Source organism: Morchella sextelata (assembly GCF_020137385.1).
Source record: "Morchella sextelata strain SCLS chromosome Unknown scls_5, whole genome shotgun sequence".
Lineage (NCBI taxonomy): Eukaryota > Fungi > Ascomycota > Pezizomycetes > Pezizales > Morchellaceae > Morchella > Morchella sextelata.
In genome coordinates this window covers 2,021,973-2,303,184 of record NW_025408620.1, presented here as the reverse complement: position 1 = coordinate 2,303,184, position 281,212 = coordinate 2,021,973, and the positions used below count along the sequence as shown (strand labels likewise).

The window sequence follows — 281,212 nt, the reverse complement described above, 5'->3', positions numbered from 1 at the left end:
ACCTCACATTGACAATCAAAATGCTCACCCCCGCCCCCCGCTGAGCCATGGCCAAACCTCACATTTACGTACACCAAACCTTCACTCATTAAAAACTTTTATAAACTTTCGAAGGGCAGACTAGCATTTCGGGTTCGGCGGAGATAATGAGACGAGAGCAGCTATTTCGTAAGAGTGCGTGGAACAGCCCACTGCCAGGGTGATACTGAATTATGTTGACGCAATACCTACATTTACACTCACACCAGTCACTCATGGAGACAGACACACCCGCTGTTGAATTATCCTTATTCCCCACTCAAGCCTCCGTTTTATGGATCTTGTGGTGCTAGGCAGATATAATCGCTGACCCGGCGTGGGGTATCCATTCACCCGGCCATGCTCTATACCACGCTCAGTGGCTTCTACAGGATGGTCTACAGCTACAGAACGGGTATTGGGGGTTTTACTGTTGAAGGTTTACTGCCGACGTTGATAGAGGTTCAAACTTAGTCATGAGGAATATTCATTCAAGGAAACTAATAGAAAAATACACAAAACCGACATTTGCAGCTTCTCGCATACACACCACTTCACCTCGCCACCAAACATATCACCTCCAACTAAGCCGCCAACGCCACCATGACCTTACAGTCATCCCTCACCTCCCCCGTCGTTTCGTTCTGCAATTTAAACAGCACCTCCCCCAACCTTATAGTATCCGGAAGCGGTGGATACACCTTGGCGTGCAAGAGCCACGTCTCGCCCTGCCGCAGTAATCATCAGCCCAACATCTTTCATCCAGGGGGCCAACATTGTTTACTTACCGAGCGAGCTTCCACCGCCTCGCAATCAGTCCTGCCCTTGTGGACTGTGAGTCGCAGGTCCATCATGTGTGCCCTATGCCCGGCGTCCGTATCGTGCCAGGTGCAGTGCAATGTGCTCTATGTCTGTTGTTAGCATGTGGACACCCAGTGAACGTGGCGAAACATTACCATGGGCATGGCTTCTTCAAAGCCTTCCAAAGGTACGGGCTCCGGAAGGGCATTTACAGACGCAAGGGCGAGGGGGGCAGAGGCAAGAGCGACGGGGGCAGAAGCAAAGCCGAGGGGGGTAGTTCCAAACGTGAAGGGGGTATTTGCAGCAATGATACGGAGGAGATCCGCGCCAGTGAGAGGAGGGTTCGTGACGTCTGGATCTTCATTTGTCCAGGACTTGCGGACGGAGTCAAGCTCATGCAGGATCTGTGGTGGGGCTGGTCAGCTCTGTACAGTTCTAGATGCGGCCGGGGGTGTGATCCGAGGTCTTGGCGTGGAAGCCCGGGCTTGCGTAGAAGAAAGGATTACCTTGATAATGGCCGGACGATTGGTGTTCTCCATGTCGGCCTTGAAGTCGCCGGTGATCTGCTGCTCAAACAGTTCGGGGTGCTGTGTGAATATGGGGTTGTTGAGCCAGATGTCTGCACGAGTGGTTAGAACAGGGCTACCGCGAAGGGTCAAAGAGGATGACAATCAAGGGGTTGCCCAACCAAAGTTACTCATCCAGTCCGAGTACACCTTCAGTTTCTGCAGCTGCTGCTTTGCTTCCACACGGCTGAAAGCCATCTTCTTGATGGCCTCTTGCAGTTCCTAGATTCTTTATGAGCACACTCCGATTCACGACTCGGGGGGTGAGGATAGTTGCGACGGGAACACTCACTGCGCGCTCCTTAGCACCGGCAATGGCCCCCCAGACAAGGGCGACGACGGCCATGAGGGCGAGGACCGGTAGGATTACCTCACTGGCAGCGATCGCAACCGTGCCGGCGATAACCCCAAACGCAACCAGGCCGCCGAGAACCACACCAGTTGCCACAGCCCCCAGCCCGGATATCGTGAGAATCCAGCTCTGAATGCCATGATCCCGGCTTAGTCTGCACCTTGGGGTCAGTACAATTGGTCCCAGCATCAAGATTGCGCAACAGGGGGATGCCGTACTCCTTGGTCATCTCCTTCCATTTTGCAAGTTCGTCGTTGGCAAGCACTTGCTCGATCTTTGCCTCCAGCTCTGCAAAAGAGGAGTACCCATGAGCGTGGAGCAGCTCTGTCACTTTCACATCCATCCTCTTTTCCTGCTCCTCGCTGTGCCGGGGGGGGAATCAGCATCATCTCATGTGACGAGTCGGGGGACGGAGATCCGTATACTCACACCCGAGCCTGAAGCTCCTTGAACTCGGCGCATATTAAAGTGATGTCGTTTTTGAGCTCCTGGCAGCGCCCGCGGCGGCTGGGATTGTCGGGGTAGAAAAGGTCGCTGATGCCACTACCGACGCTGTGACTGTTGCCCATTGTGTCTGCTTACCTGCTTATTCTCTTGATCTGTGAGAGTCGGGGACTTGTAGGAAGGGGGGTGGGGGGGGGGGTTGGTTGGCTTTGGCGCTGTGGTTTGTCGTTGTGGTTTGACGGTGGGGGAGGTCTTTAGCGAGCTATCTATATACACACTGTTGCCCCTGTGGTGATGGTCGCCACTTTTCTCAGTCAACAGAGAGGGTAGGCAGTGTATCATGCCAACGAAGTGCATATCACAACATCGCCCCGACTAGCTTAGCCAGATTGAGACCTGGACCCGTTATCGTTATCGCCGCTTTCAAGTCTGTCTGCGGGACATACAGGTCCTCATGTCAGCTAGCCCCGGTTCGAATTCCATAGATCTAGCCAGCTGAGCTCACTGGCCAGAGAGCGACCGGGCCCCGATCTTGGGCTGCTACGGCGGCTCATACATACAAAAGTACAATCGGGGTTTTGAAGTGAATGGCAACGACTCGACAACACAAAACTCGACCACCACCATCACCAAAAAAAAAATTTGTTTGTAAACAATTTAGACGGGTATGAAAATTATTTCACATTGTAGACACAGTATTAATAAATTAAATTCGTGTATAAACCCTTAGCTTTGGTGTTCCCAGGAAAAACTTATTTAAGAAATAAAATATATAAGAGATTGAAAAAACAATTTAGACGGAGATTTAAACTACTCGGTATTGTAGATGTACTAGATAGGTAATGAATCTCTTTGGGACTATAGTGTTTTGATGTTCCGGTTAACAAACTATTTGGAAAAGAAAAACTCTATAGAAATTCAAAACAATTTAGACCGAGCTAAAAACCAGTCTATTGTATTGGAATAATATAGATTATAGAAACTCCAATTGACATGATTTGATTTGGTGTTACCGTCAGCAAGTTAAGGAGAGAAATAAATTATTAACAATTCTATTCTGAGTCTGAGTCCTCCCCATCAGTTCTTTCACCACCAGCCACATCAGCCTCGTTCTCACCCAAAAACTTTGCCTTGCAGGAGTTCTCAATATCTTTCCTTCTCAAAACTTCCTTTGGTTTCGGTAGAAGGGATAATGTAGGCTGAATATTTCCACGTTGAATATGTTTTATTAAATGAGCTTGAAGGAAACGGTACATGACATAATGGCTTTTTCTCTCATCAGGCATTTTATCTTCATATTCGATTACCATTGCAAATCTACTCTTTGCTAAAACAGCTTGACTATAGCTCATGGTTTCTTTCAGCAAATATATATCGTTGTCTAAAAATGTTAGTAATTGAGTAAAAGTTTTTAACTCCAACACTTCACATAATACTCTTGATTGGAGATATTCATTACCTTTTCATCCTTGATTTTCTATATAATCAGAGTAGAGGGTATCTATGCATAGTGTATAACTTCATCGGGAGGAAAATGCTAATGGTAATATGGCTCTCTGGTTGGAAGATTTAGTCTGCTGCTTTGTTTGCGTATTTTATAATTATTCCAGGAATTGTCAACCTAGTGAAGCTTGGTACGTATAACTGGTAGATAAATAAAAAGAATCGATATTGTATCCTCTATAGAATTATTTTGGAATAGGTTATCTTGCTCAAATTAATGGAAGTATTTCTAAAAGTAGTTAATCAAAATATATATCAAATAGCCGATGAATTTTGTACCTTCCAATCAGCTGTAGCTCCTTTGATCAATTGATACCACAAACTCTCGATTCTAATGTTTTTTGTTAAAGTGCCTTGCCAAAAGACTTCCGGAAAGGTAATATCAGGCTTCTCAACCTTATATTACTCCCAAAATAGCTCAATCAATAACATGGTTTCAGTGTCTCTATCTGTTCGGATTTGCAATGGAAGACATTTCTGTTCTCTGAGACTCTCAATAAATTGACTCAAAATACTGATGTCTGTCTTTCCCGAGACGCAACAATAAAACCAAGTAACGTATTTTGAATATGCATCGATAGCAGCATAGATCTTAATTCCATACATTTCGAGTTTCAGATTACCATCTACCGACCAGTACCAATTTGGGTTTGGGTGGGTAAAGTGTAACGACGTATTGGCATCACGGTCGGATATTGTTTTAGGGCGTAAAGAGGAAGTAATTGGCAACAAGGTTAGCATTCCTAATATGAGTTTCCTTTGGGTTCTATGGGCTTTCATTGTACGGGTGTATGAGTCGTATTTAGACCGGAGTTATTGGATATATAAAGGGGTTCTACCTTTCGTTGATATTCTGTTTCTCTCTTTTCTCTTTATGCAATTTTCTTCATTCTCTCTATATTGTTAGATTACAATACTATCTTCATCCTACATTATACAGGGTCAGGCCACTTGAATCCTGGGATTTAGATAACCTACTTGAGTATTCCCAGAGTCAATAGTTAGAGTTCCCTGGCCTGCAATACCAAGAGAGTCTACAGTATATTAGTTAGTCCATAGTTTCAGTTCATGTCCTCTGCTTCGGTTGTGTTCCTTGGCAACCATAGTCTACACTTTCAACCAAATCTAAAGAACCACGTAACATAAAATGAGCATGATGCCGATTAACCTATTTCCATCGGGTCTCAACCCTACTATTGTCAGGGCTCTACCTATCCAATTATGGGAGGCCAATATTCCCACATTATGGAGATGTATCTAAACCAACCTTCTTGCAGCTAAATTGATGTTGCTTTTTCTTAACTCTTCTTCGATAAACCCTTTGAGTTTTTGGTCCAAATCCTGTGTTTGATTCAAGGGTGTTTCTCTATGGAACATTACCATTGTAACGGAGCCATTTCAACTGTCTGGTGTATGAGTACATACAGGGCCCGGTTACATGCTGAGAGTTATTGTTAGAAGCCAGTTGCACGGTGATATGCAAGTACCGGCAGTGTGGTTAGCTACCAGCTGTTAGAGTAACTACATTCCGGACGCTAGGAAGGGGGATCTATTCATGGGAGCAATGACTGACGAGTCTATGCCTCGCCAGTGACTAGAAGACCGGCCAGAGTGAAGCTCTGATTGCCCGGTGATCCTCTATATCCTCTGAGCATTGTAAGTCCGCCGAATGGCAGGGACTATGCTAGGGAAGTCTACAATAAGCGAAAGCTCTACAGCAATGATTAAGCTTACACCTGAGCGGCAGCTCATTCATGCAGGTCCTCGGTTGTGTGGCAACCAAGGCTGCAGGTGTTACAAAGGCTTTGACTAAGGGTGGTTGCCTTGGGTATCGGAAACACCTGCTGACGCTTAGAGAAAAAGCGGGGTAGCGGTGGTATTGTTTCCGGTACTGAGGGAAGGCCCACCGGAACTTAGTAAAGGAGTTAGGAGCAGAGAATAGAAGCCTTCGGAGTATAAGTACTCAGGTTCATTCTCGCCCTTCAGTCCTGTTCTCTTCAGTCTTCATCAGAAAGAAAAACCAAATTCTTATCGGTAGCAGAGCCCTTAAAGATTATTGAGTTCTAGCGATAGTATCTTTGAATAATCTGCAACCTGATTGTCTATCTTGCACGGCCGTCTCTATTCTACTTTATTCCATTTCTCTTAGAAGAGACCCCCGTTACAGATAATCTTTAAGGCTCAAGTCACCTTCAGATTATTCTTCCTCTATACCAAATGTCCGCCCTCTCAGCTCCAGATGCACCCCTTCAGATTGAATGGCAGCCGGTGCCCCTCCAGCTTGATGCCACCGGGCAGACACAGCTTGTTAAGAAACTCAGGACCGCTCTACATGCCTATATTCCCGGCTGTGAGCCTGCCTGGCAGGATACCGATGAGGTTTCCTTACAACACTTCTTCACAGAGCTTCAGACCTACCTCCAGCACAGCCTGCAGAGTCAGTTGAACCGAGGCAGTCAGGCACTGCTCATTGTACAAGAGCGCCAGGCAGCACAGAATGCTCTGATGGCAGAAGCTCTAGAGTACATGAGGTCGGAAGTCAACTCTGTTCAGGAAGAGCTCCGGAAGTATGCAGAAAGAGATGAACTGAATGCCGATGTTGATGCCATGGAGATTGAGTGGACAAATCCGGCCACTCCACCAGACTTTGTTGCCGAGATACAGAGAGCTCTCGATGAAGGAAGGTTGGTGGTGGGTAGACCAGCAACTCCGGCACCACTTTCAGTCTCCAGGTCCTCTTCCAGAGCAGCTACCAGGACAATGCAGCGGAAGACCAGCCCCTTTGCAGCATTTCCGGTCCGATCCACTAGGAGAGTTATCCCTATTGTGCAGCCAGCGGTGGGGGCTTCACCATTACCACCTAGCCGCTTCGGTGGAACACATCCACTCCTTGGAGGAGCCGACCGATCCTTTGACTATGAAGGAGAGTTCTTCTCAGGTGCAGGCCGAGGACCCCCTAGTCCGCTAGCCAGGAACCCAGGAAGGTTTACCATGTTTGGGGCTGCTCAACCAGCAGCAACCTCACCACTGGCCAGCAATCTGGCGCCGGTAGCACCTGTGGCCCCTCCTGTTGCGGCCGCCGTTCCCCCTCCAGCCCAGGCACAGGGAGGAAGTGGTGGAAATCAGAACACCCAAGCCCAGGCACAGGGAGGAAGTGGTGGAAATCAGAACCCTCCACCTCCAGCGGCCCGTGCTCCCGCTCCAGGAGATCCAGGTGGTTCTGACAGTTCGGACTCGGAACCAGAAGGTGGTGACAGAAGAGGCTGGCGGAGATATCTCAAGAAGAAGTTGGAGAAGCAACAAAAGGATTTGTTTGCCATGGTGTCCCAGCAGTATCAATCTCCGGCCACCTCCCACCCTTCTACTTCCACCAGAGCCCGAGAACCAAAGGCACCACCACCATCAAAGTTCCAAGGCAAAGCGGAGCAAGTGGAGACCTTTATCCGGCAATGTGAGAATGTGTTCTCCATTGAGAGTCTGTCCTTCACCTCTGAGGAGGTTAAGATTCGATATGCAGGCAACTTGATGGAAGGAGAGGCAGCGATCAGATGGTATGAGGCATACCACAATTCAATTGATCAAGCCTCCGCCAACCGCCTTGCTGGAATGCCGGTGACTTTGGATCTGAGATGGAAGCGCTGGGATTCCTTTGTGGATGCTTTTAGAGCTGCCTTCGGTGAAGCCATCTCTAGAGATGATGCTGTAGCCCAATGGAATACCCTTACCCACACAGCCCGAGGAGGAATAGACCTTTTCCTGAATACTATCATTCAGCTGATGTGGAAGACTGGCTATGAGGGTCAGTTGGTGGATGATAAGATCAACAATTCCCTCCTTGCGGACCTAGGCATGAGTTGGGCTCTCTTCAACCCCAAGCCAAAGTCTTTGATGGAGCGGATAGCTGCTCTAAGAGAGTTAGGGCACACCCATGAGAGGTACCGAGGAATGGCAGCTGAGAAGGCGCCACCTCGGACCAAGAAGGATCCTCCCGCTGAGAAGGACCAGCAGCCTAAGAGGAAGAGAGAAGCTGTGAGCTCCTCCGGACCTCAGAAGACTCCCGGTCCTAAAGACAAAGCGGTGGAACTGAAGGGTATCCCGGGGGATATCCTAGAAGAAAGAAGAAAAGCAGAAGTATGCTTGAAGGTATGACCTTCCGGTACTCCCTATTGGTAGAGTGCATAGACTGACTTGTGCAAATAGTGCGGCAAGTCCAGACACAAATGGACCGATTGTTGGTCCAAGGAACCTACGGTTGTCCGAGTGGCAGCAGTGAGAGTACAAAAGCGGAAAAGAGGGAATGGCAAGTCCAACTCTCAGAAGAAGGCTAAAGTGGCTGCTGTAGTAGCAGAAGATCCACTTGTTGTACTCCCGGAGGTTACAGAAGATTTTGTTTTTCAGCCTGAGCAAGACTCGGACAATGAAATCATCTGGTAGAAAAGTGTCTGTTTGAATCTATGTTTACTAGTTTTCTTTTATTTTGGGTTTTTGGGGTTTCTATGTTTCTCTTGAATAAATTATGATTGTGTTTCCGCCTATTTGATTGCTCCAAGCACTCTGAGGATGGGTTTAAGACCCGAAACAGCTGGTCTGTCAGTGCTCTACCAAAGTTACATTTGTTACCAAGACACTTCCAAACCGCTGCTAAAAAGACTACTACACAATATATCTGCTATATTACCGCTTGGGAATAGAACCAAAGGATCTTTGATCTTAGTAGTGCCCGAAGCCATTAGCTATGTTGAAAAGACAAAGAGAAACGAGTCCAGGACCCGCTGTTAAGCAAAGAAGGTTGGAACAGAGGCTTCCCTCCTTACCAGTACATGGAAAAAGACCTATACTGAAGGCAGGACTCTCATGGACGGTCAAAGGAAAGGATGAAGGCGCCCAAGGGTCTTTCCTATTTGACACCGGTTGTACAGGAGCTATCCTCAACCAGAGTTTTGTCAGGAAATATGGAATTCCCTTAGTGCGGCGGGATCAACCTCTGACAATGTTTGATGCTCAAGGAGATGTCATGATAGGAGGAGGGGAGTATTACACTCACCCGGTCCGCATGATTATGGGAGATCATAAGGAGACACTCCGATGGGAAGTGGCTACTTTGGAAGAAGGAATGACCGGTTACCTGCCAATTAGTTGGGCTAGGAAGCATAACCCGGACATCAACTGGGAACTCAACACCATGAGCTGGAGGAGTGACTACTGCAAGCAGAATTGTCTCCCAGCAGCCACCAAGATTGAACTGATCTCTCCATACCAAATGTTGGAAGAAGAAGAGACAGTCTATCAATTGGTTGGTTCAGTATGGCATGATGAGGACGGAGGTGATATTGCTGAGAAAATACACCACCTATACCGGGATTGGGCTGATGTGTTCAGTCAAGAGAGAATTGAGGAAATGCCGCCGCATTCCCATAATGATTTGAAGATCAAACTCTTGCCTGGCACCGCTCCCCCATTTGGCCCGCTATACCCATGTTCCGCTCCAGAATTGAAGGCGCTCCGAGAGTACCTGGACAAAGAATTGTCTTCAGGAAAGATCTCTAGATCTAACAGCCCTGCTGCGGCACCCATACTGTTCATTCCTAAGAAGGATGGGACATTGCGGATTTGTGTGGACTATAGAGGATTGAACAAGGTCACTGTCAAGGACAAGTACCCACTGCCTATCATGAGTGAGCTCAGAGACAGGTTGTTCAAGGCCAAGATCTTCACAAAGATAGACCTGAAGAACGGCTTCAATTTGATCAGGATAGCCGAAGGTGATGAGTGGAAAACCGCTTTCAGAACCCGCTATGGACTGTATCAGTATAATGTGATGCCATTTGGTCTATGCAATGCTCCCTCCGCTTTCCAGGCAATGATCAATGATGTGCTAAAGGAACTACTGGATGAAGGAGTAGTTGTCTACATTGATGACATCCTCATCTACTCGGAGACTGAGAAAGAGCATGAACTATTGGTCAAGAAGGTACTACAGAAGCTTAGGGAAGCTAAGCTCTGTGCCTCGATCAGTAAGACCTCCTTCCATGTCCGAGAAGTAGAATATCTAGGCTATCACATCTCGGAAGAAGGAGTATCAATGTCAGAAGACAAGGTGGAGGCAGTTAAGGACTGGCCGGTCCCTGAAAATATCAAGGCAGTACAGGCATTCCTCGGATTTGCAAACTTCTATCGCCGCTTTATTGAAGGCTTCAGTAAAGTTTGCAAACCATTAACTGACCTCCTGCAAAAAGACAAGAAATGGTATTGGACGGCAGCACATGAGCAGGCCTTTGAAGAACTCAAGAGGCTGTTCACAAGCGCTCCAATCCTCCTTCATTTTGACCCTAGTAGGAGAACGGTGGTCGAGACAGATGCCAGTGATTTTGCCAAGGGAGCGGTGCTCTCTCAGTATGGGGATGATGGGAAGCTACATCCGGTGGCATTCTATTCTAAGAGGTTCTCCCCTGCTGAGATCAACTATGACATTCATGATAAGGAAATGGGAGCTATTGTAGCCTCTTTCCGGGAATGGGAACACATGCTCAAATCTTGTGAGCAGGAGATCACGGTTTTTACAGACCACAAGAACTTGGAGTACTTTAATTCTACCAAGGTTCTCACTAGGCGGCAAGCTAGATGGTCTGAAGACCTCGCAGGCTACAATTTTAAAGTTGTCTACAGACCGGAAGAAAAGAATGGCAAGACTGATGTGCTATCTAGGCGCTGGGATCACCGCCTTGGAGAGGGAGGTGAAACTCTGCAGCCGGAGCCACAGATCTTTTTTAGGCCAGGTCAATTGGTTTTGGATCCTGCAAAGCTAGCAGCTGTCAGGGTGAATCAGTTGCAGAATACATTCTTAGAGCGCCTATACACGGCTGCTAAAGAGGATAGTTTCTGGCAGGAATTGCACCGCTCCCTGGTTGAAAGGAAACCAAATTTGGACCAGAACTTGTCGGTCAAGAACGGTCTCATCTTCTACAAGAATAGATGGTATATACCCAAGGACAAGAAGCTTCAGATGGAAATACTGTCCGATACCCATGACTCTAACGTGGCTGGTCATTTTGGCCAATTTAAGACACTAGAGCGGGTGAAAAACAACTTCTTTTGGCCCAACATGGATAAGGATGTTGAGGAATATGTCCGGAGCTGTGATAGCTGACAGAGGAATAAGACCTCAAGACGTAAGAAGTTTGGTACGCTCCAACCGTTGGAGATACCCTATCGGCCATGGACCTCCATCTCTATGGACTTCATTGTGGGATTACCGGAATCTAGTGGGTTTACAAAGATCTGGGTAATAGTGGACCGTTTTTCGAAAATGGCACACTACATCCCTCTTCCTACCCTCAATAAAACGGAAGATTTGGCTAAGTTGTTCTTGAAGGAAGTTTGGAGACTCCATGGTTTACCTGATGACATAGTCTCGGACAGAGATAGCAGGTTCATTTCTCACTTTTGGCAATCTCTCATGAGTCTCCTCAATGTGAAGCTGAAGATGTCCACATCTTTCCACCCACAAACGGACGGTCAAACAGAAAGAGTTAACCAGACCCTGGAACATTACTTGAGGAGTTATTGTTCATATCAACAGGATGACTGGGCAGAACTCTTGCCTTTGGCAGAGTATGCACATAACTCGGCGGTCTCTGAGTCTACCAAAGTATCGGCTTTTTATGCCAACTATGGATATGAACCCAGGACCAACTGGCCGGCCCCAATGGAAGGAGTAGAATGGAACAATCCAGCGAGCGAGGTCATGATATCTCAATGGGAATCTATCTGGCAGGCTATGAACGCCAGCTTGGGTAAAGCTAGATTAAGGATGGCCCGGTGGTATGATGCTCATGCCCTGGCACCGCCTGAAATCAAGCCCGGAGATGAAGTAATGTTGGACCGGCGCAATGTGCAAACAAAGCGGCCTTTGGGAAAACTGGATCAGAAGAAGATGGGACCCTTTAAGGTCTTAGAAGCTATTGGTACCCGTGCCTACAAGCTCTCTCTTCCCCCCCAAATGGGAATCCACCCGGTCTTTCATGTCTCTCTTTTGGAACCTTACAGAGCACCGGTAGATCCTGAGAGAAGAGTTCCACCACCGGAACCTGAAGAGGTTGAAGGAGAACAGAACTGGGTTGTCCGAGAGGTAGCTGATAGCCGGATCAATAAGAAGAGGAGACTAGTGGAATACCTAGTGTTATGGGAAGGTTATGAAAACGAGGATGCTACATGGGAACCTTGGGAGCATCTCAAGAAGAGTGCTGAAAAAGCCCTTCAGGATTTCCATATGAGGTATCCTAAGAAACCCAGAGACAAGCGGATAGTTGGGTTGTAGTTTGTTTTCCTTTAGGTTTTCGTTCCTTGCATATCACGGAGTTTCTTGTCATATAGATTGGATGGTAATAGAATGGTTATAGATCTCGGAGACCAAGATCCTGGAAGAGGGGAGTGGTGTAACGGAGCCATTTCAACTGTCTGGTGTATGAGTACACACAGGGCCCGGTTACATGCTGAGAGTTATTGTTAGAAGCCAGTTGCACGGTGATATGCAAGTACCGGCAGTGTGGTTAGCTACCAGCTGTTAGAGTAACTACATTCCGGACGCTAGGAAGGGGGATCTATTCATGGGAGCAATGACTGACGAGTCTATGCCTCGCCAGTGACTAGAAGACCGGCCAGAGTGAAGCTCTGATTGCCCGGTGATCCTCTATATCCTCTGAGCATTGTAAGTCCGCCGAATGGCAGGGACTATGCTAGGGAAGTCTACAATAAGCGAAAGCTCTACAGCAATGATTAAGCTTACACCTGAGCGGCAGCTCATTCATGCAGGTCCTCGGTTGTGTGGCAACCAAGGCTGCAGGTGTTACAAAGGCTTTGACTAAGGGTGGTTGCCTTGGGTATCGGAAACACCTGCTGACGCTTAGAGAAAAAGCGGGGTAGCGGTGGTATTGTTTCCGGTACTGAGGGAAGGCCCACCGGAACTTAGTAAAGGAGTTAGGAGCAGAGAATAGAAGCCTTCGGAGTATAAGTACTCAGGTTCATTCTCGCCCTTCAGTCCTGTTCTCTTCAGTCTTCATCAGAAAGAAAAACCAAATTCTTATCGGTAGCAGAGCCCTTAAAGATTATTGAGTTCTAGCGATAGTATCTTTGAATAATCTGCAACCTGATTGTCTATCTTGCACGGCCGTCTCTATTCTACTTTATTCCATTTCTCTTAGAAGAGACCCCCGTTACAACCATAGATTTCCGAATATACAGAAATCTTCAGTGTTCTATACAATATCCATTGATTTAGAAAATCTAATATTGTTAGAAAAGGATCATAAAATGACATAAATATATTTTACTTACTCGTAGTATCATTTCATGACTCAAGCATTTGACTCAAAGCAAATATGCAATTTCAATGCGAATAAAAGTTGTATCATTACTTCTTTGTTTTTGTGTTGAATCCATACTCTTTGATCTTACTCATGAAAGTCATTATTGGGTAGTGTGAACCTATCACTTCCAATGCTAAAAGAACCTCCTCAATAGTTTTATTTTCCTCAATATATAAATCATAAATGAAGTATTTGTTTGCCTCGCGCTTGAGACTAACAGGAGAATAGACAGAATGTGTCATTTCTGAGTTATATTTGATGATGAGGTAAAAGAAGTAGAGTATCTAAAAAATTTACGATTTGCATAGAGAAAGTGTGAATTGAATGCGGTACACTCACAATTTGACTTTATTTATACATTTTTATTTTCCAAATAATTCCCGATTGAGATCTCCGGAATATTCTGAAAACCTCACAAGTAACCGAAATGCTGAAATAGAAACTCAAGTTTACCGAAGCTTCTTATACATACAGAAGCTATCAGTAGTAACACTTCTAACTCCAATTCCCATTGATTTCAAAATATTTAATTTCAAACTATTTCTTGTTCCCGATAATATCTTCTCCAACTAGCTTTTCTGTTGAGTACTGCAGCTGAAAAGAACACATGATTCACCATAAAACTCATGACAAAGTCTTCCACTACTGTGGAAAGCGTGTATCCCGCCCCCCCCCCCTCAATCTACTTTTGAAAGAAATTGAAAACAAAAAAGAGATTGCAAGCAGCTCAAGAGAGTTATCAACAACTCGTAATAAGAGCAAAAAAGACAAAGAAAAGGGTGAAGCTTGACCTCCAGAAACTATTGTGTTACTATCGAGTCCTACCAACTCATCAACTAAGGATGTTGCTATGGAAGCATATCAATTGAATGTGAGAGAAACTGTTCAATTGTATCGATAAGTATCAATATTGAGAATCTCTAAAGCAGAAAAACAAAAAGCTTCTACATATGGGTTGGTTCCAGCAATAGCACTGAGTAATACTAAGGATATCAAAAAAATGATTTCAGCTCATGACTCTCGGAAGCTTGGTATCTATGTTGGCAAAATGGATGACAACTGGAGTACTTACAAGAATTTCAGTAGGTCTCTAAATTCCTTTCAAATCCTAATAATTTCTAATATTCTATAGGGGTATCATCGAAGGTTTTTGAAAATTTGGACCAGAATAATACGAATTATTTTGAATTTACAAATATGCTACTCAATTCTGCCTCAAATTGTGTGATAAGTATTACTGCTGATTATTGTGAAGTATATCAAATAATACTGGCAACACAATTTACACTAAAGGAGAGTGCCCACCAGGTAGAGGTCAAGAATAAGTCAATTTCAGTTGTTGAATTCCTTTTGGATTTCGCAGGAGTATCTTTCATGGATCGACTAGTGGATATACGGGGTTACGAAGAGTCGGATTAGTCAGAAAGGTTCTATTGGGTTCTACCGGGTTCTGTTGGTTATTAATGTATGAGTCATGTTGGATTTGTCATCACTAGTACTTCCTTGAGTATATTAAGGGGGGTTGTTTGTACTTCTCGTTCTTTTCTTCTTCTTCTTTCTTTACGCAACGTCTTCTGTATCTACTCTCAAGGGGGCGAGTAGCGAGTATTCCGCAGGGTACGAAGAGTATAGCAGGGGCGGTATGGGAACTCGCAATAGGGGTACTACAGGACTCGAGCGTTGATAAGGTTCGATGGGATAAGGAGGAAGCGAGGCGGTGGTCTTCTTTTAAAGAAAGAAGAGAACAATAATATTGTATAGCAATAAACAGCGTAGATACAGAAGACGTTGCGTAAGGAAAGAAGAAGAAGAAAAGAACGAGAAGTACAAACAACCCCCCTTAATATACTCAAGGAAATCCCAACGATGACAAATCCAACCTGACTCATACATCAACAACCAACAGAACCCGGTAGAACCCAATAGAACCTTTCTGACTAATCCGACCTTTCGCAACCCCGTATATCCACTAATCGATCCATGAAATCTACGCTGTCTATTGCTATACAAAATCCTCATCCTCTTCTTTATTCAAGAAGACCTCTGCCTCGCTTTCTCCTTATCCCGTTGACCCTTACCAACGCTAGAAATCCTTGGGACCCCTATTGCGAGTTCCCATACCGCCCCCTACTACACTCTTCGTACCCTGCGGAATACTCGCTACTCACCCCCTTGAGAGGATCATCGACTAAGATTTTTATAGTTGTTAAGTTTCAGACTGAGATACAGAGAAGGAAGAGAATTAAAGAAGAAAAAATTAAGAATGGGTAGTTTCTAGAGGCATTGCGGGTAAACTCAGCTCCTGATGATATTGAGGTTATAAAGGAAGAGATTATGAGTAGAGAGGTATGTACTACTCCTGATATAAATTTCTCTAAATCTAACGATATACAGCAACCCGTGTCTGACTTTCCGGAATACTCTAATACCCCAACACTTCTCACCCGAACACTAAAAAGAATCCTCGATTCCAGCTCACTGAAATGAAGCGATAGTAAAAGACACAGATATGAATTTATTGAATTACTAAAGCTTCCAGATTTAGAGATAACATCAAATCCTTTATAGTGTCGTAGCGCGAGTAAGGAAGAAGTTCGGGAAGGAGAGCGATTAGTAATCGGGATTTCATTTATTCTGTCTCTTTTAGGATTTCGGTAGTATTTGAACTTTCTTTCTATAGATTTCCGTTACGCAAATTAGTTATTGGGTTCTGAGGGATATATATATGGCTGTAATTTCCCTCTGTACTTTCTTTCTTTTCTCCTTATCTGAACTTCCTGTTATATAGGAATACAGTCTATTTTCTATCTTTGAACCTCTACGAATACAAGTCGTATAACTTCTCAGTTGTGCCCTTTGGTTCCAGTCCTAGTCTCGCTCTCGCTTCACGTAACATGAAGCGTTTGATCCCGTTCTCGTTCGTTTCTTTCGATAATCTATCGTTAGACAACTTAGTCTAGTATCTATCGGTATCAAGTCCAATAACCCCAAACTCTGACCCTGACTCCGCACAAGGTGAAGAGTTGTCACCTATGTAACCCGGACTCACTTTCTACGGTTCTCTTACCGAGAACCCCTGAACCTCGTTCGAGTTTTCCCGAGTCGGCCCGTAGCACCCTTGCTCTTCCATTCTCAGTTCACCACCTCGACTAATATCCTCACTGCCATTATCTGATCACGGTAAGGATAAAGATAATACACTGTTACAGGAAAGAGGTGAGCCTTCGGGAGTAGTAACAGAGGGTTGATATAGGTAGGGCGGTAGCAGTTGTGTTGAGGTAAAGGTAGCAGGAGAGCGAGTACAGCTCTAGCTAGTACAGCATGTCCTAAACTACACTTAATAATTTTTTCTACAGAGCACAGAAACACTTAATATTAGCCACATATTCTTTATTCACCCGAAATATTAGGACTTTATAATTCAAACACCCGTCTAAATTGAGTTGCAGGCCTGCGATGTCATGTTCAAAGTTGGCTCATGAGGTTTCGCGACCTCATGGTTGCGCGCCCTCATGATTGCGTGCCCTCATGGTTGCGCGCCCTCGCCAAAATCATCCTCACCCCACAAAAGTATAGCTCCCGCACCAAGCAATAACTCTTTCTACAGGGCACAAGAACACTTCATGTTAGTCACATATTCTTTATTCACTTCGAAATATTTGGACTATATAATTAAAAAACCTGTCTAATTAGGTTGGGGGCCTGCGATATGCTGTCAAAAGTTGGGGTTGGGCGTGCGCCGTTGCTTGGTTGTGCCGTTGCTTGGTCGCGCACCCTCGCCAAAATCACGGATTGTACTTTTGTATATATGAGCCGCCGTAGGCTGCAGACGGCGCCAAAGAAAAAAAAGCACTCATCCACCTTTTTCGAGTGGTTTGCAGAGATCAACGGTAGAGTAGAGCCATGGGGTTGGGGTGTTGGCGTTGATGAAATATATTCAGAAAACAAATATATATATGCATGGCCAGCTGCAGCACACGTACTCTATTGGAGCTCCTCACAATCGACGTTTGGCAGCTAAACCTCAGCTGGCTGGACAGGCCGAAATGGGTGCCGAGGTATCTACGTTCCATGGTTGCACTGCATCATCCATCACATGTGCGTTAATTCGATCTCTGATCTGGCTCCGGCGATCTTAATACGTGCAGGTATTCTTATTTTAGCGAGGCGACACAGACCAGGGGCCGACCGACCGACGAAGGAAGTCGTAGCATTTCCGAACACAAATATTGCATGACATACAAAAAGGTTGATTTGGCGCTTTTTCATATGGTATGCAATAGCAGTCGCCATGAATTTACGAGTACAGGCAAATCCCGGGGATGAGCTTTTTTCGTCACGTAGAGTAGGTACCTAGAGTAGGTGCTCTATGTGCTCTTACAACCCGAGACATATAGAGTACCTACATGTCTGTGTGTCTGTACCTACCCGAGCAGGCCAAGCTGAACCTGGGAAAAGCAAAGCTGTTGCATATGTATGTGTGAATGTACGGCGCCGGTCACGAAAATAAACTCTTGATAAAAGGTCTAACACATAGAAGAGCTAATTATAAAGCTACGTGTAGGGATCACCTATCCATTGTCTGTCTCTCTTTACTTTTCATGGCCAATCCCAAAATGAAGTAGAATTCCAGGATTAGGTTGGGCGAGGATTGAGAAAATCAAGGGTTAGGGTTGACCCTTTGAATGGCCGCAAAGGTACTTATGTTAACGTCGACTGGCGCCATATGTAGTTAACCCCCCAACCCCCCTCCACTCGACCCCTGTGCTCGATCCCACTCGATCCCACTCGATCCCACTCGATCCCACTTAACCCCCACTCGACCCCTCTCGACCCCGCAGCTCATGTACCTAGAGTACTCTACATACAATATGTGCAACGTCGATCCTTCCCCAGGGAAAGAGGCTTTCAGCTGGAAAGCTTAAGTCGACATGATCTAAAGCGCTATATCCAGCTGAACTACCGATCGTCGGCAGTGACGTCGTAGGCACCGGCGTATACGTATCGCAGCTGAACCTTTCGAGAGACTAGCCATCTTCATCATTGCACGGTCCCGCGACTCGTCTGAATGCTCTCAATCTTGCATTAATCCGCTGTATATTGTCTCGGACGTCTTTCATGTTTGTTGGTCGCCGACAGAAGAAACCAATTTGCTATCTGTAATAGGCGGTTCTTGAAGCCTAGCCCTTCCAGAAGCGATGATGGTCTAGCCTGAAAGCATTGAGCGCATTGAGGAGCGACGGATTGAGTGCGCCGTCGTGTATCAATTGTGAAGATCAACAGCTCACACAAAACTTCATCTCAGCTGAACAGAGACATGTACAACGACGAGTGTTAGGGACAGAGCGTTACAGGCTCAGCTGGGACATCGCGGTCTCTGGGGACCACAGTGGACCAAGTTTCCAGATGGGTGAAGGAGCTCCTTCTTCTGTGCTGGTCTTGTTGGCGGCCAGTGTAGGGTGACCAAGAGAGACGTCTTTTGCAACTACATACATAATTATAAGTATGTGCTCGACGCGGAGCATAAATATCCTCACACCAGCACGCAGCAACTCCAAACAAACTAGCAAGCATCCTCCTCCTCCTCCTCCCCCTCTATTCCATCGCCCTGCTCTTACAAACTTTTAAACAACTCTAACTTTCAGCACCTCACCCCAACAATGGTCTTCTACCCTGGTATGTACCATCTCTCCCTCCCCCTCCCTCTCTAAACCCCAATTCTCAGCTCTTCCACAAGTCCCCCACTGACACACACCCCCTCCTCCCCCCACAGACAATGGCAACCGCGCCGCCCGCGTCAAGGACCTCGCCAACAACATCGCCTACTTCCAGACCTCCATCAAAGAGTCGCACGACCGCATGAAAACCAGCGACGCCCGCACCCTCACCCGCCTCGAGAAGTACGCCCACGACAAGGGCTACCCGTCAATCAAAGACTACAACGAGGCCGCCGAAAAGCTGCTGACGAAGGAGCAACGCGACAAGCTAACCTCGATCTCGGCGAAGCTCATCTCCGCGAGTGTGCCGAAAGATACGGTGGAGAGGATCAACCGCTCGGTGCTGATCATTACGGGGTCGGTCGGATGTGCGTCTTTGTGTGGATTCTATTGATGAGGGTGCTCCAAGGCTGACGCGCAGTGATCCACAGTCGGTATGTTCATCAAGTTTCTCATCAAGAGGTACTTTATCAACGCGTACAAGTTTCTTGCGGAGGGCATCTCCATGCTTGTTGAGGGTAACTATCCCCCCACCCCCCAACTCCACCTTAACCACTACCACCACCTCTCGAACCCGATATACTAACCAACCATAACAAAAACAAAACAGGCGCAGTCAATGCCGGCATGAGATTGATTTCTGCCGCAGTTGCAACCATCCGCGGAGTGGCAGCCGCGGCCGAGGTCGGCGTGGAAGCTGGGACCGAGGCCGCCGTAGCAGGCACCGAAACGGCAGTCGAAGCCGGTGCGGCAGCGGTCGAGGCTGCCACTGCCGCCGCGGACGGCGTTGAGGTTGCGGCCGTGGAGGGTGGGTTATCCCTGTTCAAGATTGGAACGTTGGCGACGCTGGCCCTCACCGCTCTCATTGAGATTGGGATGCTGATCTATGAGGGCGTGAAGGGGCATGAGCATATGGTGGAGCTCCAAAAGTATGGGTCTACCGCGCTCCTGCACCACTCCGTCCATATCCATCTGCGATCAATCTCGCCGGAGGACTGCAATATGAGTGCTGATGGGTGTAAATTGAGCGCAGATACATCAACGACCTTGTCCCCCGCCGTTTCGCGACCAAGAAGATCCAGATGCTCGTCAACGCTGCAGTGGCCTGCACGGACGACCTCAACAGCATAATCAACCTCGAGACGACCCTGCAGCCCCTCGTGGACAGCAAAGCCATGGCCAAAGAGATCAAGGACGCAACCATGAAGACGAAGATGGACGAGCTTGACGCGCGCTTCCTCAAGGTACGTTTCCATCCATACATACACATCCCCTCCACTGTGCATAGACTAATCAGCTGGATATGTAGGAACACGATGCCGTCACTGAAGCGGTCATTTTAGACAACCTCAAATTGCAGGATAAGGATGGTGGGTCGTGGACGAAGGAGGACCCTAAAATTGATGCGATAAGGCAGTGGCTCAAGAAGAACCCTTGTTTTGATCCGCCTTCGCCAAAGCCCGAGGATATGAAGAAGCAGGAGTAAGCGTGCAAGTGATGACAAGGGGAACGAGAAAATGTGAATTAGCAGATATTGGCTTATTTGGGGTTACAAATCGATACACATTTTAAGCCGTGGTGTGGAGTGCCTCGTGTTCCAGACCGAGCAGTGATGTCCTCATATATGCTCCGATACACTTCCGGAATCCTTCATTTAGATAGCCATCATCACCAACCAGTAAGTACATTACCGCCCGAATGGGTAAAAAAATAAGCCTTACTTTGAGCTCTAAGACGTAGAAAGCCTTAAATAAGGCATGTGTCTCAAAAAAGCAAAAAATAAGCCTGTTTTGGGCGAAAGTATGACATTTTGCTCAGCATTATCTCTAAATCAAGCTCTTCTAAGACCCCTTCTGGTATTAGATTTATCGAATAAATAAGAATTAGTAAAATTCGTCAGGATTATAGGCATTTACGGGTGCTAAGGCTGGGTTAGGGTTAGGCACTTAGCAAATATTAAACCGTGTTCTTCCATCTGTTCTTTATTACCCTCCCCTCTACCTCTCTATCACCTCCGTCCCCTCTACTCTCCTAACCATCCCCCCCCCCCCCATCTCCCAATCGTCAAAATTAATACCAAAACATGAGCTAATCAGCGAATCCAGCAGCAGCGAATCCAGCAGCAGCAGCAGCAGCAGCAGCAGCGAATCGAGCAGCAGCAGCAGCAGCAGCAGCAGCAGCGAATCGAGCAGCAGCAGCAGCAGCGAATCGAGCACCAAATCCACCCAATTGAGCGAAATTAATAGGTCGATAGGCTGGTAGGCAGGTAGGCGGGTTAAATAGATTGTCTTAAATCAATGTACATATTAAATTCAGTATTAATAAAAACTTCATTTCCGAAATTCACTATGGCGAATAAGTGTAAAAGCATACCTATCAGGCTATCATGCTGATCTCACGAATAAACATTATTCAGCCTTACTTTTCACAAATACCTTAAATAAGACTGATCAAGCCCGATAAGCCTTAAAATATTTTAAGATTATCAAAACCATAGTCTAATAAGGACCTTAAAAAGAAATAAGAGAAAATCGTCAAAAAAGGCAAATATCATGCTTATATAAGCCTAAAATAAGGCTTGAAAAAACACCCATGCGGGCGTTAAGGTAGTACTCTATGACGAGAAAAGCGACAATAAGTATCAAAACCTGCTGTACATAGTAATTCTCTGCAAATTGTCACTTTGGGCAATTGTTGCTCTGCCGGTTTTATTTGTCGTCACGGACCTAGTGCCGTGCAAAGTCAAGACTTGCTTTGCAATTACTCGGTATGGGTCTATCTCTACATTATACAACTCTGGATATGATCGCCCGACATTTTCGAGGGAATAAATGTATACGTCGGGGGTTGAACATGTCATGATATATCACTCGGTACTAGATAGGGCCCGAGTGATGGTGGGTGATCTCGATAACGCTTCTTCTCGAAATCTGGCTGGTTATATATATATATTCCACTTTCGCTCATCCCCGGTAACCGTAACCACATCAACCACAACCAGATACATGGGCTACACTCGTCATCCATCACCTTTAGTTTTAAGGCTGAAAGCCACTGCTTGATGAGTAATCAAATATGTCTAGCCAGAGGTGGACCAATCACGATTTAGCTTATCCCCTGTACGAATGAGACACTGCAAAATCTCTCTCATACTTATATATCATGTGATCTCTATATTTTGGCGAGAAAACGTCCGGGTAAACAGCTTGCTGTGTTAGGCAGTCTTTATATTACGCTGGTATGCCATATATTTCGCAGGATGCTGCCTTAAGTTCAGTCAATCACTTCCTGTATAGAACACGCAATGTCTCATTCGTCCAAGGGATAGCTCTGTGCGGGCTGGGTCAATACTGCCACATGTCATCAAAGGATGAATGTTTCCCTTTCCCCTTCTAACTCTTATCTAGCTCCTAATGGCCGACCCTCTCTCCCTTGCGGCCTCCGTAGCTGGCCTTCTGACTATCTCCTCACAGATAGCCAAGTTCCTCTGTGATGCAATCCCCCGGGCGCGATCGGCTCCCTCGGATATCAGATCGCTTAGTAGCGAGCTCGGAGCGCTATGTGAGGCTCTCGCGAACATTGAAACAGCCGTCAGCCAAAACGATCTTTCCAACCACCCCAGATTTCCGAAGGATCACCTCGCCAATGTTTTGGATTCCATTATGAAGGATTTTATCCTTTTGCAAACCGCCATCTCAGAGACCGTTGGCAACGCTGCCGAGAGCGTACTCACGCGATGGGGAAAGCGCGTCAATTGGATTTCTCGTGAGGCCGAGGGAGAGGCCTTTCGAAACAAGCTGGAAGCCTACAAAACTACTCTCTTTATTATAATAACGACCGCTTCATTGTACGTTTCTGCTCACAATTAATTAGATAAATATGCTGATAATGTTGACCCAAAACTCGGATAGACTTACCACAACTGCCACATCGGAGGAAATCCAAGCCCTGAGAACTGAGCTCCGACAACTATCCGAACGTCTTGGGCAATGCATGACTCGAAGCCCTCGGGAGACGGAGACCCAGAGCCCAAAGAAAACCATATATACGTCAACTATGTCAGGGATTACTTTACGGAGACGAAGCTCAACCGTCACGACACCCGGCCAGAGCGATCTTTCGCTGAGCGGTAATAGAAGCGAAACGTCAGGCCCTAGCGATGGGCCCGGCTATGCGGCTTCAGTTTGCAGCAATCGATCGGTCCACAGTCAACTCAGTTCAAGGTCCGGCCGGCCAGTACACGTAAAAAGCAATGTCGATTATTGATATATATGTGGATAGCATCTGTGTCATTAGTCAATCGTCTGTGGATTCCCTCCATGTACCCTCGGATAACGCCGCTTCCTCGGATGCGGCACCATCAGAGCTGGAGCCTCATGTAAACACACCCATTCGGCAGCTCCGCGCGTGCACGTGCATGGTGCTGCTCCGGATGACTTACCAGAACTCGAGAAGTCAGGGACTCACTGAGAAGATCGTCCATGACATTCGCCATCTGGAAATGTGCGCTATACTACTCGGGATAATGTGGTACTTTGGGGGCTATCCCGTCGGAGCTCCTTCAGGAGAAGAGTCTTATGCCAGCAGAGTTGAAGAAGATATTGATTCCGCAGGCACGTAGTCTGGGACCCATTATGGGTAAGACGACCATGGAAGCGCTTTTGTTCGCTCTGCACGCTTCGGATGTTGCACTGAAGTTTTGTTCGAAGCTGGTTCCCGCTCCTATGTTTAAATTATTCATGGTTTTGACAGACAAATAATGTGATACAATGTATCTATGATGTGACCTGCACAAGTAGGCGTAGCTGAATTCATGAACGCACTATATAACAATAAAGACCAACCGCCACAGTTGAAACAGAAGGAAAAGAAGTAACGATACAACGAGGCTCAGTACGATTTCATTCAACCAGCGTTCGTGCGCCAGTATACCATGGGATATATATAGGCCGGACAAGTACTGCACTCCTGTCCGCTCGCGCTCGCCAACTGTCTGTACTCTTCGAAGCTGTACTCTTCGAAGCTGTCACCTCGAGAAACACCTTTCAATCTAAGAACCGGGTCCGCTTTAATCCGGTAATTGACGGCTATATTCGAGTCTTGAGATAAAATGAAGTCTGGCAGATGTTTTATTCTTTATACTCGCTCGTTAATTAATGGGTCGGAGGTTGTTGTAATCAAATACTCATACAGAATTCCGACCTTTTAATTAATGCATGAGTACATGTACATATAGAAAGGATTCAATTAAGATAGGAAGTACTGACATTGATATATATTCCGAGCAATGACATCAGTGTAGGTCAAAACGTCTTGGAGTTAACTCTGTGCCAAGCCTGCTGTCAGCCGCAGGACGCGGAAGTGCTAGCACATTCGAGACAGGTGTTGACAGGGATAATTACATTCTTGCCTTGATGGAAGCCTAGCCGAAAGAGCTGATGAATCATTGGCCGTCGCAAACCTAACCAAGCACTCGGGTAATGACTTTTGTGGGAAATGCCAGTCTCTCCCGGATCCCATGGAACCATATCTGTGGGAACTATCGCCCTGGAGAGCTTCGCAACATCTTAACTGCTCGAGTCTAACAGAGAGTCGAGCAAGTTGGACAGATCGAATTAAGCGCTAGCTCGTTTATGAAGGGACTTTTAATCCCCCGACCAATAAGATGTGCATATTGTGCATGCAGGGCCTTGTTTCAAAGCTCTACCACGGTAGAAAATGCACCAGTGAAAATCGTCAGTAAATGCATCGAGTCTAGGTCCTAAAATAATGCATCAAGTACTGCGTCCCAATCCCACGTTATGCATCAGCTATGGCTCGACCAGCAAGGTAAATGACTTAGGAAATGTGTCGGGAAGGTCGTTGTTTAATGTACTATCCGGTAATATGAAGGTATCAGGTAATGTATCAGGTAATGAATCAGGAATTGTATTTCGAGCACAATTGTAAGTGAACGACTTTCCAGATGACTTCCCAGACGACTTTAAGGACAACTTTCCACGATATATATCTCGTGCCGATGGGCGGGATTGAACTCCTATAGTTCCGAGTATCCAACCTAGAGATTATCACTTACGCCATAATATTTATTTAAAGTACAGTACTATGCTCGATACATGTACTAGTGAAGTAAATGCATCTAGTGACCACTTTCCCTACACATTTCTAACTAAAAGGCCGTCTGTAAAGTCGTCTGGAAAAGTCGTTCACTTACAATTGTGCTCGGGATACATTTCCTGATTCATTACCTTACCGTCGACACGGATAGAATTTTGAGCCTTATTGGGTAGGCTTATCCAGAACGTAGGCTCACAATAGCCTTATGAATACAATAAGGTTCAGGTAAGTGTTATTTAAGCATGATTTAAGGACGAAATAAGGCTTAGAAAAGGATTTTTGTTCTGATAAGACTATTGTAAGCCTACGTTCTGGATAAGCCGACTGAATAAGGCTCAAAATTGTATGCGTGTCGACGGTAAGGTACCTTATACACTAATAGTACCAGATAGTACATTAAACAACGACTTTTCTGATACCTTTCCTGATTCATTTACTTTGCTAGCTACATGTAGTATAGACGACTTTCCTTACAATTTTACCCACAATTTTATTCGTCAGTAAAATTGTTCAACCGACGATTAAACAGAGCCCTCGACGTGATATGCATCAATCGGTGTATTTAATGGATTATAAATCTATGAGTAATGCATCAAATGATGCATTTTCTGCCGTGGTAGAGCGAGTGATAGTGGGTGATCTTGATAACGCGTCATGACTATCACTTTCATTGTTCACTCGCTGTACATCAGGCTTCGTTTTAGTGATCCTAAATGCTTGGTTCTCCTCCTGATGTATTATGATCTCGAAGGTCAGTGGTTCTAAGGCTGAGTGCTGAAAGCGGGATCCTCCCGTTCATCCATGGAATGTGCGCAACAACGAGACGTGGACCAATCATCGCATGGTAGGCCTGAAATTCGAGTGAGGTAAATACTGATACAGATAGTTAAGCGTTTAACCTCCTTCCCCTTACCTATTCCATATACCCTGTTCCTCATGGGGATTTCTCGTGGGGATGATATACGAAGTCTTCGAAAGAACCTGGAAGAATACAAAACTACAATTTTTATGATGATATCGGTCGCTACATTGTACGTTTCCACTCTATAATAAGATTAAGTATGCTCATAATGATAACTCAAAACTCTGCTAGAGCCACCACTAATACCGTATCGGACAACTTCCAAGTATTATCGGAACAACTGAAGCAATTTATGACGTCCCAATACTCTCGGGGGACGGAGGGCCCAGAGATGATTATTTATGGGTCAACCATGTCAAGGATTACCTCACGTGTACGGAGAAGAAGCTCAACCATAACGAAACACAACCGGAGCGATCTTTGGCTGAGCGATATGAGAGATGGAACGCTAGGTCCTAGTGATGGGCCCGGTTATGCGACCTCAATTCAAAGTTATCAATCGGCTCAAGGTCACCTCAGTCCAGGGTCTAGCCAGTACACATATGAAGCAATGTAGATTATTGAGGAATATATGGATAGCGTTTATGCTATTAGTCAACCGTCTATGATTATTTCCCGTGATCCCACGCCATCACAACGCTCATTACCACTTCCTCAGATGCTGCACCATCAGAACTGTCAACTCTAACACTTCTGCTAAGGACGACCTCTGAACACCTACATAATGAGGAGGAAATATCGGCCACACCTGCACTATCAGCCCTACCGATTATCATCCGTACATTTTTCGCCCCTGAAAATGATCGGGAAAGCATACATCGCTACCTGGACCGGCAGGGAAACGCGGCAAAGCTCCTTAAGGACGAGGGCAATCTGTTTACGTGCACTAGGCTGCTCCTGATGCTTTATCGGAACCCAGAAAGCCCGGGAGACACGATGCAGCTCCATCGGGATATCTACGATCTGTTCACGTGCGCCGTACCGCTCCTGATCATTTCGCATTTGACGAAGGCCCTCCCGTCGGAGCTCTTTGAGGAGAACGAGCTCACGTCGGCGGAGATCGTCAATATCTTGAAAATGCAGGCAGTTAGTATCGTGGGAGCTATTATAGGCAAGAGCTACGGCCTGACCATGGTCTTCTCCCATCTGCAGTATGTACAGGGGGTTTTGAGGCCATCCGCTGATGGTGTTGAAGGGAGTCTTGTTGATGGTTTTGAGAAAGCGAGAATGTATCTATGATGTAATCTGTAGGCGTAGCTGAATTGATGAAAGCACCCGATATATAATGGTCAAGACCAACAGCGAGAGTGAAACATAAGGCAAAAAAACAAGGATACAACGAGGTTCAGTATGATTCCATTGAACCAGCGTTCGTGCATGTGTCAGTATATCCTGAGATACCGACCGGACAGGCATTGCAGTCCTGTCCGCTCTTTGAAGCTGTCACTTCGAGAAATACCCTTCAATCTAAGAATCGGGTCCGGTTTAATCCGGTAATTCGTGGCTATATAAACTCGAGTCTTGAGATAACGTAAAGTCTGAGAAATATATCTTTACTCTTTATACTCTACGTACATATGTATGTATACAAAGAATCCAATTAAGAAAGACTAGAAACCTATATGTAGTTAGTATGCCCATGATCAAGCAAAGTATTAATGCGAATTCACCATTCGGTTTATAAATCCTTTCCTCAGGCGACATATGCACATTCACGTATCTATTGAAGTATTGGTTTCCCTACTTAGAAACTAGTTTCCCCCAATGGACTATTGCATTGTCTGATATTAATAATATTACTTACTGACACGCATCAGGGTCAAAATCTCCAACATGCCAAGCCTGATCTCAGCCGCAGATTACGTTGCAGTGCTATGCACAGCCCCATTCGAGGGAGGTGTTGGCAGGGGCTCGAAGAATCATTGGCTGTCGCAAACCTAACCAACCACTCGGGTATGTGGGAACCACCGCGCTGGAGAGCTTTGCAACATGAGTTGAACAGAAAGTCGAGCGGGTCAGACAGAAAGGCTGGCTCGTTTAGGAAGTATGATGTGCATGTGCAGGACCTTTTGTCAAAGTGCTTCGACTCGTGCAGCTACAAGGCTCTGCTGTGGAAAACCCCGCTTGTACATAACGTAGCTGAACACCCCCGTACCCAAACCCCCTCGAAGGTGACCGGCGTGCTCTGCGTTATTTTTAAACAACTATGGAAGTGGCAGGCCTTACCATCACAGTATTCCACGAGGTCTACGACCTGTACATGTTTATTAGCCAAGTGATCGACGACGCACGCAACCAGGAGAAAGACCTCGGCGACATCGCCTTCAAGTTCACCCACCAACACTCCATCCTCCAGACCTTTGGCACACGCTTTATCAAAGGCCGGATCATCTACAAACTCGACAGCACTAACCTCCGCCAGATCAGCGAGCTCCTACAGCGACTAAAGAGCTCTGCCCAGCTATATCAGAACCTCTTTACAAAATACACTCGGCAGGGGGACGATGGAGGGTCTGATGGACCGTGCGAATGTACGGATCCCACGCATTTACGGCAAGAGACGATATACTCGTCGTCTCCGCCAGCGCCGTCAGTAAGAGGAGGGGGAGGCGTGGTGGAACGACTCCGGAAAAAGATGTCGAAGGTCCAGTGGGCACTCTTTGACCGGCAGAGGTTGGAGGCTATTGTCAACGAGCATAAAACATGGACGGATATGCTGTCTGAGATAATCAAGTGGGCTCTTCTACTATACTCCGCCGAGGACTACGGCCAGACCAAGGATCTCGATGAGGACGCACATCGCCTGGGCTTTTCGACCCTGACAACCAGGCGAATGATGATTCTTGATCCCCGCCAATCCACCTCGGCACTCAATCTCGATTGCGGAGAGATCATTTTCAACGCACCGAAGCGACCCACTAAAAAGGAGGGTCCTCAGCCGACGGAGCGGACTTACTCGTGTGCCTCCGTGAAGGGACTGAAATGCTTGATCGAGTTCAAAGGATACAGCTCACAGCACTACCACACCGACGGGGACGACATCAGAGAGAGGATCCAGTTCCTCGCCCGGCTGTTTAGCGTTGAAAACGACCACGTTTCCTCGGCGAGCCCAATAACCAGCCTCGCCTGCCTGGGCTACTTCCACGAACCCGAGAAACGGCGATACGGACTTGCGTTTCAGGTACCGCATGGCTATTCGGGAAGACCTTTCTCCCTGCTCGACGCCATCGCGAAACTAGAATCCGATGAACGTCCAACCCTTGGAGAGCGCTTTGGTATGGCCTACGCAATTTCGTACGGCCTCATGGAATGGCACCTTATAGAATGGGTGCATAAGGGAATCAGCGGCGAGAACATATACCTCTTCCGTCCACACCGGCAGAAGCGCTGTGACTTCTCGTCCCCCCGCATAGGTGGTTTTGAGTATTCGCGGCCCCAATTCCAAGGCTCGGTGGCCTCGGACAGGGTGTTCCGAAGAGGCATTCGAACGAACATATACCGCCACCCGGACCGTCAGGGAAATACGGCAAAGCCACATCAGGTCGTGCACGATCTGTACTCGCTCGGCGTGCTGCTCCTGGAGATTGGACTGTGGATGGATGCAACCTCGCCGGAGCTCTATCAGGAGAAGAAGCTCAAGCCTGCGGAGATGAAGGAGCTCTCTCTGGAGAAGAAGCTCAGGCCGGCGGAGATGAAGGAGAACTTGATTCGGCAGGCACGCAGCAGGCTGGGGCACATTATGGGAAAGCGGTACTTGGAGGCTGTTTTGTTCTGTCTGCAAGCTGCCGATGAGGACCAGGTACAGGGTGCCTCTTTGAAGCTATCCGCCGCTGCGTTTAAAGAGCATGTTGTGGATGTTTTTGAGAAAGCGAGAATGTATCTGTGATCTGTACATAGGAATACGGGCCAGATATATATCTAAACCACCCTTTCCAGATAACCACACGGGTCAAATAAAAATCTAGTACAGCGCGGAGATTAACATAGCTCTAACTCCATCTGTCTCAGAACATATGAGTCTTGAGAGTCTGTAGCCGATATTAAACGCCAGATCAATAATCCCGCATTCCGATTGGTCAATCTACCGAGTGATTTCCCATGATGCAGATTCTTACAGAAGTGATGAAAGATTGATTTGAAAGGGAACTATGTTCTGGACGCTAGTAGAGAACGGTTGGTCTGACATTCTACACAGTCGGCAGATCCTGAAACCTGAAGAACTATGTCGCTGGGTGTCCAAGGAGCGTTGCGCTGGCCTGTTCGGGAACGCCGGCCGCCCATACAAGGATAGTTCAGTAAACGCTCGCCGGGCGGGGTGGTAAGTTCATGAATGGGGGGGTGAGATTGAGTAAGCTATCCGGCCCCGTAATCCATTAACGGCTACCGGTGACAATTGACGGTATTAAGGTTGAGCTTGAAAAGGTTTAATAACAGGCAGGACACATATGCATCATGCGTCAGATGACATTCCGTGACTGCACTACTAGTCGGGAAGAGGGGGCGAAATTCAAGCTGTAGTATTATAGTGGTGATATGAGCTTTCTATAACAGTCACCTGCCCAAACCATTGGATTTCATTTGGTATCTGATAAATACAATATCGTTCATCAGTTAAGGGATTGGAAAGCTGAAGATTGATAGAACATAACTTCGCGCTAGGTATGAATCCCGATTACCGACTTTGTGAATTATCTAGTAATTTGGGCTATTTCTGCTGGTCGCTATGCGAAATCACGAGGCTAATCCTCGCATGAAGAGCTCAAGCCTTTTAAGCCACTTATTCCCACCCCGCCAGCGTCTATACGCGATATATTCGAGTTCTGCTTTCAGCTTCATTTCTCCTTACCCACCTTCTTCTTAATAGAACTGTGATTCCAACGGTTCTTCAGTTTACCAGTTAAAACCAGTTTTCTAGAACCGTTTAAAAAACCAGTTCACTACATTTTGGTTCGGTTGAGTTCTTGGCTTGGGCAAAACCGGTTTTGTATGCAGCTGGAACTCCTCATGCAAAGCATGAGCTGTTTAGAGGAGACCCTAACCCTAAACACCTTTGGTTTAGAGTTCCTGCTACATATACTAATGCCAAGACCTCAGAACGGTTGTGTGGCATAAACCGGTTCTTATTCGGTCGGTCCAGTTGTAGGCCATTTTTATTCAGTTCAGTTCAGTACAGTTCGGTGAGTATGGTGCGGTCGGGTTCAATCCTAACCCTAGCCACCGTAGCTGCACACCTATATGTGTATGCTCGGAGCACCCAGCTCGAGCAACTCCAGTTTCTACAAGTCGAGCTGCAGTGACAAGAAGCTACATCTCGCTTATCTTTCTGCTGGTATTCACGTCGTGCGGGAGGAAATTGGGGGATTTAAATTAGGTTGCTACATGCCGTACCCATAGAAAGCTCTGTAATAAATACGGGTCAAATATTCTAACCCCCTTACCCTTAACCCAAGATTCTGAAGGCCTTCCCCGGAAGAATCTATGACTCTAGATTAAGATCATTAATCAATGAATAGGTGTTTGAATAAAGACTTTACACATAAACTATTTAGCACTAGGCGAACTAGAGACACACCAACTAGCAATGAAACAGTTCAAGGAGCAAGTATTGAACTGTCCCCTACTTGTACCTTCCAAACCTATTCTTGTTGCGACCTACACCTCCACTTTTCCAGACCACAACAGACCCCGATTCAGGCGGGACAGAATTAAGCCAGACGACATCTCTGATGTGGAACTACCCAGCGCCTATCGGGGTCCTAACCCACATTTCTAACCCACATCGACGGTCCACTCCATCCCCCATTAGCCTATAAGAAAGCGTACCTGATGAGAGACCATGGACCAAGAGGGACGCCTCTCCATATAATTTAAACTATTACAAAAAGATACCCCGTAAATGCAGCCTTTGAGTCTGTAAATTAATCACTGGTGTCATCTAATAACGATGTCCCTGCAAATGAATTAATTGATTTATCGACTCAACTCGCTTTGGCGAGTATTGCATCAATTGATTCACTTGCATTGTCAGTAGAGTCAGGGTTCAATAAAATAGAGTCTCCCAGAAGTACATCTAACCAATGGCCAAGATCACACTCCCTCCGCTCTCGTTGTGCTTTATATAGCATCTCTAGTGATTTCAAGCCGATCTCATCACCTCCCTCTTCCATTCTACGGAGCACATCGGACAACGTTGATTTCCGTTCCTCCCTCTGTCTCTCGTCATACTCGATCACATATTCCAAAAAAGTGGCATTACTCGAGCGTGCTTTGGCCTCTCCTATGAGCGCCTGAAGTGCGCACCCGACGAACCGAAAGAAAACTATCTCATGATCCTTATCGTCTGTTTCCTCGTCGAGCTCGATTAAATATTCCAAGGCGATGTGGGGGAGCTTTTCCTTGTCCCGGAGCACTCTCAAAACATTGTCATGCCTTATAGATTTCAACTCGGTTACTATTGCAATGTCGAATAGTATTTGGGCGGGTGGCCAAGGAAACACCGGAACCCCAGTATACTTGTTTCTGATATCTAGACAGCACGGAGAGGCCCATAACACGTAAGAAAACGAGCTTGCATTGTGTATCGCGCTTAGTGCATACCTTCAGCTTTTATATCTAGTTGACGGGCCAGATCCAACTTGAGTGTATCACGAGCCGATCGTGTCTGGTCGAGAGGAACCAATGTATCAAGACTACCGCATCCACGAAGTGTCGGTTTGATGCCATCAAGTGTTTCATCGCGGTCTGTTATATTCGTATAGTTTAGCATAGCTAAACGTTTCAATTTCTTTGCAACTTCGTCATCAAATCCATTTCGCGCTCCCACTCGAGCGCGTGCGCGGTTAGGTTGGCCGTGATGAAGTCGCGGCAGGCTTTCTGACATTTGAGGTGTGAGGGGGTGTAGTAGGGGTTTGGGGCGCCGGTGAGGTAGGCGGGTTCGGAGAAGGGGAGGGGGACGGGGGTGGTCATGGCTGGCTGGCTGGCTGGGTAGCTGGTGGTAGGTATGGTCGGTATGGTATGGTGACTCAGCACTCGCAGATGTCCGTCCCCCAATTGCGATCGTATCAAGAGCACTACTATATGGGGTCGATCGAGCCTCGTGGAGTGTTACATTCAAGTCTATTATACTTGAACTGCTCATTTCTCGTATACTAGAGGTATATATCTCTATAATTGATGCCGCTCGATAGCTATATAGACCAGATCCAGTAGTGCTAGAGCTCCTCGCGCTTTGAATAGACATTCTGTCATTTGCATTCAGTAGGACGGATACTCTGCTTCCCGGAAGCGCTGAGATATCTGACGCTATACTCTCGCGACCCTCGACCGAATATATGTGGGAGAGTGACCCCGCAGAAGTTCTGGTTGAAGAAGTACGGGCATTGGAGAGTTCGACGCATTTTTTCATACAACTTTCTATCCTTTCACTCAGCTCCTTAAGCTGGGCCGGTAGGTCTGACATGTCTCCAGCTGTAACACTTGAAGTGACTCTAGATATGAGGGTCAGTCTTTGTAAATATGAGATGTGGACAGGATTGAAGGTAAAAATACAATGTTACTGCTGTAATTGTCATAAGAATGGTAGACTTGTAGGCTTCTAAATTATTCCTCAAGCCCAGCACCGCACCCTCACGAAATACCCACGTTAGCCGCTTCCACATCTTAAGTGCGAAGCCATCGGTGTGCATATCGGTAAACGTTCTTATTGTGACTTGTAATTGTATAAAGTCTGACATCATCGTATCCAAGACATTTGAAAGATCAACCTTGGGGAACTGTGGGTATTTGGAGAGGTTATTTAGACTCAGAATGCGTTCCAGGCTTCCCAACGTCACACACAAGGCGCTCAACTCCCGACTCAGGGAGTTAACACTTTGAGGTGCTGACTTTGTACCATTGATCGTCGCTCCTAGGGCGTGAGATACCTTTAGCCCGATACCTAAAAGCCCAGCAACAGAGCCAGCAATGGAAAGCGGGTCAGCCATGTTGAAGATTGATTTCACGATACCAAACTACAGAAGGCAATCCATCTGAGAGTGATGACCGCTCAAGTCCCCGGCCCCGCCTTGTTGCCAAGGAAACTGGATCTTTTGACTGGTGCCAAGAACTGCTACAGCGTCCAATGGAGTGAGTTGAAGTGACGTAATTCTAATCCTCACGGAAGTTACATGTATGGTGCGCCCAATCATAAAGGTAGTCAAAAAATTGGGGCGAGGTCGAGGTTGAATAACTTTCCAACGAAACAAATTATGAAAAATCCGGTTGGTAAAATTGAAGTACTAGTGATGAAGAAGAACTTTACCAACCAGATTTTTGATATCTCTCCTGGTTAAAAAGTTATTCAAGCTTGAAATTCGGTATTTTAGTATGTAAAAAGCGCCAAGACTAAACAAAGTGGAACAGTATTATACCCATTTATACCCTTAAAGAAGCAAACCTGATCAGGCCATGGCAGTGATGCAGCAGAAGGCTAGAAATGGGCCCTCTTATTGGCCCATGAGGCCATATTGCAGCCACAATTGTTCCACTTCTGTATCTTCCGTATGCCACCCCATCACCTTTAAGAGTGTGCGCACCATAGTTGCGCTTTCTCTCGTGGATGATTCTCCTTAGGTCTCTGGTTGTTGATGAAGAAAGGACTCGCTCCATCCTCTAACGTCTAACCTTCATCAAGCAATATATTCTCCGGAAAATGTACTGTGTGCTCTCTCTGTAAGTTGAATCTCGATCTTCACGCCTTGGCACGAGCAGAGACAAATTACCGGAACATTTCAAGTCTAAGCCCAGGCGCCATGCACGTTGTTGGCCGGCTGTTGTGATCACGACGACACGAGTATGAGCGTGATGATGAACAACCAGCAGAAGCATCTAAATCCTATGTTTTCACTAGCCTCTGCTTCGGCTATCAGCTACATACACCAAAATCGTATTACTAAGCGCTTACCACTAGTGCTCAACAAACAGGTCCTGCTATGGGGCTGGTCGCGGTAAACGCATTATCTCTAGCATATCTCTTTGATGGCCCCCAATAATACTCGACCCAATCTAGCTCACGATGAAACTTTGAGGACTTTGGGTAGAAGAGGATTTTATGGCCCCTCTTCTCAATCTCTTCACGAAAACGCCCTTTTTGTGCTAGGAAATCGGGTTGCAGAGAGATAATTCGCCTTGCGCAGCGACCGATACTGCTAGGATCGTCTTAATACCTTTCACGTTTGACAGTTTTGGGTCAAGGACACTATATTTAGTAGGTGTCATGATAAATTAGTTGTGTTTCGATAAACCGATTTGCAGTTGCAATTGGGATTCGATTTGAGAGAATGAGAATAACTGTAATTGGGATTTGAAGACACAACCTAATTAAATCCACTGGCTAAAGTAGTAATCAAGGTAGTGAAGTCCTCTAGATCCGTCTGTTAGAGGAGGCGCTGGGCGGGAACTATTATTTTTGGAAATAGAGACGCGGACTAGCTGACCTGCTAGAGATGATACTGTACTAGAAATATAACCCTTACAACAAAAGGTATAAGCCCGCTAGAATATCAGAAAATGCACTGTAAGAGAAATATAAACCTTACAAAGACGGCACGGCCCCGCTCTCTTTACCTCTATAAAGATGAACAAGACGCTACACCTGGTATAAAGTATATAAGAAAGAGTCCGCGTCTTTTATTGAATGATTCCCTCAAACATTAGCCATAGCTAATCGCGGTATTTCAGTCTCTGCTAGACCGAAATGGAAAGCTCGCCGTACATGAACGAAGATCGTGTTTTACTGCCTTCTCCAACTTATATTCAATCATCCTCCTGTGATCCGCCGGAAGAGAGAAACAGAATTCTCTCCATAGATCCAGAGGAGGAGAGTTTGAGTTTTGTACGGGCTAGTTATATTTTCCACGCGGGGGTTCCTCTCCGCACGTCTACACCAATAGCTACATCAACGGGAGGTATTAAAATGAAGTTGGTTAAGAATTCAAAACAACCAATCCCTAGAGAATCATATGGGCCATCTAATGTATGTTTTGAAACTTTCTGCACCCAAAACCCTTGCGTGTGTCATAGGGTCGGCGTGGATGGCATGTTGGAGTCGAATCTCGGCATGGTTATCGCGACCAGCACCATATATTCTATACTAGGGTTAGAGAGCTCTAGTATTATACGCCTTTCTTTCTCCCAATTATTCTAAGCTCTCAGTTCCTTGTAAGAACATATATATTCTTGTTTCGGCTCCATTTCTACTTATCACTCCCTTTATCCTTTGTTTATGTTCGAAGTATGACGGTGGTCAGCTTCAACCCTAACCCTGACTATTACCATATCTTTAACAGCGGAGCACCCAGCTCAAGCGAGTAGAATTTCCATATATAAGTCGAGCAGTATGCCTTGTTTCCTCTCGCGCTTACTCCCATTATGTGCTAGAGTAACTGCAGGCACTTACCTCAGTCGCTGAAAGGCATAAATATGGCTCTCTCCAGCTCGTGCGAGCAGAAATAGCGAGGTTTAATCGGGATGATACATGTCGACGTCCGCATAACTGTAAATCTCTGGAATAAATACGGATCAAAGATTCCGGCCTCTTTACTTTCAACCCAGGATACTAGAAATCCTTCCCCGGAACAACCTATAACGTCTTGATATGAGATCAATCTCAGTAGTTGATGAATAGGCGTTTGAATAAATAACATTATACATAAACTATTTAGCACTAGGGAAGCTAAAGACACACCACCTACGGAACGGGACAGTTTAAGATGTAAGTATCAAACTGCCCCCTAGCTTTCCAAACTACTCTCGTTGAGACCTACATGTACCTCCATTTTTCCAGACCACAACAACCCCGAGTCAGACAGTATATAATCAAACTGGAAAGCATCTCTAATGAGGAACTACCCAGCGCCCATCGGGGTCCTGACCCACATCGACAGTCCACTCCATCCCCGAAAAGCCGATAAGAAGGCGTACCAATAATTACACCATGCGGCTCTCTCTTCCAAGCGGGTGAGTAAGCGCATACATGTCAGGCATGCTCCTGACGGAGGTTGACCGATTCATTAGTCACAAAAGACATCAACACAGTACTACCGCTACCAGGGTCGTCGGAAATCCAGAGAGGCTTTGATGCCGATCGCTCCCCAACACCCCCGCATCCATCAGGTTGAAAGTGGAATTGACATTTGTCGCCGTGGGCTTGGTCCAATGTATCATCACGGATCTTTCCGTATGAAAACGGAACGAGAGTACCTAATAATTCTTTGGAATCTTTGTTTCCTGATTCCCAATTAGCCCTATTTCTCAAATTTCCAGAATTAGGCCATTCCTGTGATGCTGCGGCTGCTCATTCTTACCTTGGACTGTTCAATATGGTTGTGACGTTAGTAAATCCGAGTCCGTATGCCGTCAGGAGAGTGGTGACTTGCGAGACTTGCAGTGGCTTTCCACGCATTCCTGTATATGGCGAACCACACACTCATAGTGCTTATCCGTGGGCAGCACGAACCTGACCATATTGATATGGTCTTCATCGATTGCGTACCGGGACTCTTGCTTCAAGTACAATAATGATGAGAAACCCTGGACTAAGCGCGCCGCCCCTCCCGTCCTCTCCCACTCCCCAGCCACATTCTAAATAAAGCACATATCAGCCTCTAGCTCTTTCAGCTCCTTCCTGCGGAGGTAGAATGAATTATACCTTCTTAACAGTCTTGGTATCTCGTTTTTCATAAAAACTGATTATCTTCATCTTCTCCCAGATAGAGATCAACCTTTCTCTCTGGTCGTCCAGGAAATCGGAGTCCTCGCGGAGATGCTCGAGCAGTCGAAGTCTTCTGGACTGCTGGCTAGAGGACGATGACGAGGTGATGTCTTTAACCATTGAGACGAGGTCATCCACCTTTTGTCCTCCATGTGGTGCGCCAAAGAGAAATGCAACACGTGTGCTGTCAAGAATATGGCTGTCCGAGCGGTTGTTCTGCGCCTGAAGTAGTGCCTAATCTACTGTCAGACAACTCCAGATTCCGAAGATTGTACACCGCCGTGATCCCTTACCTGCGCAATCAGAATGCAGCCTAGACTATGCCCTATGAAAATTAGAGGTCTTGCGCGTTCCTAAGTACGGACCTCCGAGATCAGATCTCTCCCAACGGTAATGCAAATATTTTATATGATGGACTACAATATGTAGCTGGCTATATGTAGCTACATGTACTCACCTCCGCTGCTGACCGCGCGTTTGACAGGACCTGCACAAAACCCCGCCGGTAATCGACCATTGAACGTTTCCCCGGCTTGGTAAGGCTGGAGTTGTAGCCGTACGTCAGAATACGGATGTTCTCGGGGATGCTGCAAGGGAGAAAGTCTTTCAGCCACATCTGGTCGCTCTGCCGGCTTTGCCACGACTCAAAGGCATGTCCGCCAAGGCCTGTTACTGCTACAATGCTAGACCCCAGATTCTCTGATCAGCCTCCTCCATCAACATCAAATTCCCGAGAGAAACAATACTCACTCGACTAGGTTGTCTCCAATTGGCACATTCAGCGGAGTTAGCCCACGAAAATGGCAATCTAGACTTAGGAAAACATCCTCCCGCCTGCTCCCCGCCTCAGGTATCTCCTCTAGTATGAGGACATGTGACTCGTCAGGATCCAGCTCTTGAAAGTACTGGGGCAACGGCTTCATGCTCAGCAACGCCGTTTGTGAGCTACGAGTGTAGGACGGGTAGAGGGAGATGCACTGTTCTTCCAGGTTACCGAGGGACTCATCTTGCTTTTGTAGCATCCGTAGGAGCTTGGTTACGCTCCAAGAGGTGGGGATATTCTGGATTCGCCAACACTCGTGTTGTGGGCGGTAGTCTTGGACATGAGTGGCAGCCGGTAATAGATCCATTGGTATCATCTGAGATTCTTTTGAAAAGGTGAAGAATAAAATCTGGCATAAGAGCGGATACTGACATTGCCTATATATGCACCTCCATGATATCTTTTGAGTGTTGGCAAGCGCCGTCTTGCGCCGCCCCGCGCTGCCTTGAGCACAAAAAAGAAAAGGAAACATATCATGATTGGAGCCTCACATAGTGGTTCGATTTGAAATCGAACCAAGTGTGCGGCAATCTCTTGCCAGATCGTCGATTTGTAGGGATGAAACATGCAAGGCGAGACATACTTGCATCTGTGTGGGCGCGAAATAAAGTTGCGGCTGACCTTTTTTTTGCGGAAGCCTGTGCATGTGCTCTTGGTAGTCGCCCTTAAGCTTACGCTTGTTGCTCTAGGTAAACGCCTTCTGAACTCATTCTCGTCACAGTATATATTACCAAGCAGATAGGACCTTCACCATGTAAAGGTTACAATTGGTAATAAACCTATAGCTAAGGAATATTTGTAGGTAAATTCTCGCCTTCTTGTATACTCGCCTCACAGGGAAACACTTTATCAACGGATGAACATCTGTTTTAGTGAGGGCGGGGTTCCGTGGAGGTGAGATCGAGAGGTTTCCGTCAAATTCTTTAGCCGCGCCAAGGAACATTAATACCAAATTGCAAAAGGGAAAACTAGCACAAGTATTTAAGGTTATGTAGTAAGGCGGGTTCAGCGCTCAACAATGCAAGGTTCAAAAGTTATGTACATGTAGTGAAAGTTGAAAGAGACTTAGTGCAATGTACAGATTCACCTTATCGCTTGACGGTTTAACTACATGTGGTTTAAATCATCCAACTCCGCCGCATAATCCTAGGCTATTTAGCGTTGAACAACAACCCTAACCCTTGTACCAAAGTTCTTTTCTTGTACCGCTAGCCACTCCCGGATAGATGGAAACCTGTGCTCTCGTACACAATTGTTGACAAGGTATGAGGATAATCAATTTGTCGAGAGCTCTTGCGCTCTTGTTATTTTTATCAATAACTCTCAGCAAGCCCTGCCGAGTGATCTTTGATGATCCTGCGATCACGAAAAAGGTACACGAGCCATAAAGAATGGCGGCAATGGTGGACCTGCAGAAGAAACTAGCGCCTCTAAAGCAACAAAAGCAATCAAGAAAGATTGCCCCTCCTCTAGAGAACGAACCCTTGAGTGAATATTTCAGATGCCTTTGGTACCTGATGGCACGACCACTCTGAATAGAAACAAGCTCATACACTACAGTTTTATTTTGGGCTACCCATTCTTTCCTACTCCGTTAAAGCTTTTTCCCGGGCCTCGCTCCAAAAGATCCCAGAGTTCCTAAGTATATTCCCCTGTGAATGAAATTGATCAGGCGTAAATTGAATCCCACTAAGAATCAGGAGAGGACAGTTAAGGATTAGGTATTGTTATATCTGAGTTCGTAAGAGAAGTACACGAGATATTGTTAATGACCGCCGTGTAATAAACTGCTTGGAGCCTGTCAATATTCTTTTTCAAGTTAGCAAAACGGGCTTTAATGGATGGGTTTGGTTTAACCGAGTGATAGCTTGTGATGCATCACCGGCAGTGATAGGTGTCCAGATCTCTTGGAGCCACTAGAAGAAGAAGATACATATAAGATTTCGGCTACGTCCGCGCTGGAGCTTGAGAAAGATAGTAAAAGAAACAATCCGATTGTACAATGTTACTACGTAACCGTCCTTGACACTGTCGAGGCCAGAAACCGTGTTATCGACCATTGCTTAACTGAAACCAGAGGCAAGAAGTTCTTTTCTTCTCATTTCGTCCTATTTTAAACTTGTGTACCTTTATCAAACTATTCATTTCAGTTCGTATAACGGTAAACCAAAAGGTTTTTGAGGAGATTTAAAGAACCGAGAGGCGATGGTATATCACCAAAAGCAATACAAACTACATGTATATTTCTAACGATATACATTGAATATGTCAATGTAAGGCAAGATACACCGCAAAAATTATCGAGATAATCGAAAATCGCAAAGCTATAGTTAAGAACCACCCCGGTTATAAACCTGGCACAATGACTATTACCTCCTCACCCAAATCCTCAAAGTTTCCTCTGCAGTTTGCTTGGATACGCTCCTTCTTTCACATCCCTTTTCTGAGGCCGAAGGTCCCCTGGTGCATACCTCATGGTCACTGCCACCGCCACAATGATCACCGTCCCCGCTAATGGCCCCCACTGACCTACGGCATCGAGCTCCTCCTGCATTGGAAGCTCTGCTATGCTCCGTTGAATTATATACATCACGAAGAGTTGCCACAGCAAGCATAAAAACGGCACCACGTACATCATAAACCTGAGAAAGAAATACCAGATACTCTTCCAAGTACTCATATAGTCACAATTACAGCCCCAATGGCCGCAACAGCAACGGCATTCATCACCCCCACCCTCGCTATCAGTATGATTGATCTTCTCATCAGTCGTCATCTGCTCGATGGGAGCATAAGTCGGCTGCACCTGGATGCGATACTCGCCGTTGTTTGGTCCGAGGTTAACGTCCTGCTGACCCTGCGTACTTTCTGATTCGAGACGCCTCTCCTGTGCCTTCTCCCGTTGTATTTTCTTAATCCTTCTCCTCTCACCAATCACCCATATACACAGCATCAACGGAGGTGGTACCCACCCCGTTATTGCCTGTTCATTAAGACACCACACAGTAAATTCCGAGAGAGTGACCATATCAGTCTTTTGATTCAACCTTGTGTGCCTGTGCCCCCATGACATGACCTCCGAGCAGGGTTGCACGGCCATACTGACCTGACGCACATTCCAGACTGACGCTAGGCTCCCCACCATCATAAGGATAAGCCATGAATACACGACGATACGGGTACCCGTAAGGGCACCCCGGAAGAGCTTTGCGTGGAAGATGAGGTAGGGGGCGTTGCAGAGACCGACCATGGCGATTGCGTACATGGGGATAGCGTCTAGGTCTCCTATCGGCGGGGCAGGGTAGGAGATCATGGCGAGGGCGTGTAAGGCTGTGATAGAACTATAGAGCATGGCGCCGCCAAACATTGCCTTGACTATCCATTCCTCACCGCGGCAGACGGTTCCCACGAAGAGGCAGAAAAAGTAAAGATACCGCGGAGAGTTCCCGTACGCTCCGGAGACTGGATAGGCACAGATTGTGATATTACCGTTGATAGTATCCCAAGGAGAAGTGATTTCTTCCATGATTTCTGTGCTCATGGGAAATAGGCTGAGCAGCGGCTATCGCTCGGAGGGATAGATTGAAACCCCTTATCAATACTAGATCTTTCTACGGCTTCATCTCACGAAAGAAATGTCAGTATCTACGAGCCATGGCCATGGGATATGAGAACGCAATATTCTTACCTAAATATCTTGGTTGATTAGAAACGACGCGCGCAATCAATAATGCGAAGGAAAGGGCATTATATCCGATTTATATATCTTGAAAGGTTGTCGCCGGGCCACATGACTCTGAGATATCTCCTCAGTTATTATTCCGAAGACTGTAAAAGGATGTTCCCCGAGTAAAAGCACTACTTTGCAGCTGCAGTACTTCTCTCAGAAAATCAACACCCCCGTTGTATGCATGCCTCTCGCACAACTGCTTATAACCACTACTTGGCTTATCACTCAGTTAATCGATTGTATTTGTATTTTTAAATTGGTAGCCATTGAGTAAGATAGAGGACATGAGGAACTGGATGATCTCAACGTAAGAAAAGAGTAGTGCTTTTTGTGAGTAGACAAACTGTGAGCATGTCCTCTTAATTAAACCGGTAGCATTTACCTACCGCGCTCGGTCGATATGTCTATAATTCCACCCAGACTATCCCGGGGATATTGCGGGCTTACAAGCACCAGGCTACTCTCTAACATAGCTATATTACAAATACTACAGACCGAAAACGGATACCATCACACACACCTGTCGACGGGGGTAATACATGATATCAAGACCGGTAATATACGGTTACTTTATCAAATGGGAAACCTCTCAACGGCGAAGCTCCAGATAAGTTTTTAACTCTCCACAAGGCTGACTATAATTGTCCATTTGCCGAGCAGAATTAGACTATGAGATCTATATATCGAACACACATTTTGTTAGGTGATACTTCATATGTACGTGTACGTGTAGCCTAATGTTAGATTACTAATCGCAGAAATTCCTAATGCAGTTATCGTTACCACATACATGCATGTACCCTAGACGGGATACATAATACTGGGTAGCACTCCATATTACATACTCAGGACCGTACGGATGATATGTACCAGAAAACATGATCTGAAAGGATTCCGCACCTTCTTACCTTTCCTGTTTCCCTTTACTCGCTTCTCTTCCACTTTATTTTATCAAGGCTGCTTTTCGGGGAAGCCTAACCCTTTCAATGGATTGGATATTTCTGCGATTGCTACTCAGATAAACTCGACGATTCAACTAGTAACCTCAAAATCATGTACTCCCAAGGCCGAGCCATGCTCTCGCTGCTCCACCACATGCCCCATCGCAAGGCAGCCGCCTGAGTCACTCGAGAAGCTGCAGTCTTTACCTTTAACATGTGCTTCAAAGTCAAACCCGACCCATCAAAGCGTAAACCGGGCACGAGACAACCCAGCTCCCGCGTCCCCATCGCGGGTAAGCACCTATCCCTCGATGTGCTGATGTTCAGTCGTCAGAAATAAAGTGATATGCACCCCATGTCTCACTGTATCTCACATACTATCTGAGTCAATCTAAGGATGTCTTTGGTATGACATATATAAACGTAGTGTAACTTCATGACATGTATGACAATGTGAGCCTAGCTAGTGATATAGGGGTCTACCTAGGTGATTTCCCTTATCCGTACGCAATAGCGGGTTGAAGCCTTATCGATAACAACCCACGTTATAAATGGGCTCACTAGTGCATCTCGAAGTTAGGCCTTTTTAAGGGGCAGCGGTTTAGAGTTCTAACACCAAATTAAATCATCAATACGTTTGATCATATCCCATCACTCGGCCGCGGGTAGCCCAGGCAACTATCCGCCCGCACCGTACCGAACCCAACCCAGCCCTCACACTGCTCCGAGTTCGCCAATTCAAGGCAGTCTATCTTATCCGGGCTCACCTTAATAAGCCATCACCCATTGCGGGGTCTGCCCTCATCCTCTACCCCCTGGGACGTACACTCCCGCTCGTACCAATCATAACATCTAGAATCCACCCAGAATATACTAACCCCTTCCTTCCGACCCCCCAGCTATCCCGGTAGTCCAAAGCCACCACAACCTCCTATTCCCACGTATGCCCAGAGACCCCATCCACCTCCCACACGTCACCATATCCCGTCACGAAGCATCACTCGGCCACCCCGATTCCTTCACCCATTTCCCAACTCTCGACTTCCGGTAGCTTAATACACCGCCTCCGCTGAACTTCCCTTTTAACCAATGGTGTGCATAAATCCCACTACTTCTATCTCCGCCCGTAAATTATCCACCTTGTTGCGATATTGAGTTACTGTCGAGTGATGCGTTGTGTTTCAACCCTAACCCTGTAATCTACACCAAACCCTTGTTCGCCATGGGTCCAGGGATCGACGCATTTGATCGGATGAAAGGATTCTTTCGGGTACGAAATACCGCGTTGGTATTAACGGACTTTTTCTCATCTCATTGCAGGATTAATATTGCTCTAGCTGTTCCGGGAGAAAATGTTTGTTGATAATAGTAGACGAAGCGTTCCTGGACCAACGATAGAAGTCTCAAAATATTTATTTATTATTTATCGCTAAATGTATATAAAGTCTACCCAGAATCGAAACACCCCAAACCAACCAACACCTTCCCATGCACCGGTCCGCACCCCGCACCTGAAGCTATCGAACGTCATAAACAAAACGGTACCACCCATCATAAGTAACCCCATAGCCCCCCATGTATCAAACGAAATAAGAGTAAAGAAAAGTTAAAGAAGTTAAAATAAACACCCCCCCCCCCCCACACCCTAAAAGAAGAAGAAACCCAAGCAACGAAGGAACAAAAGAAGAATAAAACAGAACCCACCCCCCCTAACTGCCACCCAGTCTATGACTACACCCTGTCTGCCAATTCCACCTCCAAATTCTTTCCCGCAACGCCCAGGTCCACCGGCTCCAGCTCAACCTCAATCTCTATAGGCTCCGTCTCCCCCGCTCCTCGGAACCCCTCCGTGGACGCCCCCTCTGCCCCGCCCCCCACCGACCCCAACGCATACGTCGTACCCCCCCATGACCGCCGCCCAGGTATTCTCTGTCCATTAACGTTATCTATTAATTCCGGTGGAGTAATCTGAGAGTTTCCCAAGAAGCCCGGAAGAAACTTTGAGAACAGTGGCTTGACCGCCGGCGCGGAGCCACATATGATTCCTATCAGTACTTCGACTCTACTGAGTATTAGCCACCTGCGTGTACGTGAGGACGAGAGAAAGAGCGGTTGACGCACAGCGACCATATCCCCAGATCCGTATTATCATACATCGGATCCTTCGTGGTAAACGACCTTATCACACTCCTCAACCTCAAAAAACCCGCCAACACACTCCTGCTCATCATGGTCAGCGTGTGTCAACAGCAAAGATTTAAAGATGGATGAAGGGCACACACAAGCTCCCCAACGAAAATACACCAATAAGTGCTACCTTCTGCCGTGTCGGCATCCTGATCCTCCACACCGTCTTGAGCGGCACCACCCAAATGGCAAAATCCGTTGCGATACTAATCGAGTACAGCACCAGACCCATAGTCTTCCTGTCCATACACTTTCCCGCCGCAGCTGCGCCCCACATATACGATACTGGCATACATTGAATAGCAGAGAGAACGAAGGCGATGAGCGTATACAGCGTGACAAAGACGAGGATACCCCATGAGGTGTAGCAGAGGGGCGTTCCGGGACCGAGTCGGATGAGGAAGAGAAGAAGGGAGCATTTTGTGAGGCCGAGGGCGAGAAAGTAGTGGAGCATCGAGAACCAGCCAAGCTATCGGGGGTGTCAGTCAACTGGGACTGGCAAGTCAAGGAACGTGGATGTGGGGGCCGATGATGGCATACCATGATGGCTTGCTGCTCCCCAGAGCGCTCGGTGGTCCAGGTGTGGTGGCCGACGCCTCCTGCGACACCTACAAGCGTCTATCGTCAGCTCTCAATTCCGCAATTTGTACCATCTGACGGCCACTTACTAATACAATTCATCACCACGATGGGCGTCGCCATTATCTAAACCTCCCTTCACATCAACACCCACAACCGCCAATTCCCCTTCCCACCCGTTCTTCGGAAAGGACATACCGTAGCAAATATCATGCACCAGTCATCAGGCCCCATCCTCCGTATCAACACCGCCCGACAATAAATCCTCCCACTCACCACCAATGTCGCAATCGTCAACAAAAGCACCCCTGTCAACACCAAGCTAGGCCCCCGATTCTCCTCATCCCTCTCACTGGACGACGAAGCCCTCTCGAGCAGGATGTGGAGCGGCTCCGGATCCATGGGGCGTAAATCGATGAACGGGCCAGCACAGAATGCTAGAAGGTGAGGAGAGTATTCGTATTCCAGCGGAGCCTGTCACCGCACCTCAAGGAAGAGGGGACGAGGCGTTACATAGCGGTATTTGGCCAGTGTGACGGGGCGGGAGAGGGGCGTCCCAGAGGGTATAAAAGCCCAATAATGAGCAATGTCGAAATCTGCGTCCATGTCCGCAGAGACACGGGAGAGAGAGGGTGATCGAGAGATATGGTACCGGTGTGTATTCCATGGGAGGTTCTTCCAGCCAATGGGGCGATATTGGCCGAGCACGTTCTTGGAATGGTGACTACTCTTGACGTTGCCAATCAGGGAGCTCGTAGGCGCCCCGGGAGACCCACTACGATGTATGTAGGCATGTAGTCTGGGAGAGCGGATTACATGGCGTTTTGGCGGGGCCGCACGGTCCCAGCTGTCATGTAGCTACCGGGGGTGTTGAACACAGAACCAGAAATTCTAAAATTCTTCAGCGAATGATTAGTTATGCCGGACTGGCGCCATGCACGGGGATCTTCAGATTATACAAAGAGGCACATATATACCCGATATCCCTTGATCCTTCACCACGTATTAGCTGAGATGGAATTTAAGGCGACATGGAGATGTGGCGGTTGCACGCTGTGGGAATATCCACGATCCGCCGTAAAGCCACATTCCAGTCTTCCGTCGCACAAATGACAAATATGTATTTACGCCAGATGTGGCTTTTCCATGTGCTACACTGCTATCCACTCCTATTGATCGACATCCAGCGTCCCTGCATGCGTTCAGGCCCACGTTGCCATCGACACGCTCCATGGGATGAACGTCCAAGAATGGGGGGGGAGGCGATACTGATCCACCCAGGCACACCTGGCTGATAGAAAGAGAGCGACTCTGCCTCTGCATGTGACTGTATTTACTCCACGGTGGAGTGTCAAACGGATTTGTACCTACATGTATGTATCAACATCAGCTAGCTCTCTAGTGATGTTTCATGACGGGAAAGTCACACCCCGGAAGCGAGGTGAACAGGAGTCTGTCTGCGCACTGGCCGAGAAGGCTAAATCTTGAGCGGGAAGTACCGTCCTTCCAATGAGCGAAGGCGGCAGCAGCAGGCATGGCAGAGAAAGCAAATGCTTATCTGATCAACACCACCCGGGTTGCTGGAACAAGCAAGTCTCACTCAACCCCACAAGTCAACCAAGTCAACCACGCGCACACACATGTCAGGTCAGGAGAGAGAGAGAAGCACCACTTAATTCGGCAAGGCCAACAACCTTACGTAATTGCAACCACCACAGCGAGCCTGAGTAAGCAGAACGGCCCGTGCCCAGCACCCACTCCATCAATGCCGAGCCCTATTCCGAGCTGTGTGTGGGCTCACACTGTGGACTGTGGAGTGCCTCGTTACACCCGATGCTGTCTCGGAGACCACCCCCCCCCCCCCCCCCCCACCAGTCAGCCCGAGAAAACGAGAGTCCACGGCAAGCCCGTAGTATGTACGTGGAGTACGTACCCCCCCGGGACTCGGTAGCTGTCCTCAATCTGGTCAAACACTAGCAGGCTTTGTACATAACTATCAGTCAGAGGAATTCAATTCCCCCTGTGCGTGTGTGGCTCTATTGACACATTGATGCCCCTGGGCTGAGGTGAGATCTTTCGCTGCGACGAAATCTGAATGTAGCTGCGCGTTTCCCCCCCCCACTCTTCGGACCCCCCGGAGGCTTCGGAAGCCGTGGTCGCGTTCCAGTTGTGGGGCACGGAGAGATTCGTGAAGCAGAGCTGATTTCAGGTGGAGACCATCTGTTATGTCTGAGTCTAAATACGAGCGAGGAGCGAGCATGTACCTGGAAGACTTGATAGGTACTAGGATGGATGATTCTAGCTCTTATGTACGAAGGAGGATAAGAGCCTAACTATCTACTTATAGGTATAAATTGAGGTGACACGTCTAGTTAAGCTAAACTGTGGACACCATGACTTACAAAGCAGCGCCTGTAACATCCGTCAAGGGGAGATACTAGGAGGAGTTCATCACATTTCGTAAGGCACAGGGTCAGGGTTGGATTACAGCAGGTTTCGTAAAACTAGGATCGACTAACTTTCACACACGTTGTGGCGCAGGCGAGGCGTTTGTGCAACTATGTGACTACGGGTCAAGGACAGGTCACGTAGTGGCAACCGTGGCAGTAGCTAGACCCTCTTTGTATCTCATAGTCTCATTTCTTTCATTTGTTCATCATCACAACATCATCACCATAATCAATACGAACTTTAGTTTCTGTTATCTGAGCCTGGGCCTGTATTGTCTGAGAATCACGTAGGGTTCTCACAAAATCTATTGAACTCCTGTTTCGCTCCAAAACGTGCATATACAGTGCGGTTCTTCAAATCTTAAAATGATAGCTCTCTTAGGATATCCGAGGTCAAGGCTTTCATGTGTATTCCCGTAAAAGGTAATCTCAATTTCCTGGATAGGCTACAAGTATCTTTCGAGAATCATACTATGAGTGAAAACATGCCTAAGCATAGTATATATATGTAATCGGCTTGCGTATCAGCATTTATTTTTTAAGGACATTGACCCTTAGTACACGGATAAGAAACGTCACAGAAACCGGCGAGAGCCAATTTATCTAGTTTGACCATATGCATGTAACCAGCCCCATATTGCCAATGTCTCAACCTCGCAGCAACAACCCGGAGGAGATCTAGAGCACCGCTAACAAAAGCTAGAGTACTATCGCTCGGGCGGATGACTTATGTCAAATTCGCGACTTCCCTCTTTCAGCTATCACTAGCCTTCTGTGGTAATTATTGTAAATTCGTGATTGGCTCTGCTGTTGTTGCCAACCGTAAAAAGCAAGATAATTCCCTTACTAAATGGTGCACGGTCCAGGCCGTCGTGAATTTGACAAAATTCATCCGCCCGAGCAATAGGTTTTATACAGCTATCTTGTATATTGTGCCATTGATAAGAAGGAAGCAGTACGACACGAGTTTACGTTTTAAACTCATTAGATCTTACCTCACGTCTCTGCGAGTAGTTGATATTTGTTTATTTTAACCTTCATCCATATCATATTGCTATTTTATTGGGATCACCAACTAGCACTGCTTAGTACATACATGTATGTAGAACTACATCATACTGGTCATTAAAATCAAAGGACTAGTTGTCATTAGAACACTAGGATATTAGGAGGGAAGCGAGGATAATCCCCTCTTCCACTTCATCGTCACAATAAGAAGTAATTAAGTGTCTTACAACCTCGCGTATTACTTCATACTTCATCTCCAATAGAGGAATTTGCAGATTGGCCCAATCCCCACAAAATGCACTCTGCTACACTAGCTTCCCAGCCCCAATACTTGGGAAAAGAAAATATCAACTAATGCACTTCTCAGGGGGATCAATAGTGCTGTTTGACCATACATACATACACCACCCCGCCCTTTCTGGTAGCGTAAGCTTCTTTATTTCCACGTGGTGTACCTACGCTACTCAAACATTAATCAATACCCACTATTGACGCCACCGCGTCCACTGCTAACCCTATATATTCCCGGTGCTTTATATCTTATTGTCAATATTAATACCTCCATACCCAGCTTATACAATCCATTCCGGTGGCGCTACCTTTGCATCAACCCCTCGCTCTAGATCTTTTGAGTCTGTATTCCCCCCCTCAACCTAAGTAGCTAGCTAGCTCTCTATCCCTTATGCTATCGCGAAAATGCTGACCAACTAAGAAAAAGCATATTTGGTGTGGCTTCACTACCGCATTAATTCGTTCGAACGGCCGGTTACACAAGACGTTGAAATTCCCGTATTTGGTTATTTGTCTTGAATACGCCCCTTAATCTTCCCTCATACTAGCTTGAAAAGGCAACTTCGACGTCTTGTGTGACCGGCCGTTCGAACGAATTAATGCGGTACCAGATCTCGCTATCTCTCTTATCAAATACTAAATCTCTCATACAAATCTAATTCCTCTGTTATAGGGGGGTCAGCATATATCGACAGCTTAAGGAATATGTAGTTACCTTCGATAGACTCATTCACACTAGCTAGGCCATCGACAATCGATTTCACTATCGACATCAATCCCTATTACGCATCTCCATCATGCTCACAATACAACAGCTCCCTAACGGCCAGCACGAGTCGAGACTCTATCCCCAGACAACCGTACCCCCCTCCCCTAATACCCTTTCTGCAACATCAAAACAACACCAAAACAAGCCAAAGCACACACTCAAGATCCTTTTTTTCCCCGTCCGACCCGCCCGACCCGCCCGCACGCAATAGCCTCACCTGAAGTAACTTCGGAGGTTGATTCTTAGTTACTTGTATTGATGATGAGAGAAGAGGAATTAATCCTCTTCTCTCAAACTAAGTACAGACTCTTCTTGATGACAGCTAAGCTGCTAAAGTATTCTCTATACACGTATAACGTACAGTATCCTGAGTGCTACACCTAACCCTTAGGGTCATTTTTATGCGATTACCACATCACCAGTAATTAATGAATAAAACAAAAAAAAAAAAAGAAAGGAAAAAAAAAAAAACCACATCACCAGCCAGGTCTCGCGACTCCGAGTGACATCTCATGACGCAAAACACCACTCTCACGGCAAACCGGGTGTGCTTTGGTCTTGAATTTAATCTGCCAAGTATTTCTGCTTCCCCGTTAGCTTACTTTGGATGGTACTGACGACGGATAGCTATGTACTTAGGCGCTCAGCTGAGAGCATCATCAAAAACTGCCCATTGCGGCGAATATATACGTTAGGAGGAGTAGGGTTATGTCATAATTGTTACCTCGATCAAATTTGGTTTATAATACCAGTCTCGAGATTGAGACTTCCAAGACAGGGATGTGGTAGGATGGGTGGGACGAGACGAGATATCAGAAACCGAGTAAACGCACCTAAACTCTAGCCTCGAGGACGTTCAAAAACCACAACTGACTTTTCCAACTTGAACCCCCGGAAGTGACGATGAAAAACCTATTGCAACTGAATATCCTAATTACATACATCATAGGCTATCTGCATCATATATACTCCATAGAAAAGAAAGCCGGAGATATCTCGGTGGTCTTAGTGGTCCTGGTACATCGCGATGGCTTCGTTATCTCTATATATTATTCTTATTTACCAGAACAATCTAGATAGTCCTGATGTTATAGCAATTATGGAACGCTGTGCAAAGGGGAAGCACAATGAGGAAAATGAGTGACGGGTTGTGATGAAAGTATGGTCGGGTAATGAAAAGACAAGCATAGAAAGGTATCGGGTAGTGGGGAAGCACGTGGTGCGACCACACTAGTATTAGATTATTGTGATGGCACGCTTACTATTAGGGTGACTCACCCGGAAAGGAATAGCAGCGGGGCTAATGGCTGCAGGCTGTTCTACTTCCGAGTCGGGAAGTAGGGCTAGGACAATAGTATGATACAGCTCGGTTACTGGCAGTTGCAAGGTTCAAGGTTACGTGTCGGGATTAGAATGGAGAATGAGACTATGCAAGGACGATTTTCTATTGGGGTTATCTTCAGGTTGATTGTGTTATTTTATTATTCTTATGTTGTTAGTATTAGAAAACGGTCCTTGGCATAGGTTCCAATATGTGTCAATAGAAGACGGTTCTGCCTCGACTTAGCGGTATCATCACCCATCAAGCGAGCTGAATCCGGTCTACAATATTACAACGTTTAAAAGCTACAGAACTATTGCTTAGCATTGGCATTTCCCCAAACACCTGATCGTTCGAGTCCTGATCCCCGGCAGCATTACCAAGACTTGATCATGGACAAACGAGCGTTATGATTCGCAGCAGATGGTATTGCGAGAATTCCAAATTAACCGACTATGCATTAAATTGCTTGATATAGCCGCCGGAAGTGTGGGGCTGCCTCGAGTATCACATCGTTCCTGTGTTTAAATTGGCATCATGCTGTAAGTTACTACATGTCTACTTAGCCGGGAGCACACTGGATATATATACGGCAAGAGGGATCATAAATCTATCAAGAAGTAATGGCCGTGAAAATGTTTTCTTACGGGTATTTTTGTTGATCTTATTTCTACGCCGAAGCAATATCAAGTGGCAATGCATTCAATATCTAGCTCCATTCAAGTTGCTAATTCTGGCATCTGACGGTTTACAAAACAACACATTCCGGGAGTATAATGAACCATATTAGGGGTGAGCTTCGTGCATGGTACAAAGTATCCCTAATCACATAATACACCAAAACGCGATACAGTGAAGCATAAGAAGACCTCCGGTAGATTATATTTTTTAAGCATTATACAAAACTCACACACAGCCTGTACAAAGCCATGATACCTCCTAGTCTTCCCAAGTCCCGCCCATAGGCAGAAACCACCACTATACATACAACCTTTACCATTTTCTCCCATACACATCCCACATCCCACTCGAACTCCCACTCCCCCAACCCACCACCACACACCTATTTCCCCGGCGCCGCCAACCTAACCCTATGACTCCCCAAATCCACCAACCCGCCATAGTCCGCCTCATCCGGCAGCTGACAATTCGCGAGAATATAGTCCCTCGCCTCCCGTACCGCCGTCGAGACCTTCACCTTCACATCGCCGTTCGCGCGCATCACCGCGCCAAAGTTCATCTTCTCCCATGGGTAGTCGAGCACGTCGTTGTCGTCCTCGTACGCATAGAGGATCGCGTCGATGCCGACGGCCATGGCGGCCCTGTAGTCGTAGTAGCAGGTGACGGTGTAGCCCTCGGGCGTGGTGATGGGGACCGGGCTGGCGAGGGCGGCCAGGGGCGCGAGGAGGAGGGGGAGGAGGGAGAAACGCATGTTTGTGGAGACTATTGAGTGTGAGGTAGGTAGAGAAGGAGGAAGAGGAGGAGGGTTTTGGATGTCGAGATAACTAGAGGAGTAGCTAGATCGAAGCCCGGTATCAAACTCGATCAAGGCAGATGTTCAAGAAGATGATGAGGGCTGGTGATTGCAACTGAGCGGAGGACGAGGGCAATATATATACCCCAAACCTCCGCTGGAAACACGAAACACCTTTCATCCAGACACCCTACACAATTCCTTCCTCACCAGCAAGCAATCCTCGGGAGATATCGACACCTGTATCCGGGCGGTTAAACTTCTGACGATGTACTCGTGTGGGAAGGGTTCTCACATGTTTCTTGTGCTGCCCTCGTACGAGGCTCCGCCGCAGGGCAGGAATGCAGCGTTCAAGGATATTTATTGGTGGTGCCCGGGGGGGAGGGGGGGCGAAATAACGCCGCGGCTCTGCATCGAGGCTCTGCGGCGTAGCGAGAGGTCCCTGGCAGATGCGTGTCGGATCTTTCATTTAAGCTCGCTTCTTCTGAATGCCGGTTTCGCGGCACAGCAAATACGTAGTACAGGGCGGGATGATGTCTGGTGAGGGGATGCTGTGCTGGAGGACGCTTACATCCCCTCCCATCGGCAAGCTGCGCACCAGCAGACGACGAAGCCTATCCCCACCAGTGTCCCGCGCTGATCCGTGTCCAATCTTCCCCGCTGTTTAAATCCCGCTGGGGTGCACATGTCGCGAGCACAGGGAGGCATCACGCCCGGCAACCATCAGCGGCCCCCGCTTCCTCTGATCGTGATTTTAAACTGAGAGCTATATAGTGGAATCCTAGGGGGGGGGGTTAAGTTGGCGGGGCCCGCTGATGAGTACAGGGTCCCTTGCCTCCCCGTGCTCGGGACATGTGCACCCCAGCGGGATTCGAACAGTGGGGAGATCGGGGACGGAGAGAAGAGGTACGTACGCGGCACTGGTGGGGATATATCAGGCTTTACCAAGCGTCGTGTATCGATTCTGCGGCTTGCGGGGTGAGGCGAGACTCGAGACAAATGTCCAGGTGGGGGAATTCCAACGTACCGCGTGCATGTCTGCTGTGCGGTAATCTTAACTCGAGATACCTAACGTATGTACCCACGGTAGAGTACAGTACTCTAGGAATCATCTCGCTAATAGGGAATCAAGTATTTCTTTTTGCGACTGCCGCTGCATGGCGCGAGGTTGATCAGAGAGCTTAAGCCATCACAGAAAAGATCAGCGGTGCAGGGTCAAAGGCGAGACTGACGCAGGACTGGTAATTTTTGCTGTTGATACCGCCGTATTGAGCACTAGTAAGAGCCTCAAGACTACCAGTTTGGAAGTGAGCGACGAGGCTTGATCTTTTTTGTGCTGATCTTTTTTGTTCTTGCCAGAAATCTTTGGTGGCTTAAAATCTCTATTGTGCAGAGTATACAGTCACAACTCGGTATCCCTGAAACTCTACTGCGGTGGGAAATGTATCGTGATAATGCATCAGTAAATGCATCCCCCCTTTCGTGTACCATAACCAGAATAATGCATCGTATAATGCATCGGCGAATGCATCCCCAGTCCCACTTTACGATTTTACTGCTGACTTTACTCGATATTGTCAATTAATGCGTCAAGTCTTCAGTTAAGCTTTCAGTCAATTCGTCAGTATATTCGGCGGTTAATAGGCTAGTTGACGATTTAGCTATTATAAATACATCAATTAAATCGTCAGTAGATGGATCAGTAAATGTGTTCTACATTTCTATGCATAAAAATAAAATACAATGTCGGGATCGAACTGGTACTATTGTGCTTAATTGCCCCACGCCTTACTAACTAAGCTATCAGTTGGTATATTGAGGCAATAAATCGGTGCTATATTAACCATAGGATAGAGACGCATTCACCTAAGCAATGGATAAACATTTTTCCAAGTCCGAAATTGGGAGGGATGTCAAATACCTTGTCGGACAGCAGATATCAACACTTGCCCAAACAACCACTTTATTGACGAGTTTTGTCCGGAATGTTGTCTGGAAAGTCGTCTGCAAAGTGGTTTGTAAAAGTGATTGAGGTAGATGTCTGTAGAAAGTCATCTGAAAATTGGTTTGGAAAAGCGTAGGGGGTTAATCAGCAGGAGGAAAGTCGTCTGAAAAGTGGCTTGGGAAAGGAATGGAGGTAATCAGCAGTGGGAAAGTCGTCTGGGAACATGTATACTACCACATTTACTACCCCATTTACTAGCACATTTCGTACCTACTTACTCAACGAACACATTAATCGACGACTTTACGTATTACTGTATCTACCAATTATAACCGTCGTACAGCTCTTAACTATCAACGACCTTTCAAACGGATTTCCGAACGACATTCTAGACAAAACTCGTCAGTCAATGTGTTCTTGGTAGATTATCATCAGTAAAGTAAGCCATAATGCATCGATAATGCATCGACCATGCCACTTTCCACAACTCACGACAGCTTATGCATCAATTGATGCATTTACTTCCCGTGCTTATGTGGGCAATGCATCAATTGATGCATTAACCGCCCTGGTAGAGAAATCAATGCACCGGATCCCTTGCCAGTGTCCCGTACGAGGTCCTCTGAGAATATTATTTTTGCTACATACTACAAAATCAATTTGCTATCCCGGATCTTTTTACTATCCCGTCATACGAAATCCTTAGAATCTTGGCAATATATCCGACATATCGAGTTGCGACTGGATTCCGTTTTGCGACTGCATGGTGGGAAGACAATCGACCGGGGTATCTGCATATGCATCCTAGTCGATTTGCTTGTAAGACACTAACTCAATGTTGAAGCGAGATATGTACCTACATAGAATGCAATTGGTGTTTTCTTAGACGATACGAGAGAAATCTAGACCTCTCGAGACCCATCGCAGGAAGTCGCGGGACGTCTCAAGGACACAAGCCGGGGGAACTGGGACGAGCCCACCCTACGCTAACGTTTAAACAATTAATTCTGCAATGAGGACAAATATCGTCTCAACTCAATAGGCCACGTACCCGCTACTTCGCCATCGACGGACAGACTGCCATAGTTGTCCTTTATGGGCATGCACTTCCCCTCAATTTTGATATCCCATCTTGTTAATTAGCGAGATGTTCGTGCGCATTTGATTCCTTCGATCCAATGCTTCGCAGTCTATTCGTTCCGCACCCCCACGGCAACACAGATCTGAACGTCTCAAATAAGACAATTGCAACATTCGGAGAATTAAGCAGGTGAGTTCACAAGGCTGGTATGTATACGCTCTGCGGCATTACCGTCGGGTGATAGAGAATTAGAGCAATCAGGCACAGCTGCACATGGTAGACTGCAATGCGGCGCGAGATGGTTCTTCAGGCTACATACATGTAGTCGTGGGGTCCGTTTCGGTGGTCTTGGCGTCTTATGTCAGTTGTCGCTTCGCATTTCTGGTCATTTGATCATTTCCCCGGCCGGGAGCTAGCTAGTGGAATAAGCCTCGGCATATGGTAAGTAACCCCTAAATTTCATAATTATTGCTTCTTTTCTCAGAAAGGCTAGGTATTGTGCTACCGCGCGGCAAGATCACGGGGGTGGCTTGGATAGAACTTGGTACCGTCGCGCGCGCGTGGCGTATTAATCACTTGGGGCCTCAGAGTATTTGTTAAGGTACTTAGTTATCGCGCATTTGAGCTTATTTCTTGTTTTATAGGCGATTAAAGTTATTCGACTTGTAATTCACTCTTTGAACTCTGTACTTCACTCCTGAACTCTCTCTCCTCATTGTGAGACCACCCTATAAAGTCTGTATATATATCAATGACACACCCCATGAGCCACGAAGATGTACACAAAGAAAAAGTCCAGCTGCCAGAAGAATCTCATGCAAGGCTTCAAGAATCCGAACAAGGCATTCTATGGCGTGAAGAATGTTAGCCAGTCTCACCCCTTTGTGTTCCGTGGGGGCGGTACCACCAGCCCTGCATCCTGTAGCAAGTACTACTCTAGTACCCCACGGCAATAGGACGAAGCAGAAGTGTTGCTGTATTTCTGCGCATGCTCGTATTCTGAATACCGGCGCTCGGCTAACGTTCTTGTATGCTAGTTTGATGTATCGCGCGCTGGCAATACGTTTATATCTGCGCCGTAATTGTGGTTCTGCCAGAGTTGTCATATTGTTGTATCAGTTGTTTCTTACAATCATCCGCCATACGAAATCCGCGCCGCATACCGATGAGGACACTCTCACGGTATCAGCAATTGCAGCCTTCAATTAGGTTTCTACAATGTTTCGCGATGATGTATGCTTGGGAGACGGCCGGCCATTTCTCAAGTATAGAAAGCATTGAGCATCGTATATTTTACAGACGCGGAAAGTTTGATACTGCATCTATGTACTAGCAGTGGGGTATCGACAGCCCCCAACCTTCGCCGCATACCAAGATCAATACGAAGAATGAAGTTCTCCAAACCACCATTTTTAACATCAGCTGTTCAGCATCCGCAACCCCCAACCTCAATTCCCAGAAGAAGGTGTCTCAATGTCACCTCTCCTCTACATGCCTCTCTACGCACGATGACGGCTCGAGGCTCTGCTTTAACCTTTCGCCTCACCTTGATTCGGCAGGTCTGATCGCACCCGGTACCCCCGCATCCCCGCGTGGCAGGGATGCTTCTCTGTCCCTGCATCCAGCGGCTAATTATCTGTCGAAATGTGCCGATCTATATATTTCGGGGCTTTATTCTACTTACATACATATGCTTAATTAATTGACCCTGATCCCTGCCAAGACGTGCGGCGTATTTCTTCAGCATGCAGGTCGTCGGGGGGTGTGCCGAAACTTTGTCTTGTCCTCTTTGGGGAGGGTTGAGATATTGGGGCGATTTTGTTTCAACAGCCGTTGGCCTCTGGGGCAATCATGGATAGTGCTGGAGGAATAAGCCACATTGCCTTTGTTTGAGGCTGAGGTTTTAAGCGTGTGGGCTAGAAATGCTACATACCCGGATGTTCAAAGACGGATGTCCGTATATAAAACACATGACTGGGCCAATTGCCGTAGTAACCGGTATCCCCCCCGTGCTATTCGATGCGATATTCTTCGTTTCGTTTGGATGTTTTCAGACTGTTTGTGTTCAAGATCTTACTAAGTATGTGGGATCTTATCTCGCGCTACATCTTATCTTCAAAATTGATACACGGCCGCAGGCCGAAGGTACAATGCAGTCGTAGCGGAATTATTCGATAAACCTAATCTCCATTCAAACTATATATCTCAGACGGATATTGTAACAATCGTTTCTTGCGGCACAATGTCTCCATAGACGTATATAATAATGTCGAGGATCACCGTCCAATTGGCCAACCATCCCCAGATACCAACCTCCCGTAAACCCTCATGACGAGCAGTCTGAGGCTACAGATGTAGGCTTCAACATGTCCATCTCCACATCATCTCTGAAGAATAAGCCTTTTAACAAGCTAGCACTCCGCGCAGTATATAACCAAGCAATAAACACGAATTTTGTCCGCTGGTTCGGTATCCGAGTGATGATCTGTGATTCCAATATAAGAACATATCAAAGCCCTGAGACTAGCATCAGCCGGCCAAACAAAACCTATTCTTTTACCACCAAGAAGTAACTCGGACAGTCGGCTCGGCGTCGAGCATAGCCCTCGCGAGATCCTCCATCACGGCGGCTCTCGGGTTATGACAACCGTTGTGAAAAAACATATGATCAGTCTTAAAACATGTAGCATATCCGAGAGGTCGAGGGTGGTTGTTCGTGTGGGAAGTTTCGCCCGTGGTAGTTTGGGTAAACATGGTCTGCAGATAAAAATATGCCTAGAGGTAGTAGTTGGCCGGGGGATTCGGATTCCTTTACCCCCCCAAGCGCTCGGGATGAGAACTCGTTTCTACTCTTCGGCTGGTGCGTAGGTCGACCATTTATTGGGGTTCGGAGGTGCCGCAGGAAGTAGATATGTAGGATTTCGTGCTAGACGGATAGAGTGAGACATTCACACATTCCGAAGCTCTTCCCCGTTTCGGACATATATGTCTGTCTAAGGTATATGCCCAAAGTGTACCTGGAAACACAACCCCCCCGTCTCCCCAGTGGTTCTGTATTAGCCGCATTACCGCCGGGCTGCCGCATGTAGAACCGTACAAGCCTGTTATGTAAAACCGTTATCCAATCGTTGGCTGGAACCCAATTAAGCTTTTTCGGATCAAATTCGCTTATCCGACAACGGATGTCCCGGTTATCAAAACCCCAACAGCAACAACGGGAACCTCAAAATGGTCTATAAAAAAGATTTCCGCTAATTGGCTGAAGCGTTGAGATCATTAGGTGCTTCGCGTATATACTGTAACAGCACAAGGTTGACTGTCGCCGTTGACCAAACCTCCCATCCAACCAACAACCACAACCGCAACCACAAGAACAGCCACCACTATCGATATAAATTCATTCAAAACACACAATCAACGTGTTCGGTCATAGAACGATGAAAGTGGGGCATCCCGTCCGCTCTGCCATACCCAAACATCGTATCGCCTAGTTAGTACTGCAGTGGGTGACCATGTGGGAATCCTGGGTACCGAACTCTTTTGTTGCTCTTTTTTTTTAAATCCTTTTTTTTTTTGCGAGATGTATGAAGTACCTACACTGCTTTTGTTTAGATGCGAGAGGCTCGGTGGTTGTGGGACTAGCTACGTGGGAATTGTCGTTATCGAAGGTCTTCTGACTGATTGATCCTGACGGCGCTGGGGATAACTCCACGATTCATTTATTTCCCCGCATCTTGAGAGCTCGGATATGCAAGGCCCTCTCGCAAAGGAGTACTTTCTAATAATACTTGGCCATGTAATATCCATCACACGAATGAATTGAACAAACACAAAAAATCAACGACTGGGATATTCTGCGAGTGATAACCTGTGACTCTCTTAAAACCCGCTACGAGGGTCCCTAGCCATCACTTCAGAAGATTCCTCCCTGCCTTCAGGTAAAAGTGGCATGTATATTTTATCTTAATTATTTGTGCACCTAGGTATCTTATCAAGAAACCTTTTCTCCGTTTATCGTCGCCTCTGGTCTATTTTATTGATATAAATGGTTGTCGGATCCAGTTACTCTCTTGCAATTGAGGATATAGGGCAGCTGAATATATCATACTCAGTGGTAGAAGAAAGGGGGGGGGGGGGGGGGGTCTACAAGCAATACCCATGGGTGTTGAAGGCTCGTCCCCAGATGCGCAGATACTTTTATTCCTTGTTTCTTCACCTCGGGGAAGTGTCTGGCAAGGCAGTAGTAACTACGAGAGAAATGAGGACTGTTTCATGATTAGTTTGTAATTAAAGCAATGGATCCAAGAGATCGATCTCGTTATTCTACAAAGATCGATCTAGAGGATTATAACTCAGGCCTTCCGGTATAGTAATACGCCTCCCCCTGTATATATCGCGGGTACGTATTTTCTATTTTCTGATTGGTTCTAGGCTAGCACTTGGTTCCACTGGTGTGCCTTCCAGTGGCGATATTTATCCTCGGTAGGACAGTACATAGACGATGTATTACCCGTATGTAAAGCTCCGAATGTGTATAGCCGGAAAGTATCGATTGTCAATCCCTCGGCCTTCCGAAGGCAAAAAGGAGGTAACAAGACGGTATGAATTAGCAACCAAAAAGCTTTTATCTACTACGATATTCAAGATTGTATATATTCTATTATCTAGGGTTTCATTCGCGGGGCGGTTGTTCCGAGATTTTAGCCGGCCCTGCTTTCTATCATTTTATTCATGTTAACAAAACATCCTGTAGGAGACGCGAGTGATAATGTGTGATTATGATAAGAGGCTCCAACGGTTATTGTTAATTTTCAATGTATAGAACCCGAATTCTTTGCACCAACGGTGATTACGGTTTGCATAGAGTGGAAACTCCACACACAAGGCTAAAGTGCAACACGATACGAGTACTATCACGTGCACCCGGCAATCTATATGTCTTCTTACTAATGTATTCTTGCAATACCTCCCGGTCTCATTGCACAAAACACAGAAAATGAATTTTTTTGTCCCCCCACGATATACCAAATACATTCAATATATTTATATCAAAATTGGATCTCATAAGAAAATATAAAAGTGAACACGGTAAAGAATGAATAGAAAGAAAACAAAAGAACCGCCCCGGGCCCCCCTTCCACCATATATCTATTATGAATTCCGTCGCCCCAGGTAGCCGTGGGCGCCTGGATATATCTTCAAATGTGAGGAACGTAGATAGACAAGTCGAGTGTCTGGTATAACTCCTTTGGTTGGTTCCTTAGACTGAGAATACTTTCAATCAGAAGTGTCCAGGCGCCCCCCAGATATAAGATGCACAAGATGCCATTGAACCAAAGGCCGCGTAAGCCGTCCTCCTTCGCTGAAATCTTCATCATTTTAAGAATTCTCTTAACCAAAGCGATCAGAAAGGGTGTTATTGCGATAACCAAACATGAGATCCTCCATATCAATTGCTCTTCTTTGCTGGGGAAAGAGAATCTCCCTCCGGTTGCATGTAAACCTGCGTAGGTGATATAGAATGCGCAAGCCAGCTTAAGATTGATTCCCGAAAATCTTTCATCCTTTTCATCTTCATTCTCAAGGTGAGAATCTGGCGATGGGTCGGCAGGGATCGTTGTAGTTGTGGTCTTAGATCCCTTTTCTTCCTCACCAGTTTCTCCTCTACTAGTCGTTTCCTGGTCCTTGGTTCTGATTTTAGGTCCACGCTGAAGAAATGATCCCCAGTCTGATAATAGTCGCTGAAATAGTCCATCTCCATTCATCCCACAATTGCAATCATCATATGTGGAATCCGCGGATGATAGAGGCTCTTTCTCCAATGCAATGAACTCTGTCTTCAACGCCTTGAGCGCATCGATGGCAGCGTTCCATTTAATTTCGTCATGCTTTTTTGGTGGCAAAACCCATACTTCGCTGAGTGGTCTCTTCCAGCCTTTACTTGGTCGCACCGCTTCTATTGGGACATCTGCCCAGGTCTTATTATATTTGAAGTGAGGGATTTCTAGTATAATCGGCTCGCTGACGTCCAGTTGCTTATTCCACCAAAACATGTACATCACTAAAGTAGCGACAATGTGAATCATCGCATGCAGCTCGAGAAGTGCTATAGGGAGGCCCGAAACGAGTCTAGCTAGGAGGTTCAGGACATACCACCCGCATTGGAAAGATACAATGACTTTGGTAAGAACATTTGCATTGCCCTTGTCGCGGATATCCTCAACTTTGATTTGGTCGCGGACGCTCTTGGGGTTGGTCATGTAGGCGGAGTAAAGGTCCAAAGGGGATATCAAGGTACCATCTTTCCTCACAAATCCACCCTGAACCACAAAGAAAGCAACCTCTTTTCTGAATACATCCCACTTGACCGGATCTTTGACCTCACAGCAGTTAAATGGTCCGACTCGGTTTTCTTCGAAAATATAATTGTTATTCTCGTCCGTAGATGTATTGTGTAATATGTAGTGCCCAGCTATCATGGCGCGATGCAGTCGGAAAGCATGAATCCACTGCTTCCGAGCATCTGTAACTACCTCTTCTGGCATGAAAAGGGCCTTGAAAGAAAGGTACAGTTTTTGCCAGAAGCGTTTTGAAACGTCGCTTTGCGGAGGTTTATTTGGTTCTGGAGCGCCGGGCTGTGATTTGCTGTCCCCGGTTGCTGCTGGAGGAGTTGCATTAACGCTATGTGAAGTAACACTTGTGTTGCCTCCCATGTGGTCCGCAGTTATAGGATCGGGGCTACTTGTATGGCCTCGTGAAGGAGCGACGGCGCCCCCTCCGACACCCGGAGTAGCGTCGCGCCTAGACTTTTGAGTCTCACCACAGGTTGGACACGGAGCTACTGCTGTTTGTGCACTATCGGGGGTGTTTGTATCGCTCCGTGGATTAACCTCTTCGCCGTCCGGGGTTTCGGCGCCCGCTGAGGAACTGTTTTCGCTCCCACTGGGGTCTGCTTTGTCTTTCAAAGGTTTCCTGACGAGATCGGGGTGGATTGCAGTCCATATACAGAGTGCAATAGTGAGGGAACAACTGATAATAATTTTCGAGGTTCCGCGACCATCAGGGTTCGATGTCCAACCTACTCTCTCACCTTCAGCCGCAATAGGCGCAACAGCTGCAGGTGTAGGTGTAGGTGCCACAGATGCAACAGATGCAACAGGCGCGGACGAGACATAGGCTGCTAGGGATAGAAGGAACAAGAAAGCCATCGCATTAATGGAGGAATTTGAGTTTCTCTTTGTAGAGGAGTACGGTCGTAGGGATCCTAACGCGGCCCGGCGCGATAAGAATAAATGGAAACGATAGCAAAGGGGGGTTATGGTGTCGACGGATTCAAAGAAGATGTAACGGAGAAATTATTGTAATGGCCTCCGTCTAGTGCTTCGGGACTTGAAGTAGCAAACTTCTGGGAAAGTAAGAAGAAAGAGTGGGAAAATTAGATATTAAAATTCTTCGACGCACCGCAGCGAGTGACCGATCATATATACTGACTACATGTATTCTAGCGCGCCCAACGATATTGCGGATGTTCTGGAGATACTTCTAGGACTCCAGGTTTTGGCGTGGCAGTGAGACAAGTACCTCTGCATGCTAATTGCTTAATTGAAAAGACTACTTATATGCATGCACGACTAAATGCTAGCACGACTAAATGCTATGGGACTGGCTTAAGGCCTGTCACAAAATTAAGCGGGTGATCTGCACGGAGAAGTGCGAAGCGCGCAGTCTCGATGGTTACGGAGTTCAACAAGTCCACAATGTGTCCTTATTCCGGCGTGATATGCACTGCGATTGGCTGATCATAACTCATATAACCAAAAAAACAAACATCCTTAAAAAGACAATGCATCCACTCGGAAGCATGATATCTGTCATTGGTCTTTGTAACCAATCAACGAATCTAGCTAGGACGCCAAGATGAAGCTAGGTGTCAGTCTTTGTGGCTCGATTCGGTGTGAATAATTAAGGAAACCGCTGAAGTAAAGCTTCCTTCGAGATTAAAGTTGATTTCTGTGAATAAGAATTCAAGTTGACACGCCTGCCCATCAAACTGACCTGAAATATAGAACATCAAATGAAGACCATATGTAGAGAGGTAAACATCCGAAATTACTGTGCCGGAGGTGGGGGTTTCCAATCATCCAATGTTTACAAAGTGAGCACTACGCTATTACGCCATTAAGAAGACAGCGATTGAGGATGATGGGCCGGCGTCACAGATCTATAGCATGAATATGTATCACTACATGTACTTTACTCGTCAAGCCTTGAAGGATTAACGAGTAAGCACATCTAGTGAACATACCTATCATACTTCGAGAATTCTGGGTAAATACCTTTACCTATTGAGAAGAAGCTCGATCTCCTCGGTAGAGTCATATGTGGAAGCAGTGTTAGTTGATATAGCAATGAGCTGGACAATTCATATGATCACGCGTCGTGCGCAGGCCAGCAGACTCCCCCTTCACCGGCGTGTATGGAGCGGAATTCACGCTCAGTGTTTCACCAAAATGGGCTCATGGGCCTAGGAAGCTCGGCTAGATAAAAAACATTGTAGGGTGCATGCGGGTCATCATATGTGTAAGCCCAATTCCTAATCGTGAACGGCAGGTTGGTGTGTCAAGTCCGTTTGGTAACCCGTGATCATGTTGATTTCGAACGCCGAATCATGATCCCTCATGTCGTTGCTTGAAAGGACTCCTTAAGTTGCTCTATGCAACAGTCAAACAGAGAAATGTCTTTTATTCTCATACAGGCAAGGTGTATTCCCGAAACCGTCAGGCCGAATTGAAACAAGGTAAATATTCAAATGCTTTTTAGTTAGACCCATTAGGTACTAGTCCTTGAGTTTTGGTTGAGAAATAGACACTTTGGGTCTTTGACCTCATGATCAGACCTCCTGGAGATCGGCATTATTTGATTTTCGCTAGTTCCCAGGAGTCAAAAATGGAGCCAGGAAAACGCAACCCCGACGTAGGGGATGAATTTATTCCACCATCAATACCATCGCTAAATTTCTGAGAATTTATAGAAGGTCAATTGTCATTACAAAGAAATTTGTATAAAGAAAGGCCCTCATCTGGTTGTTCAGTAGTGGTTAGAAAGAGTGGAGGTCCAATTTCATGATCTCTAATGGCCCTGTAAATGAATCAGCAAAGTCGTCGGTAAAGGCATCATTGGTAAAGGTGTATCGGGAAAGTCGTTTCTCGACTACATCGTAGTTTTGGATAGGTAAATGCATCAGTAAAGTCGTAGTTAGGGAAATTGGACGACTTTACCAACGACTTTACCAACGACTTTACACCACATCCTACCAGCAGCTTCGTGGCATTTAGGGAGGGGGAATAAGTTGCGGCCGCCTTCCCTATGATGGTGCCTTTGCAATCACAATTGACAACGCGATCCAATATCATGACCAAGGAAATCACATAACGGCGGGAGTTACAAAGTCAGAAATACCTCAATATTCGAATTGAACAATACATTTTCGGAATTTAAATTGTATTCCCCAAATGTTACAAGCCCATTCACATAGGAGGACATCTGGTGATCCTATTGACATATCTAGTTTCAGAGATCCATTATCATGAGATTCTGGTAAAGACTTCATCGGAAAAACAGATATTTTCCGGCGGAAATAGAAAAGAGTTCGGAAGTAGTAAAGTCATAGTAAAATCGTATGTAAAAGGCATTCCAAGCTGTAAAGTCGTAGGTAAAAGCATCCACAGATACATTACACAAGACATCGACTGTAAATGTGCTTTTTCGTGCCCTTTTGTGCCTTTTACCATTTTATTTGTATGGGAAAAGGGATTATTGATGCATTTACCGGGCTATTAGAGGATAGTAAGATCACCCTCACTGGCCGGGAGTCAAATCAACAGCTAGACCTATTCTTTCTTGGCAACTTAATGCCAGGCCGGTCAAAAATAACTCCGGACTTCCTAGCGCAAAGTGTCTAATAACCCTAAATCCTATAGTGTACATGATCTATCAAAACTATTATGAGAGGGACACTAGATCTTTCAACTACCTCTGTGTAGCAAAAGAACAAAACTGCAGCAGTGGATTGCAAAGACACAACACCTGAAAGACAAGACCGGCCTCGTAGTATGAAGAGTTTCTGCAGGGTTGCTGTTGAGCAGTGGAATAATATCACTAAAGACTCTATTTAAAGCTGGGTTGACAGCGCTATAAAAGGGTTGAGACAGTGTACGTACCTACATACGGTCAATGGAGGACATGCATTGAGCGGTGGAGGGGTTGCGATACGGAGGGCATGCCAAGGCTTGGCTAACAATTCAACGCCAAGCGCGAGCCTTCTATAGGGATCTCGTTTTGTATGGAGAGTCTCGCCATCCCCTCCCTCTTACCGTAGCCTGCTCTAAACCTACAACTTTCTCATTTTGACCAACCTTACATCTACTCATTCTATATCTTGATTTTATCTAACCTTGCCATGCTTTAAGTGGGGCTCCCGAGATCAACTGGACACGGGTTTAACTTTATTTCGACGGAGTTGTGTACTGATTTCAACCAATCAGAATTCAAATAGTGGACATTAGTTTAATGTAAAAAGCAGCTAGTTATATCCGATGCCAAGTTTATTTTACACGCGGGACCACCACACCCCCGCCTGGCGAGCAGGTGTAAATAAGCGGTTGGCGCAGCCCGAGATATGGAATGGAATGACTGCATGTGCCAATCGGAGCGTTATGAATCCTTTCAGACGTGAGCAATATGTCTGTCTGTATCGAGGATTCGATTTCTTGTCTTTTAGTTCGTTTACCGCAAGATGCATACTTAGCCACTCAGTATGTACTTTTCGGTATGCACTATTACCGCATGTGTAGGAGGCTATATATTTCTTTTAACTGTTCCATGTTCAAATCATATATATCTCTCCTCAAGTATTTCTTTTTTTCTTATACAGCTCGAGGATATAAATGATTTTTTCCGCACTGGCTACGTCTTTTAAGACAGAAGAAGAAGTCTGAATATGAACGAACATGCTGCAAAACCTTCGATGTCACCAATCACACTGTAACCCTACCGTATCGTACGCACTTGTGTTCAAAACATCCCCAATCAATAGCTGTAGGTAGAGCCACCCGACGTTAGCCAACGTAAATGGATATATATATTTCTCTCATGAATTACCGATACAGCGGGAGGGGGGCATATTGTAGAAACAGGGTTTAGGTGGCTGACCTGGCCAATAGGACTCTTCCTGTACTCCTACAATAATCTTACCTCACGCTGTAGTGGCGGGGATGCAGGATGTTTCGTCCCTTATATACCACTTGTGCCGAAACCCATCTGAATCTGTGCTACAGTATATCTAGCGAGCTATTCATACCCTATAATCGAAAACCATTAGATCGCACTATAGTGCCGGTCCCAATAAACCTACGGAGCTGCACTCGGACTCAGCCCCACCAAAGGCAAACCTATCACACCCCCATCATCTAAGATGAAAAAAGAAATGAAATGACCAATCGGTAGAGAATCACTATTGCTACGGAATTGCCATTCCAAGCCATTCCTCTTTCAAGATCTCGAGGCATTGATAGGTTTGTAAAAAACGGGCCCTTTGGGTCTAATGGGGATGTCTAATAAAAATCACCCTTAAACTGCGGTTATCATGACTTCTTCGTTCATATGAATTGAGTTCAAAGTGATTATTCTACTCACCAAACCGTTATTTTCTTCTAAGCCAATGGTGGCCTATCGCGACCAGCTCCATACGTGGCTAGCCGTCACTTTTCCAGCACGGAGAAGAATCAGCTCAGAGGTGTCTCAGCACGGATTCTGACTTGGTGAAATCTACCAATTGAAGTGTTACTTATCTCAAAATCGATTTCCACCCTGGTCATCGTCCTTTGAGTCATTTTGTGCTTCTAGGCTGATGCAAACGCAAAGTAAGCGAAGGAGCCAGCTCAGATCTGCAGGGATTCTGTCCCAATGTGTAAGACCAAACAGACTGCATGGTAAATCCGCTGTCCAAGGCTTGGAGATCTTGTAGGGCAGAGACAGGGTAGGCTGCGGACGGCGGTGGTCTCCATCCCTTCGAATCTATCATGATTAGCTTACGAGCAAATGTTGACCCTTTTTTCGTGGAGGCCGAAAGAGTGGCCGGTACTAACGAATCTTTATCACTGTTTTCATCCGAATATATCTCTGGCCAATCTCTCCTCTGGATTCGTTGTGGCATTTATCCCCCATAAAAGGTGTCAGCATTGACAGCAGCAAGGGATATGTGGCACCCCGAACAGCTCCAATCGCTAGACCTTTGGCTGTTGAGTGACATGGGAGAGAGTTGATGTATTGAAAAGACGAATGGACATTCTACCTTTATACCTGCCACTTAGGGCAAGATTACCACGCCACCTAAGCCTCTGCCACAAATCAAAACTACACGACGTAATTAACTATAGTTACGTGTCCAATATTAAACATCAAATCAACACAGAGAGACAAAACATCTATTGAAAGAGTAATCTGATGCATTAGTACATGCATTTGCTTGAATCTATCAGCTCTGAAAAGATTGTGACCTCGATCAAGATCAAATATACACTATCCACCACTCCGCCGGCTAGCAACAGGCGATTCTATACAACCTATACAAGCCGACTTTGACCCCGCCTCCTCCCGTCGATAGTCGAAAACCATCATCCTTGTTATGTTGCACATATGATCGGACGATATCCACCGCCGAGAATGACTCTACCTCCGGACTTTCCAAGATACGAACTCTTCAAATTCAGAACTGCCTTTATTACTCTACCCTTGACCATTCTAACATAGCAATCTACGTTACCTTACTAGCCAGACTACGGATAGAAAACGCCAAAACCACTTCTCCCCCGCGTTGTTATATTCTTGACTTGGAACACGGACTTTGGAAACGAAATTCGATAACACTGCAATTTCCCCGGTGCTTATCGGCGCCACATTCTATACTGACATATAATGCTAGAGCATTTATTCGTAGTCGGGCGTCACCCTCGCCCGACAGGTGATAGTACCCAGAAAGCCATTCCCGACGACCGGACCGAGACACAAGAATACACAGCTTCTCTCTCGTCCTGAAAGCATTTATGATATATTCGCAACTCTCAGCGATGGTAGATGGGAGGATAACTATTAGGCCGCCATGAGCGTAACGGTTATCGTCACCAGGTGGGGGAGCGGATAGCCTGTGCATGGGCCCATGCATAGAGTATTCAAACTCAACGACCGAAGGTCTACAAACGTCAGGCACTTCTTCAAAGTACCAACCCTGAGGGTGAGTATCTTTCTCTTCCTACTCTGCTACATATACCAACCAAATCGTCTACTCCCATCAGCGGTAGCTAATCATAATCCATCACTCGCGTCACAGAGTCTCACTCGACGGCCCAACCTACGCTTACGGACAGAATGAATCTCACAGCCGTGCTTAACAGTGTATCTATCACTACAGCAGTACCCCTACCCTCCATATCATAGCTCTCTATAACCAGTATGTATACAAAAATACTTTTTGCTTCTACATCTACCCCCTCGACACACCTCACTTCCCCGTGACAGCAGTTGCTCGGCTTGGCTCAACTTCTAGAAGCGTTATAATCTAGCTCTTCAGCGGTCAGCGGCATTAGTTTTTCAAGTATTCTAGATCGTCTCGTTATTTCAAACGTATAGGGTTAGGGTTTAATATTCCAAGAAACCTTTATAAAATGACGGAATGGGTGCATTATCGGCGTGTCTTGTGTTGTCTCAAAGTGAAAATGTTCAAAGTAATAATACCCAAAAGGCTCGATCTTTTCAAGTGGAGAATAATCAACGCCCGTTGACCGATTTCCTGAGTGATAATTCATGACGAGGTCTCCCACCGGCATCCCCCCCTCCCCCTTCATCGATCCCCCATACCGACACCTAACTTCAACCCCGACTGTAGCACTGTTATTACATCCGTATGAGATGACATCGGTAATTTGTATTTACCCCCCAGATTTAAGGCTCCGTCTGGAAGCCACCCAAATCATGGTTGCAGCGCCTCATATATATCATGATCCTGGGTAAATTTTAATTTGGAATTTTTTTGAGTGTTTGGATACACCATTTCAAGGCCCGGGAAACATTATGCGCGCAATTCTACTTTTTTTTTTTAATGTGATGCAGTTGTATTCATCGGACGGACATGCTTACACTAAATATATATAACATTAGTACAGATTTTGATGCAGTGAGCCGTTCTTATCAAAACTGTTAACGTTTGGACATGACCAAATACAAATAATTTGGCCCAATTGCAATTTCCATCATCCAAACGGAGCAATGCATTTATATACCCCGCGATATATAAAATCACCCCGCAACCACAAAGCTGTCTCTATTTTTTTTCTCTTACGTCCCCCACCGTTCTCAATGTTTCCCACGTCACCAACTACCTACTAATACGCCTTCTCCCAAATATTTACTTCAACACTTCCAGTTATTCCACTAAACATACTTGCAATCATATTGTATTTTGTACCCGCCCCCCCCCCCCCCCCCCTTAACACGTCAAGTACATTTAGATCCAAACAAGGTCTCATAACAAGATATAAAATAAAACATCATAAGCAGTGAATAACAAGAAAACAAAAGAAACGCCCTATCTTCGATGATACATCTATTGGTTGCATGCAATTAATGAATTATCAATCAATCAACGATACATCTATTCCGGTCGCTCTGAATAACCGTGGGTGGCTGGATATATCTTTCAAAGGTGGGGAAGGTAGACAGACCAAGGTACTGTCTCGTATGCCCCCTTGGGTAGATTCCTCAGACTAAAAAAACTTTCAAACAGGAGTGTCCAGGTGCCTCCGAGGTATAGGAAAACAAAGAAGACATTTAGAAGCTTGTTGCTTTTATACATTCCATCCAGGCTCCCCAGCCCCGCATGAAGACCCCCCCATAGCCTCACTTGGATAACAATCCCAGCAATGAGGTAGAGGAGAAAGGGCTTTGCTGTGATGAGTAAACATGAGACCCTCCATATCCATTTCTCTTGGACGGTGGGAAAAGAAGCGTTCCATACGGTTGCGTGTAGAGCCGAGTAAGTGAAAAAGAATACGGTAGACATGAGTCCCGGAATTTCTCTAACACCGTGCTTTTTAACTCGACCGTACGGAAAACGATTTGACGAAGCTTTACCGTCATTAGCGGCAACCAATTCTTCATCCTTTCGGGTGATTTCTTTGACGGTCTCAGTTGTCTCTCCATTCTTTCCCTTTTCTGTGATTTCGGTTGGGTTGATGACTGGACCTTTGGCCTCTTCAAAGTACGGACGCCAATCTGATAGAATTCGCTGAAATAAGGGATTTTCGTGCGTCGTATGGTGAGTGCTGGGAGCATCCCCGGAAGTGTCAAGAGGAGCTCCTGCTTCCACCCATTTCCTTATATTAAGAATCTCACTAGCGGCAACTTTCTAGATCTTCTCTGACTCAGCCGACGTATGGTCATACTCGGGTGACATTGCCCATATAGTGGCGAGGAACCTGTGCCATTTTCCGCTCGGCCTCACTGCGTCCATTGGGACCGTCGCCCAGTCCTTAGTATAATTGAAGCGATGGATGTCTAGTACAATCGGTTGGTTTGCGTCAAGTTGCTTATTCCACCAAAAGATATATAGCGCCACCGTAATGGCAATGTGAGACGTTACATGCAGCTCGAGAAATGTGATAGGGAGCTTAGCGGCGACTCTAGCTAGGACGTTCATGAGGAACCAGCCGCACTGGGCGCAGACCACAAGTTTACCGATGACATTGGCATTGCCCTTGTCGTGGATATCCTTGAGGGATATATATCTTCTCGCGGAAGCCTTTGGGATCGTTCACAAAGGCGTAGTAGAAGTCCGAGCAGGATATCGGAGTGTACGTTCCGTCTTCACCCTTCCTCACAAACCCGCCCTGAACCACGAAGAAAGCAACCTCTTTTCCGAATAGATCCCACTGTGAGGGAAACAAGCACACATCCAAAATCTTCCGATCCTAGAGAGTTTCCATCTGGCAAGCCGCCCCTTCAACCTCAGCCTCCAGGAGGTGTCCTCCGTTCTGCCCCTAATGCATGTTGCCTGCGCACCCTCGAACTTGCCGTCGGTATCACTCATGTGGTGTATTGAGTAGTGTCCGGCTATTAGAGTTTTATGCAATCGGGAAGCTTCACGCCACTGCCGCCGAGCATGCGTAAAAAGCACTTCCGGTAGGAACAAGGCTTCAAAACAGAGTGTTCTCCGATTCCGCAAATGCGGTTTGTACTTTCTTTTGCCCTGGTTGGTGTCTGATGTATTTTCTTCAGCATCGGAGTCTGCCTCGCCAGCGGCAGAGTCATCGGCATGGTGTTTCTTCATGATTACATCGGGGTGGATTGCGGTGAATATACAGAGGAAAAGAGTGACGCAACAGGTGACGAGGATTTTGGAGTTCCGCGGCCAACAGGGTTTGATACCCAAGGTGTACGGGCAGGAACCCTGATCACGCGGTCCAGTGGGATAATCATTCAAATTTTAGTGATTAACTGGAAATGCTAGCAGAGAATCGCTGCCGTGTTGATGGATTCAAAGAAGTTGGAGAGGAGAATGATAGAGATGGTCAAGTGCTGAATAGTTAACAAACTACTAGTGACTTATTGCAAAGAGCTGGGAAATTGGATATTAGATTAATTCTTCCTCACACGGTAGCGAGGTATCGATCATATAGGGATCCCTAGCCCAAAACCGGATATTGAAGAAAAAACTGAAAAGAACTTCCATGACTGGTGTCCCTTGGCATGGAGGCACCTCCGCATGCCAATTGTTTGACTGGAAAAGACCAACACTCATGAACAAATGTTATAAGAGACTGCGGGCTTCGCATTTCTGCGAGATACCACCCGCCTTTTGTGACAGGCACTAAACCAGTCCCATAGATACAGAACTTGGAGTTGCTCTGGGATGATATGCATATGCGCTGTAATTGGTCGATCATAAGTCATATAAATAATAAAAGCAAATATGAATTTTAAACGACAATACATCCACTCGGAGCAGCTTAACCAATCGGACTGGCAGCAAGAACCTCTCCACCCAAAGAAACAGTAATATACCGCCAAAACTCGAAAAATTGGCTATCTCCGTCCAGGGATTACCACTCGAGTGATTGGTTGAATGGTATCGATCTATATGATAAGTTTCCCATAGAAGAAATTTTGATCTAGCCAATATCTCGAGTTATGGCGGCGGTACTCTCACTCCGAGACCGATCCGCACTTTCATAGCGGGTGGCAGGATGAAGCTAGGCGTCGGTACTTACTTGCCTACCAATCTTCTTACGAGGGTTCTAAATTAAGCTACCCAGAGTTCGGTTCACTATGGCGGGTGCCTAGTTGTGTCAGCTTGACGTGCAATAAATAATAAAGGAAAATCTTCAAGTAAAGACCCTAAACACCACTTCCTTGAAGCTAAAGGTCGATTTCTGCATATGAGAATTCAACTTAGCACATGTTGTCAAATTGAGCTGAAAAATAGAAAATCAATTTAAATTGTAGGCATATACAGAGAGGTAGGCATCCGAAATTACTATGTGCGGTGGGTGGGGGGTTTATCCAATGTTTACAAAGTGAGCATTACAGAAGACCATCATTATATATTAAGGATCGGGGAACGGATATCACAAAACTATCCCTTAAGCTATTTCGCACGCAAGCCACAGAACCGAGACATGATACTTAAGCTTGGCAAAGGTGACAGCTTTAACAGCGTAAGGGATATATAGCATGATTACGTAAAGAGTCGCCATATTACATGCATGATCATATCACCGCTCTACTCGTCAAATCTTGAAGGAACGAGTAAACACATGCCCATCGTACTTCTAGGTACATACCTGTATCGATTGAGGAAAAACTCGATCCCCTTGTTAAAAACAGTTTTAATTGTGATCACAATCACTTGAGCATATTCAATTGCCTCCTGCGCAGAGACTACTTTCCACTGGTATATATGTATGTAGCAAAATCCATGACCATGGTTGCACCAAAGTAGGCTCAGGAAGCTCGGATAGAGAGAAAATACTATAACTGTATGCAGGTCATCGTATGTGCAAGCGGAACCATTCTTATTCTTGAAGGCGGGTCGGGGTGTAAACTTGCGTTGACTCAAAATTCTAAACACCCTTGATCGAGCACCGAATCACGAGAAAAAGTGCACATTGAGAAAACGAACTCGGGGATCTCTCCTGTGCCGCAACAGCCACGGCACACTACATGCATCACACCTGAATCTCGGTACTTCACCACCCGCTGTTTCGATTCCAGAACCATAATCCCCAATTTCATTCCTCGAAAGAGCCGGTCCCTTACTTTCTGCAGCATGACATCAGTGGAACGTGTTTTGTTCTTGTATGGGTGATATATCCCTGAAACCGTCGGGGCGAATTGAAACCGTCGGTGAATACCCAAACCCTTTTGGTTAGACCCGTTGGTTACTATTGCTTAGCAAAGGTGTATAAAAACCAGTGTTAGATGCACTCAGCTTTAGACTCCCTCTAGCTCTGCTCGGCCAATCTCAACCGTATTGCGAATCAATAAACCGTTGGACCAAAGAAACGGCATCAGAGGGACAAGGCCTCGTAGTATTAATAGTTTATGTAGGGTTGTTGTTGAGCCATGGAATAATAACTGAAAGCTGGGTTAGTAGCATGGTAATAAGGGTGACCAGTGTTATACGGCCAATGGAGCTAGGACACATAAAATCTTGATTTTCTCATTTTTTTTTGATTCACTATTTGCTCAGTCTATATTTTAATTTCTATTCAACGTTTGATTATACTCCTTGCGTTGCTTTAGTGGGGTCTGCCCAGATTAACTGGATACGGGGGCGGGTACCTTGTTTCACGGAGTTACTAATTTCAGCCAATCAAAACTCAAATCAACACACCAGAAAAATGAGCCATATCCGATGCCGAGTTATTCTACCTCCGGAACCACCACCGCTAAACCTTGTTCTTGCCTGGCCGTCGGGTGCAGATAAGCGGTTCGCGCAGTCGGGGATATATATGCAACGGACTGACGGCATGTACCTTGGAGCCAGTTAAAGTAGTTTGAATCCTTTTAAACGTTGAATAGTAATATGTCTGTTCCTAAGCTTCATGCAGTTTCTTGCCTTTCGATTTGTTTGCCACAGGATGCGCATGGAGAGTGAGTCTTCTGTCTTTCCTACTCCGCCATATATACGTACCCCCCCCCATCAGCAGGACTGTCTACTCACATCATCCAGAAGCCAATCATAGTCTATCACTCGGGTCACATAATCTCACTCGACGTCTCTTCCTCCTCTTCTAGAACGAACTAACTTACTATCTCGTGCTTAACAGCATATCTAGCAAGATAGCAACAATGCCAGACACAAAATCACTAATTCCTGTGCTGTTCACATAAAAATGCGTTCTAACTCTACATATACCCCCTCGATACACCCCCTCCGGCCCCCAAAACTTGTCAAACATAACGCATACAAACATCCAGTACTAACGAAACGACTAACACAGCCATACATCTTCGGAACACCCATCTTATACATGCCTTAGTCGAGGGTTGGGTAGATCTCCAAGCCATTCATTGTTTTAACGTATGTTATCAGGGTTAGGGTTATAAATGATGGACACGAGAAGAGACAAGACTGACTTTGTGGTAGTCTCGTTCGGATTGTGGTTTTTATGCCCAGGTGTTGCACAGGTATCCAGTCTTTCTTGTAGTCTTGTAGTCTCGCGGAGCTGTGGTAATATGCGCATTAAATGAGCTAACGATAAAAGGTCGCTGGGCCGGGGTTAGGGTTATTTGAGACTACTTTCGCCCTTTATTTTGAGTGCTTAGTTGATTATTCTAGTTGCTTTAGTCTTTCCAGTCTTGTCTCCTCGCTATCTTCACGTAGTTAAGTCTTCAGATAAAGTCTCAAGTTGGGCCCATTATATTATGTACTCATGCAGTTAGGTTTTGATGTTCTGAAGATTTTATAAATAAACAGACTAACAGAAAGATGTTGTCGGCACATAATGTATTGTTTCAAGATGGGAAGTGTGCAGAGAAATAAGTCTCAAAAGGTTCAAGCTTCTTTAAGTCGAGCATGCGCAGAGGATAAAGCTCCTCTCGTCGACCAGGCTGCCAAAAATCAACTCTTGTTGACCGATAGCACGAGGCGAGTGATACATTATGACGCGTCTAGAAGACTACAGTTATATTTCCACTACATGATTAATGTGCCAAGACTTTGAATTTGTTTCCCAGAAACAGACCTCCAGGCGATAAAACCGATTGAAAACATTCATTGGTTCCTGAAAGAAATCACTGACAACTGCCTTGGAAGCTGAACAATAACATAAGCATCTGGTAGAAGGAAGACGCAGGTGATGATGTATGATTCCGATAAAAGGCTCCAACCGCCGACTACCGTTTGGAGAGAATGAAGGTTTCCCTCACCTGGCTAGAGAGATGATACTATCGTTAGATTTTTATATTTAATTTAAAACTTCTAGTCTAGTCTCATACCACTAAACGTAGTACATGTAATCACTGTACTATTGTCTTTTGCCTTCTATCAAATTCTTAGTAAGTATAGTACATTTAAACTGGATCTCATAAGATGCTATAGAGATAAATATAATTAACAGTATATAGGACGAAGAGAAAAGAACCGCCCCTCTTCCACCATACATCTAACCCCGCCGCCCTAAATAACATTGCGCGTGGGGCTACGTATGTATATCTCTCAAAAATGAGGAAAGTACAGAGACCAATCTGCTGTCTGGTATACCTCCTTCGGTTGATTCCTCATACTGACAAAACTTTCAACCAGTAGTGTCCAGGCGCCCCCCAGATATAGGATAAAAATGATGCTAATCAGCCAAAGGCTGTGTGCCTTGTCACCCTTTTCGTTCCTTACTGTTGAAGTTTTTGGCTGCAGCCAGCGAAGAATCATTACAGTCAGGAAGAGTAGAAAGGGCGTTGTTGCAACGATCAAACATGAGATTCTCCATATCCATTGCTCGTGTGTGCAGGGAAAAGAAGAGTTCCATTGGGTTGCGTGTAGGCCTGAGTAGGAGAGATAGGGTACGCAAGACATGAGTCTCGAAATTCTGGCTTCTGCATCATATTCCTTCTTAGCGCAAGGCGATTCAGATTTCTTCGAAGCCTCAAGGTCAAAGTTCGGCGGCGGTTTGTTAAAATCAATTTCTCTAACAGCAGCTTCAGATCCTTTGTCTTTCCCGGTGGTTTCTGCGGTTCCGGCCGCGGAGGGTTTAGGGGTGGTTTCGACTATAGTATCAGTCGTGAGATACGGACGCCAGCTTGATAATATTTGCTGAAACAAGCCGTCTTCATTCATCCCACAATCATAAGTAGAACCACTAAGGCGGCGATAATGTGAATCATCACATGCAGCTCGAGAAATGTGATAGAGAGATTCGAATAGAGTCTAGATAGGAGGGTGATGAGAAACCACCCGTATTGGCCACAGACATTGACTTTGGCGAGGACACTGGCATTGCCTTTGTCGCAGATATCCTCGGCCCTTATCTGCTCATGGAGTTTCTGAGGGTCCATCATGTAGGCGTAGTAAAGGTCCAATGGAGATATCAGTGTGCGATCTGAATTCCTCACAAACCCACCCTGAACCACAAAGAAAGCAACCTCTTTTCCGAACAGATCCCACTGTGAGGGAAACACCCATAAATCGAGAAGGTCACGGATACTTTCATGTTTCTCAAGCCACTTCTGCAACTCACCCCTCCAGGACGTAGTTTTCGAATCCTTTGATTCGCCCTCATCGCGTGGTGCCGGTGGCGGCGCCTTCTTATCAATGAACCCCCGGCCCCCTGCCTCGTCCATATGCTCTAATATGTAGTGCCCAGCTATCATCGCCTTATGCAGTCGGGAAGCCTGAGCCCACTGTTTCTGAGCATCTATAAGCACTTCATCCGGTATGAGCAAGGCCTTAAAAGTCAGAAAAATTCGTTTTCGCAAGCGCTTGGACGCGGTGCATGCCGTGTCGCAGTATTGTGGTTGACCTTCTTTGCTGCCCGCAGTTATAGTATCGGGGGTACTTGTTTGGCTTCGTGAAGCGGCATCGGAGCCTACTTTTTTGTCCTTAGGATTCTGGGTGTGAGATTTCTTCTTTACTACATCGGGGTGGATTGCAGTCCATATGCAGAGCGCAAGAGTGACGGAACAGCTGATAATAATTTTCGAGGTTCCGCGACCAACAGGGTTCGGCACCCAACCCACTCTCGCACCTTCAGGCAGAACAGGGGCAACAGGTGCACAAGGCGTAACAGGCGCAACAGGCGCGGCTGAGACGTAGGCTGCGACTGAGAGCAGGAACAAAAAAGCCATCGAAATAAAGGAATGAGATATTTCCTTTCGCGGAGTTGACGGGTGGGAACTGGAATGCGGTTAAATCGGTGCGGCAACCGCTCGAATTGCGGGAATGAAAGGAAGTATTGTGATATATGTCGATAAGGTGTTATAAGACGAAGAGGTGAATAATAGCAGTGGCCTACTTCAGGTGCTGCAGATCTAAATTATCGAACCTCCAGATTTGGCTGTGCCCACGTGGCAGTGAGGTAACTACCTATTATATATATATTCCTCAAGTCCAAATGATATTGCCCTAGCTTAGTTTTGAGAAATAGCTTGAAGAAATTTCTGTGAGGGCTATGTAGGGCGTGGCGGTGTGAGCTAGGGACTATGAAAGTAGCAGAAGGTCTCAAAGCACGGTGAAGGATGGAATGCCTGTGGGAAGTGGTCTGGAGGAGGCTGGTTAATGTGTTTATTTTGTGACTTTTTCAATTGAGGTATACGTGTGCACCTCAATAGCATATGAAAACCGATATTTCCCGAGATCCTTTTTGTGGGCAGTGTGCTTATTTCCCCACCGTGGCGCAGAGCTTCTCATATCATATGCAAGGAATCAAGGCTAACCGCCATGTAGGCTACACGCTTCGCATTTCTACGTACACCAACCCGTCTCCCGCGATAGTACTGGCCGAAAGGCTATAAAATGGACTTTATTAAGTGTAATTACGCCGTGATATGTACTGCAATTGGTCGATCATAACTCATAGTATATAACAGCAAAAACAAATACCACTGTCAGAGCACAAAACTGGGCAATGGACCCACTCGGACACAGATATATCTCCAATTGGTCTTTGTTAGAGCTTAACCAACCAAAAAATCCGCTGAACAAACAAATTCGTTAGAGGTCAACCCTCATTCCGACACACCCGATACAATCTCCGGCAGTGCACCAGCTCCAGAGTAAGATTCTCTTCATTCAAAGAACCAGTAATATCCTCGAACTTTAGATTTTAACCTACAATCAAAAGACTTATTAGTACACTTCTTAGCGGATAGCAGGATGAATCTACATAGGCATCAGCGTTTACTTTCCCATCAGTCTTCCTTGCAAGAGGATTCAATTGGGCTACATAGCCATCAAAAGTGGAGCATTTAGAGAGAGGTAAGTATCCAAAATTGTTGTGGCTGTAAGGAACGAATAAGCACAAGCATCATACGTATACTTCAAGCTAGGTACCTGTATCGATTGAGAAGAAATTGGATCTCCCGCTAAATTGATACGTGTAAAGGCAGTGTTAGTTGATGTCCCGATGTGTTGAGCATGCGTTGAGCGCAGGCAAGCAAACTTCTTTCGATTGATACGTACATGTAGTTCTAAATTCCTGACCAGGAAACTCGCGATCGGCTGCGAATAAGGGAATGGAAGTGCATGCGCATGCAGTGCAAGTATGTATAATTCCTATTCATGGCCATGGCATAATGGATTGGTTTATAAACTTGAGTGGCGATAATTATATAATTTCAACAGGAAGGGCGTCAAATAAATCATTACGTCGTTTGATAACCACCGGTCGTAATCCTGATTTGGAGCGTCGAATCATGATCATCCCATGCACAAACAAAATCCTTATATAATGATCCCCTGGATATAACTATGAGAGTACACCTGGAGAATTTCTCTCATGGATCGACGCGAACGAACTATCACACGATTCACATTTAAGAGAGAACGTCTGGATAACGAGTTTTCTTCATTTATTGAGAGGTGCTAAATTAAAAGCTTCGTCGATAGACCGCGCTAGTATTGCATGAGAGAGATTCTCTATTAGAGGGATTTAGTTACGCGTTTTGGACGGAAACTCATGCGCGCTACAACCAATAAGAATCATAGGAGTTTCTGTCCATGCAAGTGCTCTCGAGTTTCTACCTGTTAGGCTGTGTGCGTATGTAGCTAGAACCCTCTATGTCGCATAAATTACACATTTAGAATAAGCATAATTTGCGGATATCTTCTACGTTGCCACAGCCATGCCACACCAGAATCTCGGTCCTTCACTGCCCTGCTGTTTACTAGCTTTCTAGAACTATACTCAGATTAAATAATAATTTATAACGTTCCCATAATCATAATTTCCAAATCCCATTCCTCCAAGGAACCCCTTGGTAGTACACCTATATTTACCGGTTATTTCAGAGCGCATCAAGACTTAGCTAGGTGCAAATGACCCTGCATACAGGCGTATATGCTGGCTTTAATTTCCTGGGTTCGTTGTTAGAAAAGCTAACCTGAGCCCAATTCAGAGAGAGGTAGCAAATAAGCATTCAATCTTGATGAAGAAGGTTAATATTGGGGGTTCTACCCACTGTAGAAACGTATCTAATTATATCTTTCATCTTAAATCAATTTGATATATGGTTGAAATTGAGTTCTTTTTGATCTTGTGTTCCTTCGTCGGGCCTTTGTTGCTTTACTACATGTAGTGGAGACTCCCAAAACCAGCTGAACACCGGCACTGTACATATACCTTTATTTCGAGTACTACCGATTTTCAGCCAACCAGAATTCAACTAGTGGACAAACCAGCCCAGAATAGAGAAAGCGGCAATATATATCCGATGCCCATTATATTCTAACCCGGGAATCACCTACTACTAGAACTCGGCCTCGCCTGGCCATCGGGTGTAAATATAAGCGGTTGGCGCTGTCCGAGATATGTATGCAACCGACCGATCGACTGCATTTGATTTGCTTGCCGTAGTCGCCCAGTATGTCATCCAGTTATTAAACCGTAGTACATCCCTTTCAGTCGTAATATTGCCCAGTGAAAGCCCAGTGAAAGACCAGTCAATCAAGTAACTGCCAAGACCCGCCATGCGTAACTCCCCCCCCCCCCCCCAATCTAGAGTTTCTTATTTATTTTGAGACTTCAGTATATTATATAAGTAGTTTTTCCACGCCGACTACGCCTTTTGTTGACAACAGAAGAGGCCGGTACTTCCCTGCATACCAGAGTATTTGACCTTAGATGTCTCCAAATACCCGTGGAATTACACACTTGAGCTGGAAACCTCTCTAGCTAACTGATAGTTATAGCTAGGCCAACACAAGCGAAGCTAATAGAAGTAAATAAACATTTCTATCATGGATTGCTAATAACGACGAGAGGGGGGCTTTCTCGTCGTCCTTTATACAGCTCGTGCTAAAACCACATGAATCCGGGCAGCTGTCCACGTGTGGATCGAACGAGCAGTCCAGACCCTATAATCGATAACGATTGGTTATCACTGGCTAGCTGCTCTTTTGCCAGCACAGAAAGAAATTAGTGCATAAATCGTTTGTAGGTGTCCCAACTTGAATTTTCGCTGGCTGAGATCCATGGCCTATTATAAGGCTAGTTCAAGTAAAGGACAACCAAGGTGCTCCTCGTCGCAAAATTGATTCCCACCCAAAGAATCATACTAGTACTCGTTTACCAGGAAAAGAACCAGAAATGTAAGTGATGGGCATGGTTACGTTTTGTGAGAGATCCCCGCCACTATATGCAAACCAACCTTGCCCTGAGCAACTGTTTTCTCTAGTCCTTTTATTGGCAAATGAGCACTGTAAGGCATTTTATCCTACACGGCTTGCCCTCCGTCCGGGGCTTAGAAGACCTATAGGGTAGAGACAGGGTAGACTGCGGACGGCGGTTGTCTCCATCCTTTGTATTATGCGTATGATTAGCTACGAGCAGACGCTGACCATTTTTTATTGCGGCCGAAACAGTGGCCGGTGCTAACTAATCTTTATCAGTGTTTCCATCCGAGACTATATATCTCCTGCCAGTCTCGCTCCGGGATTTGCTTTGGCTTTTACCCCCCACGAAAATGTTCAGCTAGCATTAGCAAGCTAAGGAATTCGAATAGAGCTGTTGGATGAGAAGATTAATTAATAATTCATTGATGAGAAGAAAGAGAGTTGATATTATATTGTATGAAAAATTAAGACCAAGGCACGCTTTAGGGCGAAACAGGAGTTCAATAGATTTTGTGAGGATCCTACGTGATTCTCAGACAACCCAGGCTCAGGCTCCGATAACAGAAATTAAAGCTCGAATTGACTATGATGATGTGATGATAGTATAAACAGACATAAGAGACGAGACTGTAGGATACAATGACTAGCTAGTGACACGGTTGCCTTTTCGTGACCTGTCCTTGACCCGTGGTCACCACAAAGTTCCACTAACGCCTCACCTGCGCCACAACGTTCTATCTTTATACCAGTCCACTTAAGCCTTTGCTAGCGCCTACGTGCACTAGTCCAGTCTACCCGACGTAACCTATATATACTTATGTACGTGTACAATATGGAATAGCCAACCAACACCGAGAGAGACGAAACATTTATTGAAAGAAAAATCGGATGCATGATGAGTAGATACACCCACTTCTGTCTATCATCTCGGGAAAACCATAAACTTCGTATGGGCTTGTACGTTGTGGGAGACAACGAATGCATCGATCAGAACATATAATCCAGGCAATATTGTGACGTCGATACCGAATATCAACCAATCACTACTCTCTCCGCCGGCTAGCCGCCAGTGATTCTATACAACCTATACATGCCAACCTCGGCCTCTCTTTCTCCCACCGGTAGTCGAATCGAAACCACTCAGCCTTACTATGTTGTCCATCGCATCTGACAACTGGTTATGGGCATGAGCCGAGCGGGCTAGCTCCCAGCCTCGACTCGAACCCACCTCCAAGGCTCGAATTATAGGCTCAGATAATTCGAGCCTTTACCTCCATCATCCGAGCCAGCCCGGGCTCTCGGCCAGGCTTGTCTTGGGCCAGCTCGTACTCATCACTACTGACAATATCTACCCCCGGCCCGGAGATTACTTCTGCCTCTCGTCCCTGTAGGAACACAGATTCGTACTTTATCAAATCTGGCCTGTTCCATTTACTTCTCCATTATTGTTCTAACATAGTATTCACCTCACCCCACTGGTCAGACCACGCGCACGGATGGAAACGCCATCACTGCTCCCCCGAGTTCTTATATCCCGCACTGGGAACATGAACTTGGGAAGTCAAATCCGACAATATCTCGATACCCCCCTGCTTAACGGTGCCAGGTCTTTTTACCAACGTGTACTAGAGCATTTATTAGTAGTCCGGCTTCGCCCTTGCCGGAAAGGTGATATAGTACCCAGAAAGCCACCACCACCGACCAGACTGAGCCACAAAAACACACACCTCCTCTCTCGTACTAGACGTACTTGTCTCAGTGCTAGAAACTGGGCACTAACTAGTATACCGCCATTTTTCGTAACGGTTATCGTCACCTGCTGGAGGAATCGATAACAACTTGAAATTGCTCCCATGCATGGAGTATATTCAAACTGATCAGCGGTCTGGGCCAACCAACGTCTGGTACTCTTGGTTATAGATATTGCCCATTGCTCTTGAGACCGAGTGTTTTTTCCTTTCTACTCTACCATATATATGTTCCCTCCACCAGCAGAATAGTCTACTTACATCATTAAGTCGCTAATCATAATCCGTCACTTGGGCCACAGAATCTCACTCGACTGCATCTCCTCCTCTTCTGGAACGAATTAGCTTCGCCACGCAGTGATTAATAGTCTATCTATAACAGTACCACCACTCCTCACATCTCCGCTCTCCATAAGGAGTATGTATGCAAAAGTACTTTCGAACTCTACACTTGCCTACCTTCACACACATCACCCCCCCCCCCCCCCCACACACCACTACCAAAAATAAGGCTTCCGAATCGTCAGCGCCAAGAGGACGACTAGCACAGCCATACACCTTCAGAACACCCACCCCCCCGTGACTTCATTGGAGACGAACACGCACGGAAACGAACAATCAGCGCAGCGGACAAGCGGCAAGAGAGGCGGGGGTCTACCCCCAACTCGAGTCAGTACTTATCACCACAAGAACGGGTTAGTCTAGCAATTTTCCCCCATGAATCTGCGCAATCGATCTCTAAATTAATAACCCTAACCCTCCCTCCCCTCTCGAGCACTATGCATCCAGTCGAACACACCGAGGTACATACTTGACTGTTTAAGTCTAAGCAGTTAAACTGTTTAGTGATTTTAAGCAGTAGAACTGTTTAGAAAACTGTTTAAATGCTGTTCAAAAACTGTTTAAATTTCGTTGATATGGGCGGTGTAGGAAACTGCTTAAATTAAACACCGTAACTGTTTAGATAAGTTGTTTAAGTAAAGCAGCAAAACTGTTTAGGATAAGTTGTTTAAGTAAAGCAGTAAACTGTTTAGGATAAGTTGTTTAAGTAAAGCAGTAAACTGTTTAGGATAAGTTGTTTAAGTAAAGCAGCAAAACTGTTTAGGATAAGTTGTTTAAGTAAAGCAGCAAAACTGTTTTCATTAACTGTTTTATTTAAACAGTCTTTTTGGCGACCTATGGACTCATGATTTAAACAGTTTACGACTGTTTAAATTAAGCAGTTTATTTTTTAAGCAGTTAGTTTAAACAGTTTTACGTTATCTATAGCTGTTTAAACAATTTAAACAGTATTTTAAACAGTATTTTAGTAGCATATTATTTCGCAGTAGCTATTCAATCGCAACCGTTGACTATGGTATACGATACAGTTAATCTTCCCTATCTAATTATAATATACCTATCACCCACTCGCAGCTCTTATAGATCAATTGTAACGTGTTGCAGTTGGAAAAGTGTATCGGTATTAGCGGCGCTTGGTGATGTCGCAATGTGGTATTGTTGAGCATATCTGAAAATTACACCTCAGACCACGCCCATGCAAGTTATATATATGAAGAGGGCAGTTACCTATTATCTCCCGGGCTTAGCCTCTGACGTTCCACGTGCAGTTAAATACGCTGGTGGATTGCGTGTTTCAAACCCAGCCCACTCTTCCTTCCATTTATTCTTCGCACATTTCAATTTATTAGCATCACCGGTAATTTTCTGGGTCTCTCCGTTATCTAAAACTTTCATACTTTTGGTAATCTTCCTAGTCGATTTGCGTTTATTGATATCCTCTTGCAATTGATCTGCAGTCTGTGAAGCAGGCAGTTGTGACTCCGGGATACTCTCATTTTTTCTTGGGCGGCCTCGTTTTCTCTTCACGATAGGCGAAACAGCTGTCTGTGTACTGGGGATTTGTGAATCTGGTACTTGAGATGGCTCCGGTGATAGCAGTTGGACATGTTCAGGATACGAGAATTTTCTTTTGCAAAGTTTATTGCTTTCGTTAATCATCTCTAAGCCCTCCGGTGAAGCCGAGTCCTTGTTCGAATCAGGTGGGCTTATCAATCCCGTACTACTTGGCAACTTGTCCTTTTCGTGATCATTCGGGGTGTTTGGGACGAGAGTTTGTGTTATTTCGAAATGATTATTGATGTCCTGTCCTCCAATCACAAGGTCAGGTTCTCCAGGCTCTTCAGCAGGCTATGGCATAGCACCGATATCGTTAGTTCTCCGTATAACAAAAAAGAATTCTTACTATAAATTATATCCCTAGGCCGGGGGTTATCGCCAAACCAGTGAATTGTTTCTACTCCTAACACGAGCACCATCCTCCTCCTCCTCCTCCTCCTCTATAAACGCTCGCTGTATAGTCGACAACACCAAAAGTTAGCAAACAGCTGACATGAATCTAGGAGTATAATATCAGGGCATATAAACTTACCGCTTCCTTGATACAAATTTCAGCCCCACACTCAGCGTATTGTTCTATCATCCTTTCCAACTCGACAGGATAGGCAAGAGGCTTCCACTCTTTATCACGCCCACCACGCGCCCGGTAAAACATAGACTCATCAGCCTCTAAAGTAACACGACTTTGAATTTCAAGTTCAAACTCGTCCCATTCTATGTCGGTGGCAAAACGGAAAACCCTTTTGCCCATGAACACCTGGATGACATCCTTCTCCTTGTCTGTATCAGCTTTATCTTTTGCCGCATAACTGACAGTTTCAGGTGCTGTTGATTTGGGCTGCCTGAATTTTTGCAAATGAACGGGGGTGCGGGCAGGGGGGACGAGGGGGCTTGACTCAAATTGCGGGGAAGGGGGACTTTGAACTTGCATACGATCACGAACAAATTTGCTGATCGGTACGGCCATGGGAGAGCTAGCTTTTGGACCTTCAGCGCCACCATCGACCTGCGGCCGTTTGTTTGTAGTGGGTTTGGATTTAGTGGCAGCAGTTGGGGCTTTGCTAACTTTACTTGCCTGGTTTCGACCACCCGCTGGCGCCGTCAGCACCACCGGTTGTTGAACTCCGCGATTATCTTTGTTTTGGGCATTCATTGTACGTGATCGCTGTGGCGGTGGTGTTATTATTGGGCTGGTTGGGGCAGTCGATCTCCGTGTGGACATGGGGCCTTCATCCGCTTCTCCATCGGCCTCCATAGCCGTCTCGACTCTTTGGCTACTGTCTTGTTTGCCTGAGCCACCACTATCATCGGCTGTCGTGGGAGGGAGTCGTTTTCTGCGAGCTCTTGTAGCATCCGGGGGAACGCCAGCTGCTCTGAGTTCTCGATTCCTTTTGTTGCGTCCCCGATCCCAGCACATCGTTCGAATCACGTCCTTGACCAACAGGCGGTCCCAGCCCCAGTCCCTGGGGGCGGTTGCTGCAACCCATTTGATCATAGGCCACATCTTCGTCTCATAAGCATAAGAATTGAAAGAAGTGTCCAAGCGTATGCCCTTGCTCAGACACTCCTCCAACACCCATTGCCGTCGTAGCCTCAATTTCTTCCTATCAATTTGATCAGTCCCTTCAATCATCACGCCCATCCGAATGTTGAGGGATCGCCGAAAAGCCTTGGAGTTTGGTCGCAGTTCTTCACCTGTGTCCATACCCATATTCACGTCACCGATGTCGACTCCCTGTTCATCTGGGGTGTTTTCGCTGGGGTCTGGCGATTCTTCTCTCGTTTCGTCGGTGTCATGGTCGTGTACAATTGAGGCTGACTTTCGGGGTAGAGTTTTTGACGACGACGCGGTGGATGACTTAGCCGGTTGTAACGGTGTCTTGCCTTGTCTTGCAATCGTCGAAGGTTTCGAGCTGATGGCTGCCACGGATTTGTTGGAGCTCAGACCTTGAGATTGTCCACCTTCAGGCTCACTAAACCGGACCGGCATTTTCTGGCTCTTCCTTTTTTCCGCAAGAATTTGAGCTCGAACGCTGGGACTTATCTGATCTGAGTCTGCTTCGCTAATTTCGGAGCCGGCCGCGGGGGTACTGGCATATACTCCGATTGGTGAAAGTTTTCCTCTGCCTGTCATCGTTCGTTGGTGCAAAACAGGAGCTTTGGACTTTTCTTTGGCTGAGATGCATATGGGAACATGATTAGTAACTTTCATGACTGTACTCGAATGGTGATGGATCAGCTTACCAGCCTGTTCTGTACTGCTTTCATCAGAACTTTTGCCCTCGACCGCGTGCTCGGGTAATTCCTGCTCTCCTTCGATGCTCTGTGTGATCATGAGCCTAGCTTCCTCGGCAGCCATTTTCTCCTCCAGATCGCGCATCATCTGCTTCATCATTTCCTCCTTCCTGGCCCGCAAGATCTCCTGTATACTGGGAGACATCGGTGGGATTGCGCGTACGGGACCGACCGAGTGTATAACCTGTTTGAAAGAGAGGGGGGGGATTAATGATACTAGGGAGAAAAGAGAGGGGGGGAATTAATGATACTAGGGAGAATGATGGATGCAAGTGGCCGTAGTGTTGGGGGGTGGGGGGTTAGGTCAATCGCGACCATGTAAATTAGAGTGCAGTTAGGAGCTGAGGTTGTTGATAGCCAAGCGAAAGGAAAAAATTTTCTTGGACTATACCCAATTAATCAGTTAGTGTGCCGCGATAGGCATATCTTGTCTTGATCTTATCTGATAAAGCTTAGTTTAGCCGTTTTGGTGCTATCCATCAGATAAGATGTATCAAAAGTCATGTGATGACAGGGGTTACGCACAGCTCTAAGCTGTCGAACACATACAACGTCACTCGTCTTTGCACTCCTCCCACTATGTCCCACCTATTTGCGCTTCGACCACACATAAGATAATCCGTCTTCAAAAAAACCACCGCAATTTTGCTTCAACACCCCCTTCCAAAAAAACGAAATTTCTTTTCTTGGCGCAAGACCCCTCGTTTTTCTTTCTTTTTTTCTTTCTTCTTATTCTCAACTCTACCTAAATCATCAAAAGATAAATTAAATGCCTGCTGGTTTCTACCGCGTTTGTAGTTGCTCGCTGCTCGACATCCGTCCACATCCGGTCACGAAGTTATCAGAATGGCACATGCACTTGCAGGCGAAGGAGCAGGACAGGTTGGATCAGTTATTTTCGCCGCGTGGGGACGATGACGAAATCGAAAACTCAAGCGGAGTCGATGATCAAGAGGTCGAGGGGAATGTTGATATGGGTTCACGGGCGAGAGATGCGACAAGAGAGACTACAGAGCTACAACGTCCAGATTTGCCTGCCAGGAGACCTCGATCTAAACCGTCCCAAAGGGTCCCAAGCCGAAGACATATTCGCGACCAACAGCTGGATGACGATGGTGCAAGCTCTGGAGATAACGATGATCAGTTTGGGGTGCAGAGGGACAAGTTGGACGAGGATGATGGGCTACAGGCCCTTATACCCGCTAGAACACCCCGAACAGTTCGAACCCGAAGGCCAGCCATAAATGCCCGGCCGGCGATGTCAGAACCCAGAGCCATTTCACCTCACGATTCATCTTTACGATCTCCAAGGCATACTGGACGGGGCTACACGGGTGGCGTGGGTGGGGGCCTGGAGGTTGATCATGAATTTGATGCCCCGGAGTTTCCTGCAAGAAGACGACGTCGCGCTGTAGCTAGATTAATAGATCATGTTGACACGGAGTTGAATGACCAAAAAAGCCACCATCGATCTGAAAGTGTTGCTTGGGAAGACATGATCTCTTCTGATGAACCAGCTGCAGATCAGCCCGATGATGATCTAGATGTGGACGAAGAACCGCCGGAATTGCCAGCTCGAAAGCCCCGAGTAACCTCGCGCCGGTATCAAAAGGAACACTTCGAGAATAGACATGAGGATATCCCAGCGGATGCAGCCGATAGTTCCGAGGATGAGAATATAGCCTCGAGCCCCCCTCCAATATTGCCATACGTGCAGCATCCAGGATCCGAAGTAGCTGATTCACCTGCAGCAAACAACGAAAACGACCAAACCAGCCCTGGCATGGCGGAAGAGTCAGATATTGAGATGGATAATCTACCTTACGATTCGGAATATATTGGAGGTATGCGACATGTACAGGGTAGTTCTGATATAGATATGCATATGGCTTCAGAAGACGCCCACAACATCATCAATCATGACGGTAGTGATCACGACCAATCGGCTTCAGACGGATATGAAGAGGTATTGGTCGAAAGTGGGGTTGATAGCGATGAGGAGAATAATGATGAATATGTTGTTGGTGCAGCTGCAGGCCTAATGAGGAGGGGATTTGTTGCGGAGCCACAGCTTGATCATGAGTATGACACATATTCCGATCTTTTATCCAGTTCAGATGAGGATATGCCAGGCCGCGATGGTGTTGCTAGCAGTACTGGTGAGGTACGGTTGGATAGAGCAAACCCTGGCGCAGATTCTAGATCTGTGGAATCCAGTACAGACGACGGAGAGGGCGGTTTTCCATATGGTGCGAGAAAAATGGCAATGTCAAAAACTGAGCTGCTATCGGTGGCAATACATGACATAAAACTTACCCATAAGCTGTCCAGGGCATCGGCAAGCGATATGACGTCATTGATCAACAATATATCCTTCACCGATTCAGTCGAGGATGTCGACCCCCGTGGCCGGTCGTGCTGGGATTACCGAACTACGAAGAAATGGATTCAAAACAAGACCGGCGTGGAATCGATAAGCATTGATTGCTGTAAGTCATCATGCATGTCTTATGCGCTGTATCCAGATAAGCGGCAATGCGATTACTGTCAACACCCCAGATGGAAGGATGGTAATATAGGTGCCGGGAAAGAGCCTTACGCTACATACGACTATATACCCATAGAGCACCGTCTCAGGCTTTGGTATGCAGATCCAGTACGTGCAAGTTGGTTGATAGCTTATCGGGACCAAGTCGAATCACAAGAAGGTGTTACCTCAGACTTTTGGACTGGTGATCTTTATCGAGACATGAAGGCTAAACGCCTATTCCAGCAGAAAACGGATCTGGGATTCGTATTAACTACCGATGGGGTTCAGATATTCCAGTCAAGGGCGAAATTCTCTATTTGGCCGATTGCTCTTTTGTGCCTCAATCTTCCACCCACCGTTCGAGCGAAACGACAAAACATGCTTTGCACAGGGTTCATACCAGGTCCCAAAACACCAAGGGATATTGACTCTTTCTTGTACCCACTGGTCAAAGAGCTTGAAGCACTTGAGCGGGGGATACGCGGGGTTTTGAATGCGTCGATACCATCATGGATGCCTGAAAAACACTTCACTCTTCATGGATATCTATGCCTGGTTGCCGCAGACATGATTGCACGTGAAAAACTCATGAAAGTAACGGGGAATCGCTCATATTGCTATTGCGAGTATTGTATGGTCAGGGGTGTATGGAACGGGTCCCTGTATTGCCCAATGACTCCACCGACAGACACCCCACAGAAGGCTAGAATACGCAAGGGCTCGGGTTACCCCTGGAAAACGTGGGACCGTACAAGCCTCCCAATGCGAATAGACGAGGAATTTCGTCTGGTTGCTCAACAAATCGCGAGAAGGGGTGCAACGGCGCAGCAAAAGGCTAAATATGGTATCAAAGGTCTGTCGATTCTAAGCCGCTTGACTGCAGTTGATTTTCCACGAAGCTTCCCACCAGATAGCATGCATTTGTGGTTCGAGAACATCATTCCAGATCTCGTCAAGCACTGGAGAGGAAAATTTGTATGTGATGTCGGTGAAAGTGAGCCGGCTGGACCCCGGCGGCGAGGTGCGGGAAATCAAGCGCAGAGAGACAGGGGGGAGTTCAGTGACGAACCGGAGGAGGAATCTGCAGATCCGGAAGAGGATTCAGAAGAGGAATTGAGGCAGGATTCGGATGTTGAGGAAGAGGAAGATGTTGACATGATCGATCGCGGTCGCGAGGAGGGGAGCCCAGGCGGATCTGATGCTGACAGCGAGCTGAGTGAAAACGAACTCGACAGCGTAAAAGAAGGGGGTTCTCCAGCCACTGCAAGGAGTGGGAGACAAACGGTAATATATACAACAATCTTACATGAATTATATTCAAGAATGAATCATTTACTAATCATGATGTGTATTTATATACAGGTTCGAGCTCGGCGAAATAGAGTGACACCAGCAGGTCGTGGCCCTGGTATAACAAGACGGGCGAGGGCACCGATAGAACAGACTATATCTAGGGGGTCTAGACCAAATCCAGCACAGGCAAGATCGAGAGGCCGGGATTCAACAGCAAAGGTTATCCCAAACGACGACCCATACAACATACCAGTCAAGATATGGGAGCGGATAAGCACCGATATTGCATCGAGTTCATCTACGTTTCCACAGCTGTTTGGTCCGCTGCTCAGAAACTTTCTAGAATACATCAATATGATGACTGCGGCGGAGTGGAAGCTGTTTGCGTTCATCATAGGTCCGGTATACATGAAGGGGGTCCTTCCAGAAGAGGATTACGTTGAATTCGTCAACCTAATAGAGGCTGTTCAACTAACATGCGATCACTCCATCCTCGACGACGACCTGACCCAATTGGAGGTCAGCATCCAGAGGTTCAGCGACTATTACGAAAGACGATACTATCGTATGAAGTGGACACGGCTCAAGGCCTGCCTACCTGTTTTTCACCAAATAATTCATGTCCCCCAAGCCATTCGATGGGCAGGCCCCATGTATTCATACTCGCAATGGGCGATGGAGCGTTTCTGCGGGACATTGTCTAGAACGGCAAAGTCTAGGGTTTCGACGAATAAAAATATCTCCAACACGATCACCATGTTGGAACAAAAGAACTGTCTCGTATACGTTATAGACCAAGAAGGAATAACGGTGGAGAGTAGCGATGAAGACTCAGATGGTAATATCCTACTGGCGAAGTTCTTGTCGAAACGGATAAAAAATTCCAGGCCGCCGGAAGCCAAAATGATATCGGATATGCGTGAGAGAGATACGATAACATTCTGTGGTCCATCAAAGGTAAAGCCCTTGACGCCATATGAAAGGATATGTCTTCGTAACTTCCTGGGAAACGAAGATTTTGATGTGGATCTTGCAATCGATGATGCTGAGGATTCTCAGTTAGATGCCACAGCAGACGGTTATGAGATTCCGTTACATTGTCGTGTATTCCGAGCTGTAGATTTTAAAACTACAGTACAACGTGGTGACCCATACCCATTTAAAGCGACTTCTTCAACAAGACAGAGATCAAACCTTACTCGGTCAACATCATTCGTAAGCTTTAAACTGGCACGAGCTCTACCGGATCGAAATGGGAACCTCCGGGGTGGGGAAAGAGAAACTTTGACTGAATACGGTGAGGTCCTATTCTTTTTTACTGTGGATATTCCAAATCCAGAGGAGAATGCCTTCATCCGGCGCCATCTGCAAGTAACGAGAAGACTCACTCTACGGAATACAGCAGCCACGGGTGCGGAGCCAGTTGACGAGCAGATTCAGTTAAAAGAAAAAGGGGCTATCAGGAAGAAAAAGGATTGCGAACTTCTTCTCGCATGTGTGAGGCATTTCCCGGTACATAAGGATGGTAGGCTGCGATACCGCGGAGGGAAAGGGATAATAAGAATAATTCGAGCAGCTGATATCCGCGAGCTAATAGGGATACTAAACTGCAAAGGTAGAGAGTATATAGTTAGAAGATATACGGCGCTCTTCGAATAGGTCATGATCAATTACAATTGAACCAATTGGTGTTATAATTAATAGAATCGTGGATTAAGCAGCCTAACTGTTTGAGTTAAGCAGTTTACTGTTTAATTTGTTGGCGGTAACTGTTTAAATGAACCGACTACACATGGAATTAAGCAGTTTTACTGTTTAATTGACGTAACATTAGCTAAACTGTTTATAGCCAATGCGCGAGAATAAACAGTTTTACTGTTTACCAATGAGTAAACAGTAAAACTGCTTAACAAATTGAACAGTAAAACTGTTTACTGATAGGTAAACAGTAAAACTGCTTAACGAATTGAACAGTAAAACTGTTTACTCATAGGTAAACAGTAAAACTGCTTAACGAATTGAACAGTGAAACTGTTTAAACCATGACTAAACAGTTTTGTTGTTTAATCAAAGGTCACGTCTAGATGCGGCGGAAAGCTTTAAACAGTTAAACTGTTTATACTAGGTATTAAACGATCTGGCTGTTGAAAGCGACATGGGTTTAAACAGTTCAACTGTTTAAACCCGGCACTTAACCAATTTCTGGGCAGAATGCCAAATTCTAAACAGTTTTATTGTTTAAAATTTGGATTTAAACAGTTTTTAAGCGACTTAAGCAGTAAGACTGCTTAAGTTAAACAGTTGCCACCGGACTTATGTACCATAGTGACATTTAAGGTCGTTTCAGCCGGAAACGACCTGTGAGCACACCGTCTCGAGATTTTTGCAAGATCGACTGATCGGCCCTTGTATATTCTTAGTTACAAAGCATGAACCGCATTATCACAAGGCGAGGCCGGAGTACATAATGCATTAACCTCTACCCTTGTACTGTAAGTATCCATCACTATCCAGAAGTCCCACATGTGTACACAACAACAGCACCACTGCTAATTCCACCCCTCATATCATGTTTTCCCATTCCATCACTGACGACTCCCTACAACCATATACCCTTCCCACTCCACAACGTACCCCAGCACCCCGCTGATGGCTCTGTTATTGCATCATAGGTTCTCACTCGCCTCTTTCATTTCTCTCCCTTCTAGGGATACCACAACAAAAAGTGACGACCGACCAACCAGAGACCTCCTCCCCCAGCCCCGCGGTACTATAGCGGGTGTAATTCTTACCAGCTCTGTGAGTATAACATGACCATCGACCAGGTTCGCGGGCGGGTGGGCATATTTCAGGTTACGTACTCTACATACGTCCAAATCATCGCCCCTTCCTCTTCCGTCCCTAGAACAAGGAATTGACAGAAGAATTTCTCTGGGTAGGCGCGCACATTGGACAGGAATCCAAAACTAAATGTTCGAGAAATCATTACCCGTCCAAAACCTAACCCATGCCAAGCCCCGCCTCGCCTGTACCACCAGACAACCCCAGTCTTCTTCTTCTTTTTTTTTTTTGTTCAATTCATTAATAGCCCACCCGGTCAGATGGTATGTTTTTTATGTGTGTAATGATGTGGATGAATATATATATCGTAACTGTTGGCAGACTGTAAGTTTAATTGTCATATACTATATACGGTCTGCATACAATTAATGAATTAAACAGAAAAAAAAAAAAAAAGACCGCAGGTTTACATACTCTGACGTTATCCCGTACGCATAGCTCACTGACCTACTTATATATTTCCTCATAGTGTGGTCCACCAGGCATCGACGCTCGAGGACTTGCCTCCAGGCCTCTGCCTCGAGGGAGCTCAAGGCATGGGGGTCGACAAGGCGAGCATGCTCGAGCTGCTTGAGGTTTAGGTAATCATAGTATTAGTGGCATATATTCAGTAGGGTTGATGTTTCTGATAGGAACATTGGAAGCATTCCCTACATTTGCGTTCCAGTATTACAATAAAATACGACTTTGACAGATCTAAATAGAGTAATCATCTACCTCGAGGCATCCCCCATTTTTTCACGAGCAAGCAAAGGCATAGACCACACGAGGCAGAGGCACCTCGAGCACTTGTCACTGCTCGCCTCGAGCAGCCTCGTGGACCACACTATTTCCTCACTTCCCGCCGACACTGTGCTACAATGAAATCATCTCCAACATTCCCCTCACCCCCACACCCACAAGCACCCAAACTAACCCCCGCAGACACCTATCTGAACGTCGACAGAAGTGAACCATCAGGCTTGGCGGTACCGGTGCCTTTGTTATGAATACCATCAAACAGGTCAGCTACCCACGTCAGGTCAGACTAATTGCGAAGAACTTGGTAAGAATACATACCGACTCACACAATTCTGCTTCTTGAGTAACGGGGGCACAGCATCCATGCCCTTCTCCTCCGCCTCTTTACCCGTATGCTTCCTTTTCATATCTTTACCATGTAAAACATTTTCCGAATACACGGAAGCAGTAGTGACTCCGGCAGCAGTGGCGGCTACCAGTGTAATGGCAGCAGCGAGGCTGGCAGAGGCAGCGGCGATGGTAACGGAGGCAGCGGTGAGGGCAGCTAAGACCGCAGCCAGGGGTCCCCCTAAAAGCACCAACCCCTCCTTCCCCGCTGGAACCTGGAACGCAGACGTCTTTCTCTTCTTCCCCTTGTGGTGGTCATTGTCCAATCAAGCCGCAGCCCGATCCTCCGCCTCCTGTCCTGCAATGTTAGCAAACACCCACCCACCTGGCCAAGACTGGTGTGCGAGGACATACCAGTTCTCGAAGGATAGCATCTCGATCTACATTGGATTTCTTCTTTGCGATGGAGGCTTAGGCCCTTTTTGAGTCGTGCGGCGGCGGATGTAAGGTGTGTGTTCGCGTTGATGGTGACGATGGTAATGGGGGTGATATAGAGCAGAGACAGAGGTGAAAGCCATCAGCGAGGGAAGATGGTGTTGTGTAGTTAGCGCCAAGGCGTGTTTTACATATGCACCCTCCCCCCGCAAGATCCCGTTACACGCAAGTTTGTTTGCTGATGGTGCGGGGGTTGCGTACATGCTACCAGACGCCATCACGGGACACCACAGCACCGACGTGCGGAATGGACATGAAAGTTGCGCTCCAAAGGGACGGGCAGACATGGCTCGATATCACTCGGATCACATCCCATCACTCGTGTCGCGGATCATAGTTTATCACTCGCTACTGCACTCCCGAGGGTACATACATGTACCTGTAATACGACTTCCCGCGCCAAGTATCGGAGCCGTGGCCGTCAACGAATGGATTCTATTTCCTACCGTAACCCTTGGCACTGATTGTAAGACTGGATAATTCAACTCTGCACCCAATAGTTGGCGTTATTACTACTAATCTAAGCACGATGTTCGCTGTGGTTTGCGATTCCACGCGTTGAAGCTCGACAGCGTTAGAAACGGGAGGATAATTAATCCAGTATTACTTACTCCAATCCAGATCAAACCTGCTGCACTGCATGCAGCAAATATGGCCATTGCAACAAACTAACCACATATTTCGTGCTTCAACTTGATTCCCAAGGCTTGATGCAACAAAGAATAGGTAACATAAACTCATCCCTCATGTATATTTCCAATCCCAAAAATTTACACCGTCGATTGATACTAATTATAATAGAAAACAAGAAAACCATTCATACAAGCATACGTAAGTAGTCCCAAACTATATGAAAAATAGCTAATAAAAATAATGATTTAACTCAAGACCTCAACGCCTCTCGTATCATCTCCGCCACCGCCTCGTGCCCAGCTTCTTCCGCAGCCTCAAGGGCACTCCCAAAAGAGTACTCATCATCATCGTCATCATCATCATCATCATCTTCATCATCATCATCATCATCCTCATCATCATCATCCTCATCATCATCATCATCATCCATACCCCCGACACGGAATCCCATACTTGCATCTGCACCTGCAGCCAACAGAAGTTCCACAGCCTTCTCATTCCCTCTCCAAGCCGCTGCCTGTAGCGCGTTTCCATACTTGCCCCCCTGTACATTAACGTCTGCTCCTCTGTCCAAGAGAAGCTTTACGAAATTCTCGCCGTTCATTCTCTGTGCTGCCGCTTGCAGAGCAGTCTCATAGAGCCCACCTCGGATGTTAACGTCGGCACTTTTATCGAGTAGTAATACGAGTGAGTGTCCCCCCGCTTGTGCGGCTGCCTGAAGAGCGGTACCGTATCTCCCGCCCTGGATATTGACCTCAGCGCCTCGAGCTAGCAGTAACTCCAAAGCTTTCTTTCCGGAATCTGTCGATGCGGCAGCCTGGAGGGCAGAACCGTAGTAGCCACCCTGGGCATTGATGTCTGCTCCTGCATTCAGGAGTAGTTCAACCACTGCCATGTGACCTCCGAATGCTGCTACCTGGAGGGCATTACAAAGCTTGCCGCCTTGAGCATTAACATCGGCGCCTTTCTTCAAGAGTAGTTCGACTGCGTTCTCCATTCCAAACTTTGAAGCGGTGTAGAGAGCGTTCCCGCAAAAATCACCGGGGACATTGACATCTGCGCCTTCCTCTAGCAACCTTATCAGAATTTCTTCGTTCTTCCTGTATGCTGCGGCCATGAGCGCGGTCTCGAACTGGCCACCGCGAGCATTGACATCGGCTCCCCTATCCAATAAGAGTTTGACCACCTCCTCGCTCTCGCTCTTGACCGCTGCTTGTAGTGCATTCCCATACGGGCCACCGGCAGCATTAACGTCCGCTCCCCGCTCCATCAGCATCCTGACGATTTCCTTGTTGGCTCCATACACTGGCGTGGCTGCTGCCTGTAGCGCGGTCCCGTAATAGCCGCCTTCACCATTGATATTTGCACCATTTTCGAGGAGAAGTTGCACCACCTTCACATGACCTCTAGATGCCGCAGCCTGAAGGGCATTGCCGCATAAGCCACCGGCAACATTAACGTCCGCACCCCGCTCTAAAAGCATCCTGACCATTTCCTCGTTGTTTTCGGATGCTGTGGCTGCTGCATATAGCGCGGTCCCGTATTCGCCGCCTTCGGCATTGATATTTGCACCATTTTCGAGGAGAAGTTCCACCACCTTCACATGACCTCTAGATGCCGCGGCCTGAAGGGCATTGCCGTATACGCCACCGGCAACATTAACGTCCGCACCCCGCTCTAAAAGCATCCTGACGATTCTCTCATTGTCTCTGAATCCTGTGGCTGCCGCCTGTAGCGCGGTCCCGTATTCGCCGCCTTCAGCATTGATATTTGCACCGTTTTCGAGGAGAAGTTCCACCACCTTCACATGACCTCTATATGCCGCAGCCTGAAGGGCATTGCCGTATTCGCCACCGGCAACATTAACGTCCGCTCCCCGCTCTAAAAGCATCCTGACGATTCCCTCATTGTCTCCGGATGCTGTGGCTGCTGCCTGTAGCGCGGTCCCGTATTTGCCGCCTTCAGCATTGATATTTGCACCGTTTTCGAGGAGAAGTTGCACCACCTTCACATGACCTCTATATGCCGCAGCCTGAAGGGCATTGCCGTATAAGCCACCGGCAACATTAACGTCCGCACCCCGCTCTAAGAGCATCCTGACCATTTCCTCGTTGTTTTCGGATGCTGTGGCTGCTGCCTGTAGCGCGGTCCCGTATTCGCCGCCTTCGGCATTGATATTTGCACCTCTACTGAGCAGCAGCTCCAGCATCTCCTTGCCCCCCGACCCATTGGCGGCGGCCTGGAGCACGGTCCCATACTTTCCGCTCTGTCCATTTACATCCGCTCCGCTGTCCAGGAGCAACTCCGCGACCCTTTTTCTCCCCCAATACGCCACGCTGTGGAGTGCAGAGCCCCATTCGCTGTCACCGCCCTGACCATCGATCCGCGCTCCGCTTTCTAATAATAGCCTCACAACCTTCTCACAATCATGCGAACCCCTTACCGCTGCACAGAGAGCATCACCGTCAGAGCCGCCCTTCTGATTAACATCTGCACCTCTATCTAGCAGCACCCGCACCATCTTCTCCGCAGACTCTGCCGTTACTGCGCTTTGCAGAACAGTCGTGTTACAGTAGCCACCTCGGCTGTTAATATCAGCCCCTCTGTCTAAAAGTAGCTTGACAAGCGGCACATCCCCCACGTTGGCAGCTGCATGCAGTGTACTCCCGTAAATCCTACTACGCAGATTTGGGTCTGCGCCATTATCCAGTAGGAGCTGTGTCATCTCTGTTTGCCTACTATATGCTGCGATCTGCAAAGCGTTTGCATGTAAGCCATCTTGGATGTTGACGTCTGCGCCTCTGTTTATCAATAACTTTACAATATCCACGCGGCCCATGTGTGCTGCTGTCTGGAGTGCACTCTCGTATCTTCTGCCAAGGGAATTGACATCCATTCCCCGGTCAAGAAGGTAGGTCATGAAGTGGGGCATGTTAGCCTGCACAGCGAAGATGAGTGGTGATTTTGGTAAGAGTGATGAGGACCCAGATGATGCGAGCTTCCACAGATCCTCGAGGAACGGATTTCCAGAGGCCTTGGCGAGCTCTGCATGTACGAACCAGAGCACAGCGTAATTGAGGAAGGGCTGTATGAAACTTATTTCTTCCGGAATGCGGGCATACGGGACATCATCGATGGATATCGACTGAAGTTCAGGCCAGCACAGATACGCCGTGCAGATAGTTGCCATGCGTAAGTGGGCATCGGACACGGTAAAGTGAAACTGCTGAGGGAATTTAGAGTTATGGCAAAACTCCTTCGCGGATTGGTGGATGAACTGAACGGTGTTTGATTGCACCTCTATCTCTAGGAGACCGCCGGAACGGCTTTTGATACGCTCCGCGGTTTGGTCAAGCCTTTGGACTTTTCCGGAGGTCTCGAAGCTGTGGGTGGAGGCGAAGGTGTGTTGGCTGAGAGCGATGGCGTAGCGGAATTCGGCGACGGTCAAGGGCCGCTCGGCCAGGGACACCCATGCAAACATGTATCTTGTTTCTAAGCACTGTGGAGCCTTTAACTTCGCGATGAGTCTCTCCAGCATGCGGGCGTAGAGGGACTCAAGTTGGTTCGGAATGGATATCAATATTTGTTTCAGCTCCTCTTCCGAGACCTGGGCGCACTCATGTATCAACTCCTCGAGTACAAGTTTGACCCACAGAAAGACCCCTGACGCGCGCGCCATGAGCTCTGCCTGCACAAAGGTTCTGTTCTCTGTCGGGATAGCCACAATCCGCCCTTCCAAGAAGGTCTCGATATCATCCGCTGTCATGCTTTCGAGAGTGATCTGGATGTAACCCACGTCCAGGATACCCGGAAACAGTTGATGACGGCTGGTAACGAATATTTTGAAGCTTGGGTTAGAACGCGCCGCAGAAAATATCATTGAAAGATATTCCCTAGTCAATGCATCTTCCCCACTCGGCTGTGTGGTGTAATCAAGAGCTACACACTCGTCCAAGGCATCGATAAAGAGATGGAGAGATTTGACCGCCGGATCCTCGATGATCTGAAGGAAAGTATCGAGCAGGACCTTCAACGGCCATTCCCCCTTATTCTCAAGTTTACCTCTAATCTTCCTATATTCGGGAAGTATATAGGTATAGGTTGCAGGAAGCTTCCGGAGAGCCTGGTATAATAGCGCCTGCAGTAACCCTCGGAGGGACTGTGCAAGACTTGCCCCCCGCGCGTTGAAGAAGAATCTTGCTACTATTTTACTAGGCAAAGACTCGGCTTCCTTAGACTTTCTATCGAATAGATACTTGCAGAGAGTTGATTTTCCAGAGCCAGGCTTGCCAATAACCCACAGTATCCCAGGGCTAGCGTCTTGCCAGTTAGTCATTCGATCATCGGTCCAAATCCACTCGAATGTCGAGGCATCAGCATCGGAGACGGCATTCAACCGGTCATCAAGCTCCTTGAAGAATATCGTACTTAAACATTCTATCCAGGTGGTCGTTAGGATACTTTGGGAGAAATATTACGGTAGTAACTGCTTACCTTCCATTTCTTTCGTTACAGTAGCAGCGTGGGCTATATAAAGACGAGCAAGTCAACAATCTACACTTAGGAGGAAAAATCATAAAATGGTATTGGGCCAATAATAAAAGAGTCACAATGGTGTATCATTCAGAACCCTCTACCGACGAACCTTCCTGCACCCTTTCCACCATCTCCTTCACCTCGTTCAGCACCAATTTATAGTTTCCATCCGTCTCCGATTTGAACTTGTTCATCCGCATATGATCACACTCCAGCGATACATTAGTTTTCCCCGGCATACTACTCGCCTTCTTATCAACCGCCTAACTCAACACACTAATCAGCATTCTCGGCCATGCACGCACCAATTTGGAGAAATCCACCCACGAGCAATAGCGGTACCCCCCATTTCTGTGTCTTTCTTGTCTCGCAAAAATTCACAACATGATATTCACTTGTCCCATACCCCTTCAAGAACGCATCATTAAGTACCCACAGCGCCTCCGTCCCCGGTCGTAGTGCCTCCAGGAGCTCAGTACTTGAGCCCAGGCAGTACGTGATGTAGGACACAAACACTCCGGCTTTCGTCAGTCGAGATCCGTCATGGGGGACACCGAGGAACAGGGCGCCGAGAACGGAATCGGAGAGGGATTTGTAGCGGGCTTCAGAGCTTTTTTCACCAGCGGTCACAAGTGCCTGTAGTTGACTTTGTCAGTTTATGATCAGTGAGCATAATATGAGGGGAGAGAATGGAGGTCCAGGATTATATAGCGAGGATTCAGTCCACCTTCTTGATAATGATACCGCCGAAGCTGTGGCCAATAAAGATTATTCTTCTTTTCTTCTCCTATACAGTCGGTCAGCTTTCACTCACGCGCCTTATCTATATGGAACTGCCCCAACCTACCTCATCACTATTCCGGCACGTCCTGACCGCGTCTAACAGTTGATTCGCGCAATCTTGTACAGACTTAACCGGCGCATCAGACCGCCACGCCGAATCATGGTTAAACGTCATAATCCTTACACCCGGAAGCGCATCCGGCAGTAGATCCCGCAGCCACATAACGTTATTCGACACCTCGACGCCACTGCGCCTTTCCCAGTACGTCCATGCCCAGCTGGGGTCCGAGCCAAGCCCATGGACGGCGATGATGCTGAAAGAGTTACATCTGGTTAAACATCCAACCCAACATCAAGATGATAGATGCAACGGAAGGTAACTTACTCTACACCGACATCCTCTGCAGCTTTTGGCTTATAAACCTCAAACATCCCCGTACTTACCTCATTCCTTGGCTTTGACCAGAACACCAGCAGCAACTGGAGCGGTGATAGCGCTAGCCCCGCAAGGAAAATAATCACATATAACATAGAGCCCATGACCCATTCAGTGCGGGATAACTGGTAGTGCATGAGGGCAGAGCCCAGAGTGGCGGTCATAATCAGAATGCAGCCCCATACACGCGGCTGCGAGTCCTGAGAGCGGAGGACACGCTCCAGACCGAGGAGGAGGAGTAGTGTATGAAGGGTGGTAAACATAATCTTGCAGGGGGAGCTATTCGTGGGGATAAATTCACGGTGGATCTGGTTGTGTTGGAGTAGGGGAATGAAAGAGGGGAGCTCGAGGGTATATATCTCGAGAATGAGGTATGGTGCGCCCAGTCTTAAAGGTGACACGAGGGCATATGGAAGTGGTGCCTCACTGCCACGGCTCAGGCAGGTTTGCTTTTTTGGGGGTATAAATGGGTATAATACTGTTCCACTTTGTTCACTTTTGGCGCTTTTTACATACAAAAACAGCCAATTTCAATCTCTTATAACTTCATGACCATGATAGATATCAGAAATCTGTCAGGTCATTTTGTTCCTCCTCATTGTTTCTAGCATTTGTTCTGACAGACTTTTGATATCTTTTGTGGTGGTAAAGTTATAAGCGATTGAAATTTAGTTACCTTTAAGATCGGGGGCACCATATCACCTAGGTATTCCACTATCCGTGGTTTTAGTGAGTACGTAATGATCTCAAAACCCCGCTCAGGCACTTCGACCTATAGGAGAACACTCTCTCCGATTGTAAAGGCAAGGGAAGCATGCAGAGCTACATATGGTACTCGCAGCAGGTAACAAGTACCCGAAAATGCACGTCCTAATCTGCAATTTCCATTGGAGTAGAAGTCAAAAATACACCAAAAACTTGCAGCTGCATATTCGGGTACTTCATGCCAGTCGCGAGTACACATTCCTGGTTCGTATTTTTTACTTGATCAACCAGCTCTGCCGCAGCGCCGCGATCGGCACAATCATTCCTGGTACATATGTACTCTCCTCGTGTCCAACGTACTGATCCACCAGGTTTTAGCAAAATTATATGTATCTTTGTGCTCCGATGCAGTGTCAATGAGGCGAAACGACCGGGTGGTATGTGCTTACCAATGATTCGATAGGACTTGATATCACATCGACTCATCTGCATGTAACATGCGAGGGTTAGGTTTCTTTATGCAGTTATTTCCCCTCGAGCTCGATTTGGCCCAATACCTTCACCCCACACGTGGTTGGTGTTTACAGGATCCTACCCCCGCGCACACATTGGGCGTACAACCTTTCAACGCCAGCGAAATTGATGGGAATAGGACTAAAACAAACCCCCCAACTTTAAACAACGGAGTTAGTCGGCCAGTCTAGAATCTAAAACGTAACTACAAATGAACTTTTTAGGAAATTACATTCAAACGCCCCTAAGCGGCACCTACACCAAAGTTTATTTACTTCAATCCCAATTCCAAAGTTTTGTCCACTTGATACGATACTACTCAACTATCCTACTTCCAAAAGTGTCCCAGTATCATCTGTACTTGTTGCGGTAGGAATATTGTTGTAAGGAGTGGTTGCTGGGCAAGCGGAAATGATTGGCACAACCAGATTTTACGCAGCACTATACGCATCTCATGATCAACATTCGAGATAATCACAAGGCGTCTGTACAGCACTGAGACAAGTCGTATACCTTAGTCCCAAGCCTTTCGGTTCCCCTGATTCAGGCTGGCTTATAACTCCACCTCCCTTCGGGATATCAACGTACAAGTCGTCTACAGAGTATTTAGTGGGCAGTGCCTCTTGGTATTCTCAACATTTTTTCGGCGGTGTAAAGGGGTTGGTTCGCTTTTTCATGAAGGATGAGCGACACAATTATATGATGAAGCATAAGCGACAGGCTGACATACTAGTATCTAAATTTAAAGCCAAGACCAGGCACCAGTACCCGCGCACACAAACCCTGAATTATTAGAGTACGTCTTACTAGCGGTAGGCCACCTCGCGACCGCGAGTTGCGGGTTCGTTTGGAGAGGTAAGTGCTTCGGTCTGCCACGTACAAAGTTTTGGGGGACGGGGGATTCACCTCCTCCCAGCCAATCCACTCTCTTTCTTGATATTCAATTTTCCAATAGTTCTTCAATCTGCCCCAGTTTTTTTTGGGAGCGGGAGACCTTCGGCCCCCGCTCCCCGGGGGGGGTGGTTCACATCCTCCTAGTCAGTTCACCCTTTCTTGATATACTCAATAATGTTGCGCCAGCTGCTCAGGATGGGTCGTGCTTAGTCAACACACACCTAACCCTCAAAGTGTCTCGAACAGTGTCTCAAATAGCGCAAACCGGCCAACCAAACCGCGTCTAAATGTTTTACGTGTTTTTGAGACATAGAGTATTGCAGTACATATTAGAATATTAGAATTAGAAATCAGTGCACCCAGTTCTTGCGAAAGGAAATTAATGCAGCCAAGCCTGTGCCTGCCATTGCAGCTGACATGTCACTTTATCACGTAGTGTAGAATCTTCAGTCCTCAAGTATTTTTCGGCATACAGCTAAGTAGAGTACAAGGTCTTCCTCTATGATACCTTCGTCAATAGCTTCATGTATCTCGTTCCCTCCAAGCTACACTTTTTTGTTTTAAGCTTCACCTTTTTGTTCCAAACTACATCCTTCTGCTCCCAACTATTCTAAAGTTCAAAGCCACTATAGCTCTTATTGCACTCACCCAACCTCGCTCTATTCAATTGAATATGTCCAAATCCAAGAAATTCAAGGATTCCATTATGACGTTCGATTCGGCGCAGCCACAGGTGGCTAGTAAGCATCGTTAGAAGAATAGAACTCCGGACCAATGGAAGAAATTCGCGCTTGAGAGAACATTAGCACCAACACCAAAAGCTGATTCAACCATGAAAAAGGAGATGGAAGGCTTATTTTTTTGGGCGCTAAGGTATTGATAGAAGACAGGTGACCGCCCTTTTGGAACCTTAAAGCTCACTCTCTCCAAACGTATGACCAATTGGGGATTTACCGTTCTTCGAAACAGGTGCAGGTCTCCATAGCTCATCTCGAAGGCGCTCTTCACGGGGATGTGAATATAGCGGACGTTCCTCGTCCATATAGCGGCTCCATTAATAACTAAATGCCCCATTCACTCGTTTCTCTTCCTTTTGCTCGCTTCGCTCGTAAATATTTCTTTGCAACTTTCGGGCTGCGCACCCCCCCCCCCCCCCCCCCCCGCTCATTAACAAATAATATAAACTTCAATGAAAATACTAAATCGTAAACAGCTGTACCTTCGGAATAAAAACATTCTTCTATTCGCTATAGTATGTACATAATTAAGCCATCTATTTGCAAGCAGCAAAACCCCTCTATTTTCCATGATCTCCTTATAATATGATGCACCTACACCAAATAAAAAAACACAAAACGCCATGACCATATGTACCAGCAAGAATTAGCCCACAGTGAACTCCCGAACAGGCGAAAACTATGTCAAGTTTCATCAGTTACATTCTTTAGTTAGGGATTTGGCATCACTCGCCAACGACTGAGGACCTCTTCAGCTTTTATGATTCCTTGTTAACGCAACCCCACCTCCTCCCCCCCCCCAAACCCAAAAAAGCACAGCCCCCTTCGACAGGGCGAGTCCTCGAATGTTCCTCCTTGTAGATACCCCACCCCCCTTCCAATAGGAAGGTACCCAGGATAAAGAAGAGTAAACGATCAAACCCTTGGTCCATTTTCCTCCCCAAATCCTTAATATCTGACCTCAATTCGGCTACGTGAATCTTGAGGACTGTGATATTCCAATAAGCCATTAACATTATGAATGAGTTATCTCCAACTATCAAGTGCTCACTTTATCAAGTTGATGGAATGCGTCCCGTGCAACATATCCTGATGCAGAAGATGCCTTCCTAGGACCCTCAAGATTGGATGAGTTATGGCCGTCATCATTTAAGTTTCTCTGAACCACTCGGCTTGCATGAGCAACACGAACAAGTACCGTGAGACTTAAGACCTACCTGGCTCGTGGTAAAAGCACTTCTTGCCAGTGGACCACAAAAGCCCTGAAGCTGGCGGCAAACGACAAATCGACGAACGATGTTCAGGCTGGACATTCTGTGGTGGTTGCTGTAGTTGTAGGAACAGTAAAGAGAGTAAAAAATTAAGTGCGTGATTATTCAAGGAAAGCTAACCTTTATCGTATGACGTCGTGAAGCGAAGCTGAACGGAAACGTTGTTGTAACGGAGATGGAGAAAAAGACCCAAGCTGTTACGGGACGCTAGTCCAGATAGCCAACCCACCAAGTCCCCAACCACGCCGCCGCCAAAACCGTCCCCGCCTCGGTCACGAACGACCAAAACCAAAAAGCAAAATGAAGAGGATGAGTTCGGTACCCAGGATTCCCACATGGTCACCCACTGCAGTACTAACTAGGCGATATCGTTCTATGACCGAACACGTTGAACAAGCTATTTTCTAGCGTTTTATCCCCGACTTTATTTGTTTGTGGTGTTGTGGATGGTTGACGTTTTTGCGCGCGGTGAAGTATTGGGTTAGGGTTCGCGCGCTTATTACAACGGGCGCGGGCATCAATATGATCATGAAGCCACACATAAAAACGATCATCACTCTCACCTGGCACCAACACAGGCAGGTCGTGCACCAGGAGAAAGAGCACTCCACCGACCGGCACTCATGTGGTTCTCAGGACACTGCACTCTATTTTCGCTGCGAAGCCAATTCCTAACAGCGCGCTGCATCTCCAGCCTTAATTAAGCTTCCAACCACTACCACTCGAGCCACTCGCCATGGCCACGCTATCTTCACCTCACCCTCCGGTAGCTAGAACCCAGAGCCTCTACAATCCAATCCAATCCACACGCTACCCTATCTATATTTACATACCTACGCAACCCACCTCCAGCTCTGCATCCCCCCGGCCTCCACCGACCTAAACACAAGGCCATTATGCACCACCCCTTCATCTCCAACCCAAGCCTCACCGAACGATCACCAGGCTATTGTCACACTCAGCGCTGGTCAATCGATAGAATAGCATTGTCTCCCACCTCAGGAAAACATTGCATTGTCCCCCGGTGATGGCGTCACACTCACCGACGGCACCCCTGTCTATTCCCAGTCGTCACAGACTCTCACTCGGGCTTGGCGTGGCGATCACTCCCGCCGGTGGGCTGCGCTGGTAGTACTAGTGAGTGTTCAGATGCTAGATATAAAAGCGCCCACACGCCATTGACGAGAGTGTGTTTAGTCTTCAGCATCTGCTCGATAAAACACCATATCCATAACTACAACTTCAATACACATACCTAATACACACCACAAAACTCCCCCACAATGTCCACCACGTGCACAGACTCCCCCACCACCTACACCCCCATCCCGCTCACGCCCGAGCTCGCCCCGCTGATGGGCCACGGCAGCCCCGACGCCTCCACGGAGGAGCCAAAAAAGAAGATCGCTAAGCTACTCGACACGCCCGCGCACGTGCTGCTGATGCTCAAGAGCTGGCTCGGATTCTCGCAGGTCGAGCGGTGGCAGATCGAGGAGGAGGAGGCGCGGATCATGTTGCTGGGTGAGGAGGAGGAGGAGGACGAGGATGAGGGGATCGATATGGGAGAGGAGTCGGGGGGCGAGTCGGGGAGTGGGGAGAGTGATGGCGAGGTGGAGTTTTAAAGGTTAGAGGGTTACATTAGGTATACTGTGCCTGTGATAGTGATTTTGATTTTGATTTTTCTGCTGGTGAGATGGACGCTGATGTGGTGGTGTTGTAGAGGGCTTTTTATGATGTTATGAAGTGGGTGGAGGGGCTGCGTGCGGCAGGACCGCGGGGAGGGAGTTTCGGCTGTATATATTTTGCAAGCTTTCTTTAATCTTATCAATGGGTCAATTTATGACCTATCACACGCTCTCTAGTATGACGTCGCACTGATAACTTGTGCAAGCTCGCACAAGCGCTCGATTGTAACGGGACGTCATCATAGTCCGTCCAACTGTGTGACCAAGCTAAGACTCCCGAAATCCACTTCATTCACAGGCATTCAAAAAAATACAGCTAGCATTAACACTAGTGAACAACGGGGGCTTCCTACCTTCCTTCCTCTTCCATTTCATCTCCCTTTCCCATCACGCGTCTCCCTCTTCATCAACAGACACCCCCACATCGCCCGCTAAAACCCCAAATCCATCGCGAGATTTCAACCTCATCAGCATATAATCGCAAAGCTTCATCACGGTATCAAACCCGCTCTCAGAAACTCACAAGTCTAGCCCAACTGACGTCAGCAGATTCCCGAAAAACATGACACAAATTCGACGCCACGGGCGTGCTGAGCCTGTTGTCCACTCCGTCAAGCTCCGCATCGAAATCTGCGAAATCACCACCCAGCGCTACGAAGATCGTCTCGTGATGCTTGATGAGGATGAAGCCTACATCAACTCGCTGATGAGCCAACTGGATGAATACGATGTGTCCAGTGACCAGTATTACCAATTTATGAGCCAGCTCATCATCGTCTGGGCGGAGATGGAGGATCTGAAGGCGAAGATTAAGGTCTCGAAGGAGGAGTTGGCGAAGTTGATGTTGACGGAGTTGTTGGGTGATGTCTAGAGCGGCGGGTAGGGGATGGAAAATTGGGTGCTTGTGCGCGAGAACCGAGAAGAGAGTGCATGATTTTTTCCGCAGAAACGTTTGTTCCAGCTAATGCCGGTTTGTGGCTTCTAGCTTGCGATGAGTGGGCGATATTGAGTTCAAGACGGCGGTAATACTTAGGGGACGCATTAATAATAATAGAAAACCATGTGCATCCTCACTTCGTTTGACCTTCGTGCCATGTAAACTGATATGCGGAGTTGTCGGTTTATAGAAACCTTCTGTTCAGAGATAGCGGTCTATCCAGGCAACACTTACCATTAGATTGGTCAACCTGCTCATGTTTTCAGCTTGTAAGACCTTACCGGAACACGCATTGGACATCATAAGCCCTGAATTTTTCAGCCGTAAGATATAACCCGCTGCCATCTCAACTATCTCAACCCCGCTGTGAAGGACCCATCTCTATAGATCTATCTCATACAATTCTTCTTTGAGAGGATAATAGAAACCCATTTTTCCATTCCGGAAGTTCACAGCCAATCAGATATAAACGAACTCCCGCTTTGCCGGCGGATGTCGCTGTATCAACCCCAACTATCCGAACCGAGAGTTGGCATACAAGTATAGCCCATGAGGACGCTCTAGCCGGTGAAGTTTGAGAATACTCTCGAGCTGCCTCGTGCTCTTTACATTTGTGCTTGTCTGTCCTCGAAGTCTGATACTGCTGTCCTCGAGGACGATAAAAGATGATTCCGGGAGAAAAGAGAGCGTTATTTCTTTGAGGTAGGAGGCGTATTCTCTCATGACTTCAGGCATATTAAGTGTGTATAGGTAAGAACTGTATATACCCTTGGGGGGTCCTTGAGGTAAGGAGTATCCTCGAGGTAAGGGTAGAACAATACTCGTCCTCGTGGACTACAACACGGTAGCCTTACTAGCTGCTGGAGTAGAAAAGAACAAACAACGTTAACGTCCATCCTCTCCCGCCACGTCACCTTATATGAAGAAGACCACATCACATCAACCCTCTACCGTCACTCAGGACACTCCCGACAGTCTAGTCGAGTGTCCAGCAGCGGTGATATCCAGGCTAAGTTCGATCCTTTCCCATATATTCGGACGAAAAGTACAACAACTCCATGAGATCTTGAGATCGAAAGCCGCCAAGCTCGACAAATACGATACATAAACGGCGAGAATCGGACAAGACTCAAATTTTCGGCGGTTTAACTGACGCCTTGACGAGACCTGATGTAGGTAAACCTGTCTCTGGACTGTCCCAAATTTTGAAAATTAGTACCCCAGAATTGAGAAGGGTACCCCGGATGAGCTCAAATTCCTAGAGTGCGGTCACCGCTAACCTATTACAATTCAGGTGGCCTTCTCTTATTAGCAAAACAATGTCCTACACCACCCAAGGCGGCGGCCGGCGGCGGCGTCATCCTTATTCCACGACCACCGAAGAATCCGAAGCCCAACACAACCCTCGCGCACAACAAGATACAACAAGCCGGGACCGTAGTAGCATCCACCAAAATCTCATTTTTGCGCACGAGACATCAAAACACACCCCACTCAAAACAATCACCCAAGCACCCCATTACACCCAACACAGAAGTTGGATAACGGAACAAAAGTACGACATCGGCAGGATTTGAACCTACGCTCGCGAACGAAACAGATTTCTAATCTGTCGCCTTAACCACTCGGCCACGATGTCATGCTAAAATGATCCTAGTTTGTCATCCTTGAGCCTTGGCCTCGGCCCCACACACTAGGGCCAAAAAGCTTCGAAGTTTGAAAATATAGCGTTCTTGTTAGTTATGCCTTCGGGGTGTTGGTGGGAGTTGGTGGGAGTTGGTGTGTTGTATACTAGGTCTTTGTGGGGTGGAGGCTTGACTGATGTATTATTTTTGTCTCAGGTGGGTCGAGTGATATTTTATGATTAAGATATAAAATACGTTACACCCTCTTGAATGGAAAGACAAAGTATCCACTACGCCATGTTATACTCATATAACTCAAGTAGACCGGCGTTAATTCCGGTGCTCAAACTGCTTAAGCTTTCATATTCGCTCTGCACTGTGATCTCCCCCCCCCCCTTGCCTACGTTCCAGCTCATGCTCCTGTGGTGTTGATATCGATGTGGCCCAACGATAGCAAATAGGCCCCAGAAACATGTGCGTAGTGCATTGTATCTCGAGTATTACAAAAGTGTAACATCACCGCTCCTGTATTTCCACTAATCTTTAACTAGGCCCGTAGATAAAACACTATTTATCCTACGACCAACCCCGCCCGGATCCGACATAAACCAACCACGCATCTCTAGAGTATTAGAAAGTCGCTAATACAAATATTCTATACCTTCTGACCATCAGGGGGGCATAAAGAGTTATATTGACGTTGTCTTAGCGCATGACAAACCATGAAGCAGGTCGAGTGATATTTTGTGACTAAGGTGATTGACCGTCCACCCTCACCCACCCCCGGGAGGCGAACGCACCGTTGAGAAGCGAGCCTAGCACATTTGCAAGAGATTTTAATTCCTAGGAATTGGGTATTAGGTCCGGCTTATAGTTTTGGTTCTAATTAATATTTGAAGAGTTAGGCCTAGGAGAGCTATAGTTATATATACGGAGATCGAAGAAAGGTCACTATCTTTAATTCCGATCATTACCACGACCCTCTTCTATCACCCCCAACAATACCATAAAGTGTTGAGCTTTTGAGCGTCTATGTCACAGACTTGAGAGTTGATTGCATGCATCCATCTCCCGCGGGGCCTCTTTAAATCCGAGGAAAGCCGACAAAACCGCGTTACAGAACCACCGTTACTCTACCCTCACAATCAACACTTAATACGTTATTTGCTATCACCTAGCCCGAACCCCACCCGATTACCGCCTCCAATAAATCGGACACCTGGTAAATTTCCCGGAGAACATTTGCAAACCGAGTGATACTTTATGATTGAGCTTCTTATCCTTCATGCTGGTGAGAACTGCTCAGGTGTATATGAACCTATAGATAACATACTCCGACGAATAATCTAGGTAAATCATACTGTATATATGCGTGTTAAGAGTCTGGGAACGGATCAAAATTGAAGATATCATAGAGGTAAATCAAACCTGCATGTATTCTTTATAGTATCCCACAGCCCGCCGAGTCATACCGACCCTTGTTTTGTAGGGGCGGAAAAAGTGGCCGGTGCTAATAAATCCTTATCGGTTATCGATCTTTCGCTCGGATTCTCCGTGGCTTCCGAAAGGGTGCAGGTTTACCTAACGGACCATGGGATAACGCCGATGGATTTATTTCTATGTTGGAATATCTTGTGGACTTGCTCATTAAACGCCCAGCTTCGTAGATACAAGGTCCCATGTCCTACCTAATAAGAAACTCACTATATGTGCACAGCCACAATAGCGGCTCTTTTCCACGTCCACATAGTTCTAGCCGAGCATAGATTAGATAATCCTATTGTGGTTGGCGCTACGAGTTAGAGTGCAAAAGATGAGAGTATACACTGTTTTGTTCATCCCCGAAACGTACCCTAATACTACCTCCGGTATCAGCTACAATGCCGGCCGGCCGGAAATGCTGGTGAAAGTAATTAATTGCGGAAGAATTCATCAGCATGCTAGTACTTGGCTATATATAGCATGCGCAGCATACAAGCTTAATCCGAAATTCTCATACAATGCCCCAACACTAGCCATACGAATTAAGTCCCATTTCTCTATATTATAGTTGGCTAGTCTTTTCATTTGATCTGCGATTGTATATCATGGTGAGCTACGAAGAGAACCGGATCCAGTAGACAACGTTGCAATCTAGATAACACAGCCACAGCGACCCACCTTCACACCATGCACAGGAAGGGTCCCATTGCGACACACCCCTGGCTTACGATATATCCGGAAACAAATCTTAAAGGGCCAATCTACTTTCCAACCCGCAGCAGCACACCACCAAACATCAAAAAAGCGCCAAAAACGAGTGATACTCCATGATCCCCTGCTCCCACTTCACTCCAGCGACAACATCCACCACTATCAGAGTTTCCCAACCCGCGGGGGGAAGGTTTCGAGAGTTTTTTTTTTTCACGTGCACACCTCACCCGCGCCCATTGGCTGCGCGCGATAAGCCCCCTCGCCTCTATCAATCTGCACGCTAGCTATCTCTACATTCTGTATCTTCACGAACATTAACCGGCGCGGCACATGTCAGAAAGAAACAACATCACCAAACTCCAGACGAAAACGCCATCATATCGTTCATGCACCTCGACATGAACTACCCCTCGGAAAGCCACCATGTGACAAAGCTTGGATACGACAGTCCAGATCGCAACCTCTTCACTGGGCCGCACGAAAACGGTCGCCCCCCCCTCCTCCACAAAAAAACAACTCCTCTATCTCACAGCACAAAAAAAAGTAACTTCCTAATCGACTGTATGACCTGCATTAAATCTAACTGGGTATATCTCCTCTACATTAACTCCCACCCACACCCCGCCAAGCTACTCCGTCCCACACTCAACACCAACACCAACACTGACACCACCACCCCTAACCCTTGTGCAACCTATACCCTGAAGATGATCTTCCGGATCAACTTTCCCGGCCAACAACTTTATTTTACCCTGAAACAGAGCTTGTTCCCCGGGTGGCAGATGTCAGTAGAGTACCAACCTGAGCTGGACCCTGGTTGGAAGCGGACCCGAGTAGTTGGGTTGGGTTGGGGGAGGGTTCGCGGAGGGCCAGGGTTCGGAGATATGCAGGTGTCGGATCATGTGTGGAACAGCCGAGTGGGTGCCGAGAGTTCCCTTTTTTTTCGGTGCTGGGGGTATGTTGATATTGGGAAGTGGTGGATTGGGGGGAGAGGGGATGTACATAGTAGCCAGGGTAGGTAGGTAGCTCTGGGAGCTTATGTCTCGGACGCCGAGCTCTGGAATACTGCGTGCGCCGCTATTGGCCGGTGCGTTATATGTAGTAGATAGTAGAGATGGTAGCTATCTAGCTAGCGAGCTGACTCCTACCAATTGACGCGCCCACGTAGAGTACTGGAGTAACAGTACCTCCAGGCCCATTAAAGATTGGACGGCCGGCTTACTCTGTACCTATACCCAACTCTAGACCGTCGATATGTAATTACAGCCCGGGGTCAATGTAGAGCAGGACAAAGTAATATTCTCCCTCAAAACCCTGATATCCATAAGTACTGGGCTCGAGCGTGTATACCAACCCGTAAGTAAGACCGCCCCCGAGGGTAGAGTAGGGTTAAAGTGCAGTTCGAAAGAGGACAGAGTAAGCTTTGTTGAGCAAAATACTTGCAGGAGTACCTAGGAGTAGCTGGCTAGCCTATCGATCCGGCACGATCCGGCATCTAAGACAGCATCTGCATCGTGGGGCTGGGGCCGGTATTGGAGCTGGAGACGGTGGAAGGGATGAGACTCGCAGGCGCAATGAGTGTCTTGGGCGAGGCTAGAATGTCTGTGGAAGCTTAGTAGTGTAGCATACGTAGGTAGGTTGAAATTGGAATAGTGTAGGATGTTGAGATGGGAATAGTGTTCAAGTAGGTCGAGATGAGAATAGTAGGGAAATATTCTTGATAGGTAGAGGTTCAATGTTCGGAAAGTCAGTCAATAGTAGTGAGTAGAGTAGTAGCGTGCAATCAAGTGATTTACTCAGATCAGACGCAAAAGTAGTGAAAGGCAGAATTCCACTCGACGAGCAGCAGAGAAGACATGAAGCCATTATCACAGAACCAGACAACGCGAGTAAAATACATTCCCCACAGAATCTCGCACTCTATACTGAACAGATCCAAACACCACCGGTGACTCACACTAACATCAAGACGCTGGTCCTAAAGCTCTGCCTTCCACTCCGGAACGACCCGCTCATACCCGCAACTTCAATTTCACTCACTGACTTCATGACTGCCGTTCAGGCTTCACAATGCATTACCGGCACGGTAGTTTCAGAGCTTGTAAAACATCTATCGATTAACCGCGACTCTAAGCTAAGTCCATAACCCGAGGTTATCGTTTTTGATATTGCCCAGCCGCGCAGGGAGACCATCATGCATAACCAGCAGTAACAGAACGATGGCCATGACTCATACCCGTCCCCAAACCTCTGGAGTAAAGCAAGTAGGAGAGACCAAGCTAAGCTAGCGGGACTACCGCCCCATTACCCGCAAAAGAAAAAAAAACGTGCCTCCATATCTCCGGTAGCTGCAACACGTGAAAAGTAGATCTCTTGGCAGATCTCGGGAGCCATCTCGTCTCGGGAGTTTCTCGGTAACTGGGTAAGTAAGAATATGAGTCAAGGCCCATGTGGAGTTTAGGTATGTATGTGGAGTAGGTAGGGCAGAATAGGGTCTGGTCCTTGAATTCTTTCGTTGCTTGCTCCTCGGCCCGCGGTGTGGAGTGGATATGGATGGAGGCTTTTTTTTTATTTTTATTTTTTATTAGATTGATCTCATGCTAGATTTCCCCCGCAAAACTTTGTTTCCTCGGGTGTTCGGCGGGGTGAGGTTGATAGCTCCCTAGTAAAGTGGAATAGGGTATGCCATGCATGCAATTCCAACAGCATCTTCTTCTGCCTCCAGAGCGCATACCCGGTGCGGTGCACTGGTACACTTATCCAACCTTGTTTGTGCTTCTCCCCGCCTTTTCCCCGTGGTGTAGCGAGCGTATCAGAGAGCTTCTGGATAAACAACGAGCATGATGATGATGCTGATGATGGACAAGATCATCCGCATAGCATAGCATGAGCATGGCATATGCCGGGAAACATCGGAGCGTCACATGTAGAGATGAAGGCCTGGAGGTCTGGTTAAGCTTTTCGATCTTGTCCGGAGGGCAAATAAAAAACGTGTGTCTGAACCCATACCGGGAGGTTTCTGCTTTGCCCTCGGTTATCTGATGTCTTGTTGCTAAGGCCGGGGTAAGGGGGGGATGGGGTGTGGGAAACATACATGATGTACGACGTTGGCAGCGAGTTAGCGGAAAACATCGGAGCAACGCGACACCAGTTGCAACAGTTGCAACAGCAACAGCCCATCATCGCATGTCATCAATCTAAGGTTATTGCGCAGATGTGTGTATATCTCATCTCGGCCTGTTAACCCGGACACATCCCTTCCCCCGCATGGACCCCCCCCCCCCCGGTGCGGCGACGGTGATGACGGTGGCGACGGTTGGTTGTTGCTTGCGGTGAGCCGAGATGGGGTGGGGGGAGGGGCGCAAAAAAAAGCTTGACCACCGCCAGCCACACTCACCGCCACCATCCTCCACCATCGGTAGTTCATTCCTTATCCGCTGTCTCTCGGCTGGTCGGTCCCCTCTGCTGCTGCTGCTGATGCTGTTGTTGCCTCTGCACGGTAGCGTCGTTGTCGTGTGTTGTCTTTGCATGCCATGCTTCTGCCTCCTTTCCTCAAGCTGCAAAATTAGCGAAAGCTGGGGAACTCGGGAGGAGGGGAGGATGAAGGGGGGGATCTCACTTTTCCTGAATCTGGACAGAGGCACTGGTGAGATCTCGTGATACCAGCAATTAACGTAGACTATGCTGAGTATAGTATGTAATTATTTCTCTCGCAACGCCAACAACAACAAAGAAAGAGGACAAGCAGACGGTGAATGCGCCGCTCTGCTCCGTGACGTTGCTCTGTAGGACAGGAAAATTTTTCTTTCCAACGTTGCTTTGCTCTCCTCGTCGTCGTTGCCGTTGTCGATGCAGCACATCCATCTGATGGTCTCGTGGGAGGCAGATCTTGTTCCGTTGAGATCTTTACGTTCGCATCTTAATACACAGCGCAATTACTCCACGCCGGCCCGAATGTGTACTCGGGAACTAGATCACTACAGGCTATCGTGGGGTGAAGAGGGGAGCGACCGTGATGATGATGATTAGGTTTGAGATCATTACTAAATTGCGGTCATGATGGTTTTGCATTGCGTTTTTTTGCTTTGCTTTCTTTTCTTTTCTTTTGCCTCTCTCTCTGACCTTCCATCCCTCGATCGCTGGTTCCTGGGGAAAAAGGAAACAAAAAATCGGATGATAGCGAGGACGAGGAGGAAGCAGGAGGAGCTCGGAGGGAATTTGGAAAAAGAAGGAAAGAAAAGATGGGCCTGCCTGGCCTCTCACACACTCTCTCTCGCTCGCCTCTCCTCGCCTCGGCGGTTCGCCTGCGCGAAACAAAAAAAAAACCCACACAAACCACAAACCAAAACCAAATGGAAACACACGTACGCGAGAAAGGACCATCTGTCATGTTCCATCATGAGCGACTTGCGCGATGAACCCGCTGTTGGTGGAACCCGTGTAATAACAATAACAATAACGAAGCCCCCAGGCGCCCTCCCCTAGCTGGCAGCTGTTAGGTTACGAGAATGTGCTACACACAGAGTAAGTATATGTACTTACCTCATGTGTAGTTATACTCAGGAAATAAAATAGTATACACATCCCATCCCCATCCCCATCCCGGTGACGGTGAAGGACCCGTCCACTTATTCGCCGGCCCCCTTGCCGGCGCGAGGGAAACAATGGCCGAATAATTTGGAAAAGACCCGCAATGATCCCGGACTTACGAATCGACTAGGAAGGAGGAAGGAATTAAGACTACAGTATTGCAATGCCATGTTTTAGTTAGTCCATAGCTGAACTCAGGTGTTAGTAGGGATAACCGAAACGACGGTCTTTTTTCTTATTATATGCAGCTTACTGAACAGGAACATGAGGTTTCTGAGTGGAGAGAGCTCCCTAGTTGAGCATGCCCGCACGGTGATCATGATGAGTATGCTTATGATGCTGCTGCTGCTGTCGCTGATGGTAGGCACCCTACTACGAGTATGTACCTAGAGTAGAGTAGAGAATGCACTGCCGCACATGTGCTGAAATTAAATTTGTTGACATTTACAAGCTGCGTCGCCGGGTACTGAGCGCTCTGCGTACCTACATGCATATTGAAAGTCTACTAGATTGCAAAGTTATTAAAAATATTTACTTCCTATGTTTACGGCCTTTGATATGTATGGTATATATGCAGACCCTTGCCCATCCCTGACGGCGATGATGTTGATTATTGATTGATGATGCTGCCTAAGGTCCTAGCCAGAGTGCTTTGTGAAACCGGCCCACCAGGGAATGGGGGGTTAGGGTCGGGAGTGTAGGGAAAAAAAAGTACCTCAAATGTTCAAATGTCACAATATCAAATTTAGGTCCCTCATTTTTTTTTCATTTCTGTTCAGGGTTTCGGAAAGAAAGCGAGGAAGAAAAAAAAAAAAAAAGACGCAAATTGAGTGATCAACATGGACGAGACCCAGATCCGAAAAATCTAGAAGATTATCGCCAGTGCACTGGACAGGAGAGCTTTGACAGTAGAGAGGGTCGGGGGGTGAGGTTGCGTGACTGTACATACACATGATATTGCAGAATACCACTAGCAGGAGATCCGTGTTGCTGTCTCATGAGCGTGAGCTTCCACGTTAGGGGAGAATCCCAGCATGACCCAATGGAGGTCAGGAGTGTGAAGAGAGTCTGGCTGCCACCGCGCGGCAGCTAGAGTCGTTGCTGACAGAGCTTACTGGGGAGCGTCTGGAAGATAATCCGCGACAGGGGACCCGTTATTCTCGAACCCATGAGGAATGGGGAAGGAGGGTGGTGCATGCATGCATACATAAAGTAGAGCAGAGTAGCAGGCAGCTGGGGGGGGGGAATAATCCTCTTCCATGCCAATTGGCAGTCCCGAAACGACCCGATATCTTTTTATTTCGAGAAACCTCGACAGACATCACCGTCATCTCAAAATCCTACAAGCGAGCGAAACACAAAGAGCTTCCATCTCAACAAAACCCACCAAACCTTTGAGTTTGAGACCGTTAAGGAAAGGAAGACAGGATTATTGGCTTTGGGAGTTTTACCTTTTTCATTTCTTTTTCCTGCTATTTTTTTTCTTTTTTTTTTACAGGTTTAAGGGAGGGGTGTAACTGCAACAAAAGCCATCCCCGACTCTTTGGTTGTCCGAGACTCGGAGACTCGGAAAGCGTAACTATACTAGCGCCTCTTCACTCCATAACTCATCAACTGAGCTCACAGACTCAAGTTCGCATACACACCCCACGGTCTGCATATATTCATTATTTAGGGAGGCACACGACAAACTCTCTCGCAGGGAATATAGAGCTGCACTGTTGTTATTGTTGGCTGGTATTCGGCGGCGAAGACAAGTCCCCCCCCCTCTTCGTTCAATCACACACCCTCTGTCGGAGTACCTGTGCACCCTCCCCTTCAGCCCCTCCTACCCCCTCATCCAAGGTGTGAGGCATTATTAGCGTAGAATTATATATATAGTCATGGCCTCTCCCCAAATTCTGCGGTCTCTTCCTCGACAACGTTCACAATCCATTCTATCTACCATCCAGCTTCGCCAGTTATCCTCAACTTGCTTCCCAACCCGATCCTCTCTACCGAGATCACAGCTTTCATACACTCCTGCGTCTTCGCTACTCTTTAACTCCAAAAACTCTCAAAACAATTTCGCAAGGGCGAACACGAAATTCCTTGGTCAGGACAAATCTTTAGCAACAACATCATCAACTATGCCTATGTTCAGATCTGTAACCCCCAGCCAGAAGTGAGTCCATCTCCATCACCCCCATCATCATCTCCACCAGCTCCACCAGCTCCACCAGCTCCATCATGATTGATCCCATGGTCTTGCTGCTGCCGTCGCTGCTTGCTCTCAAGCTCTTTTACTGACTCCCGAGCTCCTCTTGTAGCGGCTCTAACTCAAACATCCACTCTGCGGTTCACTCCGCTGTTCACTCCCGCGCCCATTCCCCCTCCGACTTTGATACATCCTACGACGATGGTCTCCGCGCTCAGCTCAAGGTCCGCGGGCTCCTCCCTCCCCACGTTGAGAGCTTCGAGCTCCAAAAGGCTAGATGTAAGTTCCGCCAAACCGATTCTACCCGCATTTCCCCTCATCCGCTGTGCATTCGGCGCGAAGATTCCCTTTACCTCGCTTCACTTGCTGCCTTGGTTATGGCGCTGCTTTGTTTCGACCTTTTGTCATCTTGTTTCTTCTTCGCGTATGGTTTATTTTTTGGGTTCTGCGACTATGCTGCTTGTGTCACAATCCTGGCACTCACATCCTTGTTGATCTTTTTTTTTACCGGGGGTGTGACTTTCAGCCGCAACCGGAGTGGGGGAATCAACAATATTCTTTAAGCGGTCATTTTTTTATGCACTCTGTCAACGAATTTCATCACGGGAGTTGGAATATGTGATGCTAACAATGTTCCCGTGATAATGCAGGCCTCGAGCAAATTGCGCAAAAGTCCAACACCATTGACAAGTACACCTACTTGTCTAATCTCCGCAATACCAACACCAACTTGTTCTACCGTTTGTTGATGGACAACATGAAGGTTCGTACTGTCCGCATAAAATCTTATCCACGACCTGTTCCTATTCCTCTAGTTTATTCCCCGCTTTATTGCGGTCTCCACTTTTGCACCCTATGTCTAAGGTGGGCGCCCGGGGGTCTGCTCTAGTTGCATATGCATTCGGGGGAGCCAGACCCCCGGTACGGCGGAGTCTGCATGGATGAAAGGTAAAATGAAAATCTGGAGAGCACGAGACCTAACTGTCGGGGATTTTAGGAAATTACTCCACTTGTCTACACCCCCGTTGTTGGAGAGGCATGCCTCAAGTGGTCACACATCTACACCCAGCCTGAAGGTATGATATCCGCCACACGCAAATAAAATCACCCCACTCCCTGAACCTCCCGATGCTAAGCATCTTGACCCTGCTGCGCCGTTTTACTGGGGTTGGAATCTAAGGTACCCCAAGCACATGCTGACAATTATTTTTTGCAGGGCTCTACCTTTCCTATGCCGATCGCGGAAATCTCCGTGCCGTTCTGGACAATTGGCCGGCCGAGAAGGTGGACATCACCGTTGTCACCGACGGATCCCGTATTCTCGGACTCGGTGATCTCGGTGTCAACGGGATGGGAATCCCTGTCGGGAAACTCGCTCTCTATACCGGATGTGCTGGTATCCACCCTGACCGCACCCTTCCTATCACCCTCGATCTTGGAACCGAGAACGAGGAGAACTTGAAGGACCCTCTGTACCTAGGTGCCAAGATGCACCGTGTCACAGAGGCCGAATCTCTGGAGTTCTTGGATGAAATGATGATTGCCCTGAACGACAAGTGGCCCGGCCTTGTTGTCCAATTCGAGGACTTCAAGAACCCATTCCCATCTCTTGAGAGGTACAGGAATACCTACACCTGCTTCAATGACGACATCCAAGGTACCGGTGCTGTGATTTTGAGTGGTATGATCAACGCCCTCAAACTCACCGGCATCCCATTCAAGGATCAGCGTTTGGTGTTTATGGGAGCTGGTTCTGCAGCAGTTGGTGTAGCCAAGCAGATCGTGCAGTTGTTCGTCAAGAATGGCATCCCCGAAAACGAGGCACGCAGGATGTTTTGGCTTGTTGACTCGAAGGTATGTTTTCTCATTACAATTTCTTGATATGGTCGAACCAGAAGCTAATATTCCACAGGGAATGGTTACCGACGACCGTGGCGACAAGCTACAGGAGCACAAAGTGTACTTCTCCCGCGATGACAACGAGGGTCAACAGTACAAGACCCTCGAGGAGGTTGTTGATCTCGTCCGCCCCACTGGTATTATGGGTCTTTGCACCATCGGTGGTGTCTTTACCGAGTCCATCTTGAGGAAGATGGCGTCATTTAACGACCGCCCTATCATTTTCCCCCTGTCAAATCCCTCAAGCAAGTCTGAGTGCACCTTCGCCCAGGCCATGGAGTTCACCAACAACAAGGCTATCTTTGCCTCCGGATCTCCCTTCCCTGAGGTCGAGGCTGACGGTGTCACCTACTACCCTGGCCAGGGTAACAACATGTATGTCTTCCCTGGAATTGGTCTTGGAACTGTTCTCTGCGAGTCGGTCCACGTTACCCAGGAGATGATATACGCCTCTGCCGTTGGTCTTGCGGATTCCCTGACCGAGGAGGAGAGAGCCAAGAGCTGGCTCTACCCCAGCCTCGACAGGATCCGGGACATCTCCGTCTCCGTTGCCCGTCATGTCATCCGTGCTTCCCAAGCCGAGAACCTGGACAAGAACAAGACTCTGCAATGGCTGAGCGATGCCGACCTTGATACCTACATCCGTACCAAGATGTACAACCCTGCACACGAGCACTCTCCGGCCGGCAGCCCGACCAGGGAGATCCATGGATTTGACACCAAGCCCCATTCCAAGTTTTAGATCAATAGAGATGTACGAGTGCTGATGGGTTTCTGTAATTTTTCTCTCTTCATTTGATTCTTCATGTCTCGAGACCAGGGTCGATAGGCAACGTTTGGGATGATATTTTTTCATTTCTCTCTTTCTTCTCTGGGTTTGGGTTTCTTTCTTCGTTGTGTTTCATCTAACCTTTTTTTTTCCTTTTCTTTCTCGGGGTCCAATTTAAAAAAGGGATTAGTTTTCTTTTTTTTCCTTTCTTTGGTCTTTTTTCTTTTTCTTCGCTGGGAACGGGGGTGTCATCGTTTTTTTTTCCTTTCGTTGAGCGGATTAGTATTATTTATGAATTGGTACGAGGTGGACGGGGGGGGGGTACGTTTTGATGGCATAGCGTATAGAAGAGGATGGGGAAGGGGAGGGGTGAGATCTGAAGAACAATATCCCGGCATTCCATAGGTGGTGGGGTTAGAGGAATGAAATGTTTGGATTGAGATCTTGAAATTTGTGCACTCGCGTGATTTGTGTGGTCTTTTGTGAAGCTTGAAACTCTTTGCTAGGGATGGAAAAATTGACCATCAGCCACTCGATGCCACCGGTGCTTGGTGGATCTCATTTTGTATCTTGCACTTCTAATGCCACCTACCATGCTTATGTGGATGTCTACAATGTAGATTTATATACGTATAACTATGGTCTCTATCAATCATTATGCACTCGAATGTGCGGTTAAGCCCTCAGCCTACTACATCGGAAAACCCACACATAGATATATATAAAAGTAGTGGCCGGTAATATCAATCAGTTCAATGCTTCATTCAGGCAAGCTGCTTTGCGGCTTACATATTTTTCTTTATTTTCTTGCCAGTCGGGGCTCTCAGACTGGCAGGTAAAGTACAGCACTATGTCAACACTGCATGGTACCATCTCGATCAGGAGCTCCTAGTATCCCAAACAGCTCCAACGAAACCTCCCATACAAATTTGATCCGGTCTCAGCTGGCAGTACGTCCCTTTAACAGCCCACCAAACTACTTTTCTAGAAACCTGATTCATTTAGTACTGTTAAAACGTGTTCTAACCCCACTCAGCATAACCTTTGTTCATATCTACATATAGTGTGGTCCACGAGCCGTCTCGAGCCTATTTATGATCAGACTCGAGCCAGCTTGTCACATATCTTGGGCTCATCTCGGCTTGCGTAAGCTCGAGACCTTGGCTCGAGCCAGCCCGTCTCGTGGACCACACTATTGACAGAATCATATCCCACTCAACATGTTTAAGGTTTCATAACAGTCTCCTCTAGATCCGGATCTACATGTCTTTACCAGCTGCTATACGCCCAAATATTGGTATTTTGTTGACTCTGTATAAAATTGATTACTAAGTGTAATCGCATGCCCTACGGGCATAGGTGGACTTGGCTTAGCGCGCCTATAGCCAACTAGTTGGCCATAGTGCGGGCATGCCACCTATGCCCGCTCGAGCAACCTTAAATACTCTGTAAGATAGAACGAATACAACACCATCTTGAGCTTCATACATCAGTTACTACGTACATTTGCGTAGCACCAGCTATGTAGGTTCACCAGTAAATACAGCACGGAAAATTAATCATCGGAAAGTGCTAATATAGCTATCGCAAGTTTGTCCCTGAAATCAATCATCTTACTATGGGGAAAGGAATCAAGAAATGAATCTTAAGTGCAAATTAATACTTTTAATTACACATTTCCCGCAATCTATTAAAAAATAATAAAAAGCAGCCGGATTGAACCCAAGTTCTTCCGTTGGTTTAACCTAAATGTTCCCGATGTGCCATCGATTAATTTAATAAACCTTAACCTTATACAAATTGGTAGAGAAGATGCATTAGGATGTGTAAGGAAATGTGAAAAATACCGCTGGACTTATATTAGGATCGATAGGCCCGTAAAATGTTGGATTTAATCAACCCTGCCAATTGTTGAAAGCCATATTCCTCTGCAAGCTCCACCATTGGCTCGTATTTATGTAACTCGGAAGGTGATAGACGTATTATAAGCTCTTGCCGGACAAGTCCTTCGGCCAGAACCGTGTTTCCTGATACAATAGCTAGTGTGATCGATTTACGATGTCTCTAGGTAAGACTGCCGGTCCTTTTGATGTAGAAAGGAAAAAGCCTCTTTTGCGTTATCAGGAATGGCCTGGCCAAACCCTATTGCGGAAATAAGTGCACACCAGTAATACTCATTATATCCGAGGAGGCTCCCAAGATTCTCCCCTCTAACCAGAGGAGATAAACGGATGCATCCAAAAATGCTCACCTCACAATCGTCTTTCCAGATCCAGCTTTTCCGCCACAAGCTTTAGCAGTTGATGAGTCATCTCGTTAGAGGGTCACTTACGAATCCCGTAACACCATAAACATGAGGATCCTGGGTCCAATAGCCATGCCTCAAATTCCGGAGAGTCTAGCATCCATTTGCCAGTACCCTCGATGCGCGCCTTCTTTATAATGCGATGCTTGTATTCGGGCTCATATCGTGATAATTTCTGTAATATATTCTGGTGCGCTTGTTCTATCATTTATCATCAAATGAATATTTAGCGTTCGAAACGGTATGGTCAATTATAAGGACTAGAATGCCCACCCTTATGCAACAGGAGCTGTCGTTCTCTTCCTTTTGCGGCGGCATGTCTTTCCAGGGCCTGAGCTTCTCTTTCATTGCCTTGTCGTCTACTCTCGTTGGCTTGTTCGGCCATATGGGCTATTTGTGCTTCCATATCTACTCTCTCGGAATGCATGCGGAATCTGTCGATTATATTCCCGAATTCCTGATAAAATGGCTTCCAGACTACTTTGAGAGCCCGCAAGCCACTTCCGGGGAAGGAAAATCGAGCTAAACGAACAATGGTCAGGGAAAAATATCAGCGAGATTTATGAAATGTCTTCATCATTTGCGATTTTTGACTTTTTGAAAGACATTCTTCGCGTCCACGCAGAAGTTAATTATGTCAAGATATACGACTGACAGTGAATACAGCAGTTGTTCGTGATTCGGGAAGAGACGTTCATAAGCTTTAAATCGGGGAATCACATCCCCTATCCTTTCTAGCATATCGATAAGCCTTGAATAATATTTGTCAAACTCGCCTGCTATCTGGTTCAGATATCACAGTATGTGTAAGTTCTTAATCTATCTCAAGACAGAAATGAAAGTGAGCATCGATATCATACGTGTAAAAGAACCCGTAAACCCCCCCCAGATGGGTGAAAAGAACAGGGTAGAAGTGTTGGAGAGAACATCTAAAGCACCGCCATATTGAGTGATTGCAGCAATGAGGGGCTGAAGTTTTTTCGCCGCAGCTCTAGATTTGCTATTCTTTTCGTGTTTGAATTGTGCTGCGCTGGTACTGTAAAAAAGATTCTCCACCGAAGCCTCCTTATAAAGATCTTTGTGTTCATCGCTTAGTCCATCTAGATATCGCTCCTGGGCAGTAATCCAGGGATCTCGGTTAAAACTACCAGCTTGGTCAGTACTTTAATCCGGCTCAGTCAGCTAGGAGAGCTTTCGGGTTTTACCTCATTTTGCCAGTGTCAATGATCGAGGGGTGATGGACCTTAAGCTTGGGCTAAGCGTGGTTCTTCGAGGTTGAAAACGCTGTGAGGGGGTAGATCTCAGATCTTGGTGGCTGTACATGATCATCATTAGCGAATAAAAATTGAGTTATTCCGCCACAATTAGCCACAGATGATATTATAAAGCACCTAGAACTCAGAAAAATATCGTCCATCCTGTGCAAAAAGCCAATCCCCAGACCCGCAGCCGTCAGCCCTCGCTACAGCTGCTTGTTAATATATATTGACATCCAAAACTGCCAAACGCCGAGTGAGTGGTACATACAGTGCCGGAAAGGTTGGTGAAGTTGCAGCGGGATCCATCAACATGCTGCTTGACTGAGGTAGCGATACAGCTTTTTTTTTTTACGGTATTTCTGGCAGTATGTGGAGTTAGTTATCCAGATTTGTATTCTCACACGATGCCGCATCACTAACGGTGCGAATTACATATATACCTCGACGCCCACATCTAGATCCTAATAAAGCCACATACGCAGCCGATTCGAACGGACGTGCGCTGACACAAGCCCAGATAGATAGGGCTAGCAGGAGTAGCTGAATTCACCGTCCTAGCTTCCCCAGTAACTTCTGATGCAGCAAACAGATCAATTCCAGATATCGAGCGGTGAGGCAGAGGGGATGAGAGAGAGGAGGAATGTTTGTCAGCTCTGATATGGTGTCGCTAAATGTTTGTCACATGTGTCCAGTTTTCACTAAATTTAAGGTAGAGGCTATGTGCGTGTGGGGAAAGGGTCCGTGCCTTACGTCCTAAAAGTCCCTGTCCGCTACGTATCAATTTCTAGCAGCGCAGTCTCTCGCCAATTGCAAGAACGATCTACTCTACATGATACATTTATTAATAGCTTACACAAGTAACCATTTACATGAAGCCTGTTTCCTCAAATTTAAAACCTATTACGCCCCGTACGAGGAATTTCGAGTTTTGCTTGGTTTCGAAAAGTTCCTCTGAGGCTCAACTCAGGCAGTGGCGGAATCCACAAAACATGAGTTCAGCCGCATCATAGCTTATGTCATCCAATATCATCATGCAGGGAAGCATTTAGCCAAGTCACTTTTCCTCTACGGCTCATGCATGTCTCGCCAGCCAAGCCTCTTGGCAACGGTTTTGGCCATCCTTGCACCCCTAGCTGCAGTTAAATCTAACTATTTCATTTACATTGCTATATCACCACCACAAGCCGAAATAAAACAGCACACACCCCTCCCTACTCCACATCCCTATACAACCTCACCGGCGTCCCATTCGCAGGACTCAGCGTAAGCGCAATATTCGTCAACACCTGCTCCCTCACTATATCCGCATCCTCCACGGCCCTAAACTCCTGCACCATCCTCACAATCGTGTAACTCGCCGTAATCAGTGCCATTTGCTCTACCAGCATATTAGCCACAGCCCCACGGCCACTTCACTCACTCAACAAGAGCGGGGTAAACTCACGTCCAATACAGATTCTCGGGCCGCCGTTGAACGGAAGATATTCCCACGCCCGTGGCGTCATCTCACCCCAGCGCTCGGGACGGAACTCGTCGGCGTCGGCGCCGTAGATGTCGGTGCGGCGGTGCAAGGCGTACACGCTGTACACGATACGGGAGCCCTTCGGGACGAACATGGGGAGGTCCCCAGAGGGGCCACCGCCGATGGGTAGGGTGGTGTTTTTGTTGCAGACGCGGAAGTTCATGGGGAGGACCGGGTATAATCGCAGTGCTGGGTGGGGTAGGCAACATGTTAGCATTTAACAGAATGGGTGAATTCAGGACTTGAATTACCTTCGTTGATCACCCACTTGAGGTACCGGCAATCCTTCAATTGCTGATAGTTTGGTAGCTCTTTCCCAACTTCATACAATACCTCCTGCCTCAGCTTCTCCCAAACCTTCGGATTCTTCGACAGCAGCCAAAACACCCACGACAGTAATGTTGCCTGCATACAAGTCAGCCAATAGAGTTCAGAACCCAGCCCACAATACTAAACCCACCGTTGTGTCCCTGCCTGCGATCATAACGCTAAGAGTCTGATCCCGCAACACCTTCCGGTCCTGTGTAGCCTGCGCGAGCTCTTCTAGGAACACATACTTCCCCTCCTCCTTCTTCTCGGCCCTATGTCTCTGGATCGCGCGGTCGACAAACTCATCCACATAGTCATGTATCCGCTTGAGCGCCTTGGGCAGCCTGCGTGGGCGATACAGATGATGGTACCCCCACACTATAAGCCGATACCCCAGCGCCACCTGCACATAATCAAAGTCGTCCTGAAAGCTCTCGCCCTCGCCGTCGCCGCCACGCCTGCGCAGCGAAAACACCGACTCCCCAAACAACGAGTTCGTCGACGTGTCCATGGTGTAGCTTAAAAAGAGCTTATGCAGCTCCACGACCTGACCCTCACCCGGCGCCGTCAGAATCGAGAGCAGGTCCTGGAAATGTATCTCGAGATCGTTAAGATCCGAGATCTGGTCCTTGACAAACTGCGGGCGCAACAGAGCGCGTGCGTGTTCCCAGACCTTGCCATCGCTCGTGAAGATGCCGTCGCCCAGCAGTGCCGAGAAGGCGTCGTGGCGGATTTTTCCGAGCTCCCAATCGGCGAAGTTGGTGGCGAGGACGGTCTTGATGATCTCTGGTTCAATGCTAACAATGACATGGCCTATGAACAGCGGGGAAGAGTAGACGCGTGTATTACCGAAGCGCTGGACCTGGGCGATGAAATGGTTGATGTGGCGCTTTGACGCAGCGGCGCGCGCGAACTGGTAGACGGGGATGATGCTGAAGGGGAAGACGGCCGTTGTGAGGTGCACCTTTGGGGGGCGGCAGTTGTGTTCGCGGGCAAATTTGGCATTGGCGCGATAGGTAAGTAGGTTGTGGATCAGAGGCCTGAAGTAATAGGGACAGAGGATGGCAACAAGCGCCCAGAGGAGAGTTGTATATGCCATTATCGGTGCTTATTGGTTTGATAAGGCGGTATCTTGGTTCCCGGGACCAGTAGCTTTATAATGGACCATGAGGCCATAATTGTTCGGGGGTCGGCCGCCGGGAGTCCGTGAGGTCAGGCCAGGCAGGGATGGCCCATAGTTATTATTATGCTCTGTCCGGGATACTCTTTTATGCACTTGTAATTATGCGAGTAAGTAATCGTAAGTGATCTACACGAAACAGTTCCATCGAGCGTCGAGAATTTCAAGATATCAGAATCTATGGTGAAGTAGGCATATGGGGGGGCCACCTTATTGAGGACCACACCGATAAAGCCCCCAAGCCCCCAGTGTTGCACCATAGAGGAATCTTTTCCGATTACTCAACTTATCCCTGACTGTGTTCCAAGTCTGGGTTTGGTTCTTAGTGAGTCACTCGGCTTGTGCAACCCGACGAAACCATGTCCTTGGGCGTGCATACACCAGGCACCCTCAACAAAACGGATATCCGGGAACTATAGGGGCCATTATTTAGCATAGAGGACTTTCAGAATCACATAACGTTGAGATTGTAGACGTATGTATCGACGTCATCAATTTCCGGGAAAGATCATTGATTGATTAGTTTATTGATAGATCAGGGCCCTCAAGAAATACGGGCTATGGCCATTGATTTTCTGTTCAATATGTGTAAACTATATTGGCAGCCGTGAGTAAGAAATCCATTGCTGATTTGAATGTATGCGATGTGCTTTTGTAGGAAGAAAGCCACTACTTCACAGCGCTGCGGACGTGGTATGTCTGATATTCACCTCACTTTGCTTCGCCGCACGATTATTGCCCGCTCGATCCCCCCACAGGTTGACTGAGCGGATGAACATATAAGAACGTAAATTACAATCGAGTAGACCGGAAGTAGAGCCTGTATATAAAGTCCCGGTTTGGAACAACCGCATGTTGAGCTTGGCGCACAGCTTCTCACTCGCGTCCTTCTGGGATGTGAATGAGAGCCCCAGGATCCAAAGCATCGAGATGGCCGGTTGGTATGGAGTCGGAGATACTTAGAAAACCATGTTATTGAGCTTTCAAGATGGGCATGATAGATGAAGAGGGGGCATTCCCCAAAGAAACAGCAAATCTCCTTCATAGAGGGATTCACCGTCCACCGATCAGAGCTTATGAATAGCGAGTCCTTTGGGCACGATAATTTCTCGGAAGAGACATGTCGCTTATGTGGTAAGGGTCTCTCTACAGGGTGGGTAGTACTGTAAATAGAAGGTGATTTGCTTCGTGTTGGTGGCCTGGACTTGATTCGTTCCCGGCGTATGGATTAGCACGGGCACCAGGACATGGAAGTATGCGCATGGTTATAACATCTGATGTACTATGCCTAATCCTAGCTTGAGCCGGAATACGTTGAACCGCCATGAGTCAAACATTATTCTTGTCCTACGTATGGCGGGGTAAGTGTGGTACTTTTGACGGTGGGTGAGTGAGTGATATTTCATGAATGGCTGGTACCGGAAACAGAAATACTCGTCGGCGTTGTCTCGAGCTGCTGAACGGAGTAATTGGATGATGATGATTATGATGGTTATGATGAGGAGGATAAGATGGAATGAGAACCCGTACTACGGTTTAACTGTTTCGGCAACGTACCGAGCCTGCCTTTGACCAGTACGTTTCCTCTGAAGATTTCGCTTGCCCCACTCAGTCATAGAGCCGTGTCTACTTGTATGTAGCTAGTATGCAGCACTGATGCACCACAGGGTGACGAAATTGACTTAGTATAAAGTAAGTCTTCTACTAACGTATTTTCACTTATGCTCCCTCAGAACGTCGTTTTTGCTCCCAAGAGACTTCTAAACTAACTTCTTAGGTATGGATGCCACATATACATTCAACTTAACCACCATCCCTTCTTCTAACCCCCGGTGTGGTCCTCTGGGAGGCAGAGAATTCATTCGGTACTCTGTTATAATTGCGCTATCCCTTCGATAGCAGTAGTTTAATGAACGAGAGGAGGTTTCCTTTGGCCAAACAGTCTTGATCTCATGCTTGGGACGTTGCTATTTCATTATTTCCTCGACACTCAGGCGTAGAATTCCCGTTTCGAAGGAAAGGTAAAGGATTAGTACTATGCGGTCCGGATATATTATCGATCGATTATCTCACTTGTTGTAGTTTAGGAGGAACCTATTGTTTGCCGATTATATCGAAAACCATTTTCACAGCGATCGAACGGAGATTGCAATTGAGAATATTTTCACCGAGTGCCCTGGAATTAATCAATAACTCTATCCCTCAAGTCTCCATCTCTTAGCTATAAGATTGGACGTACTTAATTTTTATACTCCGTAGAAAAGGCATCAATATCTGTGCCCTCACGTACGCGGCTTACCAGATGTTAGAAGAATAGTAAAATTAAATTTATACCGGGAACCGTTATATGAGCAACTGCGTCCCCGATATCATGATCGACCATGATAGAACCGACAGACGGGTCCCCAATCGACACTTTAAATACGTCTCAACAAATCACACCAGATACCCGCGCCCAACTCAAAATGTCCACCCACCCCCGCCACAGATGCTCCATTCCAATACATCCGGCTCCACACCCGCCATGAAACCGGTGAAAATGCGGCCGAACCGAATAAAATCAATGCCCGTGTATAACCCAGCTTATTATTCCGGCTGCGAGTATTCCGGCCCCCTGAACTCAAGTACGGCACTCTACCCAATACCACAAAAACTGGAAATAGCTACCCGTGCTCAGCACCAGGAACATCTCATTAAGAGCACCTTATTATCAAATCTCAGGACGATACCATTTCATCCAGCGCCCACCACAACACCCAACCCCACAAACAAAGACCCCACACCACGACGGGGTGTGACAATCCGGGGGCTCAGTCATTTCCCAACGTTACGAGCACCCAACCCTAACCCTGCCACCAAGACCGAATTTTCAAAATAAATTCCAGGAATCATTGATACTGTCGTGTTCGGTCATAGAACGATGAAAGTGGGGCATCCCGTCCGCTCTGCCATACCCAAACATCGTATCGCCTAGTTAGTACTGCAGTGGGTGACCATGTGGGAATCCTGGGTACCGAACTCTTTTGTTGATCTTTTCTTTTTTGTTGCCTGGTGGTGGTTGGTGGTACTTGTTGGGAGCGGTGGTTTTTTTTTTTTGTGTTGAGGTTTTTTTTCTCGTATTCGAGGGGTGGTGGTGACTCGTGAGTGATGATGCTAGTGGGGGCGGTCATGGAGGTTGGTGGGAGAAAAGTGCAAAAAAAAAAAAAGGAGTCACAAGATCAACATTAGAACTTACTGCCTCGGCCACATGTGATCAAAGTATTTAGAGAAAAAAGAAGCACAAGTGCCGCAACGAAACATTAATTACAATCATTCACCGTCACCCTCCATCACTCGGATTCTACGTGTTGGTAAGGAACCGCCAAGACTTTCACTATTGGCCTAGCTAGATTGAAAGGGCGTTTACGTCGGTGATAGAAGGGACGGCGAGGTCTTTGGTGGTGGTGGTGGTGGTGGTGATACGGGCAGTTGGTAAGTAAGTCATGATTGATTGACGCCTGAGGTGGTTGAGCTCGGCCTTGGGTTGATATCAGGACTTGATCAGCTTGATGCTCGAATATAATCCCCACTTTGATAGATGCCAGATGACGGACGGTCTTCTGCATATGTAAGATCTCGGGAAAAAAACCTAATCTAATCCGACGCCATTCAGTCTAAAAAAAAAAAAAAAAAAAAAAAAAGACTCGGACTCCTTCTGTGGCTGTGGTGGGCGTCATGTATTATCACTCGGGGCCCTCCGGCCTAACAGCCCGAAAAACCGGCCCCCCCGATCACAATTAGGGGGATCTTTAGGACTACGTACATAGGTCCCAGGCCCTCCCCACAGCCCCGGAGCTAGCTGTTTCTATCCCGTTTTCAAACCTGCCGTAGGCGTTCTGGGATGATCTAGAGAATAATTTGCATCAATCAAGCCTGCTGACGGATGCGTACTGCTGCTGCTGAGCGAGAGTTGTTCTGCAGGCCTGTACTATAGCTTCTCGGTGTTGTTGATGCGTAGAGAGACTTGCTGACCTGAGACGACGTCCCGGAGGAGGGTATCCGGTGCATGCAGTATATAGACGTTTTTGCATTTCATTTCAGAGCTCGTATAGGGTTTTTTTCTTTAAAAATCCATAGATTCCAATTCCAAGTGCTCGTGTTCTGTGGCCGAGTTGTGATTTGCCCATATATATCTGCGCGCCCAAAGAAAGAAATCCATCCACCACCAATCAGCGGTGATTTGGTGCGCCTGAACAACTCACTCAACCCCGCTGAATCCCCACCATATATCAACCATCCACCATCACCAACACCAACAACACCAACACCAACAACGACCATCATGGCCTTCACTAACCACGCACTCCCGGCCGAGCTCATGCTAATCATCGGCGAAGGCGCCACCACCCGGGAGCTCTCCCTCCTCTCCCGCACCTGCCGCACCCTCCACACCGTCTTCGCACGGCAGCTCAACCAGAGATTCACGGCCGGCGTCGCGGACATCGCCATGTGGGCGGCCGCCCACTGCCGCCCCGCCACCCTCGAGCGCGCCATCGCCCTCGCCATCGCCCCCGTCTCCGTCATCCCCGACGGCCAGGAGCGCCTCCGCACCCATCTCAAGCACCGCCTCTCGCTGCTTCTCCTCCTGAACACGGCCGGCGCCGCCGCGGTCTCGACCGCGAGGGTGCTGCTGTGCCACGGCATCGGTCCCGGCCGTGCGCGGGCATACTGCTACGACAACCCCAGCGAGGAGTCGTGCATGTACCGCGCGGTGCGCCACGGGGACCTGGCGCTGGCGCGGCGCCTGCTAGAGGAGAGCGACTGCAATGCGTTTACGGCAGGGGGAAACGAGGCGTTGCTGCGCTTTGCCAGGGCTCGGAGGTTCGAGGTGCCGATGGGCGCGAATGTGGAGGAGATGATACAGCTGCTGGTGGATTATGACCCGCAGCCGGGACATCCCACTAGCTACCCGGGTATTCGCCCGGAGAACCAGTGGAAGGTGGAGCAGATGCTGAGGGTCTCAAAGGAACCGGGCGCGCTCATATCATGGATGCGTGGGTGAAACAGGAGCGCGATGTAGGTGCCGCCTTTTTTTCCTGGTGGTGGTGGTGGTGGTGGCGGTGGTGGTCAGGGACAGTTGGCTAAAGATATATACTGCTACTAGTACGCCCAATATTGGAAACGGACTCGAGGTGAGCTAAACTAAAATAAGCAACTTATCATCAACACCAGTAATATAATGCTCAAAATCGCGATATTGCCAAATGCCGTCAAGGCGGTTGGCGGCGGGGCAGATTGTATGCCAGATCGTGAAATCGTTGCTGGTGGCCATGGGGAGCTGAATATAGTATACAGTATATAGTTAGCCGTCATGTTTATCCTTCAATATCACAAAGTAAGAACCGCGCGCACTATCTATAGCTAGCTCTGGCCGTCTGAGTCATTGCAAAGCCTTGACATGCACCGCAGAAGCAGCTGCCAAGAAGTTGAAGTCTCTCATCCCTAAACAGTCATCTATCTGCCCATGAACCCCCGGCCCCGCGCTCTATCCGGATCGATACTTTGCCTCTTGTCACCCGCCGGGTGGTGGTGTTCTTCGTCGATTGTGGGTGGGTGCCAGCAATGTCGAGGCGTCCAGTGCAGTGAATGTGGGTTTTTTTTGCATAGTACCCCAAAACTGTAGCATGCAATAAAATAACGGGGGTATATAACTATGCTTGTTGATGATGATTCGGAAGAGGGGAAGTCTCTCCCTTTTATCCTCCTCCTCTTCCTAAAGCCACGTGACAAAGACTACATATGCAACACTTTTATCGAATATGAGGAGATCGACCTGTATATATAATTGTTATATCATAACCCACGCTTACTGCCTTCCCCATTCCCCGCAAGTGCCGCCGGGTGGCATCTTGCGATGCTCCCTCCACAGCGCTGACCTGTTTATCCTTCCCAATTAGCAGATGGAAGATTCGTAATATCCGCATCGCATGCCATCAGCAACAGTCTTCTTCCCCATTCGTGAATGACGTTATACAGTTAGTTGGTTTGTATCGGTTTCATCAATCGGGTGGTTGATGCGAAGCCCGTGGGTTAGGGTTATCCACCACCACCCCCCCGGCCCCGCTGCGACCTCCCTCCTATATAAAAAAACTCCGCACCGCACCCACACCAAGACTATTCCTTCCAAGTTCCACTCTCAACCACCTCCCCTCCCCCGCACCTCCCAAAACCCCCCACCACGCAGCAAAAGAAAAAAAGTCCACAAAAGAGTTCGGTACCCAGGATTCCCACATGGTCACCCACTGCAGTACTAACTAGGCGATACCGAGCACTGAAGAGTCACTGATTTATCAACCCTTATCTTTAAAAAAAAATAGAGACGTGGAGTAGCAGGGTTAGGGTTGGGAGCTTTGTTAAAAAAAAAAAAAAAATGACTGGATTTATCCGAAAGAAGAAAAAGAAAAAAAAAGGAATGCAGAGTTATCTTGAATCCCGGGGGGGGGCGGGGGCGTTGAAGATGTGATGATACTAATTAAGTGCTCGCTGAATTAAGTCGTTCTTTCGGCATGCACCCGGGCTCTAGTAGCCGTGGAAATGCATCAATTGTGGACGTTTCCCATACAAAAAGGTGCGAGATACACATTATTTGATGCAATAACCGCAATACTACAATGTGTTAAAGGCATTCCTGCCCCATTACCGACGAGTTGATTACAGATGCCCTTTTCCGTGTTGAATGCAATAAATTACGACCTTTTTACTGACGACTTTATATTTACTTGTTAAGGGCATATATGTTAAATGCAAAAAAAAAAAAAAAAATTACCACTTTGCTGACGACTTTAGCTGTGAAAGGCATGTTAAATGCAAAAAAAAAAAAAAAAAATTACGGCTTTACCGATGTATTTTCCTGTTAAAAGAAGACTTTACTGATGGTTTCCACTAGTGTTTCCCGTTTTCTGCCGGAAAAAATCAATGAAGCCATGCATGCTTTTGGATCTAGCTCGAGATATAGCTAGTAGAGTCCTCAAACAGATTATTTCGATGAGGCCGATCATCCATCAAATGTTGTCTGACATCAATGGGCTTGTAACATTTTGGGGGGGGAATAGAATTTTAATCTCGGTGGATCTATTGTTTGGCATCTATACATGCAGGATATTCCGGCTTTATGATCCTGTTATAATAATATATAATAGGATGCCTTGCGATGAATCCGTTTCATTGGCGATGGCCAGCTTGGTCAATCATGTGAAGCATCACCGCGGCGCGGTAGCCAAAATTTATCCCCCCCCCCCCCCCCCGGCCCCCCAAAATGTGTATATGCTCAGAACGCGTGACCGGTAGAGGCATCAGTAATATCGTTGGTAAAGTCGTCTGTAAAGTCGTCCAATTTTCCCTTCAAACGACCTTCCCGACGGCTTTACTGAATATTCTAGGTACACATTTCCACGGCCCCTAGAGCCCACTATCCCTTCCGCTAGCTGTTTTCAAGGGCCCCCGATCTAATCTCTAGCCAAGCTGGGGGGGTGGGGGGGCGATATATAAGTATTACTATGCACTGGTAGCATTATAAAGGTTCTTGCTATATATCGATCGCCAGCTTGAGCACTGCTATATATATCACCCTCTAGATCTCAAAGGACAGTCTCGCGATGGGGTTGTGGCCTATACCAATTACCCAACCTCTTCCGGCAGTCGTCCTTTCCTCAATTCCCGGGACGCTCGGACAGCGGCAGCCCAAGCTAAAGACTTGCGAATCGGGCACCGGGACAGATCTAGAGTAAGCTAGGGATAGCCAGATGTTTTTTTTTTTGCTCTGGTACTTGCTTGTACATGTGACCAGGTTATATGACAGCCGCGTTGAGTCAGTATATATGTATTTGTAGCTAGCTAGCTAGCTAGCTAGTAATTGATACCGGCTAACTATTTTTAAATTCTTACAGCTGGCTGCATAGCTCACGCACTGTTGTTAGAAATCATGGCGGGCAACAAACACCTGCAGGCGACGGCGGCGGCGGCGGTGGTGGTTCTGATCAAGATACAAGTGTCCCCGATACATCCCCCCCCCCCCACTAGCTAGCTAGCTAGCTACTGAATGAAGCTCGGTGAAGATTAGTAGTACCTACCTATCTTCAAGCTCCGCTCCGCTTTGAGCGGTGCATCTATACCAAGACAACGTCTCATGGTTTTGATTTCTGAGTATACGGGGGCGGGGTGGAGAGTGGGAGAGTGCATGATAGGGTTGGTCTTAATTATGACTACTAACATGAAAAGAGACATACAAAACAAAAGGCCCCTGGCGGGATGAGAGATGAGATGGGATGGGAAGGGGACATGGTCTACTAAGCTACGCTACGCTGCTAATCTAGCCTAAGCTACATGTTGTAGGTGCATGCATGATGCGTGTACTAGTCTAGGGAATATAACCAAAGCAGTAAACAAGCAGAAAGGAAAGAAGGAAGGAAGGAAGGAAAGGAAGAGGGCTATAAAGCGACAGCTGGTATCTAACATAAACACGTACAACGCACTCCAGATATAAAAGCACACATAAGCCACCCCCAAACAAAAAACGCCCGCCGAAAAACCACCCCTCACACTCACCCCTCCGCCCCTCACCCCCCGACCCGCCCCCGCCCCCGACACCCCACTAATCCTCCATCGCCACCTCCGCCATCCCCCTCTCCAGCCCCACCACCCCCGCCACATCCCCATCACTCCTTCTCCTCACCATGGCGCCCGTATGACTCCTACTATACCGCCCCTCCACCTTCTTGGCCACCCTAAACGCACTCACCTTCCCCATCCCCGCGGCCCCCAACCCTCCCCCCATCCCTCCCGGCCCCTTCCCCACCCCCATCCCCCCCGCACCACCGCCCATCCCCACCACCCCCCCTCCGGGCCCCTTATACACCGGATCCCTCCTCCGCTCCCGCGACGTCGCCGCAAGACTCGGCTTCATCGACAGCGACAGCGACGCGGCGAGCTGGTCGGCCAGCAGCGACGGCGACCGGTCCATCTCGTCGATCCAGCGCTGCGCGGCCTCGATGCTGTCGAAGCGGCGGCGCAGGAAGTCGCCCGTGACGTCGAGGAAGGTGCTGTGGATGTTGATGGGGTGGCGGTACATGTATTGCAGTGCGGGGGGGAGGGGCTCGGTGCTGTGGCTGTCGGTTAGTTTAGTTTTAGGGTCTGGGGGGCGGGGGGGCGGGGGAGAGGGAGAGGGGGAGGGGAACCTCAGCATGTGCACGCCCTTCTGCGGCCCCGACGAGATTGCATATATCGCCGGGCCGTTGCCCGTCTTGGCCAGGCGCACCCTGAAGTTGTTTTCGTACGGTCGCGGGGCCATCTGTCTGTCTCTCTGTATCTCTCTGTATCTATCTCTGTGTATTCGTGAGCTGTGATGGTGGTGGTGGTGAGTCCTCTTTGTTTTAGGGAGAGAGAGAGAGAGCAGGACGGACAGAAAGCAAGAGAGAGCAAGAGAGAGCAAGAGAGAGCAAGAGAGAGGGGTCCAGCCAGAATCGATATCTCTCGTGACGTGGTGTGCGGTGCGTGTGCGTGTGCTGCCTGGGTGCGTGGTAACAACCGGCCGGCCCTGCATGCCGGTTGCGGGGTAAGGGATGCGACGAGCGACGAGCGACGAAGAAGAAAGCAAGGCCGTGCTGGGTGTTGCTGTGTTGCTGTGTTGCTGTTGCTGGGTGTGTCGCTACGGCTGGCCTGTGACTGGGCGCGACACCGGATTAATGGTCGGACCGGTTGGGATGGGAATGCGAGGAGTGGGCGGGTGTGCAGTGCAGTGCAGTGCAGTGCAGTGCAGTGCAGTGAGAGAGATAAGGCACGGCATATAGAGAGGTAATGATAGGAACACCGGTAATGATCACTGCTGCATGCTTTACTGGCTGGCTCGCGGAGGCTAGTGCGAAAGGGGCGTTTAGTAACGTAATGGGAATACACCCCCCTACTACTATTTATTACGATTACCATTTATTACCATTACTACTTATTACTATTGCACATCCAACAGAAGCAAAACATCAAACCGCACAGACACCCGCCTACCGACATACCACCCATTAGCACCACCCCCACAACCAGACTCAGAACCACCCACCTGCGTAGTATCACCCGACAGCACGCCGCCTCCGCATCACCGCCTCACTAATCGGGCCCTGGCCTACCCACCCCACAGGTACTTCTTTATACATCCCCATCTTCTGCCTATTTTTGACGTCAGTTATCTTTCAGATGTAGTGTCTAGGCTTAAGCTGTTGGTGTTTCCCACCAGCGTGGAATCCATCATACTCCAGATATATATTGCTTACTCGGATTCTCTCACCATCCCCGCAATACAGAAGACCCAGGCTCAACTCCTCCACGGCCAAGGGAAGCCAACCCAGCACCAGTGGCAAATATCTGTAACCGGCTAACTTGTTCGGTCGATCATTAACGAACTTGTGGCGGGTGGGGGGTTCCACGACCATGATCGATCCTAGCTTCTTGGATCACCGGTTTGCCGATAAAACACAAGCGAAATGCAGCCTCCGACCGCAAGTTCGCTCACGTTTGAGAGAGTGAGATAATACTGTCCAATGTTCTATTTACGACCTCTGGGTCGATATTGCAATGTCCAATCTATCTACGAAGTCAATTATTTACGATAGTACATGTATCTATGGATCTAGATACTTATATATCAGCAGCCAGTGCAGACTATCAACCTATGAAATCGGATGCTATATACATAAATTTATGTATGTTGCATCCCTTCCGGCCTCGGGAGTGGCTCTTTGTCCAGATGTACATACTCTATAGCAGTCCTAATAGAAGAAGATTAACCAATGATAATGCTTCCTGACCACAACGAGGAAGATTATACTATTTAGATAGATAGACGAAACAAACAAAGCAAGGGGCCTATTACTAGCGCATATACCTGAAAGAATACTCTCAAACACCCGGGAACAATTGGGATAGACAGTCTAAGGAGTCGAGTTCTAGACACGCCTATCTTTTGACGATCAGTAGATGTGGTACCTGCAGAAGTCACATGTCGATCATCGAGATGTAAAAGTTGTGGCTGGGGATAGGTTTTTGACCTGAGACATACCGCGTCCCATATATACCAAAGGTCAGAGCACTGGCCATGCATGAGTTCCTGGTGTATTTTGCAGCAAGGTAGATATATAACCAATTACGCCGGCTTCTATTGCCCGTTAGAAGAGAGTAGCCGAATACATAGACTACACAAATTGCCGGGTATTAGCTTTGCCCCGATTCGATCCTGTATGAAGGAATATCTTGTGGTAGTGGGACCTTGGAAGTGGGACCGAGGAGTAGGTGTTGCTGATGGATCAACAAAAGACGATTTCCCAAGGGTTGGGATATTGCCGGAGGTGCCCGAAATCTGAGTTTATCCAGATCTGCAAGTATCTAGTCCGACCTACTAGTATCGAGTTGGGGAAAAACAGCATGTCTACGTACCTCCGCCTGTTCCTGGTTTCCTTTCCTTTCATTGTGCTTGGTGGGTGGTGTTTTATTCATCGCCATGCACCCTTGCTTAACGTCCCTGCAGCAGCGCTTGGTCCAGAGCGAGATCCGGGATAGACGGCAGGTCAGCAATAATTCCTTTTTTGCAATTCAAGATCATGAATCGAGAGAGGCGATCGATGTCTTTGTGTTGTGGTAAGCTGGGAAGGTTCCGAGTATAGGGAATTATTGCTGCCAAGACTCAATTAGTACTTAGTAGTCGAGCGATGCTTTCAAAGGAACTAACACGATAATATAGTGCTGCACAGCACTCCTGACTTCTAGCCAAAGTCAGTTCAGAGTAAACCAATATCGCCATAAGATCCACTTAAGCTTCCTTTATCCCCCGAGGGTGTTAGTTCCTAGTATGATGTTTCTTCTCTGCGGTTACCTTCCGGAGTTTTGGCCGAGGTTTTGTACCATTATCTGTTGATGATCCTAATGGCGCGCTTCGGAGGAAGCACGGAGGTGTTGCGTCACGCAGTTTTTTTTCATGTTTTTGTAAATAGGTGTCCTTCGAGATTCGGTCGTATAAACTTAGTGACCGAAAAGCTAGATTCGTCCTGATGTTGCGTTCGGTCTTTTGCGATAAGCTTTACAGGCCGTAAATGTGCTTGTGTAAATACATGAACTCAGCAACTAGCGCCAAGACCCTAGCTCGAGTGACTGCACATGAATACTTCTAGCGTGTATGCCAACCTCACCCCTCGCTTCCTTCAACCACTCTTCGTCCCTTCTCTCCCTCTAGCGACCCTTGCATGTTCGGAGATATCATTCAACGTTCCTGCATGGTGTAAGACATACACATGCGGCCCGGCGGTGTTGAGATCTGTCCGAGACGATTGAGATGTTGAACCTTGGGATCCCTTCGCCTGAGCTCTGCCAAACTCCGAGACAGGTGATCTTGCTCGAATCGGCTGAGATCGGCAGTTTATCAGGCGTAAGCCAAGTCTGCGTTGTTTGCCTGACGGGGGGGGGTAAGCAGCTTTTATCATACAAAGGTATAGATCCACAGAAATCGCTTGCAGCAACTATGGCTAAGAGCTGATGTGTATGTATTGTACACGGATGTTTGTCGCAAGAGACATTTCTTCGACATCCCACGTTAAACGACGCCTGATACACCCCGTCTTAGATGCACAATCACTTCCCGGGAAAGTTTTAGATTCCGTCAGGCACATGTTTTTCAGGTGAGTTTTGATGAAAATAATGCATAAAGGCACAAGTGTAGACCTAAGGAGACGTGGAACATGGGATGAGCATATATTCAGGATGAAGTTTGATTTATTATTACTCCAATCTTGCTAACTAACTACTATGATAACCGCTCCTTGCTCCAATTGCAATACACATTAATTACTGTTATAACCAAATTATCCCCCTTTACTGCTGACCAAATAAAGAAAAGACCTATTATACGAGAGAGGCAAACGACGATAGAAAAATCCCTCTAGAGGAGGGAAGCAAGGGCGATGCACCCGACATTGACAACACCATTCTAGAAAAGGGGTTAGTATAGATTATGGCAATAAGAAATGCAAAGGAATGATTACCTGAGTGTTATCTCCCTGGCAACAGGCAGCTTTGGCATCGCACATCTTGTTGACTGGTACTTGCACTGTACGAACACCCAGTTAGCATACGACTTGAGGCGTTCAATTCTCCCCATGGATATCTTACCAGCCAAGGCGGCCACGTTGATGGGCGAGCACTGGACACCCAAGTCACCGCTGCCAAAGACGCTTCCGAGGAGCCCTGCACTGGTGGTGTCTCCCTTCTTCTCAACCTTGTTGCAGCAATTGAGCTGAGAATTACCGCAGGTCCGGGTAGCCTGCTGGATAGTGAGGTCACCCCTGACCTTACCGGTGTTAGAAGCAGCGTTGCCTGCGTTCTGACCGTTGTTGCCGACTATCTGGTCCCCGGATCCATCGTTGCCAGAGATTTTGTTATTGTCGTTGTTGTCGTTGTTGTCTCGACGGATGTGGAGGGGGGAAGCGAGAGTGAGAGCGACAGTAGCGAGGAGGGCGAAGAGTCTGAACTGCATGTTGAATGGAGACTTGGAGGTTTTGTGATTTGAAAGGTTTGAGAGTTTCGAAGAATGGGAATGTAGATGGATGTGAAGGTGTGAAGATGTGAGGATGTGATGATGAGATGAGAAGGGAAGTGCAATATGGGAATATAGAAGACTTATATACTAAGTTTAGGTCTGGAGGTCGATATACGGAGGAGCTTGGTTTTGTTGTTGTATGGACGAATGTTTGTTTGCAGACGACTAAAGGAGATTATGCAGCGCGAATCATGCCAGAGCCGGTGTTGCGGGGGTTGACATACCTACCTGCATACCACAATTTTAGGTTGATTGGGGGATGGGGTACTAATCTCATCGTCAAATCTGTAGGTATGCCGCTGCAACGGTCGTCTGCATTCATTTGATGACTTTCTGGTCTTGCTGTGGGTAAGTACGGACTCGTTCACCGGCGTTACTTCATTTAATTACATCACGAGTAGTTTAATCTGAACTACGATCGCAATACAGGATTCTTAGTAGCTTTTAGCATGCATTAGGAAGAGAGCCGGGCGAATGCTCAGTGGGGTACAGGACTTGTTTCCCGAAGAGGACTTTTTCGTTGCGTTACTCTATCATTACCTCATATGATAGGCTATCTCTGGGGATACTTTTATCACGAGTTCAGAGCTATTTGAGCGCCGTAGTCATATGGAGGAAAGGCACCTGGTCACGAATCACGATAAATCCTGAACTGGAACAGATCCTTACTAGATGAGGAAATGGATATGCGTATGTGTACGGAGTTTGACCGTTGCGGAAAAAGGAAACCTTTCTCTCGACCCACTGGGACGGTTACGCTGTTAGAGAATTATGAAATCGGAAGATCAGCAGCGAAGACATGTGGACCTCACGTAAGGGCGCGTGCCTGCGCACAGTAGGGACTCTTCAAAACCAAATATTGGGTGGGGGCAGTAAGCGATCTACTTTCGCTTTTGGTATGATCACCGCATTCCTTTCATGAATACCACGTGCGGTCATGGATTATCACTCGGTCACATTCCCGCCGTTCCCAGCACAATTAGTTCTCGAGTTTAGAGATTGTCTATATTGCTACCCATCAAGAGAATCTACAGGATCCGCTATGACAAAATCTAACGTTTACAATAAAGAGGCCTTCGCAGTTGTCTCGCCCAATACAAAAGGAAAAAAACACACAAGAAAAATTGGGATAATTGAGACAATCTGTTTGGGGCACGCACACCTTGCACACCATGACGGACTCGATAGTTCACATCTAGATAAGCGACGTAAGAGCAACACATCCGACGTTTGCGACACCGTTCTATTAAATCTGTTAGTACGAGCATGGCGAGAGGAATGCGAAGGGGGGGGTTTTACTTGGTTGTTGTCTCCCTGGCAACAAGCAGCCTTTGCGTCGCAAGCCTTGTTGATTGGGACCTGGACTGTTTGATAGTAAATTACGTTAGCTTCCAATTCCGCTGTATCCAATACTCAAACAAGAGAGCTACATACCACCGATAACGGCTGGAAGATTGATGGGAGTGCACTGAACACCCAAATCGCCACTGCCAAAGACGCTTCCGAGGAGCCCTGCACTGGTGGTGTCTCCCTTCTTCTCAACCTTGTTGCAGCAGTTGAGCTGGGCGTTACCGCAGGTCTGGACACCCTGCTCGACAGTGTAGTCACCCTTTACAGCGCCCTTGTTGGCCGCCGCGTTACCAGAGTTCTGTCCTTTGTTGCCAACGTCTTGGTCACCGGAACCATCATTGCCGGAAGCGGTGGTCTGACGGACGACAAGAGGAGAGGCGGAGACGGTAAGCGCAAGCGCGAGCAAAGTGAAGAGGTTGGAGACAAGCATGGTGAATATATGCGGTGGTAAAAAAATGGAGAAATATTAAAATAATTTGAATGCTAAATGAGTGTGGTGGTAGCGATGATATGATGGTGAGGAAGGAAAGAAGATAGAGGAGGAGAATATTGCTGAGTTTATAAAGGTTTTCATTGATTAGGGCGAGCGCGATATAGGTATGAAGATTCGGATGTTGGTGTACTCCTTGCTGCAATACTTTCTCATCTTAAAATTTGGAACGCGGATCTTGAATCAGCCTTACCTCGATTTTCATTATCAACATAACCCTTCGTTAATTTTCAAAATAGAGCGCCCGAGATCTGCAGCTTTACTTCTGGATTTCCTAGTAAAATGTCTAATCTTCCTCTGGAACGATACGGCCCTTACATGCTATATTTGATACGGGCGTATGTCCCCTTAGAAGTCGATACTAGGGGCAGCGGCATGTGCTCAAGAGGAACTGGCCGGTCATGATGTGAAGTATACGACATCTAACAAGTACTTCTCAAGAATTAACATGCTCTGAAATAGTTTCAGGGAAGCAGACTTTTCATTTGCGGAGAATTCATATACTCTAGCGCGACTATGCAAATTATCATTGAGCCTTAACTATGTGTGCAACCTTAAAGTGACAAGTGGCGGAGAACACGGGTTTATGTGTGTGTGTCTGGGAGGTTATGGTCGAGTCTATCAGGTTCGGAGGAGATTCATTTGCCGTACTCGTGCCATGCTGAACGCATTGGGTGATTATCCCATCATGGAGTCTTGTCTATATTGGAAAGTATCAACAACCTCCCTTCTTAGAATCGAGCATCGGTGACTATCAGTCAACTTTTTGGCAGCTCAAAGTTACATGGCAGGGACACACGTGTTCTGGGATCTCGGGCCAACTACAAAAATGGCCAATTGTGCAAAAAATAGCAAGAGAAAACACGAGTCAGGTAGCTTCAAGTTTTTATGAGGTGTTAAGAATTAAAATTTATAATGAAGGCTATGAAACTCTTTAAACAAAGAGACGAAAAATATATATAAATTGGGAACACCACCCGAATATGATAATCCACTTTGGCAAAGCCGACCATCCAACTCTGGAAAATACCGCAACCACTATCTAAATGAGAGAGGTGAGGGCAACACATCCAACATTGACAACACCGTTCTATCATATCAGAGTTAGCAATTATCAGAGCGGGTGTCAAATAGGCAGAGATTACCTGAGTGTTGTCTCCCTGGCAACAAGCGGCCTTTGCGTCGCAAGCCTTGTTGATAGGAACCTGAACTGCGTAACTGTCAGTCTGAAACCTCCAAGTACTGCTGGAGATTCTGGATACATACGAGCGATCGCAAGAGGCACGTTGAGAGGGGTGCACTGCACGCCGACATCACCGCTACCAAAGACACTACCCAAGACACCGGCACTTTTGGTATCACCCATCTTCTCGACCTTGTTGCAGCAGTTAAGCTGGGCGTTTCCGCAGGTCTGGACGCCCTGCTCGACGGTGTAGTCGCCAGAGATCTTTCCCTTGTTGGCAGCAGCGCTGCCACTATTCTGACCGGAATTGCCGACCCTTTGGTCGCCGGAGCCATCGTTGCCTGAGGCGACTGTCTGGCGGTTGATGAGGGGAGAAGCCGCGACAGCGAGGGCAAAGACAAACGCGAGGATAGCGGAGGGATGCATTGTTGGTATGGGGGTGGTTTGGAAGGTGTTGGTGGAGGTTGAAAAGATTGTGAGTCGCGGTAAGTTAAAGAATGTGGGTGAGTATGGAAATGCGAACGTGAGAGCTGATAGTGGGAGCAAGAAGATGTAGCGGAAAGCCGGGATTTATAGAAGTTGACGTCGTATGAGCACTCATATGTTTTGTTTGTTCCGCTGCAAAAACACCCTCCTTATCGTCGTGTAGGAGGGGATCTCACGATGCATGTACCCCTTCATTGCTACATGGTATCATTTCCGAGATAATCTGCAATGCCCACCTGCTAATGAATGTAGATACTCATCACATATCCGCCAGTGCAGTGGACGAAATGTGCACGCCCATTCTCTGCATTTAATAATCAAATTCTTCAAGTTGAATGAAGTGTGACCCAACCAAAGTTCAATGATAAGTGATTCAACAAAGTATACAGAGCCGCAAGAATAGCGACGCTTAGGCTCCACATATCCATGCCCAACAATCTTTGTTAGAGAAGTGTTTCATCCTCGAAAATGTTTAAATTCCGTCCGAGGGTTGCATAGTACTTAAATCTGCAGAAACATACAGCCGTGAGGTACGAACGTCAAAAACTCTATCAACATTGACAGAGCTCTAAGCATGGACAGGTCTACAGAATCTTATGCAACAGGGTCCCTACGCAGGATGCGTTTTTACTCATACCCGATCACTCGACATCCAACTCGGATCGTTTCTCCCTTCATGTCCAATGAGCTTGGCGTCGGGGGTACGACCTAACCACTGAAATCTGCTCATGCGGAAACTGGTAATTTTCGGGACATGGCGAACTTATGCAAAAAGAAGTAAAATACCATTATGTCTAATTTTCCCATTTTTACCATCCCCTCCCCCCCCCAAACATACTAAAAGACGATTGTGAATCGTTGAACGTTCATTCAGCAGATACTGAGCCAGTATCTACCCGGTGTTTAGTCCAAAGACATACATAAGTACTATTGCCCCCCCTGGGAATTGTTCTCCTTTGCGGAGAAAATTTAATCGTTAGTACATCGAACAAAAACGTTCTAAATACATGTATGTTTACTACAGAATGATCTCCGCTAATTTTCTAAACACATGGTACTTAGTATATACACAATCTCCCAAGAAGCAATATCCAAGACAGCCTCGCGACGAAGGGATTAGAAGAATCACCGCAGGAACCCAAGGGGTGCATTAGCGCCAAGCGGAGCACCCTTTGCAGATCCATCACCCCGTGATGCTGACCGCAATCTTATAATTATCAATAACCAATATCCGAGATACCTGCCTACGGTGCTATCCAGGAACGGGTAGCTAGGAGGTAAGTGGTGGGGCTGGCTGGCACACGTGATACATTCATAGGCTATCACTCGATTGTGTTTTCTTGGCAATGATATCAACCGTGAAAGATATCAGAACGGGCGCTGTATAGAATCTATTAAATTTGAATGGCCCATAAACGGAACGAATTTTTTGTCCAAAGGAAGGCGGGCCGGCTGATCCTAGGGTACAGCAAGGGGGAAAGATCGACAGTCCATGAGGGGGGGATTGGTCCAAGGCTAAAAGTGGCCCTAAGGAATACGTATATCCTAAGGGTAAGGTATCGATACCGGCAATATCAAATATAAAGAAAGCTCCAAGAGACAGGTAAAGAAAAAAAAAGAGGCAAAAGAGTTCGGTACCCAGGATTCCCACATGGTCACCCACTGCAGTACTAACTAGGCGATACGATGCTTGGGTATGGCAGAGCGGACGGGATGCCCCATTTTCATCGTTCTATGACCGAACACATTGACATTGATGTTTTTTAAATTTTTATTCACAACCTTTTTTCTGTGTGGTTTGTGGTGACGTTGGCCACCCCCCGGGGGGGGGTGAGCGGTAGACGGTTAGTCCGGTTTAGAATCGTGGCGCTTGGGCTGTTTATAGCGGCGTGATGGATGTAGCGCTGAGGGAGTAGTTTCCAGCATGTAATAAGATTCTGATTCCACGCCATGACTTCTCTGTGGCTGAACCGACTGAAAGTCACTTTCCAGGCTACGGGGATCGATGCTCGCCACCAACCCGACTAATTAGGAGGGATATAATATCCCGGCCCCAGTTCAGCAAGTACAATTCGGTACTCAAGAGGTTTCGCAATTAATCTCCCAGTTCCGGAAGCCAGAAACCAATTGAGCTCGCGCACGAGTGATAGCACATGATTGCCATTAATTGCGGAGTAAGTATTCATCTGAGTTGGGTTTTAATCCCCCGGTTAATTTGGCATATTGATATTCTGGGCCATGGTATACGTAGCCTGGGAGGCTTAATGTTGCGGGGTATATCAGGAGTTACATACTACGTCGCTACGTGCTCTATAGTAATTCGTATGAACTCCCTTGCGTGGACTGATTATAGAGATAATTGCACACAGCTGCACATGTGAAACATGTAGCACACTCCCGCTTCTTTAGCGGTGGACATTAATAGGAATAAGCAAAGCATACTGTAGATGGCTGTTCACAATAAGTACAGACTACCAAACCACAAAACACAACTTGTGTATTGGCCCATCCCCGGTGTCCTACGTCTCTTCCGATGAAACCTACTACTTCTCAACCTCGAACCAACCCAGGTGATAGGTAAGTAGTACAAACATCTCAGACCATGAACCCCTCATCGATAGATCTCTAAGACTAATACTCCAAGATCCACTTCAAATCCTGCTGAATCCCATTTGGCATCCCCGAAACTGGCAAATCCCTCGGCGGCAAGTCCACCTCGCCGCCAATCCCCACCGACAGATCTTTCCTCGCCACGCTCTGAATCCTGCCATGAATCGTCGGCGGCTTCCTACAGTACAGTCCCACGTCAGCGTCAATGATCGATATCACCAGAACTCTCCCTCACGTACCTCGGCTCCATAATCGCCTCCTCCAACGTCCACAGCTGCTCCGGCGGCGGTGGGGACATCAACGGCTTCGCAAGCGCGTTAAGAACGCCCGAATCATCCGGCGTATCCGAGAGCGTCATGGCCAGCTCCTCGTCGCCCTCGCCGTCGGCAAACACCATGGTGAACTGGTCGCCGTCGGGGCCGGTGGGGCGGATGTTCCAGCCGGAGCCGTGAGCGGTGAGGGAGAGGACGATGTGGCCGTTGCGGACGGTGAGGTAGTTTTTGACGGCGAGCTTGTCGCCTTTGGTTATGATGGCGGTGCCAGCGACGGGGGCGATGTGGGACATGGTGGGGTTTTCTGTGGGGTGGTGGTAACTGGTGTTGATAATGGGTAGGAGGTTATTTGGGAGTAAGTCAAGTAGGGTGTAGTTGTACTTGCATGCTTCTATATATGTCGCTGTGTGCTACGACATATCTCCGTGGGCGTGGTGTTGATCTGGGGGTCCCAGGAATATGAGTGACATAGCTCCTACGTAGAATACGTCAAGAGCAGTGCACTGGTAACGAAGCCAATAGAAACAAAAGATCGGCAAAAAAACAAGATCAGCGTCTATAGCTACTAGCCAGAGGTAGTAGCTATGATATTTTCAACGCTGCTCACAGAGGCCACTGTACTTTAATTGTATCGATCAAAAGTGCAACCGTGAGAGCACATGAGCTATTAACTGCGTCTACCTGATTACACCAAGCTCATCTATGCTGGTTAGTGGAGGATGATCTTTCCTTTTTTTTTTTTTTTGTTGCAACGGCGGCTTAAAAGGTCTAATAATTCTCTTGTGTGACCGGCCGCGACTGTCCTGATCAAGAACTCCAGGTCTCTAAATAACCTTACTATGCAATATGTTAACCATTTAGACGCAGATCCATCTATGCCCATGCCCATGATTGCGGCCGGCCCCGAAGAAAAACCCTTCATCTGGTTGGTCACCAGTTAAAAGTATATTAGTAAATTCTTTATAAACAAGCGTCCCCGATGTGAAGAAATTCAACCGGATCTGTGAATATGCACATCCAAAGGGGAAGGGGAGGTGATTTCGGTGTTTATAAATATCTACAATTGATGCGAAATATTACCACATCTTAAGAGGCTGTAGAATGCGGTACATAAGTAGCGAATTGGTACGACCTTAATTGCATTGCCAGATCGTCCAAGCTGTGTCACGAAACATCAATGCACCACAAATATTGACACCGGAAGTCCTGTAATTCCATGATCGCTACTTACCGTCAGCTAAACAGTCTCCTATTATTATTGACATGTTTGTATTATCTGGGGAGGTCAATTGAAAGATCCCCTGCGTATGCTATGTACCGCCAAGACACATCTCCATCCAAATTTAAAGTTGATAAACCATTATTCGGAATACGATGTTATAGACATTTCCCACATATAAGACTTTAAATCTGGTTGCTAAGGCCTGTATCCCTTAGGCGGTCAGGCAGAATTGCAATGTGTTACCGAACTTGATATAGTTAATGTTATTACCATACGCTAGAGAGCTCCACCTGTTCTACTAGAGACAGTGAGAGAATGAACAGTTCCTGCGTTCAACTGAGCACATTAGCCATATCAGGTTCGGTAACACGTTGCGATTTGGCCTGACCGCCTAAGGGATAAGACTCCACATCAAATAAGCGTTTTTACTTCGGTTAAGTCCTCGTAATAGTCCATTTTCGGATAAGATGCCAAGAAGTCATCGTCTTGAATTAATACGAACGGATTGGTGAATAAGTACTCATGATCATTGATCCTGTTGTGTTCGGTCATAGAACGATGGAAGTGGGGCATCCCGTCCGCTCTGCCATACCCAAACATCGTATCGCCTAGTTAGTACTGCAGTGGGTGACCATGTGGGAATCCTGGGTACCGAACTCTTTTGCTTTTTCTTCTCTTTTTCTAGGACGGACCCTGGGTGGGGGGCGCTTCGGGACAACCGCATTCATGCGCTCTCACTCGGCTCTTTTGATTAGAGAGTTTTGGGTGTTGAACGGAAAGTCGGACAGGTTGGGCGAGAGTCTGGTACCAAGACTTGCAAGGATGCAGCGAATAAGAGGTGCAGGACATTCTTCGACTTTTTGTTCACCGAGCTTTATGTCGCTATAATATGTATGACTATATTACGATGTTAAATGATTATTTCCTTAGCCTTTAACTAATTAGCGAGTGTATTTTTCGTAGGAAATGGGAACAGCTTGATAACACGAAATGATAAAGCTCTATTGCTACATGTAACTAATCCTAACCAAAGGATGATGTGAGAGAGAGAGAGAAGGAAAGCGAAGCTGGTTGTGACGTAAGCCCTCGCTCGCTCACCGTGGGTTAGGTGTAGGACACAGTTTGGGGGGTCACGTATTTCTCAACACCACGATCCTCCTCAGCCCATGTTCCTCTGCTGTCATCGACAAAATTGTTGCTACAACATTTTCTCAACACAAGATGTTTCGTCGATTTGTTACACAAGGGGCCGTTCGTTCAACTAGGATCCAGCCAAGGATTTACCCCCGTGGCTTTATTCAACATCGCAGTCTTTTCGTTTCTGGACAGGATGAGGTGCCCGGTAGTAAAGAAGAAGAATCCGGACGAAGACGGATGCATGCCGCGCTCGAATCTCGCGTATTCCGCCTGGAGGATAATCTTATCCAAGTGTCGAAGGTATGGAATGAATGTAAAGGGAAACCCTGGTAAGGAATCCCAGGCTTATTGACGGTGCCTTCTAGGATATTGTCGGTATAAAAGGTGAAATGGGCGATTTAAAAAATCAAATGAGAAGAATCGAAGCCCAAATAGTTCTAGTTAATTGGCAATGGACGATTCTCCTCGGAATTCTTATTATTGGAAGTGGATCAGTAAGCGCCGAAGCGACACTTGATATTTGGTGTTGGTTGCTCACATGTCCGTTGTAGATTGCTCTTGACCGGTACCGCTATGTGTCGGCTCTTTCCCAAAACAAAGAAAAAGGGAAAGAAATGTGAGGGAACGGGGACTACGCTGGGTCGATTCTGTCGTGTGTCGAAGGCTACTACATAGTAGGGCCTTTTTCCCCCCTGTTTCGTGGACGAAAGAATAGTTGGGCGGAAGTCTTTTAGTTGGTTGTCGAGAGTTGTGTATTCATCTACAAAGCCTGCAAGTGGGGCTATATCTATTTCAGAGCATATGGCATGGGGAATACGTTGTAGATGTGGCAATGAGGAATAATATCGAATCAACTAATATATACCCTGGTCTTATAATCTAGTAATGATTTTATAATGGCCCTCTGTATAAATTAACAGCTTTTCCTCGGCCATGTGCTATGCGAGGTTTGGGAAAGTATAGACGGTTAACTCTAAAGTTATGTTTGAACGCTATAAACACTCGATAAATATCGTGAAGGACCGTCGAAGTACACCTCAGATGCTTGGAGTTGTTTTCTGTACTCATATGACTAAATATAGAGTCGTTTCACCCGTTGACAGGAAAAGAAAAAGGACAATTCAAAAGAGACATTTTTCTCCAGCAATATATCGTAGTTGCATATAGGATTGCGTTACTATTGGGCCTTGAGAGATTGGGTCTATGTACGAAATATGCAGCCTCGTATTTTTCATGCTTTCGAGAAGCTCGATAGCGCATAACTTACTCGAGAGACAGTGCAGATGCAGCCATATCTGAGTCGAGAGCCGAAGCAAGCGCAGCTACAGCCATATCTGGAACGCTAATGCCCCGAGCATGCTCAAACGCAGCAATGAGGCCTCTCAGATGCGCCAACCCCGCCAGCACAACCGCCACATGCAGAACCTGATGGCTCGCGCCCCAAATATCAAACCTCACCTTAAACCATCTCTCCGGGAACTGTATGTCGCCCATTATATTAGCTTCTCACGACCATGCCTCTCAGAATCTATCAGAAAAATGGCTTACTCTAGTCGCATACGCCAATGCCCCAACCAGATTCAACCCTGCTACACCACTCAACGGCACAACCTCGCACCTGCCCTCCGCAGACTTCCACCAACAGCTATGCACCACCGGCATTACCGCGCTCAGTCCCAGTAACGTAAACATGGCGGCTCTAACGGGCCTCATTGCAGGAGCCCGGTTTACGGGCTTTGTGGTGAAGCCGATACAGACGGCGCTCATCACGGTAGAAACGGCCCAGTAGAAGATGCGGGTGTTTTGGAGGGTGGGGAAGGCATAGTAGATGGTCGGGATGGACGCCCCCCACATGAGTAGTGTGATACCGATTATATCGAGCTGCAGGCCGATGGTGAGGTATCGGGGGCTGTGGTTGGAGATTGTGTGGTACCTGGTGGTTGTTAGCATAACGGGGCAGGGGAAGAGGAGAGTACATACATGGCGGAGAAGAAGAAGCAGAGGCCGACGCCGAGGAAGTAGATGCTGAAGACTATGATGTCGCCGAGAGTGGCGCGGGGGGTGTAGAGGTACCAGGGCAGGGCGAAGAAGATGAGAGAGCCGAGAAGATGCGTGTAGATGTTGACTGGACGTGTCTTTGGTGAGCTTATGATCCACGGTAAAGGGGGAAGGGGGACAGTACCGGTTTCGTTGTGAAGGTAGAGAAGGGAGCTCAAGCATTTCCGGAGACAATAAGAGGGTTGTCTGGAAAAGATGTAGGTTCAGCATCTATGCTATGGAAGAAAGTCGGGGATGGAACTTCTATACCGATAGCCAGATTGGATAAACTCATTATTTCTAAAGCTTTTCGTCAGAACCTAGCCAATTTTCGATTCGGCAACAGGCATCACGTCCTGTTGTTAATTTTGGCGGAATATGCCCCATTTCATCCTGTATATTAGAAAACCTGGAAATAATGGCCTCAATTCCCAGTGAAAATTGGGAACCGTCCGTTGAATCTCCCCAGAGGACGCGGAATATTTCCGCATTATATACGATTTGGAATTGAACTCATTCGAAAGCTCTCGGGGAAGTTGGAAGCACTTACTGTTGCCATTTTGCTATTAACAGTATCGTTTGTTTAGATATAAGCCACGTATCGACTCGGACCAAGTTCGCAACTCAACTTACGCAAATCAAACCACAATACCAAAACTCTGTCTTCCAGTAGCTACAAAGAGGTCAGCTAATACTCTGGTCAGGCAAGTAATAAGTATACGGACAACGGCGGTATTCTCGATATCCTCGATATCTGTGTAGGAGGTACCCTTCCGGAGGCGTGTCATCTTTAAAGTTTTGCTATCGAAAATTTTTGAGGAGGAGATAAAGAGTGAAGAGATTTCAAGAGATTTCAAGAGATTTCGAGGCTTTGGCGGGGTAAAAAGCCATTGCGATGGTTGTGGGGGTGACTGTGATTGTGATGATGATGGAAATGTTACGTATGGAGTAAAGTTTTATATTTAGATTAGGACACATCCCACTAGTATAAATACTTGCAACCAGGGCATAATCTTTTCTAACTTTACGCTTTGTTCCTGCAGAAAAGGTCCAGTCCTATCATTATTTCAGACAATCGACCGGCCAGGCTTCCAGAATCTTCAATGATTTGATATGAGTTTTCTTGCGCTCGGTTTAAGTTGTTTTCCTGAGGTAAGTCTGTAAGGATATCGTTATTCCAGTAAAATCTTAACTTTACTTGATCACGAGGGAAACGAGAACTACTAATTATCTTCATTGAATAGTTCTACCGGCCAGGAGTGAGTGAAGTGCTAGTCATGTTACACCAGCTACCGTACTAGCTGGACGACCCAGGTTTTCGGTTTCGCAGGGGTTTTTGCGTTATGAAATACAAGCAATGGGAAGCTTCCGGCCAAGCAGTGTAGAAAGGCTTGAATTTACTCGGCCAATAAAATAAAAAATGGTCACAATCGACGTAGTGTAACACGGAGCGGTAAAGGTTGATAAAGTTATATCCGGCGGTCTTTTTTCCTTGCCCGAACGAAAGGCCACGAACGAAAGGCCCCGTCTTGGTGAAGATGACAGGGTTAATTACCGCTTAGCTCCTAAGCTACGCCCAATCGCATTTCTCTGGTGTGGTATATGAGGAACTGTATTTTATATAGGTTCCCAGGCATTACTACAGTTTCCGGTAGAATTACGGTGAAAGCGGGAGGTAAAGAGTGAATCTTTTGCTCTGTGCAAAAATCTTTCAAGGGCCAATAAGACCATCAGGACATGGAAAACCCACTTTCGGAATAATCCACCAGATATTGTAGTCCCTCCTACGGATGCTGACCAAGGGTTCACATTTACAGAGTGAACCCCTCGAGACTGAGCCAAGCCCTCCCCCTGCAGTTGTTAGCTCGAGTGATAAAGGATGTTTCTCCACTAAGCCAATGATCTGCAGCGCTAAAGCCGTCCATCCCAGTACGAACCCCTGCACCCCCGACTCAGCCTTAACCATATCGGACACAGCGAGAAATTTAAAGCCATAAGAACAGCAAGGAAGCAATCTTTGGTAGTATAGTGGTTAGTATACTCGCTTGTCATCTGACGAAACGCGAGTGACCGGGGTTCAATTCCCCGCCAGAGAGTGTTGAATATCCGTGCTGCTGCCTCTGGGTGTGGCCTGAATGTCCTTTTGTTACAATCACCGATGGGTTTTTTCGAGGGTCCCAGGGAGATCTTGGTGCTTCTGTCTAATAGCAGGGGATTGAGGCGGTAGTAAAGCTTTGGGTATCGAGAAATCGATTGATATCTACTCTACTGATCCTGCGCTGCATTTTGGCATTGACGTATCGTATATAAGAGGCGCTTTGGATTGAGGTTACTAAAGGGTCTACTAGCTACATATGCTCTCTGTTCGTAGAATAATTACATCTACTATAAACACGGACAAAGTATCTCATTGTGATTTCGTGATGTTATCAAGGAAGGAATCATGGGAGCACTCTTAATCATATAGTGTTTCTCGGGAGATCCCCGATTTTATTTTATTGAGAGTATGGTTCAATTGCTAGCTACATGTTATATATAGGAGTTTTAACTGGGGGACACCAATTACCGGTTTTCGTTGATCTGGAGAGTTACTTTAGTGGTGGATTCTGTATATGCATGCGTGCGCTGCCCGCCGCGCCGGTGGGGTAGAATTTTGTGTCCTTCTACTCTCTGGCAGTCGCTATCAGGCCGTGTACGGTTGTCCCCCCGGCCCGGCTGTACATTGTCGTCTTGGTTTACTTAGTGAGATTTGCTCTTGCATGACCTAAGAGTGTTGAGATCTCAATGGAGCTGGGCGACTCGGCGCCGAGCCATATTGCTGTGCGGGACGGACAGGACTGGGCAGACAGGACAGGACTGGGCAGACAGGACAGGACTGGGTGGACAGGACAGGGCGGATAGGAAAGGACTGGGTAGGAAATTGGCCGACCCCGAAGTATAAAAGGCTGTTACTATGGACCTGTATCAATAGATCATTAGCGGACGATGATACAATTCCACAAAGAGCAATACAGCCCGTGAGTACATGGGTTGCGGGTGATGCGGTGTGATCGAGAGACCGAGAACGAAGCAAACTATAATTCGGGGAAGGAGTGATAATGCATGCCCTAACCTGAGAAAATTTTCGATGGGAAGGATCGATTCCGGCCTAAAGAGTTAGTATTAACCAGCACCCGCCAGCTCGCCCGGATGGTGAACTGCCGCTTTGGTAGTGGAGACCTTCTGGTTCGTCATTTTCGGCGGTAGCGAAGCAAAAGACCACAACCCTGGATACTCCAACGTGTAACCTAAAAGTGTCAATGATTTCGTAGCCCGCTCAAGATATCGTGAACCTGTTTCCGCCCCATATGCATGCAGAGAACTCCTCCAATAAAACCCACATCCCACCATCACGTGAGCTGCAGCATCCCAGCAATTTATCCGCCCGGAACAACACAGGCCAGCTAGACAGTTTTCAAAAACCCACGATCCAAGCCCAAAGTGTCCCAATTCATCATCCCCACCTACAATGGCCGCCGACCTAATATCGCACCACTACTGCCACTCGGCGCCGATCCACCACCACCGCACGCTGCTCCCAGAGGAGACAATCACACACCGCACTACTGACAGCACCTTCTTCACGCTGTTCAATGACGCGCCCGACGAGATCCGAACCCCGCGCAGGTCATGGCTCCTCATCAATAACTCAGACTCCATCCGCAGCGTCTACTTCAATGCGATGCGTGAGTTCCTCGGTAACATCCCGGGAGAGTGCCATCTCACGATATCGTCGTTCGACAAGTCCATCCTCCTGTGGGCGCATAGCTCTGCGATCGATCGGAAGTCCGTCAACGTGAGCGTCGACCTGCTCCACGAGATGAGGCTGCAGCTACCGAAGGCCATCCCCGGGCTCGCTTACCTTCCGGCACCGTGGACGGTGGCCGGGCTGGCGCTAGAGAAGGACGGTTTTCGGATTGAGGAGGATCCGGAGTGGTTTGCCACGTTTAAGCCGGAGGAGAAGAGTATTGTGAGCTGTGGCGGGGAGCGGGTGTGGACGGTTGTGGAAGTGGAGACGCTGAGGAAGGCGGCCTTTGTGAGTGTGCTGGTGGCGCAGGGGGGGAAGAGGTTGTATGTGAGTAGTCTGGAAACGTTTCCGGATTATCGTAGGAAGGGGCTGGCGAGGGCGTTGATGAGGCATGTGCATGAGCTGCATGCGAAGGAGGGAGGGACGGAATGCTGGTTGACGGTGTTTTGTGAGAATTGGAGCGCGCTGGAGATGTATCATAAGCTTGGATATCGCACGAATAGGTGCTTGTGGGTGGTGAATTATGACGATGAAGTTGGAGATGAGGTTTAGAACAAGGGATCATAATAGATTGGTAGATAGCTATGCCGGTAATGATAGAAGGGGCGGTAATGATAGGTTCTGGTGCTGAGTTCATTTGTGTAACAACGGAAAACTCCATAGACTGAATCAACAGAATGAAACCCCGATAAAAACCGATAAAATAAAAGCTCACAAGAATTTCTCACTGGATCAAAAACATGGTCAAAATCACCTTACTGAGTGACGACTCAGTTAACCCGCTCCTCCCTCGCCAAGTTCCCAGAATGCTTGGCAAAGCCTCTCCAGCTGTAGCTTCAGCCTTCAGGTGTGACAACCAAGACATGAATCTCATTGATCACAACCTTCAACATATCGCGGGATTTTAGATATCCTTTGTCCAGGAGCAGAGACGCGCCTCATATGTATGAAGATAAGGAATTTGAGTTTTCGGACATCGCTGATCGAGGATCGGGTTTAGACTCGGATATGTCCTCGAGAAGCTTCGCCGGCTGCATGATAGATAATCAAGATCTTGCAATGATTTAACGATGCGGTTTTGAATTCCAAGTTCTTTGAGGCTGAGATTGATATTTGGTGGTATTTGGATCTCCTGATGAAGCTGCCCCGACAAAGAAACAAAACACCTCAACAGTCGCCAAAGCTTCCAAAGCCCCAAGCTTAAGCCCGCCAACTTACACCATCTCAGAAGTCGCCGCGATAAACTTCGCGGGTGCCCCGCCGGTGCCCGCCCGCCGCTTCCGTCATTTTCCTAAACTCGGTGACACCTCCGCGGAATGACGTGATTGATGCTCAGCACCTTTGTCCGCGGCTAGATTTGGGAATATAAACGCCTATAACTCTTTCTGATATCTAAAAATGACCCTCATTACCAGAATACTTCCCCGAAAAACTCCAAGCTTATTATCAACTTTAAGAGCCCACTTCCACAGTGCAACTCCCAACATGACGCTCAACCTCGAGTCCAGCATTGTGGCCGCAAACGAGGGATATGTCTCCAAGTTCAGCGCTTCAGATGAAAACCTACTGCTTCCGCCGGTGAAGGAGGTCGCCGTCGGTTCGTATATTCATTGCCGTTGCCATAATAATCTGGAAAAGAAAGCTAACCCTTGCCTTGGGTAGTAACATGCATGGACACCAATATCATGCCCGCATCAGCACTCGGCTTCAAGCTCGGCGACGCGCACCTCATCCGCAACGGCGGCGGCAGCGCCCGGGAGGCTCTGAGGAGTCTGGTTGTGTCGCAGCAGCTGTTCGGGACAAAGGCGATATTGATCATTAAGCATACTGGTATGTTTAATTCTTCTCGGATGACCCTGGGAATTTTGTTGCTTCGTAGCTAGTGGCCTGCTCCGTTAAACAAAGAGATCTAGGAAATCTAAACGAATAGATATACAGAAACTAACCTCATGGTAACACCAGACTGCGGAATGACCACATTCGACAATCCCACCCTGCACGGCACCATCAAGAAGAACCTCGGCGTCGACGCCGATGGCGAGGATTTTGGAGCCATTGAAAAGTACAATCCCCAATACCCCCCAAACCGTTCCTTTCCCCATCTCCTGAGTTCCTTTTCTCCAATGACTAACAACTTCCGGAATATCACAGCATAGAACAAGCCGTCAGAGACGACGTCGAATTCCTCAAGACGCACAAACTGATCCCAGAGGTGGTCCGGGGGAACACAACGGGGTGGATATATGATCCGAAGACGGGCAAGCTTACGAAGGTTGTTTAGTTTTCAGAGGTTGGATATATCGGGGGTGCAAGATAGAACCTAGCTAGTGGGGTAATATTAATGTAATTAAGTAATTGATGGGGATTTGGAACTTGGACGTTATGTGGGGTTTCGAGATGATATGGAAGAGATCAGACGTGGTAGAGTGGGAGGGGATCATATTGAGAGGTGTCTTTCAGCACAGTTCTGTGGGGTACTGAGGATAATGGGAACATTGGGTATGTCCGAAATCGCATATCCCCAGCGTTCTTTTTCGGATGCGCTAGAGGTGAATAGATTTTAATTATTGAATTCTAGGAATGTGTGTACGTGAAAAATAATATGGGAAATAAAAATACGAAAAAAGGTCCGGCAGCAACCGACCTCCTTCCAATATTAGTATGGGAAAAAATAAAAATGATAACTCTCTGGCGGGGAATTGAACCCCGGTCACTCGCGTTTAGTCTGATGACAAGCGAGTATACTAACCACTATACTACCAAAGATTGATGAAGATGCTCAGGGTATATATTTTGAGGCAGAGTGCTATTATTTTATCTCAATCTAGTCTTATCTCAATCATATCTTATCTCATCTTAACCTATTTCGACCTTCGGATGAGGTTATGAATTCATGCTCACGCCAGACTACAAAAGAGGGAATCCTGCGATAGCGGTAATCACTCACTTCACCTGCTTAAAGTTGACATGATTACACCTCTTCTGTCACTTCAAGCTTTTGCGCTTTCTAGCCACTCCCGCCAGCGCAGCCTACATGATCATGAGTATAACTATCAGAATACGGAAATACAACATAAGCCCTAGATGAATAGGTGAATTTGGAGCGGCTCAAGACTAACAGGATAGGAAATATCGCAATCTATTCCCTGGCACGTCAAACAGCTTTGGCTCCTGACCCCTGCCAAGTGCTGACCCGGTTTGAACGTCGCTCCTGTAACATCAGAAGTACTTACCCTATATAGACGGTGCATCTTTTGGTGCATCTTTTGGTGCGGGGATCTTCATTCTAGGAGACCTGTAACCGGTAAAACGTGAATTATCTTTCTTGTAATCATAGATTATCACTCGATTTCGAAGCTCAAGTGCTCGGGAATAAAATATGAAATGGAATGTCCCCGACTAGGTGAAGTAAGAATGCTGAAGAACAAGCCCTATCATGTCTTCATAGTCTAGGTATCTAGAAGTCTAGGTGCGTGCTTTTGCTGAACGGGGTGGGTAGATGGAGAGTGGGGTATCGTGAATCAGGATTAAACCATCATGCGTAGATATACCGCAGCACCTTTTGAGTAAGGCCATCCTGACCGTACTTGTTCTTGGTCGCTCCCTAAGAATAAACCAATAATAGCGATTTCGGGGAGCGGATCCTTCACCAGCTAAACGTTCGTTTGAAGAGTTGCGATCTGAAGCAGACCGCGTGAGAGAAAATTCCGTTTTCGCGAAATCAGTAAACCCCGTCCAGAAGGAGGTGTTAGTCATATTTACTAGTGATGATACTACTTCAGTTACGCGCTGTCAGTAGCGTGCTATAACGAGCTCACTACTGCATCTTCTTGTGATTTCCCTCCTCGAGCTCTGTACTATATCTGTGAACAACCGCCCTAGATACGCCACAAAACACACCGAAGGTTTTACACCCCCTGCGCGAGACATGTCAGGTTTTGTCGCTAGTTTTAGAGTTGCGTCTCGCTTGACATGGATAATAGCCTCAATGCGCCAGGTCAGGGGTGGGCTGTCTGTTCGGAGATTTTCGGTATCCCTGTCATTGACCCTGTCATTGTGAACAATCCTTGCTAAACGGAGGAGGGGATTTGCGCTATGATCTCTATAGCTACAGAATATTCTTTTGATGTGCATAATGTTGTAGAACTATGACGACCGACCCAAGAAAGAAGGTTGCTCAAGTTAGAGTTAAAACTCCCCGATACACCTGGGCGGCTGGGCGTCTATGCGGGGGTCTGGGCGAGGAGCGATATATAGCGGCCTCGCGCTCCCGTTCCTATAAACTTTTCAATCTTCCTGTCAGTATTCTCACGAGGCATCGAGTTAGCTCTCTTCATTCCAGCATTTCTTCTTTCTTTGATTCATTCTTTCTTCCATTCTACCGCCGGCCGGTTTCTTTTTGATAACATACCTTCTTTTATTTATTTTTTACTTTGACCATTATATTATCCAACATATTTCCGCCTGCAAGATGTTCACCAAGTCACTTTTTCTGTTCGTGAGCTTCTTGGCTGTCACCCACGCCCGGTAAGCCTTAATTTCCCCTGCCCTTGACATGGCACATGACTAACACACAACAACAGCTTCGGCCAGGAAAATTCCGTCCAGAACATCATATCCGCCATCGGAGGCAACAACGGTGGCGCAGCAACACTCGCCGGCCAGTCCATCGGTACCCTCCTCGCTGGTGCGAACGCCTGCGCTAAGGTACCCACATCACTCCCTTGCTGTATCGTCCTCAAGTCTAACAATATATTCTTCAGCTGTCACTCGCGGATCAAGTCGCAGCCCTCGACGGTGCTGGCGCCCTCGATGCCGCAAAAGCACTTGTACAGGCGGAGAAGAACTTCAACCCATTCGCCGTCACCATCCCAAGTTTCTGTAGCGATCCAAGTCTACCGGCGACGGAGGCGCTGAGGGGTATTCTGGTTAGTCTCTCCCTACTCCACCACTTCCCGTTATCACCGACTAACGGGGGAATAGCCACTAGTAGATCCAGATCTTGACGGTGCGGCAGCCCAGAATGCTGCGAGTGCGGCAAGCCTGAATTCACCCGTTGATGCGGCGGGGTTGAGTATTGCGGACATCGTACAGGCGCAGGGGAGCATCACTGATTTCACCGCGCAGGCGGCGGATGGCACGGCGGCTGCGGTGGGAGGCGGGGGTGCTGCTGCGGGTGCTGCGACGGGTGCGGGTGATGCTGCTACTGGCGGTAATGCGAATAATAATGCGGGGAATGGCAATGGCAACGCTGCCAATAACGCGAACGATAATACCGGGAACGGAAATGATAACGCCGCCGACAATACCGCAAATACTGGCAATGGAAATAATGCCAATAACAATAATGGGAACAACGCCAACAATGGCAATAACGCGGGTGCTGCGACGGGTGCAGGTGATGCTGCTGCTGGTGATAATGCGACGGGGAACGGAAATGATAACGCCGCCGACAATACCGCAAATACTGGCAATGGAAATAATGCCAATAACAATAATGGGAACAACGCCAACAATGGCAATAACGCGGGTGCTGCGACGGGTGCAGGTGATGCTGCTGCTGCGACTGATAACGCTGCCGACACTGGCGCAAATAACGGTAACGGAAATGCCAACAATAACGGAAACAACGCCAACAACAATAACGGAAACAACGCCAACAACAATAACGGAAACAATGCCAACAACAATAATGGGAACAACGCGAACAATGGCAATAATAATGCAGCCAACGATGCCACCGCCGCTACTGGCGCTGATACGTCTACCAATCTCCAAACCTTCACGTCCGCCATCGGCGCCGCCGCAGACCCCATAACCTTCTCCGGCGATGCCGACCGCCCATTCGATGTTGCTGGGTCAACATTTGTAAATTTTGCCGCTGCGGCAGCACGCTCTTGTGATCGCCAGTTCAACGCATGTGCCAATGGTGCTAACAGCGGTGATGGAGCTGCCGTGGCGGATTGTACGGCGCAGAAGGATGCGTGTACTGCTGCGCAGGCGGATGCGACGGTGACGAGTTTTGCCGCGAGATTGATGAGGGAGAAGAGGCGGGAGAGGAGTAGGAGGGAGGCTGGGAGTGCGAAATGAAGGTGTGGTAGATGGGTGGTGGAATTAGGAAATGGAAGTCGGTGTAGAGGTGGTAGTTTGTAGTAGGATGTATTGGTAAATTTTAAATTGTTGATTTTTTTGTTTAAGGATTAGCATAGAGGAGTAGCCTTAAAGATGTTTTCGGACGTTGAGTTGTGCTTCAGAGGATTATTCGCCCATATTTCCACCGGCAGGAGTTGGGATTCTATCGAGTGATAATCTGTGATTGGCGACCGCGAGAGTTTTTTTTTTTTTTTTGTTTAATTCATCAATTGGATGCGACCGCGAGAGTTTTCTATTAAGAAGAAGAGTAGTTGAACTATCCACTGACATTGAGATATGAAATTCAGCCCCAAAGCCACTTCAGGCCACCCGCTCATGATCAAGGGGGGTGGAGTTACATCAATGCGTGCTTTACGCTTCCCCCGTGTCCTCATTGTAGCCTTATCCCAAACCTCCGGGTACGTCCTCCGGGGCAGTGTTCAGGTCCAGGGGATCTTTGAGCCGTCCTCGGAGGAGAAACTTGGGTACTATAGAGTCTTTGGAATCGTTTAAATCTTCTAGGCAATGAACTCGGGACAGCCTCGACAATATTCTTGGTATCGGGAGAGTATCCGAGTGCTGTAGAATCCCTGATGGAAGAACGGTTTCGCCCCCAGTGTTATTCGGCGAGACGTTGGGTCCTAGAGAGGACTAGTATATATAGTGTAAGTTCACACCGCTTATCTTAGGCTGTTTAGTAGAATGCGGAGAAGGCTAGGCGGAGGACTCAGGACACTTCTACCTTTCTACCTTCGGAATGTCAAAGAGATATGAACATTAATTAGAGAAGCGGTTAGATTTGGGTTTCACTGGTTTGGTTCGGCGTGATATAAAGTTAGAAACGAGGTCAGGACGGCAACATAATTGTATGTGTGGGGTTGGGATATGGCACTAGGTCAGCCTGCAGTAGGCATGTTGTGTAGTTGGAGTTGTGATGTGGCCTGACCGTAAAAGGGATAAAAGGACAAGACACGTGGGACACATCTATGATACATGGTAAAACTGGAGCTGAGCGTGGTCCAGCATGGAAGATGAATATAAAGAAAAGAAGTCTTGGATGCCCAACAGGAAAAAACGCGCCAGATTACTTGACAATGCGTTATGTTGTGCTGGTACTGATTCTACTTAATCGACTAAAAGGAGCTTCGTCCAGGAACTCGTCACAAAGCTTTTTATTCTTTTTAACGGAAAAGGTCTAAAATGACACATTTTTCGATAGACGTGCTCTACAATAAAACATGAGATGGGTTAGGGAACTGGAACACCTAAAATCCAGAACAACACAATTTTAACATTCATTCACGAACACTGGCATCTCACGGACAATCTTGGAATGATTAGACATGTAGGTTACTTATCGACGAACACCATTATATACCGAAGTGGGAGATTTTCCTCTAAGCTCAGGTGTTCATGGAAAGCCAGTTCCTCATGACAGATGTGAGCGTTCTTGGGAAGCAGATATAGGCTTGTGGGAGACTCAGATGCTTGTGAGAAGTAGGCTAGATGTTCGTGGGAGGACCAGGTGCTCTTGTGAGGAATAATCCTGAGTGTTCGTGAGGGGCTATGTTACGGCCCTGTCACGAAGTCGGTTCAGTGACGACGTTTCGCCACTGGGCCAGTTCATTCACGAGGTTTCATGACTGGACTATATTCTTCGTCACTAAACTGGGCCTGCTGTATGCCAGTTCAGTCACGAAGTTTCCTGACTGAACTGACCGCCTCAAAACCCTAGAACCCCTGGGCACGGACAGCTATGGTGGTGCGAGCACAGCTATCCTGGGGCGAGCCCAGGTGCAACTTGTTGACGACTGGGGCCCCATCCAGCAATGGTACAGTCACTTAAAAAAAATGCGCGGGAGAAAAATAAAGTGCGCGGGAGAAAATTACAACAGGATTCTGTGACGCTTACAGAGATGTACTAGCGCTTGCACTCAATTTCAGCACTAGTTATATCACTAGAGCAGCTCTACATTGTACTTCGCGACTGGACTAGGGTTTAGATCAGTCCTTCGTGACTGGATGGAGAGTCTACATTGTTAGTTCGGTCAAGAAGATTGCGGTCCAGTCACGAAACTTCGTGAATGAACTGGCCCAGTGGCGAAACTTCGTCACTGAACCGACTTCGTGGTTGAGCCGTAATAGCTATGTGTTCATGGTTTGCCTGTTCTAGCTCATTTAGGAAGCGAACACCTAGGCGAACCACGAAAAAATAGCCCTCTCATGAAGACCTAGGGCCTTGATGGATGCCGGTTCATCCAAGGACACCTGAGGCTTTCACGAGCGCCTGAACCTTCCACGAACACACTAGGACATCCACAAACACCTCCTTCCACGAACACCTAAACTTTTCACGAACACCTAAACTTTCCACGAACACCTAGGCCGCCTTCCATGAACACCTGAACCTTCCGCGGACACCTGAGTCTCAAACGAAGACCTGGACCTTTCACGAACACCTGGGCATTCCACGTATACATGGTCTTTCCACATACACATGGGCCTTCCGCCAAAACTCCGGTATGATAGGGTGCTCGTCAATAACCTGGTCAGTTCTCGAACACTCGTGAACGCCGGCGTTCATGAATGATATTTAACTGTAGGAGTTCCAGGGAGTATATGACCTCTAGCTAGTGAAAAACATTGTTGTAGGAAAAGGCAGAGGAAAGGAAGCCTACCCTTGAAAGGTGCCGGTCGGGCTGTTATATGAGGAAATCAGGGATTAGGAGATCGAAAAAAAAGCCTGCCCTTTTATGGGCGCCGGTCGAGATCTAGGAAATAGGAGTGTAAAGAAAGCCTACCTTTTTATAGGCACCGGTCGAGCTTAGGAATGACGGGGTGAAAAACGATGTGAAGAAGGCCAAGTACTCAGAAGGGTGCCGGAGGAGCGGGAGTTCTAGGAAATAAGAGACTGATAATAAAAAGCCTGCACTTTTATATGCACCGGTCGAGTAGGAGTTCTAGGAAAAATGAGAGAAGGGGAAGCCTGCCCTATTAGGTGCCGGTCGAGCTAGAGATTTAGGAACTAGGAGGTTAAGGAAAGCCTGCCTTTCGATAGGCGCTGGTCGAGCTGGAGATCTAGTAACTAGGAGATCAGATCTGACGAACATGAGAGTTCTAGAAAAAGGTATAATGAGAAAGCCTGCCTTTTTATAGGTGCCGGTCGAGCAGCGGAGAACTAGGAGATACTAGAGTACTTCTTGAAAAGGATGGGAGCTCTAGGAATATATAGAATCATACTGAAGAAAGCCCGCTCTTCTGTCTGGGTGCCGGTCGAGCAAATATCAGGAGATTAGAGGGAAAGGAAGCCTACCTTTGTAAGGTGCCGGTTGAGCAGGATTAATAGGAAATATTGGGCTGAAATTGAAGCCTGCCTTTAATTTTGAGAGGTGCCAGTTGAGGTAGAGTTCTAAGAAAGAGGAGAGTTCCAGGGAATAGGATAGTTCTAATAAAAGGATAGTTCTAGGAAAATAGGAGTGTTCGATGGGTTCAAAGGCGAAGGCAAAAGAAGCCTGCCTTTTTAAAGGCACCGGTCGAGTAGTTATTCTAAGAAAGTATGATACGAGATTTCTAAGAAATATGAGATATTTAAAGAAAGCCTGCCTTTTATTGGCGCCGGTCGAGCAGGGCGTTTAGGAAATAAGGGGTAGAGAAAGCCTGCCTTTTAGGTGCCGGTCGAGCATATTTACAAAGAAATAAAAAAGCAAAAATAAAGCCTACCTTCTTAAAGGTGCCGGTCGAGCAGGGATTCTAGGAAAGAAATAGGGAATATCGGAGTTCTAGGAATGGTAAGAGTAAGAAAGCCTGCCCTATTACAGGCACCGGTCGAGTAGTAGTTTTAGGAAATAGTAGGAAAGGAAGCCTACCTTTCGATAGGCGCCGGTCGAGAATATTGATTAAGAAATATAAAGAGAAAGTAAAGCCTGCCTTTTTATCGGCGCCGGTCGAGCAGAGCAATTAGAAAAGGGAAATTGAGAGGAAGTAAAGCCTACCTTAGGAGGGTGCCGGTCGAGCTAGAGCTCAAAGAAAGAGGAGGATCTGAGGAAAGATGATAGTTTTAGGAAAGAAGATAGTTCTGGGGAAATCGGGGAAAAAGGAAAGCCTGCGTTTTGATAGGTGCAAGTCGAACGGAGGTTTTAGGAAATTATAGTTCTGGAGAGGATGGGAGTTCCAGGGAATAGGATAGTAAAGGAAGCCTACCGTCTTACAGGCACCGGTCGAGCTGCAGTAGTAGGAAATACACATATATGATATGATAGTTCTAGGGAGTATGAGATCTTGGGATGTAAGTAAAGCCTGCCTTTTTGGGGTGCCGGTGGAGCAGGCGTTGTAGGAAATAGAGGAGTTCTAGGAAATAGGGAATAGGGAATAGAGGGGTTCTAGGAGGAAAGAGAAAAAAGAAGCCTGCTTTTGGGTTGGTGCCGGTCGAGCAGAACCATTAGGAAATATTAATTAAGCTGAAGTGAAGCCTGCCCTTTTATAGGCGCCGGTCGAGCAGGATTATTAAGACTTCTAGGAAATAGGAAATATGGGAGTTCCCGGAAGAAGCGGCCAAAGAAAGCCTGCCCTTGGTAGGTGCCGGTCGAGCAGGAGTTCGATGTAGGAACTAGTAAAATAAAGAAAGCCTACCTTTTCAGGGGTTGGTCGAGCAAGGTTTCAGGAAAGAAGGAAGTTAAAGGAAAGAGGAGTTCTAAGAAAGAGAAGAGTTATAGGAAAGAGTAGATACCGGGGGTAGGAAAGCCCGCTTTTTTATAGGCGCCGGTCGAGCAGAAATAGATCTGGGAAAGATGCTACTAAAGGAAGCCTACCTTCGAAAGGTGCCGGTCGAGCTGGAGTTCTAGGAAACAGGAGAGTTCTAAACAAGAACGAACGTACTAGAAAATAGGAAAATAGGGAAAGCCTGCCTTTTTATAGGTGCTGGTCGAGCTGAGGGTTCTAGGAGAGCTTTAGAAAAGAGGAGATCTGGAAAGTAAAGAGAGCCTGCCTTTTTAAAGGTTCCGGTCGAGCTGGAGATGTACGAACTAGGAGAGTTCTAGAAAGGAATGGGAGTTTTGGTAAATAGGAGAATAAGTAGAGCCTGCCTTTTTAAAGGTGCCGGTCGAGCGGGAGTTCCGGTAATGAGGAAGGAAAGCCTGCCTTTTGTTGAGCGCCGGTCGAGCTGGAACAATAGGAAATAGGAGAATAAGGAAAGCGTACCATTTCAAACGTGCTGGTCGAGCTGGACCTTTAGGAGAGAGTTCTAGGAAAGGAAAGCTCTAGGAGAGAGAACATCCGTGGAGTACAGGAAGCCTGCCTTTCGAAGGTGCCGGTCGAGCAGATCTATTAAGAAATAAGTTGAGAAAGTAAAGCCTACCAGTTTATTGGCGCCGTCGAGCTGGAGAGTTTCAGGAACTAGGAGAGGAAGAAAAGCCTGCCTTTTGATAGGCGTCGGTCGAACAGGCTGTGTTCCAGGAAATAGGAGAGTTGTAGGAAGTAAGATGTTAAGAAAGCCAGCCTTTTTGTAGGTACCGGTCGAGTAGAGGAAATCTAGGAGATAGGAGAGTTCAAGAAAAGTAGGAGATTTCTGGGAAATATGGTGGTAAAGAACGCCTGCCCTTTTTCCGGGTGCCGGTCGAGCTGGAACTCTATGACTATGCCTGTAAAGAAAGCCTGCCCTTTTTCCGGGTGCCGGTCGAGCTGGAACTCTATGACTATGCCTGTAAAGAAAGCCTGCCTTTTTGAGGTGCCGGTCGAGCAAGGGTTCTAGGAAATAGGAGAAATCTAGAAATGTATGAGAGTTCCGGAGGGGTATGAGAGTTATAGAAGTTTATGAGAGTTCTGGGGGGGAGGATAGGAAAGAAAGCCTGCCTTTGATAGGTGCTGGTCGAGCAGATATATCAAGGAATTAGTGGAGAAAGTAAAGCCTGCCTTTTTATAGATGCTGGTCGAGCAGGAGATCTATGAAATAAGGGAGTAATGAGAGCCTGCCTTCTGATAGGCGCTGGTCGAGCTGGAACTGTAGGAAGTAGGAGAGTAAGGAAAGCCTACCTTTTAGGGGTGCCGGTCGAGCAAGAGTACTAGGAAAGAGAGATCTAGGAAATAGGACAGTTCAAGAAAGCTATTAGAGTTCTAGAAAGGCATGAGAGTTCTAGAAAAGAGGGCAGTAAATAATGCCTACCCTTTCCTCTGGGTGCCGGTCGAGCAGATGTATTAAGAAATCAGTGGAGAAAATGAAGCCTGCCTTTGATAGGCGCCGGTCGAGCTGGAAATCTAGGAAATAGGGGAGTAAAGAGAGCCTGCCTTTTATAGGTGCCGGTCGAGCTGGAAGTACAAGAATTAGGAGCGTAAAGAAAGCCTGTCTTTTTATACACCCCGGTCGAGGAAGAGTTCTAGGAAAGTGTTCTAGAAAAGGATAAAGGTTCTAGAAAAGGATAAGAGTTCTAAGGAATAGGAGAATAAAGGAAGCCTACCTTTGATAGGTGCCGGTCGAGCAGAGAAATTAGTTGAGAAAGTAAAGCCTGCCTTTTCATTGGCGCCGGTCGAGCTGGAAATCGAGGAAATAGGGGAGTAAAGAGAGCCTGCCTTTTTATAGGCGCCGGTCGAGCTGGAACTATAAGAAATAGGAGAGTAAAGAAAGCCTGTCTTTTTATAGGCATCGGTAGAAGAAGTCTTCTAGGAGAGAGTTCTAGGAAAGAATAAGGGTTCTAGGAGAGTAAAGAAAGCCTCTCTTTTTATAGACCCCGGACGAGGACGAGTTTTAGGAAAGAGTTCTAACAAAGAATCAAAGTTCTAGGAAATAGGAGTCTCAAGAAAGCCTGTCTTTTTATAGACCCCGGTCGAGGAAAGGTTCTAGGAAAAGGTTCAAGGAAAGAATGAGAGTTCTAGGAAATAGGGGAGTAAAGTGAAGCCTGCCTTTGATAGGTGCCGGTCGAGCTTGAACTCTAGGAAATAGGGGTAAAGTAAAGCCTGCCTTTTTATTGGCGCCGGTCGAGCCGGAGATCTATAATAAATAGGAGAGTAAAGATCGAAAGCCTGTCTTTTTATAGACCCTGGTCGAGGAAGAGTTCTAGGAAAGAGTTCGAGGAAAGGATGAGAGTCCTAGGAAGTAGGAGAATAAAGGAAGCCTGCCTTTTTATAGGCGCCGGTCGAGCTGGAGTTCTAGGAAAGCCTGCCTTTGTATAGGCTTCGGTTGAGCAGTAGTTCGAGGAAAGAGAGTTCTAGGAAAGAAGGAAGGCCTGCCTTTGATAGGAGCTGGTCCAGCTGGAACTATAAGAAAGAGAGTTCTAGGAAAGAGGAGAGTTCTAGGAAAAAAGGAAAGACTGCCTTTTTATAGGCGCCGGTCGAGCAGGAGTTACAGGAAAGAGAGTTCTAGGAAAGAGTATCGGATAGTTCTAGGAAAGCAGGAAAGCCTACCTTTGATAGGTGCCTGTCGAGCTGGTGTTCTAGGAAAGCCTGCTTCTGGATAGGCGCCGGTCGAGCAGGAGTTGTAGGAAAGAGAATTCTAGGAAAGAGGATAGTTCTAGGAGAGCCTGCCTTTTTATAGGTGCCGGTCGAGCTGGAAGTCTAGGAAATAGGGGATAAAGAAAGCCTGCCTTTTTATAGGTGCCGGTCGAGGTAGAGTTCTAGGAGAAGAGGAGTTCAAAGGAGAGATCAAGAGGAGAGTTTTAGGAAAGAGGATAGTTCTAGGAAAGAAGGAAAGCCTGCCTTTGATAGGTACTGGTCGAGCTAGAAGTCTAGGAAATAGGGGAGAAAAGGAAGCCTGCCTTTTTATAGGCGCCGGTCGAGCAGGAGGTTTAAGAAATAGGTGAGTAACAAAAGAAAGCCTGCCTTTTCGAGGTGCCGGTCGAGCCAATAATGGAAAGCCTACCCTGTCGGGCGCAGGTCGAGCTGGATAAGTTCTAGGTCAATGTTAGCAAATCATGTTCTAAATATCAGCTAGATAGGAACACTTATCTCTCAAACAGTTCGCAATGTGCTGAAGATCAAGCACCTAGCAAGGTGTAGTTAGGTTTGAAAACCTCGTTGACCAGTGAAGTGAAGAGGAAGAGGGGGGAAAGGGCTGTATATATACTCCCAGAAATCCCGAAAATGAATTCTTATGAATTAGGGCTCAGGGTCAGGGTAGAGAGTCAGAGATGTATTTTGAAGCTTCTAGAGGTGGAATGAATCAGCAAACATGGCTCTGGAAGATTCTGGGGGGGTAGCAAACATAGGAATATAAGCCTAGAACGTCTGAGAAATGGCAAGTAGGCAAACATTCGACGGTCTGGAAGATTCTAGTGAGATAGCAAACAAGAAAACATAGGCCTAGAACGACGGAGAAGGTACCAAACAAGCAAACAAGCAAATAACGAAGAGTGTAGAAGATTCAAGTAGGCGAGCAAACATGCTAGAATCTTTGAGAAGGTAGAAAAGAAGCAAACATTGGAGGGTCAAGACGATTCTAGGGGATAGGAAACACGCAAATATGGGCCTAGAATACCCTAGAAAGTAGCAAACAAGCAAACATCGAGAGTCTAGATGATTCCAGTAAGCTAGCAAACAGACAAACATACGCCTAGAATGTAGCAGACAAGCAAACAAGCAATCTTCCAACAGTCTAGATGATTCTAGTAAGCTGGCAAAAAAGCAAACACTCCCACCTCACCTCACAGAAACGAGGAAACACAGCCCTAGAATCTTCCCTTAGGTTCTTCGGGAATCGAAGAAGCAAACATCCGAGCTCTAGTTGATTCCAGCGAGATATCAAACATGCAAACCTAGAAACATGCGCGTGGAATGCCGGAGAAGGTAACAAACAATGACATGGAAGTCTCTAGATAGTCGTATTTTATTCCGTTAACCAATGATTTCAATTAGCCGAGTGATTGTACATGACCTGGCCGGTGATCAAACCTAGTTGGTACGGCGACCATATCAAAAGGCCCACATTCAGTTGGATGGTAGTCTGAATCGTTGATTAAGCTGAAAGCCTTCGTCGGACCGACCGCCGGGAAAACCTGATAGTTTCAATAGAGTTCTGACCGTAATCTCAAGGGGGTACAGAATTAGGCAACTCGTTTGAGCATCACCAAAACATGATATAATTTCAAAACGGCTGAATTGATAGGTATCTCAGACACTGATACTTGACTGGAGTTGAAGGTACAATTTACGATTATCAGCCGTCACAGACTTGGACTTCGTAAACGGAGTAGAACACCTAATGTATTCACAAGGAATAACATTCCACGTAGTCTCGTACCCATCCCATACTAGCACCAGGCTTGGAAGGATGGAAGAAGGGGGGCTGGGGACGAGCCTACATGTAGGTTCCACGCTAGCTGATCTTCAAGCACAACAATCTGTTCGTGTACCATCGATCAGCCACTCCGGCCATACCAGCATACCTACACCTCCGGCTTCTTCGTCCATCCGAAACTTAACGGCAAATTGCCAACCGCAGCTGAAAACGATCAATGCCTTCAGCGAGTGTGAAGTCTCCATTTCTAATCACCGCGCGCAGGTACAGGCCGGAGACTAGCACCTACTTGATCTGAGGTGCAAAAAGTAGAACCCAGTACTATTAGTCGAATAACGAGGAGTGAAGAGGAGAATATGATGAGAAATGCTGGTATTTGGGAACATATTCAACCAACCTCCGAACGTGTTCTTGCCGACCAAAAGGAGCGCCAGATTCATCAGGAAGGCCGAATCGGGTGCCTCGCTCAGAATGAACCTGTATAACGGATTTTGTTGGGTGGGGTGACGAACTCAACAGAGAACTCGACAGAGGCCTAATCAAAGTCCCCGTTATGTTGATACAAATGGCATAGGATAAGCAGCGCAAGTAAAAAGATGCCCTATCCACCTACCCGCATCTATATGAGGGTTTATATTTTGCAGTAACATAGGACTAATCTATTTTAATCTAAGAATTAGGAGTAGGAAGCTCGATCCTGTGAGGTCTATCTGCAGATATGATGATGAGAGCTCAAGATATGGGCTTTCTAACAACACCCCCGGCTTCCTCGTCTATCGGAAACTCAACGATAAATTTTCAACCGCACGGGAATACGATATATTCCTCAAGTGGAGAGACAGTCTGTCGGTAACTACCGTGCCTAAGTACAAACCGGAGGTTAGTTACTACTGGTTATGAGGTGCAAGAAGAAGAACCCCACACTATTGGTAGAATGATGAGCAGAGAAGAGGAGGATATGATGAAGAACGCTTATTCTGAATATAAAGGAACACCATGTATCCTATTAGGAACATCCGAGGAGGTTCGTAGCAGTAGTGAAAACCAACACTAGTTTCCAGCGCCAGAGGCAAACCTCCCCAGTGTTTGCAATGAGACGTCAGTTTGGCGGTACAAACCGGTACAAAACTAAATAATAATGAGACAGTTAGTACAGTTTGATTTCAAGCGATGGTGGTTTTACTGAGACATGATACATGTTATGTCCCAGCGATGAACGCTCCCCATTCAGGAACGGTCGTGAATCGGACATCCTATTCACGAATGGAGCAGCAATTTAGCGCTCCAATCATGAACGCACTGTTATATCGGACAAGACTGGTAATTAGACGTCAGTTCCAGCTGCAAGGTCGGTGTCAATGTCAGTTTCTTGTTTATTCTCAAGTCACTTCAGAAATATCAGCAAGATATACAGCAGGTTGGGAGGGAGTTTAGTAGAACTTTGCAATATACTATGTATGAACCCAGATAAGTAGTGGTACTTGAGGAACAACTCTATGGAATATCCTCTACTGGTCTGGAGATGGTCTGGCTCAGAGATAATATACATGACCCGAGACCGGTGTACCGAGGCTTATATATCTGCCAACAGTGCGTAGCTGTTAGGCGTAGGTGTGGCATTCCTGACTGGTGGCTCTACTGGCTGACGCTCCGGTATAGGATTGCGTTCCTGAATGGAGAGCGTTCGTCGCTGGGATATAACATAAACCCTAAACTGATATAAACCAACTAACTAAATGATACGGAGTATTGTTTTTCCGCTGCCTTCGGTAGAACCTTTACCAATCCGGAGCAACATTCGGCTCTAAACACCCACGAAGAACCCTAACCCACATACCATTTAGATAAATGGTATTACCGGTTTAACTATATTGGAAGAGATGGTTAAATAGTACAATTTTGAAGTCCTGCTGGTACAGTTAATACAATATGCGGACGTTTTCATACCGGTTTGTACCATTGCAAACACTGAACCTCCCCGAGTATGCTACTTCGTTTAATTACCTCTGCAACTAGACCAGGGAATCGAGGAAGGCGTGCTGTCTATACAAATATCCGCTCGTCGAGAAAAGATTACCAACTGTCGCCCTCATCGGCAGAAATGGCTTATAAACGGGGAAAGCGAATTTCCTGGAACCTATCAATATCGATACCGGCAAGACTCTCTCTATGCCACGGTATTAGAGTTGGGACAAAGACGCCCTTGTGTAGCTAGGTTAATTCCCGTAGGTAGTGTAGGAAACGTGTCGTCGACATTCACATAACCGGCAGTTGCACTTTATCTCCCGCGAGCTCGAAGGTAATCCTGGTTTGGGTAATGACAAATATTAGGAACGACTCAAAATGTTGTCCGGCAACTAGTTCTTACTCACATAACACAAGCTTGGGCAAGGTCAAGGTATTTGTAAACTCCCATGATAATTATTTGCTGGGATATATCGATACTGATAGGTTGATTTGGGTTCTACTGAATGGGACACCGGGAGAGCTACCGAGTAGGTGATCGTGCAAACATAGAACATCGGTTTACTTCATGAACTATCACTCGCCCGCGACCACTACTATGATTACCACTATCCCTTCCATTTATCTAGAGACATGAAAATTATCGGGTGAGGTGATTCAGAAGTATGGAATCCCAATCCTGGGGGGACATTAGAATGATAGAGCTAACTACCATGAAAGGTACTACGAACGGCCCTACAACACCAAAAGGAGTTCCCAATATTCCGTACCTCTCTTCTGTTAAAACGTAAGGGATTACATGTACTTACAAAGCTGAGAAAAATAGTCCGACTCAAAACAAAATGATTTAACTTGATCCAAAAGTCCATAAAGCCAGCAAGCTTGAGCTTAGCGCTATGTAAACTACTATGTATTTCGGAAGTGCTGGGGGCGTCCGGTCCGGGGGTGGTCGGTGGTTATCAAGTGAGTTTGGTTTAACACTCATATTTACGCACTCAAATCGCTTCTGCTATAAAACGTGATTGGATTTAAAGTTATTTGCGGTCGGTGGTCGGACGGGCGCGGTGCTACTACGCCGGGTTATAATTAAAACATTGTTGCCACCGTATAGAGCAGGAAAGTAGCGGAAACTCTAACTTGGGAATCAATCCATTACTAATATTTACTCTTATCCGATGAGGCTCTTTTTGAACTTTACCTCGAGCGTTCGGAAACGTACACAAATAGGCAATGTGGCCTTTCAGACCTCGCAGACCTGTTACCCTCCTTCTTTTTCACAACTATCAAAACCCCTTTCTCGCCCGTTCAGTCTTCCTTCCCTTCTTCTTTTCTCTCCTTGGGGGCGGCGGTGTCGAGGCCCCCACGGAAAGCTTTCTTTCCTTCCTTTCTTTACATGGTAAGTTTCAATTGCTTCTTCTTCTATACGTTTCTGATCTTGTGTTTTGTACTCTAGGATTTACATTCTATATCCCCCTCCCTTTTTATCCTTTTATCGACCTTTTTTTCATTTTGGTGTCCGCTCTTGATACGTAATATCCCCATTCCTTTATATGCTTCTCTCTACTCTTTCTAATTCATCTCGTGTCTGTTGTATCTTAGGCCATAACGTATTTCCAATTCCCTCTCACATATACACATCCTTTAAACGTAAGCCTTTCTTCCCTTCTTGTGTTTCTTCTATATATTCTGACCCCTCTCTTCTGTACTGTATTCTAGGAATAGGTTGATACGATATCCCTCATTTTCTGTTCAATATTCCTGCCGTCTCGGTTACCTAGGGTTCGGTATTCTATGTGTAAGATTTCCTTCCTTGCCGTTATTGCACCTATCATTTCTCATCCCTCTCTCATATCATAGAGACTTGATCCTTCGTGATGATACACATTTATGTCATGTTGATTGCCTTTCTCTCCTATTTTCTCTTATTTATCGGGAACACCCTTTTTCCCACTGGGTTTTTTAATGAGGTTCCCGTTCTTCGTCATGTAATGACATTTTGTTATTATTTCATTTTACCTCCTTTCCTTACACAACATCTTTAACATCTTTCTATTTCCCCCCTCATACCATTATCATATCTTATGGATCACCATCTTTGTTGGATTGGGTTCCTGAAATGTACTCTTATGGCTTGTCGGTTCGCTCTTTTCCCACTGGGTTTTTGTCGAGGTTCCGGAATTCTGTCTATAGAATACAAGTCATTTACAGTAATCAAGTCTTTCAATGCGTGATGCCTCGAGTGAGTCAACTTACATGTACATATGTAGTATGTTGTAGCAGAGACCATCGCGGCTCCGGACCATCCCCATCGAGATAAAGTATTACCAAGCTAGCGTAAAGAGTGAGATCCTGAGCCCAGATACAGACAATAACGCCAAAGCAATCATCATGAACGTGGGTTGGATGGTCCAGTGGGATAGAGTCCAACACTATAGGCGGTGCGAGCGTTCAACACCTCCGGAATTCGTAGAAAAAGACGTAGCAACCAAAGCAGTGTTGCGAACGTTTTTATTTTTTGTTATCTACAACAAATGCTTTGAATGATGCTTCTCCTACTGATATCGCTGGGGTCTCTTGTTCCTTTTCTTCTACAGTTCACCCCCCCTTTTTGTCCGAGACGAAGCTCTCCAATATACACACAAACCGAACCGGCTTGTACACACCGACGACAGATAGCTCCGAGGTACGTTCTCGGAAACATTTTGTTCTGGCTTATTCACGAAGCGCGCCTATCCACAAAGTTTCCTGAATGAACTGGATTACCCAGGAGGTTTCCAGTGTGAACTGGTTTCTTCCTGCATGAGCCGTTTTCTAAAACCTCGAGTCCAGACAGGAAGCATAAGGTAACGCCAGCTCTCCCAGGAGGTATTTCCAAGTTGGGATGTACTCAGAGCGCCGATTAAAATCATTGGTTCTGAAAAGGTTGATCATCTGTAGGACTATGCACCCGAACTCTCAATTGCGAAACAAATTATATCCTCATTACCTAAGGTACAGAAAACAAAAGAACAAACCCGTAAGAAGTCTCTAAGTTGTTTCTCATATATCTTATTTAACATTCGTATCAACCTCTCGTGGGTGATGATTGTACAAGCGTGCTGGAATTGTTTTAGCAGGTAGGGTCAAGCAAGCCAAGCCTTCCTGGGTGAGCGGTTTTAACTCAGAGTTCCTGACTGGACCGGAGGTTTTCGAAACCGGCTCATGGAGGAGGAAACCAGTTTATTCAGGAGACCTCCCGGATAATCCAGTTCATTCAGGAAACTTCCTGGATAGGCAAGCTTCGCGGGTGAGCCAATTGCTAAGCCGGGTCTGTGTCATGTGCCTTGGTAAAGCTGCTTTGTTTCTGTTGTTATCCTTCACACGCCCCTGCTGTTGGGGTTGGGGAGTAGAACGGACGCGGGTTGTTCCGGGGGTGGGAGGTTCCTGAGGATTAGTGAGAAGCACGAGATGAGTCGTCTCGAGAGAGCTTTCAGTCGGAACAGCGTTTTCAACTGTTGTAACCGGTTCTTATTTCTGACAAAACTGGACTGAACTTAACTGAACTGAATTCATATAAAATAAGAACCGGTTTAAACTGCAGAGCCCTTTTCATGCCTTGGAAATGGCCCAGCAGCAACTTTACACCAAAGGTGTTCAACGTAGGTGCCACCGAGGGTAGGGTGTTCGTTATTTATATAGGGAGTTCTATCTACATGGAATACCGGTTTAGTTCAAGCCCCAAATCGAAACGACCAAAGAGTAAGAAGAGGAAACTGGACTGGGCTGTTTTGTTAAACGTTTGTGGAAAACATATTTGGACTGATAAACCGAAGAACCGCCGGAAACACTCGCTTTGACGAAATAAAACGAGGCCTGTGGGATGACAAGACGGACGAGAGAAGACTGGGTCTGGATATCTGGAGACCTTTCTGACTTTTTTCCCGACCTGAATATACTCTCTAGCCCCAGTGCCGAAAAGATGAAGTCCGGATTTCTGTTGGCATTTATTAGCATGATTTGATATCTTCCCAGTCACAAGGTTGCATGAATAAAGGTCTCGAGACTTTGACGAGACTAGACCATTGTCTTGAGACTTTCAAGACTCGGTAGAAAGAATAAATAACTAGAGGAGAGTTTCCCAAGTCTTGTCTCGTCTTTTCCCGCGCCCACCACTGCTCGCCCAGGAAGAGAGAGTGAATACCGTTGCGACAAGTCCTTGCGCCAGTCATATTGTTATCATCGATAACTCGCTGTCGGAGTAGGCCTTGGTCCATTACCGGTAGACGATCACAAAAACCGATGATGAGATTAAAAATGTGGATGTTGTCCAGAGACGTTGCTTTCGTTTGTTTTGGGCCGGCTTCATCCTCTTTCGTGTTCTCGCTGATGATGTTGAGTCAGAGCCTCAAGCCTACATCTCCTGGATGCCTCTTTATCAGAATGACCACTGTTCCACTCCAATTGCCGGCCTGTGGCCAGAAGAAAAATGAAAGAAAAGAGAGTAGGGAAGGAGGTAATAGGAGTATACTCACCTTCCAACTTTCATTCTAGAACTAATGAACTCTGTCTGACAAGACCTTCATCGCTGGTTTTAACATCCATCCCTTCATCTACACAAAAAACTTCTGATTTACTTTCCACACACTCCCCAGGCCTCTCATCCTCCTCCACTCCCGGGATCACAACAGTGACGAGGTGAGTATCGTGACGGTCGCGTGCTCTCGCTGTTAAAAGCAAGCCGCTGTCATAATACTATCCTCATCAGTATTTGACGCTTCGGGGATGATGGGGGATGGTGGTTGTGGATGGAAAGTTGAGTTGGTGTTGGCTCGATGGTGGGGTTGATGGTTCGGAGGTGGGGTATGTGTTGTGGTTGGGCGCGTCTTGCCCATGTTGTGGGCATGCAAAAAAAAGAAGAATAGAAAAAGAAGAAAAAATAGAAAAATAGAAAAAGGAAGGAAAAAACAAGGAAAGGAAGAAAAGAGAAGAAATGTTAGATGCAGCGAGCAGCGAGATGGATGTTTTGGTTTTGCAGATCCATCTGATCTTCCTCCATGAATTGATGTCACCAGACTGGATTTAAATCCCATTTCACTGCATCTATTCTAAGTACAAGGAACTCATCGTATTAGCTGTCGGTAGCGACATGTGGTATCAGCAAACGATGTACGACGTAGCGGACTATGGGTACGGGGAGGATTTGCCAATTCTGGGTTTGTTCTGCTCACATTCTACCTCTTTTCTCTTCCTTTCATCTCAGAGCCTTGACCGGAGCCTAAAAGTAACGCTTCTTATCTCTCTCAGTATAGTCGTCTTACCGCTGCTTTGTGCTGGACACTGGGGGTAAGAAAAGAGCCGCCTGAGCTGCGAAGCAAGCAGTGGAATAATCTATGAATACATTGCTCCTCTGGGGCTAGGAATTTAAGATTGGCGTGAGCATGCCCAACTTCATCTGCTTGGGCTGCTATCATGAACAACAGCCTCGGAGATGTCTTCTATCTCATTCATCAATATACTCCCCCTGTACAAAAGCTCGTCTAGACCCCGAAAGGAACTGTAGCAAGGACAGATTCTTGACAAAACTCACCTCCAACATTCCGTCATCCAACCATAAACAAATCCTACCACTCCCTCCACCCACCTCCGCAGTCCCGGCATTAATGAGGTTAGTCTCTCGGCTATCGCGCGCTCTTGATAGCAAGAGGCCACAAAAGCAAAGAACTATCCTCGTCAATACCTGACGCGTTGGAAGATGTTCGTGGTTGATCGTGTTTTGGTGGGGTTTCGTTTGGTGGGGTTGGGTTAGGTTGGTGGGGTTCGTTGGTGGGGTTCGTTGGTGGGGTGGGTTTGTGTGGGGGTTGTGGTGTTGGGTCTTGGCGCGAGTGATGACGCGTGTCGCCGGTGGTGGGTGAAAAGGCAAAAAAAAAAAAAAAACGAAAAAGACGGGTGTCGCGGAATGCAGAGTTTTCTTAATTTGCCGTCAGCCCACTCAGGTAGCTTTGGGTGGAGATCGGCGGGTGAGAGCTAAGAACTGGGGGATTTGTACTGCTAATGTAGAAATAATAATAATAATCATAAGCCAAGAGAGCGCCAGAGTTGATCGAGACTATACATATATGTATGTACATACATGTATACTACATGTAGCCAACCATCCTTGGCGCACAAATATCATTTTTAGCCACCAACACACATGGGCGAGTGGTCTAATGGTTAACCCTCGCCAAAGAACACCGCGAGGTTTAGCCCTGCTTTCGATCACAGAAGGCCAGGGTTCGACCCAGGGGTGGGAGTAGTGCCAGTTCGTCCCGGAACCGCACAGTACTTTTTGTTCTTTTTTTGTGCATGAAAGAAGAGATACTATAACCACCCAAAACGTACCGCTTGGTGTCTTTTTTTATTTTGATAATAGTGCGCAATACCCCCCAGTATAAAGCCGCAGTGGCATTTTGGGTGAGCCCGTTGCCACGCAGAGGTCAGGGTTAGGTTCCGCTCTTGGCCAATCAGAGGGCGAGTAGGTTCGCAGAATTAAGGGCAGTACATATTAGTCTTTAGCCATGTAAAAAGGGGGAACAAAAGGTAGCATTGATGGTCCAGCCATATCTACTACCCCCACCCCTGGATTGAACCCTGGACCTTCTGTAACCGAAGGCAAGGCACAACCTCACGGTGTCCGTCCGGGGGCGAGTTAACCGTTAAGCCACTCGCCCATGTGTGTTTCTCGTCTCCAGTCCTATTTGAATGCCAAGAACAGTCGGAGGCGCCTAACCGATTTGGGCGCCCGAGCCAAAGACGCCCATCTCAATAGAACGCATCGAGGGAATTCGGCGGGGGTGGATATTCTCCGTCCTACAGAACACCTCTTTTGAAGTGCGACCGATGGTGATAATTCTCCTTCGGAGAGACGTCTGCTCGGGGCGTGAGAGTATATGGTCTCACAACTACGAATACTTGTCTATCGTGGGATTTTTTATGACGGCATTGAAGAACCTTATTGTTGAAACAGTGAGGTTGATGTAGCAGCTGAGGTAGAGGCGCGCCCCAGTGGTGGAGGACATCCAGAAAAAATAAAAGTTCGAGGCGATATCACCCCATACTTATATTTTGTCTCTTTCTCGTACTAGTGCAATACGTCTCTAGATCGTTCAACGGTGACAAACGCTTTCGTTGAGCGTACCCCCCCCCCCCCCCGCCGCTGACTTAGCCGGAGGTCCTCCTAGTAAGCGGGGGCTGTTGGGGGGGGTAGGTGATTACAGGTAAGAGAGATGTGATAGACAGCAGTCTTCCCACTCGGATCATTCATCGGCGGTGTTCATGTGGGTTTTTCGGAAAGGTGTGGTGTAGCTGTTATCACAAATAGTATGGTTGCAGTGGTAAAACGAGTGACCATCCATGTCTCGTAACATCGCTCACACCTCCTCCGTCTTTTCGTCCTAATGTCCACTATGACACGATTCATACGAACACCCCCATCGAGTAATCGATCGAACACACTGCGTTTCTCCGTCCTGGCTGGCCGTTGTCCTGATCCCGATCGGCACCAAAACTGGGTGTGCTCGTGGTCAATACCTCCGAGAACTCAGCCCCCGATGAAGGAAGATCGTAGATTGCCCACGAAGGAGAGGTAATTTATCGGTCTTTCAACCGCTGCCTCTACTCACGCTTTTTCATGCAGGATCGGACCTTCTACGAGCGCTTTGAGCGGCGCCGACCTGATCAATCTAGGCACACCGTTAACCACCGATCTTTCCTACTCCCATTCACTCGGTGGTGCATTATACTCTGCTGTATTTGAACTGGGCCAAAAAGAGGATCTGAGCGGTCGGCATCCGTAATCGAGATTCCGATCAGATATAGGCCACAAGTCCAGGCCAAGTGGTTTTGGATTATTGTTCCTTCGTCATTTCAGCTTTCTTCTGTCAGTCTGTTCTTATGTTCAAATTCCTGCTGATTTCAGTCGCCATCTCCTCCGTTCGTCCCACCTTCCATCAGGCTCACCACGTTGGCCGCAATGCAAGCTTGCCCCCGTCACATCCCACCACCCCTATCTGAAGAGAGAAGATCAAAGCACAATTATCTCCGAGAACGTAGAAGAAAGCTGATTTGCTCTCACCATCAAAGCGAGCGTTGGTTGCCGGTATTCAGTACTAAACACCTCCGCCAGCTAGGCTTATGCAACAGCAGCTTCCGGGCTTGTCTTGTGGGAATGAGCTCGCGTCTTGCGGGGACAGAAAAGAATATCGTCAATATAATAGTGGCAGAATGATGTCTTCAATGGTATCCACTAAATGTACTCCCACCTAGCCATCTAGCGCCACAGATAATCACGTACTGGTAGCGGACCGGGCTCATGTCCGCCTGGTCTCACCTCCGTACACATATCTTCTTGCGGGAAGAATATGAGGTAGAAAAAATGAGTGAAAAGAGTTCTCGCCTCCACTGCGAGAGAAGAAAAGGCTGGGTCGCTCTTCTCTTTTAACGCGTTGTTCGGGTGCAGGCATGGAAATGATTTCTTCACCAGACGTTCCAAAAATACGAAGACGAAGACCTCCTGGATAAGACCAGGCACAGCATGACATCAACAGATGGCGAAAAATCATGTCACAAATGAAAGTTCGATTCGGTGGCCATAGATATGAGCACCCACGGTAATAACGCGGACCACAGGGAACTGGAGACTCAAGGTTCGAAGAGGAAAGCAGTTGTTTCTGGGCAGACTATTCAAGAATGAGATTCAGCTGTCCCTTCGATCGAGTTAATGCTATACAAGAGCTATTTCCTAGTTCTACTACCAGATCTCCGGAGGTATAGTAAATCTTCATATATTCAGGTTGCTGAAGGGGGGGGGGGGGGTGGCATGGCCGGTGTTATTACCAACCGCACCCCTAATTCGTCTAATACTAGCTCTATAGGGCGCTCAAAAGCTGAGCATAGGACAGAAATTCTTTCTTTTCTAAACATGATATAGACCTAAACTCTTACAGACTGGTCTATCACCCGATACACTCCAGCAAGGTGGAGGTAAGCGGCGGGAGTGACGACAAGAGTTGTAGGCACCGCCGATTGAATCCTCCGCCTCTGCCTCCGCAGCTGCGGGGGATTGTATCGCAGCTTGATGCGTCAGAGAACTGTTGGTGGAGGGTATTGAGCTTTGAACGCGTTATGACGGATAGTTTAAGGCGAATCAAAGAATCAAAAGGGGGTAAGCTGGTTAATGCACACTCCGAGAGCGATGAAAGCTAATTAAGCACAATAGGGCATATAAACTCGCATAGGGGAACTATTAACTTTAAAACTGTTATACCCACTGAACCAAAATAGTGGGGGGTGGGGTTCTTCTACTGGCGATCTCTGCTATGACCTACTCAGCTTACCCCCGAATTATAACGAAAGATGTTAAAAAGGGGACGGGCCAAGGGGAAGAAATAAGTATCAATAGTCACCTATATACGTGTTCCCTTCGTCTCCGAGGTTCCATGTGTTATTCGGTGTCCTAGGTGCATGCTCAGTTGGAGCGGGAACACATAGAAAAGAAGTCAAGCTAGAAAAGATCCTCTTGTATAACTTTCAAATCACTAATAGTGTTTGCTTGAGTAGTGTGTGCCGGAAGACAAGGGTCATGATTTTTTGTTGGAGTTACGGAAGAGACTGCTAAAAATGTAGTTATTCTAGGTCCTTTGCGGGAGAATATTTCCACTTATATAACCTCCGGGATTGTGACAATATAGGAAATCTAGGACAATTATGGGATAGACCCATATGGGTACGAAGAGAAGCGGTGCTTTTGACGTCGGAGGAGATGATATCGGTGCTATAAATGTCCGGAGGCGCATAGATTTTAAGAGGAGGAGATATTGAGATCACCAAAGTTGACAGTACGGAAATGGCCTAGAAACTAGGACTCGGGATGTGTCTGCCAGAGGGACATGATCAACAGACTTTAAAGCACGGCGGCGGTTTGATCTAGATATTAAAGACCTACGAGAGCGTTGTATGCTTGGGGAAATTATAGCAATTAAGTTCAAAGGAAATTGTTGTCCTATCAAATTGAGAAGTTTATGTAGGGTGGTAGTGGCGGGTCCCGGGTAAGACTATCTAGTAGGTGATGGAGGTGGGGTCTATAGGTAGAAGCTGTTGAAGACGGAGATAAAGACAGTACGGGAAGTATGAAGAAACAAGGTAATGGATTAGCGGGAATGTTTCCACGAGAGTGTACGTATTTATTTAGATTAAGAAGGAAGTAGATAAGAGGATGTGACGAAAGAGGATCTGAACGCAAGCGCGGGAGTAGTTTTCCTGCGGCAGCTTACATACGAAGAGTTGAAGTACGTGTTAATGGAATGATAAGTATGTGCCTTCTGGCATGATAGGCACTACCGAGACGTGGACTAAGCAGCTGTGGTTTGGAAGAGAGACATAATATATCTTCCAAGGCGCTGTGCAGTTATACGGCTTGCTGCTGAATGGATATACAGGGTGACTATCGGCGATATGTGCGAGTGGTTACCTCCATCAATGTATATAGGTGATTCGGAAGTAGGGGAAACGATTTGTAGGGAGGTGGCATGAAAACGAACGACGTGTATTTATATATACTCAGGCAAACTACCCGGTAGATGGAGCATTCTGGTCTTTCAATTGGCCTCGTATCCGTTTATTGGCAGGAGAGGTGCAGGTGCCGGAAGTGGTAAGTTGCAGATTGATCATTGATAGGGTCGGGATTGGGAGGCAACGCAACTCCGGAATTGCCACACCACATCATTTTCTTTCTCTTCTTGTGTATTTATTGTTTTTGTTTCTCTTTCAACGCGGCGTGTTTTTTTTTTGGTATTTCATAAAACCTATTTCAACTGTTCAAAGAGTCATTTTCCACGTAGATTAATATTGTGTGTGTGCATGCAGCATAGCTCCCGAAATAGGTAACAAAGTAGTAACGTATCAATAGCGAATAATCATAGACCATTTACTACCCAAAGGTAAATACCCGTAAGCATAGAAACAAACAATCTGTACCTATAAGCGTCAGTACAAATACGAAAACATACATGAGTAGATCTAGCTAGAGAACGCAAAAAGACGTCTCATATAGAGCCCTCTTACTATATAAAGCTCGATCACCTCCGCTCATTCGTCCCCAATTTCATCATCACAACCATCACAATCATTCTTATAATCACATATATATATCTGAATCCGCTACAGACACTCTTCTTCATGTTTGCTTACGCAATGCACCACTGTCCAACGTGACTCAAGCTCTCTATCGATAAATCGTAAACTCTGCACTTTATCAATTCCGGTATTCGTCCAAAATCGTCCGGCCAAGCAACTAGAAGGAGGTTGGCGTATCTTCCTACAGAATGTGAGTATACCACTAGGCTTAATATGTTTATTGATGATATCTTTGTAATTTCTTTACCTCGTAGCTTCGTATACTAACCCAGACGTCTCCAGATGAACAGGAGAAAAATACGTGACTCAAGTTAACAACGTATACGACGATATCCGAGAGCTGTGGCTTCTGTTACCAATGAGTGCATACACTTGTGAAATATTAACCTGGACGCTCGGTCAATATATATACAGTCCCGCCCAGTTTGGCTCGACCAGACCTATGGTACAATTTCTTTGGTGCGTAGGGGTAAATGATCCGTGCGTGGAGGATGATTAATGCAAGAAACGTCCAAAATCGACCTGGATTCCGACTTTGTGTTTATTTACCTGACTATGCCGATTTGTTCTACAGTTATCCGATATATTCCAGAGATATCCTCCAGTAAATTTGATTAGCCCCTGAGGGTGATAATTCATCTATTCAGTTTTTAGGACTATCCAAAAAGGGATAGAACAAGCGGGGGTAGCAAAAATAGAGATGCTCACCGCTGGGGAATGATGCCTATCAGATGGCAGGTCAAAAAAAGATAGCTATCTGCTATAAAGGATGATCAGCAGCAGTGAGAGGTAACTGCTCTGATGGCTGACCTTTCTAGGTCAAGAAAGATCAATGCAGTAAAGAAAATGATAGTATAGGTGATAAGACTCCGAGTAACAAGTCAAGATGGTCTAGGTTCGAACCTCCAGAACTTTACTTTCTTAATAATTGTTCCAGCATCTCATGATACCTTATGAATTTATGGAGGTAGATTACCACCTATTCAGGGCAATTCTTTCTCAAGTCATCACGATGAAAGGGGTAAACAGGGTGCTCCACAGGGATATATTATCCCCTCGAAGGTCTCCGGCCATTACAGGTAAATTATCATTCGAAAATTGTTCCCTAGGGCAGACATAAAGAGAGCCAAAGAAGAAGAAGGAAGCTGCTGTTATATGTGCAAGAAGTCACAATAATCATTACCTCTGACGAGAAAATGGAAACACATATATGGAAAAAGAGGAAACCGGAGATAATCCGAAACTGGAGGCGCCAAAGAAAGTAAAGACCGAATAAAAAGACTAAGATATTTAACCCCGTAAAACCATTGAGGAGAAAAAGGAATACAACCATCTCCCCAAAACAGCGCTACCGTTTATTAGTCAAGTAATATCGTCACCGCAAGCACAATTCCGTCCCTTGCATCGAAACCGTTCCTAGATACTCAGAAGATATATCATGGGGTTTGTCCAAGCCATCCGAGTCAGTATCATGAATCGTCGAGTACTTCAGATAGAACCGCGTGAGCAACAAAAGAGCTTTTCAAACCTGCTTCGGGAGTTGAAGTAATCGATACCTGTTCCGACAACTATCCGGTAGGCCTATCATTGGCACCCCCGTACACCAACCGATGACAGAGAAAGGTGCTGACTAAATCATTGACAGGGCGATAGGTTCAAACAAAATTCTGCCGCCGGTTAGCATCAACAAAGAACGGAAACTATGGACATGCAGAAGCAGGAGTGATAAATACCTATCCATAATGTTGTGCCGGGTTTAAATATTCCGAGAGTGAAGTGAATTAGGTCCGATATTCGGCTGCCCTCATTCGACTGCTGTGGGGATGTAGGGCAAAAAAAGTCGATGGATATTTTTTTCTCATCTTCGGCTTCGTTGACAGTATCCAAGACATGAAGAATTGCATCACCCTCGATGAGGATATTATCTCTGGATGCATTTGGCGATTGACCCGGGGGTCGGAGATCTTCAACTGCGATAGAAATATTATCAGTCTTCAAGGTTCTGTGATGAAAGAATTGAACATGAACCCCTGTCCTTATATATACGAGTCTGGAGCCTCTGTAACTCCTCTAGGGAAATTTAGGATAGTGACCACCGCCCGCTTTATCCATCCAAATCATGCATCCGGGTATCCATGAGCAGGTAATTCTTCGGCTTTGCTGGGAGTACGGCTTTCGGGATTACCCCAAACGAGAACATAATTTCTTCATCGATCTTTACACCTCAGAGTTCCTCTCACTAAACCCGATCTTATATACCTCTCCCTCGGCACATGGTACTAGTGGGGTGGAATTTGGTTTCCGACACTAAACTTCGAATAAACAGATTCCAAGCCAAATCTCCCGGCGAAATATGTCCTATATAACCACGAGCATCAGATATACTAGAAATAATCAACGTAGAATAGAATCAAATGAAAATGGGCCCAGCGAATTGTTCCAACCAGGTTCTAAGGTACGATTAATTATTTCTGTGAACCTCCGAGCCCAGCATATTACTGCACCGATATGCCCATGCCCTGGATTCATATGGTGCTTCAGCAATCCGACATCGATATCTACGGGAAATGCGAAAAGAGAGCTTCGAGTACCTGATACGGGGTAAGCTCTCGAAATCAGATATTACTCTGCGGATATCAACCATCGGATTTTCATGAGGGATCACTCGGTTTCTGAAAGCGGTGAATCTGCGGAACGTACCAAAATCTCAGGTGTCTTCAACCATGAACACAGATATCTCTCTTCATGACTGTTCTCGCTGTCATGGTGTGAGTTTCCACATATTCGGGGGTCTGATGCAGGATATATAGACTGCGCTCGTAGTTTATACGTTCAATCAAATCACCGTAGAACTGCTAGCTAGAACAGGGTTTCCGACTATAAACGCTGACTCATCAGTCGGTACGTAGCCATAAAGATTTTCCTACTTACTATAACGAATTTTCCGTTATTTTTCTTTAGAATATTTTCTTTGTTCTTTCTTGAGTTTATTTATTTCACTAGTGAAAGTCATCGTCTCTCTTTATTTCACTTTATTTCAGTTTCCGGAACTCTCTTTAATGATCTACGGAGAAGAAGCCACAGAGTGTAGTAAGTAGTTTCCTTTGTTTTTCGGTACTATAAATAAATCGCCATGTCATATAGAAAAATATATCATGGACTTTCTCTCGAACGAACACCTTTTCTGAACACAGAAGACCCTAAATTTGCAGGAACTACTAACATTAGCATCAATGGGCGCGATTGACGAGCAGTAGCCGTTGTCGTATAGGAGACCTGGTGGAGCTAGTGCAAGGACTAGGGGACAGCGGCGGATCTCGGCCTGGGGGCGTGCCGGGGTACAGGCGGTCACGGGTCCGAGGGCTCCGAGGCCACGGGCAGTCAGGGCTTTGGTCGCTTCTGCTGGAACAGGGCGTCCGATGAATAAAGATGACTTATCAGATGTAGTTCAGTATCCGCATCACGTTTTACGGAAAGCCACTTTCCCTTTAATAACAAAAGGTTTCTTTCATCATGTGTTTATTTACTTTGTGGCTTTCTTTATTTCACTTGTAATCGGAATATTTCATCTATTTTCATGTTCTCTGATTCACTTATATAACCATAATCTATTAAGGAGTACAAGCATGGTATCGTTTAGTTGAGACATGAATTTAATCCTACTTTAGAACGCAATTAGAGAACTACATAGATATATTGCAACTGAAGCCCCGCCCTTTGTCACGGGTGGCAATGTCTCATCCGTAAAATGCGTGATAGGCTTGCCGTCACGGTACCGAGTGATAATCCATGACTATGAATATATGAACCACCAAGTACACTTTCAAGAACTAAAAGAGATAGATCTGTGGTGGACTTGTGAGCATACTTGGTAGTTCAGATACTGTTCACAGTGTGCGGCATGACCGATAACTTTGATTGTCAACATTGCGGTATGTGAAGTCATAGGATATCACTCGCTCTGTTGTAGACTCCATGGCCATCTATCGGATAATCGGAAGTCGGTATGAGATGGTATAAACCGCTAAGATACTTGTAACATATTTAGAGTCTATGGAGACTATTACAAACCTTGGATGCTTAGAGGAGGGCTTGGAGAGGTCGTTAACGGATTGGAAGACGGGGGTGTACGTGGGAAACGGAGCTCAAGAATAGGTATAAACCAGAGTACTATATTGTTAATTTAGATTGTACACAGATTCTAAAGTTCAGTAAAGAAAGATTGATGAAAATACCGAAGAATCGACATTAACGCTAACCCTGCCGAAACTAACTTACTTCAGTTTAAGTCAGGATCCCAAGTGCATGGTTTCATAATAAAGAGGTACTGTCGGAATAGATCTAGAACTATGCTTAATTTCTGCACTGAGTCAACCCTCCGTGTTATCATACTACTGACTCTCAATTCCACCTTCTCCACGAGAAAATCCGAATTGTAGTCGTTGACGAATCATAGGGCAGCCACCAGGACGAGGAGATATGGATAGGAAAGGCAGGCATAGTTCCCTCGAAAAAGCATTATATGGAATAACCTATTCTCTTATAATTCGCATATCGGCTGGATAGTTCAGAACCTTGAACCACTTGTACTTCGTCCAAAGGTTTTATCGTTCCAAATTATTCTGGAACGGTTTTCCGAAGAAGTTTCCTGCGGTAGTTTCTTTTGGAACATGCCTTTGCTTCATTTACTTCTCGGTATCTGTCTATGAGCGCCCAAATGCTCTTGTCTCGAATATTTAACTGGAAACTGAGCATAAAATGGTTCTTATATCAATGAGAAATCAGAGGCCAGTTCCTGTGCTCAGAAATTGCGGGGTGTCTTTGAAATATTTTAGGTAATCGCCGTCGTTAGAAAGTTTAAAATGTGGTAACAATGCCCTTCCCTCGGCACACAGTGCCTATATGCCTTGAGCCTTACGCAAGGACCATAAACGTTCTGGACTTGGAACATACATGTACTTCCGGAATCAACCCAATGTCTTTTAAACCCCCCGGCGATGTAAAGAAAGCTAGCGAAACCATAGCCTATCCTGGGTAAAACAGGTTTGGAGATATAAAATGGTACTCTCCAGCGGTGGAGCTGAACTGGTATTATTTGTCACTTGGGATAGGGAAGAATCGTAGATCCTGATGAAACGCCCTCGTAATTAGTATGGAGGATTTTATCAGAATTATAAGAGGGTAGGGTCGAAAATGTTGGGGAACAAATCGTATAGTAAACGTAACCTCCCAAGGTTAACGGATTGGGCGTAGTACGTTGTTACAAAACTGTGTCATATTGGGACTGAATCGAGATCTGTCACCAGTCTTGGAGAACAACAAATATACCAGATTTCTCGTTTATATTTCTTCGAACATTGATCGGGCACTCCGCTAAAATATCTAGCTGGGGTCAGCCACGGAAGCCTTTACACTCTCTGTATCCGGTCATTGTCTGTGAAGCTACATTGATCTCAGCATTCGAGCTGTAGCCTGTATGATATTAGCAATTCATCTTTCTCCTGCGAAGAGGGATTTGAGATCGCTTGGTGGGTATATCTATCAGACTTCTCTTATATTTTTTTCCCTGTTCGCTAGAGGCGAGTCTAAGCGATATGGTGATAAGAGCGGTAAAAGGCTGTGCCATGGTCAGTGCCCTAGTGAACCATCAAGATTTAAAAAGGAAGAAAGCTTACTTTGTATGACTTATAAGAGGAGTCAAACGTATAAGGAACGGATCGCATATTGAATTTAATCCAGACTTACGGCTAGGTATCCCTGCTCATGCAATCTTTCGTCTATACATCTCTTGGGTTAGTACGCGTTCCGACCTTCGGGCTTGGCTGAGATTTAGAGGTCCAAACAACACTGACGGGAGTACTTAGTTCGTATCTAACGTTGTCCTTGCCTCCTCTCCCTCTCTCCCTGGACCACACTGATCACCTATCCTCACAAACCTTTATTTCTGTCATCATCTAGAAAAGGTTTCATTATCGGTGACTCTTTATCTTATCAGTCATGTCGTCCTCCCCTGTGGAATATTTTCCTTCCTCTCCACCGCAGTACACGGAGACACCATCACCCCCGATTTCCCATGTCAGAGCTGAAATCTTTGCCAGATTGGTCGAAATCAAAATGTTATTTTACCAGATGAACCGCCCGTCCTTCCCGCGGGATGACAGTCATGACGATTGCAAGAAATCTCTTGTTAAAAGAGCAAGAATTAAAATGACTCTTGTAAAGATCCTTGAGGACTTTCCTCTCTTAATGAAGGATTTCCGTAGGAGAGCAAAGTTTATCATCGAAGTCGGCATCTACATGACCGAGGACGATGTAGATGAGGTTGATCGAGCGATGATCGAGAAGATGAGCATCGCGTTCGACACAATCTTCGCCGATGTCACTATTTCTGATGCTAAGCAAATGGTTGCTATTGTTGCGGGAGGGCCTAGGTTTCAGAAATATGTAAGAACCTAACGAGAGTTATTTCCTAAGGCATGCAGGCTAATTGTACATTTCAGAGAGCGCTGGTAATTGCAGACAACGTTGAGAGCATTCAGGAACAAATCAAAAAAGCGGTATGTATCACAAGAATCTTGAAAGAGCCTCAAATATGCAAGGCTTAAAGGGGCTAACATTTTTGCTTTCGATAGGGTTTTGTCCTCGAAGGTGTTTGTGTTAGTGGGCAAGAGTTCTCTATAAACATTTCAAGAAAGGTACTATCTCAGTTCTTGTTCTTACATGAATTTTCTTCTTTCTTCCTTTTCTTTCTTTACTCAGTAGCTAATTTTTGTATAAGTCCAATTTAAAAAGCAAGGCCAAAGGCAAATCTGCTATAACAGCTAATCACTCCAAGGAGAAACTGTCTATCACGCGTAGCCACGGACCAAAGGTTGTAGGACAACACGTCAGCAGCTTTTCACCTCGGCAGGTAGATAGGTCGAGTGTGAAGGCAATGGATGCTGAAGTACCTCCGTCGGAGAGGCAAAGTGAGGGAGCCATTCAAGGTTCTTCTTCACATGCACGTAAAAACAGACGTCAGAGCGGATCGGCACATGACTTTCAACAACAGGTTATTGATTATGAGGCTACAAAGGTTCGTAGCAGCGCGGAAGAAACACCGAGCAGCGACAGAACAATCGAGGACGATTGGGAGGAGAATGACCGTTTGATGCGTTCACAGGGAGCCGGTTCAACTATCGACAAGGAAGATAAGGAAGCTGATAGAGTTTATCCTGTCGGCGCACAAGGTACTAACTTACAGAGTGGCTCTGTCACTAGAGATCTCTCACCTCTTGTTGCAGAGTATCATGAAGACGTGAATGAGGAGCAGACGGATAATTCGGCGCAGGCTGAATTTCAAGCCAACGATGAGACCGAGTCAATTGAATGGCCTTCCTCACCACCTTCAGCTTTATTCTTTCCCATCGAGACCCCACAGAAGATTAGTAGTTCTACTGAAAGCACACTCGTCGGTTCAAAATCCTCCGGGTTTGAATCCTCGCCACCTAAATTAACTCTCTCTGCTATTGATAAAGGAAAAGCCGCGAATAGAGGATCCTCCTACGAGGTCCAGAATGGTTTATTTGCCAATGGGCATAAAAGTGGGCCTTCACCATCACGTGATGGGGAGAAGGCTACACGTCCTGATAAAGGAAAAGTGGATTTCAAAAATATCACCCCAAATGCCAATGTGGAAGGGGCTAGCAAGCATGGTTCAGGCTTTCTTCTTGCAGCGAATACGCTCAAAGGGTTGCCTTCTATATCGGTGACAAAATCAGTTGTTATGTTTGTGGAACCCCAATTTGAAGAGAGCCCCATTTTACCGGACCTCATCCCACTTTTGGACAGTAACAACAACAACGACTTCTCTTTATCTGCACTTGTCAACCACAACACGCCCGACTTGGGATCTTCCAAAATTGTGAAAACAGCCGCTACAGATAATAAAGAAAAGGAACTTATGAGGGAGGGAGAACCGGCTAGGAAGGGAAAGAAAGTCATGAAAGGTTTGTGATGCCAGGCATATTTTAAGCTAAATAGTCACAGCGCGACTAACCATGAATTTGTGAAATTAGGAGCGCTAGGTGTTGAGGCATCCACAGTGACCGATCAAGAATCGCAGTTGAATGCTTGGTTATCATCCTCCCCAGATGTATCGAAGGCTTCCAAACTTATCATTCTGGAAACCTTGGCGCAACTGGCTGCTGAGGAAAGAAAGATCACCTCTGCTACCAATCCTCAACCCGAAAATCAACACGCGATTGCCCCCAATGTTGCAGCCGATGTTCCTAAGCTTACAACGGTACCTGTCACCTCAACGGCAGCTGCGAATATCGTAGCCACCCTGCCGAAACGGCAGCTGTTTAGAACCAAAAAGACCAGCTTGGAAAAGAATGACGCAGCTGACTCTCACCCTATTGTTAAGCATAATGGAGACCAAAGTGTTCGTCCGTCAGGAGTAGGTGCCTCGTCAAATATGCCAGCAAAAGGACCCAGGAAACGGACTCGAGAGATGAGTGAAGAAGACGATTCCACCCAACAACTTCCTCATGACCTTTCTGTCACTGCTCCCCTTGACGCTGGTAAATGTCTAGTTGCGAACAACGGCTCTCCAGTAACTGGTGAAAGGCGTTTCAAGAAGCCGCGCTACAACGCCTGCACACAGAAGAAGAGGGTCGATACCATCGACTATTACACGCTGAGCCGTCCATTCAAACGAAGTAGATTTGGCCGCCGTGGCACTCGCTTTCGCCCCTCCTCCCGCGACGGTAAAGAAAACCCCTTCCTGACAACTGGCACTCCCGACATCGTTGAGCGCCGCCGTCTCTTCTTTTCAAAACGTGCAGCGGACGATGGCTACGATTCCGATACGCGTGAAATGGCGGAGAGTTTCCCGGCGCAGTATGCAGAGCCTGGCCGCATCTATGATAGCAGTCCCGAGATAATGCGGTCCAGCCTACCGAAGAATGTTCCTCCAACTTTGATTGCGAACAACGCAGTGACTTTTGTTAGCGAGGAGGCGAAAGATCGTGCCATGAGGTCCTGGGTCATGTCCGACGAAGAAGAGGGCTCGCAGAGATCGGGAATTCCTAGTGCTCCACGTAAGGCAGTTCTCCCGCGCATCCCGCTGAAACGCAAATCCAGGAATTAGGTAACGTCAAGTGGTACTTGGCTATGTCACTACCCACTAGTGGGTGGAGTGAATAAAAAGAAGAAAGATATCATTTTACGTTAAACAATGATTTTCATTTCGTTATTAGTACTGGCAAGAGTCTGTCTCCCCAGACCTAGGGTGTGGGGTGTACAGCAGGAAAGTAAGGGGGAAGATAGAAAATTACGTTAAGATGGGTTTTCATTTCGGTGTTGGTACTGGGTCCTGTTATGGTATGTCATTTAATACTTTACTTTTCTTTCTAGTACTAACACTTCTTTTATAGGCATGGTGGAAGAAATTTGTGGTTGGCTGTCCTCGGGTCGGGATTCTTTGCAAATGTTTTTATATCATTGTTCAATGTGTTCCCTTTATTACGTTGCATCAATGGCTATGGTGGCACGAATCCAATGATGGAGGTCTTGTGCAGTTCCAGTCATATCATCACATGTCTTAGCAGCTTTAAATAAATTCCACACTTTGCTGTATCTGAGACCCTGGGCGTTTGAATAAATAAACATGCCATTTGCCACCTAATATCAGTGAGTTTATATGGCAATATCAGTTATCCGTTTCTAGCATCGTTGTGATGATTACCTAGTGGATAGCATAATTGAGTGTTACTATGTTCCACGGGATGGATTAATGAAAGTTTTCCTTAAAGGTCCTGTACAGGAAGCTCACGCCCATAATCATATATGAGTCAATGTTGACAAAGGTCTGAATATAGAGAAAATGGTAAAGCGGGTGAGAGACAGTGAGCCAAGCGTTAGGGAGAAGTCCAGTTGTCAGATATGATAGAACTTGAAAGGAATTAATGTATACTTGAAGGTTACATAAGTAAACGGTTCCCATGCTCTTTTATTAGCTAGGTGGATAAGATACATGAAGCCTTTTTTTTTTGCGGTGAGCTGAGCGACGCAAATGTCAATGATCGGTGAAACGTCTTGGCGCGAGTGAGAGTGTGCGAGTCAAGAGCTTCAAGGCACGGGGCTTAAGAAGACATTTTGAATTTTTGTTCATCTTTTCGCTGCTGTTGTGTTTGTTGATGGTGAATTTCGGTTTTTATTTAGATCTAGGGTGCGGGAAACGTGACGCGGCACCTCTTTACACCACAGCAAAACTTGAGCTGGTAAATAATAGGAGTTGCCCGCTCTTAGTTCAGAATGGTAAATATATGACTTGAGAACAGTATTCAAGCTTAGCTTTTCTTGGCGTGATATTTTGTGAATGTTTAATGATAGCCATGTGCTTCCGGGACTCATCTGCATCTACATCCTTGTTACGTCGGAGGTGCCGGCTGTCCGTGAGCAACGAGCACGCGATTACAGTGGAGACGGGAGATCTAGAATTACATTGCAATAACTTTAAGAACGAATATATGAAGCGCCGTCTATGTAGACGTAGATAAATTAAATTTATTGCTGAGTTCATGGATGAGAAGGGCCACGACCGCGAGGAAAGAGAGGACAGGTATCATCTGGACAACATGGTTGTTGACCAAAACAAGAGGAAAGGAACACATTGCACAGGGCATAAGAACAAACGATCTTTTGCCCATCTCGCACTCATCACTTCTCTTGTGAAAGCTGAAACGAAGATAATGTTCTCCACTACTCAGCTACCAATAGCACGATCTCCGTCTCTACTTTGAACAACTATGTCCATACCAACAAATTTGAATTCGGGGGAAAATACACTACCACCAGGACTTGAGGTGATGATGCTAATTCTTTTTCGCCGCGAGTCAGTAAGTTGAAAACCAGCCCTGTTAGTCACATAAGCTAACCTGTTCTTAACACAAGATGACCCGCCCTCGAAACCAATATGATCGACCAGAGACATAGAAGCCCCAATTGGGGAGAGAAAAGAAAGAAAATTCCCCTCACCCTTCATTTTGTACTGATACGATTGAGTTCTCCTTTACAGTTAGTTGCAGTCAGTCAAATGCACTCTCGGTAAGAAGATAGACAAATTATAACAGTTAGCACAAACTGAATCGAGCTAGTCTACCCTACTTGACCCAATGAATCTGAGTTACACCTTAGGAATTTGGACATGAGCATGGCAGATGAGAAATATGAAGGTTGCTCACCGCCTAATAGCAAGGCAATTGACATGACGAAAGTCTAGAAACACGACTACTGTAGGTGTGCCGCTGAATACGTCCTCAGGTATACAGCAACCCTGTTGACTCACGGGATCATGCCGCTTGTTGTGCCGCTTGTTGTGCCGCTGTGGTGTTCTTAGATAAGGATAAAAGCATTTCCCTGCTACCCACCGAACAACCTGTCAAGCAACAGGTGCATATCCCGCCTCTTCCTCTTCTCCGCTTCTACTTCCTCTTCTCTTCTCCATCATCAATTCATCACCTCCATCGCCTCACAATGCGACGCCCACCATCTGCATCAGGGTTATATTCATCCCCCCCCTTTCCCGTCAGCATGAGGACCTCTCCTATTGCCAAAGAGATCTTCTCACGTGCACAAGTCATCAAACGGCGCCTCAAGGTCATGTCTGATCCATCTTACGAGCCGGTTGAGATTCCCGACCCACGCTTCTCGTATCGCGACTTTGCCGCATGCTGGCAGGAGCCTCTCGAAACAATACTAGAGATTCCTGTCTTGGAGGATGACGCCACTGGTGCAGGTAGTTTCCCTGAGATGGACAATGTCATTAAGAGAACGCTTGTGAAAGTCTCGCTTCAGCCGCCGGCGACGCAGATGAGGCGGGAGGTGTACTTGGACATGGCGCGCAAGGTCCAGATAATTCTCAGAGATGTTTCTGTTAATGAAGCGTTGGGGGTCGCGGCCGCGCTCAATGCGGGAACCTTTGTTACGGTATGCGAGATCTCCGATGAGGAGCTGCTTTTGTTGTGTTGGCTGCTGACTCTTTGGGCTTTTAGGATAAACGGAGGGGGGAGGACATTTGCAAAAAGATCAGAAATGTCTGCCTTCATAATGTAGGTTGCATACCCCCTCTCTATTAATTCCCACATTTAGATCTAACCATTCTTGTATATTAGGATCTCTTGCTGCGAAATGCCTGTGTAGACGTTGACACACAAGTTTTTGAACTGCGCCTGATTGAAATCAAACCAACTGCGGTTCGCGAGCTCAAGACCCCACCCCGTCAAATCATCCATTGCCACTTCTCCGAAAAGGGCAGTATCTGGGACCAACTTGAACAGGAACAAAAGGCCAACGTTTCCACAACCCCCGAAGCCCAAAAGACCACTCAAGTGGTCTCCCCCGAAGCTCCAAAGTCGAGGATGACGACCGTCAGGGGCCCAAAGTTTTCCGTAGCCGACTATGGATCGCCCTTCTTCGGGACTAAAGCAGAGAAGCGCACCCACTACAACGAACTCATCCCCCTCGACCGTTGGTCAGCCGCAGCAACATACGACTTTAAAAGAAAGTTCTATCCGTCGGGCTTCGGCCGCAGCAGGGCGAAGTTAAATGCTCTTTCGCGCTCACCGGATTCAGATGAGAATCCGTTTTTGGCCACTGGGAGCAAGGCTCTGCAGAAATGTCGTTTGCTTTTCTTTGGGGTGGAGGCCCAGGTTGACGACGAGGGGAAGACCAGCTTTGTAGGTGCTACTGTGAGTATCTTTCTTGTGTTCTAGCTATGGTGTTCGCTCTGAAACAAATTTGGTAACCTTTCTTTATCGTTTCGCAGAGGCCATATAGTACCCGGGTCGATGTTAGAACCGCATCCAGAATCCCACGGCCATTTGGGCACTTTGTCAGAGCACCGTCTGTGGGTTCTGCCTCAGAGGGCGGGCCACCAGCTAGTCAACCAGAGCGTCAACCAGAGCGTCAGCTGGAGCTTCGAGCAGGGCGTCCAACGGCGCATCAACAAGAATCAGCTAATGCGGTGCGTGCTGCACCGGCATTTCAACGACGGTTTCTCCTCTAGAACTGTGTAGGGAGATCGGCGATTCCAGTTAGAAAAAAAGTATCAATAGAGAATTGTAATTTAGAAAGAGTTTCACGTTTTTCGTTAGCCCTGAGTAGTATTTAGGCTTTAATTGGGGGAAATATCGGCGTCTATGCACAGTAGCTGCACAAGACATCAATGTTGGGGACACAGCGGAAAGGAGTGATAAATACATATGATTAGAGGTTTAATAATATACTTTCATGTATCGATTAGAACACAAGGAAGAGGGAGAGCAGTATGGGTTTGTAGGATGGAAATCATATCAGGGAGGGATTAACGGCAAACAAATAGTGAAATATATTTTTTTATCTTCTATCTCACCCTCTACACCTGACTAGGGTTCTCACAGTGGTTGTCTCTACTGCGCTGCCCTTACAAAACAGCTCCGTAGGTTGGCAACGCCTTCGAAGTAAACTTCTTAAACTATCCTGAATGTAAATAGTTAAAGCAAAATAAATGTTCCAAATTCGAAATTGTCGAGCAGTGAGTAGACAATTTTCGATGGCTTCTCCTTGCAACGAATGAATAATAAAAATCTGGCTTTTCATTAGCTTTAATTTCTAAATCTCTGGCGCCGGCTAGGGTTATGATAGTGCCACAGGATGGCATCTGTCATCCTTGCTTTCGAACCAACCCCTTTCAATATTCTCAACTCTGGTGTTCGAAGTAAAAAATGATTGTCGGGAGTGCAACAGTTGAGCATACGACAAATCTACCTCCCAACCTCTTTACAGTGACTCTAGAAAAAATATATTGATAAAAAGAGGTGCACATTAATATATTTATTCAAAATATCTTCTAGCCTTACGATAGTGATTACCCAGACCAAACAGGACCCACCCACCGCCTTCCGCAAAGCGCTTCGAGAGATTTTAGATTATCATACACAAGCTTATCGCTTATTTTCCGGTGATCTTGAGTTGCGGTAATCGTAATATGTACCCATCAAAATGAAGTGTATCATGACACCGAGGTGGCGGGGCTGGGAGTGGTTGTTGTACACGCCCCGCGTACTACCTAGGCCCCAGAACTGCTCTAGTCCATATGCGAAGTTGGTCACTTTGGGAAGATTCGTACATGGCGGGTCGCCATATCGGAATATTCAGCCGTGGCTGGGAGAAAGCCGCCGTTTTAGAAGTTCTCACACGGCTAGGCCGTGTTGTGGACTTCTAATATGGCGCTGGGAAGTAATTTATCTTTTTTAGTCCTTTTCCGGAAGTTCCGATGGATTTATTACTTGGTAATTCGTTCGAGTATGCATCGGTAGTTACGGGAGCTTTATCGACGCATTTCTAACAAGGCATTATACTCAACACAATCGACAGGCGTACAAACATGTTCGACCTATTTCATACCCCCCTGTTCATCATGATATGGGTAGAGATAATGATCAACTATACTACACGTATTTACTTTCATCGGTGCTAATCAACCCATTGTGTGCAGTAACATAAAGATATGATTCGAAGGTTTCTTTCCTCACGCCATATTAGAAGTCCACACATGGCCTAGCCCTTTGAGAACTTCTAAAACGGCGGCGTTCTCCCAGCCACGGCTGAGTATTCCGATATGGCGACCCGCCATGTACGAATCTTCCCAAGGTGACTAACTTCGCGTATTGACTAGAGCAGAACCGATACCCCGCTTATAATTTTAATTAAGAGAGAGAAAAAAAAAGAGATATATAAAAAAAAAAGCGAAGATAAACGGGGAAAGATGGAAAGAAAAAAAAAAACACTCGGATGTGTAGGCAGTGAGGAGGAAAGGTCCGTTGTCCTCGCCATGTGGGGGGGGGGGGGGGGAAAACCGAAAAATAAAACCGAAAAACCGAAAAAGAGCAGGAAGATCTGTTTCCTATGTACAGCGCGCGGATATCTCTTCTACAGCCTTAAGTTCTATTTCCCTATTTTTTTTCCCCCAGTGCTGAGTGTGAAAAACACTAAGTTCGGGAATCTCATGTCGATCGCTAGCACTGGAAACCGCTAATTTATTCGTTTACAAATGAAATCCCTTTTGGGACTCTTGTAATAATTGCTGACTACTCCACCTTCATCTTATTGGTCAGACACACAACCAACTAATTGAACTATCCATAACTGGCCAGATGCATGGTTGCACAGAACTAAACCATGACTCAGCAACAAAAAGCAGAGGTGGAACAAGGCCGGGTCGAAATTAATAATCAGACACGTGTCCGGTCAAATTAAACCCCATCAGGAGATACAGCTCGTTGTCAATCTTTTCTTAATCTACGGCTCCAAGGTGTTCGTGATGGGGCGGAATGGATTAGGGTGTTCATGTCGATAGCTATACCGGGAGGCGAGAGCGGACCGGTGTGGGGAGGGATAGAACAGTGGCGGAGAGCTGGTGGGCTGGGTGTGTTCGCTGGGTAGGAAGGAATTACGAATTTTTTGGAATTAAATTTTTTTTTTTTTTTTTTTTTTGATTTTTTGGCGAGTAGGTATTCGCGTGTACTATGGTCACCAACACGATACCATGCCAGTACGATGGATGTGATAAGTAGGAGATATGAACCGTTATTTCAAACAGGGCAATGATGAACTCAGCATGAATTTAGATCTCATGTACTGCGACCTGTGGTGGACGCGCTCACAATGAACCTACCGAGAGCTGATGTGCTTGATCCCAACTATTCTTCCCATCTCAAGGGAAAAAGCATGTACTGTATTCCTCGCCGCACGGTCTGAGGTCATCGAGGTTTCTGGAGGTTAAATCGGAGAACACGGCGTGTGTGTGCGGTGGGGTTTGAGTTCGTAGGAACAATGGAGTCCGATAGATAAGCCAGCCGAGCTGCAGTGAGGCCTGGTAGGGCTGTTCTGAGTATAAGGAGGAAGAAGATTAATGAGGATGACTTAGCGTACCTAGGTGAGTATTTCCGTCTACGTGGAGCAGTGGAGATGACTTATATCCGTCCCAAGGCTACAGCTTGCTCTACGGTCACGGTCTTCTAGATCTAGGAGCAGAGCTCCCATTTCGTGTGAGACAAGTACTCGGCTTAGACAGTAATGAAATAATGCCCATGCAGATGTAATTACTACAGACGGAGAGAGTGACAATGGGTCGTCCCGTCCCGCATTAGCTTTAGCCACCGAATAATCAAGTTACCGAACCCTACCCAGCTAGCATCATCACTACCAGCCCACTAACCCTAGCCCCGCCCGCCTACTACTAAAGATGTCATTGCACACACCTAGCAACGACCAATGCTACAAGGATTAATCGTTGCTGCGGTTACGGTTGTGGGAGGGTTTGTTGTGTTTTTGGGGTTGAGAGGATGGAAGTTAGACTTTGTTTGTGTCTTTGGTGATGCTGCAGTATCTTGCATTTCGTGAGGTGGGTACTTGTAGAGGGCGCAGATGGATGAAGATTGGGCTTGGGTGGCAGTTGTGTGCTTATGTAGATGAAGCTTTTCTTACAGCTCTTGCTGTTTTCCTCTGCTGTTGTTGTCATTTACACCAACAGAAGATGGGTATCCAACTCCCACCACAAGGAAAATGAAATTCGCATAAAGCTGGATGACTAAAATCTGCGTTTCCTGAAACAGCTCCAATCTCTTGGTGCATGTGTGATGATCTCTCTTAGTGACGTGTGGGTCAATTTGCGACGAGTGTAAAAAATGTGTTATGTGTTGCTTATTTCGAAAACGGAATCCCCCTCCCCACAGCAAAGTTACAGTCTCCCCAACACGCACATCTACCCCCAGCAACCCCATAGCATGAGCATATAGATATCTATAGATACGAGTAAAAGCTCAATTAGAAGTCAAAAGCTCTTCATCTCCGTGCCTGTCTAAAATGATACTAATACAGTCCAGACAAGAGAAAAGAGCCAAAGAACAAGAAAACCTCCAAAACCGAGTGACATCCCATGCCCCCCTACCACCAAGCACACAGCACGCAATACCCAACCCCACGCCAAAAACCGCTCTCGACAACCAACTCCTCTTCTCCCTACATTCTCCAGTAACTCCCAAACCTCATTTCTGAAAATTCTCAACAACCCCCAACTTTCAGCTACCTACATCTTTGCGACCAAACCATCACCTATTGCGACCCCCCCCGACCTCTTAGAAATACCGAAATCCCCCCCATCACAGTACGCTCTCCCCCCCCAACCAACATCAAAATGTCCGAAAAGGGCTGCACAGAGATGCAGTTCTCGAAAGCGAGCGTCACTGCGCCGCGAAAGACAATCTCCCGGGTCGTGCTCATGACGACCGCACGGAGCAACAACAAGGAGGAGGAGAGGAGGAAGTTTGAGGAGCTGGGGCAGGCGGTCGCCCGACAGATGTTAGAGATGGGGGTGATTGAGGCGAGCGTGGTGGGGAGAAAGCTCGCGGGGAGGAACTCGAGGAGGGGTAAGGGTGCGGTTGTGGTCCTGGGAGAGGCCTTGGTGGAATCCGTGAGTTTCAATTCTTCTCTATTTTCGTTTTTGACTTTTTCTTTTTCTTTTTTTTTGTTCTTCATATAACTGCTTTCCTTGAATATGCCCTTGATATCCTCCAGTTTGTGTTGATATCCCATATCCCATTGTGGTATCTGTTTTGATACCTCAATTTCTGTACCCTCCTATGTCAATTGCAAATTTTGAAGCTCCCACCCCACCCTATCAAATTCCCTCCCAGCTTTCACCACATCCTACTGCCATTCTCATATTAGCATCTGTAATTTCCTGTATCATCAAAACCTTTCTGTCATCATATCAAATCCCCAACTGCGTGCATGGCTCCCAACGAACACAAACCAATTTCCGACCCCCCCAACTTTCAAAACCCAAACTCTAACATCGAACAGGGCTACACGGTAGCGTCCGCCTTGGTCTCCGATGACCCACCCACCTTTACTCTGGCCCTCACCTCCTCCGCCAAGCTCACCACCCGCAAGAGGGGGAGAGAAGCTGCCGCCGAGGAAGGGGAGAAGAAGGAGGAAGAGGAGAAAGAGGAGAAGAAAGAGGAGAAAGAGGACGACGCCCCGCCAGCAAAACGTCCGAAGACACCCCCCCCCACCACCACCACCACGACCAAACTGCCTTCTGCATCCCCCGGCAAAGGCAGCGAAGCGCGCTCGCCCAGAAAGCCGCGCTTCGTCTGCCACAGGCCGTTCTACTGCCCCGCGCTCTGCTGCTCGACTAAGCAGAACCGGCGCGGCTGTGCCAGCAAGTGCCCGCCGACAGCACCGCCCCCCCCACCCCCGACAACGCCCAGGAAGACCGACAATGGCGCCGCCGTCTTCGCCATCGCCGCCGACATCAGCCCCCGGACCCATGCCGCCATCATGGCCGTGCAAAGTGCCGATGTCCAGGCACGGTTTGCCGCTGACGAGGCCTTTGCACGGGCCCTGAGCGGCCAGATTAATGGGACCACCGCCGCCGACAAGAAGCGCGAGTGGCTCGCTGACCTGCGTGCCGAGAAGGCCAGGGAGCGGGACGACGGGCTGGAATCCGCAATGGCCTGGGAGCGGTACAAGGAGGACCAGCGGGCGGAGCGCGAGGCTGTCGAGGTCATGACAGCTGAGTGCGAAGACCGTTGGGACGCCGAACTGCCGTTCCTGTGGGACCACGAGGACACAATGGAGGCTATGGCGGAGGAGGCGAAGGGGAGGGCGAGCCCAGCGGAGGCGTGGGGCATCCTGGAGGAGATGCAGAAGGCGGAGAGGTTGTACCGGGAGGAGGCGGGGAGGAGGTGGAGGGAGAAGGGCCTGAGCCGGGTGGCCAGGGGCAAGCGGCCAGAGGGGCAGGTGGAGGAGAAAGAGGCGGAAAAAAGGGACGAAGAGAAAGAGGAGGAGATCTTGTGTGCCGCCGAGCCGGAGCGGAAAAAGGAGGAGGAAGGGGAGGAGGAGGAGGAGGAGCAGGAGCATCAGGAGGAGCAGGCACCAAGGCCGGAAGAGGGAGTAGACGCAGCCGCCCCGCCTGCGCTTGTCAAGCCCGTCCTGTACCAGGACAACAAGCGTAAGCGACGGTTCGTCGACAACCTCGACCGCGCCCCAGCCACCGCCACCACTGCCGCCGCCACTGCCAACGCCGCCGCCACCGCCCCCGACTACGCGGCCACGGGCAACAACAAGCGCCAGCGCCTATTGGGGCCTGAGCAACCTGTTGCCGTGGTCGCCGCCGTCACGGTCGCCGCCGCCGCCGCAGCAGTAGCAGCAGCAGCATCTCCGCCTCCGCCTCCGCCTCCCCCGCCACCTCCAAGCACACCGTGCTTCCCGCCATCAACCGCCGGCAAGGTTCGCCGAACCCCATACTCGCCACCCCGTCCGCTCGCCAAGGGTGCCTTCCGGCCTGACTACGTCCTGGCGCGCCCCTTTGTCCGCCGAGTTGGCAGAGAGGCCGCCTACGACAACCGGTCAAGGCGCCCGGCCGACCCCTTCCAGAGCGAAGTCGACTTCCCGCGCCACTATGTGCGTGCCCGTGCGGTGAGGCGCATCGCCTTCTTTGAGCGTCGTGGTGCCAGCGCAGATTCGGACAATCTGTTTGCTCCTAAGCCCGCGCTCTTGGAAGGACGCCTCCCGTCCATGTGGACGCCCACGGCCGGGGAGTCGGACAGCGAGGGTGAGGTGGACCTAAAGACGGTCCACAAGATCAACTTGGAGAGAAGGAAGGAGGCCAGGGCAGCTGGAACGGCGGCAGAGGTGACCCCCCCGAAGCTCTTCCTGACGAAGTGTATGCCTCCGGGTGTTGCTGCGATGGTTGGGGTGGAGGGGGCGGGAGGAACTTCCGTTGCCGTGGCCGGTGGGCGTCGTGCCGCTGGTAGGAGGGAGAGGGAGAAGCAGCGCGCTGCTCTTAACGGGGCTGGCGTCCCCGTGGTGTCGAGGGGGGCCTCGCGCTTCAAGACCGCCCCGGTCCGGGCTGGCGTCTCGACCGGCTTCGTGGAGAAGAGGCGGGTCAAGAAGCCGGCCAAGCTCGCGTCGTTGGGGCTTGCTGCATTGGCAGTCAGCATCATGGGCAGCATCGGCAGTCTTGGTGCGCAAGGCGGTGTCTCTAGCAAGGACGCTGTCGTGTGGCACGGGTCTGTCGGAGTTGCCCATGGTGTTGACGGGCAGTGGAGCTTGCTCCAGCGTGAGGACGTGGACATGGGCGGTCTTGCGGAGGTCGCGGAGGGGGGGGATATTGAAATGGGGGGACAGGAGACCTCCGGGGACGAGGGTGAGTACCTATCCATCATTGACCCTGTCATGCTATCATTGACCCTGTCATGCTATCATTGACCCTGTCACGCTATCATTGACACCTGCTAACTATGGCAACAGACGCAGATACCGCATCCGCGACCGTTTGGGGAAACGCGCACCCAACAACAAGTGGTAAGACCGCAGCTCCGGCTTTGGGCAGCTTGTTCCTGGGGCTTTCCCCACGGTGCGGCTATTAGCCGGTCGTCCCGTCTCTGGGATCTCCCGGACCCCGGAAAGTTTGTATTTTTAGCAGAGGAGAGGGGGGGGTAGAAGTAAGTATGATTTTTCCCTTGTTTGGGTGTTTGGGATGTGGGCTGACTGTGGGTGCGGAGAAGTAGAAAAGAAAATTTAAAAAAAATGGGTATTTGCTAGGGGCTCGCTGTTTTTGTTTTTTGCTGTCCGTACCTTTTTGTTTAGTGGTAATGATTACTAGATAGTTGGGTATTGGTGGCGGAGGGCAAAGGCGGTGGGTCCTATGTGTGGGTACCTAGTCGGGTGCAGCAGCTTGTCGTCGCTGTTGCACCTTCCTCAATCCATCATCACCATCTTTTTTTTTTATTTTTCGAAGTAGGGAACTCAAATCCCCCGGAAAAGTTTCAGCAGCTCTCGGCTGTTGTAAATCACCTTTTTTCACCACTTGTACGGATCTGCTCTTCCCCCAGACACCGTGTCACCATCATCCGGAAGTAGGGACAGTCAAACCCCCCCGGAATGGATATAAAAAGCTTCTACTGAGTACAGAGAGCTACCGCCGTTCGTTTCGCCATGCGTTACGTTCAATCTCCCTTTTTTCCTCACCAATCTCCTTTCTCTCTTTCCCTTTTTTGAGTTTTCAAAACCTCGAGGATGGCCGGATAGACAAGTGAAATACCTTGTCGCTAGTAGGCCCCGAAATCCCCTGGAACGAACTCTCACCATCTCTTTCTCGACCACCTAACCTTGACTCACGCTTTGGCGTCTGCCGAGTAGTCCCCTTAGATATGCCGGATAGATTCGTCACGAACGAGTCGTTAGTAGGCTACATCTTTGGGAAGACCTAAATCTCCGCCTCCTCGCTTTTTTGCCAGTCTCGCCTTGGAAGTGCCAGGATACACCAACTGAGTTTTGCATCGAAAAACTCTTGGACAACCATCGGTCGTTAAATCATCATCTCTCCGGAACGAATCTCACCCTCGTCTCCGCCTGTTGTCACTGCATCAGGAAAATCTCTTCTGCAGTAGGGAATCGTTAAGACCCCCAGAAGTTGATATACCAAAGCTCTCATGGAGCATATGAACGTAAGACGAAGCTGAAATGACAGTTCGCAATTCACCAGTTACGCCTTTTGTTGCGTTTTTAAATCCTTTTTTTCTCCACCTAACCTTTTCTCCTCTTTCTCTCTGTTTGCACGGAGTTATTAACCTTGAAACGCCAGATAGAGCAGTCTCATAGAGCTGTTCGCTAGTAAGCGTTGTTCTTGGAAAGTACTCCCCCGCCACACCTCTCTCTCAATCTTTAGCAGCCAGTCAGAATACCATGGAACGGTGACAGATAGACCCTCCGGGAGGTCGTTAGCAGTCACCAGTTTCCATTGGATCGAAAGGACAGCAACCATCATCACCATGTTCAGTAGGCTTACCTGGATCGAAAGGCAACATTGTCTCGATCGAAAAGCACCGTGGATCGTTAGTAAGTAAAAACTTTCAGAGTCAAAACCGCATTGTTTCTTGGTCGACGATAATCATCAACACCAGCTTGTCCACCAACGATCTTGGAGTCCAGCATTCATTACAAGGACCCATCCCATTCGTCAACAATAGAACACCGGTGGTCTGCATGCGGCGCACATCATTGCGAAACCTCGATAACAAATCCTACGGGAATAATAAAAACACAAAATGAAAAGGAAACAAAACAAGCGTTTAATGGTTAGGTAAGTTAAAAAAGCGACTAACGAACTCCATTGTATAAATGTGTTCACTAACAATCTTGAAGAATTACTTAGAACTCCCATTGCTCAGTGATAACCCAGGTGGCCACCGTCAACTTAGCCCCCGCCAAAAAAAGATGCCGGGACAAAATCGCAAAAGAATAAACACAATCGGTCTCACAGACAGAGTATATCAACATCTACGCGATCAACCGCACACCAACAACCTGGTTATACAAACTTGGACCAGCCCACCCTATCTGTGACCACAATCGGCATCCCCTGGCATCGGTAGAAGGGCATGAAGTCGACACGCCTATACCCCGACAGAAAAAGGAACAGAAAGAGAAAAGGAAAAAAAAAAAAAAAAAAAGAAAAAAAAAGAAAAAAAAAGGAAAGAAAAAAAAAAAAGGAAAAAAAAATAGGATGAAGAAAAAAATGAAAGGAAGAAGAAAGAAAAGAAAGGAAGAAAGAAGAAATGAAAAAGAAGGAAAGAAAAAGAAAGAAAGAAAACGAGAAAGATTGAGAACATCATAACGGAATTGGAAGAGCCATCATCACTTTGAAAGGCTGGCTTCAAATTCCACAGGAGTTCCAATGGTCGTCTACAGTGGATATTGGAAACCCGCGGCAAGTCGGAAACTCAGCTTCCGTTATGATCAGGAAAAAAGAAAAAGAAAGGGAAAAACGACAAGCAGTTGATCAGCATGTCAGATGGAAACCTGGTTCACTCCCAAGAATGAGTACTCCGGTCGCTCGCCCTTGGGACACAAGGATTAGCCCTCACAAAAAATACGATGGTGTTAATTATTACCGCTCACGAAAATCAACGACAACTTGCCGGTGTTCCTTTCTCATCAACAACGGCAATCTGTCACCCCGCTAGCAACAGCAAAATCAACTGTTGAAAAAAATACGATGGTGTTGATGATCTGGTCCACTTGAAAGCTATTCCTAAGTAGACCACAAAAGCAACTTAAACAGCTACCTTGGCATCTCTATCACCTGCAAATAAGAGGACTTGTGATCTGGGGAAAAAATAACCCGGATCGCAACAAATAATCGAATTAGTCACTATTTGATTAACGACAACCCGACATAAACATCCGCGTGAAAAAACTCCAAAGACGCGTTTGTCTATGAGCTTGGTTTAATCTCAGTCTGGAGGGTGGAATGTTTGGGGTCATGACGGGACTTGGAGAATTTGCGGATGGGCCCAGGGCCCGGGTCCATTCGCAAAAACTCCAAATCCTCGAGTGGCCCCAAATATAACACCCTCTTTTGGGGTCATGACGGGATTTGGGGAATTTGCGGATGGGCCCAGGGCCCGGGTCCATTCGCAAAAACTCCAAATCCCCGAGTGGCCCGAATATTACACCCTCCATAGGGTGACCTAAGTAATCTCGAAAAAAAACCTGGATACGAAAAATAATCGATATAACTATAAAAAAACTAATGAGTTCCTTCCTGGAATCACTTCCTCTTTCGGACCTAGACGAGAAGTGGACAGTGTCCTATCCGGCAGCCCGAGAAACATCTTGCCGAAAATAACCCTATCTCAATATCAGCGATTAAGTGCGTTGAATCTTCGGCGCCAGAACCGGACTAAAATGGCCCGCCAAATTATGTCACGCTTCTCTTTGGAAGCATTCGGGAGGTTTCAAACTAATCTCAATCTCAATGTACCTCGCATCTCCCACTCAGGCATCATCGCACATTACTAATATATTCTCAAATTAGGTTCTTGAAACTCGCATTCTGTCATACAGTTCAACAGAATGCTCGATGCGCAGCTACCTAAAGGAAATGCATCTACACACTCACAGCTTCTATCGAGCTGGCATTAGCGCGATTAAACGACCTTCGCGCTGATTTTACGACTACTTGATCTACCAGATTGGTGTTGCGGACCAACTCCGTCTATCTGATCTAGAGGAGAGTTGGACATTATTCTCTCCAATACTCAGTGAAAAACTTCGCGAAAAACAGTTCTCTTCTGATCCGAATAATCAGTTCTGCTGGTTGATGACGCCCGCCCATGATCAAAGGGTGTGCAAAGAATCACCACGCTTCTTCTTTGGAAGTATTGATAGATATTTAGACATTATTCCAATGTACGTCACACCTCCCGTTCTGATATAGCATCGTAGACTAATAATATTGTCTTCTATTAGGTTCATTAAAACCTGTATCCTGCACTATAGTTTAGCAGGATGCTCGGCACGTAGTTAGCCTCAGAAAAGGCTTCTATACACTCACGCCATATGTCGAGCTAGCGGATCCTAGTCTTCCGGATCTTCGAACAGCTATCAGCGGTAGTCTTGCGCTAATACAAAGAATTACAATAGTACATTTCGGTAAGGAATGTAAATAGGAATCGATACGCGGTTCCTTTGGGGGGGGGGGAGGGGAGAAGACCTGGGTTTCAGGTCTGGTTTGTCTTCAAAAACTCTAGGTATTGTTAGGTCTGTGAGATCGCTATCTGGCTGGTAGACTACAGTTGAAAAGTCGCCCAACCACCTGGCAAATATCGCCTGGTCCGTCCCTTAGCTAAGGTAAGTTCAGTTTCCTGAGATAGTTTACATATAAACGCTAACAGTAAAAAACAGGTACATATCACTCTGATTGAATTGTTTCTATGGATATCCCGTCCGCGGGCCCAACGATGGGCCTAGTACTCCTTCTAAGGACGGGATCACCGTCAGCCTAGCACGACATGCCTACGATTACTTTGGTATGGGCTGGGCCTGCGATCAGAGTCTTCCGGTCAATTCTGACTTAGGAGACTTGGTTCAAGTTCCCAAATCGCCTCAGTATTTTGCGATTTGGGGGCTTGGTCGTGCTGGAAGTGAGTTCAATTTCCTTTATCATAACAGGCAGGGATCAACAGGAAAACAGGCACACCTCCGTCTCAACCATTGGCTTTACTCTACTTAGCCACTCACATCGGGTGTTTATGCATCCAAACACCTTACCTGGGGGGCCAACGTTTACTGCCCCCCGGGAAAAGGGCCGACCTCCAAAGAGCCATACACAGGCTTGGTCGGCCCATTTGGGGACTTGATCACGCTAGAAGTGAGTTCGGCCTCCTCCATCACAAGAGCCCGAGACTGATAATTAGATAGTTACACCTCCCTTTCAGTCATTGGCCTTACTATACTTAGCCACTCACATCAGGCGTTCATACATTCGAACATCCCACCTGGGGGGCCCACGTTTACTGCCCCCCGGGAAAAGGGCCGACCTCCAAAGAGCCATACACAGGCTTGGTCGGCCCATTTGGGGACTTGATCACGCTAGAAGTGAGTTCGGCCTCCTCCATCACAAGAGCCCGAGACTGATAATTAGATAGTTACACCTCCCTTTCAGTCATTGGCCTTACTATACTTAGCCACTCACATCAGGTGTTCATACATTCGAACATCCCACCTGGGGGGCCCGCGTCTAGTGCCCCCTGGGCAAGGGCCGACCTCGAGAGAGCCATTCACAGGCTTGGTCGGCCCGCTCGAGCCCTTGCCATCCTCACAATCGTTTACCTTTAAGATGGCAAGGGCGCACTTACCCTCTCTCTCGTTCTTGAGTCCGCTGTTGGGTGTCCCGTCGAAAGTTCAAATATGTTGCTTGCCTAGTGGGGATTTGCCTAATACAAAGCCAAAAAAAAGAAAGAAATAAAAAGCTTTTGGGGATAGCTCCATAGCTCAATACTGCTCCTGATTTGTGCATAGGTTGCAAGTTTTAAAGAGCGTTTAAAAACGAGCGCGAGCTCGGGTCAGTAACCCGCTTGCAGTCCGCTGTTGCATTGAGGCGGGGGTGGTTGAGAGCGGTTGATGGGTGGACTTTTTTCAACACATCAACCGGATCAATCCCCTCAAGCTTATTTTCAACAGAAGAGCGACGAGCAATTCTGAGGGAAAATGTGGGGTCATCAGGGGGATAGAATGATGGTTTACAAATTATGAACCGATACTATCCTTCAGAATACTGGTTTACAAATTGTGAACCGATTCTGAGGGATAGATTGCTGGTTTACAAATTGCGAACCGATTCTGATGGAAAGAGTGGGGTCATCCGGGGGATATAATATTAGTTTACAATTGAATTGTGAACAAATATGGCTTAAAAAGGGCAATGAACCATTGGGCAATTAACATTATTTGGGAGTTAGGCGGGGCATTTTTGGGTTGACAAAAAGGGAGAGAGAGGGTGAGAAATAAGTGAGAAAAATGACAAAGACACAAAGTTCAAGATGCGTTTGAGACTTAGGCAGAGATCAGAAGCAACAGGTATGTATCTTGATTCCTAACATATTGCAATGGCTTACTAACATATTCTTCAGGGTTGATCTCGTGGTGTTGCGACACCATCACAAGGCCATGAAGTCAAAAGGCTTAAAAGATTTACTCCTCCGGAGACTGATGGAGACCGGCCGGAGAGCACAAGGTATGTCGCTCAGATTACTCAAATACTAATGTTCTTTAATAACTAAAAATATAAGCTGCAGTAAGGCTCAGTAGTCATTAGCGACCACCTTCAATGATATGGACGTGGTACTGTCGTCGATGAGCGGTAGTAGGCCGATGAGAACGATATTCCATTCCTCGAAATGGAACACAACCACGACCATCGGTGTCAACGTGCAACACCCCACCATCAATCCACCGCAACGCCTCCTACCACTCTAGATACCCTCCACCAGTCCCGCAGAACCGCTCTTCCATAGAGACGGTGTTCACCAAGGCTGTACGGTCACCTGCGCACCTCCGACGAGTAGTGACTATCTAGGTTCTCTTCAAACTGATTACTTGGCCGCACAAAATTCGGCACCACTGCTTGATCTATATCCCCCGAGCTATCCTCAAACGCCGATACGCAGTCTACTTCGGCCGAGAGTCCTAGCACTAAGTGGATGAGCGCAAGCCTTTCTCATAGGCGGGGGTGTGAGAGGGTCAGGAGGAGAGTATTAACAAGACATCCTCCGAGACGTTGCCAGACACAGAGTAAAGAAGAGGGACACCCGGATTACGAGCGTAGGGTCAACGTAGTTTGGAAATTGACACTCCCGCCATGCACGGGGATGAGTTTGTAAGTCGTACCATCTTGATCTATGTGCTTAGTACCGGAGGCAACAGCTAATAAATCAGTAGCAGACACCCCAAACCAGCGAGATGATTCCTTCCGTTGAAAGAACGCATATCTGAGTTCGCCGCCCACTTGTACCTATGGATGAACATTCTACGATGTGGTAGGCGGAATTAACCGCGCCCCCCCCTCCCTCCCTCATCATAGATAGCAGAAACCACGTCTGAAGAGAAGGGGGATTGGATATTATTGGGGCCGTCAAATGCTAAATTTCTAGTTCTCAAATTCAACAGTTGGAAAAGCTAACTCTGTTGTTCAAATATACCGCTGGGGAAGCACCTGGGCCTCGATACCGTCACTCAACGGGGCAGAGAAAACAGAGATCAACATTGTCTGGAGCGGCAATCCACATAAAAGGTCCATCATAGCGCTTGATGGTTGCCAATGCTGCTGGTAAAGGATATTTCATTTGATTCACTCTCCTCAAAACCACTCCAAAAACCCCCCACCAGCCCTGCGGAACCATCGTTTTTATAGAGACAGTATTCAATAAGGCTGTGCGGCCACCCGGGCACCCCCGACGAGTAGCGGCCATCTTCGTTTTCGTCAATCTGATTACGCGGCCACTCAGAATTCGGCCACAGCGCCTGATCGCCATCTCACAGCTGTCCGGAAACGCCAATACGCAGTCCACTTTGCCGGAGAGTCCCAGCATCAAGTGGATGAGCTAAAGGGTTTCCATCGGAATGGGGAGGGGGGGTAAGCAGAGGGAAGAGAGCAACAACAAGGCACCCTCCAAGAGTTTCCTTGACGCTGAATGAACGAGAGATAGGGGTGGCGGATCGATGGATCTTTCAGATTGACACCCCGCCAGCTCGAGAGATAAGAGTGAGTTGGACCAGCGTTATCTATATACCTGATACCAGAGGCAATAGCCAATATATGCGCCGGGAGCAGACCCATCGAACCAACAAAAGAACGTTTCACGTCCAAACAAAGTCTTTCGGAGTTCATCACCCATTGACCCTTATGGAAGGATAGTTCACCACGCAAGAAGCGGAACCTCCCCCCGCCCCCATGACAGATAACAGAAATCACGCCTAAACAAGAGAGAGATTGGATACATTACGGCGTACTATATTAAGTTCCCAAATTCAACCGGGGGAAAGGTCAACTCTGCTGGGAAAATATATCACCGGGGAAGCACCTGGCCCTCGATATCATCACTCAACGGGTCAGAGAAATACACATCATCACCGCGATGTGTCTGGTATTTCAATCCATGCAAATAGCGCATTTACACCTCTGCTGGCTGCGATTGCCGCTGGTGAGTGTCGTTTTCCTCGATTTAGTCTCCGCCGATCCTCGCATCCCCTCCTCCGGGAATCGAGCCACGAAAAAAGTCGGTTACATAGAGGGTGAGTCCATGGAAGGGGTGACATAAAGGTAAGATACACCTTGCTAATAAGTCTTTTTTTTCTTTCATGCTAACCAGGTATCATAGGAATGGAAGAACCTGTTCCGACCGAGTCGAAAGAGCGTCCTATCCACCAGGGACCTATTTTATCAGAAGAGACTCCAGGTGTCACCCCGCTCGCCAGAGAATTCACACCCAGCACAGCAGCGTCTCCTAACATTGATGAAAGAATGAAAACCTCAGACGGCTGAAAGGAATGGGGCCAGAAGGGAGGGCCTCTGTCTGCGAACATACGGCTGGTATCGAAAGGAATTGACTGATTTGGAAATCGAGAAGGAGAAGGAGACTGGTAGAACGATCCTTACCTGAGATAGGTTAGGTTATAAGGAGCTCTGTGAGGTAGTTCCTTAGAACAAATACCATCACAATTAGTTCACACATTACTCACTTCCAGTCGGGTTTCTATTACTACCTGATGGATGTTTTGTTCCCGCAGGTTACCGGAAAGGTGGATCTTAAGGCTTTCTCTAACCTCTGGGTGGAGGGATTTCTTCTCATTGGCGCACTATTTGAAAATAGATACGATATAACGGTTTCCTGGCGGACAGGGGACGACATTCAACTTGCTTTCCCATACAAAGTTTGCTTGCCACGGAGGTGTCCGGGCGGTTTTGATAACTTGCATTATGGGCTGAGCGGTCTGAGAGCTGGATATCCTGATCTCAAATGAGAACTTTCCTTTTAGAATTGAGACGTACAGGATCACAGGGTAATTCGACCAGCATCCAGAATGGCGTCGGGAGTGAAGACGCGAGCGAAAGACCCCCAACAAGAGCAAATCGCCCTTTTTGTACAGCAAAGGCATGGTATAAATTAGTGGGTACTGAATTTATGCCATGTGCCAACTCCGCTAATGTCGTTGAAAAATACGTCGTATTGATATAATCCGGAGATCGAAACTTTGTCCGGAAAAGGGATCCGCTCTTTGATAAAGTATTGCTTCATGGCAGAATGAATGACCGAGCAAAGAGTCAGCGCTCGAAGAGAAAGAACTAAAGACGTAAGGAGCCTTTGGGAATTGCAATATATGTGTTCATGTATGGTTTGGTTGGGCCACCTACACTATTGGGTTATATAAACTTGGAGTTATTAGGTATAGACACGTGGATCGCGTCTATGTGAGCACAGTATACACAGGGAGTGCGTCAGTCATTGCACCGAAGTCATTCCGGAAGGATCGCAATACATCTCCTAACTTTATGATATTCTTCTCGACTTGAAGAGATATGTTAAATGCTAGAATTTGGGTCAGGATTATATTTGATTGGATTGACGCTTTTCATGCATCATAAGGTGAGTCGGTGTTTATTAATCTCCTCAATAGCCGGGTGTATTCTAGAAAGTGGGGCCCCTTATTAATATTTGTTTCATTCACAAAAGAAACAGCGCCATTCAAACAACAAATACAGACAGGTTATCAGCCCAGAGGTTCCCCAGATACAAACAGCAACACCAACAAACGTTTCACCACCGTTTAATCCAGCCTTTTTAACTCATTTCATTTACTTCTCACCCGTACATACCTGTCTTTATTATGACAGGTGATCTGTCTCTGATCTATCACCCCAATTCTACAAGAAGAAAAGACCTTAATTTTAGCCATGGACTTTGAGAGCTACGTCGAATGGCGCGAAGATCTCGTAAGCGACCGAAGCACGAAAATTGGGCGCACCCTCGCCCTCACCCTCATCCAACATCAGATCCGCTCTCTCTCTATCCGCCTTATCAACGCCCGTCTCAATACCGTCTACTTCCTCCAGCAGCAAAATCACCTACACCTCGAAGACCCCTCGAGATACGACCGATTTTTACAGAAGCTTAGCAGGTTCATACGGAGGATGTTGAAGCTCAATTCGGAGGTTGAGGAAATGATAGAGGAAGGTGTGGCAGAGACGAACGTTCTACAGTCTGGTGTGGATCTTAATGAGGAGATGTAGGAGGAGGAGAAGGAGAGGCGGATAAAGGAGAGGCAGATAAAGGAGAGGAAACGGAGAGAGGAGAGGGAGCAGATGGAGCAGAAAAAGGCAGAATATAAGAAGGAACTTGTGGCGAAGTTGGAGAAGATGGAAATGAGGTTGGCGGGAACAAGGGCAAAGTACAAGAGGAAACTTGAGAAGAAGTTGGAGAAGATGGAAATGAGGTTGGCGGGAACAAGGGCAAAGTACAAGAGGAAACTTGAGAAGAAGTTGGAGAAGATGGAAATGAGGTTGGCGGGAACAAGGGCAAAGTACAAGAGGAAACTTGAGAAGAAGTTGGAAAAGATGGAGAGGAGGTTGAAGAAGACAAAGAGAAGAGAGCTGGTTCAGAGGATGAACGCGGCGAGGATTGAGTAAAGAGTCCTATCCAAGTAGAGTGAGGCACATAAGAGAATAATAACTCAGTATATCTATTTCCTTTAATATAAAGAAAATCAATTTAATATCAGCGCTTCGGACGTTTTACTTCATCTTAAGCTTAATATTTTTTTTCTGCCTCTATGGATGTTTCTAGCGGGTGAGGGGGCCGGGTGCACCAATGTTGACATTTCCCATACAAAAAGTCATGTAAAAGGCTTTATTTGATGCATTAACTGACCGACTCTCTGGTAAAGGCATTCTTGACTCTTTACCGACACCTTTACTGATTCTTTTTTCAGGAACGGCATCAGTAAAGTCGTTTGTGGCAATTAAAGGCATCAGTAAAGTCGTAAATAAATACCTTTCCAATGTTCCCCGTGTTCCGCCGCAAAATTCATGTTTTCCGATGAAGCCTTTTCTTTGGATCTCGAAATAATTGAGTTCTCAAACACAATATTTCGATGGGGTCATCAAATGGTATCTGGCGTCAATGGGCTTGTAACAGTTGGGGAATAAATTTTGGTTTTAATAAATCTCTTGCTTGGCTTATACATGCACGCAGTGCTGGCCTAATGCTCTTGGCAAAATACTAGGATGCCTTGTAATGATTCGTTTCATTAGCGCTGGCTTTGGTCAATCATGTTAAGAATCACCGGTGGCCAGAGCTTATCCCCCCATGTGTGTAGACCCAAAACGGGTCACAGAAAGATGACCATCAGTAAAGTCGTTGGTAAAGTCATTTTTAATATTAAAAGATTGTCTGTAAAGTCGTCCAATTTTACCAATGACATGACTGGATATTTTATTTTGTAGATACAACTCGAGTGATAGTTCATGATGCGGAATAGCCGACGGCTCACACGTCGTGGGACATCAATCCTTTATATACATAAAAGGAAGCGTAATAGTAGGGGTTGATTTAGGGGAGAAATTAATAGATTCTCAGACTCTGCCCTAGCTTTAGGCTCTGAGCTCAAAACCTCTCATGTCTCTGCCCCGACATGCGCGGAACCGAGAATACACGTTCACATTCAAATTATGGTGTAATGATACGACTTAAATTAAAGACTGAGGTATCTGAAAACGTTCTTTTATTTTACTCTTTCCACGAAGCTGACTATAGAGATAAAGAAAGATTTTCCTATGCCTAAAATCTTCCACAGGACACATCTAACATTACCGGTTTCGATCTTATGGTTACAGAAAAACCAAAACCCAGGACAATGCTAGTGAATTTTGAAAAATTAAAAAACTCTATCTTACTCATAACAGTGGAATCCGAGTAATGAACCCCCTGCTGACCAGACCGACGCCTTGAAATTCCCACCTGTTGATAAGTATTAGTCCAGTCTATGCATAAATATTGCAAACAGGAGAAAACCGAAGCAGAAAACAAACCTAAAAAAACCACCTAAAACCCAGTAAAAAGAGAACACTCCACCGCCGTGTGTTGTAATCGATCGAGATGTTCGGCGTCGGGGCTTAATGCCTTTGGTTCTTGAGACAGACGCCGTTCGCACCCCCGCGCTCATGAGCCTGGAGCCGATCCGCCCCGTTGACCTTAAGCTTTGGGCCACCTCCAAGATTCAGGGAGAAAATAACGACTAGATGCATAAGAATGCAGCTGGCGTAAAAGACCTTCCAGAAGAAGCGCGTGTTGAAGCGACTGGTGAGGCACTGGTAAGCGGTGAGGCCTCGGATATCGTTGAGGTGGCTGACGATGACCGGCTGCACGATGTCGACTATCCCACGGAGCAGTTTGTGCATGAGACGGACTGGTAGTGAGCCCCGGATCGCATTCAAAATGCTGGCCAGACAAAGATAGACAGCGGATTGTGGGATGCTGCACACGAAGGCGCCGGTCCAATTGTACTGCTCGGGATAGGCTCTTGAGAGAGCCCACAGGATCGGGTGGATCCACGTCTTCCGAGCCCACGAGTAGAAGCCATACCAGGTGTAGTATGCGACCATGTTCCCGACGTCCTCATACCAGCTCAGCCTGGCGCCGAAGATCTTGTAGGCCTCGCACCAAAGCTTCCTAGGCACACGATCCATCGCCGTCCGGCCGCGCGAATCCCGGATCGTCCAGTCGACGCCGTGTTTGAGCAGCGCCTCAAAGGTCTCGAGGTCGTCAACGCATTTAGCTTTGAGGGCAGCCAGGTGTAGAGGAGAGGAACCACGGGGATCGAGAGTGTTGATCATGCCCATGTTCTGGCCACAGAGGACCTTGATGACATTCGCGGCGAGATTGGATGCTGCGAGGTGCATAACAGTAGTGTCACGCGGGCCATAGATGGTATTTAGGTTGATCTTATACTGGCAGAGAAGGCTCACGATTTTCAGCCTTGTGTCTTCTGTATCTTGAACAGTGATCGGGGGAGGTCGTTGTTGCGGGTGCTTGTTGAGGTGCAGCCAATGCGCGTTGCCCTTATATATCAAGGCACGCTCCATCGTGGACAGACTAATGCCGGCGTTGCCCGTGTGCACAGGCTTTGCGCCAGACCTGAGCAAGAGCTCAACGGCATCGGGGTACCCACAGTCAACAGCAATGTCGAGAGGAGTTCCCCACACTGGTCCATGGTAAGTATCCATACGGGCTCCTCCGTCAATCAGCATTTTCATAATCCCAAGATGATTGCGACTCGTCGCGACCGAAAGAGCGGTGCGATCATCATCGTCAAATTCGTGCGGATCGGCGCCCCACATGAACAGCATTTCGGCGATAGTTTTGTGGCCCGCGTCGCAGGCGAGGATCAGCGCTGTTTCGTTGGTATCCGCTTTTCGCATACCTGAGTAGCCATATTCGGTGAGGAGGTCCCACACGATCTCTTCGTGACCCTTGTATGCTGCCACAGTAAGGGGCGTAAACCCTTCCATGCTGTACATCTCGTAGAGGTATTCGTGTTTGTAATAAGAAAGGCATTCTTTGCACCCGATATCTGCTGCCCAATGCATCATTGGTACTTTGTATTCAAGGAAGGCTTTCCAATAAAGCAATACGCGGACCAACCACCTAATATCCCTGGATGGCCTCAATGCGTGAATTAAGGCATGAATCGAGGGCGAGTCCATGTGAGAAACGATTTCCTGGTAAATCTCTGGAGGCAATGCCGAAAATAGACGTCTCTCGGAACGCTCTTTCTTGATCATAGACCATTGGTTTACAGACACCTCTCTACCAAGAGCAAGAGTCAAGTTGCTTAATGAGGCATAATCGAGTTTGAGGACGATATTTTGTAGTATTCCGACGGGTAACAACGCAAGAGCGGATATACTCTTTTTTGCTATATCTGTAGTCATTGTGGGCAATGTTATGGAAGTTGTGAGGTTTTCTTATTAGGCTCTACGTCGTATCTTTGAGTTGTTAGTATATCTTATCCTCTTAGATTAATCATGTAGGAAGAGTAATACCAACTATTACTTGATGAACGTCGGAGGAAAATACTACAAGCTATGGTTTATCTTATCGTGTTACTTTTGAACGCTTCGAGCTTTAAAAAAAAGACCGCTCTTTCGTCCCTTGAATATTGCACGTCGGTGAATACTAGTTGACAATATCACAAAAAGGCACACTTTGTCTTCTCTGGCCAAGGAGTGCTGCTTCCCAACTTTCTGAATCTAGAGAGGCAATGCGAAAGGAGCTTGTATGTCTTGAGTTGAAGCTGTGAGGATCTGGGCGGACGAGAGTGTTGGTGTTGATGGTGGTGGGGTGGGGTGGAAACTCGATATTTGTAGTCTTAGAAATTTTCAGAATGTGCAAAACCTAACTTAGCCACCACACGTCACATGACTCTCTCTCGGTGCTGTCTGGACAACTACACATAGGCTGGCCACTTCAGAATTAACACCTCTACCTTACATTTATATATGGATCGAAGAGTAACGGCAGTACAGGCCCCGAAGCTATTGACCAGCGACAGGCCTTAGTTGACGAAGTGCCAACTATTTTTTGGCGTGGTGAATACGGAACTCAGTGTGGTCCTCATCCATACCTATTTCAAATACTCGAAAATAGATTTTTAAGTTTATCAAGGCTGGTTCATACATTCATATTATTGCGAATTCAACAGATATATGTAAGATCCTAGCAAATAAATAAAGAGAAAGTTAAACATTGCCCAACGGCGAGAAAGCTCTCATGAAAGATTGGAGAAAACACCCTTAGGAGCTACCCCCACTCCCATTGCCATGGGACACATCCACTTTTTCATTCTATCTAATGCCAGCGTAATACACTGCACCCAGAACCCTTCGTCGAGTTTCAGTGGAGGAGTGGAAGCACGCGACTTTTGCAAAATCTCGCTAAAGTTTCAAATCTCAACCAAAAATCGATCGCAAGAGGAAGAAGAAAGGAACGAGTGATAGTTCATGCGTTCGGGCACTCATGTGTCATGCACGCTTATGTCAGTAGGACACAGGTGCACAGGGATAAATATTTACGCACCGTTGCCAAGGCGGAATCTGACGGATGATCTTGTGCGACGAATGTCGACAGTTGAGTGGTTGAAGCTAAATTTAAATGTAGCATGAAAATAGCACTCCTAATTTATTTCACGAATCACCATAAGAAAAAGAAAGAAAAAAAGAACAAAACTACAAAAGTACTGCAGCGACTTATTTAGGCCACCCGCCCGGAGTGGATACTGCGCCCGGGGTGATACTTAAGCTTGGCACGATCCCAAGACGAAGCAGAACCCCTAACCCTTCGATGTCAATGCGATGTATAATGTTCAATTTGGATCTTAGTGAACTGTGTCATCTTGCATCATGTGTTAGTGTAGATTTTAATGTTGATATCTCTAGGCGTTCTCCGCTGGTGGAGCTTTATCACTGTATCACTAGCTAAGGAGGTAGATATAGATCTAAGATCATATTATTCCATTTTCTACCAGTCCAGAGCCTCTTTCCTCGAAACCACTTTGATTTTATATCTCGGGCTGCTAATCACCAACAGTGAATAATGCAGGAGGAATTTGACTACATGTACATAGCGACACCCCCGGTCTTACCCCGCCAGGGTTCGGTCACATAATGTATTTCATGGCACGGCGATTTATTTAGAGAAGATACTGGAGCGAACTTTCCGCCCCAATGTATGAATGAAATGGGTGTGAGGGTGTTTTGCCGGAGGTGGTCTGGAATATGGAACGTTTGTCTGCATTCATGTGCTGCGGGGACTTGCATGCCTACATGTAACTTTGACCGGCAGCGTACTACGAACGGTGCTTACTTCACATATATCTCGCAAAGATGTGTAGTATAGAGCGAAACTATATGATATTTGCTGAATAAGGCTGTGATCGGTATCGAAAGCAATGCTAAAGTGTGAAGGTAAATATCGTAAAGACTGATATGATTCCCCTCCTTCGAGCCCACTGAATAGTAGCCTACCAATCCGTGCTGTCCTGTAGATGCATTAGTCACAATCCCTTCATAAGCGGTATGGAATAGGCATACATTCTTGTTTTTTCTCGTAGGCATATCGCCGAACCCTTTCCATCTGTTGAACCATCTCCTCCACCTGTCCGATAGCATCTGTAGCTAGCAGTTGGGCAGTGGCAAGCGTGCGTCTTGCGCGCTGCAAACTCGCCCTGAGAGTGATGACATCTTCGAAAAACTCCTGTGAATGCCCCCCGATCCTGAGAATCCCGTTTGCTTCTTGGACGACTTGAGAGAGTACGCAGATCTCCTCTACCAGGACTGTTATATCTCTGTGTTGCCGAGCAAGAAGGGCCATGAGAGCCTTAACGTCGTCTCGCATTTTGCTTGGAGGTAATTTGCTGGTGGTAGCCTGTGGTTTAAGTGGTTGCTTGGACGATTGTGATGGCATTAGATGGTAGGTACGATGGTCTTGTTATAGTGAGGTGTTATATGTGTTGGGAGTGCCTGAAACATTGGACGGTTGTAATGGTGTCATTAACTAGGACAACCAGCTGAAGATCCTTACCCCTTTCATCCATAGCTTGACCCAAGTAAGTACACAACCTCAGATGTTACTCTTTAGAAACTTTGTATTCGTTGGTATCATCTTGTTCAATTGATCAAGTATATACATCTATACATTTATGCGTTTAAAGTGTGTATGTACATGTATCTCTCGGTATTTTGCGACATGTAATTCTGTTCTTTATACGCTAGACTTTTCAGTAATCGTGTCATGCTTTGATGTGGTTCCTCTCAATCTTGGCAAAGCAATACTTGACGGTGATCACGAGAAGCAACAGGACGGACTCGGATGCGTAGCTCAGGATCGTATGCATATTTAAAAGGTAAGAGCCACAGTAATATTGATGTATTCTGTATATGATTTAACCCCTTTTTTCTAATTACCTTTTTATCAATGACATTGAGAGTAATGTATTTTCTTCTAAAAATCAGCTGCAACCCCTGCTAATCATCCCCGATATCCGAAAAAATAATCTTTGAGCAAGCTTATGTAACTGGAATACTATGAGTGAGCATTTGTAAAATCTGATTAGGGTTGTTACGATCGAATCTCATTTTCACATGCCGAGATTAGGGCAATCCACCCCACAAACTCTGATTCGCTACTACCCATGTTATCTGCCGAGCTATTTCTATTCCGAGAAATAATTCATCCAAAACCACACAGCTTTTCATCAACCAATCAACTGGACGATTTGGACTCTAATCTGAGGGCGTGATTATTTCTCAACATCTTTCAATTTTCGTAGATAAGCGGTCCTATATTTTACTCAACACACCCCTCTCATCAATCATCTCCTATTAATTCAGTCGTGCATCCATAGTATGTCAACTCAAATGTCGTCTGAAGTCATTTCCTAACTACCTTTGATAGATCTCAATTTAAACCAAATTTGATATTCGAGATGGTAAAATATAAGAACACTTATCAATCGGTGGACCGGAGTGATTATAGTGAAGGAGAATCTTCTAAATCAACGCCAAGTCTCCATATAGCCATGGATCAAATGACAGACGATAACTGGCTTCCGAAGCTTCCACTTAGGCGTCCGTACAACCCATCACTTCCTCTAGTACCGTGGATCACTTCCAATTCCTCAATGGACCTTCCTGAGCTTCAGGCCTCGGCTGGTTTGCTCATTGCAAAGATCTGCAGATACTCCATCACCCCCGAAATGAAGCAGGCAATGAGTGTCTTCGATGCCGTTATCGAGTTGTCGAGGATTCTCATGAAGCACTATGAGGTCCTCTTTAAACTTAGCGTTCCGAATCTGGATGGCCCCGTAAAACCCACCAAGAACCTGCCTCTGCTTATCAACTCCTTCCTGCCAAGCTTGCTCATCATGAGCGAGCTCGCATACACATATCTCCTACAGCAACGCTCGAGCCGCACCGACGGGAGGATCACTCCTCTCGAGCTCTTCATCATTGCAACAGGCTTGCAAATCATCAGGAAAAAGATTTATCCTTATCTGCGCATCTCCGTAAACCTGCTTTACGCGGTGGAGCATACATCCAATGAGAGGAACCGCTCGTACAACTTTAGACAAATTTGGCTTCTTTCCTATGAATCGAAGATCAATTTGGATATGCCTTGGAGAGAGCTACAAGCATTCAAAGAGGAGATGCTGAATCGCCGAATTATCGTTAGACCCAAAGACCAAGATTTGAAACATGGTTATCGTATCTGGCAAGCCCCTCACCTCTGTGTTAACTGCCCGCCTCAGACTCTTCCGGCGTTACTCGACAGTTTGGATAATTCCTTGAATATTATATTCGACCATGTTCGACCATACTACCTATTTTCCGGTGGTCTGGATGATAACCCATTTCTTCGATTGCCGGAACTCCCTCTCGGATGTCGTCCACCAACAGCGTACAACCACGCGCATTGTTACCACCAAGAGATGCTCGAAGGCCTGTCCGATGATTGGTATCCCACCCGCCTCGATGGTGGACGAAATGGTCACCCTCACGAAAGACCGGACCTCCATGGACGTGTTGCAGGCTGCGTCGGAGGTCCGACCTGGTTCCACCCTCTCCACATTGGGATCCAAGCTATGCCATATGTAAGAGTTCTTCCTCGATTAGCCCTTTCCGGAATAGAGCCTGACTATCATGCAGCGCAAAAAGATCTTAAACGTCGGCCATAGCGCCCCTACTACTTCTGTTAATTCTGAGAATGTCACACCTATCCAGCCCGATGGCCCTCTAAGCGATGCCGGGGCTCTCGAGCGAAGTTTGTCCAGAAACCTCCCAACACTTATGAATAGAGTGCGTAAGTGGATGACTACTCTCTATTACGGACGTCCTCCCATTGCCACCTATTATTCTGAACCTTCCACCGACGGCGCGGATGCGGAGTTTGGTCATGGTAGCAACTCTGTTGTGAGTGATGGGGTCGATAATGCGTCGACTAAAGCTGCTTTGTCGGCGTTGCTTGCGGACGTTCCTTCTCCCCATGGGGAAAGATTGAGGTTGAGGTATGTCAAGAATCGCAGACGTGCATCTGGGGGGAAGTAGGAGGGGAAGTGAGATGTGGACGAATGCCGGGGATACTGCTATACTCTGGTTGATAACTTTCAAGTCCATCTGGGAGGAATGGGGACGTTATTATGGCAAAATGTGGACCTCTTTTGTTTGTTTTTTTTGCTCGTGTTGTACTTTGAAGGACTTGATTCGGACATTGCTTTGCTTTTTTCGGAGATATCATTTCGCGCTGAGAATGTGTCACTCTTAGAATGGGTGAAATGGGAATATAAATTAAATTTGCTGATCGAAAATATCTTGTTTGTTGAGCGTACACACCGAGATTTGCGTTCCTCGAAAATTATTCTTTGAGGCAAGAAGAAAATATATATCGGTCCAGCATTGAATTCAAATTCATGAACCTAAAAGATGCATGCTCGTGAGAGCTTTATTAGTGACATGCATGGTTATTTTAGACGATAAGTCTAACCGGCTCATATAGTCATAAATCGGACAAGTGTCGGCTTGAAGGTAAGTATAGGTATTGATGGTGATAGGTATGAGGAGAACGGTGGCAGGACTCGGTGGTGACAGGTAGTAACATGCATGATAAATGCGTACAGATCATCAGGATGGGTTCGACACTATTTGGAGCGCCAGATATACAAGGACCTCTGGCCGCCCAAATTCGAGTGATAACCCATGATCCCAATTGACAAAACGGGAGGGATTTTACAAGCAAGATTTGTAAGGGGTGAGTTGCAGAATTTCAATCTTTTGTTTTTCATCCCCTACTGATTATGGGTATAGCTTAGAATATCGATATTACCTCGATAGTAGTCGATTCGGCGATGTAGAACCAGGAATAATATTATCCGGTTGTCAGAGGGCAAGAATATTTGCATTCAGTTGATACGGGATATTAGCATAACGTTATATTCACCAGCTAAGTTCTATCTAGCGGCTAACTCTGCTTTACTTGGAGAGAACCGGATCCGCATGAGGAATGGTAGCGAGTGATAGTACATGATTCCCCTCTCTGTGTGCATTCCCGTTGACTTTCGTAAGTAATATAGACATGAGTTGACCTCTGGTGTTACATAATGGGTAGGAGAAAGAAATAGTTGAAGAGACTTGGATTCAGATAGCCCTACTTGAGCTGAAGAGCTTCCGGTTTGTGTTGATTTTACTTTCGATAACGGCGGTGCCAATACCCTAAATTGTAGAATCGAGTCTATATGACGACATGCATGTAGGAGAATAAGAAACAAATTTAACCGCGATTCAATCTGAAGATCACTTACCCCGCTATAAAGAAAGCTACCATTGAACACGCAAACTCAGAAAACAACAAAAGGCACAAAGCAAAGCAAAACGTGGTATTTCAGCCTCACTCACCTGGTAAAGCCATGACAGGAAATAAAAAACCAAACAAAACTAAACACTAAAGCGAACACGTACACGTACCCCAAAACCACCTTCCCTTCCACTCAATAAATAGTACATCACACCCTCATACCCCGCCACCAATCATACCTCGACCCATAATAATCTAAATTCTTATCCTCCTCCGGTGTCGGGGGCGGCGGTCTCATATCAAACAGCTTTCTCACGGGCGCAAGTGGAGCAGCCTTCTTTTTCTTCCAACCTTCTCGTCTCCTAGTGGCTGCGTTAGGGGTACTGGTCTGGACGGGCATGCTGGTGCAACGTTGGAGGCCCTGGCTAGGCTTGGGCTGCTGGGGGTGAGAGGTACTTAACTGCCGATAGAGATGAGGATGGGAGTTTTGAGTGTAAAGCTCAAGGTAGGGATCAAACTGGTCTGGACTGTGGGTTTTACTAACGGTTATAGGACTTACTGGAGGAGCTTCAGGTTTCGGCGGCTGGCGCGAAATCCCAGAGCTAGTTGCAGAACGGATGAGCCGAATACTTGTAGTGTCGTTGGAAGATGCACAAACGAGCTTTCCGTTCTCTTCAACAACACACTTCGGAGGATATTTATGAAGTACCACACCTCCAGAGCCTGAACCTACTACAGGTGGCGGCAGCTCTTGAGCAACAGCAGTCCTTGTACTCACCCCCGGAGTCTCTCTGTTTCCAGACTTACCAAAATTTCTGCCAGCCCTTGATTTCGGAAGTGGAAGAACCTTGCGCTGCAGCTGAGGGATAGGAATTCTCGACTCCTGAGGTGCGCTAGTCTCCTTACCCACGACTTCTACCACCGGGAAAGGACTCGCTGCGGGAACGACAATGCGGGTAAAGCGCACGATATCCCTCGATGACTCTAAAGAGGATGGGATCTTGCTTGGTTGGTGTTGGCTTGGAATTCTGGGTGGACGAGGAGTCGGATGGAGAGGTAGACAAATTCCGACGGGAGAGATGAGTTTGTAGATTGGGATTTCACCGCCTGGGCGGGGCTGACGTGTTTGTGAAACCAGGTCCTTTTCGGTTTGTATGCTGGTGGTAGAGGTGGCTTCTCTGGTGGACCTGAGTGTGATAGATGGACATGGGATGTTGAGATTCTTGGTGGTATCGAGCTCCGGGAGCAGGTAAGGAGGATCAGATGGAACTCCGTCGTGGCCAGCTGGTATCGAGACTCCCGAAAAATCCGGGCAAGAATTACTTTCAAATCCCGGAGGTGAAGAGAGGACAGAGGTTACCATAGTCAAGGTGGTGTTCCTTGAAAGGCCCTCCCTTCTTCCTAGAGGAGTGGAATGTTCCTTCCTGAGATACTCCGCGCCGTTCATCGTGCTCGGAATACTGCCGTTGATTGGTAGGCCCAAATTAGAGCGCCTCTCTTCTATCGTCAATAATCCATCTGTAGGATTTGAGACCATCTCGGAAGTAGTAGTTACTGCTTCATGCTCGTCATCACAGTATATCTTACCAACACCTCTGCAAACAAGTCCAAAACCAAAATCCTCACTGTCGTTCACAAGTTCCTCATCAGAAACAATATCACTCTCCTCAATGTCACACCCAAACACCAACCCCTTCTTCAAACTCTTCGACGACGACCACCCCTCACGAGGGCCAGACGGCGGACGATTCTCCTTTCCCGGAGCAGGCCTCTTTACGGATCCCAACGGGGTACGTGTAGGTAGCGGTAAGGAAGACCCAAATACTACTGGAGGTGACTCGAGTGTGATCCTTTCGGGAGTGACCTTGACCCAGGCGTTCTTCTGTGGCGTGCTTGCTGTAGGGTAGCTGTTGATCTTGACGCCGTTGAGTTCGAGGAGCGCTAGGGGGACGCGTTTGCGTGGTTTTTGGATTGTTTCCTTGGCGGGTTGGAGTGAAGGGAAGAAACTGGACGTTGTGGGTTGGGTTGGTGCTTGCGGCATTTTTGATGGTAGTGGAGATTGTGTTGAGCGTGCTTGTATGATTGGATAGTAAGTGTTGAGGGGGACATATGCAGAGGAAAGTGAGGAACTATATAGGGACCAGATGATGGAATATCGAATATACTGACTTGAAAGAGGTATAATTTCCACGATAACCTAGTATTCAAAGGTTCGATTTCTAACTTGAAATTATAGTAAAAGTGAATTATTGCGGAGAGAATACTTGAATCTCAAACCCAATATTCAAGTGTGTACCTCCGTATCGACACACAATTGAAATGAAGATACTAGAAGTCGCTGACTCTCAGGAAAACAAAATTAACGTGATCCAATTTCCCCTTTCCGTAATCAAATCTTCGATAGAGAATGAGTCCTCTCTTGTAGTCCGTTTCCAAATGAACTTTTTTATCAACGTTGTGCTCAATATATGACGAAAGGATTTTGAGAACCCACAAGCTCGGCTTGGCAATGGCTTTTACAGATTGCGATTCTGTTTTTTTTTGCGTAGGGGGGCTGTTTAGCACCCTAGGTAACATATCACAAGTAGGCAACGGCGCCTCCACAAACAATCCAGCCTCCTTCTCAACCAGCAACCAACTGCAAACATAAATCTGAGAATCCCCAGACAACCCAGATATCAAATTCCATCATGCCCGCCCCAGACCCCAAGACCCCTCTCGCTCGGCGAGCTTCGATGCCCTCAACATCAACCACCATGGGTCCTCCGGAGTTCATGCCCATCTCTTCGCGCACTCCAAAAGAACCATCTTTCCCACGTCCGCCAAAGCGAGCTTTATCTCCCCATCCTACTTCATCACCAAGCACCGCCCTCCCCATGTCTGGCGAGGCCTCCTCCGCGCCAATTGTCACCCCGGCCCGCCGCGAGCGCGAATACGGCACATACGACTCGCCCTGCATTCCCGATATACACCCCACGCCCATCCGCCGTCCACGTCGTACTCCTGTCAGGCGCCACTCGGCGAACCCCTTGGCGCAGCTGGGGACTGGCATCCCGGCGGATGATCGGTTGGTCAGCGATAAGAAGTATAGAGCGCAGCGGAGGGAGCATACGGTGTGGATGATCGCGACTGAAGGGACTTTGAGCTCGAGTCCGGGGATTAGGATTGAGGAGGTGGCGGATGAGGATAGTGATGAGGAGGATAGGGAGAACTTTCGGGAGTGGTGTAGGGAGGAGAGGAGGAAGAGGAGGTTGGCGGAGCAGAGAGAGAGAGAGAGGAGGGAGGAGAGGAGAGAGCGGGAGAGAGAGGAGATGGGAGAGGAGGGTGGAGAGGAGACAGGAGAGGAGACGGGAGAGGAGGGTGAAGAGTAGGGCGGAGAGCAGGATTATGTGAGATCAGGAATAGTTCTGGTATCCGTGGTTGTTAGAATTGAGAAGATATCCTTCGCTCGATCTCGTATCGTAGTCCTAATGATCTAAAAACAGGATGCCTTTAGGATCGGCTTAGAGCCAGGCCAATTTCGCGGTACAAACTAGTCCTTTTGAGTTGAGGGCTTGATGTGATTTTGTGTTGAAACCTGAATAGCATAGTAAATTATAAAATTTTGAACTAGAAATTTGTCAGCTTCGTGGTGTTTTGTTCCCCCTAATGCAAGATAGAATCATGTCTCCAGCTCTACCCACAAAGAAATGGTGAGAATCTCAGTAGGAGTAGAAAAACGAGAATCCATGGTCATGAATTCGATATGCTTTGGGCAGCTGCCCGAATGGCGATATGGAAAGGTTTTCCATTCCTTCGTTGAAATATTAGCTCTGTGAGGACAATAAAAGGATTCTTTCTTATGCAGCAAACCCCTAGGTTCTTTATCGGCTTATAAATTATATCTGATATTTTATGAACCGCCCTTCACGGTTAGTCAACCGTGTTTTTCAAAATAAAGAAGTAGTGCCTGAAGAGACATTACTTTTCCTTATACTCTCGTTAGTTACTCCGAGCCGTCTAATACCGTTATCCTTTAATTCAGCGGTCGTTCAACGGCAATATATGCTGAATCTTCTTAGCTCGGAGAGATGCCATGGTGCATGGTGAAAGGCTGGGAATGTGAACTTCGATCTTCCAGGTGTCGAAAATTAAGCTCTCGTGCAATAAGGTGCACACACGTATCCTGATAGTTCTTCGCCCCACGTCTACTTAATCAATCCAACCTTTACGATCTGGCCTTATGCTCATCTCCGAAGGTCTTCAAGCTGTTCATTGTCGATCACTGGTATTTTCTGGCAATCCTTGTTGTGTGACCTTCGCTTCGAAACACGATTTCTTCGGCCGGGTAAGAAATTCACTGCTCTTCAACCTCACACTATGACAACGGAACATGACAAAAAACTTCATTACATACGGCAGGAGAATATTTTATCACTTCGAATTAACAATTGAAGCCATTCGGTATTTCAAACACCAACACAGAAAGAAGCACGAGGTACGCCTAATGATTTCAATTGTGTGACCAATATGAACTAATTACAGACGCAAATCCTACCAACAGGAAACCACAAAAGTAACTGGCGCCCAGGTGACCTTCACTTATTCTACTTCACTCACGCAGGTTGTATAAAGTGTTCTTCTTCTCCAGAGAAAAGGTATCGACGCAAGACTCCACCAGCGTAGTCGTCATCATTGGCGGGGGGAAAACTACGGGATAGGCCGCCGTTACCGAAGATATCGAAGGCGAAAAGGTTGTTGCCAAGGACATTAGCATCTTGACGAAAATATTGGGCCCTCTGCTCCTCGTTTCCGAAGTTGTTGTTACTACCGGCAGTAGTAGTAAAGCCTGGCCATCCGGTCGAGATCGGGTAGACAACCGGAATGTCGGAAACATTGTCGCTCAACGCGGTATTACCGGATCCAGCTATACAAATGTCAGTAATAACCTCGTGAAAATGAACCAAGCGCGGCATCCTAACCTTCCTTCACCTCCTCCAAACCAATATGGCGGTCATTTCTCTGACCTTCTCCCTCACAGAAATTGGTACAAACAAGTGCCATCGTGGTGGCACTGTTGGGCACTCCAGCAGCATCGGTGGCGGTTGGGACCTCCTGGTCGATGGAAGTGGTACGAGCATCTTCCACGTACATTGGCGCGACAGGTGCCAGGTTCCCGTTACGGGCTAGCTCATCTTTTGTCTTGTCCATCTTGATATGGTCGCGATGGCGGTCTTTGCGACCGAAGTAACGATTGCACCTTTCACATTTGAACTTCCCAGCGTTGGCTGCTAGACGTTTCAAGAGTTCACGGTCCTCCTCACTTTCGGGGGGGTTGTTGAGGTGCACAGACCAGTGACGGCTGAGGCTACTAGCCACGGTGAAGGTCTTATGGCACAGCTGGCATGAGATCGGATCCGGAGCGTTGGTCGGGTTTCCATTCGCCTGTGTGCTTTCCTCCGCTGAGACATCTGCAGCAGATGACTCTGGTCCGGGTGTTCCATGAACAGTCGGCGATGCCTCCTGGCTACCAGGAGCTGAACATGCTCACATATTGTGTCAGTTTCAACAATGTGGACCGGGGTTAGATGACGGTGAGAGAAATTACCGTTACTGGAGGCGTAGGCCTGAGCATCACTTTGAGCGTTAGCAAGGGATTGGGAAATATCCATTTTTTTTTTTCGATAAAATGTGTTTCCGTAAAGAGTGGGAGGATGGGATGTGGGTGAAGTTGCAATTCTTCTCGTCGTACTGATGTGGTTGATGGAAATATGTGTGTTGGTTATCGCGACTGCTAAATCCCACTTTCCTTACCCGGTCAATTCTTTTTCTGCGTTCATCATTCTCAAGACGAGTCGCTTCTCGTGATCGTGATGCGGTTTCGTGTAACAACCGGGCTTTCGATACGTTGGCGTTGGGGATACTTTGTGGTGCTGGTTTTGGACAGTGGTGTTTCGGTAGGGCATGGTGATCAAAAGAAGCTACTATCTATAGGTCTCAAAAACCACTACTGACTGGGATATCTAGACCGTGTTGGTGGCTTGGTGATGATGTATGGGTTCCGCGACAGATTACGAATTGCCTGCTACGCCGGATATTGGTATTACATGTAGGAGGAGAATTGTTTATCACTTCGAATCAACTATGGAGGCCCTTTGCCTGTTTCAAACACTAGAACGGAAAGAGGCACGAGCGCGATATACACCTAATCATTTCATTTATAACACTAATATCAACAAATTACTGTCGTAAATTGCAGACAGGCTAACAACGAAATGATCTAGCGCCCTACTTCCGACTGTTCCTCCCCAACCTCTCCGATGATGTCTCCCTTAAGAATCATCGTCGCGAAACCCAGAAATTTGACGGAAGCGGTTCCCAGTCTATCCTGCATTGCTGGCAGAGGGCGTACCCTGAGATAGGGCGGACTTCTTGCTCTCCATTTCTTTCGGCGGAGCTGTGGTGAGGTAAGTAATAGCGTACATAAAAGGGATAAAAAAACTCATCTCACCCTGAACAAACACAACCACAGAAGAAACGTCCCCCGCTGCCCGAGTAGCGGCTGCCGCTAGCGCTGCGAGCGAATCCGCACACACATTTTTAAATATTGCCGCAGTATTGGTAGTTTCATTGGGCCTCTCGTGGACCTTCACATGTTCCTTAAAGGCTTTCTTCCGGGAAAAGTACTTTCGACAACCCGGGCAATAGAACCTTCTAGCGCGTTCCGGTGCGCGCGCGAGGCACTCCAAACCTGCCACACCCGTAGGTGGATTATTAAAGTGTCTGACCCAGTGTCGGTCGAGACTTGAGTTGCAGGTGAACTGGGCACGACATAACCCGCAAGTCGGTTTTTGCTTTGGTGTGCGGGTAGTATTTTGACCCGTAACCACCGCGCTGTTTTGTGAGGCGGAAGGCTCTGCCGCGGGAACGATGCCAATCATGGGCTCGGTGATTGTCATATCGTCTGGTGCTAGAGACACCGACATGTTCTGTTAGTATTCGCCAATATCGAGGGGCCAGCATGGAGGGGAGCTAGATACCACTTGAAGGGTTAAGTTGTTCGGATTCCATGGCGGTGGTGTTATCGTGCTCACTAGACATCGTGTACGCGGTGTTTTTGTCGATTGCTGCGAATGGATTGTGGATGGATTTCTAATTATTCTTGTCGTACTTATCTGTTTGGTGGGGGCGTGTGTGTGTGCGTATGTGGGTTATCGCGACTGCAGAACCCCACCTTCCTTACTCGGCCGATTTTACGTTTATCATTATCAAGACGAGTCGCTTCTCGTGATGCGTGCTCGGTGTAACAACCGGCCTTTGGATACGTTAAGGCTACTTGGTGATGGTGGTTTCGGATGCTGGGTGTTTTCGCAGGGGAATGGCTAATCAAAGGAGCTCAATATATCGAGGTTTTGAAGGCTTGATCTGACCGGGAGTATCTAGACCGCGGGTTGTTTTGGTGGGGTTGTAGGAGTTAATTCCGTGATGGATTATCAATCGTCTTCTACGCCGAGGGGTTATGCTGGAAAAGACAATGGCTTTACATGAGGATTGTGCATTTTAATGGCACGTTTTGTGCTCCCGGAGGGTTTGTCTTTTCAAATTAGGCCACAAATGGGGAGATATATACATCTCCATTGACTTCTCACGGAGTTGTTGTTAAAATTGAAAGCAAATAATAGCTTATCTATCACTGACATCTTCCAGATTCAATTAGGCGTGCAGTTCTTTACACAAACCTTCTGTCAAAATGCTATGGCCTTGTTACCACAGTGGGGAAAGGACACGGAAGAGGGGGAAGGATCAGTGAATGGTCGTTCAAATTTCGGCGGGTGAGCTTCATCGAAGCTAGGGATATAGAAGTTCGTTACGAAGGTTCTCATATCATATATTATGCGGCGTCAAATAGTAAATCACAAGATATTGATTTATCATCTTAGTTTTCTTCCAGTCAGTGTTTTTCCAGGCCAGGTGTTCAGATCATACACTGGTTTTTCACTTCTCGAAAAGCAAATCAGCGGTTATTTCTGCGAGAATAATCCTAGCTTTGCTTTTTCTATCGCGATCATGAGAATATAGCAGGCTTTAAGTAAGCAGTACCCCTGTAATCATTGACCCTTAGCCAAGACATATTCACAGACAATCACTCGATTCTGGTCGGAAGTAAGATAAACATATATTTAATGGCGAAGTGAGTACATGACCACCTGCTCTTACACATATATTATCTAATACTCTCTCGATAGCTTTCTTGATTCAAAACAAAAAACACTATCTATCCTTTCCCAGTTGAATTTGCAGCTAGCAGTTTTCAGTATTTCTGGTTTCAAACCGGCCCTCAAATTCTAACACCACTTTCACAACTATCTCTACCAAATCCTGCTTTACTCTAGCTCTCGACCTCTCTACTGGAGCGCGACTATAACTTAGGTTTATATGCAAATGGATCCCTGTATTAAAATTAACACAAAGGTTGCCACGTATCCCTTAAACCGTCAGGCCGAATTCAAATAACAGGATCCTAACGCAATGTGGAAATCGTGATGTGTAGAACGTAGAGTTTGTGCCTGGGTTGTTGTTGCAACATATAATCTATCACACATTATCTAAGCACAAAATTCGTGATGGATTCTGTCGTTGCTGTTCCTGTAGACGTTCCAGATATCTCGATTTCCACATTGCGTTAGGATCCTCTTATTTGAATTCGGCCTGACGGTTTAAGGGATAACTTCGTGCTTTCTTTTCTCCTTTTTTGTTCTCCAGCAGCCGAACATAGATTTACCATTGAACGGATGGCAAATAATTGTTATATATTCTGTACTCTCTAGAGTGCCATGGTTCAATGTGTGGTATGTTGAAAAGAGCACTTATTAGTTGTCGACTGCGAGGCGGATGAGAATCATGAGATATCACTCGCCACTGTAAATCTCCTCCCTTGTAGTCACTTTTTTTTGCATCCAAGCATGAACAGTGTATATGGTTAGTAGTATGTGCTTATTGTAGAAAGGTGTCTTTCGGTTTATCACAAGGGTTATATGATAAATAACGAACCTAGTTGTTACACGATACTTGGTCACTTAATCTCCACGTCGCCTCATATCGCGACAACTTCACCAGTGACGAAGTGCTTGTCGAAAGAAGGGGAACAGGATTGGAGAGTCAAATACATAAAAGATTAGTTGGTCATTCAACTTGATATCTTTCGCGTTTTTGTATCAATTCAGTTCCACGAATTGCAACTACAGTACGAAAAAGGAGGCTGTAATAGGTACTGTACCAATACGGAATTGTGCAAAACTTCCGAATTAAATCGGAATCCTAACTATTATACCGTAGCAATACCGTAACAATACTGTAACCCTACGGTATTTTGCCAGATATGGTACTGGATCCATCCGCTTTTTTGGTACTGTAGGCAGCAGATTGCAAAGGTTTTCAAAAAGGCTAGCTCGGAAAAGGAAAACTGTGCTGATAAACTGAGTCCTATGAGGACAAGATTATCATTTTTTTAACATGGCCTAAGCACGAAGGAACTAATTAAGGCTCAGTTGGACTTCATTTCCTATATAGAGCAAGAAAATGTGTAAAGCGGAAAGATGACGAAAAACGAAAGAAAATTCTAGCGAGAAGTATCAATGAAATTTTTCTACTCTTCAGCCGGAAAAGGTGTAAAAAGGAAACATCGAGAAAAAAGAAAAATAATTCTAACAAAAGAGACATCAATGAAATCCTTCCACTATTTGCTGTCGTAAAGTAAGAATATTACAGCATGAACAAGGAATTTTTCCCACCGAAAAAAACAGTTAAATCTCCCACACAATATTCAGGCTCCCGGTAACGTGAAGAAAAAAATGACGAAAACGAAAAATATTCACCCGCACTCATCCTTCCCGTTCACAGTCAATGCTTTTACAAACCTCCTACGCACTACACCTCAACCTAATCATGTAAAAACTCCGACCAGTGCCCATTCCTTAGCGACCGCCATTCTCAACACTCGTTGATAACTTGAAAACAGAAAAGCTCAGCCCGCAAAGAACAATACCCAGCTAGAGGCCCAGAGGAGAATTCATCGAGAACATGACAATCCACCCTTAATCTTCCATTGGACCGGCCTTGACCCTTAAGTTGCACTAGCATTTCCAGTGCTGGCAACCTTTCCTCTCATACGCTTGGCGCGGTTGTTGCCTGTCTGCGGCTGCGCCTCATTCGGCTCGTCTTCCCCCAAATCGCCATGGTCAGTGTTGTCCAGCTTTCTTTTCATCGGCGTTTCGTCTAGTTTCCCCTCATCATGAGCCGCATGATGCTTCTGCAGGAAATATTTGGTTTTGAAAGCGTCACCGCAAATTTCGCATTTGAAGCGAAGTAGTGCGGCCTGGAGGGTTGCGTCATCCGGACTGTCTTTTCCATCACCCAGCTCCGCTATTTCATGACTCACGCGGTGTTTATCGCGTAGATACCTGCTTCTAAATGTAGCCGTACACTCCACACATGGAAAGCGAGTTGGTTCAGGATCAGGGGCCTTTCTCTGTTCTTTCTCGTTTCCCTTCACGCTTTTGACGTCGTCCGCTTCTTCCTCATGGTCTCCTTCGTCCAACCTTCTATGGGCGGCGTAGTGGTGCCTCCTCAAAGATCGGCTTGCAAGGTTCGCCCCACAGAGGCGGCAATCGTACAAAGCCGCGCTCCTAGGCTCGGTTGGATCCTCGACAGGATCGCTACCCCTATAATTGAAATCGTGGTCGTCTTCTGTGTTGAAGGTGGTTTTACTCCTGTGACAGCCATCTCGCATGAAGGTGTTGTCTTTGTCGTTTTTATGGCTTCTCATATGTGCCTTGCGGATATACGGGCTTGTCAACACAACTCCACAAACGGAACACGTGCTGACGTTGCCGCCCTCCTCATGTACTCTCTCGTGCACAACAATTGTAGTCAGCCGATTCGACAACATCGGGCAGTGCCTACAGCGGGAGAGAGGTTTTCCCTTGCAGGCTTCCTCCGCGGTTTTGATTTGCGCGGGAGTTAGAAACTGCGGGCTCGATAGATGTTGCGCGTAATGGCGCTTGAGGGAACTGGAGTGTGATAGGACTCCATCGCAGAGCTTGCATGTCCGTTTGTCGACTGGTTCGTTCATGTTTCGTTTCTTTCTTGGAGCGGGACCCTTGCCGTCCAGGTGCGGTGGCCGCACCATTGGCGGTGTTCTTTCGTCGGGAGATTGAGACTGTTCTTCGTCCATACTATCTTCGTCGACATTCCTTTCGCCCTCGCTGAGGTGACGTTCCTGAGGTTGACAAGATGATTCCTCCACGGGTGAATTCGACGGGTCGTAATTATCTGAGCCCTGGCTGGGCATCACCGAGTGGGGGTTTTCGATTCCCTGTGTGTTGGGAGCTACCGACTGATAATGAAATTGACCAGCATTATCCCCCAAATGAAAAGCGTTGCCTGCTTTCATGTTAGAATCTTAAACAGTATAGAGGCTAAAGGATGGATTGGACTAACCAGCAAACCCCACCGGGGGACTTGATATATTCTGGTGCTCTAACGCAGTAGGAGGATGAAAGAACGGGTGAATATTATTCGGGATAACGTGGCTTGTGTAGAATGGGCCGTCGTGCACCGCTGACGCCTCGAAGCCGTAATGAAGCTGAGCGGGAGTTATTGTTTGAGGGTAGTGACCGTCGTGGAAACTTTGAATGAACCCTTGCTCGATCTGTGATTGATCTTGAGGAAAGCTGGCTCCCGTGGTCTGTAGGAGATCTCTGGGAGTATCTTCTACCGCAACTACTCCTACTGGGTTCCAAGTCACCATCTGTTCAATTCCACCTGGAGAAGCAGCGATTTCTTCGCTGCCCAGAATTGGCCAAGCGGTGAATTCTTCATCTATATCCATGATGTCTTAGTAAACAGATAAACGTGCAGAGAAGACAGATAAACGGGAAAGGGGAAAGAAAGATAGTAAGGATAAGGGAAAAAGAAGGGAAGCCAAATAAATAGGTTCAAAACAGAAAGAGAAGAAGCGCATGCTGGAAGGTCTGTGTAACATACTGCCAAGTGCTGCGATATACGTGTCCCAGTCAAATTTATTTAAAAGGTCTTCCATTGTCATCGTCATCGGGGGCGGCTCAACCGCGGCTCCGTTCGCGTACATTTTTGTCCGTTGTGATTTTTGTTCAAAAAAGATGTCAACGTGCTGACATCTTCTGTTGTTGTTTTGTATACGTCTTAGCGAACGGTTGTAGTGGTTGTGTTTACTTATTCAGTGCTAAACACAAATTAGGTGGATGAACCTTGGGCTCGGCACCACCGAAATGGGACAGGAGCGTGGGAAATTAGAATCAGAATCTATGCCCTGTGTCTCCGCGCTTTACATCGTCTTCATCAATTCACATTTGCTGGTGCTGTTCTACTCAAGGTGGGGATACAGTCTATCGGGGAGGTAAGCCAATTGACCGGTCAAGTCAAGAATATTCCCCGATAAACCAGATTATCCGTGAATTGACTGTGTCCCTGGATTGACGGTCAAGTCAGGAATATCACCAGATTATCAGCTATTAACGTATCCATAAGCTAACCAACATAGTTCTCAACCTTTTGGCACAGGCACATAGGACGCGCACTGGCCTACCTTTCAACCCTTCTTACCCGCCAATTCTAAGAGCCATTTTGACCTATATATCAACATTCACTGATAGTGGGTGCCTTTTATTCGTGGCATTTGTTGACATACAGTCTCTGAAAGTACCATTTGGTATTTTTAGGGTACGTTAACACATATGCACAGTTCATTCCAGAATAGATCCACCAACTCACACATCCCAATCAAGTGAGGTATATACTAGTCAATGTTATGAGATTCCTGAATTGGCCGTCAGCCCAGGAAGACAGTCAATCCGGGGGTGTTCCAGTTTATCGGAGAATATTCTTGACTTGACCGGTCAACTGGCTTCTCTCACCCGATATTAAGCCGAGTCATCAGGTTGACTAGATCAGTGCCAAATTAAAACCAGCAATCTGGAAAGAGAAGCCGAAGAGGACTCTAGACCCCGGGGATTGTTAAACACCGACTGAAAACATGTAAAACTTAAGCTGACAAGTCCGTTATTCGGGTGTGCTAGTTGTCGCACATGGCTGGCCCCGCAATGCGAGTGGTGATTCTGGTCTGAGCATGAGTTCATGACCCGTGTGCCCTTCCTGCCACGCGAACAATAACTGGCTCACCAAACAACAACCTCCGGCTTAATCAGAGATATCATAGAGATTTTTCTTTTTAAACAGAATTCAATTAAAGTCAAAATAGCCATCTCTGTGCGATAGCTCATACCACTCCCGACTCCCGAGGATCGACTCATGAAAGCCATATCGGCTTTTATGAGACTAGTAGGAAAGAGGAGGAAGAATTCGTTGCTCAAACATGACAGATCTCGGGGAAGGAGATATTATGGTTCAAGAGGGTCGAGCTAGAAGGTCTAGTCGAGCTCGTGTCTTGCTTCATGGACGATTTCGCCCCCGAGGGCCATCACCATATTTGGGGTGAGCTAATTTTCATTTTCGCCAGTGGAGCAATATAGAGAATGCAATCGAACTTAGGATCACATTTGATGCTAGACCTGCTCTTCTAACCTCGGTTTAGAAAGAACTGAACTGGGTGTTCGTTTCGTTTCTTGTGTTTCGAGTTTGGGGGGCGAGTGAGGGGTTGTGTCTGGTGTTACACAGATTTCCGCGAGTCACAGTCCCTCACTCGGTCTTGGCTTTTTGACCTTTGGAGGACTTTTCTTTTCGCATCAAATTATCGTAAATTTTTAATTTACCTAGACTCAATTGCAAACTACCTCCAATCTAACAAATCAAGAACAATCTTCTCGATAAGTCCATGTCCTGTTTTCCTCTTCTCAATGTCATCACAAATACCTCCAATCTCTCCGAAAACCACAACAAGGACCTCGACCTCAATAGAGATGATGCCTATTTACTCCTCCTCATCCTCTCCACCGCCATGGTAATCTTACCACTCAAATGCTTAATCCTATGCTTCAACTTCGGCTTCCTCAACCTCTCTTCCACCACCACCACTGGCACCCCCGGCTCTTCTCCACTCACCTCACTCGGCACCTCTCCAACATCTCCCTCCGGAGTCACCACCCTTATCCCCCCCTCAAACCCATCAAAGTTCAAAAAGCTCAACCCCGTCCTACTCCTCTCAAACCTCACCGGCCCAAACTCCGGATTCGACGGCATCCTCTCCACCCTCTGCACCTCTCTCCCCCCTGTCCCTCTGATCTGATACACGGGCGTACTCTCCCTCGTCAAACTCGCCTGCGCCACCACCGAACTCCCATCCCCCTCACTCTCATCATCAAAGGGTGTCCTCTGCCTCCCGATGCCGTCAAAGCCCGCAAAGATATCGAAGCGCTCTTCATACGTGAGCGAATACGCCGCGGGGAGATTGGCGAGTGTGGGAAGCATGTACAGCGACTGCGAGCGCGACATTTTCGGGAGCACACGGATGGGGTCGGGCATGGGTTCTTGGTGGATTGTGCCGGAGCGCGTGAGAACGTTGCGCATGGGGATGACGGGGTCGTCGAAGCGGCCGTCGTTCTCGATGGGATCTTGGAAGCGGTCGTGCGCCTCCTCGGGGGTGAGGTTTTGGAGGCGGGTTGCTCTGGCTCTTGTGGTGCTGGAGGTGCTTGGAGAGGTTCTTTTGAACGTGGATGTTTTGCTGTTTTCTTGGTGAATAGAGCCTTTAACGCTCCGAACACTGACCTCCGAGATCTCTCCGAGCGAGACTCTACTGCCAATATCAAATCTAGGCAACTCCAGCATAGAAACTGGCGACACCGTGGGACTCCTATCGGGCACCACATCTGCCCTGACCGTACTCTCGAGTACATACGGACCCCTATCTGCAAAAGTCTTTCGTCTCTGTATCATCGTTGGGCTGCTCTCAGGTTCCGGTTCCGAGTCATCAAGCCTTAGCCAATACGGCCCTGGATCGTCCACGACATAGGGGCCGCGGTTGGCGAAGGGAGTATAGGGGCCTGTGGACCTTTCAGGCTCAGTGGTGGGAGGTGGAGGTGTGGGGCGAGGGCGGGGCTGAAGGGTGGCGGAGCGGAGCATGCTGGGGATGGGGATGCGGCGGGCGGTGGGGTCGGGGTTGGACATGTCGCGGCGGGCAGGGCGGCGTTGGAGTGTTTTGGCAGCGCCTGCGGGGGAGGTGGATGTGGGCTTTGGTGTGTTTGGGGATGCCATTGGTTTCGGTTTGGTGTGAGTTTGTCGATAGTTCTGGAGTTTTGTGGAAGTAGAAGTTGGTAGAAGCTGGTAGAAGCTGGTAGCTGTAGTTTCAATTTTGATATTTGCTATGCAAGTTGCTGATGATAAAGAAGTAGACTGTGGAGAGAGCTCGTTTTATGAGTGAAGTAGTTTTTCGAGTAGAGACTTTGGGTCTGTTGAAGAGTTTCAAATTGTCGGTCATATTAGCTTGAAAGTTTGAAATCGTTGCGGAACTATGAAAACAGGCCACCTCTTGAAATGCTGCGAATAATCGTAGTACTCCGATCGTGCGAGACGCTCTCTGTGAGGTGTCTGGAAAATAGCTGAAGAGGGAAGTCTCTGACCCTCACGAGATACACGTTTCATTCCGTGACAGCAACTCAGTTGGGTCGTGGGTAGATAGCATCGATGTCGACGTGGAATGGCTTGTTGCAGGGACAATCCTAACAGATTGTATGTTTGTAAAAGAATGGAAACGTGAGTCGGTAAGTTGGTGAAGTTCGAACGTGGTTAGTCGAGGGAGTTAGTACGTGGTGTTAAAAGAATGACTTCGTGGGCATTTGTATTGAGATGATATCTGTCTTTATTATGGATTAGTTAAATAGGCAGCTGAGCTCCATTAAATATCATCATTCCTCACCTTGCTATCCCACAAGCATGCCTTAGGGGTTGGGTTAGCCATGACCAAACCCGGCGGTGGTGCTTTGAGCCCAGCCCTCCAACTTGGAATAGTGACAGTAGAGTGGGTATATGAGGGCTTGGAGTGGCCTTTGAAGCCAGATTTCAGGCAGTATGGGGCCTGGGCAAGGTAGAGAAACAGTATTAATGTCACATACATATTTTAGCCAAGGTCGTCAATCACTCTTATGAAGTGAAAATTATCACAGAATCAAAGGCGTTTGCTTTTATACCCCCACTCAGATCTCTCTATTACAGATTAAGTTTCCACACTCCTCCCATTATCACCAGATTTCCCCCAACTATTTCCTCGCACACGAAAGCTGCCGGGATAATGATACTAAATACATGCAGCTGACGACTCAAACACTAAAATTCAAGATTATCAACTCCCTCCCTCCTCCTCCGTTGCCCCCCGAAACCACCACTGCTCCACTAAGCGTTCAACAACGCGGTCATCCCCGCCCCCTCATCGGGGAACGTCTCAAGGAGGCGCTGCATAGTTTCGAGATCCATACTATCCCCGACATTCTCATGGGTAAACTCGTCAACCATGAACGCCGATTCTCCGGGGTTGTGACTCTGGACACGGTTCGGGCCCCAGTCGACCTTAGGTTCGGTCTTCTCCATCATGGCCATCCCCCAGTCGGCAGCGGTTCTGACCACATTTGGCTCTTGAGGCTGCTCGGCGCTGGCCGCGAGGGGGTCGTCGAATAGGCCAGGCATTGCTGCGAACTCGGTGTTGTCGCCATGGGCTTCGGCAGTAAGCATAGCTTGAAGAGTGGCTTCCTCTCCGGGCTTGGTGTTGTCGCCATAGGCTTCGGCGGGAATGATATCTTGAAGAGTGGTTTCCTCTGCCGGGTTGGTGTCCAAGAGACAGTTATGTTCCCCATACTCACAGTTGGAGCTGTGCGCCATCTGTCTCTCCAACTCACGGTTCATCTTGTCATACTCCACCCCAGCCCTCAACACACCTCTGTGTGAGAGCAACCTATCATAATCCTTCTTGAGCCCCGGCATCTTACTCTGAATCTCCAAGATCTCTGCAATGGCATTCTTCGCCATCGTGGCCTCGTTGGGATACTCAGACTGTGGAATGTGAGCACGAGCTTGCAGAAAAGAGGCAAGGGAGACGCCGGTATTATTGCGTGGGGAGTGCAGGTAGTTGTAGAGGATGCGGAGACGGCGGTTGTTGTCATTGTGGGCTTTACGCAGAATGCGGATTGAGGCGTTGAGGTCCCGCTCGTAGTCGGTTTGGTGGCGGCGAGTCTTGTTGTATGTCATGATGATGATGAAGGGGGGTTTCGATGATGGAGATGGGGATTTTGGGTATTTTTCTTGATGGGTTTGGGGGCGGAAGGGAGGGAGGAAAGAGGGGAAGACGGCACGGCCTGTGGGCATTCGAAACACGGCCCGTGAGGATATCTACTGCGGGCGGGATGGACAATACTCTCAATCGCGTTATCTCTGCCGTTAGATCTAGAATCTAATCAGTGCTGCGCTCATTGAAAATCTGAGGATAACAGCTGTGAAAATTGCTTACATGATGAATGTTAAAGGAGTTTTACAACCTTCAAGGGTATTTCAGAGCCTACCATGATAAATGGCACAGGATAGTCCAATTTAATACTTGACAGACGCTCACCCAAGTTTCGAAAAATCAGAGCATTTATAATTATTGGGATTCAATTGAGGGATTCAATTGACAGAAACTCACATCATGAGATGAACTCGCTTAGCCGCCGGGCACCGTTTCCCACTTGCCTAGTCTCACTAGAATTTGCGTACTCCGATTAGACCTTGCGTGGTCCAACCCAGTTACATATAATTACTAAAGCAAATGCCTCTAAATTCGGTTTCGGGAGTGCGGTACGTTTCGCAGGGGGCCGCGCGGATCTGGAGTATTTCTGTGTTGCCTAACGCGTTGCTAAGTACAGAGGCTTTGGTAACTTTGGTTGCCGTTGCAACACAAAATTTATATGGGAACACCATACAAAACCAGAAACCCTCAAATAATGACTTTAAGACTTAGACCACATATACCTAAAAATACACTCAAGATTCTAGAATTCTCTGAGCTCCATCTTGAGATAATTTCAACTGTCCTCGAAAAGTTGGAATCTTTTTATCAGGTTGGGTGGTTGTTTCGGGTAGCGAAACATAGCTACTTTACCTGTAAAAAGGGTATATTACCAAAACTTCTGTCCTAGTACTATAGTAACGCATCGTGCTTAAATAGAACTTACTGATTTACAAGAAGGGAGAGCATTTATAGGTGTGCTCGGAGAAGCTTAATTAAACCGTCGGTGGTGAAGTGATGTGCAGGGATGTGTCTTACTCATCATATCCGAGTGATGCCTTATGAGGCGGGCATACAGGGATTACATGACCCCGGTAGACAGGGATCTGTCAAGGACACGATCGAGGACAGATTACCTGATAATATAGGATAGAGTCATCCTAGCGACGTCGTTATGTATCTAGGCGGGTAATATATACGTGCGTGGTTGTGAACAAAAAAAATGCCAGTGGTAACGGGAGAAACTTCGGAGGTTCGGACCTTGATCTAGGAATGTATTGTTGAAAATAAATGGAATAGATTTTATTTGCCTACTCTTTGCGGTATTATCGTTTAAAGGGACTGTATGATACGGGAGACGAAGAAGGAGAAGATAGAGGAAGAAGGAGAGCCAAAAGAAAGAGGAAGAAGAATAATTTGAGGACTACTACGCGATTAATTGCTTGATTGATCGTTCATTAATTGGGCTACTACAAGGTTTATTACAGCCTTTAATAGCAGTTTGAGAACACGGTCACGAAAGAGAACGCACAGGCAGTTCACAGCTGTTTAAAATCATTTCGCATTGTACTAAAATCTAGATTATAGTACAAAAAAGGAAGACAAAGGGAATCCCAAAAGGCAGACCAAAAGGCACACCAAAAGGTAGACCAAGCTTCGCAAGCCCGCGGAGGAAACTAGAACTTCGACTCCTCAAAGCCCTTCCAGTCCCACTCGTAGTGGCCCCACTCCATTTGAGCCCCCTGTAAGCTGGTCGCCGTTGCCTTCCCCTTCCTGACGTTTTTTTCGACCTTGATTTCTTCCTCTTCCTCGATCGCCTTTCCTTTGCCCTTGTAGTTCTCTTTCTTCAGGGCCTTCTTTTGAACTCTTTTTACCACCTCTTCCTCGGGCTGCTTTCCTTTGCCCTTACAGTCACTGCTCGAGACCGGCTTTTTCTCAGGCTTTTTCTCTACCTCCTCTCCTTTCCCCTTTTTGCCCTTGATTAGGACCATCTTCACGACTTTCCTCTCCACCTCTTTTTCATTGTCGGCTATCATCACGATCTTCTTCTCCACCCTCTTCTCTACCTCTTTTTCTTTCCCCTTCTGGCCCTTCACCAAAACCTTCTTCTTTACCGTTTTCTCGACCTCTTTTTTCTCCTGCGCTTCCTTCACTTCCTCCTTCTCCCACTTCACATCCCCCTCGACCTTCTCATCCCACCACTTCAACTCCCGCAACAGCCTCTCCGTGGCCGTAACCACATTCAACGCATCCTCCAATTTCCCCTGTACAGCCTGCAGCTCATCCTTCTTCGCCTGCTCCTTGTCCTCCTCGACAAGGCTAGAGGTGCTCTGGTTGCTGTTCTCTAGCTCGCGCTGGAGCGTGGCGTTGTATTCGTACATGAGCCTGCGGGTGCGGAAGAGGATGTAGGCTTCGATTTCAGGGAGGGTGCGGGTGTCTTTTGAACTGCATGCGGCTGGGTGTTAGCTTCGCCGGTGGGTAGAGAGCGGGGAAGGAGAGGTGGAAGGGGCTACAAACGTGGAGGGGATTGTGCGGATGGAGGAGGAGCAGGTGGAGCAGTTTGAGCAGGCGCTCTCGGAGGTGCAGACTGAGCTGCAAGACATTGTGGTGGTGTGTTGGTGTTATGTAGTATTTTTTGGAGAGAATTCCAGTAGAAGAGCGAATATGGTGGTTGGAAGAAGAGGGTGTGTTTGTAAGAGAAGGAACAGAAGAAAGTTAAGCGGGGGGGCTCGTTTAAATAGCGGGGTATTGAGAGAGATTGGCTTTTTTTCGTCTTTTTTTTTGTGGGTTGGGTATTGTTTGACGGAGCGTATCTTTTTGTTTCGATCTCGGCGTTTCGGCTCGCGGGTGTGTCCTGTCTTTCGAAGCGAGACTAAAGGCTGATAAGGGAAGGTCATGGTAGTAGGCGCGGGACCAATGATAGGAATAATCGTTTTTTGCAGGTATTCACCCACAACCAGACTCTGGGAAACTTCTTGCCCACCTCCTGTCTGTTTATCTTTTCCCAGGCTGAACCTTCTGGGTTAAAGATTTGGGAATGTGTTCGACAATAATCAGTGTGCAAGAGAGATCTCATGAACCGACTATATATCGTATCTTTCCTGAGACGCTAAGAAAGAATGGAACGGTATTATTATTTTCCATAACATCCATTTTCTTTCTTTTCTTTGTTTCTCTTTTTCCATATTCTCCGTCCCAACGTCATAGCCGATTGGTTTACCGAGCCTAAGTAAATCGAATCTGTGAGTTAAAAGCGTTAGGAGGGATGGGTCAGAGTTGGGAGAACCTATAACTGTAATACCCATCCTAGCCTTGGGCACAAAGATGTGTACGTTGCTTTACAAAATATTTGGCCAGATTTTTGCAATCTTTCAGACCCACAGCTGTTAAGATAAATGATCTCTCATGTCCTCCCACTACCGGTCTCTCCGTGAACTAGGTTCTGGCAGTTCGGCAAAGATTATTGTGTGGTTGCGAAAACAAAATATAAAGTCCTAGGAGAAGATTAGTGATAAACATGGAATGAAAAGGACAATCCTGACTTACAAATCTGTATTTTCGTATCATTTGCAGCCGGGATCGATGGTGTTAGGTGTGGTGAGGTGGATTGATATTTATTCGACCGAAATTTGCCAATTACAAACGACGTGTCCTCCAGGAGGATCTGTTTACGAGGTAGTGCGCGAGGAGCGTTTATGTGAACTGCTCTTCTCGTGGATTCCTTCTATCCTTCATCGCACTCCACCGGACCGGACCCATGCATCGGGTATGACGACATATACATGTTCCTTTTATCCTAATTTTCGTCTTTAGCTAAAATACTCGTTTGCCCAAAATTATTTATCTTTATTTGAGTTGGGAGAGAAGTACCTGCAGAACTGTCGAGCATGATAAAATTAAGCAGGTGAGGCTCTGCGCTTTGTTCAGTTGGAGAAAAAACATCGACCGAATGTGAAATGCACCCTCGCTTAGGAACAACAGTCTTATTCCAGTTTGTCGGAGGTTTCTAGTTCAGCTCCTTTGCTGCGATCGCTAAGTTGAGCAGGTGGAGACTTAGGGATCTTCACTTCCAAAAGATATGTTTATCGCAATTTTATCTTGATGGTAGAGAGAAAAAAGAGAAAGAAATTGAGGTGTGGTCGTTGCTAGCCAGCATGTCTATTTGGATAACTGTCCTATCAAAAAGCCACGTCAGTCTTTCTTTCCACCTTACCCCGCCAACAACACCCCACAATTTTACCTTTTTTCAACTCTCTCAACCCAACAAGATCTTTTTATCTCTATGGCATCTACTGGTCTTCTGCCAATTCTTTATTGTGTTCTCTCCGAGTTTAACTCTTTAAATCTCACCATTTTTTCAATCCTATCAAAGCACGACACAAAGCTAGAGTTCGCCAGATACCTGTCGGGCATGATCAACACCTTCTTGCTAAGCTTGTTTGCCCCCTCCTCATACCAAACATATCCACCCTCCATTTCAATATCCCACATAAAAATCCTTCTCTACCGGTTTCTTCACTCCCCTTTCCTTACTTACCACTCCCTGTCATCACTCAATTGACCGTTGATGCAGTTCTCTGAGTATGACAAGCTAACCATGAATTTAGACGCCGTCAATAAACTCATGATCAGCAATTTCTCTAGGTTGTGACGTGTACTACTATCGCCCAAGCTCGTAGACTCGTCATGCGCCAGAGCAGTCGTTGTACACTTTCCAGTCTAGAGGTTACTGCTGAGAATGAAGCGGTTTAGTGCGACTTCTTCTCTGTCTGAGATTATTTGAAGCGGTGGTGCAGCCCTATGGCTTAGACCCTCTTTAGCATAGTGCAGAGCTCAGCATGCGATCTCATTGATAAATTGCAATAACGCTCCGATAATCGTCAAGGTGGAAACCCATTCCGGGGTTAGCTTATTTGTTACGCTCTGCAGGTTAAATATATACAACTCCTTGACATATATTACAGCCCGGGCGCTACATCGGAGCAGCCTTGTTTATGAGCTTCTAGATGAATTTTGTTTGTATCTCTCTTCGAGGTTGTATTGAAAATCTGTATCTGCACGTGTCATATTCAGATAAGAAGGAAGTTATGGTAAGCTACAATCTCCGTTCGTCTGAGGCATGTAAAGGCTAACCCGATACCATAGGAACAGTTCTAAAAACTGTCAAGAGAAACTAGGGCTTTCTTGGAGCACCGATAGACCAACCCGAAGATGACCTTTGAGAATATTAATGTGCGCTGGAAAGGTGGAACACTCTGTATATACGGGATAATATATGGATAATCCGAAGAGATGGTGGGGCTGATCTACGGGATTAATCACTACCTCGTATGGCGGTAGATGCACTAGGTGAGACTTCCAATCGCGAGAACACATACATGGGAAAGATAACAAGTTAACAACATAGGTTTCAGTACTGGCTCTCAGAGCCGGAACATCTATTTCAATTCCTGGATCATTTCCTTATAATACATGTCAATCTCGCTTGCCAAGGCGTGGGGTCTTACTATCACCCATTCAACGTCCTTCCATGCGATCTCCAAGCATGGTTACCTCCATCCCATTATAGAAGGTGTTTGAAGATATCTAGGTTCTTTACTGCAGGTTTTATTTGGATAGTAACCCGGAGTCTCAACGATCTTAGGAAAGGAAGGAAATTAATTTAATAGACTATAGTGCGAGAAAACCTCTGAATGCATTCTAGCACAAGGCCAGGGATGTTCAGGCCGAGCGTGCGAGGTTCTAGGTAGTCAGCTGGCCATATGAGGGGATTTAGCCATACACGCAGGTATCACCCAACACATCGGAAATCGCTACAATCTTATAGAGTCCTTATGCATTCACCTCTAGTGTACATTTTTTTTTAACATCCGGGGTCACTTGATATTAATAAGATACCTATCGGCTTCTTGTGATAAGGTTGCCATGTCTTGAGGTTTATTCATTTATCCGTACACGTGCGAGCCTTATTTCTATTCACATATCACCCACCTAAAGGGATAGGCACCCGGAGCGGGGAGCAAGCCCCAAAGTCTGTAGATATTCACCGGAGTAGAATTATATCATCTTCAGCCATTTTGCACTTGAAGAAGGTTTTGCGGGTGAAGGGGCGGGTTTGACAGCCAAACGCAATGATGAAGATCTGCGAAGTTTGATAAATAATCTTTTTGAGCAAAGATTATACTTCCCTCAGCCTACTAAGCAATTGACTAGTATCTACCTGGTGTAGTCGGACTATAGCGTTTCCAGTCAAAAATATATAGAAAATCTTCTATTAAACAAAAAAAAAAAAAAAAAGAAATTTAAAATCTTGGATCTGGCGGAGGGAATCGAGTGACGGTTCATGACGCAACGGTCGAGTGATAATCCACGATTTGATCCCACTGTCATCATAATCCCCTGTATACGTATAGCATCAGGTAACATAACCTAACTAAAAGTAGGAAAGATTTATGCAGACAAACTAATTACGCTCTCGATGTTCTTCGCCTCTTTCCTTCGAACCATCGATGAGTGCGACCCAGAACAAAATAATCGCCGGAGGTGCGTCTGCGCTTCAGAAACCGCGAGGAGAAACTTATCTTGAACCTGTATGAAAAAGTCACGAAGCTGGGTCGTAGAAATCATAATTGTCTCATAAGAATTCTCCTTGATATTTATATCTCTGAGAACAACAGAAAGGATCTTATCGGAGAAATCGTGAGTAGGGCTTGAATGAAAATTGCTCATAGTGGAACAAAGGTATGGCCGTATTGAGCGATCATGCAACTAACCCACACAATTACAGATTTCGAGAAAATCCGAGGGAAAAAAACAGGATATATGGGGAGCCACAGGGCGGCGTCTGGCCTGCCAAATTAGCTCACACTTCGGGTATCTATTCCGGGCAATTCTACTGTAGCAGAGGATGCCTTAAGTTCGTGGGTCGAGTTTTTCTGTTGAGTTTTGGATGTGAAAAATCATTTTTGTTGATCGTATGTCGTTAAAGCGGTATTACACCAGAAATAAGCATTGTGATTGGGGCGGAGGTCTCGCTAAATACCAGCTAATCCTGCATAACGTAAAGCTTACCGCAACAACGAATATGTGTCTATTCGAATAACCTGTACCACAGCGTGGAGAACACATATACGTATATTCGAAGGAGTAATAAGAATGGAGACACGTTGTCCCTTCGTCTGCCGCAAAACGCTGTCCCCCCCAGCCATGAAGTTGGTGCGAGCAAAGTGAGCTAGTGTACGCCTTTGCCCACGGGACTCATTCAAGGTCTTTCTCACCAATCTAATCGATAGTGTCACCTAGGAAAGATAGCTTACCTTCCACTCCCGGCGCTATATCTTTACTTATTTTTTTGTTTCAACAAATGAAAGACGGGACAGAACCTATAAGCAGCGGATAATTCCTGAAGGCGGGCAAATTGGCATCGTGTATAAGCAAGGCACACACGTTCCAAAGAAAATGAAACAGAGTTATGTGATTGCCATAAAAAACATAAACATCTACCCTCTCTACTCCGTTTCAACCTTCAGCGGAGCTGGCCCTGAACGATACTTTAGCTCGCGCACTTTCCTAACTAAAAACAGATTTATGATGCGTCATCTCATTACATTTATGTTTATTCCCACTGTACGGGAAAAGAAGAAAAGGTACTGCAGATATGGCCGGACCCATATCTACTACCCCCACCCCTGGGTTGAACCGTTACCCTTCTGTAATCGAAGGTGACACAACCGCACGGTGTACGTCCGGGGGCGAGTGTTAACCGTTAGGCCACTCGCCCATGTGTGTTTTTCGCTCTGAGTCGTATTTGAATGCCAAGTGCCAAGGATAAGTGGTAAGATGACTAGCCCGGATAGGCGCGCTAATCGGTACACTAAGAGAATAGAGTTTCACTTTCCGACGGTGGTAACTTAGGCAAAACTGAACCAAAGCGAGCTGAACAGAATTAAAATTACCAAGAATTAATATGACTGAAGAAGTACTGATTTAAACTGGACAACTGGTTTGTGGTCTTGGAGGGAACTCTACACCAAAGGCGCACAGGGTTGAACTGATACCGGGTATGGCGTCTTGGTTGGTTTTATGCATTTGTTCTGTTCTATCTACGTAGAAAACAGTTTTCCGTCAACTTCAGGGCTGAACTGGCTGAATGAAGTACTGAGAAGCGAGAATTGTGTTCGATTATTTTGCTAAAGGGTTCTAGAGAACCGACTTCAACTGGCAACGCTACGAATTGTTGGAAACACTGCGTGACAAGAGTCTTCTGTGTTGCTTTCTATGATCTATAATTTAGTGGATCACCTACGGGTCTTATTGACTTTTTAAGGGCTTATCAGTTCACTTGCCACTACATGTACCTCTCTAGAACATGCTAGCATGATACTAGGATGCGAGATACACATCTTTTAAAAGATGTCAAAGGTTCCCATTAAGATAATAGCTCCGGGTGGATGGTCGAGGCACTACCGTGTTCGTTGCTGCCAACCAAAATCAGGAAAGACGACGACCTTGCCACCGTTCACAACATTTTCGTACTTTTTGAGAAAAGAACATAATTTAAGAGGAGTTGCAGTCCAATTATACGTTTTTCTTAGCGCCTTATATAACACTATTCCTAGTCCCGTCATCGGGTGGCAAAGAGCGCGTTGCCTCCCTGTAGCATTATGCACCTCCACGTCACCCACCGGAGAAGACGCATATTTGTTGACCAGACCAAGGGTAGACCCTCATGCTCAATATAACAGGGTAAGCCCTAAACTAGTGGTGAAATTCACATTTCTTCTTTTTCCCCTTAATATCCACTCGGTAGTGAACGAATGGCTCTCGCAACGGACTACCTGCTCCACTTCCTCCGTGGAAGCGAAACCTTTTCTTCACTTTTCTTGTTGATAAATCCCATTTCTAACAGATAAGAAAAACACCACACAGTGCGCGAGAAGTAAAACTTATATCCTAGTAGCCAGGCGGACTCGAGGTGGGAAAGTGCGAAGCCATTAATTGGCCATGAACGGAGGAGGCGCATGGTAGATCACTGGAAGCGTGAAATCACCCGGTTAGAAGGTTCTTCGACCACTGGGGGGATTCATGGTACGAGGAAACAGTGGATACCTATAGGGGTCCTTCAAAAGATCGAAAGAGCCGCTGATGGATGAGCGGTGACGGTAGAGGTTGCAGTTATTTTTCGCAAACACGGCCAGGCGAAGACTGGGTACTGCGTAGCTAAGTTGAAACTTTGGAAAGAGGAAAAAACTCGCCGGGGGCACCAGTTAACCCTCCAGCTGTTGTATAACGTCCATTGGCTAGTGCAGGGTTAGGGTTGTGTCGATTACTGCGATGTGAACGCAGTCCTTATATATCGACCACCTGTTCGTACCGGAACTTTTAGACAACTCCCAGCTCCGAACAGGCGGTTAGAGACGGCGGGGTGAGAACCTCGTCTCACTAGGCGGAACAGGTATAAGTTGGCATAGATGGGTCTCAGAGGACATTGTACTTGGTTTATGAAATAATATATTAGTCCGTGAGTTCGAAGAAAGAACTAAACGGGAGATTCATTAACCGCACCCAGTACAAATATTTCTGCCCGCCTTGACGGGAAGTAAGTTCGTTAATTGTCTTCCGCCTGGTTCTTTCGTAGATCCATTCATGAAGTACGGCCTGCCGGAGATGTTGCTTCGGTTAGGGCGCGCATGACCTGTTGGCGGAGGTGATGGCATGCAGTCGTTCAACATCTCCTTAGATTTAGACTTTCTATCGCATTAGTTAAATCCAAGAATGTTCGCATGAGATACTCTGTGTGTTGGGGGGGTTGAGACAAACGTCTATAAGATTAGGCCTCTTTTGTGTTAAAGGGCCTTCACTAAGGCGATGCTTTGATAGTTGTTGCTCGCTGGTCGTGGAGCACCAGGATACCTCGATATAGGCACTATGAGCGGCCACGTTATCGGAGACCGGCGGAATAACGGTACTTGAAAGGTGGTAACGGAGTGGTAAAGGTAGAAGACGGACGATTATTACCCTGTTGGAACTAGAGCAGCTAACAAAGTTCTCCGCACGCCTCAAATAGGTCTCCCCCGCGAGGGCACAAGTATATGAAGGTTGAAAAGATGGGTATCCAGGTATCTCGCTCGGCCTTGATGTAGGCACTCCTTTCTTCCTAGTCACGCGCTCAATCTTGCACCTGATGATGAGGAGGTGTAACTGCGCCGGGCTTTCCGGCGGTTCTGTAGCGGCGGCAGATAATAGCGTCAGTGACATATCGAGGTATCACCGGGCTCCAACGGTGTTAACGAAAGGAGTCGTATGCGATTGAAGTATGCGGATAAAATGAGAACTTAGGCATTCCCGGAGGGTGAGGATGGTGATCCTCGGTCGGGGCTGAGCTAAGTAGCGGACGAACACAAGATTTCCGGCTGTAGCACCTGCCGGTGTGCAGTTGAATCGGAGTTCTTTCTCGTCGGCTAGGTTAATCGACTATTGCTGAAGTTCAAGCATAATTTTGGAGCAGGATGTTCTTTGACCTGTATATGCGGCCTACTGTGGAGGATTTCTAGAGCTCTCGGGCCTTGTTTCGTTGATCGCCGGATTTCTTTACGGTTTTCTTTTGGGCGGAAGGGATGGGCCGAAAGAGGGACGTGGGCACAATTTATGTCGATTTTCTGTTTTGTGGCCCTCAGAATCTCATAACAGCGTGTTCGCAGGAGGTCCTGCCACAATCTACTGCTTCCTGGACGTGATTTCTCCTACCTGGCACCGTGGCCAGCCTTAGGTTTTGTGCAGCAATCCACGTGACGCCCGAACAGGTTAGGCTTAGGAACAAGTTCTCTCTTCCCACTTTTGGCCAGTGTGCAATCAATCCTTCATGTCCCAATGCGGAAAGTGAGTCACACCTAACTAATATGCCCTAGCCCTATTACCCCTCCACTGAACCACCAATCCATTCAAAGGTGGTACTTCCCATAAGTACCCTCTCCTCTTCTCGTCCAGCCACTCCACCTTTCTTCTCACAAATACCTTCTACAACGTGCTCCCAGCCAGTTCAAAATCTTGGAGTTTCCTCAGCTTGAGTGAAACCCGATGCTGTGGAACTGGTTGTTCTGCAGGCTCTTCTTCTTTTTTTCTTTTTTTTTTGTCGTTCAGAAAGGTAAGTGAATTTTTTTTTCCCCCTTCTTTTTTTTGTGCGCGTTCACTAGTAGTTTACCAACAGATTCATCGAGAACAACACAAAAGCACATCACAGAGCAATAGGTAAGTATTTTTTCTCCATCCTCTCCATCCCACCATAAATAATCCTTTTTTATTCTTGCACTAAAGTATACAAGATCCAGACTGCACTAAGAATTCACAAAGTGAAATCTCCCCTCTCCCCTTCCATACACATCCTCCCTTCACATCCGTTGACAGACAGAGTCAACAGCAGCGTGCACCCGTCCAGTTCTCTTCCTCCATCACTTCATCTCAAAGTTATGGAAGAGGAAAACTGGATGGGTTGTAGGCCGGCTGTCTGCTCTGTAGGAAATATAACTCAAAATGTAAGTCGCACACACACACACTCCACTCCATGCATCTCAACACACTACTAACCCACACTTCCAGTCCTTCCGCCATCTGGAAACATGCAACCGTATTGTAGCTCTAAGGCCTTAGCGATAGGTATAGGAGCTACTGAGAAATCAGGCTACAACATGGCTGTAGGTTGTCCTCACCACTCTACCTTTCACCGGGATTCGGGCATGAAAGAAAGGTTAGTTCTACACATATACATCATTACATGGCAATTACTAATAGCTGTTGTTTGTCTTAGCGCAATGAGAACGTGCCAGGAAACGTGCTCTTGTGCTGTCCATGTCTCTCCTATTGCTATGTCTAGGCTTACTACCTGGCGCCTTGGAAGCTTGGACAGCATGGGTAGTAGGTTATCCTCATGTCTCAGCTGCTACCCCTCTCAGCTTGTCACTTACAAAGGTATATTAGTTCGATCGTTTTATTACTTTATTATTTATATAGATTTACTAATCTTGATACTTTGGTTTAGCGGTATTGCATGAGGAAACGTGCTCTTGTGCTGTGGTAGGTGTATGATGGCATGATCACGACCTGCCGCTATGCAACTGCTAACAGCACGGGTAGTAGGTTGTCCCCATACATTTGTGACTATCCCTCTCAGCTGATCACATTTGAAGGTAAGTCGCCCTAGAGCTTATATATATTATCATTTTTCCAATGCTAATTTCAATGAATAGGTGCATATTACTGGAAACGTGCTTCTGTGCTGTCCTAGACTACTGGCCACCGTGGATTCATACTACGAGGTCTGTGAGCCTTGGACAGCATAGGCAGTAGGTAGTCCTAGCACGTCAAGTCAGCGGGGTTCTTTATCTTGCATACAAGGTTAGTCACCCTATATTTCTTAGTAGTGTTCACTTGCTAATTCATGGCTCGGATATGCTAGGAGGAGACGTGCTCCCACGTTGTTTCCAGTTCAAGGGTGTAATACTGCGCTGCACAGAACTGTGAACAACATGAGATGTAGGTTATCCTGGTACACCTCTCATTCGACTATCGTGGGCTCAAGGGTTAGTTATTCCTTGTTCTGCGCACTGCTCGTCTAGTAATGTGTTGTGTAGGTGTCCTAGGTAACGTGCTCCTGTTTTGTTCCAACTACAACAATGCTGCAGCTACAGTAGAGTTGATTATGCGGAACAAAATGGGTAGTAGGTTGTCCTAGTGCATCTATCTATCATTGCCCGTCTTATAAGTTCAAAGGTTAGTAACTTAGATTCCTCACACATATTCATCTGCTAATCTGTTATTCAGATGTGCTATATATATAGGAGGAAACGTGCTCCCATATTGTAGCGGCTCGTTGAATGAGTTCTTCGTGCTCCTTTGACTTCACCCCCTACAACTTGGGTAGTAGGTTGTCTTAATGTATCTATCTACATATGTTCGTCTTACATCCTCGAAGGTTAGTGACTCAACCCTTAACACTGTCATCTGCTGATTTGTAATTTAGGTGTACGAGGAGGCTGCTCCTATATTGTCGTCTACGTACAACATCGGGTTTTGCGCTGCGATGGTGTTCGTGGGCGACAACATTGGATGTAGGTTGTCCCAGTTCATCTACTCCTGTTAATCTTACATCCTCGAAGGTTAGTGACTCTCAATTCCTAACACTTTCATCTGCTAGTTTGTAGTTTAGGTGTACGAGGAGGCGTGCTCCTATATTGTCGCCTGCGTACAGCGTCAGGTTTTGCGCTGCGATGGTGCTCGTGGACGACAATATTGGATGTAGGTTGTCTTTGTGCACTTGCTTATGCGTGTTTATCAACAATATATCCTAGAAGGTTAGTGTCGTGAAATTGTATTTATACTCTGATCTTGGTTAGCAGATGTATATTTCCTTTTGGCAGGAAGATCTGTTCTGTGACGACATGGGTAGTCCTTGTACAATTACGGGATACGTTCTCCACTGTTGTCCCCCGTCTCCTTTTCAGCCACTGCTTTGCAGTAGTAGCTTGAGAGGACCTGGAGACAACACCGGCAGTAGGTTGTCCTTGGGTGTGTGCTCTGTCAATTGGCTGTTCTTCAGCGTTAGTCATTCCAAATCTCCTTCATTATGACCGCGACTTTCATCCACTAATTGTAAATTTAATAACTTAGATTAGAAACGTACTCCAATCTTGTGGGTCTTGTCTTCCGTGATGCTAGCACGCCGCTGGTGTTTCAAAGTCTAGAGACACAAGACTGGTAGTAGGTTATCCTTGTGCCTACCCTATACCTCTCAAGGTCACTTGTTCCCAGATCCTGTTATTTCTTTGCTACTGAGTTGATATTTATTTACATCAAGCTCATGCGTCCCATGGAGACTTTGACAACGCAGATGAGAAGTGTGCTCCTTTCTTGTCTTCACTGTTGTATTTTGCTACACTCGAGAGAGAGATGGCGAGTACTATATGGAGACAAGAAAGGTGGCAGACTGTTTCTCCTGCCTTCTACTTCTTGGAATTGTTCTGGCGTCAAGGCTTGGGAACGTGCTCCTGTTTTGTCAGCCTTTCTTCAATTCTCCGTTTCTAGAGGCGGGAGTCAAGACGAGATGACAAAATAGGTAGTAGGCTTCCCCAAGTTTACAATTTCGTTTTTTGACTTCGATATCCATGCACAGATCGTCCCTCAGTCATTAATTACCGAGAACTAGAAGCGTACTCTCGTCTTGTCCGGAAGTGATAGGGCGTTGGAATCTGCCTTTCCCTAACACCCAGGACAAGATGGGAAGTAGGTTGTCCTCGATGTTTATTCTGTTTCTTCATATATCCGTCACCCCTAATGTATGAAATCAATCGACGGAAACGTACTCCCGTTTTATTCAGAGGAAGGGAGAGGAAGAAACTTATCCTCTCCTAAACCCTGAACAAGATAGGCAGTAGGTTGTCCTTGTGATAAATACCTCTGTATGTAAATAAACTGTGATTCTAGTGCATTTTCTCTCTGCGCAGTGTATCTTTCTAGGTTGACAGACATCTCCTTGGATGTACTGGAACAGACCACCGATATGTTCTGAAGTTTCCTTACACTTATGAAAATGTTTGGCCATCTTGGAGAACAGAATGAGACAAGCTCAAGTACATTAATTCCAGAGATATACAGGATGCAGAAGTACGTACTGCTTCAACATAAAACACCAACAACTAAAAAGTGTTTCAAAAAAAACACCCGGCCAGTGTTTTTTCCTTATGTATTCCGTTTCGATCATTCATTGTTTATGGCAGAGGCAATTGCAAATAAACTCTAAGTTCTAGAACTTGATATTTCCAATTCATTATCTATCGATTTGTCCTCCCTTCGCGGTGTCTTTTACTCCCACGTCATGTTCTTCTTAATCCGTCGCGACCTCGTCCAAAGATAAATTAGTCAATATCCCTGTGAACAGACCCGGCTCCCCCGCCACCCCACGATGGGTGGGTACATAATATAGGCAACGAGACTAGTTTTGTTGTGGTTCTGCTTGTTCTTTGCGATAAAGGAAAAAAAAAAACAATTGGTACTACAAAATAACAAAAGGTACTGCAACGACTTATTCCTCATTGTGCGTTACTACCCCCACCCCTGGTTTGAACCCAGGACCTTATCCTGGGTAAACACGCGGTGTCTAGCCCGGCGAGCAGTCTATCCACTAGACCACCCGCCAATAGTGGATGCTGCGCCGGGAGTGATACTTAAGCTTGGCACACTGCCAAGATGAAGCCGAACCCCTAACCCTTCGATGTCAATGATCAGCCATCCATCCATACACTTGTTTTGGATCATAGCGAAATGTGCCATTTTGGATCATGTGTTATTGTAGAGCTAGAGCACGTCTACCGCCAAATGTGTCATTTTAGACCTTTGCCGTTTATTACATCGATACGTGACTGCGAGCCTTCACATTCAACACAATTCATTTTTAACTCAGGGGAACATGTTTTCATCATCTCAATTTTCAATAAGCTCCCTAAAATAACAGAACATACGAAAACCTGACCAGATCCATCGTCAAGCCTCCCACGACAAAGAAACCCACTAACAAGAACGACAAATCAGAGCCAGAACTATTCCACCTCGGAGTCTGCTGACCCTTCAAAACCGCCAACACCTCCACTTCTCAACGACAAGTTCCGGTGTCTGACTTGCACGGGAATGGCGCGTAGCATGTTCGGTCATCGCAGCAGTCCTCGGAGGTTTTACAATCGTCGCCGCGGCGCGCACAGTGCTTGCCGAATGGTGTTTCATCGTTGTTGAGGCTCGGCGAAGTGGGAGTGGAGATATCGTCTGTGTCGATGATCACAACTCCGATGGAGGGTGCAGCCGAAACGCCGACGGTCAGGCTGACGATCGCGACTGAAAGGAGGACGAGCAGCTTCATGGTTTTGGAATGCTTAGGTTTTGAAAGGAAGGATTGTGTGTCTGTGCTTTGGAAAATAAGAACAGTAGACGGTGAAGGGCAACTGGATGTTTATAAAGTGCCGGGAGAAGGATGATAGCTTCCCTCTCCCTCTCTGTACACCCATGGTATGTATGCACTACATGTCACTTAATAATCCCGGCGGGAAATTTAAAACTGAGGTATGCCCTAATATCTCCTCTATAACTAGATGCGATATCTAATACACAGGATAAATTCTTCCCCCTCCGTTCAGTTTTTCATCAGCCGGCCATCTATTGCCGTATACCCCTGAATAATTCTTGCCCACCATCGAAATACCTCAAGATCTGAAGAGCGATTGCCTTCCAGTCCGCCTTTGAAGGGTTCTCAGGCTGAAACCTATCTCAGTCCGGCGGTCTCTCTCATGCAGAGAGTGCAATGCAACATAGTTTACACAGGAAACCCAGGTACTCCCAACAATCATACTTATGTATATCTTTATGTTCTGTGATACCTTTGCTCCTGTGTCCTACCTGATCGATACAATCATGCGGCTTGCCGTTGATCTGACCCTTTCATCCCTTGTCTTAGGTACCAATAGCGGCGAAGCTACAAATATTGGTAGTGCTCAACGTCACTCCCGCAATTGCCAAAATATAGCGGGACTTTACCTCCGAAAGCCTTCTTCGTGATGTCTGGCTCTATACTTCGATGCGTCCCTTCATTCGGAGAGATTGCGCAAAAGTGCGACTGTTTTACTTACTAGGTTCTGGGCGGGAGGTTAATATCTGATCTTCTGGAGCAGTTTCGGGAGTATTCCAGTCTATTTGCGCATGATTTGTGAAGCTATTTCAAGACTTAGGTGGCTTCATCGCCTCGCAAAGCATTTCGTTTTGTTCCGGTGACTAGATTCCCGTCACTATGGATTCTACTATGTATAGTATTGAGTATAGTATTGAATCCTCGGATAAAGTTCCTAAAACAACTAGGATATTCTTTTTGACTTCTAAATTGCTTTTTGTTTTTTCGGTATGTTTTTTCTTCCCGAGCAAAACCTTCTGAGCAATGGGGAGCTATCCATGTCTGGATAACAATTTTCGGGAGTGCTCAAGATATCCGAGCACTCAAGGTACTCGAGAGATATGAACACCCCTCACATACGGCATGAAATCACACCTAATTGTTTCAGCCTGCACACCCACCCTGGTGGTCATCTCTTACCATAATTCGACTCTATTCATTCTGTATGACGCTGAGAAGGTTGATGTAACTTCCCCTTCTTTTGTGCCACTTATCCCGGAGGTCTGGTACCTTCAATCCAGGGCCCACTAGGGGTGTTGAACTACAGGAGGTGTTTTACTGAACTCAATTCGAATCTAGCATATAGGGTATTTCCCGCACAATATGCTCAAGGGGAGCTCATCTGATTTAAGCAAATCTGGAGCTTATATACACATGCCATAGCCATTCGGCGCTTTTTCGGGGGTGTGCTGACTAGTTCAAAGTCTCATCAAGATCACTTAGTGTTCTTTCTATAATCTCTGAGGCTCGATCATGATTGAGAATCCTTTGAAGCCGATAGAACGTATATGAATAAAGGAACACAGGTCAGCACAATGAAACCTTCACCCCTTGGGGTTACGTGAGCATAAGGTTTGGGACATCCGTTGAAACATAGATAGTAAAACTGTGACTCGGCCCCGATTTAAGGTTATATTAGTGCCTAGGCAGGATAACTATACACAGATTCCGCATATTAAAAAGTATTTTCCTCATAAATCCTTTTTCCGACAGATTTCTGGTTAATATACTCTCTACTTAGCAACACTATTTCTCTCCGATCCCTGAAATTAGATTGCGAAAATAACTAAGCCTTTTCTTTTATGTAGGAGGTGTACGTATCATCATAAAATTTATTTGACACATAAGACTTCTCCTCGGGTGACCGCATTGAGGTATGTAGGTAGACAGCCGACAATATCTTGTTCTACCTCAAAAAAGAGAGACCACCGTATCCACCTTGTTCGGTAGATACGAGAACGAGTATCATCCTAGACCGCTGTCGAGGCTATTAGCTGAGTAATGAGGGAAAGGAATGAACAGACTTACGCATCGCACCGCTTGCGTGAGTGACACCACACGAGAGCGATTAATTCCTTTCCGCCAACATCGTCATCCCTTTCAGGAGGATATCGATCCTTAAACCCCCATTTTCAGTATCACCCCCTGTTTGAGCAACTAAGGGGATATGTTCACCCTCTCGGTGGTCCTACTGAAGATCCTCAGGTGGAAGAAAATCCGGGGGTGTCTTTCTCGAGTTACCCTCACACGATGGCTAAGGCTTAATCCCTCGTCCGAGAGCTTCGGATATACTTCCGCACTGACCATATTATTGAACCTTCTAATAGTAGAGCTCGATTGATCAATAGTCATGATCCCTGGATCGAAGATTAGCCTAGCCCTGCATATCGAACAAATCAGATCAATCTTACTTACCTTTCCCTCCCCATTTCCGTTCAAATAGTCCCCAACAACCCGCCCCTCCCTGCAGTATAAGACTGCTCCCCTCCACCACTCCAATCAACTAACAACTCCTTCCAAACCCCTCGACCTCTCAAAACCCCTCTTCAACCACTACTCTGCAAAATGCAATTCTCTGCTCTTCTTCTCCTCCTCTTCACCGGCCTTGTTGCCGCGAGCCTCGAGATCACCATGGCCATCGATGGTGAAGTCTACAATTTGAGAAGCCCGCTTGAATCCGAGGCACGCTGCGGAAAGCGTGGGGACCCGTGTATGAGCAACAAGACGTGTTGTAAGGGCCGGATGTGCTTGGCTCCTCTTCCTTGTGGGTCGACCGAGGCTGGAAAGTGTCTTTAAGTGTGGTATGTAGGCTTTGAAATGGTAGCTGTAGTCCACGGCATGTGTGTTTTTGTTATACTGATAAGATTAATTAGTGGTTGATAGGTGCGGAGGTGGACTGAGGAAGGAGGGAGGGGGGGGGGGGGGGGGGTACCTACTGCCTGTAGTTCTTTTATTGTGTCAGTGTAGTGTTTACCGGAATTTAGGAAAATAACATCTCGCATCTTGGTGTGGCATAGCTTTTTGTGATACCGTGATAGGTCTGATCGGTTGGAGAAGAATGATGAAAATCTTTGTGTAACGCATCGATGATCCATCTTTTCATATACCGGGAACAAATGTGATTCCTCCCGGAAGGGCGACTAGGCTTTCATTTTCCCCATCGCATGAGGGCATTAGCACTTTAAAGGCCAGGTCTTTTTTGATGAGCAGCTATTATCAAATAAGTCAGTCGATGAGCAAATTCTCACAGATAAACAAATTTGAAATGTAAAACAAAACCATAACAATTAAGCCCACGAAAAGAAGCCTTCGGGAATACAAGGCGCTTCCCACAACTTGTGAAGTCAGAGGGCTGAAAATGGTCGAAAAGACCAGAGGTACAAACTCGGACACCGAAGGAAATTTGTGCGCTGCGCCGGGAGAGAAGGATATGTGTAGCGAGATCGATGATGGAGGATGACGGTAGGTTAACTAACAGGATGAGAACAGATTTCGACTCTGTAGCATGAATCTCTCCGAAAAAGACAAGTAACGTCGGTGGTGGGGGCAGTCGACGTTACGTGCAGGGATTGTTAGTGCTCTTGGCGCCGTCGCGTCAGGTTGTATCACCCACTCATGAGATCTCACTCGATATTGGCGCCCAGCCAGAACACCTCACGTCAGGCGATACGGCCAGCTGCACAATTCCTTCACCTCGATCACCGCTGGAATAAAATTTTCAAGAAAACATCTATCTGATATTACCGGTGCTTAACTTACTGTCTGGTTCGAGTGAGTCACACTGCGCATCCGCGGTCAAGTCAATACGGTGGAATAGTGATGTAAGGCAGGAAGGTGCTTCAGCTGAGCTCTTCAATTAATGCGATAGAGAGCAGGCGTCGGGTGGGATCGGTCCGGAACTGCCTCTGTTAGAATGTCTAGTTATGGCATATCTCTAGGATGGAGGACGTTCGCCGTCGGCCGGACGTGATCACATCGTCGGGGTTAGGGTTCGGCAAACGACACAATCTCCCATCCGTGACTCTTAGTCAGGCTAGGCACTGAAGGTAAGAGAATCTGCGTATATTCAAGACGACCATTTTCTTTCTAATGTTGGGATATATATGTGTTGTCGTGAGGTCTTTTCGGGGGTGGCTTTTCGCGCTCCACCACCGCCCCCGAAGACGAGAACATTGCTTTAAGTATTGATTTCAGCCTACGTTTCTTTTGTAAGGTGGCTACAAAGATTAAATTTATCTTCAACCTCGTTGCCTAGATTTTAAGTTTCTATTCGCATCAACTCGATATCCGGGGATGTGCAGATATTTCGGTATTCTGACTATATTATAGTCTCGTCATTGGAATGAGAGGGCATTCTGTATAGGATAGCTGGATGTCGGGTACGTTCTCCTTACCTCACGCAGCGTAGACACCATGGGAGGTGCATCCTTCCTAGTCCGAAAACCATATCCAAAAAAAAAGAAGAAAAAAAAAAGAAAGAAAGAAAAGAAGAAAAAAAGAGAGATACGCGCGGACATTACTAGATAGATTTCATAAAAAAGAATTCTAGAGCAAAAGGTAGCATTGATGGTCCAGCCATATCTACTACCCCCACCCCTGGATTGAACCCTGGACCTTCTGTAATCGAAGGCAAGGCACAACCTCACGGTGTCGTCCGGGGGGCGAGTTAACCGTTAAGCCACTCGCCCATGTGTGTTCTTTGCCCTGAGTTCTATTTGAATGCCAAGATTACAGGCGCTAACGTTTATGACTAGCTCGATTTAGGTTAGTGTTCTTGTCACTACACGTAGCTGGTTTTGCGGGTTTGGTGGAAATTTGGCGATTTATTTCTCTTTCGAGTTCTCAGATTATGAAATTGGCTATAGAAAGTCTGTAGTTTGATAATTTTTCCCGGTTTCATTTTGTCTCCCCTGTAGTTTAACGGCCTTACACATAAACGTCGATTTTAGTTTATCTGCGTAGGGTCGCAAAGCACGATAACGTGCAAATTTAAGGTAATAGTAAGTCAATTCCTCTAGCAAACAAAATGATCGCGGCTGTCCAACCCTCCACAAAGCACGGTAACCGCGGATACTGTAAACAGGAAGTAATAATAAGTAAACTCCACTACCGCACGAGATGATCACCGCCATCGAACTTTCCACAGTGGCCTTCATCTCTGACAACACCGCACCCCAGGCATCTGCACCCATCCTACCTCCTTGGAGCCTCCAAACCCACCCTCCTCCCCGCCCCCACCAAGAAAACCATATTCGCCAACGCACTCCCCACCAACAGATCCCCCTCGACCCTCCTCCCCCCTGGCCCCCTCACCTCCCCCTCCCTCCTCCCCACCAACATGCCCGGCACCCACTCCGGCCACACATTCCTCACCAGAACCTTATTCCTCACCACCGTATAGTTATGCGGCTCGGGGATGAGCCTTAGGCTGATGAGTCTACTCTCGTACTCGAGATACCTGTCTTTATAGAGCATCCACGCGTCGAGCATGGGCTGGTAGACGGCGTGCGTGTTGTATGGGGCGCGCTTGAGAGCGTAGTCGAGGCAGAGGAGTGCGTCGTGGAGGCGCTCGTAGTTGGGGCGCGTGGCGTGGGTGGTGAGGGCAAGGTTTAGGTTTCTGAGGTGGTGGGCGTCGCGGGGGGTGAGGCCGGGGGTCGGGAGGACGACGAGCTGAAACGGTAGCGCGGTAATGGATGGAGTGCCAGAAGCAGATGGGGAGTCGAGAAGGATTGGATCCCCGCGAGTGCCAGAGGGAGTACAGATCTCCATCTCAGACGTATGACGAATACCCGAGTCTTCAGGACCGGTAGACAGGTCAGGAGCCTTTTGCCTATCAGTGGCCACTCCTGGGACCACGGGATTGAGAATCCGTGTGATCGCGGTGTTGCGTCTTCTGCTTGCGGCAGTCGTGTTGGGGCCGGCGGGAGCCAAGGCGACGGAGATGGGAGGGAGGCGGGTTTGGGTGGGGTTCGTATATACCCCGGGAATGTATGGGGTGGACATGATCTCTTAAGGGTGTTCAGTAAAGGCGAGATAAAGACGGATGGGGGTGATTGTTGCCTGTATCTAGTGGTTTTAGACGTGGCGGTGGGTGATGGAGGTTGTTGCAGGTGGCGTAGTGGTAAGAGGTGGGAAAGACACTGCATTGGTGACCGCCAAGTCGGAGAGGGGGCTCAACCCACAAGAGACACCGCCAGAAGCATCATGACCTTTTAGGACACGAAGCCAAAGTTTCCAACTTTACTCGTAAATACACACTGCCACAATTGAGGTAGAAGGCACATAATGACTACGATTCCGCGCATGCCCAATTCGATACTTGATTGAACTCCAGTCCTCAGCCAGCGATAGGTGCTCTGTGCAACGTCATTCACCAGCACCGTGCCGTTAATATTGTGACATGAAGAAAGAGAAGTAAATGGGAGATATATGCGTGGAAGTTATAGCTTCTAGATTCTTCCTCCTGTACTCCTTTCTGGATAACCCGTAACCTGCTGGATCGAGGGGCGCGACGTATCATAACTAGGTGTTCCCAGCTGTAAGCAAGATATTCTCCACCGTTTCGTTGAGTCTTGTTAAAACCACTGCTGTGCTTGCTGTAATTTAGGAAGACGCTGCTGTTCCCTTAGATACAAATGAGATATCGAAGCGTCTTCATTGAGTAAAGAAAAAAAATAAAAGAGATGAATATATGAGGGACAAAAGACTTATGTGATGAGTATCATCCCTCAAGAGCGTCGCTACCATGTTGGGCATTCTCATCACTGCTTCCACCCCGGGTTGAACCGGCGATGTCATGCAACGTAGTAAAGGCTATTACCCCTCGACCACGCTACGATGCTGTGAATGTTGCTCGGGTGGTATATAACCGGCTGGGTAGCTCGTCTGCTTAATAATCAGCTAAAGAAGAAACACTGTGTTCTTATTCGTACCCTGCGCGCTACATTATTCTAACGCGACTAGAACCGACAAACTAAGCCCACTTTCACCAAACGAAAACACAGCCTACACAAAAGAAAACACAAGATCAACAGAAAACCAATCGATTCTCTATCTACTCCATGGTCCACTGGTTCCGACCACGTAACAAGGAAACCAGCAACCGCAGATACTAATTACATACCAGCAGTAAACACCCGGTACGCCTCCCAGGCGGACGCGCCGGACCCACAGGCCCTAAAGCCTGATAACTACCTACAATACTCCTGGTACCTACGCTACCACAAAAGACAGAAGAAGAGGCAGGAATGCCTTGCCTACACAACCAGGAAAGAAAGCTCGGAAAAGACTATGCATACCAGCACTTAAACGCACCGGATGCCTTTTGAACAGGCATACGAGGTGTACAGCGCTGAAACCACCAAGAATTCCGAAAAGATAAGGAAGAAAATGGTAACAAAGAACAAAGTTAACGCTACTATTGTCTCCCCCAACTCCGCTACCACATGACCTTAGTGTTTCCTCTTAAAGAACTTTCCCGTGCGGTGGTGGCGTACGGCGCGTTTGATGAGGCGGACGAGGCGGGTATCGTCAGAGTGGCAGTATTCATCGAGATGCGTACGGAAGGGAAAGCACCACATTTCTGCTCTGTGGGGGATTGTTAGTTGCGGACTTTCACATGGTGTAGGGGATGCGGAAACTTACGTGGCTTTGATTTATCGTGAGCTACCAACAGGTGGGGGGGAGAGAGTGTTGCGGGGGAGTGGTATTTTACTACATGAAGAGGAAAGATTAGAACGAGGAGAATATTGATTATAGGAGAGGCCTAGACTTACAATGCTTATCACTGCCGTAATATCTTCAGCAGAAGAAAACACCACTGGTGGTGAACGTCAATCGACGTTATTCTAGGAATATCAAGCGAGGTATGGACAGGATCGATAGCCGCGTCGATCTAGGTGTCTGTTAGATCACGAAAGATAGCAGGTTTCTAAAGCGGCTCACTAACAATTGGCTATAGATCACTGGATAGAGAACGAAGGGAAATGGTGGAAATTTATCTCCACCCACTGGTGAAGCAGTACCCCGAATTGGAGGAGTATCTGATGATACTCCGATTGGAATTGGGCCTTGAAGAGGAGTTAGTGAACGATGGAGGATCGAGGAGAATGAATACTTACTGCTAACCTGTGATAGCCGGGACCTACTGTAGAACCTGCACCACCACTATTCCAGTGGTAAACCGTAAACGACAATCGAAGGTACTTGTCCCAGTATCTGACGATACTGGGAGATCCCACCTATGAATAAGATGAGAAAAGCGCCAAAGCTTCAAAGGACGAATGTTGAGGTACAGAGGAGTAACTTACTGATGATATTGATGCTGCAGACTCTTACCTACCCCGAGAGATAGAAAGAGAATAAATTGGTGAGGCTGGACCTAAGTTCGCCGGCTAGGTCTGATGAGAAAATTAGAAATCAGTAACAAAGGAGGGAGAACGGGTCTAGAGCTTACAGTGGCTTTAACCTGAGGGCAATTCGATGCCCGGTTGAGAGAACGTCTGAGATACAGCAAGACCAAAAACAAACTTGATCCTGCACAATCGACCAACAAAGCGTACCCTACAGAAGCGGAAGATCAGAAGCGCACAGAAAGCCATAATCGAAGAGTTAGAAAACTTACACTCAGCAGGGCTTGCAGTCCCTCTACAAGTTTTCAACGAATGTTCAAAAAACGTTTGAAATTCCAAACCAAGTCCCTTATTTCTAAAACAGCACAAAATCAGCAAATAATAAAATCAAGAACAAAGCCACAAACGAGAACTTACATCAAGTCTCGTAGAAGAAGCCAGGACGTTGAAGAATGGTCTCAGATAGATAAGACCATTCACAGCCACTGTCGACCTTGTGTAGTCCACGGGCTATACCAGCAGAATATTAGAATCGAGGCAATAGCAAACGATGATATTAGAATTGCAGAGTTACACCAACTCGCTCACAGTAGTATGTCACTGGGGGATGAGCGAAGACGACCCGACAAGATCGACGCCCGAGAGCGTCGTCTCAATACTGCAGGATGGATACTGCAGCAAGAGCTTTATGAGATGGCTATGTGAAGGCGCCCGATAGGTGATAAAAGAGGTGATGAGGGAGGTGATAAAAATGGGGAAGAAAGTGCTGATATTAGGTCTTGGTGATAAATGTTCAAGAGAGAGAGAGCTGAGAGGATAAGAGATGTAATAGTGAGGAAGAAGAAGAGAAGGAGAGGGAGAGGCTATAGATATAGACATCTGGGCTAGGGTTTAGAGATTTAAGGTTTACTAGACACGCCTGCAGTTGGAAGAGGACACGGAAAGGAAAGCTGATTTGTGAGATGGCAGATGGCAGAGGACAGCATGGCGTGAGAGAGCACTGTGGGAAAATGTAACTGTGGTTTTTCATACTCGTTAATGTTTAAATCCGTCATCATATATCAATCGTTGTAGTGACGCGTCATAACTACTGAAGGCTACAAAGTATAAAATTTCAAAGGAAACATCAGCTACCGGCCGGAGGTGCATTGGTAGTGTGTAAAATCTTTTGTATTTTCAATTCTCCGTAGTTACCACGAACGCCCAGTTATCACAGCTCGTTTAACTCCCTCCATCAGAGCCATGGGTGGCCAGTCATCACCCGTGTGACGATATTCAAAGATGAAACCGCCAATTGGCATAGCGGCTTCCTCTGTGAAGTGTGCGGCACCTACACTCCCGAGCGGGGGAAATACAAAGACAATTAAAACATAAAAAATGCCCAATTACAAACATACAGAGATTTCACCGTGTACCGGGAGTGTGAGCATAATTCTCCGACGAGCAAACAGACGCCGCTAAAATCACCTAAGTTCCTTGATAGGCAAAAACGTCCACCGCACCGGCACAAACCGGCGATCCAGTATCTGCTGCCATTGACCTCGCAATGCGTATTTCGAAGCGGGCAAAGAACAGAAATACCAGTTGATCGTCTTACCCCGATAAAAAGGAGGGGTGGGCGTGGAATGAAAATATTCCCACATCTGTCCGCTCAAAGCGTGATGCGGGTTGGGTGACGTTGACATCCGCGGCCTTATCTGATGCATCTTATCGCCGTCCCATCTTATCACCACTTACAGATCCACATCTTATCTTATCTCGTCTCAATCCAACTTCCCGGGCGGTATGATTGGTGCATGGGCCTCAATGTCGGTGGGGGTTCAGCTGTGTGCTATGACAGCTAATGTAAACACCGCGAAATAAACGCTCCACGCAAATTCTCTCGTGTCTGCGGGTTTTCTGTCTTCACATGCGCGCATTACCACCCATACCACTAGCTGGGCTGGGTGCGTGAAGATACTCTCCGGTTGGGAATACTGGAACTGGGGACTTGTGACTTGCGGAGGAGGATTAATTAGGCGAGATGATGTTTGGGGATTAAGCGATTGGTGTGAAATGTAAAGTTTATTTGTTAGCCTTCGTATTTTGCTTCTCGCCTGAGAATTTAATTTGTTGATCGCGTCGGCTGTGGGCAGGGAATTATTACATGGGGTGGGTTAGGGTTGTGTGAGCCAATGCCGTGGTGGTGTCTTTGCACGATTTCACTCATCTTTGCACGACTCAATCTACAAATTGTGCGTAAGGCTTTTCGTCTCCGGCTGTGAATATTGTAGACCTTTCCGCCCACCAAGGCTGCAAAGCCACAGTTGCGCACCTTTGCGCAAGAACACACAGATCCCCACTCACAATTCAGGAGCCATGACTTCTCGAAGGAAACAGTCGGAACATAAAACGCTCATATTTCCGAGGTTCCTCCCTTCATCTCGGCCGCAGCCATTGCGCGTTTCGGCAAGAAACAGTGGCCGTGCTAAAGCAAGCAGGCAAGCAAGCAAGCACTCGGACCCTTCCCGCCCGTTGTTGACAGACATATATGTATTGCATGCCGACCCGACCGCCCCGACGCTCCCGGGGACGCACGCACACGCTCAGATCGAACACGGCCTCCGAGCGTCGCGCGATGTCATGATGCCTGCTAGCTGTATGCATGATCACGTCTAAATGCTCCTGCCTGCTCCTGCTCCTGCATCGGTAATTGCGGGGCGTTCTTCCAACGTCCGTCGGTCCTGTTCTAGAGTGTTTTTCCTCTGCAGCTAGCTAGATGCAGTGTCAGGGGTATGTAGATTTCCGCCCTACGCTGTTGGTGATGGGAGGGATCGTCAGAAGCAACAGGAAACAGGACTTCTCTGTGCTTTGCTTTTTTTTCCTTTCTGCTCTTGTGTGAGACTGCAGCTGTCCCAGTGGCCGGCGAATCAGCGCTCGCGGATCGTGTGCTTATCTTATCTTCAGCCCCACCGCATGCCTTATCGGGCGCGTGTTGCCGCGACGACCGACCACACCCCAGCCGGTCCGTCCATCCCCATGTTTATCTTTAGGAGAGTGGGGGGGAGGTATGCAGAAGAACTGTTGTTGGGTTGGAAAAGGCCCGGTCTAGATGGGCAATTAAGGTTGCGATAAACGCATTTCGACTACCCGGGTGTCGACGTCTAGAACGTCGGTCGCGGTGACGGTTATGCAGGCTTCGTCACAATGCACAATGGCATACCCCACAGGCACCGCGGTCAACGGTTGGAATGTCACGGGTTGGGAGGTCTGGACGGGCGAGGGTCGCCTCTTGGGGATGGTGGATGATGGATGGTGGAGGGATGATGGATGAGACAGCAACAGAGCGCGGGGCCTGTCACATTGTGGGACCTGCGTTGATTCAGAACAATCCGATTGTGGTCTTGTTGTTGACGGTGTTTCACCACACTACCTGGGGCGACGAGATGAAGAGTAAGCTACATGTACCTACGTGCTGAAGAGATAATATTTCTATTTATTTCAATTGGCGAGCCGAGGAATATGTAAGCTACATGTACCTACGTGCTGAAGACATAATATTTCTATTTATTTCAATTGGCGAGCCGAGGAATATGAAAACCACATTCCAATTATCTGCCTTGCACCATGCAATCTCCTCCGATTGGTCTCTCAGCCCGGGCGTCATCACTCTGCCTGCTTTGCACTGCAACGCTGCAACCGGTTGTTACGATCTAAGGCGTGCTCCAATATAAGATCGCCGCGTTATGGTTATCGCTATCGCACAACACCGGCACACACACACCACAACTCTCCTCGTTAGTGCAGTGTTTCTTTTTCCACCTCGACACCCCTGACGATCCTCCCCTCCAACCGTTCATCCGATCATTTCCACCACCACCCACCAGGCTTACACATTACACCCACACACCCACACCCACACCCACACCCACACCCACACCCACACCCACACACCACCGTGCCACCAACAAGCAGCTACCGACTGAGAAGTCCTCACCACTCACACACACACCAGACAGCCCGCGTCCCACCACACAAACGCACGAGCCCCACACCTCACATTTCCCCCCCTTTCGCCACCCCTTTCGCTGCTATGTGAGTAGCCCACCTTCTCCCATTAAAAGGAACCCCATCGCCCCCCCGACCCCACCTCCGCTTGTAATCACATATCACCCATCACTCAATCAATCCATCTACCTCCACACTCCACACACCACTCACGATACCCTAACGAGAACCATGTCTTCAACCACCGCCTCCTCATCATCGTCCGCAGCGACTTACCAGTCACAGCCACAGACCCCCGAGCAGCTCGCAATCTCACGCATGCCCGTCCGCTACGAGATCCCCGGGTGGGCGGACTGTAAATACTCAAACAGGGCAAGTGCCTTCCTTCCTCCCGCCATCATGACATCTCCCCCGCCTCGTCTAAAATCAAAAGTATCTGCACTGAAACTAATACGATGAACAGAACATCCAAGCCTGCATCCTCCACGCCCTTCCCTTCCTCGCGCCAGGCGCAAATGAGCTCGCGGCGTCGACGGGCAAGTGTTTCCACTGCTGGGCGCTGCTCACGTCGATGGAGTATGCGGTGTTGAGCGTCATCTTTGTTTGTAAGTTCCTCTTTCTGCACTTCGGCAGTGTACGGGCGATTTTGGGGGGTGAGGTGGGGATGCAGGCTAATGGTGGTGGTGTTTCACAGTGAACTCAATCGGCTTCGCCGTCAGCTTCGTCCGGTACCTCATCAACATGTTCTTTTCGTTCAAATAGACCGTCCAGCCAGCCAGCCAATGCGCTGTGCCTACGCGGGGAAATCACAAGTACAATAATCATTATAATTAAGGGAAATCAACGGATACGGTGGTGTGGCTTTTTGATCTTTTTTTTGTTTTTTCCTGCGCTTATGGACGTGCGAAGAGGGGAAGGGGAAAGAGGGGGGGGGGGGGGGTAATGTGTAATTATTACTAGGTTGCTAGCTGTAGTGCATGGTGCGCTGGATGTCGCTCTTTATGGGGTTTCTTTTGTAACGGTGTTGCTGTTTTGTTTTGTGTAATGAGCTCAATGAATATTATGATATTATCAATATGTGTTTTTTTTGCGGTGTTTCGATTTTGCAGTGGCTGTGGTTGTTGGTGATAAAACTGGTTTTGGGGTTGGCGTAGTGGGGTTCCTGACGGCTGCGCTAATTTAAACCTCCGGAAGTGACTAATTCTAAGTGATAATACTGAAATAGTAAAAAAGCTACACGCATCATCTCACTTTTGATCTGCGACGTTCATGGTCTTGTTTATTTAGACACCTATTCCTGGCCTCGAAACAACACCTTATTGATCGGGGGTTTGGCACTTATCTAACTAACTATATAAACAGCCTAGTTAACTTAAGCGTTTATATTTGTATGTAGAGTGGCTAACTCTATAGCCCCAATTCGCCGTTTTGTCTAAGCACATGGAGGAGTGGACAGGCATTGACCCAGACCAAAAGATCCTGTATCTTGGCGCGCATGGGGGCCCATGGGGTCGACGGTTATATAGACTTGATACATGATAAGCTTGACGAATCAATGTCTCTAAGGAGTCAATGGCACTGACGGCAGCCCAGACCTGCGAAGCATGTCGTTGGTATTAATATCAAGAGTTGAGCTATATGTTGCTGCCAAGACCCCCGAAGTAGCTAGTGCTGATTGATGTCTTGAACTGAAATGATGGTTGGAATAGTAGCATGCAAGGGGGTTTTTTCAACCTTAAAAACACTGAATATAAACTCGCTCGCCTGGTGACGGCGCCTCCTGTCTGGTAGTTTTACGGCCACTTTGTCTTAGATGCCCTGCATGCATGCAAGTAGTTGGAATCCATGACAATCCTCTTAGACAGGATTTTTCTTCTAATCGTGCATGGGCGAGTGTGTGACCTTTCATGTTTGCTATTTGTAATAATGCAATAGTGCGGTGTATATGGCTTTTGTAGAGACGGGGGTTCGTAGACTGTCCACATATGTTTGGAAATCTGCATTGCCAAAATAATTGGAATGGTAGCAAGGTTTTTTTTTTTTTTTTTACCCTGAAGATGTAGAACATATCATTTTGGTTGTACGCAACAACATAACAACATAACAACGCTGCAAAGGTGCATTCTGTGGAAATGAGGCTCATACACTGCAGTATGTCGCTGTATGCTAAGGCCCCCGAAGTAGTAACGAGTAACGTATCAAACTGTTTAGGAATAGCTGGAATAGTACATGTAGCTAGGTATGATTTTTTCAGCTTTGTTATCGCCGCACATAACGACGTGATATAGCGGCGAATACCGCAAATCTGAGAGGTTTCGCTGGGATAGGGATTCTTGACCAAAATATGTAGTGCGGTTGTCGTTCAAAGATTGGCCTATATCCCTGATGTCTTGCAACGAATATGCAGGTTTAATCGAAGAATTTAACTTGTTGGACGGGCTCATGGACTGTGTTAGATATGGTGTTGTATAATAAAGCTTGTATGCATCGCCAAGACCCCAGATATGGTTAGTAGTGAGTAACGTCTCGAAGTGTTTAACAATAGTTGATATCAGCAACAAAGGCTTCTTTGATTCAGCTTTGAGAAAGATGACAGTAACAATAACGTAATTGTTGGTCTATAAATTTTTATGTTGGTCTTCCCGGTCCACGAGCAGGGGTGATCTAGAGCCTACGTTTCGTTTCAGAGAAAAAAAAAGAAAATAGAAGAATAAGACACGAAACTTATCTGTAGTAACTATTGACGTTGGCATCATTCCTGTATTAGTCGTAGGCTATATATATAATCCGACTTAAACCAGGTAGCACGGCGAAGTAGTACCTAGTCCCAGATTTCTTAACGTAAGCTGAGACCTCTACCCAGTAACTATCCCTGGAGTGCTTAAGTCTATGACGACAAGACTAGTGTTCCAGCGCCCCGGAAGGCCAGCAAAGATATAGAGATATCCTTGTACTGTCTCGGAACAATAGCGTATCATTTTCTAGATCAATGCCTGACAGCGGCACAGCGGTTGCGAAGTGAATCTCGGAGGTTATGGTAACCTAGCAAGCACTCCTTCGCCATTGCTGTGCAGCCTAACTCGAAATCTGTAAGCGGTAGTGTAGACTAGTGGGGCAAATATAGTTCCCCGGTTTATTATAGTATCTTCCATTGTGTCTGTAGAAGTGCGTTGTCTAGTGTACATTCTTGCTGGTACAGGGGCGAAACGTTTCCTGCAAGGCTGGGATATCAGGTTCTCTCTAGTGTCCGAAACATCATGGCAGTTTCCTTGATAACGTAATAGCTTCGGGATGTTCCTACGTGTTGGAAGTGTAATGCTCATAGTTAGCGCTCATGCGTGTCTATATTTCTGCATACCCGTCTCTCCAGACCGATGCAGTTCCTTCTGCACATACATGCACAAATATCCTCCGGCCGAGTCAGGACATTAGGATGTCTCCACTGGGATTGTATGCCATGTCCCGAAAGATGCCCGATAGGTGAAATACGAATACTGTGAAGATTAGGTAACTCAGCATTTGTTTCTCTTCCTGGTCTTTGCTCGGTACTAGTCTGCTCTCCTATCACTTCCTATTCAGACTTCCACACGGGTCCTGAATAGCTGATAGGAGCTGAAAACTGGGATAACGAGTCACACTCAGGGGGATGCTATGATAGAGCGAACTGGTAGGCGGAAAAGAAAGAGTAGTGGGGATACTGTCGGTGGCCGTCTGGAAGAGCATGCGGAGTTATTGGGTAACTTTTAGCAGGCTTGGTATTGCGATACCTTCGGTAATCTACCGCCGGAAGTGTGTTTAACATATGTATATCGTTATTAATTCCTAGATGGTTGGGGGCGATAGGGGGCGGGTAAGGTTGGAAATAGAAGGACACAGTGTTGTTGTCGTCGAGTAGAATGTTACATCTCTCGTTCACTATCTTGTTTGGTTACGTCAGCCAATGCCAGAGGACAAGTAGCCGTCCAAAGATATAAACAACCAACCAATCATCTTTACCGCGTAGCGGTGATCTACCAATCGATTTCGCTTTTGATTACTGCGGCATAAAAGTTAAACCAGAACCTTAGCGCCTGCAGGAATCTTGGCATTCAACTACGACTGAGGGCAAAGAACACACATGGGCGAGTGGCTTAACGGTTAACTCGCCCCCCGGACGGACACCGTGAGGTTGTACCTTGCCTTCGATTACAGAAGGTCCAGGGTTCAATCCAGGGGTGGGGGTAGTAGATATGGCTGGACCATCAATGCTACCTTTTGTTGCTGTTTTCATTTCTTTCTTTCTGCTTTTTATTTTCTTTTCTTTCTTTCACTTTTTCGTTTTTTTTTTTTTTTTTTTTCAAAAATTCACGAAAGAAGCAACATGTATAGTCATGAGATCGGCACTCGCAGCTCACACGTGCGGATTGACAGACGTCCAAGGGCACCGTGCAAGCACACAATAAAAATCCTCCTCTACATTCTCACACGGAAAAACGAATCCACCGGCGAAGGTATTTATTCAGCTGCATATACATCATGAACATACACAGTAGAAAACGCCGCGAAAAAAAGAAAGCCCTTCCTCTAGAGACACTTCTTTCCCTCCTTTTCCCCTTCCCACAATATTCTCTTACCCTCCTGGAACACACTAAAGGCTCCTGGGATATAGGCGTGAGATCGAGCGCGAGTCCAGAATTTATGAGCATGAACCCACGCGGGCCTAAATACCTCTGTCAGAAAAGAACAAGGACCTCCAAGGGTCCATGAGCAAATACCAGATTCTATTCTGAGCCATCATCTCGGCTCGTGAGGGAAAGTTCAAGAAAGGTGAACCTTCAGCTCAGAGGAAAGAAAGAAAATTCCGAGGAAAGACGTTCTTATGGGGTGTAGCACAATATCGCCATGACATCCCCGCACGATAGATTCACCTGTGTAGCCTGCTCTGAAACCTGATACAGCATCGAGGCGGAGGTGAAGGGGGCGATATTCGCCAGGTTTCTCATCTCCCGGCCGTCCCTCTATCACGCTGTTCCCCAGTGAGATTTCACAGGGAAGGCGTGAGATCGGGGTATTAAATCTTTGCGAGATGGCCCTCTGCGTGCACACTGCGGAGGGAGGTGACGATCGAGGCGAAAACCCAACTCGCTATGAACAACCGAGGTTATAAAGCGGTGAAGAAAATTGATGCCAGCCGTTCCGAAAAACGGCTATGCCCGCGTATGCGGGAGGCTCAATAGCAAAAGAATATACCTTTTAGATCCAGGGCTGAGGACAGTAGTCAGTACAGCAACATCTAGCCGAAAATAGAGCGAAATACAGTTGAGTTGAGGGTGCCTAGACACCAGTAACATGTCCTTGGCAAACTAAATGGAGCTCTGGTAGCCATTAGTAAACTATAAGCTAAGGTTGTGGAAATAATCGCTCTCTAAAGGTGAGGGAATATACCGTTGAACTGGCTGGTGCCGAAACGCCAGGAGCAGTACAATAATACCATACTAGTGGGGTGGGGTCCAGCCCCACCGATAGAAGGTAAGATATAATAATAGCTGGGTAGTTAGTTGGTAAGAGAAGCAGTCATTAAGATATTGAAGATAGGTGGCCAGCCGGGTGGATAGCTTCATTTAACGCCACAGTTAGAATAAGAGTAGACAAATATGTAGGAAGGTAATAATACCAGAAATTCATCTCCCCGAAACAACTAAGACCTTTTTTGAATCTCCTTTCGCTGAAAGACCAACTAGGATTTCCTTTCCCCATTTCATAAAGGTGATATGGGAAACTTGCGATTTATTGTTCCCGCTTTGGAACGACAGCATAGAGGACCTTGAACATGCGACTCAGAACAGGCTTATGAAACTCAAGTCACTGAGGAAAATACCTTGGAACAAGTTCTAAGTGCTAAGATGAACAGATCAGATTTGACATCCAGCGACATCCCTACAAAATGGGAATTGAAAGGGGGTGATGATGAATAGGATGAATCATACCTCTTAACACAAAGGAAAATTATGCTCTGCCTTACCGGCAGGCGCAAGAGCCCCTCCCACAGAAGATACTGTTGAGCGGGCGTTAGAGAGATCAGTAAAACTAAAGATTAGCAGGGTGTAAAATACCATGAAAAGACGAAAACGGAGAGTCATCAAGGAAATAACATCATCTTCATCAATGAATACGTGGGGTCCAGCCCCAGAACACTATGAGAAAGCAGTTTAGATACAAGGCGAAGAAAGGAGGGTGGGAGAGGGGAAATACCAGGAATTCGCGTGCAACTATGAAAAAGGGACTGGTGCCCGTTCAAATTGGTCTTGACTAAAAGCTCAAAGATCAAGCCAATCCTTAGAGTAATGTTGTTCTCACGAACAATATTCTCTTGGTGACCGAAAGAAGCGCCGCTACACCGCTGGTGACGTACAGATGAGGAGATGAGGGGATAAGAATGAGATGTGGGGAGAGAAGAGGACGACAGCGAAAGGATACGTCGTCACTTCAGCTGAGGCCAGTTTCAGTGGCCAAGCAAAGCGGAAGGTGGGCGGCGAAATATACCCTGCACATGTATTGGCGGGTATCAGATATACCAACATCCTTGCACCTTCCGGCTTCAAACCGTTCTGATTGACGCGCATCTTGGAGTATGTGCATGTATTCGTTATGTTTCTCTCGTTACAAGGTAACACAGTCCATAGTAAATTATACATAAACACTTTAGTTATTATATCAACCCAATGGCCCTGCTTCCACTGGTTTTGAACCTCCGGAGGGTAGCCTTCAGGTCATTTTACCCTTAGTGAGTATTATAGTATTTACGTGTAATTACTTGTGATTCTAAATCACTGACGCCGACCTAAGTTATCCGATACTATTCGACGATGGATAGAAACTAGAGTTTAGAGATTTATTCATTTATTCCCATTTTTAGCGTAGTTACACCGTACCACGAATTTTGTTTTACTTGCCGGGGGTCGGAGTAGTTCCCTGACTTCCTTCGTTGTAGAACGGAATGAAGCCTGGGGGTCGCGGTTGTTAGGTGTTCGCAGGACGTACGCTGCCTGTTCCTATTAACCTCCGCCAGTACCGTTCAATGTGTGCGTGCCTGGCAGGAATTATTCCCAGCACACCTATTACCTCCTGAGTTAATCCCGCTCCATGTGTATATGAAATCAATAATAATCAGTCGCTCCGCAAGACTCTTCGCCCTACACTAGATGCAGCTAATAATTGATTAATTATTTCCGGGGGTTACAGCGATCACCGAGATTAAAGGGATCGCCGGTGTCAGACGATTTCCGGGAAGCTGACAGCATTGAGATATATCTATAGGAACGTTAGGCAACGCCACAAGATAACTCTATGAAACTACCTTGTACTAGACGTTATTATGAACAGACCCCACCATACTGTAAGAGGGTTAGCGTGTTTTCGTATTAGGCCAGAGAACGACAACGAGATGGTTGTTTGTTCGTTGGGTGGACGGTGACACGAGGACTTACCGTTATTCCTGGGATATAGCTATTGAATCATTCGGTGATATTATAAGCTCACTTTCCAGCCCTACTCTAGGCAATCGAGAGAATCCTTTCTCCGATTTATTGGAGCAGAACCTCAGCATCGATAAAGTTGTCTGTTGAGGCTCTGTTCTTCCCACTGGTAGATACTTTGAATTGAGGACATGGTAAAACCATCGGTTCCCCGTTTGCGGGATTTTTGGGCTGGGAACTCCTCTTTAGTGGGTTAGGGTTACAATGAATGTTCGTTTTTTCTTTTGTTCATTTTTATACATAGAATCCTCCGATTTAGTTAATTTGTTGATTATACGTCTCAGTATTTCTCTCTAGATGCGACGGCATATACGCAATCCCCATCATGAAATATCACTCGCATAACTCCTAACACAGAATTCTTCAAAACCAAGCGATGACCTACATGCATCTAAGATACAAGAGGCGAGTAGTTCTCAAAGTCATGCAGATTTTATCCAAGTTCAGTAGTTCCAACACCCAAAAATACTAAAATCTAGTCAGATCTAGGAGAAAGCAGAAAGTCTCTTCGCCGGGGCCGTGACCTTGATATCACACATTCTTTCATGGGTTTTTAAAATACCAGGACGCGAAAGGCTTTAGTCTCCCTGCGTTCCCGCATTCATATCGTTGAATATATATCTGAGGAGGGCTTATCCTCCGGGTACGCGTTTCTTCCATCCAGTCGTCAAAGCTGTAAAATCTCTTGTCCCCAAAGCACATTGAATTGATCATGAGAAACATGGGCAGAGGTAACGAAACAGAACAAAAGCAAAAGGTGATGGGGTTAAGAAAATCCTTTAAATATCAGCGGAGGAGCGTGGCTTGAAGTTGATATCACCGGATGAGGTAAATATGTGTGCTCAAGGAAGGTCTACGGCTAGAATGGGATGTAAAAGAACACCTGGCGGACAGCTTGCGTTTGTCACACGTTCGAACCAAATGCGACGGAGAATACCGGGAAAGAGGAGACACGTTTACTGGAATCCGAAGAGGAAAAGATAAAGTACGAAGGTAAAGCCTCATCCCGAGACCCTGATATACCAAACAGGCCACGACACATTTTGTCTGCTAATATTGGATCTCTTCGCCCTGAGGAGATAAAACCGAAACCAGCAGACAGGACGTGCACACGCTAGCACAAAGTCATAGACAAAGACGATATAACGATGAAGGGGAATTTGGTGGCTAGCCACCTGAGCAAGCACCATGAGCTACTTGATAGCTGTAGAGTCTGGCACAAATCTCATCAACAAAGAAAATATCCGCTCAGGAACGAGAACTCTAGCTAAAGTCGCCTAAAGAATGAAAGCCTAGATACCTTGAGTGACATGGACAGCCTGCAGCAAGTCTTGTTAAAGACAGCGTATGGTGTCAGGCAGAAGCCTTAACCCTAGTGATGGGCACGAGGCAAGATGAGACCATATTTACGGTGGTTTTGTCTCGTCTTGTATTTAGGAGTAGTAGGTCTTGTCACTCTTGTCTTATCTCGGGACTTTCTACAAAGTCTCGAGCCGTCTCGAGACTTTAGGGAAACTCCCAAATGTAGGAAATAGTTGAAAATATTCGAACATCTAAGCTATATTTTCTGATATTGCTCCAACTGTATGTGCTAATTATAATCTTA

The 281,212-nt window shown here is 46.9% G+C and overlaps 59 protein-coding genes across 59 annotated transcripts; 24 read left to right on the top strand and 35 right to left on the bottom strand.

Annotated features, from left to right (window-relative positions):
* Positions 1-602: 602 nt before the first annotated feature.
* On the bottom strand, positions 603-2,306 carry H6S33_011141 (uncharacterized protein; the record flags this gene model as incomplete). Its single annotated transcript, XM_044842538.1, has 8 exons — positions 603-746; positions 807-923; positions 975-1,223; positions 1,326-1,438; positions 1,508-1,607; positions 1,678-1,891; positions 1,956-2,099; positions 2,167-2,306. The coding sequence occupies 8 exons, from the start codon at positions 2,304-2,306 to the stop codon at positions 603-605; spliced, it is 1,221 nt and encodes a 406-aa protein (XP_044697071.1).
* Positions 2,307-3,233: 927 nt separating this feature from the next.
* Positions 3,234-3,491, bottom strand: H6S33_011140 (uncharacterized protein; the record flags this gene model as incomplete). The annotated part of the gene is made up of 1 exon (XM_044842537.1): positions 3,234-3,491. The coding sequence occupies one exon, from the start codon at positions 3,489-3,491 to the stop codon at positions 3,234-3,236; it is 258 nt and encodes an 85-aa protein (XP_044697070.1).
* A 15,218-nt stretch (positions 3,492-18,709) lies between these two features.
* On the top strand, positions 18,710-20,252 carry H6S33_011139 (uncharacterized protein; the record flags this gene model as incomplete). The annotated part of the gene is made up of 6 exons (XM_044842536.1): positions 18,710-18,725; positions 18,823-19,134; positions 19,198-19,284; positions 19,377-19,695; positions 19,800-20,010; positions 20,076-20,252. 6 exons carry the CDS (start codon positions 18,710-18,712, stop codon positions 20,250-20,252), a joined length of 1,122 nt encoding a protein of 373 aa, XP_044697069.1.
* A 1,927-nt stretch (positions 20,253-22,179) lies between these two features.
* Positions 22,180-23,387, top strand: H6S33_011138 (uncharacterized protein; the record flags this gene model as incomplete). Its single annotated transcript, XM_044842535.1, has 3 exons — positions 22,180-22,613; positions 22,678-22,989; positions 23,048-23,387. The coding sequence occupies 3 exons, from the start codon at positions 22,180-22,182 to the stop codon at positions 23,385-23,387; spliced, it is 1,086 nt and encodes a 361-aa protein (XP_044697068.1).
* Positions 23,388-26,097: 2,710 nt separating this feature from the next.
* H6S33_011137 (uncharacterized protein) lies at positions 26,098-26,984 on the top strand (the record flags this gene model as incomplete). Its single annotated transcript, XM_044842533.1, has 2 exons — positions 26,098-26,297; positions 26,447-26,984. 2 exons carry the CDS (start codon positions 26,098-26,100, stop codon positions 26,982-26,984), a joined length of 738 nt encoding a protein of 245 aa, XP_044697067.1.
* Positions 26,985-27,951: 967 nt separating this feature from the next.
* Positions 27,952-29,631, top strand: H6S33_011136 (uncharacterized protein; the record flags this gene model as incomplete). Its single annotated transcript, XM_044842532.1, has 1 exon — positions 27,952-29,631. One exon carries the CDS (start codon positions 27,952-27,954, stop codon positions 29,629-29,631), a length of 1,680 nt encoding a protein of 559 aa, XP_044697066.1.
* Positions 29,632-31,723: 2,092 nt separating this feature from the next.
* On the bottom strand, positions 31,724-33,727 carry H6S33_011135 (uncharacterized protein; the record flags this gene model as incomplete). The annotated part of the gene is made up of 4 exons (XM_044842531.1): positions 31,724-32,271; positions 32,343-32,486; positions 33,153-33,232; positions 33,294-33,727. 4 exons carry the CDS (start codon positions 33,725-33,727, stop codon positions 31,724-31,726), a joined length of 1,206 nt encoding a protein of 401 aa, XP_044697065.1.
* Positions 33,728-37,048: 3,321 nt separating this feature from the next.
* H6S33_011134 (uncharacterized protein) lies at positions 37,049-38,624 on the bottom strand (the record flags this gene model as incomplete). Its single annotated transcript, XM_044842530.1, has 6 exons — positions 37,049-37,093; positions 37,203-37,364; positions 37,432-37,728; positions 37,788-37,847; positions 37,952-38,177; positions 38,245-38,624. 6 exons carry the CDS (start codon positions 38,622-38,624, stop codon positions 37,049-37,051), a joined length of 1,170 nt encoding a protein of 389 aa, XP_044697064.1.
* Positions 38,625-40,706: 2,082 nt separating this feature from the next.
* On the bottom strand, positions 40,707-41,843 carry H6S33_011133 (uncharacterized protein; the record flags this gene model as incomplete). The annotated part of the gene is made up of 1 exon (XM_044842529.1): positions 40,707-41,843. The coding sequence occupies one exon, from the start codon at positions 41,841-41,843 to the stop codon at positions 40,707-40,709; it is 1,137 nt and encodes a 378-aa protein (XP_044697063.1).
* Positions 41,844-44,719: 2,876 nt separating this feature from the next.
* H6S33_011132 (uncharacterized protein) lies at positions 44,720-46,156 on the bottom strand (the record flags this gene model as incomplete). The annotated part of the gene is made up of 6 exons (XM_044842528.1): positions 44,720-45,050; positions 45,110-45,208; positions 45,271-45,644; positions 45,716-45,783; positions 45,844-45,880; positions 45,953-46,156. 6 exons carry the CDS (start codon positions 46,154-46,156, stop codon positions 44,720-44,722), a joined length of 1,113 nt encoding a protein of 370 aa, XP_044697062.1.
* Positions 46,157-52,656: 6,500 nt separating this feature from the next.
* H6S33_011131 (uncharacterized protein) lies at positions 52,657-53,025 on the bottom strand (the record flags this gene model as incomplete). The annotated part of the gene is made up of 1 exon (XM_044842527.1): positions 52,657-53,025. One exon carries the CDS (start codon positions 53,023-53,025, stop codon positions 52,657-52,659), a length of 369 nt encoding a protein of 122 aa, XP_044697061.1.
* An 8,266-nt stretch (positions 53,026-61,291) lies between these two features.
* On the bottom strand, positions 61,292-63,301 carry H6S33_011130 (uncharacterized protein; the record flags this gene model as incomplete). The annotated part of the gene is made up of 1 exon (XM_044842526.1): positions 61,292-63,301. One exon carries the CDS (start codon positions 63,299-63,301, stop codon positions 61,292-61,294), a length of 2,010 nt encoding a protein of 669 aa, XP_044697060.1.
* A 4,122-nt stretch (positions 63,302-67,423) lies between these two features.
* Positions 67,424-68,333, bottom strand: H6S33_011129 (uncharacterized protein; the record flags this gene model as incomplete). Its single annotated transcript, XM_044842525.1, has 7 exons — positions 67,424-67,453; positions 67,507-67,543; positions 67,616-67,692; positions 67,842-67,855; positions 67,924-67,961; positions 68,078-68,168; positions 68,240-68,333. 7 exons carry the CDS (start codon positions 68,331-68,333, stop codon positions 67,424-67,426), a joined length of 381 nt encoding a protein of 126 aa, XP_044697059.1.
* Positions 68,334-71,553: 3,220 nt separating this feature from the next.
* Positions 71,554-72,474, bottom strand: H6S33_011128 (uncharacterized protein; the record flags this gene model as incomplete). The annotated part of the gene is made up of 2 exons (XM_044842524.1): positions 71,554-71,702; positions 72,096-72,474. 2 exons carry the CDS (start codon positions 72,472-72,474, stop codon positions 71,554-71,556), a joined length of 528 nt encoding a protein of 175 aa, XP_044697058.1.
* A 4,392-nt stretch (positions 72,475-76,866) lies between these two features.
* H6S33_011127 (uncharacterized protein) lies at positions 76,867-78,488 on the bottom strand (the record flags this gene model as incomplete). Its single annotated transcript, XM_044842521.1, has 2 exons — positions 76,867-77,571; positions 77,616-78,488. 2 exons carry the CDS (start codon positions 78,486-78,488, stop codon positions 76,867-76,869), a joined length of 1,578 nt encoding a protein of 525 aa, XP_044697057.1.
* Positions 78,489-85,292: 6,804 nt separating this feature from the next.
* H6S33_011126 (uncharacterized protein) lies at positions 85,293-88,059 on the bottom strand (the record flags this gene model as incomplete). Its single annotated transcript, XM_044842520.1, has 4 exons — positions 85,293-85,910; positions 86,004-86,072; positions 86,152-87,794; positions 87,864-88,059. 4 exons carry the CDS (start codon positions 88,057-88,059, stop codon positions 85,293-85,295), a joined length of 2,526 nt encoding a protein of 841 aa, XP_044697056.1.
* A 624-nt stretch (positions 88,060-88,683) lies between these two features.
* Positions 88,684-93,356, top strand: H6S33_011125 (uncharacterized protein; the record flags this gene model as incomplete). Its single annotated transcript, XM_044842519.1, has 3 exons — positions 88,684-91,728; positions 91,807-93,262; positions 93,328-93,356. The coding sequence occupies 3 exons, from the start codon at positions 88,684-88,686 to the stop codon at positions 93,354-93,356; spliced, it is 4,530 nt and encodes a 1,509-aa protein (XP_044697055.1).
* Positions 93,357-95,534: 2,178 nt separating this feature from the next.
* On the bottom strand, positions 95,535-96,080 carry H6S33_011124 (uncharacterized protein; the record flags this gene model as incomplete). Its single annotated transcript, XM_044842518.1, has 4 exons — positions 95,535-95,556; positions 95,638-95,887; positions 95,935-95,999; positions 96,061-96,080. The coding sequence occupies 4 exons, from the start codon at positions 96,078-96,080 to the stop codon at positions 95,535-95,537; spliced, it is 357 nt and encodes a 118-aa protein (XP_044697054.1).
* A 944-nt stretch (positions 96,081-97,024) lies between these two features.
* Positions 97,025-102,792, bottom strand: H6S33_011123 (uncharacterized protein; the record flags this gene model as incomplete). Its single annotated transcript, XM_044842517.1, has 7 exons — positions 97,025-101,211; positions 101,269-101,301; positions 101,420-101,573; positions 101,638-101,946; positions 102,038-102,097; positions 102,158-102,407; positions 102,479-102,792. The coding sequence occupies 7 exons, from the start codon at positions 102,790-102,792 to the stop codon at positions 97,025-97,027; spliced, it is 5,307 nt and encodes a 1,768-aa protein (XP_044697053.1).
* Positions 102,793-107,932: 5,140 nt separating this feature from the next.
* Positions 107,933-108,271, top strand: H6S33_011122 (uncharacterized protein; the record flags this gene model as incomplete). The annotated part of the gene is made up of 1 exon (XM_044842516.1): positions 107,933-108,271. One exon carries the CDS (start codon positions 107,933-107,935, stop codon positions 108,269-108,271), a length of 339 nt encoding a protein of 112 aa, XP_044697052.1.
* A 625-nt stretch (positions 108,272-108,896) lies between these two features.
* On the top strand, positions 108,897-109,205 carry H6S33_011121 (uncharacterized protein; the record flags this gene model as incomplete). The annotated part of the gene is made up of 1 exon (XM_044842515.1): positions 108,897-109,205. One exon carries the CDS (start codon positions 108,897-108,899, stop codon positions 109,203-109,205), a length of 309 nt encoding a protein of 102 aa, XP_044697051.1.
* A 1,385-nt stretch (positions 109,206-110,590) lies between these two features.
* H6S33_011120 (uncharacterized protein) lies at positions 110,591-110,848 on the top strand (the record flags this gene model as incomplete). The annotated part of the gene is made up of 1 exon (XM_044842514.1): positions 110,591-110,848. One exon carries the CDS (start codon positions 110,591-110,593, stop codon positions 110,846-110,848), a length of 258 nt encoding a protein of 85 aa, XP_044697050.1.
* An 8,960-nt stretch (positions 110,849-119,808) lies between these two features.
* On the top strand, positions 119,809-122,517 carry H6S33_011119 (uncharacterized protein; the record flags this gene model as incomplete). Its single annotated transcript, XM_044842513.1, has 6 exons — positions 119,809-119,843; positions 119,989-120,155; positions 120,527-120,639; positions 120,874-120,952; positions 121,093-121,730; positions 121,789-122,517. The coding sequence occupies 6 exons, from the start codon at positions 119,809-119,811 to the stop codon at positions 122,515-122,517; spliced, it is 1,761 nt and encodes a 586-aa protein (XP_044697049.1).
* Positions 122,518-127,319: 4,802 nt separating this feature from the next.
* H6S33_011118 (uncharacterized protein) lies at positions 127,320-129,038 on the bottom strand (the record flags this gene model as incomplete). The annotated part of the gene is made up of 4 exons (XM_044842512.1): positions 127,320-127,486; positions 127,553-127,819; positions 127,882-128,035; positions 128,091-129,038. 4 exons carry the CDS (start codon positions 129,036-129,038, stop codon positions 127,320-127,322), a joined length of 1,536 nt encoding a protein of 511 aa, XP_044697048.1.
* A 261-nt stretch (positions 129,039-129,299) lies between these two features.
* H6S33_011117 (uncharacterized protein) lies at positions 129,300-130,945 on the top strand (the record flags this gene model as incomplete). Its single annotated transcript, XM_044842510.1, has 8 exons — positions 129,300-129,307; positions 129,558-129,594; positions 129,659-129,705; positions 129,778-129,812; positions 129,904-130,060; positions 130,418-130,480; positions 130,806-130,811; positions 130,897-130,945. The coding sequence occupies 8 exons, from the start codon at positions 129,300-129,302 to the stop codon at positions 130,943-130,945; spliced, it is 402 nt and encodes a 133-aa protein (XP_044697047.1).
* A 2,495-nt stretch (positions 130,946-133,440) lies between these two features.
* Positions 133,441-134,304, top strand: H6S33_011116 (uncharacterized protein; the record flags this gene model as incomplete). Its single annotated transcript, XM_044842509.1, has 3 exons — positions 133,441-134,071; positions 134,125-134,174; positions 134,263-134,304. The coding sequence occupies 3 exons, from the start codon at positions 133,441-133,443 to the stop codon at positions 134,302-134,304; spliced, it is 723 nt and encodes a 240-aa protein (XP_044697046.1).
* Positions 134,305-137,748: 3,444 nt separating this feature from the next.
* Positions 137,749-138,444, bottom strand: H6S33_011115 (uncharacterized protein; the record flags this gene model as incomplete). Its single annotated transcript, XM_044842508.1, has 2 exons — positions 137,749-138,256; positions 138,332-138,444. 2 exons carry the CDS (start codon positions 138,442-138,444, stop codon positions 137,749-137,751), a joined length of 621 nt encoding a protein of 206 aa, XP_044697045.1.
* A 3,627-nt stretch (positions 138,445-142,071) lies between these two features.
* On the bottom strand, positions 142,072-142,665 carry H6S33_011114 (uncharacterized protein; the record flags this gene model as incomplete). Its single annotated transcript, XM_044842507.1, has 3 exons — positions 142,072-142,119; positions 142,175-142,239; positions 142,302-142,665. The coding sequence occupies 3 exons, from the start codon at positions 142,663-142,665 to the stop codon at positions 142,072-142,074; spliced, it is 477 nt and encodes a 158-aa protein (XP_044697044.1).
* A 1,258-nt stretch (positions 142,666-143,923) lies between these two features.
* Positions 143,924-144,508, bottom strand: H6S33_011113 (uncharacterized protein; the record flags this gene model as incomplete). Its single annotated transcript, XM_044842506.1, has 3 exons — positions 143,924-143,971; positions 144,028-144,092; positions 144,163-144,508. 3 exons carry the CDS (start codon positions 144,506-144,508, stop codon positions 143,924-143,926), a joined length of 459 nt encoding a protein of 152 aa, XP_044697043.1.
* A 1,102-nt stretch (positions 144,509-145,610) lies between these two features.
* On the bottom strand, positions 145,611-146,177 carry H6S33_011112 (uncharacterized protein; the record flags this gene model as incomplete). The annotated part of the gene is made up of 3 exons (XM_044842505.1): positions 145,611-145,658; positions 145,714-145,778; positions 145,835-146,177. The coding sequence occupies 3 exons, from the start codon at positions 146,175-146,177 to the stop codon at positions 145,611-145,613; spliced, it is 456 nt and encodes a 151-aa protein (XP_044697042.1).
* Positions 146,178-148,868: 2,691 nt separating this feature from the next.
* H6S33_011111 (uncharacterized protein) lies at positions 148,869-149,412 on the bottom strand (the record flags this gene model as incomplete). The annotated part of the gene is made up of 2 exons (XM_044842504.1): positions 148,869-149,025; positions 149,087-149,412. The coding sequence occupies 2 exons, from the start codon at positions 149,410-149,412 to the stop codon at positions 148,869-148,871; spliced, it is 483 nt and encodes a 160-aa protein (XP_044697041.1).
* A 2,150-nt stretch (positions 149,413-151,562) lies between these two features.
* Positions 151,563-152,098, top strand: H6S33_011110 (uncharacterized protein; the record flags this gene model as incomplete). Its single annotated transcript, XM_044842503.1, has 3 exons — positions 151,563-151,778; positions 151,844-151,972; positions 152,030-152,098. 3 exons carry the CDS (start codon positions 151,563-151,565, stop codon positions 152,096-152,098), a joined length of 414 nt encoding a protein of 137 aa, XP_044697040.1.
* A 643-nt stretch (positions 152,099-152,741) lies between these two features.
* On the bottom strand, positions 152,742-154,303 carry H6S33_011109 (uncharacterized protein; the record flags this gene model as incomplete). Its single annotated transcript, XM_044842502.1, has 7 exons — positions 152,742-152,957; positions 153,027-153,411; positions 153,459-153,722; positions 153,786-153,815; positions 154,066-154,078; positions 154,149-154,188; positions 154,241-154,303. The coding sequence occupies 7 exons, from the start codon at positions 154,301-154,303 to the stop codon at positions 152,742-152,744; spliced, it is 1,011 nt and encodes a 336-aa protein (XP_044697039.1).
* A 2,720-nt stretch (positions 154,304-157,023) lies between these two features.
* On the top strand, positions 157,024-157,854 carry H6S33_011108 (uncharacterized protein; the record flags this gene model as incomplete). Its single annotated transcript, XM_044842501.1, has 1 exon — positions 157,024-157,854. One exon carries the CDS (start codon positions 157,024-157,026, stop codon positions 157,852-157,854), a length of 831 nt encoding a protein of 276 aa, XP_044697038.1.
* An 846-nt stretch (positions 157,855-158,700) lies between these two features.
* On the top strand, positions 158,701-159,583 carry H6S33_011107 (uncharacterized protein; the record flags this gene model as incomplete). The annotated part of the gene is made up of 4 exons (XM_044842499.1): positions 158,701-158,899; positions 158,965-159,132; positions 159,265-159,364; positions 159,454-159,583. The coding sequence occupies 4 exons, from the start codon at positions 158,701-158,703 to the stop codon at positions 159,581-159,583; spliced, it is 597 nt and encodes a 198-aa protein (XP_044697037.1).
* Positions 159,584-161,773: 2,190 nt separating this feature from the next.
* Positions 161,774-163,392, top strand: H6S33_011106 (uncharacterized protein; the record flags this gene model as incomplete). Its single annotated transcript, XM_044842498.1, has 5 exons — positions 161,774-161,829; positions 161,886-162,009; positions 162,066-162,230; positions 162,286-162,700; positions 162,851-163,392. 5 exons carry the CDS (start codon positions 161,774-161,776, stop codon positions 163,390-163,392), a joined length of 1,302 nt encoding a protein of 433 aa, XP_044697036.1.
* A 9,618-nt stretch (positions 163,393-173,010) lies between these two features.
* Positions 173,011-173,554, top strand: H6S33_011105 (uncharacterized protein; the record flags this gene model as incomplete). Its single annotated transcript, XM_044842497.1, has 3 exons — positions 173,011-173,133; positions 173,229-173,242; positions 173,329-173,554. The coding sequence occupies 3 exons, from the start codon at positions 173,011-173,013 to the stop codon at positions 173,552-173,554; spliced, it is 363 nt and encodes a 120-aa protein (XP_044697035.1).
* Positions 173,555-191,767: 18,213 nt separating this feature from the next.
* Positions 191,768-194,903, top strand: H6S33_011104 (uncharacterized protein; the record flags this gene model as incomplete). The annotated part of the gene is made up of 5 exons (XM_044842496.1): positions 191,768-192,214; positions 192,271-192,327; positions 192,403-192,465; positions 192,549-193,758; positions 193,828-194,903. The coding sequence occupies 5 exons, from the start codon at positions 191,768-191,770 to the stop codon at positions 194,901-194,903; spliced, it is 2,853 nt and encodes a 950-aa protein (XP_044697034.1).
* Positions 194,904-197,347: 2,444 nt separating this feature from the next.
* H6S33_011103 (uncharacterized protein) lies at positions 197,348-198,821 on the top strand (the record flags this gene model as incomplete). The annotated part of the gene is made up of 4 exons (XM_044842495.1): positions 197,348-197,743; positions 197,809-197,865; positions 197,929-198,504; positions 198,582-198,821. The coding sequence occupies 4 exons, from the start codon at positions 197,348-197,350 to the stop codon at positions 198,819-198,821; spliced, it is 1,269 nt and encodes a 422-aa protein (XP_044697033.1).
* Positions 198,822-202,991: 4,170 nt separating this feature from the next.
* H6S33_011102 (uncharacterized protein) lies at positions 202,992-206,232 on the top strand (the record flags this gene model as incomplete). The annotated part of the gene is made up of 3 exons (XM_044842494.1): positions 202,992-203,267; positions 203,660-206,009; positions 206,114-206,232. 3 exons carry the CDS (start codon positions 202,992-202,994, stop codon positions 206,230-206,232), a joined length of 2,745 nt encoding a protein of 914 aa, XP_044697032.1.
* An 8,052-nt stretch (positions 206,233-214,284) lies between these two features.
* On the top strand, positions 214,285-214,691 carry H6S33_011101 (uncharacterized protein; the record flags this gene model as incomplete). Its single annotated transcript, XM_044842493.1, has 2 exons — positions 214,285-214,441; positions 214,528-214,691. The coding sequence occupies 2 exons, from the start codon at positions 214,285-214,287 to the stop codon at positions 214,689-214,691; spliced, it is 321 nt and encodes a 106-aa protein (XP_044697031.1).
* Positions 214,692-216,101: 1,410 nt separating this feature from the next.
* On the top strand, positions 216,102-216,833 carry H6S33_011100 (uncharacterized protein; the record flags this gene model as incomplete). Its single annotated transcript, XM_044842492.1, has 3 exons — positions 216,102-216,398; positions 216,438-216,640; positions 216,707-216,833. 3 exons carry the CDS (start codon positions 216,102-216,104, stop codon positions 216,831-216,833), a joined length of 627 nt encoding a protein of 208 aa, XP_044697030.1.
* Positions 216,834-218,318: 1,485 nt separating this feature from the next.
* On the bottom strand, positions 218,319-220,136 carry H6S33_011099 (uncharacterized protein; the record flags this gene model as incomplete). Its single annotated transcript, XM_044842491.1, has 1 exon — positions 218,319-220,136. The coding sequence occupies one exon, from the start codon at positions 220,134-220,136 to the stop codon at positions 218,319-218,321; it is 1,818 nt and encodes a 605-aa protein (XP_044697029.1).
* A 2,087-nt stretch (positions 220,137-222,223) lies between these two features.
* Positions 222,224-222,597, bottom strand: H6S33_011098 (uncharacterized protein; the record flags this gene model as incomplete). Its single annotated transcript, XM_044842490.1, has 3 exons — positions 222,224-222,241; positions 222,294-222,328; positions 222,423-222,597. 3 exons carry the CDS (start codon positions 222,595-222,597, stop codon positions 222,224-222,226), a joined length of 228 nt encoding a protein of 75 aa, XP_044697028.1.
* A 1,090-nt stretch (positions 222,598-223,687) lies between these two features.
* On the top strand, positions 223,688-225,305 carry H6S33_011097 (uncharacterized protein; the record flags this gene model as incomplete). The annotated part of the gene is made up of 2 exons (XM_044842488.1): positions 223,688-224,851; positions 224,907-225,305. The coding sequence occupies 2 exons, from the start codon at positions 223,688-223,690 to the stop codon at positions 225,303-225,305; spliced, it is 1,563 nt and encodes a 520-aa protein (XP_044697027.1).
* A 1,451-nt stretch (positions 225,306-226,756) lies between these two features.
* Positions 226,757-228,589, bottom strand: H6S33_011096 (uncharacterized protein; the record flags this gene model as incomplete). Its single annotated transcript, XM_044842487.1, has 1 exon — positions 226,757-228,589. One exon carries the CDS (start codon positions 228,587-228,589, stop codon positions 226,757-226,759), a length of 1,833 nt encoding a protein of 610 aa, XP_044697026.1.
* Positions 228,590-229,238: 649 nt separating this feature from the next.
* Positions 229,239-229,919, top strand: H6S33_011095 (uncharacterized protein; the record flags this gene model as incomplete). The annotated part of the gene is made up of 1 exon (XM_044842486.1): positions 229,239-229,919. The coding sequence occupies one exon, from the start codon at positions 229,239-229,241 to the stop codon at positions 229,917-229,919; it is 681 nt and encodes a 226-aa protein (XP_044697025.1).
* A 1,224-nt stretch (positions 229,920-231,143) lies between these two features.
* On the bottom strand, positions 231,144-232,199 carry H6S33_011094 (uncharacterized protein; the record flags this gene model as incomplete). The annotated part of the gene is made up of 3 exons (XM_044842485.1): positions 231,144-231,454; positions 231,510-232,064; positions 232,136-232,199. 3 exons carry the CDS (start codon positions 232,197-232,199, stop codon positions 231,144-231,146), a joined length of 930 nt encoding a protein of 309 aa, XP_044697024.1.
* A 711-nt stretch (positions 232,200-232,910) lies between these two features.
* Positions 232,911-233,628, bottom strand: H6S33_011093 (uncharacterized protein; the record flags this gene model as incomplete). Its single annotated transcript, XM_044842484.1, has 3 exons — positions 232,911-232,984; positions 233,039-233,497; positions 233,568-233,628. 3 exons carry the CDS (start codon positions 233,626-233,628, stop codon positions 232,911-232,913), a joined length of 594 nt encoding a protein of 197 aa, XP_044697023.1.
* Positions 233,629-236,650: 3,022 nt separating this feature from the next.
* Positions 236,651-238,675, bottom strand: H6S33_011092 (uncharacterized protein; the record flags this gene model as incomplete). Its single annotated transcript, XM_044842483.1, has 3 exons — positions 236,651-237,969; positions 238,027-238,407; positions 238,573-238,675. The coding sequence occupies 3 exons, from the start codon at positions 238,673-238,675 to the stop codon at positions 236,651-236,653; spliced, it is 1,803 nt and encodes a 600-aa protein (XP_044697022.1).
* Positions 238,676-240,550: 1,875 nt separating this feature from the next.
* On the bottom strand, positions 240,551-241,773 carry H6S33_011091 (uncharacterized protein; the record flags this gene model as incomplete). Its single annotated transcript, XM_044842482.1, has 2 exons — positions 240,551-240,577; positions 240,625-241,773. The coding sequence occupies 2 exons, from the start codon at positions 241,771-241,773 to the stop codon at positions 240,551-240,553; spliced, it is 1,176 nt and encodes a 391-aa protein (XP_044697021.1).
* A 1,134-nt stretch (positions 241,774-242,907) lies between these two features.
* Positions 242,908-243,756, bottom strand: H6S33_011090 (uncharacterized protein; the record flags this gene model as incomplete). Its single annotated transcript, XM_044842481.1, has 1 exon — positions 242,908-243,756. The coding sequence occupies one exon, from the start codon at positions 243,754-243,756 to the stop codon at positions 242,908-242,910; it is 849 nt and encodes a 282-aa protein (XP_044697020.1).
* A 1,692-nt stretch (positions 243,757-245,448) lies between these two features.
* H6S33_011089 (uncharacterized protein) lies at positions 245,449-246,375 on the bottom strand (the record flags this gene model as incomplete). Its single annotated transcript, XM_044842480.1, has 2 exons — positions 245,449-246,217; positions 246,290-246,375. 2 exons carry the CDS (start codon positions 246,373-246,375, stop codon positions 245,449-245,451), a joined length of 855 nt encoding a protein of 284 aa, XP_044697019.1.
* A 6,951-nt stretch (positions 246,376-253,326) lies between these two features.
* On the bottom strand, positions 253,327-254,029 carry H6S33_011088 (uncharacterized protein; the record flags this gene model as incomplete). Its single annotated transcript, XM_044842479.1, has 2 exons — positions 253,327-253,518; positions 253,592-254,029. The coding sequence occupies 2 exons, from the start codon at positions 254,027-254,029 to the stop codon at positions 253,327-253,329; spliced, it is 630 nt and encodes a 209-aa protein (XP_044697018.1).
* Positions 254,030-256,783: 2,754 nt separating this feature from the next.
* Positions 256,784-257,373, bottom strand: H6S33_011087 (uncharacterized protein; the record flags this gene model as incomplete). The annotated part of the gene is made up of 3 exons (XM_044842477.1): positions 256,784-256,894; positions 256,947-257,084; positions 257,146-257,373. 3 exons carry the CDS (start codon positions 257,371-257,373, stop codon positions 256,784-256,786), a joined length of 477 nt encoding a protein of 158 aa, XP_044697017.1.
* Positions 257,374-259,412: 2,039 nt separating this feature from the next.
* H6S33_011086 (uncharacterized protein) lies at positions 259,413-259,673 on the bottom strand (the record flags this gene model as incomplete). The annotated part of the gene is made up of 1 exon (XM_044842476.1): positions 259,413-259,673. One exon carries the CDS (start codon positions 259,671-259,673, stop codon positions 259,413-259,415), a length of 261 nt encoding a protein of 86 aa, XP_044697016.1.
* Positions 259,674-264,947: 5,274 nt separating this feature from the next.
* H6S33_011085 (uncharacterized protein) lies at positions 264,948-265,757 on the bottom strand (the record flags this gene model as incomplete). The annotated part of the gene is made up of 1 exon (XM_044842475.1): positions 264,948-265,757. The coding sequence occupies one exon, from the start codon at positions 265,755-265,757 to the stop codon at positions 264,948-264,950; it is 810 nt and encodes a 269-aa protein (XP_044697015.1).
* Positions 265,758-267,171: 1,414 nt separating this feature from the next.
* H6S33_011084 (uncharacterized protein) lies at positions 267,172-269,091 on the bottom strand (the record flags this gene model as incomplete). The annotated part of the gene is made up of 17 exons (XM_044842474.1): positions 267,172-267,187; positions 267,251-267,341; positions 267,399-267,467; positions 267,530-267,552; positions 267,628-267,648; positions 267,703-267,823; positions 267,875-267,909; positions 267,982-267,994; positions 268,064-268,077; positions 268,135-268,153; positions 268,210-268,214; positions 268,265-268,316; positions 268,378-268,460; positions 268,523-268,529; positions 268,579-268,615; positions 268,680-268,705; positions 269,016-269,091. 17 exons carry the CDS (start codon positions 269,089-269,091, stop codon positions 267,172-267,174), a joined length of 708 nt encoding a protein of 235 aa, XP_044697014.1.
* Positions 269,092-272,323: 3,232 nt separating this feature from the next.
* Positions 272,324-272,854, top strand: H6S33_011083 (uncharacterized protein; the record flags this gene model as incomplete). The annotated part of the gene is made up of 3 exons (XM_044842473.1): positions 272,324-272,524; positions 272,556-272,697; positions 272,787-272,854. 3 exons carry the CDS (start codon positions 272,324-272,326, stop codon positions 272,852-272,854), a joined length of 411 nt encoding a protein of 136 aa, XP_044697013.1.
* Between the last annotated feature and the right edge of the window lie 8,358 nt (positions 272,855-281,212).